The 226,910-nt window shown below is 37.6% G+C and overlaps 3 protein-coding genes, 1 long non-coding RNA gene and 1 pseudogene across 4 annotated transcripts; 3 read left to right on the top strand and 2 right to left on the bottom strand.

The window, feature by feature from the left end:
• Window positions 1-69,435: 69,435 nt before the first annotated feature.
• On the bottom strand, window positions 69,436-151,799 carry PTEN (phosphatase and tensin homolog). The gene is made up of 9 exons (XM_024563430.3): window positions 150,712-151,799; window positions 127,350-127,434; window positions 103,280-103,324; window positions 96,404-96,447; window positions 94,347-94,585; window positions 84,469-84,610; window positions 79,296-79,459; window positions 75,904-76,128; window positions 69,436-72,922 (listed from the first exon to the last, which is right to left on the bottom strand). The coding sequence occupies exons 1-9, from the start codon at window positions 150,788-150,790 to the stop codon at window positions 72,737-72,739; spliced, it is 1,209 nt and encodes a 402-aa protein (XP_024419198.2). The 5' UTR covers window positions 150,791-151,799; the 3' UTR covers window positions 69,436-72,736.
• A 924-nt stretch (window positions 151,800-152,723) lies between these two features.
• Window positions 152,724-153,511, top strand: KLLN (killin, p53 regulated DNA replication inhibitor). The gene is given in 3 exon segments (XM_024563429.3): window positions 152,724-152,849; window positions 152,851-153,186; window positions 153,188-153,511. Coding segments are annotated over 3 exon segments (786 nt in total).
• A 16,726-nt stretch (window positions 153,512-170,237) lies between these two features.
• LOC112307352 (high mobility group protein B2 pseudogene) lies at window positions 170,238-170,876 on the top strand (annotated as a pseudogene).
• A 15,171-nt stretch (window positions 170,877-186,047) lies between these two features.
• Window positions 186,048-186,812, bottom strand: LOC123480066 (uncharacterized). Its single transcript, XR_006655930.3, has 2 exons — window positions 186,545-186,812; window positions 186,048-186,086 (listed from the first exon to the last, which is right to left on the bottom strand). It is a non-coding gene; the product is annotated as an uncharacterized lncRNA (long non-coding RNA).
• Window positions 186,720-225,418, top strand: ATAD1 (ATPase family AAA domain containing 1). The gene is made up of 10 exons (XM_024563449.4): window positions 186,720-186,854; window positions 190,442-190,615; window positions 197,247-197,345; window positions 199,599-199,719; window positions 202,196-202,396; window positions 208,892-208,998; window positions 214,523-214,612; window positions 217,309-217,359; window positions 221,597-221,730; window positions 223,783-225,418. Exons 1-10 carry the CDS (start codon window positions 186,738-186,740, stop codon window positions 223,901-223,903), a joined length of 1,215 nt encoding a protein of 404 aa, XP_024419217.3. The 5' UTR covers window positions 186,720-186,737; the 3' UTR covers window positions 223,904-225,418.
• The last annotated feature ends 1,492 nt before the right edge of the window (window positions 225,419-226,910 follow it).

Genomic DNA, 226,910 nt, shown 5'->3' on the forward strand with positions numbered 1-226,910 from the left:
AACACTTGTTGCCTAAAAAATATTAACTCTCAGAGCCTCAGTTTCCTCTTTGGTGAAATAGGATTACAAAACCCATCTCACGAAGCCATGTAAGGATAGCATGAAAGTGAGTATGTTAGGTGCTTACACAGTGCCGGCTCCGTGATAAGCATTCATTTAAATGAACTGCCATTTAGGTGGCAATGATGGTGATTTGTTGATGGAGGAGGTTTTGTTAGCTCTGTATAAATGATAGCACATCCCTAGCCCTAATAATGGTTTGCACAATCTGAAAATTTGGATGAAGCATGGCCTGGATGAGTTGGATGTCAGAGTGATCCATTTCTCTTAGAAAAGTCCTGTTCAGCTTGAGTCAGAAACTCTGGAAAGGGGAAGGACGAGCTCTACATCCCAGCTACTGGGGTAACTGGCAGCAGAACTGAAACAGCATGACTAAGCACAGCCCCTGGTGTCTAATTGCATGGGGGGCTGAGGCCCCTCCCTCTCTGCTGCAGGGGACTGGGGAAGGAAAAGGTACCAGGCTTAACTGCATCTGATACATGGATTGTGAAGAGGAAGGGCAGGTAATTGGCACTTGTCTCTGCCCTTTCCTCTGTTAGGTTCCCAATGCTTAAAAAAAAAATGTTAAATGTCCTTTCCCTAACTTCATGTCTTTATGTGAGGCCCAGTGAAGTCTCCCTGGAAGTTTACTAGCCCATTTCCTCAGGAGATTTACAGGGCCATCTGCCAATGTGAGGGGGTTAAATAAGACCTAATGCTCTTTGAGAAGCTAAAAATCCTAGGAATACCTTAACTCTTTGGAGGCTCCGCTCAGGATCTACTTGATTAAGACATAGGGGTCCCACAGCCTCAAGCCACGCCATACTTTTTAGAATAATCTGATCTTTATAATACTTCTCACTATGGTAATAATATAAATGAGATCTCTTCCAGAAATAAAAGCAAAGAGCCTCGAGCTCAATGCCGGGGACATTTGTGAAAGAATAGGGTATTAGCAACCCTGTTCACAGCAATCAGTGCCGAAGTGCTTGCTCTGATACGGGTGGGTTTTCTGCCAGCAGTTGTGGTGGAAATGGGGGAACATCTTCTCAAAGAAACAAAAAAATGCAATGACTCAAATGACTTCAAGTACCTGTCACTATTTCTGGATCTAGTCATTTGCTACCTCTTTCTCTTTTAAACACCTAGCTTTAAATTAAGTGCTCCAATAAACAGCAGCAGTCTGGTTAGCAATGGGTTCTTAGGATTTTTTTTTTTTTTTTTTTTTTAGGACTATGTGGTGGAAAAGACTCCTGATTTCCACTTCTCTAAATAACCAGCTAGTCCTCACTGTCCTTCTATAAAGCTGCTACAGCTGTGAGGGAAGAGAGACATTTCAGGAACAGCTCAGAGCAAAGTACTAATTTAAAATCTTCTTTTATTGAGGGCCTACTCTTTCTTGCTCCCTCTGCTAGGTATGGAAATATGGGGGCAACTGAGAAATGGGGCTCCAGCACTGAGGAGCGCACAGACTGGTGGAGGACCCCTGTAAGAGGCCTCTATGTAAGCAGACAAATGCAGTAAAATATGACACGTGCGGTGACCGAGGTGTGCGGGAAGTGGTGAGGCTGCAGGATTCAGGGCCCGCTCTGAGGAAGGTAACCTTCAGATACATCTTAAAGTATGCAGGCCAATACACAGGCTCTGCTTCCTTGGGGGCTTTGCTTTACTAGGAAGAGCTGCCTGACTATGCACATGGGGAGACCCACAACTTCCTTCAAAAGGGTACAGTGATGTACCTCATCCTGAAGTCTTTACTGCTGCTTCTAGAGCAAGAACTAGTTTTTCTCAGATGTCTCTCAGCTGCATCTGAGGCTGTCTGTGCCTCAGTGGGACTAAAAGAAAGGAGAGTGTGAGCATTGGAATAGCCTTGCTGTAATCAAGATGACTTCACCCTCCCCTCCCACCTTAGGTTTGAAATTGAGAAACCCAGAGATGACCACAGCCCTAGGCCACTGCGTGCAAAAATGGGAAATATCACTCACCGGGTCCTCCCCGGTGTTTAACCAGAACCATCAGCCTATAGATTCAGGAACTAAGTGGCTTGACCATGTTGCACGTAAGCCATACACATTGGTGCAAAGGAGACCAGCGAGCAACAATTCAATTTAGAGTTCACTGAACCCGCTGGTTTGGGAAGGAAATTGCTAGTAATCAATTGCAGCAAGCACACAGGCTCAGGGCCAGGAAGAGAAAAAAATCACTTTAATGGGCAAAGCAGATGTTGCTAAACTCATTGCAAAAGTGAGATGGGCACGGAGCCAGGCCTGCATGAGAGATGCTGATCTGTTCTTCTGAATGAAGAAAACAGAGACACTTCAAAAGCAGGGTTCTACGAGGGAAGCCAGAGGTCTGCGTCCCCATTAGGTGGAATCAAAGACGACGCGCCGAGCGGCTCGGGTCTCCCACACCACCACAGGACCTACGGCTGTTAACATCTCCGAAGGGTTCTAAGCAAACCCACAATGCTGCTGAAAACTATCTGGGGAGTCTTCGTTCTGCTCTAAGGAGACTCCATGGTTTAGTGGAAAGAACATGAGCTTGGGCACCAGACCTCTTCCTTCCAATCAAGTAGTTGGTTTCCCCATCAGGAAGTTTTATGACCGTGGGCAAAATTCTTAATCTCTGTCACCTGAGTTTTCTCAGCTGTGAAATGGACCTAATCTCACTTACCATTATGAGAGTAGTTGGGCGGATTAATGATAATATCTGTAAAGAACGGTAGAAAAACACATGTAAGCAATCACCCCTTTTTGGAGCCATGACAAGGCTAGTGCCATAAGGATGTGGCAGAATTGGCTCATGATGGGATGCGGGTGGGGGGACGAGGGTGAGTTTCCGGTCTGATATCAACCAGCTTTGCCGCAGACTCTGAGGGGCGGATCACTTCACAGGCCAAAAAATTTTTTATATGTTTAGGTGGATAAAATATTTCTCAAGCACATATGAGTTCAGAAAGTACAATATCAAGGCCCGAGGCAGGTCACCCTGTGTCCTGAGAATATTTTCACGAAGTAGCTTCCCGTGCAAGCCCCCTAAAGACAGAGTGGATTCTGATACCCCTGATTCCTACTCATTCTTCAAGGGCAAACCGCAGGCCCTCCTCTAAGAATCATCACAGATCCCTCTAGACCCCTAGACAGCCTCTGCCTATTCATTTGTTCCCCCGTGAATTTCTGTCAGCTGTCTTAAATCCTTCCTGGAACCAGAGAAGTACAATGTTCAACTCAGTCATTCTAAACATTAAGTGCTACTTGCTCAATTCTTTGACCTGTAGTTAGTGAATTGTCTTCATTGTTCTTTACCTGAATCATGTGGGTCTCTCTCTCTCTCTCTCTCTCCCCCTAAATATTTTGTAACTTCCTGGAGTTGAGATATTGATCTTGAACTAAAATGGGCAAACCAGAAGGCAGAAACCGGAGGACTCCATTACTTGACTAGTTGTGGGAACTTGAGCCGTTTTTCACCCTTCCTAAGCTTTAGTTCCCTCATCTGTAAATTGCAGATAACGATAGCCTCTTCCTCCCAGGGCTTTGTGAGGATTATGTAAGATCATTCCTATGAAGCTTAGCACTACCATGGTAGCTGAGTAGTACAGTCACTTTCCTGGAAGCTTCTCCACCCAGAGGGGCAGCCCTGCCTCCGCGTCTAGAATGTCAAATTGCATTCAAATCCCCTGAGATTTCCAAACCTCAGGGCATTTCCATGAAGTGACCACTCTTTGGAAAGCTATGTCCTGTTGAACGTTTGTTTCCACATTGCCATCAGCTTTAGAATGTTCCTGATAAGTAAGCAAAGCTGCCGAGGGACTTTGGCAGTGAGTTTCTGGGGGCTGGTGAGAGGAGGATGTTTACCAGAGCGCAAAGGCCAGGTCCTGAGCAGAGAACACTTTGGCCCGGAGCGATCCCGGAGAAGGCATTTTTGCCAAGCACAGACTCCATTCTCAGGTCCTGAAGTCAGTGTTAGAAACTAAACAAACCTTCCCGTTTCACATTTGTTTACTTTTGGCAAAATGCAACTTCCTGTATGAAAGGAAAAGGGCAGTAAAGCTTTCTATAGCCTTCTTGGACATTGAGTCTCTCCTTAAAACAATCGATTTGTTAAGCCTAAATGAATCAAATGTACACAACAGAGATCTCCCTTCCCCTCAAAATGTTCGCGTTTTAATAAGGAAAGCACTCAACAAAACCAAAACAAATATTTTTTCAACTGTTGGCCCATGAGGATTGTTTAGGCCATTTCTTCTTCTGAGAGCAAGAAAAACAGACATCAGGAGGGAGCCAAGTTACATGTGCTGTGTCAGAGAAGTCACTTCGACACACTTGGGGGTTGAGATTTCGGTTACACAGAAAGTCAGAAAGTTTAAGTTCCCACAGCCACGCAAACCACATTCCCGGCATGAATATGGGACAAGTGTGTCTTTCATTGTAGCACCACGTCCCCAGCCGTGCCCTTCAGGGTCCTCAATTCCCACGGACGGTCCTACGTTCTGCACTCAGGTTTAAAAACTGACTGGCAAGCCGTCACAAATCTACTCTACATAAGCCTTTTACAAGGACCTTAGATAACTTACCCGGATCAGGGGAGGGGTGGGGTGTGAAGTAATTTCAATAATTAATTTTTAAGCATCTAACAAAGTTAACTTGAGATTTGGGTAACTTGTAATGCAAGTGCTCTCTATAAATCTTGGATCTTTTTGTCATGAAATACTGAATTTGTAAAGACTTTAAAAATCACCGGTCAACCCCTCTGCACCAACCTATAAAGAGACACATAAAGAATATAATGAAAAGTATGGAGAAGTTTCCTCCCTAGATAGTAAACTTCTTGCTCCCTGGGGCAAGAACTATTTTATTGATCCCTGCATTCTCCAGTGTAGTACGGTGAACACTGTAAGGACTCAGGAAGAAAGTGGTGAATGAACAGGTTAAAGGCCTGGCCTGGTCTGCGAAGTCAGGAACAGCAGGTAGGCATCCTCACTCGTGGTTCTGTGTGCCCGCACAACACTGCCTCTTGTGTATCCAAGAGACTAGAAGCTCCTTGAGGGCTGAGGAAGTAACTTACTGTTCTTTTGACCATCCCATCCAAGGCATTGAACTTTGCAAGCATTCAATAAAAAGATTTTGAATGAGGAAAGGAATTAATGAACACTGAGTATATGAAAACAAGTACATGAATGAGATAGCTAAATATCTACCTTTAGTGATTTCAATATTATCCTGCTTGAAAGGGGACATTCTTTCCTTCTGTAGGATGTTGGATCTAAGAAGAAGTAAATTTGTGCGTATTCCTACACTCCTTTCATACTTTCCTCTTGATGTCTAAGTGGACAATTATAAAATGAGAATGGCAACTATGACAGGAGATGCCACCCACCCCCATGCTACAATACTGCCAGTTCTCTAACTGCAAACCAAAGCTGATCAAGCCCTACACGAACCTTGAATAAAAATTGTTCCATCTTGGCCCGTGAGGCCCTTATATCTGGCTCCACCCTACCTATCCATCTTATCTACAGCCTCTCTGCCAAGTGAACTTCTCTCAGTTTTGGGGCTTAGTGAGCTATTTCATGACTTTGTGCCCATGGACATGCTGTGGCCTCTGTCCAGAATATATTTTATTATCACTATGATCACATAACCACTCCCATCACCACAGCCACCTCAACACTACTGCCATCATCATTTTCATTACCACCACCACTTCCATTCAAAACCAACCTCAGAGCCACCACCATGGTTGCCCCTCCACGCCATTACCATCGGTAAGCACCACTTCACCACTGCCCTCTAAACTTGAAAAAAGTCTCTCTCTGAAGAGCCCGCTCAAAAGGAACTTCCTAAATTCTTCTGGAATTTAGTGCCAAGCTCCTCTCTGATCTCCAACAGTCACTAATGTTCTTGTTATTATTCTCATATACAAAGAAACTACCCCTACTAGAATATGAGTTCCATGAAATTAGGCATATTTTTTGTCTCTCACACCACTCTATCCCCAGGACACAGCATATAGCAATTGTATCAACTATGAATGGATGGATGATCAGAATTTGGCCTTTAGCCCAAAGCTACACTTCCCTCTCATACCCCAGGCCCTTAGAGTGGGACATCAGCACTTCATGCCAAAGACCACTGTAGATCTCAAGAATCAACCAATGCCATGAGTGTGGGCCAGCATGTAGCCAGGGCTTCATAGTTACTTCCTCTTTATTTCACCCCAGCAGCCACAATGAGCTCATCCCAGCTCTGGGAACACTCTGTCCTTTCCTGCTTGGCTTCTGATATAAGCCCTGGTTTGGTGTCTCCAGTCAAAGCTACCCTCTGCACCTGAACCCTGACTCAATGAAATTCTTAGATTCTGTACCATCCTTGCTTTTATCTGTCTGGCTTTTACTAGACTCTGTGAGCTATAGCCAACTCGTGCTCTTAAAATTACTCCTAAAATGTCTTCCCTTTGGTCAGATAATATATTTCATTCTGGTGTTCAATGTGCTTTTTAACTGGCATCTAGTATACTTTCCCTCTTTAATTTTTCATTTTTCCAAACCAGCTTCCTTTTTCTGAACACCGTCTTATTTCTATGGCCACAGTGAACACAGATCATCACTGCCAAGCATTATGGAGCATCACCTCAAGGTCAAGTATGTTGCTTGGTACGGGGAATTCCAAAGGACAGGCAGAATCCCAGTCCCTGGAGACCAGAGGTCTCATCACAGAGACAAAGTGGCCTACACACAAAAAGAGAAATAACCTCCAATGCAGGATATATGAAGTGTCAGACTGGTGGCATGTAACACCAGTGTGCCGTGCAAAAGTAAGATAGACCCCGGAAGCCCCTTTTCTTGACATTACATTGCTCTCTGGTTGTCCCCACTGGCTATTCCTTCTAGTCTATTTTATAGCAATCAGTCCGCCCCTTGCCTCTAAATGTTGACATGCTCTGGCTTTGGGTTAGTCACGCTTCCATTTCTATACTTTCCTGCTCTGGTAAAGCTCATCCGTTTATTTACATGACTTTAAATACTATCTCCATGCTGACAATGGCCACATTTCTATCCCCTCTCCAGATTTCTTTAAAGTCAGGGTTGTATAATCAACCATTTAGTTAATACACTGCAAAGATATCTGTAAGACATCTCAAGTTTAACATATCCAAAACTTAAGTCTTGGATTCTATCTCTGTCTGTCTCTCTCTCACACACACACAAATACATACATACATATGCCAACACATGCACATACTGATACACACAACCCCCATTTAAATTCTGTTCCTCACCTAGTTTTCCATTTAATAGTTGTCTGGGGAAACAGCAAAACTGAAACCATCTTTGATTCGCCTTTTGGGCTTTCACTACATCCCATCAAGGTGTCCTAGATGGAATAGCTTCTATCAGCTTTGTTACAGCCCTACATGACTTTGGACAAAACATTTGCTCTCCCCATGCTTCAGTCTCTTGTCTGTCCTATGGGGATCACATCACCTACTGCACTGGATGCCGGTAAAATGAAGCTATACCACACACACACAAATATCTAAGGGACAATAAGAAATCCAGCAGTAGCTTACATTTCCTGGCTCCTTACTACACACCAGGGTCTGTTCTACATGTCTGGAGCACACTCCACTCAGTCTGCACACAAGCCTTTAGGAAAGGTACTTTTGTATAGTCTATTATTGTTTCCATTTTGTAGATGGGAAACTGAGACTTCATGAAGTTAAGTAATTTTTTCCCACTTCCCCCAGAGTTTGGGCTGGAACCCAGGGAGTCAGGTTCATGAGGCTGTGCTGCAAAGTGACAACAACAATCCTGACGGCAGCTCTCCTGTTTTCAGTGCTTGCTGATGGCAGACACTGTTATTCAGGCTTTGGCTCATTTAATCCTTATGTCAATCCAACGGGGCATAAGGATTGTGCCACTTTACAGACTGGGACACTGAGACGTGAAACTCTGAGTGCTATCATATCTGTGCTATCTTTTAAAGTTGACTTCTCAGAACTGGACATTAGGAGTCTATATAATTCCTGGTCTAATTGATCCTTCTGAAAACAAGGAAAAAGAATTATCTTCTAAAACGCGAGTTCCTGGCATGGGGGTATGTGTTAACTCAGGGTTTACTACAGCAGAGGTAATCATCCAAGATTTCTTTCCTTCCCACTCCCAATCCCCACTCAGCTACAGGTCCTGCAGCTCACCTCCTGAATATTTCTCTAATTCACCCTTTCCTCTCCATCCTATCTTGACTGCTCCAATCTCGATCATTCCCCTTGTTCTCTCGAACCCACCCACTGAAAGGGACCTGCAGAATAAAGTCCAAGCCTTCACATCTGCCTCCAGCTCATTTCCTAGCTTAAAATATATATTCTAACATTAGCAAATCGCTTATAGCTCCTCTCACCCATACTGTCAGTTTCCACCTTTGTGTCTCTTTACATGGTCTCTCTGCATAGAAATCCTCTTGCATTGTTCTGCACGTAACCAACTCCTGCTCCTCCTTCCTGCATAGCCAGGATAATCATCGAACCTCTCTCCAGACTCCTAATTATTCCTGCATTCTTAGCACAGTAAGTTGAAGGTAGCTATTTATATGTCTGTGTACCTACCACACCACACATTTCCTAAGGATTTTATTCTTATCTGTATCCATGACACTTTGTACAGTGAGTGATGTATAGTAAGCACTTGTTAGTATTTGTTAAAGGATCGGACCAAAGTCAGCAGACTAGAGATTGTAATTCGATTAAGCAGCTAATTTCAACCATTCACTCTTCTAAGCGTTTTTATCTCGTTTAATCTTCACAATAGTCCTGTGAGTTAGTTGTTGTTACTGTCCCCACTTCACAGATGTGAAAACTGTGAGAACTCAGGCAACTTCCCCAGGGTCACGGACCCAGGAAGTAGTAGGGCCATGGTTTGAACCTGACTCCAGGGTCAAGCGCTTACCCAAGAGCCACGAGATTATAATACCAACGGAAAAACGTATATCATAAATTTAAGGCAGGCGCTGCCGGTGTGGCAGACACAGGGGCAGAAATAAGAACCCACATCTGTGTGAGAAGGAGAACCAAGAGAGATCTGTAACCAGCATAAATTGTCAGGACCAGAGTCACCTGGCAGACACAGCTACAAAACGAGGAGCTGATCCTGTCACTACGTCCACTTAAGCCACTATTTAGCATTTAAAGGCAAAGGCCTTAGAGTTAAACAGACCGAGGTTTGACTCTCAATTCCATTCACTTTAGTGGCAAATGAACAATCTTCTCCGAGTCTCAAAATCCTCATCTATAAACTAGGAATAACGATATTTAACTTGTTTTGAGAATTAAAGAAAATAATGTAAGTTAACTGTCTAGTGATATGCTTGACACATGGAAGGCACTCAAAATAGCTGCTGTTGTTATTGCAATTTGACTATTACACGCAAACACGAAATCGGACACCACTCCTGGAGGGGAGGCCACACTATACACGGGTGCTGGAAATCCATCCCTCCTTTTGCAGGTGGGGTTCCATCCTGGTCAGGGAAGACACCCTAAAAGCTGTCCAGAACCAGAGACTGCTGACTGCACATTCTTTACAAGTGGTAAGTATAGTTCAGCAGCATTCCTAACCTGTTCTGAAAAAGAGGCTCTGGAAGCCTCCGGTTTTACATTTCTTTTTATTAAACTTTAAAAGCTAATGGACCAAAAACATCCAAGAATGGATCAGAAGAGGCAGTGTCTCTGGAGTCTCTGTCTCTGTCAATCTCTGTTCAGAACATCCCTGAAGAATAATTTTCTATCTAGCCTTCCATGAAAAGTGTTGTTTGCATCCCCTGAAATCTCATCACTGGTATTTATTTGACCAACTGCTGGTAAACTTGACTTTTGCAAAGACTTTTTCTGCTAGCAAGGCATTGCCAGTGGTGGATTGGGAGTTATTAAAAAACCTTATTCATGAGAGACTACTAAAGGGTCTCTTTTAAAAGTCTTGTGATTTAACTAGACCAGGAGTGGAATAAGGTCAACAGGTTGGAATAAGTTAATTAACCGACAGGAAAAGCCTGAAGGAGGTTGTCCAGCCATCAACCTCTGGTGGTGCTGGGAAGGAGTCCCCAGCACCTACACCAGGCTCTTCCACATCTAACCTAGAGGGTCCTTCTGCTCCAACATAGCAGCTCCACCCTGCTTCTCAGTCCGCCCACTCCGCCTCTCCTGCTGTCTGCCCATGTGCAGAAACACCATACTGTGTGACTGTACACCAGGGTAACAGAAAGTTATGTCCCCAAGCTTGACTACACTCATCTTGCTCCCTATTTACCATATTTGTAATGAGAAGATTCCTTTTGATCTATGCAAGAATGCAGCATTTGAGTATGTCAAGGAGTACACCTTGACTCAAATGTACTAATAAAACAATAGCTAATATTTCTTAAATGTTTACGGTGTTCCAGAATCTGTTAAGAGCTTTTTACATATATTATTTTACTTAATACACAAGATAACCTTGTGCAGTAAGTGCAGTTATCCCATTGTATAACTGAGGGAACAGAACATGAGAGACAGTAGCTCATCCAAAGTTGCCCAGATAGTAAAAGAAGTAAATGGTTTTTAGACCTAAATGTGATAAAGTCTGCACTAATACTCTTAACCTAGAACCTTCTACTATACTCTAATGTAAACTGTTCACTGACTTTCCCATAACAAATCTGCTCAAGGGGCTCTTGACATCAGATCACATGACCATATCTGAGAGTTCTTACATCTTTTTCAGACAGATTCAGATAGACAAACTCTTCCCAGACAGCATTTTCTCTTATAAAACCTGACCCGCAGCCTAAAATGTGCGGGAGGAGCAGGGACAGAACACACGCGTGGCCTGCCCTGCCCCAGGTGGGGGAGTTGAAACTGCTCTGCAGTTGGTCTCAAGGCTGCCTCGACCTTGATCTCTTCAGGCCATCTCCTGCCTGCGCACTCAAGGCTTAAGTCCAAAGCTCCCCAGCCCCGAAGTTCTGTGACATGTCAAGAAGAGTTACCAGACGTGAAGTCCTTTCCTGACACCACATTTGGGATCTAGTTTGAGAGCATCAACCTAAGCATAGCAACACCATTTTAGAAGTTCACAGTGCCAGGACACCCAGGGCGGGGGGGGGGGGGGGGCATCTGAACTGTCACTGCCTGCCACCCAGCCGCAGGCACCTAGGTCTCTGAATAATGAATGGAGGTGCTGGGAAGGTGCACCTCAGTAATCCTGTGTGCTCCTTCCTAGAATAAAAAATACGATGGTAGGTCGTGCTTAGCCCACAGTCAGCACGCACCAGGGCACCATGAAGTGTATTTTTTTATTTAACCCGCTCTGTGAGGTCACTACAGACATGGAAACTGAAGTCGGGAGCAACTTTCTCAGTGTCTCACGACTAGTTAATGACAGGATCTCACCGCGGGCGGTCTGACACTCGTACTCTTTACCACAGATCCTTATGCTCTGCTCCGTGAGCAAATGAGGTGGCCAACATCGAGGTCTTCGACATGGCCCCGTGCAGCCATTCTCATCAAAGGCTTACAGGTCTCCCAGGTGGGTGCTCTCTGCTAACCCATTTCAGTTACAGCTGTCCGCGTGCCTGCTGGGGCTTGGCTTTTACAGTGTTTAAAGCAGTGCTTTGCTGGAGGAAGACCCACACACACCATTGATCAGTGGCCATCGTGACTTCCATGATGAGCTACTGGAGATTTTTTGAGTTACAGTTCCTCAGCCCCCGTTTGGAATAGTGCTGATGTCTTGGATTACTCCCAGAAAGGGTGATCCTTTTCAAGCCTTGACATGTGATAAGGAAAGGGACAGATAACAGACACTAACAGTAGAATACTTTGGTGTTTCCATGAGGGAAATCTTTCCCAGCATATCTCGAGAAATTAAGATTTTTTTTTCTGAATTTCAAACCTTAAGAAAACTTGGTCAATTGAGAAAATGAGGGAAATTATTATAATTACACCATGAGCACTAAAGCCTAGTAATCAACATAGAGACATTACTGATTTGAAGGAATCTACTGACATCAAGTAGAAAGCAAAAGCAGAGCAGCTGACACGTGCAGCCAAGGTCAATGCCAACACCTCAAGGAACTGGGACGGGCACCCATGGAAGAGAGGCTGCCCCAATCCATCAGTCAATCTTGCTTGTGGCTCTTGTCATGTTATAAGTGTGTGTTCATGGTCCTGTTGTCTGTTGATGGTGAATCATTTTTGAAGGAAAGTAATATTAATAAATTTATGTAGATATATACCTTATAAAAATTTTACTTAGTGGTATACCAACAAACAAAAAGTTTTGGAAGTAAAATAAGTCCTAAAATTGGCCATTTCAACATGAAATTCTGCGTTATGTTGTTAACCTTGCTTGGAGATTCAGTGCTAACATTATTCAAATACTACCCGCTAATGTTTGCTGGCATTTTCATCCATTTGAATATTTGCAATAGGCTACAGTTCTTTGCAAATACTACTAAACTTAATGGTTTTATTTATTCAATGTATTTTCGTAGATAACCATGATAATAAGTACAGAATCTGAAAAATGTTGAGGTATTTTAAAAATAACTTAGGATTGGGGGAATTCTTAAGAATTCCTGGGAGTTCTGATTTCTCATCCTTGAAACCCAAAGATTAGTATCTGTTGAAAACTTGGAAACATAAAAATTCTTAAATGAGGTGGTTGGAGTGGGACAGGTGGAGCATCCTTTTGCATGCAGAAGGCCTTTTCTTTATAGCTCTCGGATGCAAAAGCACCCGTCAGCCCTGATTGCTAGCACGTCACTGCTGGTGTGAGCTCTGGGGCAGCAGACTTGGGATCGGCTCCGAACTCCACGGTGCGCACTTACCACAGTGCACGGCATTCAGTCTGCCATCCGTGAAGTGACGTCATACCGTCAGATCGTTGTCTCTAGGTTGAAAGGGACACTTCAAGGGCCAATAAAAATAAGATAAAGCCAAGCCTAAATCCAAAGGGAAGAAGTACAAGCTCTATTTTCCAGAGATGACATGTGGACCTTAGACAAAGTTTTCCACTCAAATTTGTGCCCCAAAGATCTGGAGAAAAACCTATCCCAATAGATCACAGAAAGGAGTCAGAACCTACCATGAGCTATAAAATTGGAGGAAAAGGAGACCCCAAAGAACATTCCACAGTTACTAAGCACTAAAGGCTCCCTGAGAACACACCTCCCCTAACATGCCTCCTATTCTCCCTTATTGTTGTACCTCCCACCTATCTGTGGCAAACATTGAGCTCCCCCCCTCTGTCTGGGAAGTGCCTGGCCTTTGACCAAGAAGAATACTCCTGTCACATTTCCTACCTGAGTCTGCCTTATGCATCTTTTGTGCCCTTTCCCCCACTGGCTTGGGGAGGCCACCCACTCACTTGTGCACCTGTATATAGAAGTAAAATTGTACACAGATAGAAGATACACAGAGATACTGAAAATATATATATATATAGTGCCAAAAATTAAATAGTTTGAGGACAATAATTTATCAAGAAAAGGTCAGCGTTTGAGAAGACTTTACTCAGTGCATGGACATTTGCCAAGTGTGTTCATTTACAAATGCACCCCAATCAGAGAGCTAGTGGCCTTGAACTTCTTCACCCATCCACTACACCAAAACCCAGCTTTCGAAGAGCAGGTTACCTCTGTGCATGTTTCTCAATAGATACAGTATGAGTATATGTGCCACAAAATGGGGTCCTGTGCAGTTTTCATTTTATTTTATTCTATTTTATTAGTGAGTTCCAGCATTTTCCCTGGAATGATGTGGTGGTGGCACTGTTTAAAAAAGGAATGAACACTATCCTTCGCAAGACAGTCCCCAACCACAGTAGCAAGCAAGGATTTAATTAGGTCCCAAACCCTTCCCACCAAGAGCAATATGCAGAGTGGCCTGGCGTCTACCGTCCAGGTAGAAGAATTTGGTTTTTATTCTGTGGAAAATGGAAAGTCCTTGCAAGACTGATACAACATGCCCCATGCAATATTTTTGGAAGATAAATTTGTCTCCTGAATGGGATTGTGGTAGGCGGTTAGACGGACATGAGCAGAGCAAGGACAATGGGCCAGGTACAGAAGGTCACCGGGGTAGAAAGCCCAGGTGCCCAGCAACTGGAAAAACTGGGAAAACAAGGACCTCACCCAACGGTGACCTTTCTTCTCCCAGCATATTTCTAGTCATGTGGTTTAGAGTCCCTGACCTTTCATATCACTGGTCATGCAGCTCAGACCCTTCCCTGACCTTTCCTCCCATGGCATGTCACTAGTCATGTGGTAGACCTCCTTGGAACAGGAACAAGGGCCAGAGAGTGACCTCATGCTGCTCCCATATGGGCCCCTGCACGACCATTCCCTTACGCATTAACCCCTAGGGATAACATCTAGGCCTCAGTTGTGTTTCAGCTACAGGCCCAGAAAAGCAGCAAAACTGGACAAGAAATGCCATGGCTGACATCAGGACCAGCTGCAATGATTAATGAACCTTCCCCTAACACTGACCAATCAGTGGAGACCATGAGTCTGAAAGGACATACCTAGAAAGCTGATGAAAATTCTCTTGAGATCCTCCCGAGTCTCCAGATAATGCCCTCAAGACAGAGGACCCAGTGTGACTCTGTCGCTGGAGCAAGCCTGCACCTTTCCCTGCCCCCTCCTCCCCAGATCTGTTTTCCTTGTCTCTAGCTCCCTTTCTCCTAAGCTCCAAGGGCCCTACTTTTGCCTCCGTAACTTTTCCCTGAGCCTACACAGTTCAGCTGGCTCACTTCTTTCTAAATAAACTTTTGCTTATTTCTGAGCCTTGAATTTGACTTGCTTCTTAGCCAGAACTATCATATAACCCTTAGCTCTCCAAATGTTAGGCAATGTCACCCTCATCACCACCACCACCACCACCAGGACCACCAGCATCATCACCAGCATCATCACCAGCAACTACAGCAGCAACAGCATTGCGTGCCGCCCACATAGGGCCTCCAGAGCTGGCCTGGCCAGAATCTCTTGAGATTCATTCCAAAGGCTTGTCCTTATTGCTCTTTAAAGTATCCTCAAGGTGCTCTTTCTTAGCATGGATAAGATCCAATCAGGGGCAGGGGCTGAGGAAATAATTAAGGAGGCTGAAGGTGTTGACCAGGAAGCAAATTAAGTGTTGATTCAAGCACAATGACCAATCCCCGGAAAATTTAAATTGGTTGGACACCTTCTGTGTTATTCAAGTGTTCCTTACAGATGCTAATGCATCCCAATGGGACCCCTTTACAAATGGCAGCTGCTGACAAATACCCTTGGTTAAATCCACCTTACAAGAATTATTCAGAAATGGACATGCCCTGTGCTCCTCCAAGAAGCAAGTTAAGATCATGTGTTCCCTACTCAACTCATCTTTTACCTCCACACGCATTCTCTGGGAGCAATCTTCCTCTTTAGAAGTTCCTCTCTTGGGCTTCAGAAAACTCTTTGGCTTGAACTCCTCCTAAAATTAAAGCCAACTGCTGTTGCTCTCAAGCACAGTGATATTTCACTCTGGCCAGAACAGACTATCACAGAAACATCCCAAACCACATAAGTTCTTATTGTTTAAACTGTCTTAAGCAGCTGTTAAAACATACCCTAAGATATCAAAGCCACTCTAATTAACTTCCTGCTTCTCTGGGACTTCAAAGTCTTTCAAAAAGTTTTAAATAGGGTTTTTATAGAGAATTTGACCTAATATTTAAAGAAAATTCTGCAAGCTTGCCCAAGAAACTCCAACTTCTTTCCTTTTCAATCTCCTTCCTGACCCTATCCCACAAAATCTTAGAATTCTGCAACCAGCGATGAGAACTGAGGAGAACATTTCAGTCTGCCATAATCACAAAGGTGAATCATTTTCTGCAAATACAGCCTGGTTCTCCGGTTGGTAGTCCTCCTTAGTGACTTTCCTTGCCCAAGCCCTTCCCAATATGGCAACCTTTTCCCAGCCTTCACGACAGCTTAAATGCACCTTCTCCAGGAAGCACCCTGGACTCTCCCAGGCTAAGGGTGAGCTCCCTGCTCTGGCACCTACACAATTCCCACATCTCTCCTTGGCCCTAATCACAATGAATTGGAATGTATCCATTGATATGTCTGTCTCCCTGTCTAGACTGTGAGGTCCACAGGGCAGGAACTGTTTTGTATGAAGCTCTGTGCTCCCACAGAGTCACAAAGGGTTCTGCAGATCCATGGGCTCAATATAAGTCTGATAAATGGAACACAACTCATTCTGGAAAAAGTAGGGTTGCATTTAATTTTTTTAAAGATTGTATTTATTTATTTTAGAGAGAGGGGAAGGGCGAAACAAAGAGGGGGAGAAAAACATCAACATGTGAGAGAAACATCAATTGGTTGCCTCTCTCATTCCTCCAGCCCTGGCCCACAACCTGGCCCACAACCCAGGTATGTGCCCTGACCAGAATCAGAATTGAACCAGCTACCCTTCACTTTGCAGGATGATGCCCAACCCACTGAGCCACACTGCTCAGGGCTAGGGTTATATTTTGATTGATCCATTCTTTACTTATTTTGATCTCTCTCCTTAGCCTTTCTACAAATACCATAACAAAGACATTATACCTAGTGATCACAGCTCTGAGAAAATGTCCTAAAAATAGTCAAAACTTAGAAATAAGGCAAAAAAAGGGGGGCCACACATCTTTCCAAGGCCACCTGAGGCCCTTTTTCTAGGAAAAACACTCAGTTCATTTTATTGTTTGCTATGGACTAAAGGTCCCTAACTTAGTGAAGCTACCCATCATCTTGTAGAGTTTTGTCCAGTAGAGTTGCAAATAATTTCCGTTCAGTGGAACAGATCTGTGGCCTGTCGGACATGGACCAGTTCATACCTAACCCAGTAATCTTACCCTAACATTTCTTTATTCATCACTGCGTAGGTAGTTTTTGATCAGGCGTATGTAACGTCTCACTGGTTCCCTCATAATTAATGAGCTTTAAAAAATCTTTGGCTTGTGTTCCTCTTGTATTTCTCTGAGGGCCAAGAGTTTGCCTTTTTGAAGGTTATTCTTTAACACCAGGTGTGAACCACATGGACAGTGTACAACCAAAAGGTCAGCAGGAGAGGCTCCGTGGAGTAGCGGAGAGCCCCGGGCAGTGACCGCGGGAACCTGGCTCTGCTAGAAATTTCCTAAAGCCTCTGGCACCTCTCTTTTACTTATCCATCAAATGGGGACAGTGTCCTGAGCTTCTTCTCCCTCACAGGGCTATTGAGATAATCAAATGGGAAGATTTAGTTAAAAGATTTTTGGAAAAGTCTTCAGCACCAGTCTCCCTGACCCCCCGTCCCAGGAAGCACTTGTATAAAGGACGGCCAGCTTGTGGCCCAGAAAGCAGTGATGGGGAGGGCAAGATGTGGAAGGAGACTAGAACGAACACAGGTAGGAAGGAGCTGTTGCCATTTCCAAGTTAAGCCACTCCCGCCTCTCGCCTGAACGTTAGCGAGAGCCTTCTCAAACTCCCACTTTTGCCTCTGTCCCCATCCATTCTCCACACAGCAGCTGGTATTCTTTCAAAGCTGTAAGAGAGATCATGCCACACCCCTGCTTCAAGCTCTCCAGCGGCTTTCCAATACTCTCAGGATAAAACGTAAGGTCCGTATTTTGGACTACATGGTGTTATGTGATCTGGCCCCATGGCGAACTTTCCAGACCCATCTCACCTTCACTCACCTTCTCACCCTCACTCACTTTGCTCCCACTCACCTCGGTGTTGTTAGCTTCCTCGGACATGCTTAGCTCTCTCACCTCAGGGTCTTTGCACCTGCTGTTTCTTCTGCCTAAAACTTCCCATCCCCACCCCGCTTCCTCTACATTACTGGCTTTTTCTTTTGATGTTAACTTAAATTTCACCCTCCCAGAGAGACCATCCCTGCCCGCCCTTTCTAAAGTGTACCTGCCATTCTTCTCTATTTCTGTACCCTGTTCTGTCCCTTTACAGCACACCCCAGAACGTGGATATACTTATGTATCGTCTGGCTCCCCATCCAGACCATAAGTACCACATCAGCAGAGACTGTGTCTCTTGTGTTTGCCCTCATGCCTGGCACATAGTAGGTGCTTGGTACATTATTTGTTGAATAAATGATGGTAAAGATATGAGAATGCAGCTGGTGCCAAGTAAAAGCTGCCCAGCACCGTCTGTATACATTCCTGAACCAATGCAGTGCCAGTCCCTCAATCTTAAGCAAAAGTTTCAACAGACTGTAGCCAAGAAGAAAAATTTCCAAGCTCACAAGGCGTTGACTCAGAGCCGCTTTCGAGAACAGCACTCGCCAGAAATGCTTTGCCGCAGGAACTGGTAATAACAGGTCTCCTCACCAGGCGCTTTGTGTCATAACTCCGAAGATACGGAATTTTTTCAGGAGAAGAGAAGAACATCCTTTCCTTCCAAGAACTAAATGTTACCCAGAAACACTACTGCATCTGTGCCCAAGGGCTAGGTTTGAAGCAGATGAAAGAAACGGCCAATTGGAATTCAGGAATATTTCAACAGCATGGGGAGAGAAAAATCCCAGGGGCCTCAACTGCCCACCCCCTTGGCTTCAGGGCATCAGATTACAAGGCTCCCTCTAAACTCGCCCGTGTTTCCTAATCAGAGCCTAAGGATACAGCTCCATTTCCTGGGGCTTAGGACTTGACAAAGTCTGTGATTGCTCTTCCCAGGCACTCCAACAACTTGTGTGGAACGCCCTGGTCACCTTCAAGATTCTCCCGCAGGCCTCCTGTGAAAAAAGACCTTCAACAGGCCGTGATCTTTAAGAGTTGCTGGGTGACGGAATGAGTGCATGCCTGCTTTCTCATTTTTCATGTCAAGGACATCCAACAGCAGCAAAACGGGTCATGGCAACAAAATGCTGTTTCCTGGAAAGGTGTCTGGTGGAGAAAGGGCCTGAAAAGACTTTGTTTACCAGACAGATGTCCCCCACAGATTTGCCTTGTGATCATGTTACAGAACAGACCCAGGGCAGGGGGTGGACAATATAGTATTATGGAAAGGACCCCCCTTTTCTCTCTCTGGGGGTCCCCCCCACACCTGCCAGGTTCACCTAGCTAGGTTCACCACCAGAGGAAAGATGTCTCTCAATGCCAGAGACTGGTGAAAAGGGAAGGAATTATTTATTTAAAAGTTATACAGACTTAGAGTAATGACTTAATGTCTTCATTAAAATACTGAAATCCTTTAAAATACCCACAGATGCACACAGTCCTTCTTTCTCCCTCTGCCCAGTCTGGGTTACCGTATCTCAGGAAAAGAAGTAGGAGTCCATGATTCAGGCTCCGGCACCATCAGCTGTGTCGCTGCCATTAGGTTCCCACTCTGCCAAAGCTGCGCAGTCCTCTCTCCCTTCTCCACCAAAGCCGTGTGGTCCTCTCTCTCCCTTATCTTCTCCCCCAAAACCACGTGGCCCTCTCCCTTCTCCCCCAAAACCCCGTGGTCCTCTCCCTGGTATGGCTGCCATGCCTTGGTTTTAAATCCCAGCACCAGTCTTCCTCTTCAGCCCCATTTCCAACTCCTCCTACAATCATTTACACCTGTCAACATTCCCTATCCTTCCAGCTTTACTGGGCTGCCACAGTAAGTCTGGGCAGGTATGGCCTCATGGCATGGAACCAATCATCTCCAAGCTCTCATGCAGGCAGGCGTTGTAACCAGGGGAGTTGCTTCCCAATTACATCTTGGGTGGAAGTCACTTGCATCTCCCTGGCTCAAAGCAAGGCCACAGCTATTTAACATATCTATGAAACCAGTTAAAGGTTATAGATATGTTAAATGACCATGCCAGAGGTTAGCTGCACAGCTGTTGCTATGCAAAACAGCTCTGAATGGCCCTGCTCCATGTGTCCCTTCCCCCAACTCAGGCTTGTGGGAGTGAGGACATATTATATATATATTTCTAATATTTCCTGGACACCTTGAGTTCTGGACCCCATTACAAATCCCTATTTGGGGTCCTCCTCTTGGCTGCACCCTGTTACAATCACACTCTGCTGAAAATCAGCCCCTGGAAGTCCCCCTAAAAGTCATGTGGCCAAGTGTAACAACTGAGGCAGGAGCACGAGTTACCTTACAATCTGAGATGGGTTTATGATGGGCAGAGAATGCCTATCTTTGAAGGCTTTCCTTTTCTGGGTGGGAAAGGCATTTTTCTCCATGCCAGCCAATCTGCCTGTCCTCCAAGGCCAAGTGGCAGCCTTCACAACCAGGCACCACCCCCACTCGCCCTCCACCCCAACCCCTCACACACACTCATGCAGCTCCTCTGCCCACAGCCCTCATGTCCTAACCCAGGAATCCAAATTGAATAGTTCCTCTTACCACTTCAAGGCCAGTGCATTCCAAGAAGCTGTTCTTCTTCCCACAAATGCATTAAACTTAAAATTTCTTCAAACTCAGAAAACTACACACATGAACTTGTTACCAGTGCTTTGTTCAACCTCTTTTTCCTTAGCAGTAGTCATGTGGCCAGAAATAGAACATTTTTCCATTCTGAGGAACAAGCAGCGTCCATGGGAATTAAAGTAGTGCTTCATGCCTCTCTACAAAATTCCTGCCAAACACGCACACGCGTACACACATAAGCAAGTCCTAAAGAGCTGCTCTCTGTAGGTAGAGTGGTGGTCAAGAGCCAAGAGTCTTCTGTTTATTTTCTATCCAAGAAAGTTACCAGAACAGAAGCGCTCGGGCACCTCAAGGATGTTTTGTAAGAGAACTCTAACAATCTAGTGTAATGAGTTTGAAAATGGCCCCATTGTCCACCCTCCTCCTGCCCACCACCATCCCAGAATTCCTCTCAAGACTTACTCTGAAATTCCAAAGCTTCCCTCAACACAAAGTTCATGGCCTTTACTCTAGTGAGCCACTGTCGGACGACTAGCCTGGAGCTCTCTCTAAAGTTATTCCTACAATAGAACCAGGAACGGCAAATTAGGAAAATCTTCTCAAGCTTGCGTACTGAGCTGTATGTACAGGTAAAGTCAGAGTCGGGTAAAACATCAGAATAACAGTAATCCAGAAAATTATGCTACGAGCACAAAATATGGGACTGTTTTGCTAAAAGTTTGTTTTTCTCAGCATTTCTATAATCCTCTTTCATGGAGCTTACATGGCTACAACGTTTCCTGTGTTTACATTTGAACATACAACCCATTGTACATCCCCCAGCCCCTCCTGAGCAGAGAGTGGGTTGACTACAAGATCTGCCAGGGCTACGTTTTTATGCGCATCTGGTAAGCATTTGGTTACTCTCGAGAAAAAGGAAAAGTCCTTTAAAATACTGATCTATTGCTGACGCCAAAAGTGGGAAAGACCAGTAGATAGAGTACAGGAGAGGCCAAGGAATGGGGAGCTGCATGCAAATAAGGAGGAAAAGAACAAGGAGAAGACAGAGAAGTCAGAATGTCAAACATTAACTGGTGGTGTGTGAAGGCGGACAGAAGAAGGTTGACTGATCCAAGCTGGAACATGCGAGACAAGCACGGCGAGAGAGAGAGGATGGGAAAGAGAGAGGGAAGCGGAACTGCCAAATAGTTAAAAGGCAGTAATTTACCAGCTAGGTCACCTAGGGCCAGCTCATCACTCTGAGTCTCAGTTACTTCACGTATTAATTGGAGATGATAGGATCTTATCAAGACATGCGGATTAAATGAGTTAATATATATATATATGGTGCTTACAACAGTACCTGGTGCTGAGTAAACATTTCAAAAATGCTGGCTATTTTTATTGCCAAAAGATGAACATGTTGTATATTTCCATCAGAGAACATTTGCTCATGAGTTAAACCTCCAGTTACCTTGTCCTTGAATTCTTCTAGCACACACAGGAGCACAAAAATTATGAGGGAGACCCGAGCCCAAGCAAGTGTGGGTGAAAGGAGCGGCTGCAGGGCAACAGCCCAGGTGCTAACGAGTGCTTGGAACAATGAGGGAGGCCCCGACATTTGAAAAGAAGGGTTTCATAGCTGCCAATTAGTCACAACTGTTCTTTTTGACTTCATTAGTTCATTCACTCAACAAACATTGTCCAAGTAACTCTTTAAGCCTGCACACATTTTATCTTGTCCCAGCTAATCTTTCGAACATGTCAACACGAGCCCCTTCCACCAACCTCACTATTTTCCAGCTGCACCAGGATAATGATTCAATATACATTTCCTAGGATCCTGCCCCCTTGCATTTGCTCAAGCTGTTTGCTCAGCCTGGATTTCTCTTTTCCTTCTTCTTCAGTCGAGCAAGACACTAGTCATTCTTCCGGGCCAACTGTTGTGGGGGGTTTTGTGCCCTCTGTTTTCTTCACCCCACTGTCCAACAGGATGAATCTCCCTCACCTCAGCACCCTGGCTCTATGCACAGGAAACATTATACTTTGTTATGGGTCGAATTGTGTTCCCTAAAGATGGTATGTTGAAATCCTAACCCGCTGGATCTCATTTAGAAATAGGGTCTTTATAGAGGTGATCAAGTTATTGGACTCTAATCAATATTACTGATGTCCCGATTAAAAGGGGAAATTTGCACACAGAGACAGACACGCAGAGAAGGAAAATTATGTGAGGAGACACAGGGAGAAAGCCAGCATTGAAGTGATGCACCTACAAGCCAAGGAATGCCAAAGATTGCCAGCAAATCCCCAGAAGCTCAGAGAGAGAGGCATGGAACAGATTCTGCCGCACAACACTCGGGAGGAACCAACCCTGCTGGAACATCGATTCGTTCATTCTAGCCTCCAAAACTGCGCAACAATAAATCGCCCCGTTTGGCATGGCAGCCCTAGGAGACCAGTCCACGCCTCCGCTGCAGCCTGAGTTCAGTTTCCGCGTGTGCTCCTTACAGTCAGGGACTGAGTCTTATTTGACTTTGGGTCCTGAGGCCTCTTGTAGCATGTGGCAGATGAAGGGGTCCCTAAACTCTAAATTCTTATTACATAACCTTTGTAAAAATCCATAGTCCATATCAAGGGAAGCAAACCATGGCTCATGGGACAAATCCAGCCCACTGTCCATTTTGGTAAATAAAGTTTTATTGGGATGCAGCCACACTCACTAGCTGATGTTTTGTCTATGGCCAATTTCACACTATAACCAGAGTTGGATAGTTATAACAGAGACGATATGGCCGGCAGAGGCTAAAACATTTACTCTCTAGCCTTTTACCAAAAAAATTTACTGACCCCTGGTCTACAAGAAAAGAAACATAAATGAGCATAGCAATAGAATAAAATAAATGTTATAATAATGCACAGATAGTACAGAAAAGGGACTGATGGGTTGAAAAGTCTTCATAGAGAAGGTGGCATTTGAAAAGTGACACAAATTTTACTTAGAACAGGCAAAATACTTCACTTACCCACTCTGCTGTGCCGCTATGACTAATACTCTTTGCACTAGTGGTCACGTAGTGGCTAAGGGTTAGTTGGAGCTGGTGCGGGGGAAGGTGATGGCAGGTCCCGCTCTCTGCACACCAGGCTTGACTCACCAGAGGCCTGTGCAAGGGGAGGGGCTCAGCCTCTGGATACCGATGAGCAATCTGGGGCAGAGGCACACATTTGGGACTCAGTACAGCAAAGATGAAGCCATCATAGGAGGAGAGAGGACCACTCAGAAAGAGTGGGAAGTGATAAAAGATGACAGCACACGAAACTCATGAGAACGTCAGGACTTAGGTGGTAGGCAAGCAGGAGGAAGAGGCCCTGAAGGGTTTGAGCACAAGCAAAGCAGGAAAAAAAGGAGGGAGTAGTGTCTGTCCCCAAGGCCCTGGGAACGCTGCCAAAGGCTGCCAGGAGGACGGATCCGTCAGATTTAACAACCAGAAGGCCATGTGGCCCAGTGACGGTAATTTCAACTACTCGACTTTGGCACGAATTATATTTCAAACTAAGTGATTAAGAAGAGCACGCTTTGGTTATTGTCAAGAGAAAAAAATGCAGAGTGTGAGAAAGACAAAGAAAATTTTTTTTAAAAGACTTGAGAAAAACATCAAATGAAACATAACTGGGCCGAAATTAATACTTCAGCCATAAAACTAATGTTATACTCTTTCTATATAGAGTCTATCCTTTATCTCAGTTCAAAAGACTTGATGTTAATCAAGTGCATAGGATCCATTCCCTTTTTTTATTAAATGTATCGGGGTGACACTGGTTAGCAAAATCATACAGTTTCAGGTGCACAGTTCTGCAACACATCATCTGTACACTGTGCTGTGTTCACCCCCCCAAGTCTCCGTCCATCACCATTATCCCCCCACACACTCCCCCAGCTTCCTCTACCCCCAACCCTGGCAATCACCATACTACTGTCTCCGTCTGTGAGTTTTTTCCCTTTTTTAAATTTTTTGCTCAATCCTTCCACCCTCCCCACCTAGTTTCCTCCACCACCACCCCCAGCCCACCCACCCCCACACACAGCTGTCAGCCTGCTCACTCTCTCTGATCTGTCACTACGCTGGTTGGTTCATTTTGCTCATTAGATTCCACATGAGTGAAATCATATGGTACTTGTCTCTCTGACTGGCTTATTTCACTTAGCATAATGCTCTCCAGGTCCTTCCATGCTGTAGGATCCGTTCCTTTAGAGAGCCAAGCCAATCAAACAAGCGGCTTAAGCATATTAATAGATATGAAGGTAATCGCAGCTCTGTGCCAGGTGCTGTGCTAGTTGCTTCACACCAATTACCTCATTTGACCTCCACTAAAATCCTATGTAGTGAATGTACAGTGAGGAATAATCTGTATTTTTTTAGATGAGGATATTGAGGCCAACATTTATTATATATATATTGATTGCTTACTCTATGAAAGTATTTAATTAAGAATGTTACATTCTTTGGCTCATTTAAACCTTCCAACAAATTATGTGGAAGAGCGGATGTTAAGAACATGAACTTGGAGAGGTTCAACACAGTGTCAAAGGTCAAAATTGAGTGAAAACCTTGTTTTTCAAAAAAAGTCCTTCAGTATTCAGAAATAAATTATACTTTGAGCAATTTGAAGGTAAGGACACTCTAAGTTAATGCTAAAATAATTCAAAATAACTTTGGGCGCCTTCAAAGACATTTCTGAAGGGCTCTTCTGACTACAAGTGAAGAATAACAGGAACCCCAGCTGAGGCAGTCCCGCCTCCAGAAGCCAGAAATGCCCCTGAAGGAGCAGCAGTGGCTTCAAACTCCGCCTCTTTGAAATGGGCTCAGATGACTGGAAGGTTCATTCCAGCATCGAAAGTCACTGTTTCCAAGCAGATTATAGAGTCTGGCAGGTAAAGCAATTGTTCAGTAATTGTTTATTAAAAATGCAATTTAACCAAGGCTAAGAAAGACACTAACAAAGAATTTTTGAAAAACCTTCCAATTGTCAAAAATTGCTTCCCAGCCCTGGCCGTAACTCAGTTGGTTAGAGCACTGTCTTGATACACCAAGGTTGTGGGTTCGATCCCTGGTCAGAGCACATACAAGAATCAACAAATTAATACATAAATAAGTGGAACAACAAATCAATTTTTCTCTCTCCTTTCTTCTCTCTCTCTAAATATCAATCAATCAATCATCACTTCCTTTCTTTACTGACCTGCTTCACACAGCTCCCAATGCAGTGAGTACAAGGCTCATGGTCCCCGCCCTTTCCCTGCCCTCATTCATGCATTCATTCCACAAACAAAAAAATCCTCTGAAATGCAGGTGGTACATTTTAGTCAACACAAAAGATAATCTTGAAAGAATGGAGCGTGCTAAAAAACAAAAGGAGAGGCCTCGGCTTAAGAACAATCAATGTTCATAATGCCTGATGGAAGACAAGGAAACAGGGTACTTGTTCTTTATCATGGTTCTAATTAAGCATGTGGGTTCTTCATAGTTGGCTGTGGTGAAACGAAAACCTCCTACTCTGCCGGTGGAAATGCTCACTGCTTCTGTGAAATAATCCAGCAGTTCTTACCATGAGCTTTAGAGGAAGCCCAGCCCTTTGACCCTTTGAATTTTCCTAAATCACCAGAAAAGCAGGCTGAGAGAAGGAGTATAATATATTGCTTGATGTCTGGGTGTGTAGCGCCCGTGTTCCAATGCTCACCAGTGGCGCAACATGAGCCACTTAACCTCCCTGGGTCTCGGAGGTTTTCATCTGCAAAATAGAGGCGATGGTAGTCTCTGCACCACGGAGTTGTTAAGAGGATTAAATGAGCTATTAAATGAACCATTCTTTACAAACACTTTCTCATTCATTCCTCATAAAAACTCCGTAAGGAAGGCAAGAAAAATGTTAGCTTGATCTCATCAACAATAAGCACTCAATTGTAGGCTTTTTTATTATACCATATATATGATAAAAACAAAGCTGTTCATCACAATATTATTTATGATAGTGAAAACTTTTCAAAAGTTAAATGTTCAATGATAAGAATGGTTAAATAAATGATATTTCCATATGATAAAATAGGGAGCTATTTAAAATGTTTTCAAAAATAAGTTAATAAAGTGGGGAATATTCAGCAAATAATGCTAACTGACAAGATAGGCTGTGAATTTGTGTGTGTGATCCCAATTTTGACACGACATTGTAATGGATAATGTGGTCTTTACCCAAATCCCGCCTTTGGAACGCTCATCCCTCCCCCAGCGGCTGTGAATATCGCCACTGATCGCTCACAGCTGCACCCCTCACTGGGAATTGTTCTCGGCCCTAGGAAACAGGCTCATCCAAAATTAGCCCCCTCCAGGGAGCCGATGACTTGCTGATGAAGGGATACAAAGGCCTACCCACTTACTTGCATTTGGAACCACTGTGAAAAGCCACCCCCGCTCCAGTCGTCAGCGAAGTCTCAGCGGCAACCGCATTTACAGCCAGATTCTCCCTTGCACGTTCCCCTCGCTGTCCTAAAGGGTCTCTCAGGCAGAGCTCACCCCACGAGCATTCAGCCTGCAGTTCTGCTCTCAGAGTCTGTTTCTAGGAACCCAATCTAAGATATTTTACATCAAAATAGGAGGAGGGAATATCTCCAAGTAATGAAATGCCTGGATTTTTCAAGTTCTCTATGATGAGCCTTTACTGCTTATTTTAAGTGAATAAGATGATATTGTTTTAAAAGAGGCAGAGTCCTTCCTAGAGTGTTGGAATTAATCTTATGATTTCTCAATGAATAGATTTTATTTTTCGTCTTTATCTCAGACTTGACTTTTCTTAAAAAATATGTAAATATTTTGAAATGATATCACTAGTAAAAATGAGCCTAGGTTGAAAACACATGTGCGCACATTCATGCACATAGGGCCTCAACCTGGCCTTCAACACAGTTTATTCGTATGTCCCAAGGATGCTGCTGAGGCTTAAAATGTGTCTCCTTTCTCTTGAAGAATTGTCTCCACATACTGTGCTATTTACTTGTCGCAGAAAAGAAAAAAACATCCTATTATAAAGCAAGCCTCGTTGCTTTATAATAGGACATTGGTGTTTTATTTTTATTAATTTGTCCATTTTGCCCACTCACCCTCTGCTCAAATGTGATTCTGAAAACCACCGAAAGGCTCAAAAGATCCAACTCTTCCTCCGAGGGCTAAGATTTTTTTTCATTGAGGATATCCCAAAGGATGTGCCAGAGACTCTGATAGCAGTTTCAAAAGAGGAGGCCTTGAAGCATCAGGAGGTGACGATGCATCACTGGAGCAAGTGCTCAGCCGCCTGCAGTAGCTCCCCGGAGAGGACAATGCGTTGAATATATCAGCTTTGGGCGTTTGTTTAAAACTAAATCCACCACGTAACTTCTAGTGTCACTTTTATGTTCAACATAATCCTCTGGTTCTCATGCCATGGGTTGTCTATCAACAGCTTAGGGTAACAAAAATAATAAAACTTTAGAAGTAACTAAGTCAGACTTTGTACTTGTAGGCACAGTACATCTCCTCCTACGTATAAATGCCAAGTGGTTGTAATGAGGCCAGAAAAAGCCATCAAGATCCATAGAAGCTGGAGATGAAAGAAAACAGCTTGGAAAACTCCCAGCCAAACAGGATATACTGCCCAAAGATAAGCGTTACTCCAACGGCTGATACGTGGAGAAAGAACAGACAAAGCTTTTGGCTTTACATTTTTTATACCATCCATTCGACTCTCATGAAGATATACAATATTCTTGCAACAGTAGCAATCTGATTTTTTTTTCCTACCAGAAAGCTCAAGTACAGCCTGGTACAATATAGGGCATCCAGGTAAAAAAGACTTTCTGTCCTTGGAGGGAAGATACTATGTGAAGTCTAATGAAATAGCTTGTTTTTAAAATGGGAGTTTTCTGGTGATTCCAGTTCTGTGAGTCAATCTCAAGAAAATAATCAGAAATGTAGGAAAATCTTCATGTATAAAGATACCACGCTATTATTTATTTATAATAGCAATGGGAATAAGCTAAATGCTAAACACTAAGGAGATGGTTGTGTAAACTGCCACATTTAACTAATGTTTCTGAGGACTTTATAATAATAAGGAAAAATACTAGTTATAGTGTGGAATGAACAAAGCAAGGTATATTGTTTTATGTCTGATGCGATGTTAACTACCCAAAATATACACGTGCTAAGTCAGAAAAAATGGGTCAGAAAAAATCAACCAAAACAAGAAAAACAACTCTGTCCCCCAAAATGCCCACCTCAAAGTAATGAGATTATACATTATTATTTTTCCTTCTACTTTGCCTGCATGTTACTGACTTTCTATAATGCAACAAAAATTATAAATTTTTATTATAAATATAAAAGGAGGAGGAGGAGAAAGAGAGTTGACTCTCGCTTCACCTTTCTGAGGTGACTGAGAAAAATAAAGCTGAGGGACCGTACATATCAGGCACCAGGCTAGTACGATGGAGGGCAGAAACCCAAAAATGTAAGAAGTGCACCTCAATGAATACGGAGAAATAAGGGTGAAAGTGTAACCAGAGTGAGAACTTGCATTAGGATAATATTTTGAAATGCTAGCCAATGGGATTTTCTTGTCCTTCTGTTTACCAAACCTCTCTATCATCCCGCCAGTTGTGCGCTCTGAGGCACTTGTTCAGAAAGTAGAGTAATGTTTTTGGCCTCGGTTTTAGAGCCCAGAGCTTCTGAGGAGCTGGAAGAATTGGGGGCATGAAGTAAGAGAGAGGCTTGCTGGCTGTCAGGATTAGAAAGTGTTGCCCAGACTAGGATGAAGGGGAGAGTTGGAGAGGAAGTTAGGAGAGCTTGGATGCTGGTGTCTCCCCAGCAGTGGGTCCTGCAGCCTGGCCACCTGCCCTGACTCTGAAGGATGGGAAGGGAAAGGCCACAAGTCCTACACAGACTTCAGGGTATAAATGCCCCTTTCCCAAGTAGAGGCGGGGTGGCTGCAAGATGCCAGAGCAAATAAAGTGCATTGCAGACGCAACCAGCTTAAAGCAGCTCCTGGGTTTCCCATTCCAAAGTGGTAACAGAAGAGACTTTGGGTTCCTTTATGCCTAAGACTAGCTCAGGAGGAGTGAATTCTACCCAGTACCCAGCCACCCAGCAAAATGTGTGAGGGTAGAACACCATTCACTCCAGAGAGGCCACTGAATAGCCCAGCGCCTTGCCAGCCTCAAAGAGCTTTTATATCCAGAAAGTGTGGTGCACCCCAAGCCCTCTTGAACTAGCAAAAGGAGCCATGCAGCTCTGAAAGAGCCTTAAAGTGAAAACAAAAAGCACACAGCAATGATCTGTGTGGCCTGATGACAAGGGTCCAATGGAATGGACATCTCGGTGGCTGCCAGCACAGATAGGAAATGAAGCCCAACAAATGCACTGCCCACAGTCTAAATGGTGACCACAGGTAAGTCCCAGGAAACGCAGTGTAATCATGGGGACAGGGCCAGGAGGGGGGATGTTATCACCCAAAGGAATGGGAGCTCAGATGAGGAAGTAGCTATTTCATTGATACTTAGAAGCCATCAATTGTAAAATGCGTCAACTTCTAGAGCCACTAAGAAAGAAAAATGTGAATTAGTCTATGAAACAATGCTTTCTCATCACTTAGAATTTTTATTTTATACTTGCTGAAAAAGCTCTTCTAGACTTACTGTATATCAGTCTTGTGTATGGGCAAAAGGGAAATGCATTGGTTAAGTCCTGAAATTATCTTCACTTTTTCAGAGTCTAACTCTTCTGAATCAATGTTCGTATTTTTCTGCACAGGTTTGTAATCTGTACTGATGATGAAACGTTTCTTGCAAGAGCCCCCACTAATGGGTCTAGGTTTTCTCCCAAGATATTGCCACCCATTCTGAAGGGTTTAATGTGGGTGCATTCTTCCTTGGCATATACTAACAAGCAACGCTTTTTTACACAATTCAGTAACAAAATGTATCATTTTCATATTATGGTAACCAACCTCTATGACCCTATATGAGGTAGTTACTTTGGAGTCACTTCTCAAAAAATATATTTGCTTTACTAATATTGTATTTACATCCCACTGTTCTGTTTCCAACCTTTGTGTTAACTTTTTGTTTCATTTCAACACTGAAACTCAGGATGAGCTTTTTGAAAACATTTCAAACAGCCACTCAACTCAACTTGGGTGATGCCAGCAATGCACATAATTCAACTAAAGGGACAATAATATAAATACCTGCGACCAAGTTGGAACATGCACAGGCAACACCAACTATATCAGCTCTGTCACCTGGCCAACAGCAATTCCAAGATGCCGTCCATTATAAGATCCTGATTTCAGACATGTTAACATACAAAAAGGCAAGTGTTAGGATTAATGAAGTACAGTAATTCGAGTTAAAGAATTATTTTATTATTTTATTTTTATTTTTTAAAGATTTTATTTATTTGTTTATTTCTAGAGAGAGAGAAGGGAGGGAGAAAAAGAGGTAGAGAAACATTGATGTGTGAGAGAAATATCGACTGGTTGCCTCTTGCGTGTCCCCAACTGGGGACCCGGCCCGCAACCCAGGCATGTGCCCAGACAGGGAATTGAACCAGCGACCCCCTTTGATTCCCAGGCTGCCCCTCAATCCACTGAGCTACATTAGCCATAGCTAAAGAAACACTTTAAAGTAGATATGTTGCACACATGGGCTTGGAAAGTAACGTTATGCCCATCACACAGGGGCAAGGCCCTCCCCATGCAGCAGTGGGAGACTACACTTGTGCTTCAGCCAAGTGCATAAGCAAGCTGGCCACAAGGCAGGCTCCCAAGTCCCTAGTCTAATGTGGCCTCGTGATATGTGTCAGGGATTGGTTAAGCAGGAACAGCACCCTTGAGCTACTGACTTAAACAGGGAGGTTTTAGCTTTCACGGAGGAAGTGACTTAGCACCCATTTTCCTGCCCCTTCGAATAATTGATTTTCAGCCTACTCCTTAATCAGGTGGTTGAGTCTTCCTGTCAAAGAGCAGATAATCACCTTCCCTTCATGGTGTGGTTGTAGGGCAATATACATAAACAGAAACAAACATTGATGGGTAAAGCGAGTAAAATAGAGACATATAGCTAACAGCTTGACCATGGCGTCCAACTAACATGGCTTTGAGTCCCAGATCTGCCCGTATTTATTACCTTATAAGTCACTTTAGCTCCATGTGCCAGAAACTAGCAAGATACTTTGCTCAAACCATTTTGTCTTTTTCTTGGGTCTATAAGAAGACCACATTTCCCAGCCCCTTTTCATTTGGATGGGGCCATGTCATTGATTTCTAGTCCATGGAATTTGAGCAGAAGGGATCTACCACTTCTAGGTCTGGACTCCAAACCCCTCTGTTTGATCCTCCACATCCTCTCTCCTTTCTCTTACCAGCTGCCACTAGATTCAGAGACCCTAAGGTAGGATTCTGACACCCTAGAGGAAGGAGCCTGAATCCCTAAGCAACTGTGTGCAGTCAACACCCTTGACCACCAAACTACATGGACAGTAACATGAGCAAAAAAGATGACTTTGCATATTGTAGCAGTTACACCACTTTATTTAGTACATTCTGTATGCCTGAGCTTCCTTGTCAATGGCAAAGGTTAAATGAGTCACTTAAACAAATTAGCACAATGCCTGCCACATATGAAGTGCTAAATAAGTAGTGGCTATGTTATTCTTATTGTTGATATTGTCCTTATCATTGCTGAGGCCACGAACACAGATACAGAATTCTAATAGGCAGGAGGGGTTTTTGCCATGGATAGTAGAGGGAAGTAAAATTTCTATAAATACCAAATGATACAGGCTGTATTTAAAGTGAGATTTGAGCAAACATATTTTCAGAAACTGAGAATAATCTGCAAATAGTAATAAAGACCCTGAAACAGGGAAGTGACTGATTCCCAGGCAGGAAGAGTACATGAAGGACCAGTGTCAGACTCAGAGGAGGTCAGCAGAAGCCAAGAGCAGAGGAATCTGGATGAGCCTCACTGGACAATGCTTCTCAGCTCTTCCTCAGAGAGGAGGAAGTGGTCTTCATCATCAAAATTTCAGCCTCTGAATATATAATGGTAATGTTAATGTAGACTAAAATACAGGAAGTTCTCTTTTAATAGCTCGTCAGTCATCCTCATTGATTCCTGTACTGTTTCCGAGGTGCTCAGTTAGGAGACCTTTCGGGATACTGCCACAGGAACACACCACCACCTGCAATTTGGAGTCAATTCCAGTAAATACAGTGGCTCCTCCTTGTCAAACGCGGCTTTGACAAGCTCTTTCTAGCTGTGCATGCAATACATTCTGCCATCATTTGAGACTTTCCCCAGTCTGTCTTGTCAATTGTTTTATTCATTCATTCATCCACTTAGTCATTCACTCAAGAAATATTTGTTGGGGACCTACTCTGCCAGGTACCGTGTTAGCTACTGGATATACAGCAATAGCAAAACTACTACAGCCCCTGTACTTATTGTTCTTATAGCTCAGTGCGGGTCGGGGGTGTGCACAGGAACAGAAAGAAACAGGTAAACAAAAAATGTACAATTACATATGTAGAATATGTTCTAAAAGTGAAAGAAAAAAGGAAACCATGATGTTCCCTAAAGGGAAAGAACAAGAGAGACTCCATTTAGAGAGATTATAGGGGGATATGTGCTTGGTCTCTTCAATAGACTCAAAGGCAATAAGTGCCTTTGAGATGGGAGGGGGATTCCCATAGTATTTGGCAATGTCCTCATGCATAATAGGTGCTCATTAAATTCATTGATGAGCCTTTTCCTCTTCTAGTGAGCATGAGCCTGCTTTTGACTATTCTCTTCTTCTGACTATTCATTTCTTTCCCTTCCACAAGCAGCGTCAGCTTCGAGGAGATGGGCACATTTTTCAATGATCTTATGTAAGATTTGCCCCTGTGGACTCTCAGCAGGTCTGATCTTCATGGTTTCAACAAAGCTAGGGGATGTTTGGGAAAAATCTCGACAACTACCATTTCTCGCACACCAATCTTTGATGGTGGCTCAAACACCCTGAGATGGTTTTCAGGACTGTCTCCTTTTTAGGAACACTGTCTATGGCTTAATCTTTCTTTATCCACTCTCTTAAAATAAAGAAACACAACAGTCGGAGTCATTATTAAACGGAAAAATCAAACAGTAATAATACTCTAGAGACACTAGAAGTATTATGAAAAGGAAGTGTTTAAGTGGAAAATACCCAGCATTGGAAATAAAACTGCAGGCATCAGGACTTAAGTATGAAGCCCAGTTAAGGGATGTGAGAAATGGTGAAAAGCTCTTTTGCCATTGAGTCAAGTCTCTGGCAAATGACCCTTGATGAATCTAAATTTGCACTGGGATTTGAAAGTTTCCGTGCTCTTTATTTCATCAGCTGCTTTGAGTTACTTTTAAAGAAACACATTTTTAATAAGAAATTTTTAACAGAGAATGCAGTGCAGATGTAATTCTTCAGAACAATTATTTCCTTTGTTGATGGCTTTTTTCTTTTCACATTACCCACTTGCAATGAAATAAAACTATAATTAAAACTCTGCATTCACTCAATATTACTGTCCCACTGGTCACCTCCAGAGATCCTTCAAATGTCATTGTGGAAAAAACGTCTTATCAGAAATGCAATGTGCTAAGACAGAAGGTCTCAGGTTTTTCTAATTTGGAATCATAAATTGGTTTTATATGTGGGAAACTTTTAAAAGATTTGAAAATTATCACAATGAAATAAAAATCTAAGGCTATAGACCATAGTAGAGCTTAATTCTCTTGGGGGTGGGGAAGACTGGGGTTTGTTGTTTTTTTTTACATTTTCAACAAATTACAAACACATTGAAGAATTTAGTGACATATACGTTGCAGACATAGACCAACACACTTCCCGCAGTGCAGACATGAAACGTTCAGTCTAATTTTGCCATGACATAAGTGTGTCTTTCTGAGTCTTTCCCTAAGTGAGACAGGGTGTGTTAATTCATCAGTCGAGTCTTTGAAGCTTCTTAGAGTGATTCAAGAACGGCCTCCCCTCCCCCATTATTTTCCTCTCTTCCCTCTCCCCTCCCCCTCCTCTAGCATTCCTCACTTTCCTAAAAGGCTCTGCACCCTTACAAAAGCACAAGCAAGCAGCATCCAAGAGTAACTCAGACTTCTTCATTTCAGGGCCCATCTGAGCCATTCATCTGTAACTTTTTTCTCATTGGCTCTTTTCTTGTTCACCTTTTTTTAAAAATGACACTGTTTCTTATTATCTTTCACCAGGTCTCCTGATTTTCACTCTCCCCTTACTCCAATTTTCACAACACATTGCTTCCAAGTTAATATTCCTAAATACAGCTGATGACTCGCTCTCTTGTTAATGAAACTCTGATGCTCACTTTGCCTGTGTAGGGGGCACTGCGGGATTTAGTCTCCATTTACCTGCCTGTATCCTTAGCACCCCAGTTGAAGTGAGTTGTCCTTAGTTTTCTGTATACACAGTGTACTTGACCCTGTCCACATCCTCCATTACACTACTTTCTCCACGAGGGATGCCGTTCCTCTCAAGTCTGCACGTCCAAATCCTAATCATCCTCCAAGCTCCAACTTCAAGCAACGCTGCTCTGTGAATTGCGCCTTGAAGGATGGCTCCAGGCTCCACAGAAACCCTGGAGTGCTTAGAAAACTCCTGGCTCAAACTTGTATTGCCTTCAAGCCTTCTCTTTCTCCACGAAGCTGAAATTAGAAATATTCTCCTAGCATGTTCACTCCCTACAATTAATTTTCTCCTTTCACTCTTTTGCTTTTTGTTCACCAAAACATAGAGAGGCATTGTCACCATGAACAACTCTGGAGGTGTAAATGGTGAAAGTGGGTCAACAGTCCACCCAGTGTCATTTGCGAACACTCCCTCAGGACTTGGAAGCATCAGATGAGCCTCCTTGAGGGGACAGATCACCAGGCCTTGTGGGTTGGAGTGTGATGAGATCTCAGACCTGCCAGTAAACCTTAAGTCCTCAAGCTCTGGGCATTCCCGGCCTGTACCAAAACCTTCATTCTCCAATCCTACAGATTTTCTGTGAGGTGGGCAAATTAGATTCCACTGTCTATGTAAAGATGGACTTCCCATATCGTCAGTGTTTCGGGCCAGGTCCTTTGGTGGCAAGAACTCTCAAGCCAATACACAGAAAGGGCAGGCATGACGAGAATTCATCAGCATCTTACAAAAACCCACGAACAGGAAATTGTACTATATCCTGGAGCCTTGTTGAGAACTGGAGTGAAGGAACTACCAGGAGCCAAGGTCACTTTATTTCTTAGGGCTTATCTGCTTTTCTTAGCACCCGTCTTCTCTCCTTCTCCTTTTGCCATTCATTGTCCTCTGTTTCCTCAAAATCTTTCTTCCCTCGTAATTTTAACTTGTACTTGGCTTCTGAAGACCTCCCTTGCCCCAACTTAACCTGTGATCTTCACGCCCTGTTCCTACCAGGCGCAGTCTCTCTGTGCAGCCAATTCTGCCTCACTGAGAGGGCAATGTGATTCATCCAAAAACACTTCCAGCAAAGGTTACCTTAGGTACCCGTCCAGCCAGTCATGGGTGTGTGTGACAAGGCCATGGTAATGAGGACAAATAACATAATAGCTGTGACCACTGCCTGTGCAAAGCTTCTCCTGTGAGAGGGGAGCTGTGGCAGAGCAGGCAACGAGACCCTTCACTGGCTCGGTTAGCTCAGGTGCTGCAGCCTGGGGGGCAGCTTAGAGCTTCCTAGATTTCCCTGCACTGAGCGTATTTTGGGGTAGTGAGAGCACCTCGAATACTCTTCCACAATTTGGGAATCTAGCCTACAGGCTCATCATTAAGGCCTTAAAGTGGTTCGCCTGTCTTCTTACCCCATAATTAAACACAAAGAAAGGCCTTTACAATCACGTTCTCCTGGAAAGATGGCTCACTTTCATGATTCTATGGAATACTTTTTTAAAAATTTCCCCCACACGTAATTCATTAGCTTCGTATTTAGTTAGAAAGGTTCAGGATGTACCTTGTGGAAATAATTGTGAGCACAGGAGATAATTGGGCACAGTTGCTGAACACGGTCCACACGAAAAGCATTTACCCATCGCCGTTAGAAATCCCGAGACTTAGTTCTGAAAGTTTGGCATTACAGAAAACTGCTAAATATGAAGCATTTCAGAATTAAATATCCTAGTCAAAAACCAAACAAAATGAGGAGGGGGAAACAGAAGCTGCATTAGAGAGAATCTTAATGAACCCAGCCTCTGCATGCCCTTTTGGCAGGTTGAACTGGCAAGGAGAAAACCTGTGATGCCTGCACCTGGTTACTTAGTTGGTAAAGAGCCAGGTTCATAATTTCTAGCCTGCTGGCTTCATCTTGCTCAATGGCTACAGCATGTACCCGCACCCTGGCCAGGAAGCTGACTCTGCAGGCCCTTGTTCTCTTGTTCTCTTTGGGGATGGGTTAGGTTTGGGGAGAGCGATGATAATTTATTGCTGTGACCAAAAAAAAAAAAACACAACTAGAATAGCACACTTCAATCTTGCCATCTTCACTGAAAGGAAGGGTCCTACCTGTCACTTGTCAGGGTTCTGATGATGAGCCTGCTCTGAAATAACAGGAAACCAAGGAGGAAAGAATGACAGCAACTGCTCTCGTTTAGGAAATGTGTTTATTACATCAACTCAAGGGGGAAAACATTGACCTTCTGAATAATGGTCAAAAGGAATTTGATTGAAATTCAACACTGATGTTTAATTTTTTAAAAAATAGCTTGGTAATCTAGAAATAGAAGAAAGGAAAATATATAACCCCAATAAGATCAAGAATGTCTATATGAAACCAACAGCAAATATTTATATATCATGGTGAAAATATGAGTCTTAGTAACATCAGAAATTAGATAAAGATGTCCTCTCTTACTGTGAGCATTTGACATAGTCTGGAATTGCTAGTCAATAAAATAAGACAAAGAAAAGTAACATGTAGCTTTTGCTAAGGAGATAAAATCCTTGTCTGCGTATAACGTCATTGTTCATCTAAAAAACTTGAAACAATTAATAAAAGTCTGTTAGTCCAAAAATGAGAATTTAATACAGCAGGAAGTTACCAAATAGGCATTCAATTTTTTCATGCTTCTAGCAGCAACTACCGTATTTTGCCATGTATAATGCACACATTTTTGCCCAAATTTTTGAGGGAAAAATAAGGATGTGCATTATACATGGGTAATATTAATTCTGTATCTATAAAAATATTTTTGATTCTTTCATTTACACTTAGGCATTAAAAGTGTAACTCTAGAAAGTAATAACGATGTCCATATGCAAAATAATACCCTGGTACATATGATCATCAGTTTTGTTTCTAAATACAAATAAATAAATAATTGAATTAAAAATTTAAAACAAAAGATTTTTTTCTGAAAGTTTGGACCGAAAACATGGGTGCGCACTATACACGGGGGCGCATTATACATGGCAAAATACAGTGTATTGGAATTGGGTCGCGAGGATAGACCGAACACAGATGACTGTGGAATCTCCCACCCCAATTTTTTTTAATGTAACAAAGATAAACCCAATGAACACTGGAAAATAGAGGGAAGTCTCATTAGTGACTAGAAATTGTGAGTAATCCTTTGAAAATAAGAGAAAAAAACTGTAAAGAGAAGAAGAGAACACAAGAACCTTTACTCAGACTGAATGAACACAAATTGCAGGGGGGAGACTTGGATCAACCAATGTGTGATTAATAGTTCAAAGGCCAATTTCACTTGTGAAATGATATAAAAGAGTATTTGAAAATCGAATCCAGCAGAATATTAGGAGAATAATGTTAGACCAAGTAGAATTCATTCTATATTCTATGGAGAATATATTCACGAACTTCTCTACAATAACCAATCAAAGGAAAAATATGAGTTTTAATAAACTTTTAAAAGGATTTAGTAAATTTCAATATGTATTCCAAGTTAAAAAGAAAAAAAGCCTTAGGAAAGGAATAAGAGGAAATTTTTCTCTTTTTTTTTAAGACCACGACGATCCGCACTTCCACCACACTTGCCATTAACGGGCTTTCCACTTTTTTTTGCCAGTTTATACATTTTACTTTCTCTAGGCCACACCCCACCCTCAAGAACCATGCCCTTCTTTAAGCACGAGAATCTGCTTTTCTACCCCGGCTCTCTGCAGTGTGTGCTTATAACACACAGCAAGCTGGGGCCAAATATTCCACATATGCCTGCACTTTTTTCTCATTCCACGGCATTCCTTCTCCCCTACCTGGTGGGGAACTCAACTCTGATCACACATTAGAGTCATTTCAGGAGCTTTATGAAAAGTATGTATACCCAAGCTCTACCCCTCAGGTAGTCTGATTAAAAGACGTATAGTAGACCCTTGGCAATGGTAACTTTAAAAGATCCGCAGGCATCATAGTTCTACTCTGCAGCCAGATTTGAGACAACTGCCTTGGAGTTTAAACGCTCAGTTCCTTCTTGCTGACCTCTGGCTACCCAGAGTCCCCGCATGTCTAACTTGCCTTCCAAAAATTCACTCCTCCTTCAGAAATTTCTTTAATTTAACAAAGGTTATAAGGGTATGTAGTAGAAGCCTACAGAAAGTACCATTTTATGTGAAAATACTAAAACAATTCCTATTAAATCAAAAAAGACCAGAAAACATTCCATCACTGCAGTTCTTAAATATTTTACTAGCAGTACTGATAAATAAGAAAAAAATGTAAAGATATGTACTTATGGGAAAGGAAAAGATATATAATCACTATTTTCAGATAATAAAATTATTTACATAAAACCTAGGGGAATAAACTAAGAAATTTCTGAAATCATATGACAGTAGATATGGCTAATATAAGATCAACACTCAAAATTTAACTTTATCTGTAATCATCTGTAATAATCACTTAGAAAGTTTGAAGAAAAGACACTGTTAGTAATAGCACCAAACACTGAAAAATCCAACAAGAAACACTAAAGAACTGTATGAATAAAATAAAGAAAACTTAATTAAAGGAAGATATACCATCTTCCATTTTAAGTGGAAGTATACACTATTTTTTAAAGTTAATCAAGATTCTAACAAAAACTTTTCGGGACCATGACAGACTAATTCTAAATTTCATATGAAAGAAAATCAATGAAAGAAGCCACGACATTTTATTTAAATAGCAGTAAGTGGTACCTTGATGATGACAAAAAGCTAAGGGAAAAATATGTTAGTATTAGCTGATGAATAGAGATATGGCTCCCTGAAATAAAATATTCAAAAATGCTATGTGTATATTGGAATTTAAATATTATAGACATAGCATTTCAGATCAATGGGAACAGTCATGATATTATGAAAAATGGGTATTAGATTACTACCTTATAGCATACAAAAATACATTGCAGATAGATGGAAGAATAACATATATAAAAATGAAATTTAAGGTTAAAAAACAAAGTATCTTTATATAATCTATGAATGTTCAGGGTAGGACAGAAAAGCCAGCAGCTAAAAACAAAAGCAATAGCTTTGACCGTATGAAAATTTTAAGAATGTGAGGGCTTCTGGTCAAGACTGAGATGTAGGTAGACACACCACACCTCATTGCACAACCATAAGGAGGAACGCCACTCACTTAAAAACAAAAAATACCCAGAACTGTACGTAAGTCCAATAACCAAGGATTCAAAGAAGCGATATTCATCTAGATGGGTAGAAGGGTCGGAGTCAGGGAGTTGGGTGGAGGGGCTGGTGTGGCAGCAGCCGCCGGGGGGACAGAGAGGCAGAGAGGCCGAAAGGCAGAGGCAGCGGCGGCTGGCAGAACAGGCAGCCCCACATTCTCCAGTGGTGAATAAGGGTCGGGGCCGTACTTTGTCAGCCAGCGAACCCAGCCCCAGGCGAGAACACGCAACCCAGGGCTCCAGTGCCAGGAAAAAGAAAGCCTCACGACTTCTGGCCATGGACCCAGTGGGGGTTGGGGCAGCGGAGGAAGCTGCGGGTTTTTCAGGAGAGCCGGTGTTGTGCGCAAACCCACTCACCCTGGGAACCACGGCCAGGACAGCAGCCTGAGGGGCCCCAGTTGCAAAAAGGAAGTGGGTGAAGTGACTGGAAGTGGGTGGAGGGCCAGGCAAGCTCCCAGAAGTCAGCCAGCAGCCCCATTGTCCCCTCTTTGACCAGCTCCCACGCAGAGCCAAGGTTGCCAGGCCCCTGTGAATGCCTAAGGCTCCTCCCCATATGACTTAACAGGGGCATTAAAATGGAATCAAAGTGGTTCTGCCTAGTACACAGATGTAAAATCAGAAGACAAAGAAATATGGCCCAAAGGAAGGAACAGAACAGAACCCCAGTAAAAGAACTAAGCCAGGCAGAAATACTTAACCTATAAGGCACAGAGTTCAAAACACTGGTGGTCAGAATGCTCAAAGATCTCACTGAATACGGCAAAAGCATAAGGAAAGAAATGAAGGCTCTGCTAAGGGAAATAAAGAAAAATCTACAGGAAACCAACAGTGAAGGGGAGAAAGTCAGGATTCAAATCAATGATTTGGAACATAAGGAAGAAATAAACATTCAACCAGGACAAAAAGAAAAAAGAATTTAAAAAATGGGGAGAGTTTAAGAAGACTCTGAGACATCTCCAAACATGCCAATATCTGAATCACAGGGATGCCAGAAGGAGAAGAGAAAGAGCAAGAAATTGAAAACTTATTTGAAAAAATAATGAAAGAAAAATTTCCTAATTTGGCAAAGAAAATAGACATATTAAGTCCAGGAAGCACAGAGAGTCCCAAACAAGTTGGCTCCAAAGAGATCCACACCAAAACACTTCATAATTAGAATGCCAAAGGTTAGGGATTAGGAGAGAATCTTAAGAGCATCAAGAGAAAGGCAGAGAGTTACCTACAAAGGGGTTCCCATAAGACTATCAGTTGATTTCTCAAAGGAAACTTTGCAGGCTAGAAGGGACTGGCAAAAAATAGTCACAGTGATGAAAAGCAAGGACGTACAACCAAGATCACTCTATCCAGCAAAGCTATCAATTAGAATTGAAGGGTAGATAAAGTGCTTCCCAGACAAGGTAAAGCTAAATGAGTTCATCAACATCAAGCTCTTATTATATGAAATGTTAAAGGGACTTATTTAGGAAAAAGAAGATCAAAACTATGAACATTAAAATTACAACAAACTCACAACTATCAACAACTGAATCTAAAAACTAAAACTAACTAAGCAAACAACTAGAACAGGAATAGAATCATAGATATGGAGATCATTTGGAGGGTTACCAGCTGGGAAGAGTAAGGGGGAAAATGGGGAAAAAGGTATAGAGATTTAGAAGCATCATTTGGTAGGTACAGAATAGACAGGGGGGTGTAAGAACAGTATAGGCAATGGAGAAGCCAAAGAACTTCCATGCACAACCAATGGACATGAACTAAGCGGGGTGGATCACAGGAGGGAAGGAGGGAACCAGGTGGAGAGGGCCCAAGGGAGGAAAATTGGGACAACTGTAATAGCATAATCAATAAAATCTACTCCAAACATTTTAAACATGTGATTAGTCATAGACAACATAAAAGTGTTAAAAGACATTCAAAAGATGGAGAGAACATACAACCAATAATAAATTACTTTTCGTAATTCAGAAAAAATGGTTACCATAAGTAGGGGAAAGATGGACAGCTCACTAGAAAATAAGCAAAATATTAGAACAAGCACACTCGTAAGAAGAAATGCCAATGGACAAGAAATACATGAGATTTGTTCAAACACGCTAGGAGTCAGAACAATGCAACTTAAAACAATAAATATAGTTTTCCCAAGATAGAAAGCACTAAAAAGATTAATAGCACCCAATATGATCAGCAAAGCTGTAAAGAAACCTTATGACTGGAAGTAAAAATCTTAAAACCATAACAAAACCCTTTCGCAGAGCAATTTGGACACATGTGGGTAGCATTTCCACAATTTGTGGAAACACAAAGAAGCTTAAATATATTAATTAATTGAAGTATTTTTTCACTTGTAGTTCATCCATTCAATAGCCTTAAGCCTTTTGACTTCACGGGCACTGCTCCTTCTCGCTCTTCACTGTTGGAAATGGATGGAGTTCAGCCCAACCAAGGGAGTCAATTCTTCAGCTTCCATTGCTGAGAGTCCAGGATCTAGGAAGCACAGAAAAGAGTAACAGCAGAGCTCACCACCCTCTCCACTGCCCAGATTTAGCAGCAGTTTAAATATTCCAAGGGTCAGATCAGAGGGCCTGTACCAACCAGACGGCCTCCCCTCTACACTACTGTGACCGGGGGTTCGTGTCAATCTGCTCGCAGGGGATGGCAAGAAACCAGAAAGTGTAGTGAAGATCTCACTGTTTATTGAAATTGCTGCTATGGACGCGACTCAATCAACAAGCATTTACCTAGACCCTCCCTGGGGCCACGTGAATAAGTAAGACAGAGTTTGTGTCCTCTAGGCTTTCGTTTTCTACTCCAGATACTTAGTGATAATTACGATCCCATGGGCAAAAGCTAGTTACTCTAAATTAGTGGTTCTCAATGTGAGGTCCTGGGAGCAGCAGCATCAGCCTCTCCTAGAAACTTACCAAAAATGCACATTCTCAGGCCCCACTCCAAATACTGAATCAGACTTTCTGGGGGTGGGGTTCTTCATGTAATTCTGATCTACACTTAAATTTGAAAACCATCAATCACTACTCTATATTAACCATTAAACAACGCCTATGTTATTTTTCTTATAAAAATTTTGCTTAAGATCACTTATAAATACAAACGAAGCCGCTGTATAAGTTGTATATGCTCTTTGATTATAAAGTGGTGGGACACATTCTGCACATATGACCTTTGGAAACATCCCATTATCATAGAGTTATCCTGTGTAGAATGTTCCTGTCGCAAAAACATGTTCCTTCACCGCTAGATCAGTGCATGATTCTTTCCTGAGCTCCTGCTATTTATCTGACACTGTGACATTGCAATGAACAAGTCTGTGCATATAGCTTTTATCCCTCTGGATTAAATCCATGGGGTAAATTTCCAAGCATAGGATAACTGGATGGAGAATAAAAATTAGAAACATCTTTATAGTTCTTGATGCATGGTGCCATGCTGCTGGCCAGATGGATTTGTCCTCAAGTGATGCCAGCTGTCCTGTGAATGTAAGTTTCATCACCAACTTCCCCACACAGGGCACAATCATTTCATTTTTATGTGTTTAAAATGTTGCCCCTAGGCTGTTCCATTCTACTTCCTTTGTTTTCTAATGAGATTGTCCAATTTTCCCATGTGTTTCTTTAATACTCGCATTGCCTCTTGTGTGACTCATTTGTGGATGATTTCTTGGTTTTCAGAGATATCACTTTAGAAAATATTCAAGAAGTTCCTACTAGATTCTGTAAACAGAATTGTGTTCTGGATATGTTCCAAGTGTATGAGAATGTGGAATTAAGCATCTACAAGAAATCCCTCACCTGAGTCCGGGGTGGAGCTTCTATAAAAGTATCTTTTTGAGTTTTTCCAGGGCTGCTGCTAGCCCATATGGAGTCCGTGTGAATTGAGAGGGGGAAATCTCTCCTTGGGTTGGCCCTCTATTGTCCCGGGCATGGGGCCCAAACAGAGAGTTCTGGTCTCCAGTCTCTCCCTAGCCCGGTAAACAGTAAATCTGTTTGACCTTATCCTACTGCTCTGAGTTGGTCACTCCTAGTTCCTATAGAGAACCCCTGACTTTCTGAAAAGCAGAATGAAGGGAGAGGAATCCTGCCTGCCATTTCCCCATTTCTATGGCCTAAGCTTCTCACATGGTGGCTTTAGGTTTGAGGTTGGCCCCACCACTTCTGGTTGTCTCTTCTGTGGTTTGTAAGGAAGCCCTTCACCTAGATGGGCTGCAAACTAATAAGGACCCAGGAGTTGGAGGACATCTCCTGCATGGTTCTTGAAAGTGTGTCACTGTGTCCCTTTATCGAGAAAGGAAAGCATATTGCTAAGGTTATTTCTATGGAGCCTAAGGAGGCTCCTTGCTGTGGTGGCGTATTCAGAGAACTCTCTATCTCTGCCTCGCTTGTCCCTGACCACTGACCTCTCTCTAACTCTCTTTATTCTTCGAAATGTTGACACTCATTTGTACCATCAGCAGAACATGCTCAAGCTTTCCCTGGCTTAAAAGGAAAATCCTTTCTTCCGCTCAGCCTCGCCCCTAGCTCCTGCCTTTTCTCTTTCCTTTGACAGCTAAGCTTCTAAAGGCATCCTACACAATAGTCTCTACTCCTTCACTACAGGGCCAGCACAAGCTGGCCGCCAACCCAACAATTCCTCCAGAACTGTTCTCAGCATGGTGTCTGCTTAACTCTTTAATTACCAAATCCAATGGACATTTTTTAACTCTCATTTTTATTGGCCTAGACAAACTGTTGATCCTTGAAACTGCTGTTTCCTTGACTCCAGTACATAAAGACAGGGGTCTGTTTTTCAATAATGTGTCTCAAATGCCTAGGACAAGGTGTGGCCTATAATAAACTCTAAATAAATACTTGTTGAATTAATTGTTCTTTCCGAGTTCTCCTCCTGCTTATCTGGTCCTTCCCCCTCAGTATTCAGCTGATGTTCAGCTTCAGCTTTGAAAGGCCAAATAACTGAATGCCAATGTCATTATTATTTCTGGCATCCCTGAACTTGAGCCTACCAGAAATCATGACAGCACAGGTATCCATCGTACCTGACCATGTACCACTCACTGTAATACAGAAAAAGGAAGCTGTTCAGATTAATCATTAATATTGATATATTCACTTTCAAATATAAATACACATTCTGGATATAATTTGGAGGGAAAATCTTGAGTGCTGTATATGCAAAAACACTACCAGTTACTTAAAATATATAAATAACTACAAGAATAAAATGCTGAAATAATTAGCCATAATTGTTTAAGATGTCTATTTCATGAACAAAAACAATTAAAGGCTTTCAAATAGTTGAATAGAAATTTATGATATAAACATACAGTACATTTGCTAAGTATCTTTAGCAATAACATGACATCATTTGAATCAATAAATGTTTATTAGATTTTAAATAATGGTAATACAGGTCAAAATAGTAAAGATAAGATAACATGACTTTAGTCTTTGTGGCATTTCCAGGTATACTAGCATTCATGAAAGTAAATAAAATTACTTATTAATCACATATATATTTTTGCTTTTTTATTGAATTTATTGGGGTGACACTGGTTAACAAAATTATACAGGTTTCAGGTGCACAACTCCACAACACGTCATCTGTGCACTGTGTTGTGTGTTCACCACCCAAGTCAAGTCTCCTTCCATCCCCATTTATCCCCCCCATACCCTCCCCCACTTTCCGCCCCTCCTCCTGGCAATCACTACACTGTTGTTCATATCCATGAGTTCTTTCTCTTTTTTGCTTTCAACCCCCTCTTGAGAGCCCCCCCACACCCCATGGCTGTCAGCCTGATTTCTGTCCATGAGTCTATCTAATAATTATATTCAATGTTCAGCCATTTAATTGCATTAGGCCATGAGTCTTTCAACATAAAGTACTATCTGGGAATCTTTTCATGCCTAGTGAGGATAAATTAAAAGAAAAATGTCACCTTTGCTACCTTCAACTTTCATAAGTATGAGGTTCTTCAAAATCCGGACACAACAGCCTGGCTGGTGTGGCTCAGCGGATTGAGTGCTGGCCTGAGAATCAAAGTGTTGCCAGTTCGATTCCCAGTCAGGGCACATGCCTGGATTGCAGGCCAGGTTCCTAGTTGGGGGTGTGTGAGAGGCACCACACATTGATGTTTCTCTCCCTCTCTTCCTCCCTCCCTTCCCCTCTCTCTAAAAACAAATAAAATCTTTAAAAAAAAATCTGGATACAACAATCAGTTATCTTTGTTGCAAAACCAATAAAGAATATAAAGAAAAGAAGAAAGTATTAGAAAACAATGAGGTATCCCCAAACATCCTGCTTCTCCACTGACCTCAACTGAAAGCAAATAGCAGTTCAATGTAAATGGGCAGATGCTGGAGCACGGGAGACGTCCCGGAAGAGACAGCACTAAGGAAGAACGGTCCCTATGCTGTGACATCACAGTTTTCAAATGTGACGACTCAATTTCTACATACCCAAATAGTAAAAATAATTACATTTAAAAATAAGAATTCATTTTTATATGCCAAAATTCATTCTGTGACAGTATATGATTAGTTTTAGTCAAATACTAGTTATAACACTAGACCATTCCACAAAACTGCCTATTTATAAGCCCTGTTTCTCTGATGACTCATTAAATATTGACGTCTCTTTGAAAAATAAAGGCAAGAAAGAGAAATGTTAAGTAACACTGCAATATCAAAAAGCAGACTGGGGGACAAAACGAATAACCTATTTTCTTTATCAAATACATGTAACCCTATTCATAGGCTCTCTCTTCTCTCCCTGTTATGAATGGGGCAGCAGCCATGGAGGCAGCTTTCGCATTCTCCATTTCATATGCCTCCGGTTCGTAGCACGATAGCCAAAAATAAAAATCAACACGTAAACATCAGAAAGGTAGGTACAAGTTTCCTCCCCCAGTCCTCCAGTTGGATAAATGGCACCACCACCATCACCTCCATTACCCCAGCCACATATGTGTATTAATAGTATTATATATATATGAATATATGTATTTTAGTCTGTCTGGAAAAAGTCCAGCCATTGTTAATATAACGAGAACGGTTTGCATGACATCGATGTAACCAGGCAGCCAAGGAGAGTGGACTGGGATGCACATGTGTGAACAATGATGACTTCACTGTACTAGTCAGTGGGGACTGCAAATGCTGTTGAGTGAGCGTGTGTACTGTGTGGCCATCACATTCAAAATGACTGAGCAAGTAGAACAATGAATCTGCATCAAATTTTGTATTAAGCGTGAACATTCCTCCACGGAAACTATTTTGATGATTCAGAAGGCCGCAGCTATGGGCAACTGGTGATTGGCAGCTTCATCACCACAATGCACCTTCTCACTCATCACGTCTTAAGCAGAGTTTTATGGCAAAACATCAAATCACCCAGATGAGTCAGACTCCTTGAAGCCCAGATTTGGCGCCCTGCAACTCTGGCTTTTCCTAAAACTAGTATCACCTTTGAAAGGGAAGAGATTTCAGACCATCAGTGAGATTCAGGAAAATACGATGGGGCAGCTGATGGCAATTGGGAGAACTGTGTGAGGTCCCAAGGTGCCTACTTTAAGGAGACTGAGGTGTCATTGTCCTGTGTACAATGTCTCTTTTATCTTGTATCTTCTTCAATTAATGTTTCTATTTTTCATATTACATACTGGATACCTTCTGGACAGACCTGTATACACACACACACCCATACACACAATACAATGGGGATTGCCTTATCTCCCCTCATCATTTACAATTAAATCCCTAAATCCTGAGAATTCTACATCCTTGAAGTTGCTAGGCACCCTGCCTCTCTGTGTGCTCAGAACTGGCAAGTTCAGCCCTTCTCTCCACTTCTTCTTTCGCCTCACTGACCTTCCTCTCCTTTGCTCTACACATTTTCACACTGGTCCCCATCTGGGCAGGAACTTTCATTGATATTCTTACCAGTCGTAGCTGGTTGCTAATTCCTTGTCCTAAGCATTAGCAGGTCCTGGTCAAGTCCCAAATTCTTCCCAGCCTCATTCCCTGCACTATTCCCATCTACTGATGCTCTAACACTACAGAACTGGTACAATTCCTTGATTCTAATATAAGAGTTGACCTTCTAAGTCTTTTACCCTCGCTTTCAAAGTGTCCTTCCTCCCACTCCCTGCACTGCCTTGTGATAAAACTATTCATCATAAAGTGGCTTAAATAATATATTTTCCAAAGCCAGCCCTAGCACACAGAGGTTCGTACAAGCTACTCCCATAGGACTTAGTGTAAAGAGCTACTTCAGCACTGAACACATTATAATCATCGTTCATGCCTCCCTCTCCCAGTGCCCATCAGTGGCCTCACTTGTTCCCTGTTCTGCTCCATATTGCCCAGAATTCTATTCCCAGGTTACTTTTCTTCTAGTTCTGGGTGGGTTTGGCTACCAGAACACACTGGTGAAAGATTAGAAAGCTGGAGATGGGTAGGAGTCAGGTTCTCTCTCTCCCCACCCCTTCAGCTTCCTGTGATGGTCCTGGCAATGAAGTTGGCCGCACTTTCCTGGAGGACCAGCCCTGCCATGCTTCCATCCCTTACCACACTTCCCTGGCTCCTGGGCTTTGCTCTAGGGCAGTAGCCGTGTCCTGCTCATACAAACCCCTGGGTTGCCTCACCATCCTCTTTGGCATCTGTTATTCCCTCACCATGTAATCGATTTCCTATATTAAATTCCGCCTGGTTTAACATGTAGAGTGATTCTGTTGTATTGAGTGGATCTTGACTCGTATATACCCCCTTTAAGTCAGGATCCTCATAAGCAGGAATCATGTATTCAACCAGTGCATAATAAATGTTCATTTAAAGAATGAACATTTGTAGACCCCTATAAAGTTCTGTCTTAAATTAAGCAGCATCCATACATGTATAATTCTATGTATTAGAGAAAAAGAAAGAACAAAATCCCCAAAGTTGTGAGTGGTTCCCACAGGCAGGTGATCATGTGAAACTCTCCCATAAGCCAAGCCAAGAAAGAAGGGCCCTAGTGGGCGCCTCTGCAGGAAAAGGCAGGAAATTCTTCCAAACTGACCCTGACCTCTGGCCTTCTTTATTAAAATCAACCAGTATTCCGTTAAAAAGTTTCAGCCACAAAATGGGGCATTCTTTCCTTGTGATTCACATTACCCAGAAGCCTCTGGTTTCCCAGAATCTGTGTTAAGTAGTAGCTTTCAAAGAGGATAATATTTGCCAACAATCCCTGGGGCACTACTTTACATTTTCATGAAACAAAAAGGGGATTATATTGTCCATATTTCTCATTTCTACAGGCTTTTGCATATATTAGTTCTTCTTCCTCTGGCATTAAATAGCAAGATGTTCCCATTAAATTATGAGAATTACTCTATTGTCTTTTAAACATCAGTTGTCAATTAAGGTTGACAAACAAGCTCCCTGACATTCTCGTGAACATCTTACTCAGCATGTGGGTACTAATTTCTCACTCCTTTTGAGAAATACTGGTCACAGGCAGACAGAAATAAACATTTGAGAATTTTATTCCTACCAACGTCCCGTAACAAACCTGCTCAATTCTGTATGCCTGCATTGTCATCCCTAGCACACAGTTTTTCAAATTATACAGAAAAAAATGAGGCTGTGATTTATCATTGATCGAATCAAATCAAATTACTCCCTATGGACAACTTGTTGTTTTTCTTCTCTGGCCTTTTGTCATCCTTTGTCATGTCCCTTTCTCACACTTCCTCCTGCCCATGGGTTAGTCTGTCCAGACTCTAGCTCTGCTGGAAGGTTCAGTTCACATGGCCACGTCTCCTCTATGAAACCTCTGTGGCACTCTGCTGCCCGACATAATCTATCTGCCCTCAGCACAGTCCCTTCTCTGTTACCTAACACTGCATTTGTAGACATTACTGCACAGGTCTTAACTCTCCTACTGCATTGCAAGGTCCTTAAGGAAAAAAAAATACACATGCTGTTACTATGATATCTTTACAGGACTTACCTGAGTATTGAGTTTATGCAGTTTGTTGAATTAATACATATTTCTGGAGTATAAATTGCTACCATAGGTAAATTGTTGCTATAGAGATTTTAGTGAATAATTAAGAGAAATTTGGGACAAGGTTTCCATAATTATTTGAACAGCATTTGATGTATGTAATATAATCTAAGATCCACTATTCTTTTGCTCAGAAATTCACGTTGTCTGCCCAGAAAACTCTTACTCTTTACGAGAATGTGAGCTGCACAAAGGCAGAGACAAGGTCTGTTCTTGCCCTCTGTGCCCCTGTGCCTGGCACGTAGTAAGTGTTCGGTACACACCCCCCCAATTAACTCTTCAAGGTCCAGCTCAACTTCTTTCAAAAGCTTTTTTCTAACCGAGGCCAGATTCACTCATGCCTGATGCTACCTAAGTATGTGTGATATACATACATTCATAAACATATGTGTGTGTGTAAACAGGGTGGGGCAAAAGTGGGTTTAGCTGTGAGCACACAAAACAGATTGTGCTCTTGTATTATTCTTTACTAATTATTGTATTATTTTCCAAACAACTGCAAATCTACTTTTCCCCCACCCTGTATATATACATTCATGTACATACACTTTCTTTGAATAATTCAATACAACGATCATCCAAAGAAAGCATTATCCCCTTTCAATGGACGAGCGCACTGTGGGTCAGAGACTTCTAAGTAATCGGATTACAAATAGGCTGGGTGTCGGACCTTGATTCCAATTCAAATGTGCTCAGTTCCACAGGGTTCTTTCTACTGCACCGCAGTGTCTCTTATCGTTTGATGAGGCTTGAAATTTTCTCCACTTTCCAAAATCAACAGCATAGCAATATAATCCTGCCAGGGCTAGCATCAATTTTAATATCTATATTCCTTTGAGATCTATTTCTCTTTCTGTTCTTTACTCAATGGAAAAGCATTCTGACTGTGACGAGGGCTTTCATTCTCGTTTTGTACCGCCACAGCTTCGTTTTCTACCCAGGAATGAATAATGTGTTTTTCTTGGATTTCTCTCAATTCTTATAGTTTAATAAAGCTTCCCAAAACACACCTTTTAGTTGTTTTTGTGTGTGTGTGTGTTTGCACACTTTCTTCTTCTTACTGTTCACCTCTCTTTTATAATGGTCCATCTTTTTTCTAATAATATTTTATTGTAACATAAATTAGCTAGCTATTCCCTTCACTTTTTAATTATGTAAGCAAAACAACTTCACTGTAGAAATGTTAGAAAATACATATAAATAAAAAATATTACTAACTAGAAATTTGCCCTGGCCGGTGGCTCAGTTGGCTGGAGCGCCGTCATCCCGTACACCACGAGGTTGCGGGTTTGCTTCTAGGTCAGGACACATACCTAAGTTCTGGGTGCGACTCCTGGTTGTGGCGCACACAGGAGGCAACCACTCAGTGTTTCTCTTTCATGCAGACGTTTCTCTCTCGCTCTCGCTGTGGCTCGCTCGCTCTCGTCTCTTTCTCTCTCGCTCTCTTTCTCAAATCAATAAACATATCCTCAGGTGAAGATAAAAAAAATAACAATAATAATTAGAAATCCTAAGACCCAAAGAAAACACTATTATTACTGCAGTCTCCATTAGTTTTTTTTTATCTATGTGAATATATCTGTACATGTGTATATAGATTTTTTAAAAAATAAAATTACACACACGTTACTTTTAACTAAAAATTTATCATTTAGTGTTCTGTGGACATTAAAAATAAGGGTTTTCTGCAAAGAATAAAATGTATTATACATTTAAATAAAGCTGTTAAGTTTGAGATGCATTTGAGAAAATAGACGAGATTGGCACTGTAAGGGGAAATCCGGGAAAGAAACGTAAACTGCAAGAAGATATTTAACATCACGTGAGTGGATGGAGCACCTTGGGTAAAAGTGTGAAGAGGTGAGGAGGTAGTCAGACACCTACAGCCCGAGGGAATGCTGAAAGTTAGACACGTTACAGAGAAGAAAGAGCCGAGAGGAGAACCTGAAGACTGTGGAGTCACAGACGCCAAGAAAGGGAGATGTTTCGAAAGGAGTGGTTGACTTCCACCGAACACGGTAAAGATACTTCTGTGTACTTTTTCTCAGAAACCTCCTCCAAATGACAAGGAGAAGGAGAACAAAAACACAAATTCCAATCTGAATGAATCCTGGAGACATTTGTAAACCACAAAAATAGGAAGAATGGAAGAGACATAGAAGAAGAGTGACCACCTATCGGGGTAGTAGAAAGTGAAATTCACCTGCTCACAGTCCCAAATGCTGATGAGAAGAAGGCAAACATATTCTGTCGGCCCCTGAACAGCTGCTGGAAGCAGAGTTAGTTGTCCCGTGTTGTAGAGGAGGTGGGGGTAAAACTGAAAACAGAGCTTTGGGATCTGGGTTCTCTTGCCCTTCCATATGAATGGACAACCAAGCAATAACCAGAAAGATGTCCCCACTAATGTGAAAAGATATCCAAACAAACAAACTGTAAGGAGGAACTTGAAGAGTAAAACCATGCAAAGAGCAGAAGAAAGCCTAATATTATTTGGACCGGAATTACTTTCCTCAGAATGATGGGTGTGTTTATAAATCCACAATAGGAAGTCACATGAAAGAAAAGTTGAGAGAATGAGAAAGAGATCCTGAAAGTGAGAATATTACTAAAATCCTTTTTAAAAATCAATAGAAGGATTAGAAGTCAAGAAAATACCCCAAAAAGTAGAACAAGGAGAGAAAAGAGTTTTAAAAATTAACCTAAGAATTCACATATGACTAAGAGGAGCTCCGGAAAGGGAGGACAGAGAACACAGGGAGAGGGAAATGATGAAACACACATATGCGTGTGCTCACACACAACTCTTAGTATTAAAAGACCAAAACTACAAATCAAAAGGGCTACTGTCCCATAAAACAAATAAAACAGATTCCTAGGACACATGATCATGAAATTTTAGAACAACAAAACAAAAAGATCCTAAAGCTTCCAGAGAAAAAAATAGATCCCCCAAAAGTAACAGAAACGCAAATGCTATTGGACTTGACAACAGTTCAAGGTGGCGGCAGAATGTAGAAGTTGGGAACCTGATGGCTGGGCCTGAATCCCGACTCTACTCTCCACCGGCAGTGTGACCTTGCACAGTTAATTTCTCGGTGCCTCGGTGTCCTCATCTGAAAAGTGGCATTAATAACACTAGCTACCTCATCTAGTTGTGATGAGGATTCCATGAGTTAACGTTTGTAAACGTGCTCAGGATCGTGCCTGGCACCTAATGTTTTCTACTTAAGTGTCCTCTAAATAAATTTAAACAGGACAAATTAAACAAGACTACAAAATTTTAAGGGAAAGTGAGTTGAAACCTAGAAGTGAATATACAGCTACATAAAACTCTTGTATAAGTATGAGAATTAGAAAAAAATATCTTTTCAGACACACAAAATCTCAAGAACTGTTACTTCCTCGGCACCTTTTTCTTAGGAAACTCCAAAATGATAAGCATCACTAAAACAGGAATTAAAGCGAGAAAGAGGAAGACACAGCGCCCAGGAAATAGGGAATCTAACAGAGGAGAGAAGTCGCAGGATCAAAGCAGCGTAGCAGGCCCAGAGGGCAAGCAGTGCAGATCACGGGAGTGTCTCCAGGGAAATCCAGGGAATGGACAGTTTACAGCCAGATTTGACCATGCAGAACATTGTACTGAAAGGAAGGAGAAATGTTACCAAAGGATACAAGGTACAAGGAAATGGACAAATGAAAATAAATCATGCAATTACTAACTACAGGAAAAGCCAAAAGTTCTATAAGAAACAATTAGTACACAGGTTGGCAAAGCAGAGAGCAATGTTTATTTAATCCAGTGATGCAAACACTTAACAGTAATTTAACCACAAACTGTGATGTAATTGTACCAGGAGGGTCAGAAAAGGATAAGGATTGGGGTCTGGGAGAAATGTGAACTAAATGGCTTCTACCTAAATAGGAAGTCAATATCATCTCTAAAATTAAAAAATAGAGATTGAGGGGTGGGTGGGGCGAAGGAGAGCAACAGGGGGAAAATTGGGACAACTGCAAATGAACAACAATAAAAAAAGAAAAAATTTAAAAAATAAAAAAAAAACAAGAGATTTGAGTACTGACGTACCACCATTCAGAAACATGGAGGTCAACGCCAGATCAGAGTTAGCCCTGAACAGTGTACCTGCATTCTCCGTGAGTCCGCTCACTGATCCTGGGCACCCTTACACTTCCTCTGAGATCTAGCTGGAAGGCTGATGGCACGTGTTCTCACAGCCATTCCAGAAGAGGTGTACAGAAGGCCGGAGAGAATTGAGGCCCGAGCCTGTGCTGGGGTGACTGCAGTGGGGGAATTCTTTGTTGTTTGACCTCCGTATGCCATTCTCTGTCATAGGAAGGCCGTTTTTCATGTCTAGATCACTATTTGGCTTGATAACCACTCTTGGGACATCATTTGGAAAGTAGGCATTGATACCACTCCTGTTCAGGAAAGTCCTTCCCTGCCTAAGTCACTGAGAGCATGGATCCAGGAAAATCCCCAATTTGCTTTTCATTCCTGGCCGTTGTGCGTCGCATTCTCATTTTAGCTCCACCTCCTTCCTCACTCTTCAGCTTGACCCCTTTAACTTAAGGGGTGCCAATAGGGCTTCCAGGGCTTCCTTTCTTTCTGTCACTTCGGTCTGACCCCCTTGCACCATTCCTAAGGGAAATTCTTGAATTTTCTGGAACGTAGTTGGCACTATTCCTTGGTTTCAAAAGAAATGAGTGGGGGGTGTTTTGTTTCTGTTTCTTTAATGTCTCTTGGCCATTTCCAATTCTGAGAAGAACTTCAGAAACTTGCACATAAGCTACCATTTTTCCCAGAAATCTGTGGCAGTTGGTAAAATTTCTTGATTCTTCTAAATGTGCTTAATGTAAATAACAAATTATAATTAATAATTTATATTAATAAATAATAGAATATAAATATTCTTGTAAAATGTATCTAAAAGAGACCTTTTCAAATTCACCTGAAAAGGATTTATGTGTTTTTTGTGTTTTTTTAAAATATTTTTTAAATTTATTTTTAGAGAGAGGAGAAGGGAGAAAGAGAGGGAGAGAAACATCAATGTGAGGTCGCCTCCAGCACACTCCCCACTGGGGCCCTGGCCCACAACCCGGGCATGTGCCCTAGACTGGGAATTGAACCAGTGACCCCTCGGCTCATGGGCAGTCGTTCAATCCACTGAGCCATAACACCAAGGGGGAGGGTTTATGTTTTAATGTATACTACTAGGTCACACCACTTGGTCCTGTATTAATTCAGGAATTCCGGCAGAATTAAAAGGTGGGTAGGAAAACAGTAAGCCAGACACTAACGTCATCAGTGAAGGGCAGGGGAAACTGCAACAAGAGGAGTCTTGGATTGTCAAGTCTAAGGGTATAAACTTCAGAGATGGAGATGCAGTATTGTGTGTGTGTGTGTGTGTATGTCTGTTACTTTTGTTTGTTGGACAAAAGAGATAAATGAGGAGCAAGATTTATATCTATTCCATCACCCCATCACCACCTAATCTTGAGTTACCTGAAACATAATATAAAATCAGCTCCCACTGCAGAGGGCTACAGGGGAAGCAGTGAATTCTGGGGGCAGCCAGATATCGGTTATAGAGTACTAATAATAGCGTATCATGACATAGAAGAAATCACCCCAGAAGGTTGTTGGTATAAAAGAAGGGAAGAGAAGCTTAGAATCCTGGAGACCACTGATATCAAAATCTTATGCCTAATTTACAATTATTTGATATCAAAACAACACATGAACCTAATTTTAAACTTCAAATAACACTAAAAGGTGTATAATGTACCCCCTTCCAATGCTCTGGCCAAAAAATTAAATCCAAAGGCAAAGTCTGAAATCCATTCTCGACTATTCTCATTTTCCTTGGTATTTGCCTTTTTACACTGACCATTACATATTTTTATTCATCAATTTTAGGTTTTAGGTGTTAGCTACTGACTTCCTACTATGGTGGATGAGGTCTTAGCTCTTCTACAACATCAACTTCCTCCAAACCCCACCACCCATCACAACCAACAGTTCAACAGTTTTCGATAAAATCATTAACCAGAGTTTACATTATAATAATGTATCATAATGCTTCTGAGGCCCCAGATTGTCCTTTGTAACCATATATCCCGTCTTGTTCAACCCTTCATTTTTCCTAGAGTTGATAACAACCCCATCTTCTCATTTGATTCTTGGTGTACCTCTAACCTCTACTACATTTTTTTCTAAAATTTCCCAACATCTGTCACCTACGTGTTGATAACTTTTTGCACACAAACACATTGGTTCCATTTTCCCTCCTAGATGCCCTTCTCCCTGACGACTCCATGTTTCTGCTTCAATCTAGACTGGTTTTTCTTAGGCCTGCTGCATAGCTTTTATTTTTAGGACTTCCCTTTGCTGCTCTCCCTCCCCTTTCCCAGATCCCATGTCTTCCTCTTTCTTAGTTTACTTCTGCATTTTGGTGGAACATGTTTTCCCATACCTTCCCAAGAAAGGTTGCATAGGAGATGAAGTTTTGGCTACCTTAAATACCTGAAAGTTTGTTTAGTCCACCTTTATACTTGATTGGTAATTTGATGAGGCCTAGAATATTTCTAAATTGATATTTTATATATGTGATATTTGAATGTACATTTGTAACTAAACATAGTAAATACTCATAGAAAATTGAGTGAATGAGATATGAGGCAGTAGAAACAAGAGTAGATTTTCTTTTGAACTTGACTTTGAAACAGATAAAGGAGAGTGATAACTAAATAGAATGCAAGATAGAGAAGACTTCCTTTTTTTCTCCCTTTACTAAAAAAGGGGGATTTGGAATATTTATAGACTTCAAGAAATGAGCTAAAAGAGACTAAAATGAAAATAAGAAAAAGAGATAATTCAATTAAATATGATGTTGGTCCTAGAAAAGAGAGGAATTAGTAGAAAAGTTAGCCTCATACAAGAGGGTAATATTTTTTATTCAATATTAGAGACGGGTAGGTTGAAGGAGGTAGAGGCTTGGCTGATGACGGAGATGAGAGGGACAGGAAGTTGAGGCAATGCATGCAGTATGATAACCTTTATTTTCTCTGTTTAGTTGAAGGCAAGGGTAGGTTCTGAGAGAGAGAGAGAATAGAGGTGGTGGGAGAGATACACCCAACAGGGCAGTCAAGTTCTGGGGAATGGGAAAGAGCTAGACAGAGGAGTATAACAGGAATGCCAAGAAGTTCTGGGTTACAAAAATAATTCAGCCCTAAGTTTTAGAATCCTAAGACTTAGATAGTCAGCATGTAAGATATACAGTCACCTCCCCCTTCCATGTAGCCAGGATGGTCAGGTCAGGTTTGGATGGGAAAAGCAGAAATAGAGAGAGAGCACCTTGGATTGCTTTGCACCTAATAGGTCTTTACTGAACATGAAGTTTCCACAGCCCCACAGATGGCCCTCCCACCAGAAGATCAAGTTCCTAAGGGTGTGCAGACCCTGTACAAATCTGCTTTAATCACACGCAGTGTGGAATTGCTTCAAAACGTGCTGCACAGGTAGTGACAGAGGCAAGGAAGTGAGAACATGTTCAACAACTTGTTTACAGGCAAGGTACCTTTCAAAGGGTTTTTGTTGTTGTGTGTGGTTTTCTCTTGCAAGATGTGATTTATGCAGTAGCATTGCCAAATGTGTTTAGTAGCACACCATGCTTCCAGGGAAGTCTACTATACTCTATTCAAACTGCCCACGCAAACCCCGTGTTTTACAGATGGAGAAACGGAGGCAGAGAGTAGATAAGTAAAGTCACAGAGCTAGTACACAGTAGCACTGAGAATCAAACTGGTGCCTGACCTCATCCAAAGCCTGAACCCTAAACCATCATTCGTCTTCCCTGAAACACGCACATACATTTGCTGCACTCATTCATTCACTGAATACATATTTAACGATTTTCTGCTTGAGTAAAGGGAGGAGAGAAAGCTCCCCATACCCATATTAGGTATCCCTCATGGTACTTTCCCATACCCACCACCGACAAATCCTGGGAGCAGAGCTAGTGGAGCCCTAGCATTCATCTGAACAGACTGAACACAATACAGACCAAATGTGTAGCAAATGGCGCTTCTGTGGCCCTCTTGTCAGAACTGTGACTTACGTACATCAAAAGGTAAAATTAGATTTTCACTCAAGTTATTATTTTTTTGAAACTCTTAGCTAGAGCAGCACTGTCCAGGAGAAATATAATGCAAGTCATACATATATATACATATATATATCTATAAATTATCCAGTAACCATGTTTTAAAAGTACAAAGACACAGAAATTAATTTAATAATTTAAAAAGTGCAAAGACCCAGAAATTTGATAATTTAACCCAATACAGCCGCAAATTATCATTTTAACATGTAACATTAAAAAATTATTGATGAGATATTTCACACTATTTTTGATACTAAGTCTTTCAAATCTGGTGTGTAATTTATGCTTTCAGCAGATCTCAATGTGGACTGATCCCATGTCAAGCACTCAGCATCCACACGAGGCACATTGGACAGCTCAGAGTTAGGAAGCTCCGTATTGAGAGGCAAACTCGGCCTCGCTAAAATTCCACTCCCAACTCTGGTTATGTTCTGTGGAGAAAGTATAACTCCATCTCTTTCAGGGGCCTTTGCCTCTTTTAATACTACAGGTATGGAACATAGGTCTAGAATTGAAGCAAATGTCCACGGCCATCCACTGAGCTGGTGTCAAAGCCAGGACGAGCTTGCAGATGTTCCCACTCCTGTGCTCTCTCTGCTCTTCCCAAACGCCATGCTACTCTCTCTCACGAGGCAGGCTTCTTACATTTGAAAATATTCTTGGGCTCCTGTTTTCGAGGCAAATCCTTTCAGTTTTCCTCATCTGTGGCTTCCAGACCTGCCATTCGCCTATTACAGCATTTTGCATATGGCAGGTACTCTATAGATGGCTTTTAATCAAATGAGATTTGTGCAGTTGGTATAAACAGTGCCTGTGCACAGTATTGGTCAATTGTCTTTCTGCAGTTTTTTAAGCATTTTGGTACGTATACCATGGGAAGCATTGAGTCACATGGTCATACAGGAAAAATGAACTTCGAGAGGACCTTGCCTAGCCCTCATGACATCTGGTAATTGCTGAATTATTTTCTAATGTTCTTAAACTACCTGCTACAGAACATAATATAGTCCTTTGCTGGGAATCAGTGTTAAGCACACTGGCCTTTGTTACCCAGAATACATCCCTCTGGAGGATTAAGGCAATCTTTTTCTCATTTGTGTGTGTCTGAACTCTCCCCCATTTCCCCTAATTTATCATAGATTACTGCTAGTGATTCTGAGACCTCATCCTCAAGTTCCTTCCGCACCCTAAAAAATACATTTGCTTGAGAGCCTTTTAGGTCAATGTTCTCCTACTTGCTTCTTCCCCATCAAAATTCTTACACCAGTGATCCTCAGAGTGTGGCCCGCAGCCCCTGTGGCACATGGAGATCCTTTCAGGAAGACAACTAACAGTATTTGTTATTAGTAATAAAATTCTAGCTTTTCAGTAAAAATTAATACTTTTAAAAACTCGTTATCTGCCACCATGAACCTGAGAGCTTCTTAATATTTAAAGACTTTTCTGCCATGCTCAGGATGATATTAACAAATGTGATTTTCTTTGGCATTGTATAATGCCGTCTGTCAACATCTGGAAGAGCTACCAAGTCCATGAACCAGTATTTTCCAAATAACCCATGCTTGACGTTGCAAAATCATGCATAGGCAAAAAAAAAAAAAATCCATTCACAGAACAACAAAACCAATGGATTTGAATTAAACAGAATACAAAAAATTCACTGAAGATATCCAATTCCATATTGCAACTAACCTTTAAGAAATTATAACTCATTGAGTTTGGTAGTATCAAATACAATTATCTACAATTATCTGAAAGGGCTATTAAAATACTTCTCCCTTTTCTAACTACACATCTGTAAAAGGCTACATTTTCTTCACACGCTACAACCAAAACATGTCGCAACAAATTAAATGCAGAAGCATAGATGAGAACCCGCCATTTTCTATTAAGCCATGTAATAGATAAGAAAAAAGATTTTTAAAAAGCCATCCTTAGCACTAAAATGGTTATTTTGGAAAGTATAGTTATTTTATTAAAATGTTATTTATGTTACTATAAAGTTTATTATTGCTATTTTCAATTAACAAGTATCTGTCAGGCAATAAGAAATGTCTGCTGTTATTGCTGACATGGTATAACCAACACAAACAATAGCTCTTTGAGGTCCTCCATAAATTTTAAGAGTGTAAAGAAATCCAGAGGCCAAAAAGCTTGAGAACTGCATCTTACACCATTTTACCCTTTCCAGTTTGAAGACTATGCTCTTTAAAGAAACTAAGGTCTTACTAAGTGGTTAAAGGAGGTAACATATAGCACAGGAGTCGATGGCCTAGCGTGGTAAGCCGATTGGCTCTGGCCCTACCACATGCTAGCTTTACTGTGTTCAGCAAGTTCTTGAACCTTTCTGTATCTCAATTCCTCATGTATCAGATGGATGTAATCGTTACTTCCTACATTATGAGAATTAAATGGCAACACTGTTAAACTGTTAAATCCAGAACTATCACTGCCATTACAAGGATTTGTATTACATTTTAAGAGTCATATGGTGCTAGCATCACAATGGGGGAGGCATCCCAAAGTTTTGAATTTCTCTCTTTTCATCAGAAAGTCACTTCACCAAACATAATACCAGTTCAGTTTTTCTCCACTCATCTCAATGATTTCTTATAATAGATTTCTAGGTACTAGCAGCACTAAACATTGCATTTTTTTGTTACAAAATTGAAAAGCAAATATTGTGCTTACATGACAGGTTGATTTCCCTGTGGCGTCTTTGTAAGAACATTTATATTTGGGCCCGATTGCCAAGGTGGAATCAAAGAGTTAACATGAGCAGGCAAGCAAAGCAATTACCAGACACCGACTCAGGATGTGCTTGGGAACTATCGGTAATAAGTCTGTTATGTTTCAAAATTACTTTTATTACACACAAGTTAATAGACCCAATCAGAAAACTTTTGTCAATGTGTATTTCACCTTGGACATTGCAAGTTATGGAGCATTTGAAACATGTTTTTACGTATCAAGCCCGTATAAAACACTGTAATAGAAGACTCTCCTAATCATCGTGGTTGGCCCTATGATAATGCTAATTCTTTACTCAGTGTGATTGACAAACAGCAGAAACTTCTCCATATGTATCTGAGGGAGCCACATAAATGTACTTGGATTATTTTATTAAGGTTTGTTTAAGCAATGAACCCAGCTAGGATTAGACTGCAAGTTCTGTCTCATCTTCTGCGAGTGGTGGTTCTAAGCTGTTTCATTTTCCAGGGCTTTGCTGTGGTTTCTTAAGGCTGTTCTGTGTATGCCTGCTTAGGGGTGAGCCCAGGACTTGTGGAAGTTCATACACAGAATTAGAAGATCCACTTTCCAGCTTTCTCTTCAGGATTTCCCCCAACCCCTAATACCCTATTCTCTGGCCCATAGGAAACTGTTTTTCTGGTTCTTCTTGGACAGAAAGCTGGATCTCTCTGAGTTTCAGCTACTCATGCTCTCTCTCCACTGTTGTGTAGCCCCACAAGTGGGCCCACCCTTGGGGAATAGCCAAAGAAGAGAAAAAGATGAGAAACATCCTCACACAGGTTGTTTCTCCAACTCTTGACTCTGCTTTATAATCTGCCTGCTTTTGTTTACTTTTCAGGGTTTTTCGGTACTTGCTTTCTGCACTTTGTCCAAAGATTTTTAATTGCATCAGCAAAAGAGATGGGCTTGAGTAGTTTTATTCCACATTGGCTGGAACCAGAGTTCCCCTCCCTACTTCTCCAAATTTTATCTTCCACCACTCTCCCCTGTAACTTACTCTGTTCTGGCCTCTCTGCTTCTGATTTCCTAAATGGCATGTTTGTTCCTACACCAAGCCATTGCACTTGCTCACTCCTCTGTGTAAAACTTGGTTCCCCACTCTTTATGTAAGCACTATGTGACCTTTTCTGACCTGCACACTACTGTGATTCCAATTGGGCACAGTAGGCAAGCAGCAACATATTTGCTGGGTGGCTGGTTGGCCCGCTTAACTGAGAACCAATGACTTAAAACTGGGTATCCTAGTTCAAGCAAAAATAAAGTACAATTTTATTCAATGGATTTAAAAGAGCTCTCAAGCTGTCTTGATATAAAAATGTGCCAACATCTTACCATCTTACCTGTCGAGAACTTTGCAAGATAGAGTTGTTTTCTCTTTTGTGGCTCAATTACTAAATACTTATTTTGCAGGACTTACACCTTGCACTAAAGTTTTTCTTCCATCAGTAATAAAGAATATTGGTAGGTCTTCATGACCCATTAATTGTTTAGGCTTTTGTTTTCTGTTTGGTTTGTAAATCTGATTCTGTTTAAGAGGTGGCAGACTGCCTGGGGTTCAAATCCAGTTCCCTACTTACTAGTTGTGAGACCTTGGTAATTTAATTAATCTTTCAGTTTGTGTGCATAGAATGAGATAAAACCCCCTACCTTGAAGGGGGTAGTAAGCAGGTGAAATGTCTATCACAGTGAACTGCAGGCTTGAAATGTTATTTGCCTATCCCTCTACCAGCCTTCTAGTACTGAGCTAGTCTGGGCTCTTCCTGTGTTACGCTCTTTCCTTACCTCAGCTTCCTTCCCCTCTGTGCTCCTTTACTCTGGTCTCTAAGTAGCTGAATCATCACATAAGGGTCTTCAGGTATTCTGAGGTAGGGCTGTGTTTAATTTCCTTGAGAGTCAAGTTGCTTGAGGTTTTCAAGTACTCCTAGCCAATATGTTACCTCAGTAAATCATGTTCATGTGATATTTTTGCTTTAACCTTATTACATTTTTAAATAAAAACAATGGCTCAGTCTTTTCCAAGGACAACCAAACATAGTAAGTGGTGTCTGCTCAGTCTGGAAAAGGGAAGTTTTACCTTATGCCTACTTTCTTACTAGAGACTAAAAATTATTACTTTCCCTTTCAAACATTTATGGAATATACAGTACTAAGAAGTCAAAGGTCATGCATTATTCATATGAATTGTGCTGATTTGGACACAGTAAACAAGGTATTAGCTAATTAATTATTTAAAAAACAGAGTTCCCTTGTTGAGAATTAATGATGTAAATTGTTGGGCTTTCTTAACAATGACATTTTCATGGAAATATTGAAATTAAAGTCACCTAATTTGCACATCTACTTCTGAAACTTAAATACATTTCTCTTCCTTATAGAGAATAAGAATTGGAAAATTAGATCTTTAATTTCAAAAACATGATTGAAATTGAAAAGAGAAACATAAACATGACTCGAATTTGCTAACAGTTCCTCCTAATGTGCATGTCAAGTGTTCTAATGTCAGTTAATTCAACTACTTTAGCCAAAGTTTTACTACATATAGTATTGCCATACTTAGAGAATATTATTAAATGGAAAAACATAAATACATTTTTCCAAGTCTCAAGAAAAAAGTTATGTCAAGAAGCATAAACACTACTGTAAAAACATGGCGGATTTCCCTGTAAATTGGGTTTGAGGCTTACTGATCAATGTTTAAAGGAGCAATCACAATACTATTGGAAAATACTCTCAAATTCAATGAGGCAGGTTCAGGAGACGTTCCTAGTAAATGAAGTTTAACCCTTAGGCTAAGACCAAACAATATACGCAATATTTTTTTTTCTATATTTACATGAGAAGCCCTAGTTGGTGTGGCTCGATGGATTGAGTGCCACTGGCCTGTGAACCAAAGGGTCTCTGGTTCGATTCCCAGTCTAGGGCACATGCCTGGGCGGCAGGCTGGCTCCCTGGTGGGGACACACGAGAGGCAACCACACAATTGATGTTTCTCTCCCTCTCTTTCTCTCTCCCCTCTCTAAAATGAATAAATAAAATCTTAAAATAAAATAAATTTACAAGTTTTCTCACATTAGGGAAACCCACTGAGCTATACCTTAAATTTTTCCTAAACAGCAAAAAATAAAACAAACAAAAACCCAAAACTTCATTAGAGTAAACCAAGAAGATGCAAAATTGCCAAGGATAATGTCTTTAAAATCATTTAGAATCCTAAAGAATAATGATTAAAAGCTAATAGGTAACACTTTCTTTCAAACTATCATGCCTAATTATATGTACCTGCCCTGAAGAGAGGAAGAAACTGATTACTAGTAAATATCAGTTAATTATGCTCTGACAGCCCTGACTGGTGTGGCTCAGTGGACTGGGTGCTGCCTGCAAACCCAAAGGTCGCAGATTCGATTCCGAGTCAGGGCACATGCCTGGGTTGTGGGCCAGGTCCCCAGAAAGGGGCCTTCAAGAGGCAACAGCACATTGATGTTTCTCTCCCTCTCTTTCTCCCTCCTTTCCCCTCTCTCTAAAAAAAATAAAATCTTAAAAAAAATTAAAAATAAAAACAATGCCCTGATCAAGTTGTATATTTCTTTTGTATCAAATCAATCTAATTATACTATTTTTCCCTTGACCATGAAGTTAAACTTCTTGGATCTTAAAGTAGAATAGAAAAGGGAGGTTTCTCTTTGTGAAAAAAAAAATTTCTTTAACTATTTAGATATTGATACTTTTCCAAAGGTTTCTGCTTGTGAGCTAAGAATTAGAACATACAGGCCTAAGCCATAAACTTCACCCCTCTTGTTTTTCAAGCAACTCAAAATTTGTAACTTGTTTCCCATCAATAAACCATAAATGGCATTCCTTTCAGCTTTACAGAAATGTTGAAGGCCGTAACAGAACCTGAACTTCTACTGAAGCAGTATCAAATATTTTCAAACAGAACCACATACATTCAGTAGTGTTAAAAAAAAATCCTTTAAATAAACTTAACTGAGAATGAGGAAGTACATATTATAGGTTTTCCCCAACTGATTTAGAAAAAAATGATTTAAATCATTGACTATTTTGGGTGATACTCTTAAAAATTCTCCATAGATATACCAACAATCTTAAATCAGGAATTAACATAAAGTTGTAAAAGGTGACGATGAATTTTATAGAGGATAATGAGTGCTTCCTGCAGTTTGAAAGGATGAAAAAAACCTGCCGCCACGGTTCAATGGGTCTGTTCAGTTCTCACCTTTCCAGGGAGGCCTACTCCAGACTGCCCTATTCAACACTGCAATCTCTCCACGGCTGCAAATGCTCTTCCCCATTTTCTCCCCGGTAGCACTTAACACCGTACATATGGTGTGTTATCACCAATTATCCCTTATTAGAATGCAAGCTCTGTGAGGGCAGGGATCTGCTGTTCATCCACTCGTATCCCAAGCATGGCAACTGTTGAGTGACTTGTAATTTAGTTTCTTATTGCATCATGTTGTTTACAGATGTCACTTGTTTTGCTTCATTTTTACCTCCCGGCTGGTTGCTCAATAAATCTATCTCTGGTCCTTCCAAAACATTAGTTACAACATAATTAGTTATGCCATGGTAACAAATTATTCCGTATCAGTGTAAACTAATACAATTATTTCTGGCTCATGCTAAAGTCTAACACATTCAACGTAGAGGAAAGATTTGAGTAAATTCTTTTCCAAATGGTCACTCAACACCCACACTGACCAGGAACATGTCGTTTCTGGTCACCGCATTAAGGAAAGAGAGAAGCTAGAGGATTGTACAAGAGATTTTATTTTTAATGCCTTTCCTCAGAAATGTCACATAACTTTCAGTGCTATTTCATTGCAATAAAGTAGTTATAATGGTCCCATCTAACCTCAAGGGGGAGGAAACTTAAAGCATATGGAATGTTTGGTGTTAACTACTGTAACATGTGCATCTCATACTTCACAGCATGTATCACAATTCATAATTACTTTAATGAAGTCTATTTTCTCTACTAGAGTGGAAACTCCTCAAGGGCAGGAGAGGGTTGTCTGTTTTGATCACTAATATATTCCAAGCATCTGCTATACACAGCAGTGACTTGATAAATACTTGCTGAATAAAAAGTTTAAAACCAACTATCCAAAAATATTTATCCTTTTAATTTGTTAAAGAAAAAAATACTCTCCATAGGAAAGCATTTCTATTTCTTATGTCCATCAGTAGCCAAATGGAACTTGATATAAACATTTCCAATACACCAACTTTGGTTAAATGCATAACTTTGAAAATAACTCATTAATGTACACATCAAGACGCTACTAACAAATCCATTAATATGCAAGATTCATTAAAGTATGACAAAGGTCATCCAGGATTAACATTTTCATTACAACGAACCATGAACTTGTCAGTGAGAACTGTTTTGCTGGAATCAAACTATTTTAATTTCTAAAGTTGGAGTCCAGTGTGCACACTCTCTCTAACACACACACACACACACAGCCCATTAGGGCATCAGGACAATTTAAATAAGGAAGGAAGGAAGGGAGGGAGGGAGGGAGGAAGAAAACTGAAAGGGGATTTGTAAACGTGGGATATCATTTGGACAACTGTACAGCGTAGGCAGAAAATCCTAAATGCGCATGTAAATTAAAGCCAATAAATGATATGCTACAGAAAGCCACAACTAAACATCTTAAGAATTTCACTACAATAAAAGGCTTTACAAACTGAAACACTAGCGCCATGACTACAAGCCTCGCTCCATTCCACACAAACAAAATCTCTGACCATTTTAAGGACAAATGAAAATCCACATGTGATAAAGGAGATATAAATTACTTTTAATTTTAAAAAAAGAAAAATATATATCCTTGTTAAACACTTCATTAAAAAATACGCAGCTTTATCTTAAAATGTGGTAATGCTCAAAGATGGCAGTTAACTTCACTCATGTATGTAAAAATGTTCTTAAAATATCAATACATTGGCTTGTAAGTTAAGTACTGCCCTCCAGCTAAATTCTCAAATAATTAATTGTCAAGAGTTTTATGTTCTGGGACAAGCCCACCATTGTACTAAACAAGCTAAGTTCTAGAGCCAAAGATGAAACATTTATGAAATATTGTTTTTGATGTGACAGAAGTCACACGAGCACACAGATTTAAAGACAACAAAGGAATAAACCAGTAGATTTGCTTTCTTTTCAAGGTGTTAAAATAACTCACTCTAAATTAAGCAACTACTTGGAAATCATGAAAACTGAAAATCTCACCCTTTTCCCACCTATAAGGGAAATAGAAAGGTGATGAAGATAACTAATAGTGTTTCACATATTCTTGTTGATCTATTTAACATATAATTCCAAAATGCAAATATTTAAAATGGTGTTTGAAGAGAAATATCTACAATGTTAATCTTGTGTGTGCCAAGTAAATGTGACCGTTTTATTTCCGTAGACATGTAACATCCTGATGCTAACAGCATTTAAACACGCACGATTAACCTACTCTACTGGGAAGGGTTCTCAGTAATTGCATACCACCTGCACCTGAAGCACTCAGGCTCCAGCCACTGCCCAGTTCCTGACGTTAGCGAACGTCCTACAAACCCGTGACAGAAACACTAAGCTGAAAGGCTCTGAGGGTATGCAGAGTGCGGATTTCATTTTTAAAGAAAATATACATGAATATACAGAAAAAACGATTGTATAGTCACTAAAGCATCAATAATGGCTGTATCTCCAGTGGAGGGATTATGCGTGATTATTTTGTTGTTGTTATGGGAAAGTCTTCTCAAAATAACTAATTTAAGAATCAAAGGTTTTACCATCAATACAATTTTGTCATTTCCTGTTTTCACATAACAAACTTTTAAAGCTACTAACCAATATGAATTTGTCAGAGCATCCACTACATTCTGACATAGTTGTAAGATCTCTTGAAAGATGGAAAAATAGCAACATCATGGCCATAAAAGAACACATTTTCTCTAAAACTGAAAACAACCGACAAGCAAATCAATCATATAGCTATAGGCTTCCTATAGCTATATAATTATAGGAAAGTCAGTCTCTAACATTTCCTCTTTGAAAGTTTTAAAATATTTTTTTATCTTTTTTGTTACTTTCTAGGTACTGTACTTTTATACCAGTTCAGACGGAATATTTATTATTATTTCCATTCACAAGCACTTCTCTCTGCACTAGTAACAGCACTCCTGATCAAAATATTACTTAAGCTGTTTAAGTTTTAGATGTGTGGTTAACTGTCTGGCAACAATAAAAGAACAAAACATGTTTCATGTTAGCAGCAAATCAACTAGATTTAAGGGTCTTGATTTTTTGTAAGCCTTTGGAAGCCTGCATGTTAAACACTGGTGATTTTTAAATTCTCAATGGAAATGGTGATGGCATTCACTTAACTAAGCTAGCTCAAATTACAGTGTAGTAAGAGCATGAATAAAGACAAAATTGTTAGTAACTTCCTATTTTTCAGAAATCACCATGATCCTATAAGTCATTTTTACCTGCAATAGTTTTCAACCATATTTAAAAAGTGTGTACACACATACTTTTCATACTTCTTTACGTTATTATACATCATTCATTTACTTTTAAAAAGTCACGTGAAGAAAATGTAAACTTGAAATAACATTAAATTCCACGGTTAAATAAATGGTCTGCTTTATTTTCAAAACGTTTGTACAGGCACACTCTCACTTATTACCTTACTATGCTTTGGGTGCAAGAATATGCCTTAGTCTCTAAGCTTTTAAGAATATTAGAAACACAAGACTGAATTCAAGTATACCATGTTCTTTAAACTCTTGTGGAATATCAATTTTTAAATGGCACTAGTCACAATGAGTAGATGAAGCTTTCCATAGGTTGATGGCAGACCAGAATCACAAAGAATGAAAAAGCCACAAATTGAAACCTGAAGTATCAATTCTGTTCTGGGCAGTTACCTGCAGACCTCTGGCTTAGTTTCCCCCCTGCCCACCAAAAGCACAATTTTTCAAGAATCTCCGTTTTTCAAGATTAGAATGTTATATAACGTGCTCAAAACAATTTATTAAGTGTTGACTAACGCCCGGAAAAGTGCCTTTCTCAAACACGAGTACACTGTGATGCTCTTCTCCCAAGCTGGCAAAGCCCGTGTTTTCGTTACTGCAGACTGTGAAGGACAGCAGGAAAAAAACTCACAGAAAACTTCTTAATTACATTTGGCTGCCCATTACTTAAAGTTTCGACAAATTTAAGCCATTTTAAATTATGCTCTGATTTAATAAAACACCCACACAATGACAAGAATGAGACTTTAATCAGTTTTAAGTGGAGTTTATAACACTAAGAGATAAAGGGTTGTTAACAAACACAATAACAAATGGACATCTGATTGGTATGAGGCATTATCCTGTACACGTTTTTTGTGTATCCTCAGTGCATAGCATTTACACACAGAGCCACTGCTGCACAGCACAAGAGTATCTGAAGAGGCTGAATCAGAGTAAGGCTGTTTAACAGACTGGAATTTTTTAGTATATATATTCTATATGAAAACTGATTGAACTTTTGAACTGGCAGGGTAGAAGGCAACTCTGCCAGATACCGCAGTTTAGGCCCCCACTTTAGTGCACAGTTCCACCCCTTCCATCTGCATGCATGACACATTAACAGTATTTAAAGGTAAACGAGGCACTTTGTGGCAACCACAGCCATCGTTATAAACATATTGCACAATTTTCTAGAACTAAACATTTAACTTGTACCCTTTTATTTTTTAAAGCTGAAACATTTGATGCTGCCAGTAAACTCCACTTAAGTTTATATCCTGTGCCACAGCAAAGAATGGTGATGCTATTTATTCAACTACCTTTAATAATTATGGCAAAAAATGTTCAAGAGGAGCTACAGAGGACTTGTGATGGTACATGGCCCAATTGTAAGCTTTCTTAAAAGTGATGCCTTCAAGTAACTTCAGACATGTAAGCGGCTGCACATCCAAAATGTCTATGAAAACATTCCAGAAACTCAGAGATTACCTACAGAATGCATTTCAGGCTAATTATGAATACTGTCATAAATAAAGTTTTAATAAGGACTCGAAAACTTTCAGTCATAGCAATTCTTGTCAAATTCTATGGGGATGGTAACTGAAATAAAGGAGAGTAATATGTATAATATATATTTATATATAATATATATAAAATGCCATTTTTCCATTTCCAATGACTACACCATAAAATGTAAGCAAGGCTTCTCAAAAACATTGAAACATTCAAAATCAAAACCCTCATTCAGACCTTCACATTCGAAAGGAAAAATAATAACAGTGCAAAAGCCCATTATAATGTCATTATTTATGACCTGGCCTTCCATGTTACATATTGGAACAATACAAGTTATGTTTTAATATACTGTGCCCAAAACTGTAACAAATAACAGTATTAACAACTATCTTCAAAACATCAATGGTTGATTTTCAACTTAGTCAACAATTTTCAGCTTTATGAAAGACAAGGATGGCATATAAATTTCAATGGTGAGGCCTTAGGAATAGTTGTCTCTGTCCGATCTTACCAATTTAACTTACGAGAAGTCAATCAATTTTCTATATATCAATGTTTAATATAAATGTGTAAATCCTAAGAGCTTTGTTAAAAATTTAAAAATTTTATTTGTTGAATGAAACTGACGAGGTATGGAAAACATGTCAACCTTATTTACTAAGAATATTTTAGATGAAGTTCTGCCTAATCTACTTACCATCAAACTGTAGAAATGCTGCTTTAATAGGTCCTATGCAATCTGTATGTGTAAATTAACTAGGTCAGACCACAGCTAATGAACAATTTCAGCACCAATAAGTTATTGAAAATGAGATTTTACACCATTAAGAAATAAATTGCCTGGATAGTCAAATGTTTCAAAATCAAGGTATAATTTGAAAGACACCAAATTTCTGGGAAAAAATTTCTTTTAATAATATCTTCACATTAGCTTTACAATAGTAGTTGTACTCTGCTTAAAACCGTATGCAGTCTGGGCATATCAAATATATGATATTTAAGAAGTGAAAACGAAGCCCTAGTCCTAACTCTAGCACTATGAAGAAATAATTCAACACTGCACATTAAAAAAAAATCTATTCTTTCAATAGCAAATCGTTAAAAGCATTATGTGGGACAATTTCTACTGAAAAAGTAAATGCCTTATTATTTGTGCAGTGTTGAAATTTTACTGCAACTCTAATTTCCTTTTCAACACAAATAATGTCCTTTTAAATATAAACATTATATGTATTCAGTATTCAAGTAAAATTCCCTAACAGTTAATGACATTTAAAATATGTGCAAAACTGCAAAACTCATTGTAATAGAATGTGTAAGGTCAAAAGGGTGGAACGGCTGACAGCTATTGGATCGAGTAAGTGCATCGTAAATCCTCAAAGGAAAAAAAAAATCTGCTTAAAACTGTAGACTCTCAAATTGAAATTTCCTGTGCAGCATTACAAAATATTTTATATTTAATGAGAAAAAAGAAGCTTGCAGGCAGCACATGAAGCATCCACAGCAGGTATATGATTGAAAACTAATAAAATATGTGTAAGTTGTTGACTGATGTAGGTAATAATAGCATCTGACTTTTAGCACTGGCCTTGATTACACAGGAGATGGAGCAGTCATTACAATTGAGAAAACATATTTAATAAATCATTGTCAATTTTTATAATGTTTCAAGCCCATTCTTTGTTGATAGCCTCCACATTTATATGGTTAAGTCATTGTTGCTGTGTTTCTACTACAACCACATTATTTTTATATCCCTTCATTCGTGGATTCTCAAGATGTTGCGGAAGGTTCATTCCTCTACCCCAATACACATTCACTCCCTCTAGCTGCCTTTTCTAGCACCAATATGCTTTTAAAAAAATAAAATAAAATGCACAAACAACAAGCAGTGACAGCGGCCAATTCCTCAAATATCCAGATTAATAACTGTAGCATGCTAAAGAAAGGTGCATGTAAATAGCTGAAGATGGTAGATGGTTCAGAGTCCAGCACAAAATATATTCCTTTCTGAGCATTCCTTCCATTCCCCTAACCCACATACATGCATTAGAATGTAGCACAACCCTTTAGAAACTCCTCCAGCCAACTGCAAACTTATCTGTTGCCACAAGTGCAAAGGGGTAGGATGTGAACCTGTATATTATCACAAAGCTCTTTAGCCACTTCAGTTGGTGACAGAACACAAAATGAGAAATTCCTACGTATACGCATCAGTCTGTCTCCACTTCTTATAAAACTGGAATAAAATGGGAAAGTGCCATCTTTATTTATCCTAATTGAATTTTAAATGTCCTTTCGACACAAAAAGGTATATACATGACACAGCTACACAACCTTTTTTCAACTGGACAACAAGTGTCAAAACCCTGTGGATGTATAGGGTAAAACAAGATTGGTCAGGAAAAAGAGAATTGTTCCTATAACTGGTAATCTGACACAATGTCCTATTGCCATTAAAAAAAAAAAGGTCCATTTTCAGTTTATTCAAGTTTGTTTTCATGGTGTTTTATCCCTCTTGATAAAAAAAAAATTCAGACTTTTGTAATTTGTGTATGCTGATCTTCATCAAAAGGTTCGTTCTCTGGATCAGAGTCAGTGGTGTCAGAATACCTATAGTGATCAGGTTCATTGTCACTAACATCTGGTGTTACAGAAGTTGAACTGCTAGCCTCTGGATTTGATGGCTCCTCTACTGTTTTTGTGAAGTACAGCTTCACCTAGAGAAAAGAAGAGAAGGTTCAAATGGAAAATCCTTAAATCCGATTAATCTTAAATTACTTAGTATAGATATATATTTTTAGCAGATCCATTTTTAAATACCATGACAAACATGATTTTTAAAAGGCAAAGCTGCCTTTTAAATGACCCCCTTAAAATTTCCTACATTGTCTTTCTTGTTATATGCTGAAAAGATAAACTGGGATGTGAATATACATGTTATATACATACATGTTTTATGAAGATTTTACTTATTAAATATATTTTTAATAAACATAAGTGCAAGTATTAACTAAAAGAAATACACTGAGACTGAAGTTCATCAATAGTTCACCTAAGATTTTCAATCACAAAATTCAACTCACTAATAGTTGAGGAGTTCCAAAAGAATGTTTCACTACCTATCTGAAACTCAATGTATTTTTTATACAAACAATATTAAACAAATACAAATATTATACTGTATAAAATACTGATCTACAATGTTGTTCAGGATCCCAATAGCCCTAAAAACTTCACCTGAAGGAAGGAGAAGAACATTAATATTACATAGTGGTCTGAACAGATTAAGTAAGGGCCCTTACAGACTTAGCTAAAATAATTGGCAAACTGCTCTACAAGGCAGGCAGTTCCATTTTAAAGGAGAGGAAGCTAAGGCTCAGAAAGGTTACATAACCTGCTGAAGACCACATATCTAGTAGACAGTGGATGTGGGATTTAAATTAGATTTGACTTAGAATCCCTTGCTCCTTCCATTATATCTATAGCCTCTCCCCCTCATCATCCAAGAGTCCTTATCAATTCTTCTCCTTCTCTTACACCCAACCTTCACTCCACCATTAATCCTTTTAGTTCTACCTTCAAAATACTGTGAACAGTTCATCCTGGAACAATGCAAGGGTTAGGAGCACCAACCCCTGTGCAGTAGAAAATCCATGTACAACCACTGACTCCTGAAAAACTTAACTACAGCTGTCTTCCGCTACCCATCAGGAACTGGCTCCAGGACACTGAAATTTGTGGATGCTCAAGTACCTTATACAAAACAGCACAGAATAATGTATTCAGTGGTCCTCTGTTGGCTGAATTGGTGGTTGAAAACTCAGGGATATGGAGAGCCAAATGTATACTTACTGAAAAAGATCCGAATATAAGTGGGTCTACACAGTTCAAACCCATGTCACTGAGAAATCAATTGTAGGCCTAATCTGACAGCTTCTCAATGCTGCCACTATTCTAGTCCAAGCAACCACCATTTCTCATCTAACTAAACCACTGCAACAGCCTTTTCACTAATCTCTCAGCTTCCGTTCTTATCTCCACTCCCTACTTTTTTCTCCAGTCTCTATATTAAAGAAGTGGAGAGAGTAAATTTTTAAAGAAGACACCTACATTACATCTTTCCTGGGCTGAAAACACTCTAATGTCTTCACACTTGAACTAGTGTGTTTTAGTGAAAATGACTTCTTATCAATCCATCCTCAAATACACCAAGCTCACTCTGGTGTCAGGGCTTCTGTACCTGCATTTCCCTCTTTTCTCAGATATTTGGATGGCTCACTCATTTCAAGTAGGACTCTAATTAAATGTCACCTGCTGGGGGAGGCCTTCTCTAAACATCCAGCTAAAAAACACACCAACATCATTCTCCAGCCCATCTCTGCTTTATATTTTTTCATAGCACTTACCATTATATGATATATTTTGTTTACTGATAATTAAATAATTTTATGCATAAGCATAAATATAAAATCTCTTGTAATATTACAATAGAAAATAATAAAACTGGAGGAAGCCATACTTTAAAAGCTAGTCATTGAGAAAAATGTAGAATTCAAGAAAAGAAAGAAAACAAAAACGTGTGGATTCTAAAAGGCACTTCTAAACATTGAAATAAAGATCTAAAGATAACTAATATTGGATCTATTTTCACTTAAAACATGTAGTCCCCCCTTTCCTTTTTATACTAGTAGCAATATTCTTATACTTATAAGCTATGGTTAGTTTTGTTATATTATAAAAATGGAATGAAGCAAACAAAAAAGTTAAAGAGAATTTTTAAAAAGAGAAAGGAGGAGGTATGGTGAAAGTAAGGAGAAGAAGTCAAGGAGAGGCCAAAGTGGGAAAGGGGAGGGAAAGAGAAGTGTGGCAAGTCTCCATGTGGGAACCTGCAGAATCCTCACCTATACGCAGAAACAGAAACACACACACACGCCACATCACATATAGATGAAATTAAAACAAACCAAACAATTCCACAAGAAGAGAAAACAGTTTTAGAAAGGCAAAAACAAGAAAAGGTAATCAGAGTATAACTTTCAGGCCACGTGAAACTGAAGCTAAGACTACAATATGAGAAAGGTATTCATGTGAAGGGTAGGAGAAAGGCTGGCAGTGAAGAGGTACAGGGAGAAAGAAAAGACCTGGAAAGACCAGAAGCAGAAGAGCTTAGCATTTTGAAGAAATGAAGAGAGACCAGTATGGATGAATCTCAGGGAACAAGGTAAGAATGTGTCTAGAGTTGATGCAGGAGGTAGGCAAAGGCCACAGTATCTTTCAAAAGTGTAAACGAGAGTGACACAATCAAGCCTATTATTTTTAAGATCACTCTGAGGGCACTGAAAATAAACTGGAGGGGTACAAGAATAAAACCAGTGAGAACATTCCATAGAAACCATTCCCAAATGATTTCGAGTTCTCTCCTACCATTCTTCCCCCATTTCTCCTTCACATCCCACTTACTTAACTACCCTCCCCAATGTCTGCCCCAAATTTCACCAAACAATAAAGTAAGGGAAGTGCGGCACTCAAGACTTTTTACACATCCTGGATTTCAGACTGCTGCTACATAAAATATTACTTCTAAATAATACTTAAATTAAAAATTAGCCAAACAAGTTCTTCACTAGCTATACACCTAGAATGAGACAAAAGACACACACACAAAGCTACCCATCAACTCAAAATGATTTTAACTGACCTTAAAATTTGGAGAAAAGTATCGGTTGGCCTTGTCTTTATTTGCTTTGTCGAGATCATTTTTTGTTAAAGTGAGTACTAGATATTCCTTGTCATTATCTGCCCGCTCTATACTGCAAATACTATCAATTTCTTGATCACATAGACTTCCATTTTCTACTTTTTCTGAGGTTTCCTCTGGTCCTGGTATGAAGAATGTATTTACCCAAAAATGAAACATTTTGTCCTAAAAAATAAAAATGTCATTTTTTAATATTTTTAAAAAGAAAATGTTACCTATAATCAGTCTTTGCCATAAGAAGTCAACAAAATAAGCCATTTGTCATTTGATATTTTGAATAAAGGTAAACACAAAGATTAATACTTGGCAACCTGTGAGTTATCTTTTGCATCTAATTAACATATAATTTTTCTTTTATTGAAATTTTAAACTGACAATGTAGTCCCACAAATTTGAAGGTAACTTACTTTTACTTTAAAACCTTAAGTAAAATATCTCCTTTCTAGTCTAATATTAGCTTCATAAATATTTTGAGCTTATATGTATTTAAAAATTCAGAAATGGATTTAATATTGTTTCAATAAGCTATCTTTTACAAAATTTATTTTAACAAAAGTTCTTGAAATGTCAGTACAACCTCCCAAAGGAGCAAGGCAGATATATTTTTACTGCTACAACAATAAAACATTAAGTGGCTCTAGTTTCTTAAATGACAATGAATGTTTGAAAAAATTCATAATAAAATGTGGAGCTGGGGGAAAGAGGTTAAGTACTTCTGACTTCTTTGTGTTAGAAAACACATTTTGTTTTGTTTTTTTAATGGAGCAATCTTTTATTTTTAGACACTTTTACAAAGAGGGTGTCAGTACATAAACTTTCCAGTAGAGAAGAACAAACACGAAAACCAGCCATGGGCAGCTGCTCTCCTCAAGGCCTAGGATCCTCTTTACCCAAGTGATGGGGTGGAGGTGTGTACTTCCTCTCCTTTGTTAGCTTATCCTGCTGCCTCATGATGGCATTAAATTGTTTCTCTCCTTCTGCCGGAACAGATATTCTACAAGATCTTCATATTATATCTTGCATTCTTTCTTTACGCAGATACCAACAATTCCATGTGCACATTCTAACCCTTCTTTTTCAAAAGCGTGGCGCCAAGATGGAATTTTGTGAGGGCTGCTCAGCACTTTGGGCTGTCATCCAGTGGTCTAAGTCAATGCTGAGCCTTTTCTGTATATCAAAGAAAGGGATGGCGTCCTGCAGCAGTGCCCTGGTCCATTCCCTGGCTGCAGGTACTGGATGATCTCTAAAATGCCTATTTTTAAGGAATCACTTCTTACTAATAACATGAGGTCTTTTTAATCAAAAACAACATCAGAAGTTCATCACTTCAAACCTTTCTTGAATGCTCTCTCTCTTAATTACTAGAATTTGGTCTGCTTGGATCATTTGACAATTAATGATGCATAGGCAGTCTTATGACACCTTATCTGGTACCATTTAAATATTTTTTTCTAACTTATCTTCAAGTTATTCCCCCCCCCAGGAAGATGGTACGCCCTTAAGTATCTTATATCTTAAAGGTCTTTGTATCTTTTAACAGAACCTAGCAAAGCAATCTTACATCTTTTTAAAAATATTTGTTACTTTTAATTATTTTAGCAAAGTCTCTGAATTAGTAACTACACACATAATTTTACTTAGAGCCAGAAGAAAATAAGCTAGTAATAGTTAAATTTTCAGAAATGTGGATTCCATATATATACATTGAATATACTAAACCTGTTTTTGTTTAAATCACTGCAAACATTTGTAACAGGAAGGGTAAATCACATAAAATGGAAATGCATGTAAAACAAGCCAAGATACAAATATATTATAAACATTTACTCTCATCTTCAATTTACATGTGTTAATGTAATGCAGAGGTGGTAGTAACTGAAGTGATAAGAATTAGCACACTTGCACATCCTAAAGGTTTAGGAAAATAGTGATTTAAGTGCCTGTTTCTAAAAGCAAAATATAAAATTTTAAGTGTACTTGTCTTACAATGAACATAAGAGAAAAAACTACCTCAATTTTAGAACATTTGCTAACATACCTTGGATTATTAAAAAATAATTATTTAACATTACTGAGATATACAGAACAAGCAAGAAATGAGTTTCTGGTTAGCATTTTGTGATTTCAGTTTAACATTTTGTGATTTTTCTAACTAGTTGGATTCTAAGTAAAGGAAATTATATTTATTCTACTAAGTCAAAGTAGAGTTTAAAATGCAACTTCCTCTTATTTTCTTAAAAAAAAAGCTAAAAATCAGGAAAAGTAAACCAATCCTATTACTAAGAATATCTAAAAATTGGCTATATGTTATCTAGTATGTCTAATGAGACATTAATAACATACAAAGCTAGAGTTTTTGTTCATTACCACCTAAAAATTTTGTACCTTATTTTCATTTTAATACTCACTTTTACAATTTTAAAACAAGACAGTTTTAAAATGAGCTCTCACATTTTCTAAATATAGCTCAGTAAGACGCAAACCTCAGTTTTCTAAAACTGTATTTAAATAATGCCACATTTTTCCTTCTTTATTACTTCCTCTTCATAACTATTTCTCTCCTAGCTAAAAATCGAAACAGTCAATCTGAAGAAACTAAAGACAGAATGATCTAACTGCAAGAAACATAAACTGGGAAAGTAGTTTGTGTCCTTACACAAGACCATGAAACAGATCTTACTCATGTATACACAGACAGACAAACTTTTTGAAACTCACGATCATATGCTAACTTCTCACATCTAAGAAAATTATAACTGATTTCATGGAGTATGTATACAATTTTTAATATTTTTATAAATTCCTTACATAACCCAAATTGGAGAAAATTAATCTCAAATTACTTATGACTTTAAAAGATCACATGGCCTTTTACTTCTAACAGGATTATTTACCATTATAATGGCTCATCAATACCATATTAAGCAACACATGTGCAAATCTAATAGAAAACGAATTATAATTCATCAGATAATCAGTCATAAAATATACCTTTTAATCTCTTACAGATTTCTTTTTTTGTAACATTTTGTTATTTATTTTTAGACAGAGGGAATGGGAGGGAGAACGACAGGGAGAGAAACATTGATGTGAAACATCGATCGGGTTGTCTCCCGTATGTGGGACGGAACTGCAACCCAGGCATGTGCCCTGACTGAGAATTGAACTGGTGGCTCTTTGCTTTGCGGGAGAACGCCTAACCAACTAAGCCAGACTAGTCAGGGCTGCAGACTGACTTCTGCCTAAGCAAACAGTTTAGGCAAAAACTCTAAGGTTACTATTCAAGACATGGTTATTTTTAATATTTTCCCCAGGAAAAGTGAAGTACAAACCTTTTTTAGCTTGTTCTGTTTGTGGAAGAACTCTACTTTGATGTCACCACACACAGGCAATGGCTGAGGGAACTCAAAGTACATGAACTTGTCTTCCCGCCGTGTGGGTCCTGAATTGGAGGAATATATCTTCACCTTTAGCTGGCAGACCACAAAATGAGGATCTGCACGGTTAAATACACGTAAGTATCATTTCACAGAAAACGCCTTTAACACCAAGCTGTCAAAAACTATCTTAATGATTAGTATTAGCAATCATACAAAAATAGTAATGTGGCTTTTATAACCCTGATCTAAAAGAAATCAATGAAAATAAAGTAGGTAAAAAATATAATCAATACAAGATTTTCCCTAATCTCAATCTTCAACATAAGGTTCTGTAACTGGTATGAAAGTCAACTTATTGCATAAATTTTAAATCCAAACATTAGATCTAGCACTACAGTAACATAAAAACTTTAATATTAAAATGATGTTAAAAATCTAATATAAACTATTTTAAGCATTAAAAATGCTAAAATAATTTTCTAGCACATCTATGAACTGCATAAAGGGTAACTTTTAAAAGTTATTTTAAAGTATCTACCATGTAACAAAATCCACAAAGTGTAATCTATAACAAATCTATACTAAATTTCATAAAGACAAATCTCAGTATTTATGAAAATATTAACCATCATTCATTTTACCTATAGTTCACATTTTATTTTTAAAGGTATATAAAGCCACCATGATGAGAAACAAGGAGAAAGAGATTTGAAATGTCTACAAAGAACTATAATAGACATCAAGTACAAATTTTAGGGCACCACCCCTCCTTCTAAAACACATACCATATTCAGTAACAACTACTTTGGCTTTGGCCTACATCTGTTTTAAAAAAACTGATAGAATATGGCTTCTCAAAATGTATCATGCTTATGTATTAACAATGCAACTAAAAGGTAGTAAGGTATTAAAAGTGAAGAATCATGTTTTATATTTTTATATCTCATAAATATACCTAATGACATTAATGATGGAAATTAAAGATATAAATGTTAAAATCCTAGGACTTCATAAAAACCTTAAATTATCTAAGTAATTTGACAAAGTATGTAATTCATTTGTAATATACTGAGTTCAAAAACAAGATCATTAAAAAGAAAGTGATTAACCTTAGGAGGGTTAGAAATGGGTTTGGAAGGAAACATGGCAAGATGATCAAGAAACAAAAGCAAGCTTGCATAGAGTGCATTAGAAAAATATGTATGTCTATATATGTATATATACATATATAGGTAAATACATGTATATTTACCTATATATGTGTATATATGTACACACATACATACACATATGTAAATATATGTGATACACACAAGAGACATAAAATTCTCTGCACCAAAAGGCATTATCCTTAAAGATGAAAAAAAGTATCACTTCTTTATCAATGTGTCCAACAACTAAGAACAAGGTAAAAACCTTATCTAAGCTAAAGGGATGTTCCAGTTTAATAAATATCTACTAGCTCATCTACACAGTATCTAAAGCAATATAGGCAATCACATAATAAACAGGATTGATCAAAGCATATGGGGTTATTCTAATTTGGACTGTGGATTAAATTTTCTCGGATATATGCATACATGTAAGATATTTATCATGACAAAAAGGCTCTCTAAAAAGGAGAAATATTACACTAACAGTCAAAAATTTTCACTTCCTTGACTAACAATTCAAAGTACAATGAGCCATTTTACATGATAAATTTTACTGGGAAGTCTAGCTTGAAAAAATAAACAAACAAGGTAAGATTTCAAAGTTGTGAATAAAAAGTGACCAGAATGAAAATGCCTTGTAATCTTATTAATTCAGTATTAATTTAAACTCCACTAATTCAGAATCTTTAAAGTCCTGATTTCAGAACTTTAAAAGGCAAATTAACTATTTAAGTCATATTTCATCTAAAATGTCTTACTTAGAAATTCCCTCATCTAGTTGTTTGCTTAGTTTGGGCTTTTAGGTTCAGTTGTTGATAATTATGAGTTTGTTATCATTTTACTGTTCATATTTTTGATCATCTTTTTCTTAGATAAGTCCCTTTAATGTTTCATATAATAAGGGCTTGGTGATAATGAACTCCTTTAACTAGAAGAGGAACAGAATCGCAGAAATGGAGATCACATGAAGGGTTATCAGCCGGGAGGGGGTGGAGGGAGGAATGGGGAAAAAGGTACAGGGAATAAGAAGCATAACTGGTAGGTACAAAATAGACAAGGGGAAGTTAAGAAGAGTATAGGAAATGGAGAAGCTAAAGAACTTATATGCCTGACCCATGCACATGAACAAAGCAGGGGAATGCTGGTGGGAAGGGAGGTGCAGGGTGGAGGTGAATAAAGGGGAGAAAAAAAATGAGACAACTATAATAGCATAATCAATAAAATATATTTTTTTAAAAAGAAATTCCCTCAAAAACCAAGCTAAAACATTGTAATAAAAGTGGAAAATATTTCCTCAATCACTAAAGAAACTAATTTTCTTTATAATATGAATTTCACATTTTAAATACAAGTCCAACATTAGTATGGATCTGTTGACTTCTAAGACACAATTCTGATAAATCCTTTGTATGACTGACTGTGTTCTAAAGATTGGTACTTAGCAAAAAACATCAGAATTAAATTTTCTCAGAGATATACACAGTGAGAATAGTATTGAGAGAAAAATCAGAGTGATGATCACTCGTTAACGTTTTAACCATTTAAGATATACAGAACATATAAATTTTCCTTTATTTAGAAATATTAAGACAAAAATCAAATTTTTAAAAAGTTGTTAATCCCTGACAATTTTCCAGAAGACACTTTATTTTCACCACAAGTTTTGTTTTCTTCACTGATTCCTCTCTTTCCTCCTGAAAACAAAGTGCTGCAACTCCCCTTGTTTCATTCAGCCAGTCCTCACCATTTCCCTGACCGTACCCATCCTCTATAGCCCCACACCACATTTACATGAAATGCTCAACTTTCCTGATGCGCCCCAAAACATCTGACGATTCTCTACTAAAGATTCAAACCAATACTTTCAAGTACTCACTGAATATCTATCTTCTTGTAAACAGCTCACCTTCACATGAATTAAAACATGTTTAAAACCGTGTCAGCATTTATGTCTCCAAGGAGCAGATTCACTTTTTTTCCCTCCCTTTTCTAAAGTGAATCACTCACCTGACCAGGATCAAAACTCTGACAAAATCTTCAAATATAAATGGCAAAAAAAAACCTAATCTGCTTTGCCAGAATGGCTCAGTTGGTTGGAGCATCATCCCATGCACCAAAAGGTTGTGGGTTCGACCCCTGGTCAGGGCACGGACAGGAGGCAATGTCTCTCTTTCCCTTCCTCTCTCTCTAAAGTCAATAAAAACATATCGGGTTAAGGATTCAAAAATAAAAGCTAATTCCATTTGATTTCCCTAGCAAAGCCCATCTGGCTTACAGCAAGTCACATAACTAACTGGCTTCCTTTCCACCATTTTCTTCCCTCTTGCTATCATCACTTTCTATACAACTGTACCCAAAACACAGTTTAAGCCTCCAGTGTTATCGCTGACACTGTAGCATTTATCATACCAAGTCTGATATCCCCATTCAGGGTCCTCTAACCATCAGCCACACATTCCATTCCTATTTTATTTTCTGTCTCTACATTTCTTATCCAGCTCCTTTCCTTCTGCTGTGCTTCAATTCAAGCTACTTCCTATTGCCTGTAAGAATTCATTCCTTCAGTTTTAATGCCAATCTAAACTGTGTGCTTCCCCCAGTGTTCAATGAAGAGCTGGACCTCCTGCACCAAACCATCTGACAACCCCCCCAAAACATTTTGTTTTTCTCAATATTCCATTTGTAATTTATACATACAACCTATTTAACTATATATTATTTATATACAGCTTTACTACATAATATTAGAGTACATACAAAATTAATAAAGATTAAAAAGATTTCCGTAGTCAGTATAAATGTAATACTGAGACCAAAACAAAAAATAAAACAACACAAAACAGTATTTGAATGTAAGCAAGCAGAACAGAACTGATGAGATTTTTAAGAGAGGCCAATGTGAAAATATACACAAGGAAAGATTACTGAACTGAATGTTCTCTTTCCCTTATTATTTTTCTAATAGTTTATACCTTTCTGTTGGCTCTTATACTGATATTTATACTATAGGAAAATGATGAGATTTTTTCTTCCTTTTTCCTTTTCCTCCATGTGAAGCTCCTATGTCAATCACCTGACAGTTTAGTGCTTTGCACCCAGCAGTTCTTTTAATTGTACTGAGATGACAAAAGCATGAGAGGGGTCCCTTAGAAACCTTAACATGCTGTATTACTAAAACTGTAGTCTTTGATAGAGTTGCCTTGTTCTAAGAATATAGGAAATATCTGATCACACCTGACAAAGATAAATAACATCAAGAAATTAATTTTCTAGATATAAATTGATTTTGGGATAGAAATTGTTTTAAATTACATATTTTCAACAAGCAAAACTTAAAGCTAAAATCTAAAACCACTAATGAACTGCAAAATATCACTGAAATTAGAAGTATTAAAGGAAATAATGTGGTAGTATCTTATCTAGAAACTATAAAATACATTCTAAATACCCGAATCTAAATCCAGGGTTTCTCTAATACGCCACACACTGACTCAACCCTACTCAGTCAATATACTTTAGCTTGTCTTCACGTCTTACCATTTTTCTCTTCTTCTTTATTGTCCCCGTCACCATTACTATCAATATCTAGTCTTCCCTAAGATATAAAGAATTTGGTCCCTGCTTCAACCCCAGTAAACTAGGGATCTCACTGTTACTCTCTTGCTGATGTGATGGGACAGATTTTTTAACCATCTAATCAGAATTTAGGCTGATTTGGTAATTGCATCTCAGATTACTTCTTTCATAAATATAATTCAGCTTCAAAGACATTAAAATACATTGCTCTTGGCTTCCTTAGCCCAAGGTACTAAACAACTGAGCAAATTAATGAGTATGGATACTTAAAAATATATACACTCCTGCAAAAATTTTCAGTATGATAAATTTCTTCCTAGATTTTTATATTAACTTCTATATATGTTAAGAAAACTGTTTCGATACATGGAAGAATGAAAATTTAAAGCACTTACTGCAAGTTCCACCACTGAACATTGGAATAGTTTCAAACATCATCTTGTGAAATAACAGTGCCACTGGTCTATAATCCAGGTGATTCTTTAACAGGTAGCTATAATAATACACATAGCGCCTCTGACTGGGAATAGTTACTCCCTGTGGACAGAAAAAGAAAAAAGCTGAATTCAAAAGGAAAGTTCCTTATAGTTATTTTATTTAAATTGTTGTACCCATTGAAGAAACATATATACATTAGAAATTTGACCTAATATTTAAATCCTGTTCAATAATAGAGTAGATCGGGGCAACATCCATACAAAAGAATGTATCAGAATAACTTTTCTCCCTTAAAGGACAATTACTGTAACACCACAACACCCCCATTTATTCAATGGTCACAACAATGGTCTGACCTGTGATTCCAGTAAGTGAAGGCCACTACATATCCAAAATAACTGTCAAAGGCCTCTGCAATACAGCTGTGCTCTTTATACACAGGGCTCCCCACTGGAATTCATGGACTCTTATTAAACACAAAATTCCTCACCGACTTGGTTACTTATTTTCCAAGCAAAAGCATAACAGAATCAAGAAACTAGATGAGGGCAGACAGCCTTTAGGAGACTAAAATAGCAGCAGCAAAAAGTGATGCTGGCCTTAAAGCCCAACAAAAGAACAGGAGTGTGTAACTGACACAAATGTATACAACAATCCGGTAACACAGGTGCTTAGAGATATTCCTGGCCTACATCTCTCTCTCTTTGTTGAAGAAACCAGAAAATATGTAATGTTTTAGAAAATTTAAGTATTACAAATGCTAAAAAATATATAATTCATGTTATTTAAAAGGTGATCTTGATTTATCTAAAGAAAAAATCTTATGTGTGCAGCAATGCATTCACTAATGATGCTGAATACATGAGATATTAGAGCTTTTATGTAAAGTTTCCTTCCCTATTACACAATGTAATTTAAAAAAAAATTTACCACAGTGCCACTCATACTATGGGAGGCTTTAGCTGTGTTTTAAGTACAGTTGTGTAGAAAGTGATGACAGTACGAGGAAACTATTCAGTGAGAATGCCTCTCACCACTCTCTTGCATGTACTCTTACTTTTGGCCAAATTAAAGTATTTAATGTCCCCATATTGTACTTTCTGGCCTTTGTAATATGCTAATTCTATCAGATTAAGGACTACGCAAGCAGTCACTGGGAAGTTTTATATACTTCCTAACATCTTGACCAAGAAATTACTTGAAGCCGCCAGGTTAGATAGCAGACACCTGAAATGCAATTCACACCAGGCGCTTGAAGGCTCCTGCACACTCTCACTGATCTGTTTAGACTTTTTGTATTTCATCATGAAGGATTCATGATTAATGTTTTCATTGAAAATTGCCCGTTTTCCATTAAAAATTTCAAATTCATTCGCGTGGGCTTTAATATAAATTTTAATTCTACCTTTAGACTGCAGAATATCTCCTTTCTCAAATTTAACATCTAATTTTTGTTTTCTTCCTCTTTACTTTTTCCTTTGACTATAAAAAATATATTGATTTTATTGGCATTTTCATACAATGAGTTTAGACTATTTGAAAAAGGTTTACTTGGTTTGTTTACTAACTCACACATTTACATTTTCATATTTATTAATTCCTCTTTCCTACTTGTTATAATAATCTCTAATATGAATTTGACCGCATTGACTAAAAATTATTTTAAGTAGTTTTAAATTTGAAGTGATTGATTTAGTTGGATTAAACTTTTTTAAAAATCTCTAATTCTACTGAATTGTAATCAAGGACTGGGATTTATATATTTCTACTTGGAGGTGAGATTTCCTTTGTAGTTGGCATAATGAATTATTAATCTTGGCAACTATTTAAAGAATCACAAAAATACATTTTTTAGGCTAGTCTGATTATGTTAATCAACCTATTTACATATCTTACTTTGTACCTTCTTGATCTTATATTGAAGATTCCTACTATAGTTGCTTTTCTATCAATTTTTTTCTTTTCTTCTAGCTTTTACTTAATATATCTTGATGTTATGTTTAACATGAGTCTTTAACTTCTAAGTCTTCATTGTGGAGTGCACCCTGTATTGATATAAAATGACATTCTTGATCCAGTTTTATGCGTTTTAGGTGTAAATGTACTGATACTGATATCCTATCATCTGCTTTTGAAATTTACATTTGCCTGATGTATCTTTAACAAACTATTTTTTAATCTGAGTTGTCTTATGTAAATCTGTGTATGATTAATCTCTTAAGAAACAGAAACTTAGAAGTATAGGTTATACATATCTTTCAAACCTAGAACACAACCAGACCAGAACACCACCTAGATACCTCAAGATACGTAATGTTTTGTTTATACTGTGTATCAATACTCTCAGGTCATCTTCTCTACGACGAATTCACAATCTAGATTCCTCAGTTAAGAAAGTAATTTTCTACTTCAATAAACTTTTCACTGGCACTCCTAAACTCAGAAATAATGTAGAGATTTTAATATATAGTATTTGCTTGTATCTCAGAATGATAACAATAAGACTATAGGAAAGTAATTCAACAAAGAAATGTGACAATGTATAATAGTAGTTATTGTATATTAAACTACATGCCAAACATTTTACATGTATCTCTAACCCTGCTACAACTTTATGAGAGATTCTATCACCTCTTATTTCCCAGTACACATTAATTATCTTGTTCAAAACCTGCATCTGAACCTAAATGTGAATCTAATTCTCAAACTTTTTATCCCCATGTCCTGGGTTTTACTAATAGCATGCCTACTAACTATGTGATAAAAAAGAATACCTCTTTGAGCTCTTATTTTGCCTATCTATGAAGAATCTCCAAAGTTTAGAGTATCATAGTGCTTCAATTCTATGCAACTAATTTACATATAATGTATTAAATAGTGGTGCATGAACCACAGAATCCTTGAGATTAATATGAAGCAGACAACTGTCATTGCCCCCTCTGTACAGTATCCTTTCCCCTTTGGGAAGCTATCATTCTCCCTGTGGTTTGGGGGCATCAGAGGTAGACCCTATTCTTCAGCTTCATATAATATATGCTCCAAGCCTCTGGCAAGAATGTTTGGTTAAGGAATGGGTGCATGCCCTAATCCAGTTAAATTAGAACCTAATCTATGAATTTTTGCTCAAATTGTAGCTCTCTTCCCGTTGTAGTTGATAAAGCAGGCAGATTGTAAAGCTGGAGCTACTGGGAGCCATACCTTGCCATTATATTACAGAGAGCCTGCCTAAAAATAAAGTATATGCAGAGGGAAAGAGAGAGGTTAGAGAGATTCCTGATATTTGTTAAGCACCTAGATCCAGGCCAGGGCATTTTTAGAGTAATACAAGCCAATAAGCCTCTCCTTTTGTTTAAGCTATTTTCAGTTGACTTGAAATTGGTAGAGTTCTAACACATCGTAATACAACTGCTTTCCACCTTTTTTCAATTTGTATGTCTTTTTTGGAATCAAAATAATAAAGAAAAATAATTTAAACAAGAGAACATAGTACAGTAAAAAAAAATACTGGATTTGAGTTTAGGAGGTAGGTATAGTTCTGAATTATTATGCAGAGAGATTAAAAGACCCAGGACAGATTGATATTTGCAGATCTGTTTTATCATTTACATTAGAATAAGACTGAATTAAATAACTACTGAGGTCCTTCAAGGTATAAAAACCTTACAATTTTAGCCCTGGCCAGTGTGGCTCAGTTGGTTGGAGTGCCATCTCATAAAAAAAAGGGTTACAGGTTCAATCCTGGTCAGGGTATATGCCTAGGTTGCAGGTTACGTCCTCACTAAGGGCACGTAGGAAAAGCAACTGACCCATGTTTTTCTCTCGCATCAATATTTTTCTCCCTCTCTCTCCATCCCAACCGCCCTCTCTAAAAATCAATGAACATGTCCTCGGTTGAGAATTTTTTTAAAAAATTCTTTTTAAATCTTACAATTTTACGAATATATAGATTAGACAACAGGTTTACATATTATGTATTAGAAGAACACAGTTTAGCCCAGAAGAATATATTGTAAAAAATGGAAATGTTACATTGAGATTTTTAAAAGCTGAAAAAGAGGGTAATTATAGCTTATTTTGTTTTAAATGAAGAGAAAATAATAAAAATTTCATTAAGTTACTATATGGGGAAATTTAATAAATAGACTAGAAAAAAGTAACCTGATTAAATGTCATAGGACATAAAAATTAATTCTTCAGAGAAATGAGAGAATTCCATCTTCTTGGTATCACTTAGAATAAAGTTAGCATTTATTATTAATAGAATATTTAAGCCTTCATTATAGATAAATTAATAAGCTCTCTTACAGAGATCATAACATACAGGAATTTTATTCTAATAATTGCTTTGGGAAAATATCAAAAGCTCCAATACTTCTACCACCTGAAAGGCGGAAGGCAAGGGAAAGAGAGTGTAGCAGGGATTCTGGGTAAATTTGTCATATTTTAAAAGTTTTTCTCTTTAAATTCAGAAAATTTGGAAATCTTCCCCAAATACATACTTAACCAGTACTTGTAAGATGTTTTAACTCTTTATTGCTAGCTTACAAACAAATATTGTCAGTTACTGACTGCAATTTTGAAACATTAGTGCAAATGCAGGCAGTGTGAGGCACAGGATTAGATTGGAAACAACCTTAGGAAATACCTTATGGAAGTGTAACATAATTGCCTCTTTATAAACTATTGAATGAAAGATAAGAGTCTTCCTTTCCTCAAGAAGTTATCCCACTTTCAGAAAACATTTTTTATAGGAGGGATCAGTTGTACTTTTACTTCTACCAAACATCCAAAACCCAGTATTTGGGCATTACTAACACAATGACGCATTTCACGGTAGGTAAGCCGGCACCCTCCATTCTGCCATCTAATTTGCATTCTGCGTGCTGAGGAAGTTTCAAGACTCTATACCACGTTATTTTGGGGAAAGCCTCTGCATAGTCTACAAATCATTCACCAAAACATGAAAACTGGATCCTCTTTCCTTGAAACAAGGGGGAAGGGGAGAGGAAGAAGGAAGAAGGGGAAGACAGAAAATAGCGATGGGGGAGGGACACGAAGTAAAGGCAGGAGGGAGAAAAGGAGGAGGAAGAGAATTAGAAACATTGTGCTCCTATACAAATGTCAGAACACAGTCTTCTTCAGCTTCCTAATGTTTCTCTATAATAAAATTAAGGATATAAGCAAAACAACTTTAAAAACAGTTCTATAAAATTAATCAAACATAAACTAAAAACTGGTAAAATGTATGCATCTCCTATAACAGTGGTTCACTATTACAAAAATGCAAACTTAAAGACTCAACCTAAAAGGAAATACTGGCAAGAGGATACGTCTATTAGCAGATGTTTCAAGAATAAAACTACTTGGGATAATGATTTATATTAATTATGAGACACTTCGCTGGAATAACTCCACAGTTGTATAATAACAGCTTATGCTCAGCTAAGTTTTCTTATGATGAAATTAGTCTTTAAAGTTTAAAAATATAGTATTTCATTAGTATTCCAACCATTAGGTAAACATGTAATATATTTAAATGTTTTTAACTATTAGTTACTTAAATAAGGGATTAAATACCCTAGCATTTGTAAAGAGTATACATTGAGAAGCCTTTCAAAACTGGCCAGTTTCATCAGCATTACATGACCTCTCAGGAGAGCTTGACCCTGTACAGAGAATAATTCTGAACAGTCTCAAAATTCTTTTGCAGTTCCAGGATTTGTGGGCTTCATAGTGTACAAAGAGAATCAACAGTGTGCCAGGGAACTCAAATTTCACTCTAAATGCCATCATTAACTGGATAATCTTAAAGCATTTCATCTTCCTGGGCCTCAGTTTTATCATCTATACAATAAGAAACATTCCTACAAAAAAAAAAAAAAATCCTTTGACTTTTATCCACCGTATCTAGTTTTCTAATGCTGTTTCAACCTAAAATGCAAATGGCACTGTTTAGAAAAATATAGCTTTGACAACAATATTTACTTATACATTCCACTTTACCTTTTATAACAAACACAGGGATAAAGGTAGGCGCACATTAGGATATTCCTTTAGAGCACATGAATAATTCATTTAAAAAATGATGTAGGTATATTAATCAATCATGAGCTAAGCACAGCAGATCTCAATGATTTGATTACAAGATGCTAAAAGTGATCAATTTTGGCTAAATTACTCAACTCTGAATCCTAATATCACGTAACAGCTACACATAACAATTTTACTGCATAAATCCTTAACAGTGTGTACAAACCTCATTTTCTAAGTCCATCACAGTGTACTTCAGAGAGTACGACCTGTGAGACTACGCTATGCCTACAGCAGTTCTGCTGCTGATGTAGGTACTACTACATTCTTCCACATAACACTACAAACTTTACACTTTCTTTTCATAAATATTTCTCTGCTATCTTTTCACACTTGCCCCTAATGTCATAACAATGTCCCATAGGGCTTGCCATATCATCAAGTCTCTCCTCACCTCTAGGGAGTGACAGAATTGCCAATATTACCAGATTGTGATGACTAAAGTATCTTCTTACTGACAAATTAAAATAGGTCCTCACTTTTTGATTATGGAGACTTCTCTCGTATCTAAGTTACACTGGAATCAGAGAAAATAAAGTATAATAAAGTTGACGTATACTTGAGTTTTACTTTTATCCATGAGCATGATACGATGGAATATCCCATGTGCTTTCTCTGTGGTTAGTTCTCACTATTAGAAGAACCATGCAGTCACCTGTCCTGAAGCACCTACATCAGAAAGTGTGTATACGCGTATGTGTGCTGGCGGGAGGGGGGTAAGAGGAAGGGAAGAGAGAAATAAAGATTGAACGTGTGAGAGCACAGTTCAGTTAGAAACGGCCAGACCATTACAAAATTTTTATTTGCTTCCAACTCAAAATCCTTCAGCATCCTCTACCAGGCTGTTGCCAAACAAACAAAAAATTCACACATCTGAATGTGGTGAAGGCAAATACCTCAGACATGGTCAAACATATTTGTAGCTTGCAATAGAAAACTAAGACTGTTGCAGTATCTATATTAAACGATTTTCATCCATTTCAAAACAAAAGACATTTTTCCCCCTAAAACTATTAAATTAAGCAGGTCACGAAAGGACTGGAAATATCACTTTCCTTCACCATATGATTTCTCAGCTTAGCCAGCTACTAATTTTCATCAAATAAATTCATGGTGACACAATCAAAGAATAATTCTTATTTTAGAGTGCTTTTTGGAAACTTCAAGGGACATAAACAGTTTCAAAATCGTGAAGTTTCTTTGCCAAAAAAAACCCAAAAACAGAAACAAAAAAATATTTTCTCCTGAAGAAATCTCAGTATTCTTTAGACAGAGTACACCTTAATGCCTGGGAAAAATCTGGTTTTGCTGCTTTGGTAGAGGAGTTCTGCATGTCGCTGTGACTCACCGCTGTGTTCGTCACTATGTACTTCAGTGAAAGACTCCACCATCAATTCTGAGAGAAATCTTATCTATTGCTGTCAAAGTATTCCACTGCTTCATGAACGCCAAGCCTTGAATCATAGCCTAGCCTATGCAAGAGGATTTGTCATGAAAAATCTCGTGTTGTGGAAGTCGCCAAAGTCATAAAAGCCAAGACTTTCCATCAAGGGCTTCTCAAGAGGTTTGTCAAGAAGTGGGAGCAACTATGAAATTCTCTGCTGCCCATAACACTGGCTTTCAGAAGACAAATCTACAGCCGGAATTTTAACTGCCATTAACTGGGTGAAATACAGTATGAACTCATTTACAGTTCCAACACAGCATTATGTCAGGGTCTGGCAAAAATGATTTTATTAACTAGAAGACAAAATGATTCAACATGAATTTATCTGAAGAATCTTAGAAAACTTCTTTTTCTTCTTTTTTATTTTTATTTTTTAGGTTTTATTTATTTATTCTTAAGAGAGTGGGGATGGGAGGGAGAAAAGAGAAACATCGATTGGTTGACTCTTGCACATACCCCAACCTACCTGGGACAGGGCTGCATCCCAACCGAAAAACAAACCAGGGACCTTTCCCTTTAAGGGACAATGCCCAGCCGACTAAAGAATTCACCAGTCAGGGTGAATTCTTATTTCTTGACACAATACTAACTTTCTCATCTGGCAAAAGAACCTACAGACTCCACTTGCTCTCTCATTCCTTCATGAGATAGGATTTTCAGCACTCGTTTTGACCAAAAACAAAGTCAAAACTGACTGGATATCAAAGATGACTGAGAGGTTGCCAAGTCAAAGACAATGGAATAGTTTGAATGTGCTATTTAAAAAATATGTAATAAAAGCCCTTTCATTAAAATTTACTATTGAGCAGAAGAACTAAAGCTTAATTTTGGTTAATTTGCTCCACTTAGATTTAGTCATTCTCAAGGAGTGACCACTGATTTTTGCATGACAAAAGGAACATAACTGTTATGAAGATTTCTTTTACATTCTTTGTTAAAAAATAGTGTTCAGTGCAATTAAAAACTGCTAGGAACAATTTTATGTTCATGTATACCATGTACATTTTTGAAGAGACTATTTATAGCTTTCACCATATTTTTTAAAGGTGTATAACATGAACAGTTTAAGAGCCCCTAGCTTAAATCTAATGTTCTGGTTCCACATAACACAACTTTTCTATTTTGAATTTTAAATTCTTTTTACCTGATTTCTTTTCAACTACCAAAATGTTTGCTGCTCATCAACCCTGTTTTAAATTTCTACCACTGCTTCTGTAACTGTTATTTTAATTTGATCCACTTCTATATGGTTTTCTTCCAATTCAGTCTCTTTTCCTGTGTCCTGCATTTATTTACTTTGGTAAAAACAATTTACCTTCTACAGTTTTAATCAGCAAAAGCAACTGTTTCCCTCTCAGGGGTGTCCAAACTTTTGGTGTCTCTGTGCCACACTGGAAGAAGAGGAGTTGTCTTGGGGCACATTTTAAATACACTGTGACACACAATCATCAAAAAAATCTCATAATGTTTTAAGTAAATTTATGATTTTGTGTTAGGCCACATTCACAGTCATTCTGGGCCACAGGTTGGACACCCCTGATAGATGAAAGAATGAGCCAAGGTAAACATCTTAGGTTGTCTGTTCTGGAATTCATTCTAGTGATATCAACCCAAGGTACACACTTTATTCTTCTGAATAAGAAAAGAACTTCTGACTAATCTTAACTGCTTATATTAATATATATTTAAAGAATAATCTTTACATATTTTAAGAGTAAAGATCATACTTTACTAGGTAACGGCATTCAAGCTATTATCCAAACACATTTTATTCCCAATCAAGCTTCAGAAATATCAAGCTTACTTGTGATCATAACGCTACTCTTTAAAATGCTTTTTAAGTATTCTGAGACTAAATATGCAATACAGTTAATGGGTAAGATTTGCTAGCATGACACAAAAATGTTAGCATATGCGGAAAAATTCAGTCAGTCATTTGCTCATATAAAAGTTAAGGTAGGCCCTGGCTGGGTGGCTCAGTTGGTTAGTGTCATCCTGTGCACCAAAAGGTTGCAGGTTCGATCCCTAGTCGGGCACATACCTAAGTTGCAGATTTGATCCTCAGTCGAGGCATGTATGGGAGGCAACCAGTTGGTGTTTCTCTGTCTCTTCCTGTCTCTGTCTCTATCTCAAATTAATGGACATATCCCCCGGTGAGGATTAAAAAAAACCTTAAGGTAGTAACTGATTTAAATGTTTAGGAGAAAAACATGAGGTTACCAACTTCCCTTTTAAAAATCTGTTTTCAAATAAATTCTTAGATCTAAGAAGAGGAAAGAAAACATCAAAATAACTTACCTTTTTATCTCTGGTCCTTACTTCCCCATAGAAATCTAGGGCTTCTTGTGCCTTTAAAAATTTGCCCCGATGTAACAAATATGCACAAATCATTACACCAGTTCGTCCCTTTCCAGCTTTACAGTGAATTGCTGCAACATGATTGTCATCTTCACTTAGCCATTGGTCAAGATCTTCACAAAAGGGTTTGATAAGTTCTAGCTGTGGTGGGTTATGGTCTTCAAAAGGATACTGTGCAACTGTGATAAAAAGAAAGATAACCTCAGACTGAGAGAAAAGTCTCTCCTGAATTGTTTATTAAAAGTAAATTAACTTTAGAAATGCTGCATATAAGCTCAACAAATGTTTAAAATAAAAACTTAACTCCAAAGAAAAATAATTTAGTGTCTGATAATTTTCTAGTTTTTGAATAGAAATAGTCTCTTGTTAACTATTAAACTTATCCATTATAGACAGGGAGGCCAAGTATTATTTTCCTCATTTGATGAAGAAGGAAATTTTGTTATGAAGAGGTAGCACAGGTCACAACCTATCAGAGGGGGAGGTGAACTCACAACAAAATGTCACATAAGCATCCTGTCAGGACTCTGAATAAATTTTCTAATAAAAAGAGTAGTAATACTTGTAATATTGCATCACCACAAAACATATTCAAAAGAAGAAGTATTAATAAATCAATAATAGAAAGGATTACATAAAGGACTACATTTTAAACTTCATATAATAAAAATGTTAAGTGTGTTACTTCTTGCAAATGTTAGTGTTGTATACACTGACTTTAAAGGCATTTACAAAAGAAAATGAAAAAAATACTTATAAAAATTACACAGTTGTAGTAAACTTTATAAAATAAAGTTTCAGGCCTTTTCACACAGATTAAGAAACCAAAACTTCTCTGTACCCTACAGTCAGAGTAGAGTTTTTTAAAATTTGTCTACAAATAGGATTTTAAATATATCACTATTAAATTTTATATTATTTTGTTCTCTGCCTTGGCTCCACTCTATTAAGACCCTTAAAAATTCTGACATCTAATGTACCTAATTATCCTGTGTCATCTAAATATGTAAAAAGTATGTCTTGCATCTTCAACCAATGCATAGTGTGGCACAGGATAAAATCAATTAAGTCCTTTGTTGTGACAGGACAGCTCTGCTGGTAGACAACGACTACCATTACAGGGAGTTACCAGGAGAGCTTTCACTTAGTCATCTGCCTAACTACTATCATTCTATCTTCATTTCCCTTGTTGCATACAAAACCATCTAGGAAAACCTGTTAAACATCTATTTAAAGGCAGATAAACCTCGACCAGAACAAGCTATGCCTACTAAGCAGTAGCCTAAATTCACCAAAACAGAAACATTCTTAGTGATTATACTGACTCTCACCATTAGTGCTTTTGAATCCTCAAACCAACTGTTTGAAAGTCCATTCTAGATTTTCAGGAGGCATCTATGGCAAATACATCAATTTGTAGCTCATGGTACTCACTTTCTCTTCTAACAGCATCTGCCAAGTTTCTCAACTTTCCAGTTCTCTCACAACTCAAGGGGTTCCACAAATACAAGTGAAAGTTTTTGTGGGCTTTGAGACAGAATTGATTTTACCTGAAGAATAACATTGAAAGCAGTTCCCTGCTCTTACCTATCAGGCTCCCCTTCCCCACATTTGTTAATACCCTTTTCAACCTTTTAGGTCATGCTCCTTGATAGAGTTAAGCTGTTCTGCTTTCTCCGTATAACATCTTACTGTAACATCAAATGCCTCACAAAGCAGATATAACCTCCTCCTTATTTTATTATTAGTCTAGAAATTTCTCCTAATTTATAGTCCATTCTGTAATTTAGCTGTCCTAATATTTCTGGCCTAATATTTATACGGTACTTGTTTCCTAAAACACAGCAGCAAAATTATAATTTTCAAATTTTCTAAGACCATCTTTAAGGCAAGTATTTATCTCACATAATAACTGAGATTATTTATTACTGCTATGACAGTAAGACTTAGTCTATTGGTTTTAAGTTATTTACATAATCAAGTGCATTTATACCTACCTCTGCAGTTAAATTTGGCGGTATCATAATGTCTTTCAGCACATCTAAAAGAGAAGTTTAAATATGATATAAAGTTATCTTTTACAATTAAGAAAAACGTAGAACAAACATTTTCTGAACCTTTATAAGGTACCAGGCATTATGTTAAGTATTTTTTAAAAACATTTATTTATTTTTAGATAGGGGAAGGAAGGGAGGGAGAAAGAGGGAGAGAAACATCAGTGTGTGGTTGCCTCTCGAATACCCCGCACTGGGGACCTGGCTCACAACCCAGGCATGTGTCCTAGACTGGGAATCCAACCGGCGACCCCTTGATTCGCAGGCTGGCACTCAATCCATTGAGCCACACCAGCCAGGGTATGTTAAGTACTTTATATTAACTATTTCCTTTAATCCTGAAGTAGGTTCTGTTATTATCCCCATTTGACAATTAGGGAAACTGAGGCTAAAATGTTAAGTATATGCAATTAGAGTTTATACATTTGCTTACAAAACTTGTGCAGTCACTAATAAACAACAATGTAAATTCAGCTGCATCTATACCTTCAAATTTACTATGAAAATCTTGCATGCCAATAGAGTTTTTTAAATAACTAGTTTTCATAACATCTTTACTTCACAGTTGAGTACATATAGTTTTCTCAAACTATTTTAAAAAATATACATTAAATAGTGAAACTATAAGTGCAAAGGAAAAGTAAAGAAACTAAATGATTCTAATCTACTCAGACATAACACTTACTAAACTTTTTTAAAACCAGACCTTTCTCTCTTTAAATAAGCCGTCATCTTTTTCAATACCCTCTGAAGTTACAAATTTTAATTAAAGTCTTAGAGTAATGAAAGAGTAATAAGTAAAATCAATACAGAATAGTAAAATGTTGACTCAGCACTACCTTGGAGCATGCTAAAAATTGTCTTTTCAATAATAGTGACACATTTGTTATACACTGGCTTACTCATGATTAATAAGACATATTTATAAACATCAATAGGCTCGGAAAGGGATTCCATATATTAGTTTTTGGTCAGCAGCATCCTGGTAACTCCAACTACTAACCAAATCAGATTTTTTAAAAATTATTTAAAATAAAAACTTATTTTAAAACAAATAAAGGTCCATAAACCCTTAATCCACAATTCCAAAGTCTCCAAAGTTTGAAGTATCAAACTTAAAAAAAAATTTATGGCAAACTCAAATGCTGCAGAACCTGATACTAATTTATAAAGGCTGTATGTAGTCCTTAATATAATTATAGTGAAGAGGCAAACATTTCATTCTAGATACCATTCCAAACCCCACTGGGGGTGATTTAAGAAATCGTATGTTTCCGTATTTGTTACCTTTCCGAAAACTGAAAAAATTCTGAAGGCTGAACCACAACTGGCCCTAAGAGTTTCAAACAAGCAATTGTAGACCTGTATTTTATGTTTAGGAATCCTTAAAATACCTGTATAGTTCCTCTACTTTAAACAGTTTTAAACCTAAATCCACAGGAAGGTTGAACTGATTATAAAGAAACTATGATTCACAAATTTCTAACTGATCAGACCTGAAATAAACTGGCATAGTACTGCTCAAAACAAAGCTTTTCCATTTCAGCATATTATAATTTAGCATGTTGAGTTTTGCTAGAAAGAAAATTTATTCAGTAATGGCATGTGCAAATATATGCATCCTTGTTAAATAATTTCATACTCACGCACATCAAAACACATGACAGGTGGAAAGAAGAGGACTGACCACGAAAATAGTCACATAGTCAACAGTGAAGAATCATAGGGCTTAGGAGGTAAGGTGGGAGGTATAAGCCAGAAAATAACTGTAAGAAGCTGGTCTCATGATAGCACAACAACAACAACAAAAACACATTCTGAGTTTGAGTTTCATGCAGATTCAGTTCTCTAAAATTCCCATGCTTTCTCAAGAGCTCAAAATGTTTGCTTAGACAGTATGTAAGACTAACTTCATAAACTGACTCTCAAATGTTACTATTAAGAGGAAGCAATGAAGGGAAAGTGGAAATACTGAGCTACTAAATGTCTACTAGATGCACACAACTTACAAAGGAGTTTCCATGTTTTTTGATTCATCCTCACAACCATGTAACAGTTAGTATTATCTCCATTTTATATGTGAAAAAGCTAAGATTTAGAAGCATACTAAAAAACTTGCCTACAACCATGTAACAGTTAGTATTATCTCCATTTTATATGTGAAAAAGCTAAGATTTAGAAGCATACTAAAAAACTTGCCTCAAACCACACTACATAAATGGAAGAGGCAGGGCTCGAGCTCAGTACCTCTGATGATAAAAATCAAACTTTTTCCAGTGCTGCTCCATAGTGCTACTTATAATTACAAAATTGAAAATAGGTTTAAAAAAAAAAGCAATAACAAAATTTTGTCAAAGACAGTCTTCCAACAAGAGCAGGATTTGGAACAATAGAATCAACAAACAATGATAATGAAAACACTATGAAAACCTCTATAGGTATGGATAGGGAGCATGTGAGAACGCCTACCAGGACTGGAAGTGATGAAAGTGATCGGCGGAGAGGTTGGTAGGGGAAGAATAAACACTTTCTTCTTAATTTAAACCTTCTGTCATAACTTATGCACACACACAAAAATACTCAAAGTTTCTTGTAAAATTTTTTAATGTTATTAAGCCTCTCAACAAACTTAAATTGAAGACATATAAATAAAGCAATAAAGCAAATAGGATTTGACTGGTAGAATTAATCATTTATACTTCTTTATAATCAAAATTCAAAAGATATTTTCTTATCATCACCTCATATTGACTTCTATGAGACAAGAAAAATAAAGGGGCATTGAAGAAGAGAGTTTTTATGAGTAGTAGGCAAAAAATAAAGAAAGGGACAAGATTAATTAATAGGAAAAGCTTCCATGAAGTGAGATTTGTCATGGAATCAGCTAGGCATGTACATCTCTTTACTCTCTTTTTTAAAGATTTTATTTACTTATTTTTAGAGAGAGGGAGAGGGAGAGACAAGAAGAGGGAGAGAAACATCGATGTATTAATGTGTGTGAGAGATACATCGATCAGATGCCTCTCACACCCCCCCAAGTGGGGATCTGGCAATCCGAGAATGTGCCCAGACTGGGAATCAAATTGGTGACCTTTTGGGTCACAGGCCAGTACTCAATCCACTGAGCCACAAGTTAGGGCATCTTCTTTACTCTCTTTAATGAAGCTATCCTTATCTTACAGAAGAAAATTGGTAAAAATTAATAAAAACTAAATGTTTACAACAAAATAATGGAGAGTTGAATGTCAAATAGAATATATTGGGTTGGCCAAAAAGCTCATTTGGTTTTTTCTGTGGCACTTAGTTGTCTTTAACTTCATTCAAAGCAATTTTGTTAAGATTGTATTATGACAGCTGTCGCATCACCGTGCATTTAAAGAATCTTGTCAAAATTGGTGAATTTTTGTGTATCCATTTTAATACTGAAGATGGAAGAAAATAAGTAACATTTTTGGCATATTATGCTTTATTATTTCAAGAAAGTAAAAATGCAACTGAAATGCAAAAATAATTTGTGCAGTATATGAAGAAGGTGCTGTGACTGACTGAATGTGTTGAAAGTGGTTTGTAGCCCTTGCTGGTGTGGCTCAGTGGATTGAGCACTGGCCTGCGGACTGAAAGGTTGCTGGTTCAGTTCTCGGTCAGGACACATGCCTGGGTTGTGGGCCAGGTCCCCAGTTGGGGGATATTTCCCTCTCCCTCTCTTCCTCTCTCTCTCTAAAAAGAAATAAATAAAATCTTTTAAAAAATAAAAGTGGTTTACAAAGTTTCACACTGGAGATTTCTCACTAGACAATGCTCCATGTTCAGGTAGAGCAGTTGAAGTTGATAGCAATCAAATCAAGACATTGAGACCAATCAACGTTCTACCATGCAGGAGACAGCTGACATACTCAAAATACCCAAATCAATAAAGTTATTGTTGAAAATTAAAAATGTATCTTTTATTTTATGGAAAAAACGAAACAGAATTTTTGGCCAACCCAATATAATAAAATACAGTATCCAGTGAACATTTAAGTTCCTCAAAGGCAAGAACTGTATTACGCCTTTATTCCCTATTTCCCCCGCTGCTCCCCTTACTCCCACCAGATTACAGGTTATACAGAGGACTACACAAAAATAAAATACAAACACTTGCACAAAAAAGCTAATTTACTAAGTATTAGTATACCGAAATTTGTTAACAACAGGTTAATTTTGTCCTTTCTTAAAATAACTTAATGAATGCCTAATAGAGATATAAAGTCTGTTTATATATTAAGAACTCAATTCTACATTAAGAACTCTTTTCATCTACATATGTCATAAATGCCATAAAGTTGAATATACTAGTAAATGCAGATATGCCTAGTACAAATATTTTAATATTTCCATTTATGTTTGCAAAGATATATACCATATATAATCAATACCCTAAATATAAAATAAATAAATTAGAAACATCTGCTGCTTGCCAGACTCCCTTACCCAGAACCAGAAATATAAACAGGTAAAAAGAAAGTGAAGAAGATTGATTGTACAGTGACATCAGAAATCAAAACATGCTACAACTAGTACTTCTACAAACTTCTCAAGTAAGTACAATCTGGGGAGGTTAAAAAACAAACAAACAAACAAACAAAAAAACCCCAGGAAGGGAATATGGCATAAACAGTGGATGGTCTGCTACCATATGTACCTGTGTGACCTTGTTCAACTCACTTAACTTCTCTAGGCCTCAGATTCCCCATCTGTAAAATGAGAAGGTTGGACTAAATGATCTCTTTCAGGTACTTTGCAGTTCTGAAAGTCTATGATTCCATTAAATGGAGTGGAGAAAGGGAGTTAGAATACAAGCACCAAAAGCTATTCTCAACTAACAACAAGACATTTCATTAATTTGGGAGTCCACAGTTTGGAAATACAAAAACAAACAGGCAGTCAAGTTCCCAGGCTAGATCCCAATGCCAACTTTAATCATAATAACCTAAGTGACCCATGATACTGACAGTACAAGCCTACGTCCTAAATTCTGGAAGCAGGAAGCCACTGCATACAGGAATGAAAAGAATTTCCTTCCCTATCTTTGAATATAATGCTAAACTGGAATAAAATTTTGAAAACGGGAGAATCTTTCTTTACTATCTCTCTACCTTCCTTCTGGGGCTCTAAATGCACAATCCTGAGAATCTAAGCCTAAAGTGACTTATTTAATGGATTCCAGCTTTTGACAGTTCTTGTCTTGTCTTTGTTTTTTCACTTAACTTCTAAATCCAGTTGTTCAAAAAGTGCAAAGCTTCGTGGTTTTTATTTTCCTCCACAGAAACTCCCTGGCAACTGAAACAAGGCTTTGTAGAAGAAGTTAATCAGGAAAAGAGGATGACACCCATACAGACCATTTGTAAGCGGGGGTCCACCTAAACTTGTTTCCACAGTGCCTTTTACTTTCTTTTATCTTGTCATCTGTTTCTACCACAGCCAACTCCCCACTGCACACACCATAATCTGACCACAATGAGTTATCTGCCACAGTATGCCAACGAGTTTCTTATATGCCATTCTGCCTGCAGTGCCACTTCCCCTCCTACTAGGCCTGCGGGTCAATCTCTACTCATTCTTTTCATCCCAGCTCAAACATCTTTTTCTTTTAGTTTTCTTCCATACAAGAGTTCTCTCTTTATCTTTCACATTACATTACAAATTACCTGAGGACTAGAACTACATCTTACCTCTGGACCGACAACATATTTTATGATGTCTATACGTCTATTTTATAATGCCACTTCATAATGGCAATCCACAATAAATGTTTGCTTTTTTGTGAATCTGAGGAAATTAGTGAAAACTCACTAAAAGAAACCATATTGGAGTCTATTTCACTCTCAGGTCTTATCAGAACAGAAAGATCACTAAATTAAAGATAAGAAAGCAACATCTCACAAGCCAATAAGACACAGAAAATACTTCTTGGTGAAGATTCAAATGCCCTTTCCTGCTGCATGATTTATATATATATATCACATAGGAAAAATAAAATCCAGGGAGAAAAATAATACATTTTATTTTTATATACCCTTGTTTAAAAATAAAAAATGTTCACTGTTTTGGGAAAGAAAAATAGTCTTCCAGAGCAGAAATGGTTAAATATACACTTTTCTTTCTTTTTTTTTTTTTTTACTTTTTTTTCCAGATGAATTTTCTTTTATCTTATTTATTTTTATTGTATTTTTTCCATTACCATTTAGTCCCCTTTTGCCCCACGCCCACTTTTGCTTCTTTTTTGCTTTTCACATCTCTAGTTACAGAATCAAGAGGGGAAAAAAAAGGTTAAAGATAAGGTCAGCTAGCCACATCACAATTGGGCAATCCTTCCATCCCTGCCCCAAAGACTACAACAATTTTAGGTAATGTAAATGTTATACGCAGTTAGAGAATACCCTAAGAGCTGCATCAACCAAGTGACCTAGGGACACAGAATAAGCAAAATTATATTCACTGTGGAGCATACCTAGGAAGATGTCACTAATGCTTTAACAGAAGGTCTGCTATATTTTACACTTCAAGTTACCACATGGTTATGGGATCAAAGATGGGCTAGATGCCAAGTCATTTAAAGCAGATCAAGCAACATAAATCTGTGCCAACATTGTTTTACCTCATCACTACACTTTCTAAATGACCTAACAATGCTCTCAGACTTCTTGAACTAACTGTTTTAGAAATACAGTTCTATTCAAATATATCTTTAACTTGACCTTAATCTAACAAGGAAATAACTTTCACTTAACAGTTATTTTAGAAGTATTTGGAAGCATACAAATGAGAAAATATACTTACAGATTGTATATCTTGTAATGGTTTTTATGCTTTGAATCCAAAAACCTTAAAACAAAACAAACAAACAAAAAGCCACCATTAACAAAAATGAGCTAACATTTGAAATTACATTAATACTATTGAGAAAAACCAAGACAGATTCTATTTTTCCTATTTTCCTAATCTCAAATACCATTATAGAAAAATATTCCTTCTATGGGTTAAAACTAGTAACCAGGTCATTCTTAAATAATTATTACATTACACAGATTTATACAATCTGAAGTAAAGTTAGAGCTTTTCATAGGATAAATATTTTCATAATCTTCTCTCTTCAACCTAACATAGTGAGGTTGAGTACTAAGAAATAATTTCTTTAGAGGGTAGCATTAACATTTAACTTAACTTACATTACCTAGTTCATATAGATTTGGGAGAAATAGTCACGTGCAATCAAATAATCTTTAAAATAACCCTAAAAGCCATCATTTTCTTTCTAACTGAAACTTTTGATATTGCAAAGATGTAAGTAGTAACTATTAACTCTGTACAAAGTTTATTAAGCATTTTCACATATATATTCTCATTTGATGCTCACAGGCAAAACAGAGCTTATTCACATTTTACAGATGAGGGAAGTAAGTATCAAAGAAATTACAGGACTCACCCAAGGTCATACAGCTAATAAGTCAAAAAAATCAAGACCAAAGACCCCCCTCCCTCTGAACAATTACTTAAGAAACTAACAACAATTACACCCAACACAAGAATACTACATGCCAGGCACTGGGTAAATTAGTACTTTATGTACATAAATTTGTTTGATCCTATGAGGAATTAAAAAGTATAAGGCTAGTCTACGGCCACACCACCCTGAACGCGCCCAATCTCATCTAAAAAGTGTAAGGCTAGGGAAATGTCAGAATAAAGGGAATAAAAACACAAATAGAAAACAGAAGGTAAGATTTGAAGTCCAAAAGGCTCAACACAGGAATAACAGTTCCAAAGAAAAGAATAGAAAACATAGAAGAAAATTCAAGAAAAATAGACAAAGCTTAAGGACACAAGTTTCCTACTGAAGGACACAAAGAGTACCCAGCAAAAAATGATGAAAATATACCCAAATAAAGGCATGCATATCTCAGTGAAATTTCTGAATATTGAAGAGCTAAACAGACCTTAGAAGCTCCCTGAGAAGAAATAGATTCCATAAAAAGAATCTGGAATCATAATGACATAACCCTTTTTAATGTCAACACTACCAGCTAGAAAAAAAGTAAGGTAAAACTTTCAGACTCTGAGGGAAAATTATTCCATGGTTACCAAGACAGACTATAAATCAACTGTGAATGTATTAAAAAGGCATTTTTAAATGAGCAAAGTCTCAAATAATTTTGTTTCCCATATATTCTCTGTCAGGGAGTTACTAGAGGATGTATTCCACCAAAATGGGTAGGAAACTATAAAGGATGATGTTCTAGGACCTGAACAGTCAAACTCATGAGAAGAAAAAAGAATGACAGTGAAGGAACACCCCAAGCACACAGGGTTACAACAAGCCCCAAGAACAACGAACTCAGATTAGATAGGGCAGATGGAAGACTCTTAGAGAAAATAAAAGCAGTATAATACCAAATGTACTCAAACACGCTGTTTGATTTATACGACTTGGGGGGGGGCAAGTTTAGGGTGAATTAAAGTTAAGAACACAGAAATTAAAGTTAAAAAAAGAGGGAAGGAGGAAAATTCATTTTAATTGCAGGGAAAACAAAATATGCTGGAAAAAATGGTCATAATATACTACATCACTTACTGTGGCTGGTATTTAGTCATATTCACATTAAAAAACCCAATACTGATATAACAAAAAATTATAGTATAACTATTGGAAGGAAGGAGAATGGAGAGAAAGTCTGAAAACAGGTGTGTTGTTGTTTTTGGGGGGGGGGAGAAGCGACCATAAACACTTGGATGTGAACAATTATGCTACAGCAGTAATAAAAGCAGTACTTTTAACTTTGTCAGGAATTGAAATGGTATTTTTCATGTCATACTAGTTGTTGCTGATATCAAAATATCTACAATCAACAATTCAAAATTAACAGTCACTAGACATGCCAGTATTTTTATTTTTAATATCTTATTGTTGTTCTAGTAGAGTTGTCCCAATTTTTCCCCCTTTGCTCTCCTCTACCCAGCTCTACCCCCAAAGCCAATCCCTACCCCGCTGTCCATGTCCATGGGTCATTCATACATGTTCCTTAAGTAGATCCTTCCCCTTCTTTCCACCCCTATCCCTATCTTGCCTCCTCTCTGGTCACTGTCAGTCTGTTCCTTGTTTCTATTTTGCTCGTTTGTTTGTTTTGTTCATTAGGTTCCTCTTATAGGTGAGATCATATGGTATTTGTCTTTCACCACCTGTGTTATTTCACTTAGTGTAATACTCTCCAGTCCCATCCATGCTGTAGCGAAAGGTAGGAGTTCCTTCTTTCTTTCTACTGTGTAGTGTTCCATTGTGTAAATGTACCAGTTTTCTGATCCACTCATTTACTGAGAGGCAATTAAGCTGTTTCCTGAACTTGGCCATTGTAAATAATGCTGCTATGAACATAGGGGTGCATAAATTCTTTTGAATTGGTGTTTCAGGACTCTTAGGGTATAATCCCAGCAGTGGAATCGCTTAATGCATTAATAATTATATCATTATATCAGATAATTGGTTTTTAAGTATTTTCATAACTACTATAACCAAAACTAGTAAGTATTATTTGTAATACCATGAATTTTATTTTATGGATTTAAAGTCACTCTAAGAAGGGGTCCATAAGCCTTACCAGACTGCCAAAAAGATACCAAAGGGTAGGAAGAAACAAAGCAAAGTAACCACCTTTTTGGTTGTGGTGGTGATTGTTAATAAACCCTGTAGAACTATTTGGTTCTAATATTTCATGTGTACAACTCTTTTTTAAGGTAAATATTTCAGGTATGTGTCACTTTTTGTGATTATTTTTAAAAATATTTCTTATTTTCAGTTATAGTTGGCATACAGTATTATATTAGTTTCAGGTGTACAACATAGTGATTCAGCATTTGTAACTTTCAAAGTGATCACCCAAATAAATCTAGTGCACATCTGACACCATATGTAGTTACTACAATATTACTGACTTTATTCCCTATATTATACTATACATCCCCCTATTTTTGTAACTAGAAATATGCGGGTTTTTTTTTCAATTTTTTTAACTTACTGATTTGAAAGACAGACAGAGAGAGAGAGAGAGAGATTGATTTGTTGTTCCACTTATTGATGCATTCATTGGTTGATTATTGTATGTGCCCTGACCAGAAATGGAACTTATGACCTTGGCACATCGGGATGACACTCTCACCAACTGAGCTATCCACCCAGGGCAATTTGCACAACTTAATCACCTCCCATTTTTCACCCATCTCCCCAAACTCCCCTTCCATCTGGCAACCATCAAAATATCCTCTGTACCCATGAGTTTGTTTTGATCATTCATTTTTTAGATTCCACATATAAGTAAAATTATATGGTATTTGCCTTTCCTGTCTGACTTATTTCACTTACCATAATGCCCTCTGGGTACCTCCATATTGTCACAAATGGCAAGGTTTCGTTTTTTATGGCCAAGTAATATTCTATTACATATATGTACCACTTTATCCATTCATCTATCGATTAACACTTAGGTTGCCTCCCTGTCTTGGCTACTATAAATAATGCTGCAGTGAACATAAAAACAAATGTCTTTTTGAATTAGTGTTTTGGGTTTCTTCAGATAAAAACCCAGAAGTGGAAATGCTGGGTCCTTCGTCTCTTGTTATAGCCTTTGCTTTAAAGTCTATTTTGTCTGATCTAAGTACTGTTAACCACACTTTTTTTATTTTTGGTTTGATTCCCAGACAGGGTACATGCCTGGGTTGTGGGTCAGGTCCCCAGTACAGGGCACACGAGAGACAACCACACATTGATGTTTCTCTCCCTCTCTTTCTCCCTTCCTCTCTCTCTAAAAATAAATAAAGAAAATCTTTTTTTAAAAAGGAAAGATATAGAGCAATGCATTGGACTCAAACAGGCCTCCAGCTCACTCAGCAACAATCGTCTCTGGTTTTCACAGCCAAAAGTTATGGAAACTTCTTTTCCTGGCACTGAAACCTTGGGCTGAGGAGCCCAGTGTGGGGTTATGACTCCTAACTCCTCAGGGGGAACATCCTCAGATGAGACATCCCTCCTGTTTCTTTTACCACCACACCTTCCCAGTCCACATCTCCATTCCTCCTACCAGTCCAACATGACGTCTACTGCATATCCTTAGTTACAGAACTTGGGTTCAGCTAGTCTTTAGGAGGTTCTCAATGATGGTCATTCTACAGTTTACTTGTAATTTTGATGTGGTCATGGGAGAAGGCGCACACAGAATTTACCTATTCCTCCATCTTGAGTAGAAGTTGTAATTCTTAACCCACTACTTCAACCAACCAAGGAAGCACTGATGTTAGATTACGTTAAGAAGACTTACACTGAACTGTAATATACTACAGTGAAAGTGGTATGTTACACAACCTTTCACTCTTTTACCCTCTTTATCTTCTACATTCCTGTACACCTTTTCCAAATTGTACTTTTGGATTTTTCTTTAAACTGAGGCAAAATTTACAGTAAAATACACATTATCTTAAGTATACAATTCTATGAGCTTTGTTAACCACCACCTCAATTAAGATAAAGTACACTCCCAGCACCCCAGAAAAATTCCTTCATGACCATCTGCACTCAAACTGCACCAAGCTCCCAGGAAGCTACCAATATTACCACAGATTAATACGGTCTTGAATTTCATATAAATATAATCATATGATATATATTCTTTTATAACTGGCTTCTCTCAATCTAATTTTTTTTCACATTCTTCCATATATTACATATAGCAATAGTTCATTATTTTTGTTATTATTTCATTAGATGAACATAACACTATTTGTTTATCCATTCTCCTTTGATGGATATTTAGGACGTTCAGTTTGGGGTTCCTATGAATAAAATACATAACCATTCTTGTGCAAGTCTTTTGGGGGACATATGCTTTCATTCTAATTAAATAATAGCTAGGAGTAGAACCACTGGGTGATAGTATTGTAAATATTTGCTCCTGTCTACAATTTATCTTTTCATTTTCTTAGTAACGTTTTAATAACCAATGATTTAAAATTTTTATAAAATCCAACATATCTAATTTTTCTTTTGTTTAGAATTTTGTATCCTCTGAGAAATCTTTCCCTACTCCTAGAGTTCATAAAAATATCCTCTATGATTTCTTCAAGAAGCTTTATACTTTTAGTCTTTTCTCAGTTTTTTTAATGTGGTTGGAAATATAGAAATTTTAAAAAATGTTAAAGAGTAATTGGAATAACCAAAACACAAATGATTTGAAGAACAGTGATTAAAAAATTTAGAAAACAATTCATTGCTACCTGCTATATCTTCTTATATGAGTTTCTTTTGTTAGAAAATGAGTAAGCAACAAATGATTCGCAATATACAACATTCTCACAGAAAGCCTACAAGTAAATGTGAGAAAAAAAGAAAAAGGTATTTGGGAAGATCAATAGCTCATTTTTAGTTCATTCTACGTATGGTAATTTTAAGTTTTGAAACCAAATACCTAAACCAATACTACATTAATAGGGATGTACACATAGCACTGCCCAGCTCTAGGAATATTATCCATATGTGACAGCCACGCATAAATATTACATTGGAGTCTAGAGGATAAGATACACACTGTAGTGCTCATACTTATTATCATGAGTTTCCAGAGACAGAGACGGTGGTTTTCGCTATTCATGTTCAACACTTCTACAATTGTGTTGTTAAAACATGAGCATATACTACACTCAAAAGACAAAAATTTTTCTGTCCTATTTTATTTTCTAAGAGTACGAAATTAATGAAATCATATACATCACACTATTTTATGTACAAAAAGCAAGTTGAGTTTAAAATAGCAGCTCAACTTCTTTTGAACATATTTTTTAGTTTACATAAAATTAATATTTTCAGATACTATTTTAAATTAGAAAAAATGAGCAGTAGAGTTTATGTGGTAAAGTCCTTCAGAAATAATTTTAATGATATTCATTAATGAGATACCTGTTTATAAAGACTCATGAGGTTTTTCTTAATTACCTCTTCTTTCATAGTATGCCTGTCCTGAGTACATTCTTTTTTTAAAATTACTAGCACACACTATCACAAAATCATAATCGGACCTCAGTGAGAAATGATAACAAAACAGAAACAATGTGTTAGATGCTGGAAATGCGCTATCTCTTTAAATTCTTCCAAGAGGCTTTAGCCATTAAAAGTCCATTCTTTAATCTCATCAAGACATTTCTTTTGTTACTTTAGCTAGGTGTCTACAATGCATATTCAACGCAAACTTTTTATCATCTTTAATTTGAAGTATTATTTATTATATGCACAAATGCTGAGAATTTTTGCTTCCCAATTTTTTATGTTCCATTTAACAAGTACTAAGGACTTACTAAATACCTTTAGATGATTCAGCCCTCAACTTGCTAACTCATCTCCAGTCACTGAATCTTCCCAATTAAAGCTCCAGACATTGTGGAGCACAGACAAGCCACCTCCACCATGAATGTTTTTAAATCACTTCAGTTCTAGAAAAGAAAATTATCTATTGGGATAACCGTTCATAACATTACATATCCAACAAAATAATAGTGACTGAACTAGTAAAAGGAAATACTCTAGAGATGGCAATATTCAATATGCAGCTGGAAACTAGAGAGAATGTCATGATTGATTAGCAGTATCTGTCATTAATGAGGAACAGAGGGAATAATATAAAAATGTTCATTCTATATGCCATTTATAGAGAAAAATAATACAAATTTATGGGTAAAATTCAATAGGAAGTAATATTTGCACATTCAATAGTACAATGTTTTTTAAATTGATTAAAGTCCTATTTCTAATAAGTCTTAAAAAAATTTACCCTAAATTTTTTTTTAAATTTTGACAGTAGCATTTAGACACTTTTGACCATTATATAGTATTGTCCTCTTTGTATACAAATTTTACTCCTGTTATAAACAACTGTAAAACTGGGCAAAATGTTATGAGGCAACCATTTTTAGGCATGGAACAAAAGGCAACACAGGCTTAAGATCTTTAAGAAAAGAAAAACAAGAGGTAACACCCATGACTGCCTTGCTTTCAGATAGGAGGCTCTTTTCTGACACAGCAGAAGGAAATGAAACAAAGGTTTCACTGAGGTAAACAGGCAGAGACTGGAGTTCTGGGGTGCTAAGGCAGTTAAGAGTTTGTAAAACAGGGGAGCAGAAAAGAGGGTATGAACAGAAAGAGCTTATCAGAAGTCTGTATGGAAATTCACCTCAGGACCTTGGCTAAGAGTTGGGGTGCACATGCAGGATCCACAGGTATCAAGGAAATGACACCAGAGATGGCACAATACTAGGAGGCGTTCTGGCCCCGTCAGAGTGGAGAGATTTCACTGAGAACCCTAGGTATTCAACTGGGACCCCAGAAAGGCCACGCCTTAGGAGTAAGGACCATGGCCTACAACAAAGACAAAACTGAAATAGGTCTGCTTTAACAAAGAAAACCAAGCCTGATAATACCAGATTAACTGTTAATTTAAATGCCTGCTGAAACAAAACTGAGGTATTAGAGAAAGTAACAATCCAAAACCTTAAAGAAGGTAACAATCGAGACTTCCTACAACAGATCATTAACAACATTCAACATACAATTAAAATTTACTGGGCATGCAAAGCAGAAAAGCATGACCGATGACCAAGGAAAAAAACAAAAGCTGTCAACAGAAACTGACACCAAGACAAACCAGATGTGAGAATAGCAGGCATGGACTTTAAAGCAGCTATGACAAATACATACAAGAATGTAAAGGAAAACGATTATAGTAAGTGAAAAAACTGAAGAGTATCAGCAAGGATGTAGAAACTATAAAAAGACAGAAATTCTAGGCCTAAAAAGTACAATATCTGGAAAAAAAATCGATTGCATGGTCTTACAAAAGACTGGAGACCCCCCAAAAAAGATGAGGTAGATTTACTTTCCAAGAATGAACGCATGTCCCATCCCACATGCTTTTCATACAACATAACCTTAACGTTTCTCCCACCAAGTGGTGGAGTCTATGGGTTCTCCCCCTTAAACTTAGGCACACCTTTGTGATTGCCTTAACCAAGAGAGTATGGCAGAAGTTATAATACATGATTTTTAAGTCTGAATCATAAAGATGTCATGCACTTTCCACCTTGGACTCTGGATCTTCACTCTTGACACCAAGTTGCCATGGTATGAGGAAGCCTAAACTAGACTACAAGGAGAGACCACATGGAAAGGCCAAGTATAGGGGTTTCGGCCAACACCTCAAAGAAGACACAGACAATGCCAGCATTTACCATATATGTGAGTGAAAATACCTTTAGATGATTCAGCCCCCAACTTGCTAATTCATCTCCAGTCACTGATTCTTCCCAACTAAAGCTCCTGATATTCTGGAGCAGAGACAAGCACTCTCTACCATCCTCTGTCTGAATCCCTGACTCACTGACTGTATGTACATTTATGTATATGTATATGTAGTATATGTATATATGTATCTTCTAAAATACACACACAGGACTTCCGGCCAAGAGGGAGGCATAGGTAATATGCTTTGCTTCCTAACACAACCAAAAGGAGGACAACCAATTTAAAAACAAAAAACAACCAGAACTGCCAGAAAATCGAACTGTACGGAAGTCTGACAACCAAGAAATTAAAGAAGAAACATTCATCCAGACTGGTAGGGGGGCAGAGACGGGCAGCTGAGGCAGAGAGGATGCACAGAAAAGCAGTGGCTGGTAAACCGGGCAGTCCCACATTCGACTGCGGATAAACTGGGAAGAGCAACTGGGGAGTCAGACAGACTGCGAAATAAAACCTCAAAACCTCTGACTGTAAAAATCAGTGGGGGTTGAAGCTGCAGGACAAACTCCCAGTCTCACAGGAGAGTCTGTTGGAGGGACCCATGGGGTCCTAGAATGTACAGAAACCCACCCACCTGGGAATCAGCACCAGAATAGCCCAATTCACTTGTGGGTAGTGAGGGAAGTGACTGAAAGCCTGCTGAAAGCCGAGCAAGGGCATTGTTCCCTCTCAGACCCTTCTACCACATACAGTGCCACAGGCAGTAAAGTGGGTTGCCTAGCCCTGGCGAATACCTAAGGCTCCGCCCCTCACACTCACACAGCTCAGCCCAGGCAAAGAAATATGGCCCAAGTGAAAGAACAAATCAAAACTCCAGAAACAGAACTAGGTTGACAAGGAGATAGCCAACCTATCAGGTACAGAGTTCTAAACACTGGTAATCAGGATGCTCACGGAAATGATTAAGCTCAGTCACAAAATGAGGGAAAAAGTGAAAGTTATACAAAGTGAAATAAAGAAAAATGTACAGGGAACCAACAGTGAAGGGAAGGAAACAGGGACACAAATCAACGGATTGGACCAGAAGAAGAAATAAACATTCAACCATAACAGAAGGAAGAAACAAGAATTTTAAAAAATGAGGAGAGGCTTAGGAACCTGCAGGACAACTTTAAACGTTCCAACATCTGAATCATAGGGGTGCCAGAAGGAGAAGAGGAAAAGTAAGAAACTGAAAACTTATCTGAACACATAAGGAAGGAAAACTTCCCCAATCTTGTGAAGGAAATAGACATGCAACTCCAGGATGCTCAGAGTCCCAAAGTTGGATCCAAGAAGATATACACTAAGACACATCATAATTCAGTTACCCAAGTTTAAAGATAAGGAGAGAATCTTAAAAGCAGCAAGAGAAAAGGAGACAGTTACTACAAAGGAGTTCCCATAAGAGTATAAATTGATTCTCAAAGGAAACTTTTCAGGCTAGAAGGGAAAGAAAGTATTGAATACTTTCTTCTAGAAAAGAAGTATTGAAGTCATGAAAGAGGCAAGAACCTACATCCAAGATTACTCCATCCAGCAAAGATGGAAGTGCAGATAAAGAGCTTCCCAGATAAGATCAAATTCAAGGAGTTCATCATCTCCAAGCCCTTATTATATGAAATGTTAAGGGGACTTATCTAGGAAAAAAAAATCAAAAACTATGAACAGTACGATGACAACAAATTCCCAACTATCAACAACTGAACCTAAAAAACAAAAACAAACTAAGGAAACAACTAAACAGGAACAGAATCGCAGATATGGAGATCACATGAAGAGGGAGAATGGAGGAAAAGGTACAGGAAATAAGAAACATAATTGGTAGATACAACATAGACAGGGGGAGGTTAGGAACAGTATGGGAAATGGAGAAGCCGAAGAAGTTGTATATACAACCCATGGACATGAACTAAGTGGCAGGGGGAGATGCTGGAGGCAGGGTGGGTGCAGGGTGAGGGGGGCGGAATAAAGGGGAGAAAAAAATGGGACAACCGTAGTAGCATAATCAATAAAATATATTTAAAAAAATAAAATACACACACACAAAGAGGTACAGCTAAAAACTCAATAGAAAAATTAAAATGGAATACCTAAAAATACTCTATTAACTCCAAAGAGGAAAGGAAAAGAGAAATGAGAATGAGAGTGAATGAATATCAGACAACTAAACATAAATAGAAAGATGGTAGACATAAATAAAACATATCAATAATTATGTTAAAATACAGATGGACTAAACACTCCGATTAGGAAAGCCAGTGATTATGGAGCAACTTCAAAATTGATTTTCATAATATTTCTTTATGCAATGTACTACATACATTTACATTACTTGCTATGTAAGTTGGAGCACACTCCAGGCAAATTAATATGCTATGCAGTATTTAACTGGGAAGAAGTAAGATTACATAAATCAAATGCTGGCTTTCTATAACACCACACTTCTCACACCAATAGAAGGAAAGGAGTCTGGGTTGCAAGATAAGCTTTATACTGACTCTGAAAAGGCCTCAGAAATTCAGTTATTACTTTGGTGAAGTTACTCTGGCTGTTCAGGGTCTGATCTTCTTACCTCTCAGATCTAATCCTGTCAGCATAGTGAGTGGCACTTTTTATCAGGGACAAATTCAAATTCACGCCATATGACTGATTTATTAGTATCATAATGACCATAAGGGAAATATATTAATTTAAAAACCCAACTTCCACAAGAACTAAATTATTCCTATCTTTATGACGAGTCCAGTATCTCATCACAAGCCTTTCACCTTTGAGAAATGAAATCAGAATGCTGCTAATTAAAAATGTGGATTCAAATAATAGTTAAATGAAGCAATTTTTAACAGACTAAGACGTTCTGATGTTTCCATCTCCACAACAGTAATCCTCTTGCCAAAAATATCTGAAGTTCACTGGCTAAGGCTTCCTTTCCCTTGGCTGTGCTTTTCTCATGCTCAATAATAGCTAATCAATCCTTCTTTCCACTGAAAGGTTTTAGCAGACAAACTAGATATATTTCACTGGAATAAATTCAAGTGTTTCTGTAAATCCCAAGAGTTATTCTGTTTCTTAAAAGTCAACTGGTATATCTTTGTTTGACAACAGTACACATTGATATTGAAGTTTATATAATTAGAGCATTATATAACCTTCAAGTACATGAGAAACTAGTAAAAATTCATCTAACAAAAATTTATTGAGCACCTGCTATGTGACAAGCACTACTGTAGACACAGTGGCAACAAAAATCCAAGTACTGACAACCACATCCTAACAACAAATACTCCTAGCAGCTAGACACACCCAGGAGCAAATCCCCTTCCAAGGAATCCAGTTCAGAAAACAGCCTAAGAACATTGGACAGCTCCTACAAATCCAAAAGTAAGTTAAAAGAAAAAAAGAAAAACTAGCATCTGAAAACAAAAAGCAGAATAGTTACTTATCTGCTACCTTTTTCTATAGCTAACTCAATATTTTTCCATATTTTAACCATATTTATTCCCTCAGTTATATTCATGTTAAATCAGCATTTGCTCTTAGAACCTTAATATACCTATAGTTGCTAATACTACTACTAAAACATAAAATTGAATTGTTATTTTTCTTTTCAAAACTCAAATAAATTCTGCCTGTAGCAATAAAAAAAATTATTGATAGAAGCAATAGGGATGAATTACAAAAATATTATGTCAGGAGAATGAAGCCAGACACAAAAGAGTACACACCGTATAAACTGCATTTTTATGAAATTCTAGTATAGGCAAAACTTATCTACAGTAAGAGAGAGAAAATTTAGATATTGCCTGGAAATAGGGTTGGTGCCTGATAACAAAGGGGCAAGAGGAAACTTTTTACCATAATAGAAGTCTTCTAAATCTTGACTGTGGTAATGTTTACATGGGGTGAACATACAGGGTCTGGCAGAATTAATAAGGCCTGTTGGAGTGTGGTTGGTAGGGTAATAATATGGGTTTAATAATTTTTAGTTTTAATTTGAACATTTCACCTAAAATGTCATATGGTATGCTTAAATGTGATATTGTTATGTTACAGAATTCCATGCTTATGATTTTGTAATAAAAGATTCTGTAATAAAAAAAGGGGCGTTATTTGTACCAGACCCTGTGTATGTTAAAACTCACTGAACTGTACGCTTAAAATGGGTACATTTTACTGCATATAAATTATAACTCAGTAAAGTTTAAGAACAATTTGATTACAACTATCAATGTATAAAACGGAACTGACCTCAAAAACATCTCAAATTTCTTTTAATGAATACCAGACATAGCAGAAAGAGCACAACATCTTTGGAAATTATTAACTTTTTAGAATGATAAGAAAAACAGTATTATCTAGAATACCACTGTCCAATAGAACTTTCCACAATAATAAAAATATTGTATATCTGTGCTGTCCAACTACAACTCTTTTGCTAACTAAGAATAAAGAACAAGTTTGAATGGAAATGCCAGGAAACGGAGAAAGTGCTCATATAATTTTAGAGTTCACGTCAGAACAAGAAGGAAATACTGGAGCAGTTAGATATGATACAGATCAGTAAAACAGATTTCAAAAGCTTCATTTAAATAACAGGCTATGAATTCATAACTTGAAAATCAAGAAAGAAAGACTAATAAGACTATATAAACAATTACAAATGATCCACAAAGGAGGCAAAACAAAAATTATATTAAAGGAGAACTTACCCTCTAAGTTCAGATTTTAAAAGGTATATATAACAACCAGGTGTAAATAATCACATAAAAATCGTAAATACAAAAGAAAGGGGTTGGAGTGGGGTAAATGTTTGTAACAAAAGGAACAATAAATAAGGCAGAATTCTCCAAGTTAGATAGCTGTATAATGCTAGAGGTGGAAAAAAAGCAGAAACTCCTGAATTCCCTTTCACTTCCATCTTCGCAGTCCAAGATAATGTCATTCAGTAACTGAACAGTGGTGAGTGCACAACATTTCTCTAGATTAAAAGTATTTTCTAATTTGCTACTTAAGCAATGTTATTTCTTAAGAATATTTCTTAACAAACATCAACAGAAAAATCTTTGATATTCCATGATTTTACTTATTTGTGAGGCACATAGTAAGCAATCAATAACTCAAAACACAGATAATCCACCACACTCTTTATCTCTGCTTCATCTGAATCTCATAACATTAAAATGGCAAGAGAGGCGAGGCAATATAAAATTGTTTGAAGAAAGAGTACTATTAATTATTTCTCAAAGAGTTCATAAAAATCATTAAAGAAAAAAATCAGTTGAAGGGTCAGTACATACCTACAAACCAAAGGAAAAAAATAGGCAAGGCCAATGAACATCACAAAGTTGCTTATCCCTCAATTAAAGAAATGTAATCAAAAATCAAAGTACAACAAACTGCAAAGTGTAAGTCTGATAGTATTCGGTTTGCCAAGGTTCTAAGAGGGGAACAATATTCTGTTACGTGTTGGAGAGAATATAAAATGATAACATTTTTGAGGGTAAAAGTTTAAACCATGTATCCACTGGTCCCAGCAACTCCACTGCAAAGCATTTACCTTAAAGTTTGCAAAAGGACATCAAGATACACATGTGAAATGTTTATTAAACCACTGTTTTTAAATAGCCATAAACTGGAAACAACTTTTATATATATATATATATATATATATATATATATATATATATATATATATATATGAGAGGACTGTTTATTATAGTATGATCATAAAATAGAATAAAAAATAGCCAATAAAAGAATCAATTATATCTCCTTTTCTAAGTATGTTAAATGAAAAAAAGCAAGATGCAGTATGTTCATTCCCATTTGTTTTTCTTAAAGACTGGGTATAAGATGAAAACAATTTTTTTAAACAATATACAAACCCTGGCTGGTGGGGCTCAGTGAATTGAGTGCCAGCCTACAAACGAAACAGTGATCGGGTCAATTCCCAGTCTAAGGGCACATGCCTGGGTTGCGGGCTGGGTCCCCAATTGGGGGCGCATGAGAGGCAACCACACACTGATGTTTCTCTCCCTCTCCCCCTCCCGTCCCCTCTCTAAAAATAAATAAATAAAATTTAAAAAAATAAAGAATATATGAAACTTTTAACAATAGACATCTTTGGGAAGAGGGTCTCAGGATAAGAGGAGTCAAGAATGAGAAATTTGTAAGGGATATTGACATCTTTGGGCTGCTAAGCATTCAAAACAATTCTAATTTAAAGAGGATTTCAAGAGGTGAGAAGCAAATACTCTCTTCCCCATCTTTCTCCCAAGTGTACAGCTCTAGAACAGTTAGGTCATCCTACTCTGGACACTGAATTTTAGGTAGTGAGAATGAGGTACAGAGGAGTCAGAGATAATTCAGAGATCTCCAGAGCAGCTGAAACTTTACAGCAATCACCAATATCCAGTCATGGCAGCAGTACCTGAGACAGCATGTGTCCAAGCAACAATGTCCTAAGCAGAGACTACTCTTACTGTAACCTCTTGACCATGTCTTGCTTCCCTTAGCTTCTGCAACCTTCAAAGCCTGGTTTGCTAATTATAGGCTATGAGCTATCTAATATTTTTCAAAAGATTCTTTTCTGATTTAGAATTACTTTCAGTCACGTACAACCAAGAACTCTGACTTTTCTTTTACAGTATTTTCCTACAGTCTTTTTTAAGTGAGGGTTGGTGAAATCATATTTTTTTGTCTGCTCCCTTTAATATTTAAACTTTATGATTTCTTATCTAGCACTTTCGGCAACAGTGAGACTAGCATAAGAATAAACAATCTATTTAAAAGAAAATATCACAGCATTTTTAAAAAGGAAGGAGGGTAAGTTCTCTCAAAGAATTTGAACACTGCTTAGGAAAACATTCACTATGGCTGCCCCTCCCACTTCCTCCTCTCTCCTCCAAAGGATTTCATGCTCACATCTGGCTCACTGCCTCGTAAGTTTGATACAATAGAAAGGCGGAAAAAAGCAAGAAAACAGCTTTTCCAAAGGGAAATGGGAAAATTCACTGTAGATATTTGGAAAGTAGACAAAAACTTAAGACAAGAGCAGTAGGTTAATTTCCACAAAACCTGGAAAATCAAGAATACAAATCTTTCTAATACCTTACTTAAATTCAATGTAGTAAAATCCTGATTCATTAAAGACAGTTGTGAGAATAAACACTGCTTTCATATTTTTTCAGCCTTTACTTTCCTCAAAGAATTTTTATGATATAGTTCTAAAGAAGCTGCCTACTGTCAAAATAATATATAAACATATATATCACAAGATATAAAAAGTCTGTAATAAAAATTTAGTTGAGGGAAATGGCGGAGGAGGAAGCACCAGGAGTCCATCTTCCCACCTAGACAAAAACTGTACTGGCATAACGTAGCTGATTAACTAGTTTAGAACTCTGGAGTCTATTTCAAAGCTTGCAGCTTCCAAGGGAAGGCTTGGACAGTAAATCAGTTAATTTCAGTCAATTTCAAATCTTAGTATGGTAGCAGCTCCCCACCTGAACACCCCCTTCTAACTGTCTCCCCCACCCAGCAGGTAACCATGCCATATTCCTAGAGCAGCTGGTACCAGCTTGCGGGACCTTGTTCCCCAAATACCAGGGATCTGCGTTCCTATCCTTGACTTCTGCTTCTGATTAAAGAAGTGCAGACACAGCAGCAGACTATCATTATAGCAATTCCCACGGACTGAAACAGCTTCCAGGGGATTTTAGATCCACAGCCTATTTTTTTCCTTCTCCTTCTTTTGAGAGACAGACACTTAAGAAGTATAATGTCCATGCACAGGTGTTTGTTAGAACGTTAAGTTTTCAACTCCTTTGGGTAAGTAGCCAAAGGGATGCAATTTCTTGAGTGTATGAAGTCTGTTTAGTTTTGTAAGAAACCACCAACTGTCTACCAAAGTGGCTGTAACATTTTACATACTATAGGTTTTTTATATACTGACAATGTATAGGAGCATACTTTTTGTATGCTATATACTGGATGATTCCACCTATATGACATTCTTAAAAAACTCAAAATTATGGAGGTAGGAAAAGTGTCAGTAGTTGCCAGAGGCTTGAAGATGAACAGATGAAGCATAGGGCACTTTTAGGGCAGTGAAGCGACTGTGTATGATACTATAATGGTGGATACACGTGATTATAAATTTGTCCAAAACCCACAGAACGTGCAGCACCAAGAGTGAACCCAGATGTAAACAATGGACTCTGAACGATAATGGTATGTCAATGTAGGTTCCTCAATTATAACAAATACACCATGCAGGTGGAGTACACTGATTAAAGAGGGAGGCTATGCATGTGTGGGGACAGGAGGTATATGAGAAATCTCTGTACCTTCTGCTCAATATAGTTGAGATTGCAAAATGGCTTTTAAAATAATCTATTTTTAAAGAGTACACACACAAAAAAATGTGTCAGAATAAACAAATTTGGCAAAATACCAGCATACAATATTAACATGCAAAATCAGTTGCTTTTTTACACACTAACAAAGAACAATCAAAAAAATTAAGAAAACAGTTATATTTAGAATAGCATCAAAAAGAATAAAATATCTAGGAATTAACCAAGGAGGTGAAATACCTGTACACAGAAAACTACAAAACACTGTTGGGAAAAAAATTAAAGACGACTTAAATAAATGGATAAACATTCCAGGTTCATGGATTGGAAGACTTGCTACTGTTAAGATTTCGATACCACTCAACATAATCTACAGATTAATGCAATCAAAATCTCCCCAATTTTTTTTTTACAGAAATAAAAATTCCATCTTAAAATTAATATGGACTCTCAAAGGACCCTAAATGGCCAAAAAATCTTGAAATAGAAGAATGAAGTTGTAGGGCTCACAATTCCTGATTTCAAAATATGCTACACAGCTACAAAGTGTGGTATGGGCATACAGACAGACACAGACCAATGGAACAGAATAGAGAGCCCAGAAATAAACCCTTATATATATGGTCAAATGAGTTTTGACCAATGAGCCAAAACCATTCAATGGGAAAATGACAGTCTTTAATGGTGCTGGGAAAAGTGCATATCCACATACAAAGTATTAAGTTGGACCCTTACTTTATACCATATACAAAAATTAACTCAAAATGGCTCGAAGACCTAAAATTATAAAACTCTTAAAAGGAAATATAGAGGGAAAGCTTCATGACACTGCATTTAGCAATGACATGACAGCAAAAGCACGGGCAGTGAGAAAACAGATAAATGGACGGCATCAAAATTTAAAGCTTTTTTGCACCAAAAGACACTACCAATAAAGTAAAAGGGCAACCCATAGAAATGGGAGAAAATATTTGCAAATCACGTATCTGAAAAGGTATTTATATCCAAAATATAGAAAGAACTAAAATTCAACAACAACAACAAAACTATCCAATTCATAAACAGGCCGGGAACTTCAGTAGACATTTCTTCAAAGATATACAAAAATGGTCAATAAGCACAAGAAAAGATGCTCGATGTTATTTAGCGTTAGGGAAATATAAATCAAAACCACAATGAGGTACCACTTCACACTCATTAGGAAGGCTATTAAAAAAACAAAAAGTTAAGAAAGTAACAAGTATTGATGAGGATGTGGAGAAACTGTAAAACTTGTGTATTGCTGGTAGGAACGTAAAATGGTACAGCCACTACAGAAAACAATATGGTAGTTCCTCAAAAAATTAAACAGAATTATTTGATCCAGCAATTCCACTGCTGCAGGTATACTGAAAGAAATTGAAAGCAGTGACTCGAACAGATACTGTTACACCCATGTTCATACCAGCATCATTTACAACAGTCTAAAAATGGAAGCAATCCAAGTCCAAGTCCATTGACATCTGAATGTATAACAGAATGTGGTATATACATAAAGTAGAAGGAAATTCTGACACATACCACAGCACAAAAAAATCTTTAAGATGTTATATATCAAGTAAAGTCAGTCAGTCACAAAAAGACAAATATTGTATGATTCCACTTATATATACGGTACCTAAAATAGTCAAATACATAGTGACAGAAAACGGAACAGTGGTTACCAGGGGCTGGGACTAGGGGAAAGGGAAGTTACTGAACAGTAACTTCATGAATACAAATGTTTAATGAATACAACATTACAGTATGAGATGATAAAAAAGTTTTATACACGGGATAGTGGTGATGGTTATACAACAGTACGAATGTGCTTAATGCACTGAAGTGTCAAAAATGGTTAAAATGGTAAATTTTGTTATATATATTTTACCACAATAAAAAAAATACTCATCACCAGCTCTATTCATCCTCAAACCCACATTCCTGCGTCTCTCCTAAAACCAACTGCACTCACCTACTTGGATTATTTTTCCTGGTATTTAATTCAGCATTTCTATATAATACGGCTCCTCATAGACTTATTAATTACCTACGTATTTTCTGCTATGGTAGAGGGGGCGTACAAAACCACTAGTACACACACACACTTTGTTTCACCTCAGCTTAATTCCCCTTAAATGCTAATATCACACTATTGGGTTAAATCCATCAACAGATAATAATTGCTTCCTGTTTCTAATTCACCTGTTTTTCCCGACTCTATTGCATATTTTCCCCAAATATTTCAACATCCACCTATCAGTTCTTGTTTTTGTTTTCTGACCCCTTCTGTCCTACTGCTCCTTTCAGAACTATTGCTCTTCAGCTTGCAGCACCGTTGTCATCCTGGGGCTTCTTTTTCACTTGAGCTGTATTTTCTCTTTACTGAAGCCCTTTTCTTTCATGACTTACTCCTTTGTTTTTATTCCTAAGAAATATTACATGGACATATTTTTTTAGTCCAAGTGTCTTGTTTTCCTACTTTTGTACTTAATTGTTTGTTTGGATAGACACAGAATTCTAGACTGAACATCCAACTTTTGATATGCCTTCTCTCCACCTTCTATCGTTAATTGTACTGCTGAAAATTGAGATGCCATTTATATTCCTAATTCTTCCTAATTGATCCTGAAAACTTTTAAAATATTATCATTATTTCTGGTGTTCTCAGAGAAATTCTGTAATAATTTGCCTGGCATTGGCCTATTTTCATTTATTATGCTCTGCACTACACAGGTCTTTTCAATCTGGAGACTCAAATCATAAATAAGTTGTCTGGGGTACTACCAGCAAAGGCCTTCCTTGATGATTCCCCACATTGTGTGGACCAATGCTGTGTTAGGGCAAACAAAGGATGACAACAGGCTGGTTTGGCCTAATAGTTTCAATTTTTGTCCTCTAATATACAGGATTATATAGTTATTAGGGAAATGAGCTTTGGAATCTGACAGACCTGGACTCAACCCTCAACCTTATTACTTGCCGGTTGTGGGGGTGAGAGAAAAAATTTTTTTTAAATGGGTAATTTGTGTTATGTGATTTCCACCTCAATAAAGAAAAAAAGCAGGAAACAGAGAGGCAATATGAAGGAAGAGGACAAAAACTGTTGGAAATAGAGAATGGAATTGATACTCGCCTCAATTATTTTGAATAAATAATCTCTAAATATAATCTCTAAACATTAAAACCTCTAAATAATCTCCTTTCAATTCTTTTTAACTGAATAGCCAATAACGATAATGTTAGGATAACAAACACTTCTTTTTTTACTGAAAATTAACATGTAATTAATTTAATGGTTGACTGAAAGATCAACATACAACTAAGAAAAAAATCTGGAAAATTTCTTCAGTAAGAAAATTCATAAAACAGGAAAAAGATGGACTCTTGAATCTGTAGTATAGCTGCTTATATATGGGTAAAAAAGTGACAGTATAGCCCTGGCTGGTGTGGCTCAGTGAATTGAGTGCTGGCCTGCAAACCAAAGGGTTGCCAGTCCGATTCCCAGTCAGGGCACATGCCTGGGTTGTGGGCCAGGTCCCCAGTGGGGGCACATGAAAGGCAATCACACAATGATGTTTCTCTCCTCTTTAAAAAAAAAAAAAAAGTGATAGTATACAAGATAATGGGTGTCTTTTTTAAAAAAAATCACTATCAGAAGAGTAAACTTATCCTTAACAAAAAATATGAGACTCTTCCCACATCTGAAATCTTCCCTATAGAACAGGAAGAAGTAAATTATTTCCCACTAATTCAGACTAGGGGAGAATACTGTCATATGCATCTTTTTTCATTTTCAACATTTCCCAATTATGCTCCACAAAACACTGTTTAGAAACATGTTATTTAATATACAAAAGAAAAGAAAGAGACAATGGGGGAGGAAGGGAGGGAAAGAGAAAGGGGGAAAAAAGGAAAGCAGCGTATTAGAATGTCACTCTTGGGAGATTTCAGTGCATAGCAGCAGTAAGAAAGCCAGTTCACCTCTATTAAACCAACATTTCCCTGATTTATTAGGTACAGAACAGTTCTCAGGATATGTCTGTTAAACACATGAAGTATCAATTTGTTAAAGACTGCTTAGATTTATACCAGATAATATATACATTAGATACCTTAAATATTAGCCTGAGGAATAAGACTGACATACATATCAAAAAATAATCAATTATCTGAATAAAACATTGTTTCATTACCAGCTAGTCAGAGCAAGAGTTTAGTGGTAAGAAAGAAGGCAGAGAAAAGGGATAAGACAAAAAGAAGAAAGACAATCTGGGAAATCAGCTCTTCAACATCATTTCTATGAGGGGTCCTTGTTCTGCCCTGTCAATTCTGATTGCTTATTAACAAAACATTTGCAATTTGGATAGTAAACAAATTTCACTTTGGCTCACTTTTCCCCTCCTCTCCCTTTTTGTTTATTTTTTACATTTATTAGTGATCACAGGAGGTAACCTAATAAAGGGAACTTAAATATTTGTCACAAATGTACCTTGAATCTTAAGTATATTCACATTGCTACATCATATCCCAAAACAGTTAAATAATACTGGATAATTTAAGCACGAAGGTATTCACAACCATACTTTCTTTTACTGAAGGCACTGATATATAACAGCAACAAAGTCTGAACTCTGCATACTATCTCCTGTTTGGAGGAAAATAATAGGAAAAAATATGGATTTTGAAAAAAGATAATATTCTTTACACATCCCAACACAGAGGGTAAAGGATAAGCCAATGGAAAATGGTTTCATTAACAGAAAAGGTAATAAGAAAATAAAGACATTTTTTACTGAGATGTTATCATCTTTGGAACAAATAAGAAACCACTACTGATTATAACTACTGTCTCCAATATAATGTGAACCAAGAAAGGATATCAAGGTAAATCCCAACAGACAATTAGGAATTATTTATTTTCATTTTAGCTCACAGGAAAAACTGTATCTCCCTTCCCAGTCTCTGTTCAGTCTTTCTCTTAAAAAAAAAAAAAAAAGATAGAGTGGGCTAAGCAATGGAAGCCAACAAAGCCTTACTGACCATTTATCCCCCAAGTTAGAAAGAGAACAAAAACAAGCAAAGCTATTATATTCAGCTGATAATTCATTTTTATATGCTATTACCATCACCATTACTATAAGGTGACAAGATCAGTCAGCTAAAGCAACCATTGGCTACCTAACAAACCATACACACGAAACTTTTTTAGGAATAACAGGTTTTGAAAACTTAAAAGCTATATAAAATACACTACAAACATTAAAGCAGGCAGACTTAACTTCAACTTTGGTTACCAATTACAAAGTAAATGTGTGAATCAATTCAGAAGCATAAAAGTAGTGGCTACGAAGTCAGAAGATGACACATAAAAATAATACTTTCCAGCAAAGTATTTTCTTGGTGAAGTTATTACAATTTAAGGTCTGATAATCAAATGTATAACTCCAGAAACTGGACTTCATCAGTAACCTAAAATATGATCATTCAGCCTCAGTGACTAACTCACAGAAGAGATTAATTTGCATTCAAAAGAGAACAATGAGAAAACTAGCACACCAGATTAATTTGCCATACAAGTATAATCACTGTGATCACAGAACTTATCCTTACTCTTTCTCAGTATGAGTACTAATCTGACTTGGTTAAATCAGTACTTGGTTGAATACAGAATTATAATGATGTGAAGGAGATCATCTTATGAGATAGTTCATTTAGGCCATAAAGAGGCCTGATAAACACTCCTGCACATAGAAGAATACATGCCTGGTGACTCTACTGCTCACTTCCCAGATTCTTCATCTTTCCATTGAAAGATAACTTTGCCCATTCTCTTTTCTATCACCCATTGCATTTCCTGTTGATATTATCACTGATTAAGCCATAACAAACTGTTACTCCCATGGATCTTCAATGTTAAGCCTCCTTCCACTTTGTTCTGCCTATGACAAGGGCAAATTCATTTCCCTGTTTTCAATTTCTTAAATAGTACTTCTGACAGCCTCGTGTGTACTACCTATAATTGTAACAGAAACTACAAAGAAGTAGTTTGGGGTTCTTTTGTAGTTTTTGTAGAAACTGAAATTTAATTCTGAATACAACGTGAATGCTACAAAAATCCAACTGGACACAATTCAGTGCTGCAAAACTGTTAAATATATTTTGGTTCAAGGCAAATTGCTAAAAATTAACAACTTATGGCTAGCTCATATAAGAGTATATGTAGGCTTATACAGTTAGATAACTATTATAAAAAGAATTCTACATTGCATAATGCTTTAAAAGCTTTACCACTCATCATAACATCTAATTCTCATAACCAGCAAATATCTAAACTGAAACTCTTCAAGAAAAAATAATCCAAAATTATAACCTTTAAAAGCCATTAAAGTCCCTAATAATATTTTAGTTAATTTAAAAGGCGAAAGATTTGTACGATCTGAAGAGAAACCAGAGTGTTTATTTTACAGTTAATTTAATCATACATGTATATTTTTGCTCTGAAATAAGAAAATATATAAGACTATTTACACAGCAAACACAAATTCCTTCTCTTGTAAAATATATCGTGTACTGTTAGGACATAAATACATTAACAATTATTTAAATGGGCCTTTTCAATGGGTCTTGCTCTGAAATAAAAGATAATTACTATAAGAAAATTATGCAAAACTATAAAACGCACAAAGTTAGGCTTTGGTATGCCCAGCAATGTCTTTCTAGATCCCTTGTACCAAATACTTTCTTAGGTGCTTGGTACACTTATGATCCATTCTAAATTTCTCAATGTAAAAATACATGGTATCAGTTATGTATATCATAGGATAAATACATTTAAGTGAATAAATGCACAAGGATTTTATGCCTAATCCCCAATTGTGACATAAAAAACAAAACTCGTAGTGTAACAAAATCTAGGCACTAACCTACTGAGGATCACAGAGTCCATAAGTTTGTTCTTATCAAATGAGTTGTATCCTATTGAGGCCCATTAGGTGCAAAAAAAAAAAAAAAAAAAAAAAAAAAAAAGCAGTTGTAGAGCACCGACATAACAAAAATCAAGTTCACATGACAAACTACATCTTTTTCAGTGGTTTAGAAATCTTTTCTAAATTAAAATGCAGCATTAATATAATATTCAAAAAAGAAAATTAAGAGTTCTTACCTTACTACATCATCAATATTGTTCCTGTATACACCTTCAAGTCTTTCTGCTGGAAACCCCATAGCAATAATGTTGGGATAAATATCTGAGTATTTAAGTTAAGAAAACATCTGAAATATGCAACAATGCAAACTACATGCACACATTTTAAAACATTATTTTTTAAAAGCTTTCCCCACTACAGCTATGCTAATAAAAACTGTCAAATTTATTTATAAACCATCACGTGTAATTAAGAAATACAGGCAAACACATTCATTCTTTTTAAAAAATCCTCAAAATGATTACTTGGCAAAATAATTTTCAAATCCCTCTACTAAGTACATTAAAAACGTACCTAAGGTAAAAAATAGCTTCCATATTTACAGTATTTAGGTATATATGACAAATGAAAACCTCAGACTTTATAAACCACAAATACTAAGTATCTTAGGACAAAAATCAAAAATCAAATTAAAAACAAAACAAAAGCTTCACAACTTCTAATTTTCCTAATTATAGAAGGCACCAAGGGATAGAGAAAAGTAGATACATTAAAAATTAGGACATCAGATTTAAGAGCTGGCTATGCCTCTAACCAGTTGTATGATTTGGACAAGACACTTAGATTTCAACTTCCTATTCCACATGATTACTACATTGAGACAACCATTAAGATCTCTACTAACTCTTAGTATTTATGACTTGATAACAACAAACTAGGGTAGAAACTTATTCTCATTTCCTATCAAGGTAATCAATACTTAGCATACCCATTCTACTCCCTTGTTACACACTACAGTTGGCATAAAAACAAACTTCTACATTTATAAGAATTTATATCAAACTACCTATAAAAAATGACCAATAATCTACATTTCAAGGCATTATGTCCACCATACCAGCCCTCATTTCTTCTTGAGCTCCATCGATCTTCTGTAATCTCAGGGTTTTCTGACTGGAATCTTTCAGATGAGCCAAGCTAATCTGCCTAAAACCTCCTTTCAAGATCATCTCTAAAGTTATCCACCCACCTACTTCTGGAAACTTTCATTTTCTAAAACACAATTCAAAATTCACCAAACCCAGTGCCCTTTCCTAGATCTTTTTCTTTACTTTCTGCTGTATTCACATTAGTGATCTGATTTCACTATTATTTTCAATCCAAAAATAATTATTGAATTACTGAAAGCTTTTATTTTGATAATTTAAGAAAGGGTTGTTATATAATCTATTCATAAGATTACTATGTATTGATTGGACAGATTTACAGCATGTTTTAAGAAAAAAAGAAGGCATGCACAATAGTGTATATATATCATGCTACTTTTTGGATAAAAGAAATATTTCATTAAAAAATAAAATTTTATTTTGGATAAAAGAAATAATATTTACATATATATCTAAAAAGACTTAAAGGGTCTAACAGCCAAGTTCACAGGCACAAGTGCTGTTCTAGATACTGTTTTAGACAAACCAGTCATAAAGGACATTTTTGAGCCAACTACATAAATTTTAATATGATCTGAGTATTGGACAAGATGAAAATTTACTGAAATGGATAAGTAGACATTAATGAATAAAGAAGGTTGCAAAAGAGAATGTACAGTGTGATACCATTCTGGAAAAAGGAGAAAAAAAAATATATTCAAGGAGTCATATGCAGATAAAAAGATTACAAACTAAGATACAAACTAAGTAATAATCTCTAGGTGGTAGAAATATATTTTTTCCTCATTTTTTCTTGTTTTGTATTCTATTTTGGGCACAACGCACCTGCACTGTTTCTATAACAGGTTTTTAAAATTATGTTTGTTTTATAATTATCTCCAAGTCTATTCACCAAGGATCAGGAGAAAATAGTGTCCTGTCCTGTATGACTCGGAATCAGCTCTGTATGTAGTTTTTTAAAATGCTGAATTTATACCACTCAAAATTATTATAACAGTGTCTAGGCATAAATAGCATTTACTATGTGCCAGAAACAGTTTTTGTCACTTTAAGATACATAAATTCACCCAAATCTCAAAGGGTTCCTCTACTATAAAGATTCCAAAAGAAAACCATTAGGATGATCATTTTTAAGATCACAAATATTAGCTATCATCTAGTATTAGATAACACCACAAATACCAGCTATCATCTATAAGAAAGTAGACCCACCAAAAAATGTAGCTCTTGGTCAATTATTGAAATGTTTTAGGGCATTATGTCCATTCACAAGGAAAAAAAAGTAAAGTAGCCCTGGTTGGGTGGCTCAACTGATTGGAATGTTGCAGGATCAATCCCAGATCAGGACACAAACCCAGGCTGAGGGTTCAATCCCCAGTCAGGGTGCGTACAAGAGGCAAGGGGTTGCTACTTTTCTGTCACGTCAATGTATCTTTATCTTTCTCTTTTTCTTTTCTTTCTCTCTCTCTCTCTCTCCCTCCTCCTTCCCCTCCAAAAATCAATAAACATATCCTTGGGTGAGGATTAAAAAAAAAAAAAAGCAGAAGGCAACAGAGGTTTAAATCAAGCCTCTAGCACTACAATTCCTGAAAATGAATAATCTTTACTTTTTAATTCTGTCTTGGAGCACAAGCTTAAGAAAATGTGATATCAACAGTCAGGAAAAAATGAGGCAGCAGTAGGGAACCCAAAGCAGTGGCAGCTACCAACAATCTGGAATTCCTAGCTAAAAAATTGTAAATACATTTTAGTGAAAAGTACCAATTCAAATCATCCAAGTTCTCCTGAGCAATGCAAGGAAAATATTTTTTATTAAATAATTATTATTACCACTAACAAAGTTACCTAACATAACCTTTAATTTCAGTGAGAATGCTAGTAAGATTTTAGCTTTATAGAAAAGTGCAGAAGTACTGTATAAAATCCCTTTAAATGAAATCATTTAAACCAGGACTAAACTCAAATCTGTTGCATTAGGAATACTAATAAAGTTTGCACAAAACTTGGTTAACTTAATTAAGAGACTATTTGTCAATGACTACATAAATGGGAATGTTAAATATTCATTAAAGTAACTCAATCGGCCTCCTCCTTCTTTCACTTAACCACTCAAACATATGGAATATTGGGTAGAAGGGGCACTGAGAATTTAAGGCTAAGTAAAAACTATTGCACTCAAGGAATTACTTATTCTGTCAGGGAAGACAGACACACAGACCTACAACGGTGCCAAAGGCTCTATTGAGAATATATCAAGATGTTTTAAGAGCTAGAGAAAGGATTAATTCTGTAGGGGCAGAGATAAAACTTCACAAAGTAGGTAACATGTTAAATAGTCATTACGAAGTCAGACATAAGTGGGCAGGAGACACAAGAACAATTACAATATTCCAAGCAAAGCTTAATGCAGACATGGAAATGCATAAAATTTTCAACAACAACAAAAAAATGTGAGCACTCTAGTACAGCTCACACACAAAGTTTTATGGAGAAAGCAGCAGGACTGGCAGAAGATAAGAAGTAGGACAAGCAGAATATTAGGTCTAGTTTTAAGGATACTATGGCAGGGAGTTCAATTTAATCAGGCAAATAAGGAGTCAAAGGCTGGGGATCAACATGGGAATCTCTTGCAGAGAAGCAATCCATTGTTCTATAACCTCTTGCAGAGCAACTATGAAATCTTTCCTTTAAATAGAATCTAGGAATTCAGTTTCTTAATTAAGGTTTCATTTTCCTCAGATTCACACGTTGTTTATTCAGAGAGTTGAAGATTTTACTCAAGACTTTGGCATCCATCACATATTAGAAAGACCATGTGCCACAGTATGGAAAATAGATTCTCATTTAATCCTAACAATCCTACAAAGTAATATTACCATTTCATAGATGGCAAAACTGAGGGTCAAAAAGACTGGGTAATTTGCCCAAGGTCCCAAAGCCAGTAAGTAGTAAGTTATGATCAAACCCATTCTGCATGTACCAAGTCCGAACTTTTTAGGCCATGCTGCCTCACAAAAGATTATTTTTTTATATTTCCAAGTCATTAATGAAAAAATAAAATTTTCAAGAAAACAGGTCCAAAGGAGAGTGATTTACTAATCAAATGTTAAAACTTAAAATCTTTAAAAGCAATACAAAAATCTACCGGCATTTCCAAAACTGATGTCAGCAACTACTGAGTGCTGAATTTTGAGGCAAATATTTCTTATACCAAGTATTATACTAATAAAATCTCTAATATAACTGTTTTGCTTCCTCACTCATTAAAATTTTTACATTTTAAGCCAAGTAAGACTGAGAGAAAACACACACATACATATACAATTTTTAATACAGAACAGTCTTAACCTGCACTTACTGGATATACTTTTGAGTAAGTAGAATGTTTAATATGAAATTTTCATCTAATGACTGATAAGTACTAAGCTTAATTATACTATCTAAGTTACTGAAGGAAGCCGAGTAACTACTTGCAGGCCATGTGGCGCCATGGTTAAGAACATATGCTCTAGCCCTGGCCAGGTAGCTCAGTTGGCTGAAACATCATCCCATGCACCAAAAGGCTGCAGGTTTGATTCCCAGTCAAAGCACATACCTAGGTTGTAGGTTCCATTCCCTGCTGGGTTGCAAATGGGAGGCAGCTGATCAATGTCTCTCTTTGGCATTAATGCTTCTGTCTCCATCCACCCCATTTTCTCTCTAAAATCAGTAATTTTCGGGTGAAGATTAAGAAGAATAAAAAAAGAACATATGCTGTAGAGCCAAGCTGCCTGGACTTGAACCCCAATTTCACTTACTGTTTACCGATGGGCAAGTTATGCACTTTCTGTGCCTCAGTTTCCTATGTAAAATGTGTCTAATAAAAGTACCTATCATATAGAGTTGTTGTAAGGATTAAACGAGTTAATATATAAACAATGCCTAGAACATAGTGACAGCTGTTTGTCAACTGAACAAAAGGTACAGCCCTAGACCATAGGAGTCCATCATAACTATTTGGCTTTTTTCCAATGACAATGACTTGTTAAATAACCTAATCTTCCTAAAGAGCATCAAAACCTAATAGAAACTTCAATTCTTTGAAATCTTTACTATATTAATTTGCCTTTTAAGTATTAAACCTAAGACCATATATAAAATATTACTCCAAAAGGTGGGGGAGAAAGCTGCCTTTCCCCATATCAGTGACTACTATACATTCAAGAAGAGTTGAAAGAAATGCATACATGCTATCTATCTTGCTTAAGTTCAATGTTCAATGTGTTTTATTTTAATTGAGTATAATTCATATACAATAAAATACACAGATCTTAAGTGATTAGTTGGTGAGTTGTGATCATTATGTATCATTTGCATAGCCTAGATTCAAGTGCTACAAAATCCCTTCTCATATCCCAGAACATGGCCCCTCCCCAAAAAACTAATAAATGATATGTAAGTTCTGTAGTTATATTGATTTTTCTGAGAGAAGTCAATATAACTCATAAAATAACTGGCTGACTAAAAAAATAACATGGCACCCTGACTAGTGTGGCTCAGCTGGTTGGGCATCATCCACAAAGCAAAAGGTCACCAGTTTGATTCCTGCTCAGGGCACATGCCTGGGTTGCGGGTTTGGTCTCTAGTCAAGGTGCGTACCAGAGGTGACTGATCTGTTTCTCTCTCACATCAGTGTTTCTCTCCTCTCCCCCTCCATTCCCCACTTGCTAAAAATAAAATCTTAAAAAGAAATAAAATAACATGGCTACCATATGAGCTAAATTCATTTTTATTGGCTGTTCTAAGCAACCAATCATGAAATAAAGCACTAAATATATGTTCCAAGTTACATCTAATTAACAAAACATCTTTTACAAAACAACCTGAGTCTACAGCCATACCACCCTGAATGCACCCGATTTTGTCTGATCTCGGAAGATAAGCAGGGTTGGGCCTGGTTAGTACCTGGATGGGAGAAAACAACTTGAGTGGATATCTGATGAGTTTAATCTCAAAATGTTATTTGAGCTTAAATTAAGGGGACTTATACTATAAATTTAACTAGAATTTTTAAATAGAGGATAACAACCAAAAATAGCTTCCTAACCTTATTTTATACAAATGTGTTCCTGACATAAGTTCCTGACTGAACCTTTAGTATGATTACTGAAAGCAGTTCTGAAGTTTCTTTTTCGTACTCTATATATGGATATCTTATCCCTAAACAAGTTATAAACTAAAATCCATGCTAGTATACAAACAAGTAACTACTTTTTTCCCCTGCCATAATTATTTTGAAGAAAATTATTTCCATAAATCACATAACAAGCTATTTCTAAAATTCTAGTTAACTGAAAGGTACAGTAACAACATGAAGCTGTAACATACATGGAACGTGACTGACCAAATAGAAAGTGATAAACAGATTTAGAGAGGTAGTGATCAAAAAGCATCAAGAGCAAATTTGAAGTTTCCTGGTTCACAAGAGGAACCACTCAACTAAACCAGTACGCAAGACTGAACAAATAAAGTCAGACTACCAATAGAAAAATAGGAATTGAAGTTAGCAAATATCAATACGTCACCATTTAATTTTACTTTCTAGGAGTTTCTGGAGCTTTCCCCCTGCTTTCTGTCAGTGCTTTCAACCAACAGACACTTAAGGCCAGGTGAAAGGAAATGAAATAAAGTCACTGATTCATATGCTGCATCAGGTTTACATTTCTCTCAAAAAATTTTACTAAGTTTAAATTTAACAAATACTTTCCAAGTATGCCACAGCTACATCCATATTATCTCTTCTAATCAAATTATGCTTTAAATACTAGCCACTCTCATGGACTTGTACAACTTTCTCATTTAATGAAAGATTTTATTTCTTACTAGATTTTATTTTTCCCTATTAAGTGCGCTAAATGTTGGAATCTGATTTCTAACTTCAAGATTCGTATCAGGAGAACAGCAGAAATAGGGAGTTCCTTTAATTTCCCAGTTGATAAAAGTGCTAATTGTTCATTATTTAAGAACAATTTGTCATAATATACAAGGCATATAATCATTCTTGTACATACCAAATTAATGCAACCTAAAATCTTATTTTGTAAATTGAAAGTTTGAACTACAAAAATATTAAGAGGAAGAATGCTCCCAAAAATGGGGATTTTAAGAATAAAGAAGGAATAGCCGGATAAGACACAGGACACAGGAACATCTAAATATTTACTAGGTATCGGGTCCTGTACTAAGCACTTAATGCATATTGTCATTAATAAAGAAGACTTGAGCCCTGGGCCAAGTAGCTTCGTTGGTTCAAGTATCATCTGCTATACCAAGGTTGCAGGTTCCATCCCTGGTCAGGACAAGTACAAGAAGCAACCAATGAATGCATAAATAAGTGGAACAACAAAATAGATGTTTCTCTCCCCGCATCCCCTTACTCCCTCCTGTCTCAAATCAATAAACTTTCTGAAAAAGTTTTTAAATTAAAAAAAAAAACATAGAAAACTAGAGTTTCATTCTCAGCTTTGTAACTTAAAAGCCTATGACTTCAGATTAAATAATTCAATTATCTCTGGGCCTCAAATATTTTTGTTTTGTGTAAAATAATGATAGTAACACTTGCTGTAACCTTCACTGGCTGTTTCATGAATCAAATGAGGTATCTGGAAATAGGTTTAAATCTATAAACTCGAAAAGGCTCTGAAACTGTAAATAAGGGGTTATTATTTGAGGTTGCATGAGTAAGAAATGTCCTGTTATTTTAAATGTCTCATTATAAGGCAACTCAATACGGTTTTATATAAACAAATTATAAAAGAGTTCCAATATATTCACTTAAAATCACTTTAGCATAAATTTTAGTTTCTTTTTAACACTTTTTATTATTTACTAGCAGTGCCAAACCAGAAAGGAAAACTGACTGTCAAATAATTTATGAACTCTACTGCAGTTGTCTACTTCTTCAAACAATTTAAACCTCAAAACTTTCACATTTTTATATACCAACACGTCTTGACTAAAAAGTTTACACATTTTTGCTTTTAAATAGAAGTTTATATCTCACTTTCTAAATGAAAACATCACATTTATCAAAGGTATCGTCAAGAATTTCTAGTAATTCTACTTAGTAATATTATAAATTGGTTCATTCGGCAAGAAACCTACAACCAGTACCAGGTAACAAAAATCTATAAAAATGTTGTACCTTTTATTCCTGCAATCTCACTCTAATAGTATACTCTAAAACAACAACAGGAAAAAGTAAATTATACAAATATATATACAATAAGACTGTTTACAAAACAAAAAATGAAAATACTAACATCGTGCCCTAAGCAAGCACAGTAATTAGCCTGAAGTATTACCCATAGCTTTACTAATGACAAGTACCCATGGACAGATGAAAATTTGTGAAAAAAGAGCTCACAGACAGTAGGAAAATACTGATTACAAGTGTAATTATGTGCATAGGTGTACATTAACAAGCAGGGAAAAATAATTTCCAGTGAAAAAAGTACAATTTTTTAGTGTATTAGCTGAGGCCTATTAGCCACCTCCACTAATTTAATCAGTTTTTCTTGAAAGTAGTTGTGTATTCTGAAATAATCAAGTATATCCACAACTCTTCAAGCTTACCTCTGAGAAACTCTAAAAATTTCGGTTGCCCAACTAACTGGTTTTAACGAGTATACCAAACAATTACCTTCTTCCTAGGTCTCTGGATGAATACGATAAGACTGATTTCCTGTTTCAGAACTCTGCTGCTGTTAAAATACACACACACATCCCTCTCTACCCTTTTGCTCCCACTTTAAAAAACATCTAAGAATGACTACCAATAACAAATCAAAAATATGGCTATAACTTACATAACAACTTCCAAAAAGGTTATTAGTTCAACAACATGCATTAGACATACTTTTCAACATCATATAATTGAACCAAGCTAAACGCTCACTCTAATTTTCTACAGCAAAATCAAAGCATATGAAAGATTATAAAAGTTAAAATTATAACATTGATCCAGCACTACTATGCAGTACATAAGGTATCTTCATATTCTAATCTTTATATTCAATAGTAGATTTGTTACTTCTGTAATATCATTATATTATGAAAGCCATGCTCTTATGATTTATTTTACCATAAGTGACTACCTAAAACACTTAGCTAGTCTATAGTTATGCAAAATACAAAAGCATTAACTTTTACAGAAAAAAGATATTCAAACAGTTAACGTACAGAAAATGCTGAGGGATGTGTCAGTAATTTAATGACAAAGGCCTACTAATATTTAATGCCGAAATCACTCAGTATTAGCAAACTGCACTGTGGAAAATAATAATTCCAAGATTTCCAACCGTACTTTTACATGAACTAATTTCCTAATACTCAAAAAATATGACACACACGAGGTACTAAGAAAACAAGGTTCTAATACGAATGTGTCTCTGGCAAGTTAGTTTTCTTTAATAAACCAAAACTGCAAAAATTTTTAATTTAATTCTAACAAATTTATGTTTCAAAGAAAGCCCTGTGAATTTAAATCATTTTAAAGGAGAAAACCTCCAAATATGTGTGTATTACACAGGTTCCTTTAATATATGGCTTTAATAAAATCAAGTCTCCTTACTCTCTATCTTAAGCCAGGAAATTATTTGGAAAGGGCTTTTTTTTCCAATTGGCAAGAATAGTTTTGCCTATATGCATGATTTTAATTTGTGTAAGAACAATATGAACTAGAACTACATGTGGATGCAAACATAATGGCATTCATTACTATATTGGTAAAATGAAATTATTACTTTTGTAACTCCCTTGTTCAAATGTTGCAAAAAAATGATCCATATTCCCACTGAAGCTGTTGTAGCCATTATACCAACTTTACAACCACTCGAATAAGTGGTTTATCAAAATATCTGAAATTAGCCCTAACTACTGGTGTGGCTCAGTGGGTTGGGCGTCATCCCTGTAAAGGTCACTGGTTCAATTCCCAAACAGGGCACATGCCAGAATTGCAGGCCAGGTCCCCAGTTGCGGGCATGCAAGAGGCAACCAGTTGGATGTTTCTCTACCTCTCTCCCTCCCTTCCACACTCTCTAAAACAATAAATAAACAAAATCTCTTTTAAAGATATTTAAAATTACATACTAAAATACTAGTTAAATGCCTAATTTAAAACCTTATAATATGCAATATTAAAATACACTAACAGATATGAGAATAAGTCTCTGCATTGCTTGGTTTGCACAGAGAACACTCTTAATTTTAGTCAGCTACCTATAAATGCTTGTTCCTGAAGAGATACCATTTTAGTATGAATCCAATTATTGCAACTGGGGAAAAAAAAAACAATTAACTAATCATAGTTAGTTGTGGCATCTTCAAAGAACATACCAAAGATTTTGGAAAATAATTAAGCTGAAATGTAAAAGAAGGTAATTCAGGAGTTAACTCTCGCAACCTCTAAAGAAACTTGAAAAACAAACTTTAACATACCTCCAATAGGTAGATGGGAGGGATATAAATGAAAACAAGGAAAAGCAGTTCTTTAATACCACACCCTCTAAATACTATTAAGTTAAAAAAAAAAAGTAAAGACTTTTAAACTTTTAATATTTGGATAAAAATCTCAGCTACATGTGTGCCTCACTTAATTTAAGAGGTACACATTATTTGTCTGTCCAAAAAGCTATCATTCTTTTCCTGGCCTACAATTCAGACCTGAATAAATTCTAAAAACTGGTGTTAGTAAAACAATCCACTTTCATCAGACATTAATTTGAAATGGGCAAGATATTTCTTATACAAAAAATAGAGGCCCCAGACACAAAGTTACATTTGAAACCATAGTTCAAAACCATGTCTAAACTGAAATATTATATCTAACTATATTAAGCATTTGGCATGAAAACTTCTCAATAAAAAACAATGTTAACATAACAAAACAAAGTAGATTAAAATTAATCAGATTCTATTAAAATTATGCAATTTTAAAGACTTCATGCAACTTGGCAACAAACAACTTTTGTCATGGTTCAAAATGCAACAGAAAAATTTTAAATGGGGAAACTCATTTGCTAGCATACAGACAAGAATTGAGTTGTAAGAGAAAAAAAGAATATGAAAAATATTTAAAGCAAATCTTTTAAGGAATTCTTAAGTCAGTTGCCTAAGTTTTACTATAATGAATTCCTAAAAATATCAATTTAAGAAAACTAAATTTTACAACTAGTCAAATCTTGAATAACATTACCAGTTTAAAAAATGATGGTTCTACTTAAACACCCAAACAATCTTGTAAAAGTAAATGAATGAAGGCCAGACTTTCATTACATGATGATTAGTTCTCATTTGGTATCTTTGTACAATATTTTAGTAGGAAAATATAAACAGCGGCATAACCATTGTTTCATTTTTCTAAAAGCTTAAAATGTTGACACCAGTGTTTAGAAGTCATAATTAATAGATAATTCCCAAAACATGTGTCAAAACCAATTATATCACTAAATTTTCTTAACTTTTCCCTATATTTAAGTAACAGATGGCAAGCCTTAGTCCTTGGACACTACACAATAATCACAATCTGTGTGACCTTTTCAGCATTAAAAAGAATCCAAAATAGCCTTAGCTATTTTACATTATTACATATAACTTGGTCATCTTGGACAAAACCTAGGCATGGAAAATTGTACACTCAGTGTAGTAATCATTCCTTTTATATAGATTTCCTATAATTAATCTATGAAAACCATTCAGATGTTAGATTGCTTCTCCAGTTTTCAAAAAACATACATGCATATACTTGCATAAACAAAATATTTTTGCCTTCACAATGTTTTCATTAGCACCCAAGAAGGTATATACCACACCTAGATCAAAATTTCCTTGTTTAAGAATTGAAACAACTTTTCCTCATTTGGAAAAATGTTACCCTAACAAATAAGTTTGTTTAAAAAAGAGGAGAATTTGTTTCTTTGTCAATATTTTTTATTCTAACTACATGAATAAACTAACTCATTAAGAATTACCACTCAACTAAAAGGTTAAAATTATTGCCCTTTTTTCATATCTAACACTTAAAAATAGTACCTGACATAAACGAACATGCAATTTTGACCACAAAATTAATACTGATCACAAATACAAATATACGGTAAATCTTCAACAGTATCACCCATTACTGAGGCGCCTATGAAAATATAAATTATATCACTCTAAATATGATGCCTCAGGGAACAGCAACATCATGATGAGCCACATACTCTTTCTCATTCAAGGCAGGAAAGCAACAGGATTTCAGTATATTACTTTAGTATAAAATGATGTGATACTTCATTCAAACCACTTCCATATCCCTTTTAATTTCAACATAGTAATTCTACAACAGGAAAAAGAAATCTGACAGATCAAAGGTGTGTAAGTAAATTTTACTTCATCTCACTTAAGTAAAATATGCTTACTATGCAATAGCTTCCCTGTAAGTAAATAAGAATAAGAAAGCTTCAAGACTCAAATGCTTCAGCTACTTTAACAGATTATGATTTTGTGAATAAAATTATGAAAAGATAAATATTTTTGATGACTTCAGTATTTAAAAATCATTACTTTAGGCAATTAGAGGTGCTTTGGAAATTGTTCAAACACACACACACACACACACACACCCCTTTAAGTTCACTATGATAAATTACATTTTAAAACAGATGCATATGAACAAAACAAGAAGCTAATATGGAAACATGAACTTTCAGAGAAGTAGGACAATGTAAATTTTTAAATTCTTTATCACATTTTTACGAAAGAAATGTTCTTCAGTAAGCAAATGGAGTTTTTTATTCACATACTGAAACACCACAAGCTTTATTCAATTAAATTATAGCAATAAATGCTGTTTTCTTGTTTTACCTTAGTTTTTCATTTATACTATGTACATTTTTTTTAAAGATTTTTATTTATTTATTTTTAAAGAGAGGGGAAGAGGGGGAGAGAAACAGCAATAGGCTTCCTCTCCCATGCACTGTGATCGGGGACTCTACTTGTGACGTAGGCATGTGCCCCAATGGAGATGGAAAGGGCAACCTTTCACTTTGCAGAACCTAACCGCGCCATACCGGTCAGGGCACTGTTTTCTTAACACTTTTGAAAGTTATCATATGATTAGCAGTCCTGGTTTTTAAATATTTATATTTTTAAAATTTTTAATATTTAAAATATTAAAGAAGACATGCTACGTATATACAATAGAATACTACTCAGCCGTAAGGAAAGATAAAATATTGCCATTTGCAACAACATGGGTGGACCTAGAGAATATTATGCTAATAAAAGTTAAATAAGTCAGTCAAAAAAAGCTAAGAACCATATAATTTCACTCATATATGGGATATAAAACTGAAACTCACAGACACAGACAACAGTTACGGTGCTTACCAGAGGGAAGAGGGGTGGAGAGGGTAGTAAAAGGTAAAGGGGGACCAAATATATGGTCAGGGAAAATGATATGACTTTGAGTGGTGAACACACAATGCAATATACCATTAAGTATCATATAAATAAAAAAAATAAAATATTTATCAGTATCTCTGAATCTCACAATTTCAAAAAGAATCATAACTCAGTTAAAACTTAAATTTCATAAGAATTTTTAAAATATGCCTCGACATTTTACTCCGCTTGTGCAAAGTGAGAGGCAAAATAAACTGTAAAATCAAGCGAACAGAAAAAAAATCATAGGAAACAATCTATTCCTAGAACACTTTCATAATTATGTTTTTCTACCCTAAAAACAAAACAAAAAAATTCTGAACCCACTAAACTACTCCCTTGGCATCTTCTCATATCTGAACTAATCTAAGACTCTGTTTCGAACTTTTCCAAAAACTCCACATTAATTCAAGTTTTTAATTTAGATAAAGCACTTTAATTCAACAGGCTGATGCTGAAATTTAGGACCTAGAAAAAGAATGTAATACATGCATCGGAAAGCCTTAGAGCCCATCTTACTTTCTTTTCTCGGAAAGATTTGAGGAGTTTCTATAACATATCGAAATGTGCCATTTTGCATCAATGCATTTGACTTCACCAGACCTGACTATAACAAATGCAACTTTAGAATAAAGAGTTTAAGATTAAGGAATGCATTAAACAACAAAAAACAGGTATCCTGGGAGCAAAATATCTCCCAACAACTACATAATTAAAGAAAACAGTTAAGATTACTTTAAAAATTACTGGCAATATAAAAAAATTTTTCAATGCTTTCTTTTAATAGAGCATACCCATCCTGTCAGAGCAGTTCTATGTAAAATCCTCATGCAGTGCATTACACTTACACGTTTACTGAAAACATCATCAGCCTTTCCTAACAATTTGAAAGCAACAAATTCACAATTAGCCTAAGAGACTTCTTATTAGCAGGAATCTATGTGGATAAAGTTCTTATTATAAAGAATACTGGCCTAGCAGAATAAGAAAACCTCAATGTTAAAAGCCTGGCTCCATCATTTATTAGCAACTTGACCTTAAAGACCACAACCTAAAGGCAAATGTACACACTTTTATTAAATATACTTACTACAGACCAGACATTTTATACCTCTAAACCAGAGATCCTCAACCACAGCAGTACTAGCAATTTGGGGCCAGATAATTCTTTGTTGTGAGAGGGACTGTCCTGTGCATTATAAGATGTTGAGGCAACATGCCGGCTCTCTACTCACTAGATGTTAATTGCATCCCTGCCACCTCGCCCCCTCAGCTGTGACCACCACAAATGTCTGGACATTGCCAAATGCCCAGACAAGGCAGGAGGGATCACCCCTAGTTGGCAATCAATATTCTGAAAGCATCTAAACTACACTTTCAACAAACCTAAAAACCCACCCCACATGCTAAGGACTTTTATTAACACATTAGAGATGTGGGAACGAGGGTTCAGTAAGGAGTAGTATATCTGTTATTACACAACTGATGAAGTTGCTAACTAAGGATTTAAACTAGATTTTAGGTGCAGCTGATTCCCAAATCTATTCTACTTCCATTACACTACAGTGCTGTTCTTAAACTCATTGCCTCATCTACAAAATCAGGGTATTTGCCATGCTGAATTATTTGGGTTTAGAGAATGAATGAGACAATGTATGTGTAAATGCTATTAACCTATAGGAGATAACACATTATAAGGATTTGCTTGATGGGGAGATCATGTAATACAGTGGTTCACGAAGTATGATCCCCATACCACTAGCATCAGCATCACTTAGAAACTTGTTAGAAACAAATTCTCAGATCCCAACCCAGACCTAATAAATCAGAAACTCTGGAGGTGGTGCAAATATCTATGGTTTAACAAGCCCTCCAGGTTATTCTGATATCCCTAAAGTTTCAGAACCACTGATATAACAGAATCGGAAAAATACTGCACCAGATGCCCCCAAATCCTGCATCCTTCTTTGGATTCAATCTACCAACATTTAAAAAGTTACTGATTCTACTAGAGCCACGACTCCTGTACTACAGAAGAAAAGAGGAAAGTGATGTTGGCCCTATGTTTTTTTTTCAACTCCTTAAATTTTTTTTTTATTGTATTTTTTGCCCATTGCCATTTAGTCCCCTTATACCCCCTCCCCACCACCAGCAATCACCACACTCCATGAGTCCTTTTTCCTTTTTGCTCAATCCCTCCACCCCCTACCCCAGCCCTTAGATGTCATCCTGCTCTCTATCAAGTCTGTCTCTATTTTGCTTGTTAGGTCTGTTTGTTCATAGATTCCACATTATGAGTGAAATCATATGGTATTTGTCTTTCTCAGACTAGCTTATTTCACTCAGTGTAACTTCTCCCCGTCCACCCATACTGTCACAAAGAGTAAAGCTGTCATCTTTTTTACATTTGAGTAGTATTCCTTTGTGTAAATATCCCATAGTTGTTTGCTCAAAATACTAATTCAAAAGAACATAAGCACCCCTATGTTCATTGCTGCCTTATTTATAACCGCCAAGATATGGAAGTGGCCCTACGTCTTAGGTAACCTCTTTCTTTGCCAAATCAAACAAGCTAATGGTTAAGAAAAAGCCTTGTTGATAATTAAAAATGTATATACTAAACAAATATAAGACTGCCAGGGTATATACTAACTAATTCTACTACATTAATTAAAAAGAAAAACCCTTGTGACTCAAGTCCTCATTTTTTCATGTTTCATAAATGTTAAATAAAAATGTTAAACAAATTTCACAACATGGCTAAATTAAGCACTGACAAAGCACTGTTTTCACATTATGAAAAAAATAAAATAAAAGCCCAGGCATCTCATTGTGTTTCTGAAAGACTCAGAGTAATGTAATTCATAAATACATATTTTTAAAATACATTAACAATTAACCTTAGTAACATCCCCCAAATTTCATTTTAAAAGTAGAAAGTTTTCAATTCTACTTATTTAATCTCCAAAATCTTTAATCCTTTCACAGTAACTATAATACTCTAAAGGAAGAGTTCCATTTATTCATGAGAGCAAAAGAATTTTAAATGAAAAAAACTACACATATTTTAAACCAGTTGTTTACAAATCTGAACATGTATGCTATATTTACAAATAACTTTAAGAATACATCTGATTTGAAGAGTACCTCATTCAAATCACGATGCATTTCATAATATCTTAAATAATTACATCCTCTTTAAAAGAATGGAAATTTTAAACATATAAAAATTGCAATTTTTATTGCTATTTTATTTTAGCCTGAAAATCTACAAAAATCAAAGAAAATAAAATTCAGAACTATTCTGAAAGGCTTTAATAATAGTAAATCAACTAATTTTGGGGTAGAGATTAAAGCAAACCACAGATCCATGTAGCATGAGAAAGCAAGAAAGTGTTTTAGACAACTCAATTTTCCCAGAAGATGTCAAAATGCACAGTTCAATTCTACAACCTATATTTGGACCAAAATATAGCCAGTTTTTACAACACATAAAATAGGTTTAAAATCACATAATGAGCCCTGGCTGGTGAGCACCCGCCTACAAATCAAAAGGGGTGCTGGTTAGATTCCTGGTCAGGGCATCCGCCTGGGTTGTGGGTCAGGTCCCCAGTTGGGGGCATGTGAGAGGCAATCGATTGATGTTTCTCGCCCATCAGTGTTTCTCTCCCTCTCTTTCTCCCTTCCTTCCCCACTCTCTGAAATATAATAAAATTTTTTTTTAAATCACATAATCAGATGGTCACATATATAATTAAACAGGAAACCATTCTACAACGCTAAAAAAGCAAGCAAAAAGCCCTGAAAATCAAGTGCTTCATACTGAGGGTACAATGGGAGACCAGAATAGGCAAAGGGAAAAAAAAGATCCCTATGCACACAAAACGGTCTTCACTACGCAGGTCTCAAGCTGATTCCATACTTCTCCATACCTGATAAAAGTAAATGAAGAAAAAAATCCTTTAGCTCTTTCTTCCCACTTCTAGGGTCTAAAATTATATTGGCAATCTTTAGTAAATGTGAAAATGGGATGCAATAATACAATGGTTTAACACTAAATTTAAACCCTATATTATATTTATGCACTGCCAGATTAAGTGTAAATTGTACTGTAATAAATGTAACTGGCATGCAAAATTGCATGGCTCACCCAAAATCTTAACACACACACACACACACAAATGCTAAGAAATATACATTTTTTGATAAAGTTCATACAACTCTTGTATCATATATAAAACTTTTCTTTCGAGGCAGAGATTACTTTTTGTAAGTAAAAATATCCTTAAGTTGACCTATCTTTAACGCTAAAGAAAATGTAATGTAACAAATTTTTTCCTAAAACTTCTACTTTAGTATGCTGTAATAATAGGAAGTTTTTCTTACCTCCATATTTTAAAGCAAATACATTTTGATTAATGTAATTAACTCATCTGTTCTGAAATAGCAAAATCACAGACATGTTACATACATACTCAGAGCTCCTGAAGAAATACCTCATATTTTAAAAAGTACTCAGAGCTTAAACCAATTAACATTCTAACATATCCAAAAACTGAGGAAATTCAGTCATATTCACTGTTTCTCCCATAAATGAAAAGACAAATAACTTCTCATACATGGCAAATCTGAAACTATGATTTTTAAGAGAAGCAGCTACCATTTAAGTATTTACAATGTGTCAGGTACTATGCTAAGTGAATTATTTGTATTATCTCATTTATTCTTCAAGAAAAACCTTATGTCAGTAGCTACTACTATCCTCATTTTACAGATAAAACAGGTTAAGAGGGTTAAGTAACCTACTCAAAGTTATCCAGCTACTAAGGGGCAGAAGCCAGCATTCATTCCAACACTTCCAACACAAGGCAGGCTGGCTCCAGGGTGTACACTGCCACCCTAAAATCTAAAATGACACAATGTACATATAATGTGTAAATAAACCTAATACTCAGTATTTTAATGCAACTTAAAACAGATTTAAACTCTTTTGAAAATTCTAAAACAATGTCCACTAAGGTAACCTCTTCTTTAAAGAGAAAATAAGTTATTTTTTTAAGAAATATTATGGTAGTTTGCTAACTATATTCATTTTACACAGAACATTCACACACTTCAAAGATTCACTGTCCATACAATACAGATCCCTTGTTCATTCTTATGGACAGTGAATCTAACTTGTAAGTGTGTGAACATTCTGTATTTACAGTTGTCTTTTCCACACTATGTTCAGGTTAAGAATATTCTTTTGCTGACAGGTTCAAGCCACAGTATCCATCTGTCAATATTCTCAACACAACCACCAAGTAAATAACTAATAATGTGAAGATACCCACCCATCTCTTAAATGCCAAATGTTGAAAATGAAGAGTATCTGCCGTAACTATTCTTGAACTAAATTAAAACTTCCCATCCAAAATGATTTTACCACTAAATTGTTTATTCTTCCTACATTAATATTTTCCAACAGCCATTTTTTATTCCAGTGCCACTTATATTAAAAGAACCAAATTGCTAATATCTGTAACCAATGAAAAATATTCAAAAAATTAGGGGATAGGCGAACAGTCAAATTCAATATACTAATTTCACCTTTCTTGACAAATGAAAGTATTTTACATTAGTAAGTGTACATACTCAATACTTCCAAAGAGACTCATTATTCACAGACCAAAACACTTCTGACCACCTAGCAAAGAATGCATGTGAAGCATATGGCCCATATAAAAGAATTAGGGTATCAGTTTGCTCAATAAATCCTTACCAACTTAAGGTTATTCAGTTTAACATTGCTGATACCTCTGAGAGCAACTGAACTAATTTCTAAGCTACCAGATAGAAAGCAACTGTGAAACAGAATTGGATAATTATGAAATCATTACTGACGCCACTCTCACAAGTTGATACAAATGCCTTAAATCACTATCCTTGGAACAAATACCTTTTCTTAATGAATTCAGGCCATAGAAGCATTTCCCAATACTGACAATACTTAAAATCAAGTTTATCTAACAAACACAAACACACTCAGAGAATAAAACTCAGAACTAATGGTCTCTATAGGTAAAAATTTGATACTAAATAAACCCTTACACTACCTTAACAACATGTATTCTGGAAGGTAAATCCTTTATATATATTATACATTACCGCCGAGGCCTAACATTTCAAGTGAGTCAAAAACTGTTATATGCATGCACACTTCTATCTTTACAAACTCTAATTTCACACACAATATTAATATAAAAACATTTCTTATCCTTTTGTCTTACTAAAAAGGCTGGGGTAAAAATTTTAAAATAGAATGTTTACTGTCAATTATTGTTGAAACTTTGTGAATTGATTTTCCCATAATAAATACTCCTCCATCAAAAATCCCTTAAGTGATTACTTAAATGCCTTTAAAATTATTTTAAAAAGTATTAAGCTGTCATCAAATGAACAAGTAGCAAATAAGGCAAGTCTCTAAATGAGAACTCTTGAAAATAAGAATTTAAGACTTCGCTTTCAAGTAAGAAATTTTGTAACATTAAAAGGTTTAGATAGTGTGTGTGGTTATTAGGAAAAAGCAGATAAACTGCTCCACACAAAAATTAAAATAATATTGCAAGCTACGATTGTGATGTTGACATAAAATTCTAAAAGGTAATACAAATGCATCTTTTTCTACTATCTTTCTAAAACTAAATTTAAAATTAAGGTGATTATATCTCACCATGTTTTATGGTATTTATTCATTTTGTATCTTAGTATATTATAAGCAATGTAAATCTGCACTGATGACTGTACTACTGTGCAAACATTTACAATGGACAGCAATAAAATTCCTTTTTCCTTATATTGAGTCATATAACCTGTAAAATACTCTCCATTCAGATGTGATTTATTCTTGAATAAGCTTTATGAAAATGAAGTTTGTAAATTATCTTATAGCAATTAGGTGGCTCAGTAATGTTGTTTAGGAAAGAAATACAACTTAGCAGATACATAACAGTGTAAAATTAAAACCATGAATAGACTCTTTAAAAAAAAACAAACCTCACAATATGGTCATTCCAGTAATCACTAATCTTAAGAGATAATACAGCTAATTTCAATAGTCACTGTACTCTCTACAAGTTAAAAATAATCCCTATGAGGGTTAATATTTGAAAAGACACAAACTTATCAAACAATAAGAATACAACAGAAGCCTAAAGTTTCCATAAAATCTAAAGACACTAAATATTTTACAGACTCAGGTTCAGCACTACCAACAAATTATTTTTTAGAATAATTCAATTTTGCAAAAATCTTTTACAACTGGATTATGGCCCTCAATTTTCCTTTGAGAAATCACTTCATTATTAATCTTTTCTTATCATATAAAAAACTCCAACCACTACTTTCATAAAATAATTTAACTTTCAACAGGCTAGCTGTTGAAATAGTTCATACAACCTGCCAGAGAAAAGTCTTCAATGGCCATTTTAATCCCCCTCCCTACAATAAACACAAGCCACTAACAAAACACTAAAGTAAAACCAAGCAAACCAAAGTGCTTTAGTGTATCAAAATTATTGGAAGTGTAACTACCATTAAAAAGTAAGCTCTTCACTGACTTTTTCCTAATTTTTTTCATATCAACATTTGGCTCAAAATAAAACCACAACTCTAGAAATTAAGTGTTGTTAGTCATTTGATGCAATATTTGACACTGCTTTCTATGCATACCATAACTAAAAACACAGTTTTAAAGAAAGTTTTAAGTCACATTTCACATATAAAGGCACACATACTCTGAAATGAAAAATGAAATGGCCACCCACCTCATTTCTCATATATAAGCAACTGGCAGAATAATTTTACTTTTATAATCCTAATGATTTTAACTCAATGAGTAAAGTAAAAATAGCATAAATGAATTTTGATCACTGAAAGTAATGTTTACCAAATGTCACTCTAAAATTTTTTTTGAATGGGGGCTTTTTAAAAGAGGTTAAATAAACATTTAATTTGTTCTTGTATACCTACACAACTATTAACGGTGCACTACTTCTGAAATATTACAAATCAGGAGAGTTTCTTCATAATTAATTATCTCCTAGGCAAGCAGGTCAAGTTCAGCCTTAGTGAAATTTTTCAATTAATGCAATCTCCAAAATTTCCAGTTCTTTTTCTTTAATACTATTTTTAACTTAGAAAACTGTTAACATTTTGTGTGGTGTAAAGCTATTTCTTCAAGAACTGCTATCATTTCAAAACAAAACTTGGACAAAATTAGCTGTGCACATTTATGTGAAGCTACATATCCAAAGGACTATAACCTCTTCGGACAAAAAATGTTTTCTTATTTAAAAAAAAACAAAAACAAACTTCCTACAATATTTAGCAAGACTTATAAACGTTAGTGTCACTCTACCTTTAAGTAAAATGGTTACTGATATTTGCCAGAATAATTTTTACTAAGAATACTCTATTAACACTTATGCAACTACGTAATTTTAAGTAAATATTGTCCACTGCTACAATTCACACCACCAAATTTTTGGCCCTAATAGACTAGTTCGGTCACCTCAGAACGATAATTTAATTCTGTTTTTCTTGCTTTATACACTGGCCTACCAATAATAACTCTCAATTCCTGTGATACTTTCCATTCTGCAAAAGAAGGGGTTCTAACCCCATCCTTGATCAAAACCAGTTTCTCTCATCTGAAACCTGCCTTTTGATAAGCACTATCTTTTGAAGTACAGAGGCCTAACTTTTTGACAACCAAAACTAGGCACCGTTAATATTTTCTGGGTTTCTGTCTTATTCAACAAGCTGACTCAGTAAATTTAACACTGTATGAAAAAGCTAACATACATACCATCTGAAGCCGGAGTAATCCACTCTCACCAGCTTTTCTGGCTATTGGCTGTTCAATTACACTTGACATGCTACACGAGTCAAGAGTAAATTTAAGGGATGCCTAAAGGTGTCAAGAGGGCCTGAAACCTAAATAAAGTTGAGTAGCAATTCTGGCAACACAATACTTAAATTTCAAGTGAGAACTCAGGTTTAATCTTTGCAATCACCATTTGCTGCACACAATCCCTTGAACCGACACAACATTATTATCTGGGATCAAAAAGCACTCCATCTCCATTCTATTAAGCGTAACAAGAGCACTGAATATAAAATGCTACTGGAACTGCAAGTTTCATGCCCTATCCTACATCACCCCACCAGGAGAGAAAAGGGCAAATTTAACAAAGATCCAATAGGAGTGCTGTATGAGGTACGTTATGGCACTATTGATCTCAAATGACGAAACTTCTGAATGCCGGTCAAAGTTGTAATTAACTTAGTTTAAATATACCAACCTCCCTTTTGCCCTCAAATCAGTACCATACACACTGAAAATGATTCTGCTTCTAGAATCAGACAAACCCGCTCACAATTCACATTTTAAAAGAATGTATCGATGCAACCCAGGAAACTAAGAACAATCACTGCAAGATTTCTGATGCAATATGCGTACGTGCAGCACTAATTTTCATTTTAAACTGATCTATACCCTTAATCTAGGGCCTAAAGCCAAGATTTAATCAAAATATGCTCAACCTCAATGCGTCTACTTTTCTGTTCATTTACTAGACCAGATTACCAAACTCACTAACCTCCCATAGCGTACTGTATTCTGTATTAGCGGACAATAGCCTTTAGGAAGAGACCCCATAGACAGACTAAGAAACCACTCGGTGCCTTGACACTTGCAACCAGGCCAAGAGGTCCGTCTAGCCGAACACACCCTACCTAGGTTGACTGAATTCAAGAGACACACCGCACACGCGCACACACACACACACACACTCTAGAAATTCGACCAGGGTTAAATGTTATAGTCACCCAAACTATGGAAATTTTTCGCATCCGTCTATTCCCACGTTCTAAGAGAGAGTGACAGAAAAAGGCAAAGACGAGCAGCCGCAGAAATGGATACAGGTCAAGTCTAAGTCGAATCCATCCTCTTGATATCTCCTTTTGTTTCTGCTAACGATCTCTTTGATGATGGCTGTCATGTCTGGGAGCCTGTGGCTGAAGAAAAAGGAGGAGAGAGATGGCAGAAGCTGCTGGTGGCGGGGCTTCTTCTGCAGGATGGAAATGGCTTTGGACTTGGCGGTCGCTGATGCTCCCCGCTCTGCTGCCGCTGGGCTCTGGACCGCAGCCGGGTAATGGCTGCTGCGGCGGCTGCTGGATGGTTGCAACGACTGGGCCTGCTTCTCCTCAGCAACCAGAGGCCTGGAAGCGGCAGCAGCGTAATGGGGAGAAGACGAGTAATCCTCGGAACGACTGCCTCCTCCGGCGGCCTCCGGAGCCCGGGCCAGGGGGGGTGCGGCGGCGGCGGAGGGGAGGTTTAAAACCGGCCCGGGTCCCTGGACGTGCCGCCGCCGCCGCCGCCGTGTTGGAGGCAGTAGGAGGGGAGAGACCAACTCTCCGGCGTTCCCAGCCCTGGAAATGGTGACAGGCGGCTCCGACCCCCTTCTCGGAGCTGTAGCCGCTGCGGCTACCGCCGCTTCTCCCCCCCGCTCCAGGAGCGGGAGGTGCCGCCGCCGCGCCTCAGCCGGCTCGCGCCCGAGCCCAAGGCTTCCACCTTCCCTTTCAGAAGCCGAGGACGAGGCTGCTGCTGCACGGTTAGAAAAGAAGAGGAGGCGAGGAACGCGGCCGCTGCCGCCGCCGGCCGGCCGGCTCCCCGAGGGCGCTGCCCCCGCGGCTGCTCACAGGCGCTGAGAGGGGCTCTGGGCCGCGGCCGCCGCCGTCTCTCATCTCCCTCGCCTGAGCCCGGCCTCGCCTCACAGCGGCTCAACTCTCAAACTTCCATCATGGCTGCAGCTTCCGAGGGGAGAGATCTCAGCGCAATCGCAGCACATCCGCGTCCAGCGTCCGAACGTGTATCCTGCCGCAGTGCACAAAGAGTTCCGCCACATCACCGTCCGCCGGTCGTCCCGCCCCCTCCGCGGCTGCGCGGGGAACCCGAGCGCCTCCGGAGTCCGAGGAAGGGCAGGAGGTGTACGGGAGCGCTGGGGGAGGGTAGGACGGGGTAGGCCTGGGGTGGTAGGAGGGGCAGGGTAGCTCAGGGTGCGAACGCCGAGCCCCAACCTGCCAGCGCCACTGAGCATGCCCAGTGTGGCCGCGCAGGGCTCGCTCGGGCTTGTTCTGAGACGCTGGCCAGTAGCTAGCTGCACTTGCCGCGGCTGTTTCTGCAGCAACGCAGGGCGGGGAGGACGAGCTAAGCCTCGGCCTGTGCCCAGAAACGCAGCCGGATGCAGGGTAGCCTGTTGCGGGGTGCTAATGGGGAAAGCTGAGGTGGGTGCATTGAGTGGTGTTACTGACGCGGGTCTGAGGCTACCTGTGCACAGGTACAAAAGACCAGGTGACCGCGCTGGTCAGTGTAAAGGGAAATGCAGGTACGGTCCCTACAGCGAGGACATCCCGCCCCCTGCACCGTTCCTAAGTTTCCCTGGTCAAGGCCTGCAACCTCACTCTTTTACACCGCTTTCGGATCACAGTCGTTCGCAGGGATTTACTGCAGCAACCTTTGCCACGAAATTTCACCTCCCCCCCATTCTCACCCCCGTGTCCTCAAGGTGTCAGTCCTAGCACAAAGAACACCCCCCTATTGTGTCTCTAGTGTGTATCACTTCATCCGGCCCCCATTCACCGCCCCACCTCCCGCTTCCCCGGCAACTCGGCCCTTTTGCCCTAAAAATGAAAGTCGAGCAAGCTGAGTGTGAGAACTGCGTTCCCGCATTTCTCGGACCCAAAAGACAACTAAGTGGACTGAAAGCGGACCCGCCCCCCCCCCCCCCCCCCCGCGGTGGAGGCAACCCGCAGCCCCCGTATTGCCCCCTGGAGGAACAAGCGTTTTCCCCACTTTGAGGATCTGATTCGGTTCACCGCGTCGAACTCGAGCTCGGACCTCCGAGGCTATATCTCCCCGCCCCTTTGGGGCTGATGAGAAAACACGGACGGGTGGATCGCCCTCGGGCCAGGTTCCGCGCTCCCGTAACAGGGCAGTACACGATGAAGGCCGGGGTTGCTGGGCCCGAATGTGAAGTACGCGACGGTAGGAAGCTGCAACCCCTTCGAGTGGGCGGGGCCGAAGAGACCTAGGAGGGTTCAAAGGAGGTGGAGGGATACACGGGCCACAGTCGGAACTACTTTCAGGAGGAGGTCACGTGTGTTCCTAGTTGGGGAACTTTCCAAATTCCCACTCGCCTATGATAGCTGGAGAGGCGGGCGGTTTCCTTCCTTCGCCCGGGGTGCTCTTACCTGGTGCAGGCAGCGGGACCCCAGAGCCTTCCAGTTGACGGCGGAAACACTAGTTCAGAAGAGGCACCCACCAGAGCGCTGTAGGGGCTGACGCCTGGGGAGCTGCTTATACAAGCACCCACATCCAAGCACGTGCCCCCACCTTTCCGCACCGTTGGCTGCCGCCGCTGCTTCTTGCAGACCTAGGAACGAGAGCTCCCAAGCTGGTCCCACCCTTCCCCTGCTACCCACAGAGCAAGCCAAATGGCCGAGACTTGAGACTCCTACCTCTGGATTATCTAACACTGCTTATTCCAAACCGTAGGAGAAGAGGCTGTGCCATGGAGGTGTGTGTCTTCCTCACTAGTGCCCTGCCCCTTAGGGCGAAACTTTCTGGTGCTGTGCTCTCGGGGCAACAAGGTATCTCTTGCCGCAGCCCGCTGCTTGAATACACCGATGTTGCAACAAACTTAAAGTCACTAAGTCACTAACCCTGAGCTGGTGAGCTCGCCCCACCTACTGTAAACTTGGCCAAGTGACTTATCTGGTCCGAGAACCTAATCAATGGCCGTCAGCCCAGAACAAACCTGTCAAGTCTGCTTACAGCCCCATTAGTTGACCCATCCCTGTGAGGCAGCTGGTTTAGAAATGCTGAGAACTGGAGCACATTTACCTGGACATTGATCAGCTACAAAGCGAGTTATACACCTTCTGCTGGGAGAAAATAGGCATCAATCAACACCAATCTAGGAATTTCTTTCTTTTCTTTCCTCTGGGAAGTAAGACTCAAGGAGACGATTGGAGTCCCAAAGTAATCTGTGTTGAGACCTAGGCTGAGAGGCACTGGGTCGGTTTAGGCACTGGAAGAATAGAGATTAATTTGCATGAGTATTGCAGTAATTGGGAGTAGTTGCCTAGGAAGGTCTAAAGAAGACTTATTTTGTATATGAAGAAGGTTGTATATGAGCGCATCATAATTGTAGGCAACCCCTGAAGACTAGAAACCCCAGGAGACCCAGCTTAGAAGCCACAGGCCATTACCTAACTGCAAGACTACTAATTAAACCAGGGATAGTTATATGTTCTTAGCGATCTCTTATGCTCCATAAATCTTGCATTTATATTCAACACTCTTTTAAGATAGATCTACACGAGTTAGCATCCTGCTGAAACTTCAGTATTGGTATTTCCTAGAAGCTGATTTTGCCCACGGTCCTGGTCAGCCTGGGGGAGACAGGGGCCAATGTGGAAAGGGCAATGAAGAGCAACCTGGGAAGAGTAGGAGAAAAACCTGCTCCTACTTTGATTTCCAAAGATGAAAGTTCTGTCCACACAGCCTAGTGGGAGCTAGAGATTTCTTTGTTCTACAAATAACAAAGGACAAAGAGTCGCTGATTTCTAGGTGTTTCACTAGATTGCACGGTAAGAACCTGAGCTGTGCTGGGTTGAATATCATCTACTGCTTGACGTGGGCAAGGCAAAGTGAAGATGAAATTAAAAGAGGGGAAGTAGATTGGGGAGGGGTAAAATGTCCCATGTTTGTTTCTCGGGTTGCTGAGCTTGTCCCAGGGTCCCTGAAGGCTACCCTATGTGAGAATTACTCTTACAGCATCTGAGAAGTTCTGAAAGCCACTCCTGGGAAAAACATGTGTTCGTTCATTTCTGCCCTGCTGGAGTTAGGCATGAGGAGAGAGGATTCTTTTCAATTCCCATGACACAGAGTTATTGTGGAGCAGAGAGTATGCATCACCAGCACTAAAGTGTGGGAATACGGGACTGGCCCACAAGCACTTTCATCAGCTAAAGGGAGAAAATGGGAAACGGTTTTGCTGCTACTCTAAACATTAGGTCCCTGTACTTTTCTCTAGTGATGAAGGAAAGGATCACCAATATTGGCAGATATTTGGCCAGCCTGACAGCAGTATCAGGCAGTTATTAGAACTTGCTGAATAAAAACCTCCTCCCCTCCCCACTGTTAAGCAGATTCCTGAAGGAAATACTGATGTATCCTTTTTTGATTTTGTTTTTCTTCACTTTTTTCTTCTACCCAAGAAATCTCCTTACCTAGGTGGTAGAGCTGAAACCTCTAAATAGCTGACTCTACCTAATGTATAGAAAGTTTTTTAAAATAATTTTAAAAATTCAATGGCAAATATTCGCTTGACAGTACAGATAACACAATACATACTGGTTTCCAAACACTTCAGTTTTTTACCCGTTGGGATTCAGAACACCCTAGGGAGAAACAGAAGCTTGTAACAAAAGGAGAATTATATAAAGCTTTAGGGAGACTATATAGAATAATCAGTGAACATGACAAACGAGCTGTAATTATAGTTTCTAACAACGAATTCCAAAACTGTATTGTTAGTACATGCAAAGAACATCCAGAGAAAATATCTTTGGATACATGAAATGACCGGCAACTTGACGTGGATGATATAAATACTTGATCTGATCTTGGTAGGTCCTGCTACAAACATGTCTTTGGTTAAACACTGCATGCTGTAGTGCCTTTCTCACCACTCACACACTGAACCTTTCAGACAGAGACATAAATCAGTGGCTTTAATTTTAAAGCCGTCTTCTTTATTTGTATTGTTTAACCACTGCTTTCGATGTAATGCAGAATAGAAAAATATAATAGTTATGGGTTTGAATCTGAACCATCCCATTCTTCCAATGGTCCAAAGGCTTTCCCCTTACTTCATTTATCTTTATTATAAATATTGCTGTTCTTTTAAATAAAGATATTTTCCCAAGGCATTTCAGCAGAAAGCTCTGGGATGGATTATACAAGTGACCCTGTCCTAAAAGAGAAGTTTCCATGATTGTCTATAAACTCCATCACCTAAACCCTCCTGGAGCTATTTCAGATGGCCTTATGTTTTCGTTTCCATCTCAGTAGAGAGGTATGCTCTATGAAATTATCACTCTGAGAAATAAAGATTGGGCTGGATACTCCTGGGAGGACCTCAGAGTAGATCAGGCATTCACTGTGCCTAAGCGGCACTCAGAAGTTGTGATTTGGACCAGAGAGTGATGAAAAGGGAAGACTTAACATGGCAAGACAGCTTTGACTGTTTTCGTCGCCAGTCTAACGCTGGCTGTTGGGTATTCTACTTTGGTCCCCTTAATATTAATTCTAACTCTAGTTCTATGGAACACATATTCTGCATGTTAGCTCTTCCAATAATAGAAAATATAATAATTTTTATATACCAGCAGGTATTGGGGCATTTACCAGCCACCTTACTGGGTAGCCCTCATTTGTCTAGGTATAGGAGGCACATTGAGAAGAAGTCAAGTTTGACCCTTGCCTCACCCCTATCTTTTCCTTCAGAACATCCTGCTGGCTTCTGAGACATCACTTTTTCTGATAACAAAGAATACCTTTTTCAAAGAGTAAGTGCAATGGGATAAACTCAATTTAAAGTATCTTTTTTTGTCTGTCTTCTTGATGGTGTGTGGTCTTTATTCATTCATTTAATGATTCCACCAACAAATATTTGGGTGTCTATTATGTGCCAGTACTGTGCTAAGCTCTGTAGATAGAGTGATAATATGGCATATACTATTGGGAACCTATCTGCATGGAATGGCAAATGTAGCCCAGCCCTATTGGAAAGCCCATAGGCACGTGGTGGCACGCAGGACACCAAACCCACGGATCAGTTCTCCTGAGGGAAACCAGGCCTGCATTATACCTATGCTGCTTTGAGGCTTGCTCTTGCTAAAACTCCCTCACCCTGAGTTGAAGCAGCAAGTGCTTACTGCATATCTTTAAAGTAACTTCCTGAAGTCTGTGCTAATTCTCCCAAGGACTGAAGTGTAACCAGACCAACTACTCATGGTTCTCTTGCATTTGCAACATTTTTTCCTTGTTAATCTGTAGGAAGTAATTAGTAACATCCTTTCCTTTGTTATGTGTAAAAAGAAATTACCTAAAGCAAACCTAAGCATAGTGAATGAGAACCTTCTCTGATGTATGCTATTAGAAAGCCAATAAAAGCCTGTCAAGGCAAGGGTTGAGGTGCTCTCCCCTTGAGAGTGGCTGTGAGGTCCCATTTTCTCCACAGGACTTCGATAGTCCATATGAATTTGTCTCATCTCATCCACAACACCACGGACACTGCTGGCCAGAGTCCACATCAATATACGGTCCAGCTTTTATGAAATTTAGTCTCCTTGGAGGAAAGTTAAAGCAACAGAAAATACCCTGAAGTTTGATAACTTTCAATTTATTGCTATATAACAAACCACCATAAACTTGATGGCTTAAAAAATATCATTTATTTTTTCAGACTTCAGCAGTTTGGAGAAGGAGAATAGTTCTTCTTCTCCAGGATGTCAGCTGGGGTCAGACATATGGTTGCATTCAGCTGTGAGTTTGTCTGGGGCTGGAAAGCCCAAGATGGCTTTACCCACATGTCTAGCACCTCGGCTTGAGGAGCTGAAATGGCTATGGCCTTCCCTCTCATCCTGTAATTGCTCATCATTTTGAGGTCCAGCCTAAGCTTCTTTTGCACAATGACTGGATCCAAGAAGGAAAAAAACGGAAACTACAAGGTCTCTTGAAGCTGAAGTTTAGAAGTCCCAGAACGTCACTGTTGTTGTATTCTTTTGGCCAAAACAAGTCAGGGGCCATCCAGAAGAAAGAGACTCTGTTTCTTAATGGAAGCAGTGGCTGTAATGGGAGGAATAATTAGCAGTCTTATTTGGAAACACTCTATCATAATCCACTTTGTGGCCACAAAAATTCAGACATATATACCCACACAAAGACATGCAATATATACTTCCTTTCTCCCCCAAAATGATCATTCTGAATGGCATTGGTTCTCAGGTCTAGGATCTGGTAATTTACAGTAGGCCCAGGTGTGGATGAGGCATTTCAGGTGCTGCTCCTCTTCATCTAGAGACCTGTGCACTAAAAGACAAGTTACATACACAATGTACAGGGATAGAATCCCTGCAATAGATGCTCCTGTTCAAAATGGAGAGGGCTGTTGGAAGGCACATAGCAGTCACTAGTCTGCAGCATTCTGAAAGCCAGCCAAACACTGTTATCCTGACTCTGAGGATTTAGTTCTCCAATAGAGCCTGCTTCTTCTGTCCAGAGCAGTTCCCTAATCCAGCATTCTTGGCTCCTGCTCTGGGTATGAGCTATCAGCTCTGAGTTAACCTTCCTTTTCCATAAGAAACTGCCTGCCCTTTACAGTTGAACAACTCCCTCTGGTTCCTTCCCACCCCTAGAACTTTGGGGGCCTAGAGGCTTTTACTTTTCCAATTTGAACTATCTCCTCCTTCTTTAGTCCCAGCTGCTGGTGGGCTTCTCAATACAATTCTCTTTAAAATTTTGTGGGTTTTCTATCACTCTTATTGGAGTTCATTCCTTGCCCACCAAAGCTACATCTTAAATTCTTTCACTTTGAGCCCTGTTGGACCCTGAAGATTCCTTGAAGCTCTTTGGTCTAGATAAGAGGGTCTATAAGGCAATATCTTAACTTTTTTAGAAGTCTTAACATAGAATTCTGATTAGATCTTCACATTGAGGCCACATTTTACAAGCAGGCCCCTGAGGCCATTTCTTACTTTGAGGATCTTACTGGCTAAAGAGACTGCACCTACGAGATAGGGCCCTCGTAGGCCCTGTGTATTTCCTCTACGATCTTCTGGTAAACTAAATAGTTCCTTTCTTATGACATCTCTCTTGTGATACCATCTCACATCACTAAAAGAAGCCAACTGAAAATTTGGCAATTCATCTTGAATTAGGTACATTTTCTACCTTCTATGTTTTACTGCACATAAGTGTTGCCAACCATTTTGCCACTACATAACATCACGTCTTACAGCCTCACTTCCTCCAGTGGTCCAATAGCAATTGCCCCACTTCTTACAGCCTCTATTAAGAGTCTCCTCCCCAGACTAAGAAGGCATATCAACTAAATCCACATGCTGTGGAATCCCATTTGGTCCATGGAACAAAAAAAGAACAGCACTAGAAAAACTGGTGAATTTCATATAACGTCTATACTTCACATTAATTTCCTGCACTTGATAATGAGTCCATGGATATGTAATTTTTTAAAATTAGGCCAGCTGGGTGAATAATATACAACCATTCTGGATCATTCTTCAACTTTTCTGTAAGTCTGAAATTGTTTCAAAATAAAATTTTTAAAAGCTAATTTTTTTAAGAAAAAAAGTTGAGAGTTCCCTCTTCACCCTTCCAACCAATGCCCCATCCCAAAGCCAGTGTCACACGTGTTACATTTTTGTTATGACAGCACCCAGCTTTCAGACATCAATTTCTGTTGTCTGCTGGGTGCCATCTATCACATGGTGGTCATCTGCAACAATGACTCTAACTGTCCCCCTATCAATGACTAATCAAAACATAATTTTCCATGGTCAATTCTGCCTGGACTCTCTGTAAGTTAAGAATCATCACTACCAGCTGACATGACAACTTGATTAGCAACAGAATGTTTTCAGTTTATTACTTATTTTGTTCCTTATCCTGTAATTTCTTCATTTGCTTACTCATCTATTTTACATGTATAATTGCACTGTAGGATTAGCATATGTCACAAAAGGGTTCATAAAAATAGTGAAATAAAACAAAAAAAAGTGAGGCTTGGCTGGGTAGCTCAAATGGTTAGAGCATCATCCCCATATGCCAATGTTGTGGGTTCTATCCCTTGTCACAGCACATACAAGAAATAACCAATGAATGCATAAAAAAGTGGAACAACAAATTGATGTTGTGTGCTCTTGCTCTCTCTCTCCCTTCCTCGCTTTCTCCAAAATCGATAAATAAAAAAAATTTTAAGTGATAATATATATACCAAGCTCTGTCCGGAAAAAGTCCATCCATTGTTAATATACCGAGAATGGTTGCATGGCATCACTGTAATCTGGCAGCCGAAGAGAGTGGACTAGGGTGCACACACGTGAACAATGATGACTTTGCTATGCTAGTCAGTGGGGGCAGTAGACACCCTTGAGTGAGCACATGTGCTGTGTGGCCATAGCATTTAAATCTGAGTAGAGCAACAAATCTGCACCAAATTTTGCATTAAGCTTAAACATTCATTCCTTCACAGAAAGTATTCAGATGATTCAGAAAACCACAGCTATGGGCAGCTGATGATTGGCAGCTTCATCACAACAACACACCCGTTCACATCTTGGGCAGAGTTTTTTGGCAAAACATCAAATCACCCAGGTGACTCAGACCCCATACAGCCCAGATTTGGCACCCTGTGACTTCTGGCTTTTCCCAAAACTAAAATCACCTTTGAAAGGGAAGAGATTTCAGGCCATTGATGAGATTCAGGAAAATATGACAGAGCAGCTGATGGCAATTGGGAAAACTATGTGGGGACTGAGGCATCATTGTCCTATGTACAATGTTTCTGGTTTCTTGTATCTTCTTCAATAAATATCTCTATTTTTCATATTACATGGCTGGATACTTTCTGGACAGACCTCATATGTGTATTTGTTTGCACAAATACATGGAAAATGTCTGGAGGAATAAATAAGAGAGAAGATAGCACTGATTACCTCAGGGTGGGGAGGGGGCACTTCAGAAAGAGAAATTTCTCTTTTATGTATTGCTTTCTGTATGGCTTGAAGGTTTATGATCATTTATGATTTTCTTAAGGTAAAAAACTGATTTCATTCAATAGAACTAATGCCAAAAATAAACAAATGGCAATTATCAAAACAATGTTAAGGAAATCAGGGCAAGAGTCAACTCTAATACCATTTTAAAATAAATGAGCACACTAAGGAACTTCCAGCATTTAAGACTAAAGGCCTGTTTGGTGTCTGCTTCACCATAGAAACGAGTGAGAAAATCTGGCCTAAATGATGGCTGATACAGATGCTGTATAGTAGGCAGGTTGTATCTTACCCTGACTACCCTCTCTCCTTAAGTCAACTATCTCCACTAGTCTATTCTTCACTCTGTACTGTTTAATGACTTTTGTTGCGTAAAGAAAATTTATTCCAGCAATAATCGTATAGAACCACACAGTACCACCGCCATTTAAGTCAGTGGCAGACTACTTTATGATCCAAGAAACTTCCAAGATCCCTTTGTTCATCAATTCCATTTTACAGATGAAGAAACTGAAGGCCAAAGGGTCCTCAGATTACACGACTACCCAGTAATGATCCTGAACTGGAACCTGGGAAATTTCCTGATATCCTGTCAGTGAATAAAGATGGGAAGAAAGCATTGCTTTTATAGTACCTAAACAAGTTAATTAGAGAAAAAAGTTGATTAGAAATGGCTTTTAATGGTATTTTCAAGACTTGGACAGGGGCGATTGGAGGGAACAAGAAGACTGCATAAGTAGAGAAAATAAATAGGGTATGGAATAGGGAAAGATGGTGACAAGTAGGCAATACATTAACTGGTGCACACGCTCTGTCCTTAACTGTCCTGAAATTAGACCGTGAGGACTAGGGCCTTGAAGATCAAAAATAAACACGGATTGCTGCATGTTGCAAATTTGCTTCTCTTACTCAGTTCCTACAATCATCTGGAGAGTATCTTCCAAACGAGGATGTCAAGGAGGCAGCCAGTCCTGGATAAAAGAAAAGGGACCATTACTCTTTTGAAAAGGAGCAAACGCGGAAGCCACTGGGAATAGAGAGGAACACTGCCACCTGCTGAAGAGTTGAAGTCAATAAAAATGGTGCCGTGCATAGATACAGCATCTCCGTCAGGGTTCAAAATCAGTTAATCTATTTGCATTCTGGGCAGGTCAGTGCAGAAAGTTTAATTCTAGAATCCAACAGGCCAATTTGTGCTGGAGAAAAGTTCGTCTGTCTCGGGTAAGAGGGGGGTAGAGGTCCGCATCCCTGCTTCCCTTTCTTCCATGTATAGCTGTGCCTATGGGCTCTGAACTGTTTTCCCTAAACCTAAATCTCAAAATAATGAAATATACTTGGATAAGACAAGATAAAAGTGATATAAGAAGAAAAAGCAATACAAAAACCTTTATTTATGTAATATATACATGTGGTTTAAAATGTCCTGTGGCTTAAAACAACTTTTTCCCAGATTAAAATCTTATTTTTTCTTTTCCTTTTCCCATTTCTTCCTCTTCTATTCATATAAAAATATACAAACATACAAACAAACAAAAAACAATTGCAAGAGAAGGCTGGGAGACTGTTGCTGATCCTTTGTATAAAACCTCAGTCTTTCCCTTCTGCTATGGTCTGAATGTTTGCGTTCCCCTCTGCCCCCAATTCTTATGTTGAAATTTAACCCCCAAGGTGACGGTAGTAGTAGATGGGGCCTTTAGGAGGTGATTAAGTCATCAGGGAAGAGCCTTCCAGAGTGGGATTAGCGCCTCTATAAAAAAGGCTGGTGAAGCTCGCTTTCCCTTCCCCCACTATAGAAGGCCCTCACTAGACACAGAAACTGGTGATACAGGCACCCTGATCTCAGATTTTCACACTGGAAAACTGTGAGAAATAAGTTCCAGTTGTTTATATGCCACCCAGTATGTGGTATTTTGTGATAGCAACAAGAACACACTAAGACATTTTTCTTCCATCCATCTTTCTACTCACCTTTTCCCTGTCTTCTTTCTTGCCATTCTCTTTCTTCCTGTCCTCATTTTCCTCTTCCTCACTTCTATGTTTCAAGAATCTCCTTATTAATATACAAGAAACTGATATGGCTAGGAAACCAGGTGGGAAGGTGACATTTACAAGGCAGCCAAGTTACACAAGTTGTGTGTAACTTGTGTTTCACACAAATTGTGTGAAGCTTCAAGGACCACAATTCACATCACATGTGAAGCTCTTTCATGCTTTTCTATTTTTCAACTACATGAATGTAGTATCTTTAATTTATATTTAATTTTTAAGAACCTATCCTTAGTGGCTCAGTGGTAGACCAATGTTTAATTCCATGGTTCCACTTAGTAATACAATAAATCAGTTCTAGACCCTGCCCACTTACGTTTCTTATTAACAGTGTCTTAGTGTTAATAAAATAGGTTCAAAAGATACTGTCGTTCTGATTTAGGTTTTCTGTCTTTTAGGAACATCAGAAAGAACACCACAGAAAAACCTAACATTGTCAGACCTAGCTCAGGGGAGAATTTTATCTTTTCTAAATACAGTAGATGAAGAGTTCTCTTTTGTGGGTTTTTGCTACTTAATTATATTTCGGTGTTTTTCATTTCTTACAAGATGTACAAGTTTTACATTTCAGGAAACCCTAGAGAAAAAGGATGTCTGTAAACAAAGATCATGGTACTTAAAAATTAATTTGGGAATATGTCAAATCTTTAACATAAATTTCATGCAGCCGAGGAACTGGGAGAAAACTAATGGATACGTACAGTGTACTTTCTAAGGGGTGAAACCCACCTCATCCACCCAACTCTGAGCCATAAGCAGTCTTATCTAAAATTTCTTTTCTGGACATATTATCTTTGTCCTGGCTGCTTCCCAGAGTGCACCCCAGGCCATTTACTAGCTACTACAACTCATGATCCTTTTCCTGTATCACCTGTTGAAGCAAGTAGGAGGAAAGCCTTAATTAAGATGTGACTTATTGTTAATGTGTTCTTATGGATTTGATGTCAGATATTATATTTTATTTTCAGGTCTTTATAATGATTTTTAAAATGACTTGTAACTATAAAATAGGATTGTCTATGTTTCAAATCTTGTTTTCTTTATAATGTTGAGGCATTTGACCTATTCACCAGTTAACTTTTCCTCATTTAAATTTAGCACATTAAAACTTCTCAGGCATTAGAGTAGAATTCTCCTGCATGAGAATGTCCATTACACTATTTTTGAAATGTACGGCCCTTTTCAACTACATCCAGAAATCTGCAAACCAGAAAACTTTTGCCCTAAGAGAAAGCTACCTTAGTATTTTACTTACCGCTGTAGCTTACTTGGCTTCAGTATGCTATCAAAATCTAGGTCCAGCAATACTGACTTCTAGTTCTCTCAAACTGTACAAACTTTTTCTAATAATCTTCTCCACTAGGCATCTGTTCATTTTACAATTAACAGAGGGCATAGGAGGCCTTACAGGCATTCTTACCTCAGGTCACAAAATGCAACCCAAGTACAGTGCTGTCTGGGTTGATGTAGACAAAGGGTGCCCATTAAAGAAAGTCATGAATAAATATATTTCCAGAGGTTGTCACAAAGCAAATTGTAGAAAGAAATTAAGTATCTCATAGAACTCCAGTGGGTTACTACTCACTGGTCACCAGTTATTTAAATAAAGTGACCATGGTCTTTTCCCAAAGTTAGAAAACTGCAATGACTCACGTAGACAGAGATTCAGCGGGGTTTCTCCCAAGTCCTGGAGAGATCAGTGACGCTGTTCAGTGAAAGAGTCGCCCAGCTCAGTAGACTCAACACTAGCAGCTCTTCTACATGGGTATAAGCCTCAGAGTAGTGGTCTTCAAACTAGAGAACTGAGTCACTCAGAGAGTGTTAAGGAAACCGATTCCAGACCTTTAACGTTTATACCTACTCTCTCCTAAGTCTGGTTTACCTGAGAAGCAGTGTAGTTGAGTGGCCCCCAAAGGTCCTAGTCTGCATCTCCCTCTTCTCCCACTTTAAAAGGGAAAGGTGTACCTCTCTCCGTCTGAATGCTTAAACGATGTACTGCCCCAAAGTGTAAAAACCTGCAAGGAGCTAAAGAGACACAATCTGAAATAATGATGTTGGTGTCGAAAAGCTGAGTGATGCTACTGAGTAACAAACTCTTTTGAAAGTTACTGTGTTTGATATTACTAGTTTTCTAGTAAATTGAAGGCAAACCTATTCAAACGGTCCATGATATATCCTTAAAAATAAGTTTAACATTACTAGTTTTCTAATAAATTGAAGGAAAACTCATTCAAATGGTCCACTGACAAATCATTAAAAATAACTTTAACATTACTAGCTTTTTAGTAAACTGAAAGAAGATCTATCTAAATGGTCATTGATAAATCATTAAAAATAAGATCACTGAGTGATGTATAGCATATAATTTGGAAAGCTTTCAAATAAATAAGTGACATCACTAAAACAATTCCTTCCAATCGTTACCTACTTACTTATATAAACAATATTTCCCAGTGTTTACAGTATAAAGTAAAAACTAGAGACCAACTGAGGCTGGACCTATCTCCAAGAAATAAGTGAAATTCATTTATGATATACAAACCAATTTCTTAAAAGCTCCATTGATTTCTTTTTATGTTAAATACTTGTCAATATTTAAAAGTATTTAATTGATCAATTATGAACTAGGAATAATTAATGACAACTCAGTTCAGGAAAATTGAGTTAGGAGTAGTGTGGTCTAAGGAATTTTTCATAATTTAAGTTTCTAAATAAAATCTGTTGCAGGGAAATATGATAGAGTGATTGACAAAAGATATTCATACACAATGTATATTAATTACATTTAGATAATCTGTGGCAGAAGTGGAAAGAAAATTCAGGTCCAAAGAACAAAGGAGTGGCGTAGAATTCATTTCCCACTGCAGGACTAGGGCTTGTTCATGTTGCTAATGTTTTGATGGATAATGGTGAGTTTCAAATCCCTTTGGTATTTATATTCTATTGGGTACATTTAAGAATTCTACTTTTAAATGTTAATGTCTGCATTACAATGAAATTATTTCCTTGATAACTACTTAAATTTAAGCTGAAAATGTTTAATTCTAATTCTAAAATATGTGAGAAGAAAATGTTTTTCTAAATTGTTTGCTAACAAAACGTTTAAATACCAATACTCTAGTTGAACTTTCATACATGTGCATACAAAAACATATGTACAAATATTCACGGCAACATTATTTGGAACAGCAAAAAGTTAGAAAGAACTTATTGTCCATCCATACAGATAAAGAAACTAATTTTTCATAAGATGGAATATTATACACCAGTTTGAAAGGAATAAATTAGATCAATTTGTCAACACGGAAATATCTCTAGATTTACCAGACCCTAGTTAAATCTGATCCTCAGAATTACAGTGGGTTCATCTTTCTCTCATACCCTATCCTCTCACCACAAGGAAACTAGTCCAGGAGGCAGGCAGTTCATAGGCTGTGTGACATCACCCAGACTTTGGCCCTGAAGCAGAGAACTTTGAATGGGTGTGTAATGCGACCATATTACAGTCATGATCACGAACACTCCGTGCTTGTCTGGGGCATTTTAACGACTACCCCAGCTGGGAGTGGAAGGAGATTAAGAAGGTCAAAGGACCAACGAGAAGGAAAAAGATTTCCTTATTTATTTGAAATTCCTACTTGTCTAGAAAGAGGAAGTAAAGTATTTATTTACTTTTATAAGAAGGATGGATAGAGGAAATAGTAATGTAGCAAATATCCAATGCTGAGATAAGCAGAAAGTGAACTCTTAGCAAGAAATTAAGTCTATAATAAAATCAGTGTTCAGGAGTTTATTTCTACAGGAAAGCAAAACCCATAATGTTCAGTAATGACAAGAAGTTTGTTGCCCATATGTATGAATTTCATTTTTCTCTTCCTGTTAGAGAAATCTAGTTAAATATTTGAATACTTTAAAAATTAAATTATGTTTCCTCACTGGCCCCAATATAAAATTAGTGATAACATAAAATGTGGAGAGAGTAAGAGCAACAGTGGTAACTACTGACGTTTATTATCACTACCATTTGTTGATAACACTTAGAAGTGTATAGGATTATTAAAGGGCACATCTGAGGTCTTATGAGGACCCCAGGCATGTTTATACTTTCTCTCCTTGGTCTCTGCAAATACGTCTCCATAAGGACAGCCTGGGGGAGCACTGAGACTCCCATAATGAATAATGAATAATTATTGGTTACATACATACTACTACATGATCTACAGAAATACATCTCATGTATTTCTTACAATTTGACCCTAGACAGCTTCTCTACCACCGGAACTGAAAACATCCCTCTCCTCTAACAGTTGAAGCATTGTCATTTCTGCAATTTCCTACCTTCAGGAATTGTCTCCCTGAGGTCCCCAGTATTCTGCAAGTACTCTCCCAGCAGATCCATCCCATCCGTTTACCAGACATGCCCCCACACGCCCAAACCTCCCTCGTGAAGTAGCCTTCATACAAGTACCTCTACCAGCCTAAGGCCATATTGTCCTGAATGCATTGACCTCGTCTCATTCAAGTACCTCTACCAAAAAGAGAAAGGGAATGTTATCAAATTGATTTTATTCATTGTCCCTCATAATGTATATGTCAAAGGAAGATGCAAGGTGGAAATGCTGGACATAAAACAAAACTGGTTTGCTTTCTGTTGATAAACATTTCCAACTTTTTGCTTCATTTAATACTTTTCTATTACTCCACTCTTCTCTTTGGAGCACAGACTAAAGCATTTCTTGAGGTAGTTTTTCCAAAACATTTCATCTGAGTCACTTTTGCTTCTCTACACACTATCCCCCCACTAGCTTACCCTGAAAGAAAGGTACTTAACTATGTGTATTCAGATCATAAATTCCTAGAGAGCCTATTTAGCATGAAGGCCGAAATCACCATTTCTGGAGCCAGATTGTGTGCTTTCAAACTTTGCTCTGCCACTTACCAGCTGTGAAATCTTTAGCAAGTTATTTCATCTTTCTGTATCCCAGTGTCCCCATCTGTAGAATGGGAATAATATTAGTACCTACCTCATGGAGTTGTTACGAGGATTAAGTGAGGATTATATCACTTAGAACAAGCCTGACACATAGTAAACACTATATCAGTGCTAGCTTGTTATAGTTACTAAATCTTGTTCCATCGTACTTTCCGTGTTGCCATCTCTGACACCTTGCATGTTTTTGACAAATGGTAAGCTTTTAGTAAGTGCTGTGAATGCTGAGGAACTATCAACAAGTGCAAGATAGGAGATGATAGGATGATAAGTATTCTCCTAGTCCTTCTACATGTCCCCAATAAAGAGTACTTTTTGAATAATATTATGTCTTTTATGGATATAATCTCACTGAAACACCAAGGCTTAAGAGTTTAAACAAGCTGCATTAGCCTCTGAGTCCCTCTAGAGTCAAGGCTTGGTAGTGAATCAGTCCAATCACATGGACTTGCCACATGCTTCTCTTAGGTCACATGCCCAACATTGTGACATGAGCAAGTACGCACACAACCTTCTCTTTCCACCTATTCAAAGTTCTCTGTGGGGGCCAGGTTCAGGAGATGTCACCTTCCCCCTGGACTAGATAGCTTCCGGATAATGCCACTTACAAACTAGAAGGATGCTAGTCCCAGCTGAACTCTGCAAATAGGAAACCAGTCGGCTTCCCAAGAACCAGCCTCATTCACAGTTGTCAGAAGGTACAGTAACACCTGAAACCAAAACTTCATCTAGACTCTCTAGTTTAAGCCCAGAACAACTCCTAACTATATCTCATTCTTCGCTGCGGTGAAGCCACTCTCAGTTCCCACTGAAGTCTTGGAGGTAAAACAACAACAACAAAAAACCTTGGTCCTTCTCACAACGCCTAGCAGTTTTTTCACATATCAGATCGACATTCGGTCAAGTATTTATAAACTCAATGACGAAAAGGCTACATGCTTTTTAAAATATATTCTTAAATATATAAAGATAACTTACCGGCTGGATATAATGTGATCCTTAGATAATACCACACATATATTACATTACATTAACATGTCATGTTATATAATCCTTTTCTTTCTACACTTTGTTCTGGGATATTATCTGGAAAGACTTTAATCACAATTTCCATCTTTTGTTTCCCAAAGAAAACATTAACAGATGAAATGTCAGGTACTCCGCGCCCTGAAGGGGAGAGAGAAAGGTCTCTGAGACCCTTTTAATTACAAAGTAAACAGAGTAATGTACATTTTCCTCAGTAGCACCATAAATAACCACAAGTCCTCCAGAATGTGAACTCTTAATTTTAGTTGAAAAAAAGAACTTTTCTTTTTCAAACAAGTTTTGATGGAATTATCATTTTCTAATATTTCTCTTTTAATTTTCTCTAAGATGGAAGTAGCCAAATGACAACTGAGTTTTAGTTTTACAAATTATCCTTATTAACTCTGAAACAATGTGATGCTTTAATAAAACTCTAGTGTGGGGGGAATTATTCATTCTGGAATAAGTAATAACCTTATTATTCTTAAGTGAGCCAAGGAGCATTAGGGCATGTCTTCTGGTCTACAGCGGCAGAGGTAAAGCAGGGCTCTGGGGAGGACATTACAGAAAGGTGGAAGAGAAAAGGGCATGGAGCAAGCACACTGGGAAAAGAAGGGAGACAAGTGGATAAAGGGCAGGAATTCCCCTCAAGGGACAGTAGCTTCTTTAAATCCTGCTCTACTGATTAACCCAAGTTCCTAGGTGTAAAAAAAAAAATGTGAAGAATGGAAAAAGGAAAGGATGAGATGAAAAACAATATTGTGTGAGACAGAGAACTAGAAGTCCGTTTGTTGGAGAGCAATGGTGCGTAATGTGAAATTGCCTGAGGTACCAAAGCTCACTGATCCATTCTAGAGTCTTCAGCCCACTTGAGACAATAGCCAAGTTCTAGCCTAGTTCCACTCCAATTATGAGAACCTGTTTTTCATTTTTAAAAGATTTTATTTATTTATTTTTAGAGAGGAGAAGGGATGGGTAAAGAGAGGGAGAGAAACATCAATATGTGGTTGCCTCTCACATGCCCCCTGCTGGGGACCTGGCCTGGAACCCAGGCAAGTGCCCTGACTGGGAATCAAATCAGTGACCCTTTGGTTCGCAGGCAGGCACTCAGTCCCCTGAGCCACACCAGCCAGGGCTGTTTTTCATTTCTGATGGTCAAGAATTACTAGTGTGGGGTTTTTTTGCTTTCATATATGAATTTATTTAAACACTATGAACAACTCTCCATGAATAAATATGACAACCTAGGTGACATGAACTAATAATTCCTTGAGAATAAAATACCAAAGCTCATTAAAATGAAAGTGAATGGCCTGAAGAATCCTATAAGAAGATTGAATTCATAGTTAATTAACTTCCAGTTACAGAATTTTTAAATTTTTTAATTTCTTAAAGGCCTATATAGCTGCACTGTAGTAAACATTTAAAGATGAAATGGAAGTTGCCTTGGCGCTGGAGAACTCTGAAAAACAGCCAAAGGATTGAGTAAGCGATAAACCAGTTCACGCAGGAGCCCAGCGAGGGAAGCGTCTCAGGAGACGCTGTCTGTCACCATGGCTGAAGGAGACCCCAACAAGCTGAGGGGCAAGAAGTCCCCATATGCCTTCCTTGTGCCAACCTGCCAGGAAGAGCACAAGAAGAAACACCCAGACTCTTCCGTCAACTTTTCTGAATTCTCCAAGAAATGTTCAGAAAGATGAGAGACCACGTCTGCAAAGGAAAAGTCAAAGTTTGAAGATAAGGTAAAGAGTGACAAAGCTCTCACTATGATGGGGAGATGAAAAATTATGTTCCTTCCGAAGGTGATAAGAAAGGAAAGAAAAAGGATCCCAATACTCCTAAAAGACCTCCATCAACCTTTTTCCTGTTTTGCTCTGAACATCACCCAAAGATCAAAAGTGAACACCTTGGTTTATCCATTGGGGATACTTCAGAAGAATTGGGTGAAATGTGGTCTGAACAGTCAGCCAAAGATAAGCAACCATGTGAACAAAAAGCAGCTAAGCTAAAGGAGAAGTATGAAAAGGATACTGCTGCATACCGTGCCAAAGGCAGAAGTGAAGTGGGAAAGAAGGGACCTGGCAAGCCAACAGGCTCAAAGAAGAAGAATGAACCAGAAGATGAGGAGGAGGAAGAGGATGAAGATGAAGAATAAAAGGCTATCCTGTAATGATGCTTGCGGAGTATGTGTGTGCTGAGGCAATTGTTTCGCTAAGAATGTGAATTCAAGTGCAGGTCAATATTAACTTCCGTATGAAAGCTGTACAGATTTTTGTATAGCTGGTAAGCTTCTTTTAGAGAAAATGCTTTTTTCAAAATGCAGGTTGTAGCTTTTTGAGGGGCTACTACATACAGTTAGATTTTAAGGCTTTGAATGTTAGATGTTTCTAAATATTTAATGGTTTCTTTAATTTCTTGACTTATGTATGGTAGCACAGCAAAGACAGGAATTAATAACAATAGCAAATTTTGGGTTTTTTTAGAATGTTGCATTTTGTTTAATTAAAAAAATGTGTAATAAAATTATGTATATTTAAAAAATGAAAATAAAGATGAAATAATACCAATTCTACACAAACTCTTCCAGAAAATAAAAGAGACGGTAACATTTACCAACTTTTTATAAAACCCTGATTCCAAAGCCATTAAAAGACAGCATAAGAAAAGAAAACTCTAGGTTAATATTTCTCATAGACATTGGTATAGAAATCAATTTCCTGGCTGGATAGTTTAGTTGGTTGCAGCATCATCCCGATACGCCTAGGTTTTGGGGTCGATCATGGGTTAGGGCACAGACAACAATGAACCAGTGAATGCATAAATAAGTGGGAAACAGATCTCTCTCTCCCATTTCCTCTCTCTCTAAAATCATCCATAAAAGTAAAAAAATTTTAAATCAAACAAAATCTTAGCAAATTGAATCCAAATGTATTTGAAAAACATTATCCACTACAACCAACTAGGGTTTATCTTGAAAAAGCAAGGCTACTTCAATATTTGAAAAATTAGTCAATGTAATCCACTATATTAATACACTAAAGAAGAAAAACTACATAATCATATCAATTAATACAGAAATAGTATTTGAAAAATTCCATATCCATTCAAAATTTTAAAATTCTCAAATAACTAAGATAAAATCTTAAAAAAAAAAAAAAAAAAAGCCCTGACCAGTGTATTTCGGTTGGCGGAGTGTTGGCCCTCAAAGCAGAAGGTCTCCAGTTCAGTTCCCTGTCAGGGCACATGCCTGGGTTGTAGGCCAATGCCTGGTCAGGGTATGCGTGAGAGGCAACCGTTCCATTTCCCTCACACATCAATTTGTTTCTCCCTCTTTTCCCCTTCCCTTCCCCTCTCTCCAAGAATAAATAAATAAAATCTTTTAAAAATTATCATATAACTAAGACAGATGGGAACCTCCTCAACCTCAGAAAGGTCATGAACAAAAAGCCAAAATCCAGCATCAGACTGAGTAGCGAGTGACTGAAAGCTTCCCCTTCAGATCAGGAACAAGGCAAGGATAACCTCGCTCCCTGTTACTTGACATTATACTGGAATTTCTAGCCAGTACAATAAACCAAGAATGAGGTAAAAGTTACACAGATTGGAAAGGAAGAAATAAAAATACCCATATTTGCAGATGACATGATTGAAACCAAAAGAAGTGACTGGAAAAACTCCCCCTAGAAGTGAGTTAAGTCAGAGGTAAAAACACAAAAATAATTTTGTATTTGTATACCAGCAATGAACAACTGAAAGTGATATTTTTAAAATATTACCATTTACAATAGCTCCAAAAATATTGAAAATCTTAGGAATAAATTTAACAAAACATACACAAGATGTATATACTGAAAATCACAAAACAGTAATGAAAAAAAATCAAAGAAGACCCAAATAAATGGAAAGCCATATTGTGTTCAGGAATGGAAAGACTCAACTCTCCAAACTGATATATAGATTTAACTCATTTCCATTAAATATCCCAGCAGAATTTTTGTAGATACAAGCAAGCTAATTCTAAAATTAATATAGAAATTCAAAGGACCTAGAAAAGCTAAAATATTTTAAAAATAAGATTAAGATTGGAGGATTCACACTACCAGGTTTTTATTTTTTTTATATATTTTATTGATTATGCTATTACAGTTGTCCCAATTTTTCCTCCTTTCCCCACCTCCACCCAGCACCCCACATTCCCTCTGGCAATCTCTACCCCCCTTAGTTCAGTCCATGGGTCACGCATATGCGTTCTTTGGCTACTCCATTTCCTATACTGTTTTTAACATCCCCCTGCCTATTCTGTACCTACCAATTTGTACTTCTTAATCCCTGCACCTTTTCCCCCATTTTCTCCCTTCCCCCTCCCAAGTGGTAAAGATCTAAATGATCTCCACATCTATGATTCTGTTTCTGTTCTGTTTGTTTGCTTAGTTTGTTTTTTTTTTTAGATTCAATTGTTGATAGTTGTGGATTTATTGCCATTTTATTGTTCATAGTTTTAATCTTCCTTTTCTTGAAATTCCCTGTTAAATTCCCTTTAACATTTCATATAATAATGGCCTGGTGATGATGAACTCCTTAAGCTTTACCTTGTCTGGGAAGTACTTTATCTGCCCCTTGATTCTAAATGATAGCTTTGCTTCATAAAGTAATCTTGGTTGTAGGTCCTTGCTTTTCATCACTTTTGAATACTTTTTACCAGTCCCTTCTTGCCTGCAAAGCTTTGTTTTAGAAATCAGCTGACTATCTTATGGGAACTCCTTTGTAAGTAACTGCTTTTCTCTTTCTGCTTTTAAGATTTTCTATCTTTAACCTTTGACATTTTAATTTTGATTTGTCTCGGTGTGGTTCTCTTTCTCTCCATCTTGTTTGGGACTTTCTGTACTTCCTGAAGTTATATGTCTATTTCCTTTACCAAATTAGGAAAGTTCACTTTCATTATTGTTTTCAAATAAGTTTTCAATTTCTTGCCCTTTCTCTTCTCCTTCTGGCACCCCTATGATTTGAATGTTGGTACGTTTGAAGTTGTTCCAGAGGCTCCTTACCCTATCCTCATTTTTTTGGTATTCTCTTTTCTTCTTGTTCTGATTATTTGTTTTTGCTTTATGTTCCAAATCATTGATTTGATTCTCAGCTTCATCTGCTCTATTGTTGTTTCCCTATAAATTGATCTTTAGTTCAATTAGTGTACCCTTCATGTGATTGGATAATTTTTATGCTGTTGGAGTGCCCAATGAGTTCCTCGAGCATCCTAATAACCAGTGTTTGAACTCTGCATCTGATAGATTGCTTTTCTCCATTTCTTTTAGTTCTTTTCCTGGAGTTTTGTCCTGTTCTTTCATTTTGGCCATATTTCTTTGTCTCCTCATTTTGGCAGCCTCCCTATGTTTGTTTTTATGTATTAGGCAGAGCTGCTTTGACTCCCTGTCTTAGTAGTGTGCCCTAATGTAGAAAATCACACCCATAAGGTGGATGGGATGAAGCCTGAAGTAATTGCCAGGGTGGGGCAACCCTGTGTGAACTAAGTTGATGGGGTATTAAATATGGTGCCACCTCTTTGTAGCTCTGTGTGGCTGAGGGCTCAGAAAAGGAACAATGGCCACTCTGCCTGGCTTCTGGGGATTTGTCCCAGAGGAAGCTGCCTCCTGGTGCTCACCCTGATGCCTAGACACTTCATTTTCTCCCTGTATGCCACTGGTGCCCTTCAAGCTATTGCCCCAGTGCTGGAGCCCAGAGGGAGTAAGTCTGAGTAATTCCTGAGTCTGTTGTGGGAACTTTAAGAGAAGGCAGCTAAGAATCCTGCAGTTTCTTCTGTTGCCCCAACCCCCACTGGTTTTTATAGCTAGAAGATAGGGGGGCTTATCTTCCTGGCACTGGGACCCTGAGCTGGGTGGGCTGGTATGGGGCTGGGATCCCTTACCACCAAGATAACCCTCCCAACTTTTATCCACCACATGTTGGTGCGGGACCAGCCTGTTCTGCCTCTCTGCCTCTCCTACCTGTCTGAATGAATGTGACTTCTTTAATTCCTTGGTTGTCAGACTCCATATAGCTCAATTTTCTGATGTTCTGCGTGATATTTGTTTTGTAGTTTAGTTGTAATTTTTGCTGTGGTTGTGTGAAGAGATGAGCCATGTTTAACTATGCCTCTATCCTGACCAGAAGTAGATTTTTAAGTTGTACTATAAAAGCTAGATTAACCAAAACAGTGTGGTATTGGTGAAGGGATAGTCATTTAGATCAGCGGAACTGAACAGACAGCAGAGAAACAGATCCATACAAATATGGCCAATTGATTTTTAAGGCCCAAAGACTGGACACTTCTCCCACTAAGACTTAACAAATGGTCAACAGATATATGAAAAGATGGTTAGCTTTACTAGCTATTAAGGAAATACAAATCAAAACTACAATGAGGTTCCACATCACACCTGTCAAAATGGCAATTATCAATAAGACAAGTAATAACAAGTATTGAAGAGGTTATGTAGAAAAAGAAAGCCTCTTCACTGCTTATGGGAATGAAAACTGGTTCAGTCATTATAGAAAACAGTATAGAAGTTCCTCAAAAGATTAAGAATAGAATTACTATATGACCCAGCAAACCCTCTTCTGGGTATCTACCTGAAAATTTTGAAAACATTTATTGGTAAAGATATATAAATGCTCATATATACCCCTGTGTTCATTGCAGCATTATTCAGGGTGGCCAAGACATGGAAAAAACCAAAGTGTCCTTGGATAGATAATTGGATAAAGAAGATGTGGTGCATTTATACAATGGCATCCTATTCAGCCACAGGAAAAGATGAAATGCTGCCATTTGAGGCAACATGGATGGATCTTTTTTTTTTTTGACACTATTACAGATGTCCCCCTTTCTCTCCCTTTGCCTACCTCTACCCATCCCCCACCCCCATCCCTCTTCCCTTTGGCCATCACCACACTGTTGTCTGTGTCTATGAGTTAAGCATATATGTTCTTTGACTAAACCCTTCATCTTCTTGCATCCAGTCCAACGTGGATGAATCTTGAGAATATCATGCTAAGCAAAATATGTCAGATGGAAAAAGTCAAGAACTATATGATTTCATTCATATATAGGATATAAAATGGAAAGCAAGAAATGAACAAACAAAATAAACAAACAAAAACTCATAGCTACAACTGTATGGTGGTTACCAGAGGAAATGGGAGGTTAGGGGGAGGTAGTAATGGGTAAAAGGGATCAAATATAAATGGTGATGGAAGGAGATTTGACCTTGGGTGGTGAACTCAAAATGCAATATACATACGATGTGTTATAGAATTGTACACTTGAAACCTATGTAGTTTTATTAACAAATGTAACCCCAATAAATTTAATAAAATTTTTTTTTTAAAAAGAAAGGTCCAAAGAATAATCTTTTCAAAAAAGGATGTTAGACACATTGGGCATTTATATACTTAATAATGAACCTCATCCTAAATCTCACATCTTCTATAATTAATTCAAAATATGTCATGGATCTAAATCTAACATAGGAAACTATAAAACTTTCAGAAGGAACCGTTAGAGGAAATCTTCATGACCTGGGGTTGGGCCAAAGGTTCTTACACATGGCACCAAAGACATGATGCATAAAAGAAAAAAACTGATAAATTGGACTTGATCATAATTTAAAACTATACAAAAGAAACTGGCAAGAGAATAAAAAGATAAATTATAGACTCTAAGAATATATTTGCAAATCACATACTGACAAATGCCTCATATCTAAAATATACAGAGAATTCTCAAAAGTCAATAGTAAGAAAACAAATAACCCAGTTTTGGTTTGGGTTTGCTATGGTTGCACTCATGGCTATGATTTATTACCGCAAAGGATACAGAGCAAAATCAACAAAGGGAAAAGATGTACAGGAAGAAGTCCAGAGGAAACAAATCACAATCGTCCAAGAGTTCTCTCCTGCAGGAGTCACATAGGACAAACTGAATTCCTCCCGCAACAGTTGTAACAACACATATGAAGTGCCATCTGTCAGAAAAGCTTATTATAAATTCAGTGTCTAAGTTTGTTTGTTCTATTTGTTTTAATTGAATTTATTGGGGTGACATTGGTTAATAAAGTGATATAGGTTTCAAGTGTACAATTCTATAATATAGCATCTGTATATTGTACTGTGCGTTCACCACCTCCAATCATCTCCTTCCCTCACCATTTGTCCCACCTTTCCATTCTTCTATCTCCTCCCAGCCCCCTTTCCCTCTGGTAATGACCATACTGTAAACAACCCAGTTTTAAAATGAGCTAAAGACTTAACAGACATTTCACCAAAGTAGATAAATGGATGGCAAATAAGCTCCTGAAAAGATGTTAGTATCATTAGTTATTAGAGAGATACCAATTAACACCACAATAAAATACCTATTAGAATACCTAAAATAAAAAAATCCTGTTAATAATCAAGTTCTGGTGAGCACACAGAACAAACAGAATGCTCGTATATTGTCATGGAAATGCAAAATGTTACAGCCATTGTGGGAAACTGTTCGGCAGTTTCTCATAAAGTTAAAAATGCTATTATAGTATGACCTAGCAATCTCACCCCCTGGGTATTTATTCTAAGGAAATAAAAACTTCTATTCACACAAAAACCTACACACAAATGCTTATAGCAGCTCTATTCATAATTATCAAAAGCTGGAAACAACCTGAATGCCTGTGAATAGACTAATTGTGGTATATTTCTATAATGGAATACTATTCAGCAACAAAATTAATGAACTATTGACATATATAACATCTTGGATGAATCCCAAAGGCATGCTAAGTAAAAGGAGCCAGTCTGAGAAGTTTATATACTGTATGATTTAATTTGTATGAGATTCTAATAAAGACAAAACTATGATTATGGAAAACAGGTTTATGGTTGCCAGGGGTTGAGGAGGTAACTACAAAGAAGTAACACAAGGGAATTATTTAGGGTACTGTTATATATTTTGATTGTGGTGGAGGTTACGTGAGTGTTTTGTATTAAAATTCACACATGCACATATGCACATACAATTTCACCATATGTTAATTTAGAAGTAAAACTAAAATATTATGTATATGTTTTAATATTTGAAAACAACTTTTATCAGAATAAGTATATATCAGAGGATCAAATTTCAGAGGCATTCGCCAATTCCTTCTCAACTCTATAGTCGAAATATAAAATAAAACATTATTAGGAGACTAGTCTTGCTTAGAATGGAGCTACATATTGCTTCCAGTCAACATCTTGTATTCTCATAAACCAAATCCATAGCAACTCAGAGGATATTCTCCAATGGTGATTTCATAAAGTTTAGAGGTTGTGTATCCAACAGTGCTAATTAATCATGCTTTTCTCACTTTTAAGGATCCCTAATGGTCCATGTAACAGAATTTTAAAAAATTTTGACAAATTTGGGAACAGGGCATAATGAGTCAGTCACAGGCTCTGGAACAAAACAGCCTGGTTCGAATCCTAGCTCTACCACTTACTATTTATTAGACTTTGAACAAGTTACTTAGCCTCTCTGTGCCTCAGTTTCCTTATCCGAGGATAATAACATTACTTACTACATAAGGTAAGAATTACTACATCAGTGAGAATTGAATGAGTTAATATATGTAAAGCACTTAGAACAGTGAGTGGCACATATCAAACACTATGCAAATGCTTGTTAAATAAAACTGCACTGAGTCCTTGTCCATCGTCAGTTATGTCACCTTACACGTATGTCACATGACAGTATAACTGATTAAATAATCAAATTATATTTGCATGATTCAAGTGGAATTTCACTGGTTTACTAATATGATAAAGACATAACGGCAAGTTTCTGCACTTGAATCTCTCCCTGAAAACTGTGAAACTTAGAGCATGCAGGACTTCAGCTATAGCTCCAGTGAAGATAAACAGGCTTTAGTTAATTTAGCAAATTTAATTGGTATCAAAAGAGTGGGTGCCAGGAAAAGAAAGCCAGCTAGACCCTAACTTGTGTGGCTAACCTATGGTATCCACGCTGATCACACCACTCTTAAAGCACACATTTCATTCTAGGTTACATACTTAATTGAGGTATATAGGCTTAATCTGTGCAGCCCCATTGGCAAGAATGAGAACCTTAGGTAACAGTTCTAGGGGAAAGATTTAGGCTCAGTAATAGGAAGAACTAACACTGAAGAGCTCTCCAAACATGAGATGGGCTACCCGGGCAATTAGTAAATTCAGTGTCACCACTGACATTGTTCAAATGAACAGGAATTTTCAAATACGCTCGTTGACCTGTTAGGTAGTGGGACAGTTATGATCACAGCAACCACAATCATTTACTAAATGCTTATTATATTTGTCCCAGGTTCTATACATACATTATCTTCAATCCTCTTATCAATCCTACAATGTAGCCACTACCACCTTCTTTACACGTGAGGAAATTAAGGCTCAGAAAGGTTAAATATATTGCCCCCAAATCCACAGCTACTAAGTGGCAAAGCTGGGATTTGATCTACCTCTTCTAACTCCATAGCACATATTCTTTCTACAATTGCACACTGCCTCTGGTGGAAGACCCAATGACATTTAAAATTCCTTTCAATCCCTAAAAAGTGTGGCTCTATGAAATTAAATCTTCATAAATATATCTAGACCTTCCCTGATCATTTCTATAACACTGGAGCAGGCATCTATCTCAAGGGAAAAATGCATTTGTCTCTCCTTTATTAATGTTGGTTTGTTACTTCTGTGAGAGATGAGTTCCAAACTAACACACCAACTAGGATGTCAATAGACAATGAAATTAACAACAAATTCAACTATGCAGACCAGATAAAGAATTTCTTACTCCTGAATTTACTCTGAGAGAGTGAGATTTTTAAAAAGGAGGTAAAATGGTTTTTTTTCCTCTCTTAATAAAAGCAGTAAATGAACACATAAGTAGTACAGATAAATCTATGTCCTTACCTCCCCATTGTTCTTTGGTTAACTCACAATTAAAACATGATTCATGAGAATCCATGTGAGTATCTTCAGAATTTGTTTTAGTCATCTCTCACCAACTGGGGATGGTGAGTGCTCCATTCCAGAAAGGCGCAATGTTGGATAAAACCTTCATTGGCAAGTTCAAAGTTTCACAGAAAATAGGTAATTTACAAGAGCGAACGACAATAAAAAGTGCCAATTAAGCAGAAAAGAATCATTTTCCTCAGTTGTTCATGAGATCAGGTTCTGAAAGCCATGATCTGCTGTGGAAGACAGGGTTTATTTTATATTAACCACATTTCTTTTTGTAAAGTTCTTGATGCAGCCCTTTCTGTATTGATATTTAATGCTTTCTTGCATTTGCTTTCTCATTTGTATCATTTTTGCAAGCCTTGGCAACATTCTTAGTAGCCATCTGGTCTTTCCAGAAAAGAAGGGCATGGTTTTTCTAGGCCTGGCCTCCTACTGTTACACTACTTGGGCAGAGAGTAGCAAACCTCCTCTCTCGACCATCTGACCATAAGATTGGGGTAGGAGTGGAGATGAGGGTAGAGATAACTGTAGTTAAATTCTTTGAGATCACAACTTTTAAATTTTAGGCATATAAATATGAAACCACATTGTGACAAAACTATAATTGGCAAAATGATAGTTGACAAGGAATTACTACATATATCAGGGGTGTCAAACTCATTTTCACCAGGGGCCGCGTCAGCCTCGCAGTTGCCTCGAGGGCCGAATGTAATTTTAGGACTGTGTAAAGGTAACTACCCTTAACAGTTAAGCGAGAGCTTGGGCACTGCCACCAGGTAGAAATAAGGTGGAGGGCCGGATTCGGCCCGTGAGCCTTGTGTTTGCCACCTGTGACATACATCTTCTTAGAAATCTTCCTGACTTTTTAATATTGTATACTCCCAAACCTAGAGTTTAAATTCACGTGTTGGAACCAAAAGGGGAAAACAAACCAACAAAGTTCTCCCATGCTCAGGTCAGCAGGAACAAATCAAATAATCACGAATTATGATGTTGGTGGAACTATGCCAATTTCAGAGGAGGAAACCCAGAAAGGCTACCTAATATGTGACAGGTCACAGAGCTGGCCCTCTCTTTTAGTCCTGTAGAAATTTAGAATTTCTCAAGTGCTGTCCTCAATAATCTGAATCTTGCATGCTTCAAATTATTTTGAGAGATTCTGTGTTTGTTCTTCACCTACCTGACATTCTGTACTTGGCAACACTTTTCTATGTTGGGTACAGAAACAGAATTTGGGGATAATCATTAAAATAGAGTGTCAGAGACCCCACCCTCCTATGGAATGAGGAGGAGATGCTGTCCCCCTGAGAAGATTTTTCGTTGTCTTCCGTTGTTGGCCTATGAGTGTGAGTTCGCGTGCTAGAAATCCTTATGATTCACTCAACTGAAGATACACGCTTATTCACTCTCTTCCCTTAGCCCCCTCAGGAAAAAACAAAACAAAACAAAACAATTACTGTATTTCATGACTTTAGACACTGTTTACTTAAACTGTTTCCCTTTTACTTCCAAAATTCCCAAGGATACGGTAGGGGAAGGCTCCTTTAACCTGTGAGAACAACGTGATAATGAACTATAGAAAGCCAGTAGCATAAGTAGGATTGAATAATAGATTGAAATGTGGAAGGTTAAACACTGTCCAGCCAGAGGTTCAAGAGTATCCTGAGATAATTCTACCATCACTTATAGCTCCTTAAGAATCATTAGCATCTCTTCAGCTTTTGGCAAAGTACCGTAGGGAAAGAAAACACCCTTGGACAGTCAACCTCTTTGCCTCCTTTCCTTTACCATCCCCTTTTCTGATCCTTTCTTTACTTGAGAACTCAGTAGACATAAAGAAATGGGTGTGGGGCATGCCTCTGGCACTGGGCCTTATTTGGCATTGAAAGCTCTTAGAATGGTTCTGCTATTTAAAGTAATAAGCAGCAGACTAGAAAGTGGAAAGGTTTGTGAAACTCTATCACACGTACTATTGTGAAGTTCAATAGGACTTTGAGTACTGCCAACTTAAGTATTCTTGATTTGTTTCCTGCACTTCTGTAACTCAAGTTACAGGCTTTCTTTCTTTCTTTCTTAACCCTTTTGTTTTTCTGGCTCCAGAAACACTAACAATGAAAAGGTAGGGAGAGTGATTTTAATATTAGCTTGTTAATGCACTACTGCTGGGCCTCTCTAAAGGTGAGAGAGGTTCTAGTAGATATTTCATTCTTAAACATCTAAAAACAGCAAGTTTTGTCCTTGCCTGTGCCTTTGGAAGTTACATGCTCACTGTTTGAATAGGTTGTATCATTTCTGTTGCTCAATAGAACTCCCCCAATATTGGGAGCCTTTCCATGAGTCGCACACAGTAAATATTTTCAAAAACATGTTGTGCTCAAGTGAATTAAATTTTATATGGGGAACTGCATTTCTGATGTTATGATAGTCACGTGTTTCCCTTCTCCCTATTCACATTAGATATATGTGAATGAGTCCTGAAAGACCCCATTAGATATGTCAGATCTGGGGGGAAATTATTTAATGAAAACATTTGTTAAGCCCTTCCTATGTCCTAGGCAACCTCTTTGCTCATGAAGTTCACATCTGACAGAAGAATAGAGAAACTTAAACCCCAATTATAATTCTGTGAGATAAGTACTATGCCATTGCTAAGTACAGTGAATTATGGGGGCTAACAGAACGGACACAGATTTTAAAGTGCTTTAGTGGGCTTTGAAAATAAGAGATCTCAAATTTACCTTGCCCATTTTAGTTTTACTTATGCTTCAAGGTTACAAGTTATCCTGGCTAATAAAGAAACAGGGGAAGAAAAGGTTTTGTGCATCTTAATTTTTCAAATGCGAAGCATCAGCACACATTATTTTCCAAATACTTTCAAGGGCATTTTTCTAGAATCAGGTAAATGAGAGCAAGCAAGTGACCTACTTACAACAAAAATGCTCCAGGTTATAAGGATGGGAAGCCAAGTGCATCCTGGAAACCATAGCATCTGGTCTTGTTTTATGCTTCATCTATCAATCTGCTGTTACAGGAATTCAGAATTAATGTTTCAACCACAGTAGTGTTTCTTCTATTTTGGCTGATGAATTTATATCTTTGTTATTCTTACCCACTCCCTCCCATTTCCTTTCCCATTAAAAAATTTATTTTTGAAGTGATTATTCTTTCATCTACTCCTTAAAACTTTTGCTAATAAGGCTATACTATAATAAGGTTAGACAGCTTCCCAAGCAATTCCCTGTTGTGATCAATCCTGACTTTCCACAGATGGTATCATTTGAGCAGTATATTTTCAGTACTGCATTAAAGCAAGACAACAAAATATTGCAGACTTAAAATAAATATCTAAGTTCTAGAAAATGTTTATTGATAGCATAAACTGTAAAAAATATACAGTTGGCTGTAGGGCTTGAAAAAAGAATCATGCAGCAATGTAAGACTTGAATTAGTGCTATGCTGATAACACAAGAAAGTTACATATATATTCATTTTTACATACACTCACTTTGAGTTACATGTAAAGTTTCAAGACAAAAGCTTGAAAAGTAGATTTACGACAATATGTTCTTTGAACTTTGCTGTTACATCTTTTAGCTCTCTGTGCTTTTTATAGAATGGAGCTATAATTCATCTTTCCACTCCTTTTACTCTGCTGAAATTTTAATTTTCCATTATTTTGGACTTGATTTCATTTTATTCTTTCAACTGGAGCTTCCAACATTTAATCTTGCTCTTTCTCAGTACTTTCATGGCTTCAGGTACAGCTTCATAGTCTTGCTTTACTTTCTTCTTCTTCTTCCCATTCTATTTAATTTAACTTGTTGAAATACTATTTAAGACTACTCTTTTCTGATGAAACATTTTTTAAAAAGAACCAAGGTTACCAAGTGCATATTATACTGGCATAATTACTGCTATAGAATTTTACCTATTTGTTGAAGTTCTACTCTTTCTAAATCACTGTCAAGTGAATAATTTCTAATTAGCAATGAATAGGGTCCAAAAATTTCCGATTTGCTTTTCCTTCCAAATAGATTTGATTTCGAATCTCATCATGAGGCTTCCTTGTTTTCATTTCCAGATGTATCCCAGCTGGCTTGATGGTTCCACTGACCAGATAGGCTTTGGGGCCTGACTCAATAGAGTTTTTCGTTAAAATATATCTGAAATGATCAGATTAGGGTAGGATTTGTCAAAGTGTGGCCCAAAACTGTCTTTCTGTAAATCACCTCAGATGCTTATTCAAAATGCAAGTTCCTAGGTCAAAACCTGGAGCAGTTAAATGTGAACCTCTAAGGAGGCGACTTGGAATCTGCATTTTGCCAAGTTGTCCAAGTCTGTGTAGACCCACAGTGATATCTGAAAACTCCTAAATTTAAGGAATCCTTTCCCCTTCAGCGTCCAGTGCATTGAATGACATTGGCTGTAGAGTAAACTAACTAGCACGACCAAAGGAGAATTTAGTTCTATGGGCTGGGGGGAGGCGGAGACCTACCATAAACTGGTTTAAGAGACACTGGTTAAAAATATAATAATTATTTTTAATATCTTGATTCTAACAATCATGGAGGGAAGGCCCAAAAGTCTACAAAAAACCTATTGTTAAAATTTCCTGATTAATATTACACATAATGAATTATTTATTGAGCCCCTACTGTGAGCCAAATATGGTGTTTTGTGCTGCCAGGGATTATATAAAGCTATCCTGGGATGAAAAGCATATGTTCACTCTGCTCTATTCTAAAAGAACCTACTTGATTTAGTGATTGCTAGACATGAACATGAATGGTATATGGAAAGGCAGTAATTTGATGTTTTAGGGCTCAGACACAGGAGGCTTCCTAAGGATTTGCTAAATGAAAATTAGGTCCAAAAGGTATAGATCGGTGCTTGGTTTATAGCCAAGCCACTGGAGAAGGAATGAGCAGCAGCATTTATTTGGATTCTTTATGGTCAGTGTTGATCACTGCATCTAACAATTACCTCTCCTATGCAATCATACCCCAGTATTAATTCAGCAGCAGATGAATTGAGACTAGCTGCAACCGTACTGGGAGTTCCACCTCATTCCAGAACTCATTTAGGATGTCCCTAGTAGGTTTGCCTGAGACTTTTTCTGTTTTAGCACTGAAAGTCCTATGTCCCAGAAACCCCCTTAATGTCAGACAAACCGGGAAGTTTGGTCGCCGTGGTCCTTAGAGCAAAGCAGGTGAGGTTCTTAGTTGACCCAGTTTCACTCAGTGAATGATGAAAATCCATTGTCATCTTGTATTTCTCAGCTCACTTTTCTTACTAGATTACCCTCGCAGGCCACAAAACATAATATTCTTTCCTCCAGTGATTTCTACCTTTTGGCTCTGTCAAGGCATATTGCCATGAGCATCCCAAGCAATGACTCAGATTGAGGATAATCCCAGGGATCCAGGAGAGAGCAGCTTCCAAGACTGCTAGGACGGCCTTACAGGTGGCTTGTGTTTTTTGTAAACATTGTGTAGGTCTCATAACCACTCTGTTTTTCTCAAAGTTGTATCTTCATCTCTAAGTAATCAGTCTGGTTGTATCATTATTATTTTTAAAAATATTATGCTATGAATGTAGACACACAGATGGACAAAAAGGCCTGCTTGTAAAACATGAACCACTTACAGTAAATTCCATTCTGATTGTTGTCAATGACTCCAGTTTTTAAAACATTCTCATATCGCTTTCATTCCATCCTTACCTTTTAAAACCTTATGATTTTGTTATTTCATGGTCTTACCTCTTTCACCTAGATTTTAATATTTAGCTGGTATTAAATTACTATCTCAAAGAGAACATGTAAAGTGTAGGGTTTCAATTAGATCTAGGTGCCAATGAGGTTTTGCCCCTTATTAGGTGTATAAATTTAAGAAAGTTTACCTAAGTTCTAAAATGTGCCCATCTATTAAAAAAAGAAGAAAATAAAGGCTGTTTTAGAGGATTGACTTTTTAAGGAATCTAGATCACGGATGGGAAGCATATTGCCTAACACCTAATACTGACATTCAGTAAACTGTAGCTATCGCCCTCACAACAGTATCACAGTCCTGCAACTACAGCAGCATTCCCTACATCCAACGACCGGGCTGCCGAATTTTAGCCATCCAAGTTGACGCGCAAAGCAGAGGGGCGCAAGCTGCCTTCCTAGGAGGGAGAGGAGGAACTCTCATCCCTTCTGTCTCAGGGCCTCTGTCTGAAGAAGTGATGGGTCCTGTATCTGCGGACTGTGTCTACTGTCGTTTCGCCCCCTGGCAGTGTGTTCAGGCGGCGCTGGCTTTCAACTTTGCTCCCTTGGGACTTCTCGTGTCACGTCTCTCATTCTAGAAAGGGGAAGGGGTAAAGAAAAAGGGAAATCACCGAAATGCAAAACCTGTCACCAGATGCCTTACTCTGTTCCGACTACCAGGCCTGCCTGGGTGGGCTGCACAAACGTTTCGCTACGAGATTTTCAGGCGCCACTCCCAGGTGCTTGTCAGCGCAGCTAGGGGGGTGGAGGAAAAGTAAGCTCACCCTCGACTCTGAAAGGCAGGTGGCGAGGGGTGGCCGTGCGCGTCAGTGCTTTGGCTGAAGGACAGAACGGCAGCGTGACGGTTTGCATGAGGGACAGGAGAATGAACAGCGGGAGCACGGCTGAACCAGGAGTCAGAGAACTTCTTTGCGGGGACACAGAGCATTTCTTTGCACTTTCAAGAAGGCCCCCCTACTTGTCAGTGTTGCGCTGAGAGCCCAAGAGCAGGGTGGGAACTTTGTGTGACAAGCGCCTTCCCCAATTCCGTACCTGAGACTCAATAGCTAAACTCAGAGCCCTGCCGAATGCTGCGAGCAGAGAGACACGCCGGCTCCGCGGAAAACCTCAGCCCAGCAGACAAGCAACTTTAGCAGTTGGCGCGCGACCTCGCTCCGGCCCAATTCCGGGACCAGTCCTGAAACGCGGAAACAGACCCTTTACCTGCCGACGGAGCGGGTGGCGCATGCTCGGTGCGAGGGGGCGGGCCGCGGCCCGGGCCGGAAGCGTTCTCTCCCAGAAGGCGTTTCCTTCCTGTGTGATACTAGTTAAGGGCTTCTGCTGCCGCTGCATTTGCAAGGAGGTGAGTAGCGGGTTCCCGCGGGGCCTCGTGGGAGGGACGCGGGATCCCGCTGAGCGCCTTTAGGCACCGGCTCTGAACTGAGGAGCCCAGCAGGAAAGGTCACCTTTCCTTTCTCCCACGTCCCACTTTAGTGCCGCTCCCAACTTCCCCCAACCCTTGGTATTTAGCGGATTAACCTCCAAGGGCGTCCCGGGCCTCCCCTTGGCTTCCAGCCCGGCCTAGGCCCTTAGGTCTCTGTTAGCGCTGTTTTCAAGAGTTACGCTATTTCCTGCAGGGAATCTCTGTAGGCAGCAGGGTCACTGCTTGGGCTTAGGGTAGTCCAGGACGACCACAGAACCGGGGTCCTAGGCAAAGGCGGCCGGAATGAACCAGGTCTGATCGTTGCACTGGCACTGCTACCACCTAGTGCAAAAGCAGAGGTGGTTTTTAAGGCCTGGGCACGCTCTCCCAGAGGATGATGTTAATTACAATGTGTCCTTTATGTGAAGGTTGGCAGTCTTTCATTGACATAATCTGTGTTCATAGGACCTTGATATCTGCGAGCTGGGACTTTGGGGTTGACAAAAACTTTGTAAAACACTGCAGTGATACAGGAGAGCAATACTATAGTGTGAACACTACTCTCAGCCCATAACCTGTCAGTAAATTGCTCACTGACAAGGTGTTTCGATTTCAAAGTTTTCTATCCTGACATGGAGAACTCTTTAAAATGAAACTACCTGGTGTCATGTTTTCCTAACAAATAACTGAGTTTCAGTGTTCTGTGATATTTCTTGTATATATCACCATCTATGTTTATGTACATAAATGTGTGCATTTTGTTGATCCTAATGTTTATACAAGGTTGAAATACATTCCCTACTGTGTGCACATGCAGCTTTTATTGTATATTCTGCTGTAATGGTATTGTTACTGTAGTGACCTTACATTGCAGGCATATCAATGTCATATGAATGATAGATGAGTGTACAATAAAGTATATACAGTTACAACCTACAAGTAGAAGTTTCAGTTTCATTTCAGGATTTTTAGGTCATTTTAAAAGATGGCCAATTTTAGAAGTGGCCATAGATCTAGACTACTGTATTACATTTAATAACTTAATTATTAGAAATACATAGTTAACAGGTTTTGTATCTTGATATTTTTGCAAGATTAAAATTGTTACTATTTGGATGACTGAGATGTACTGGTAACAACCCTAGTTGTTCATGTAGTTCATTTGAACATCCAGTAGATGGCAGTTTTGCCACTACTAAATCAAACTTTAAATGAAAACCTTTTTTTAAATTCAAATTATCTCTAGTTTTCACACATTGTTAGGTTAAAACCCTCACTTTTCCCTATTGGTTTATGGTCATCAATAAATAACGGTCCCACATAATGATACCAAGTATTCCAACTGCATTTTCAAATTTACACTTGGGGTAAAGGCTAGGGAAGTCAACTTTTCATATCCTGTAAGAACTAGAATATTGTTAACCTAGTTTTAGGAATTTACGCTGATGAAAGAAAGCACACTTTCATTTGTTAGATGGAGAGATTTTAATTAGATGGCTTCTCTTCCCTAGCTCCATTTAAAAATATACAATTAATGTAATAACCAGATTGTGCATTCCTTGAATAAAGTAATGGTATCTTAGCCATTATTGTATATCCAGTGTATAGTAGGCAATACATATACATGTTTGATAGGTGCTTTATTGTATGAGTTAAATCACTTAAGGCCAATGTTTCTTCCCCCAAAGTGAAGGCTTTCAATTATTTAGTTAAGTTTAAATTAGTCAACTGTAATTGAAAAATAAAAAATGATTTAAAAAATTTAAAAACTAAAATGGTATACTTTCCATTAAAAAAATTAAATAATGTTCTATTGTAAAGTGAATGGTTTCTAGTAATAGAAGTAAAGTCAATGGAACCCTTGACTTTTCTTTGAAAATTGTTCAAAAGTCTGGCAGCAGTTGTTTTGGAATGATTGAATGTGAGGTTTGTCTGCAGTTGCAATTTATCTGTTGAACAAATAATTATTAAATAGCCTCTTTTTAATATGTGACAATTATAAAAATGGGTAAGATATAAATCCTGTTTATAAGGGTTTAAACTCTAGTTGAGTAGAATCAATATTGCATAAGTTCAGTAATAAGACCAAATGAATAATATAGAAGGTTAATGTGATCTGAACGCCCTCATAGAGCATGTTAAGTTTTGAAGTTTGGGTAGAATTTGACTAATCCCTAGATCAGTGGGGAGAAATGGCCCATCCAGGGGACCAGGCAAATAGGCTAGAGGGAAAATACATGGGGCCTTTTCAGGTCCTAGTGACACCAGCTATTGAGAATTCCTATTGAGGAGTTCCTGATGAGAACTAAAATTCTTAAGTTACTCTTCTGGGCTGGATTAGAATAGTCTTGAATGGTTGGGGTTCCTGTAAATAAAAGGAAAGATTTGGGGCCTTTTTGGGGGGGAAGGGTTTGTATTCTTGAATGGAGGGGAGGTATCTAAAAGGAATTTCAAAATTCTTGGCACTATTTTAGAGGAAGGCACATGAAGAGGATCTTTAATCGAATAGTGGTAGTGAGAAGGGAAATAATAAATTCAGAGCTAGAAAAACCATAGTTATTAATCTGTACAGTACCTAGTTTTTACCTGTTGCTGAGCCATTTGTACAAATTCTGATTTATTCCCTTTCACATGAGTGCAAAATATATACTCTCTTTGGTTTTTTTCCTTGTCACATAACACTGAGCACTTGCCTGTGCTATGAGAGTATAAAGCATTATTTGAAGCTGAGATCTCATTTCACAAAATGTCATAGTTACATTGTTCCCAACAAGCTTATTCTTCTGGGTAGTCATTGCCTTTGATAGGGTTATGCTTGCCTCCTGTAAGCCTAGCTGTGACTGGTGTAGCTGCTCAGAGATAAATGTAAAAAGTAGTCACACTGCCTTTGTCCTTTCTATGTTGGGTGTGTGCTATATTTTTGTGTTTCAAAAATGTGTGAAGATTCTGTACAGATGTAGCTGGGTTTTTGGAAACAAGTATGGCTCAAAAAATTGATGTCACTTACTAAGGAACTGAATGTTTAAATTTAAGCAGGCTTTGAAGACCTTTAAAAGTGAGTATGAGGAGATGGTTCACAATTTGAATTTCACTTAAAAATTATCTGGTTTACATTACATTTAATAAAAGAAATTTCTACCTTCACATTAGTAAAGTATTTCATTGTTGGACTGCCTTTCTTCAGTTACGTTAGTGTTATAGTCAATATTTTTCTAAGCTCTAAAATAGTTATTTTAAAGCTGTTTGAAGACCTTTTTCAAATAGAATTATTCCTTTCTTAAATTATATGAGCTTTTAGGAAAGTTCATTAAAAACTCTAATAAATTCAGTTTCTAATCTGTCCCCTCAGTTTCTAAGGGGATCTTAAAATATGCTTGTTTACCTAACATTTAAAAATAAAGTACTTTTTTAAGGTAGGTGATATTGAATTTGACTAGTAGTTTCTGTTGCTTAATTTAAGGTACTTATCAGCCTCCCAGTTTTAATGACTAGATATTACCTGGTGACATGTCTGTTTGTTTTTTAAGGGTACTGTCAAGATGGTACATGCTGAAGCCTTTTCTCGTCCCTTGAGTCGGAATGAAGTTGTTGGGTTAATTTTCCGTTTGACGATATTTGGTGCTGTAACATACTTTACAATCAAATGGATGGTAGATGCAATTGACCCAACCAGAAAGCAAAAAGTAGAAGCTCAGAAACAGGTATGATTAAAGTATTTGAGGATAATTTTTCTTGTAGCTAGCAGATATTTTTCCGTAGAACTAAGGATATAGTAGAATTATAAGTTAATGACAAGTTCTGTAAGGTTCACATTAAAGTGTTATGTCATATTTAATTTCATTTCTCAAGTCCTTTTTGATATGTCAGCAACTTGGAAGACAAAATTATAAAGAATGAAAATATTAGAGTATTTGATTGTGAATACTTTAATCAGATTATTTTTGTCAGCTATTTGTTACCTAAAGAAACCTAGGTAAAATTTTTGAACAACTTAAACAAAATTTATCTTTAGTAAATATATATTTTGCTTTGTATGATGTATGAGATGTGTATAATACAGGCTGTCAGTTTTAGGCTTAGAAATTTTACTAATATCCAATTAAGGAACTGCTAAAAAATGTTATTGTTAATATAAGTTATAATTTTATTTTTCAGCTACTGCCTCTTGTGATGTTTTCCTCATTAGGATGATCCGTTTGTTTTGGTTTCTATTTTTTCTTTAAAAAACCAAAGACTTCAAGGAGTCTTTCAAATTCCTCTTGCTATTTGAAGGCAAGATGTTTTATTCATGGATTTTTAGATTTCTTCTGTGACTTCTGACTGATGCATTCAATAAACCTTTATTAAGCTCCTACAAATACTTGGTGCCAGAATAAAAGATGAATAAATCTCGTTCTTTCAAAAGCTGTAGACTGCCCTGGCTGGTGTGGCTCAGTGGATTGAGTGCCAGCCAGCCTGCGAACCAAAGGGTTGCCAGTTGGATTCCCAGTCAGGACACATGCCTGGGTTGCAGGCCAGGTTCCCAGTAGGAGCTGTGTGAGAGGCAACCACACATTGATGTTTCTCTCCCCCCTTTTCTCCCTCCCTTCCCCTCTTTCTAAAAATAAATAAATAAAATCTTTAAAAAAAAAGCTGTAGGCTGGTGTGAGAAATTGGGATGTAAAGAAATGAGTGCTTTACCGTGCTATGCATAGCTCTTAAATCAGTGAAAACTGTAGTTTCATAAATACTGCTTACTGTATGTGTGTCTGAAAAGCAATTTGGACAGTGGTAAGTTTATTCCCTAAATTTGATTATAAAATAATAAACTCGGGGTCTAGGTTATATCATCATATCAGTCAATTCATAATTCTCTAGGTGTCTGACCAATGTAGATTTTTTAAGAAATCATTTTGAGTATATCCACATGTCAGCGTAAGTGCAGCTTCCCCCCACCCCAACCTGAATCGTGAAGATCAATTAAGTCTGAGGTCAAATTATTGATAAGATATATATATATTTTTTTATTGGTTGATTTTAGAGATTGGAAGGGAGAGAGAGAAACATCGGTTTGTTGTTCCATTTATTTATGCATTTGTTGGTTGATTCTTGTATGTGCAGGTTAGAAGGGCAGCCTGCCCTTCCAGCCCTGACTGGGATTGAACCTGCAGCCTTGGCATATTAGCATGATGCTGTGACCAACTCAGCTATATGGCCAGGGCTGATAGGTCATATTATTTTAAAAAATTTTAAGAGTAGAATGTAACTTTAAACAGAATTTCAAAATTTTTTTTTACTTTTATTTTTGATTGTAGAAAGAGGGGAAGGGAGGGAGAAAGAGAGGGACAGAAACATCGTTGTGAGAGAGAAACATCACATGTAGGGCTGCTTGCCTTACACACCTGACTGGGGACGTAACCTGCAACCCAGGCATGGGCCCCGACCGGGAGTTAAACCAGCGAACAACTTTCAGTGTGCAGGATGACACCCAACCTAGTCACACCAGCTGGGGCTTTAAACAGAATTTTGTCATTTAGTTTCTTGGTTTCTAAGAGCCCTAGAATACACATGTGAAAGACATGTAGAAAGGCAAATATAGATACTTAAGTGATACATGAGTACATTACATTAAGCCTTTATTGAAAACTGTGTCTATGGTGTTGTTCAAAATATGAGGTATATGAAATATTAGATACCACGTCTGTCCTCATAGTGCCCTTGGTAGGGAGAAAAGACTTGTTCCTGACAATATAAATTATAATCACAAATAATTGTTCTAATTGCCTAATGAGTACTGAAGACAGAAACTATGGCACTTAGAGAAAGCATTCACTGATGATTGAGGCAGTTGGAGATGACTGCATGAAAGATCTTGGCCTCCAGAATAGGCAAGGACAATTTTTAGTAAAAAAAAAAAAATTATGAACAACCATGATGGAGGTGGGAATAACAAGACCTGTTAAAGGAGGAGTAAATAGACCGGTCAGGTTAGAATAGAGTATTTATACAACTAACTAATAGAACTTGGAGGGAGGGGTTAGGGGCTAAATGATAAAGGACACGGAGTATAAAGTCAGACAACAGAGCTCTCCTTTTTTCTTACTCAGTCTTTTTAATGTGATGGTGAGTACAAGGAGGCTGATAAATGCTACAGAGTAAAGTTCATCAACTAGGAAGGAGGCATTCTTTCTCTTTGCCTTGGGGCTAGCTTCTCTGTTACTTTTCTCCTGCCTTATTTCTCTGGCTAATTATTGAAATATTCAGTTGACCGTTTGAAGTCTTCTGTATAGGCAGTGGTAAACCATTAAAATTTTTGAGTCAGTGGGTGATTTGGAAATAGTTGTGGCAAAGACCTAGGTAGAGTAAGCGGGTACCAAAAGACATTAAATGGGTGGAAAGAAGAATAATAATGAAAGCTGGAAGGACTGTAATGATAAGGGAAAAGAAAAAAGACATCTTACAAATGAAACTAAGATTTGTCTGGAGTCTTCAAAGACTCATAATATCTTTTTTTTGTACTTTATTGATTATGCTATTACAGTTGTCCCAATTTTTCCCTCTTTGCTCCCCTCCACCCAGCAGCCCCCACTCCCTCAGGCAGTCCTCCCACCAATGTTCATGTCCATGGTCATGCATGTAAGTTCTTTGGCTACTCCATTTCCTACACTGTGCTTTACATCCCCATGGCTATTCTGTAACTAGTCTGGCTCTTCTGTATTCTGTAACTACCAATTTGTTCTTAATTGCCTCACCTCTTCCCCATTCCCCCACACCCCCTTACCATCTGGTAACCATCAAAACGCTCTCTGTATCCATGATTCTCTCTGTTCTTGTTTGATTAGTTTGTTTTTTAGATTAAATTGTTGATAGATATGTATTTACTGCCATTTTATTGTTCATAGTTTTGATCTTTTCTTAAATCCCTGTAACATTTCATGTAATAATGGTTTGGTGATGATGAACTCCTTTAGTTTTTTCTTGTCTGGGGAGCTCTTTATCTGCCCTTCCATTCTAAATGAGAGCTTTCGTGAGTAGAGCAATCTTGGCTGTAGCTCCCTGCTTTTCATGCCTTTGAATATTTCTTGCCAGCCCCTTCTAGCTTGCAAAGTTTCTTTGAGAAATCAGCTGACAGTCTTAGGGGAACTCCACTGTAGGTAACTGCTTTTCTCTTGCTGTTTTGTCTCTTCATCTTTAAACAAGGTGGATGCAAAGAGGCCCACTCCAAGACACATCATAATTAAAATGCCAAAGGTTAAATATCTTTTAACTCATAATATCTTTATAGAGGTTTAGAAACTGGTAGATAGGGCAAGTTTATGTAAAGGTGACGATTTGGGCATCTTACCCAATAACTTTCGGAATACACATGGTAAATCAGAAGCAAGAGATATACCAGTAGGTGTACTAACCCTGAGATGGTGGTCTTCACATGTCTAAAAATATATTCTCTGGTATTTTAATATGTATTTGTGATAGGAGCGATGCCAAATATATAATTCCTCAAATTCTTTGATTTTTCTATTTAAATGTATTTTTAAAAGCTTTGTATCAGTGATTTCCTCGGTCTACACTTACATTGGAGTACTGTAGCTATGACCTCAGTAAAAAGGTTTTTAACCTACATTTAAATAGTTCATCTCTCTCCCTTTATTCTTCATCCATTAATGCCATCTCTAACTTTCTAAAATTATTGTCTGAAAAGAAAAACTAACTTTAGTAATCTTTTAGAACCTGGATGAAATAAGTATTCATTTTATTTTGTGCCTTTTCTCCACTTCCTCTTTCCCCAGCTTAGGCAAAAATATTGGTTTACTATTTCCTCCCACTTCTTAATTTTTTAAATCATACTTCCTGTGGAGAAAAAAAGACATAGCATGAAAGGATAAAAAATACTATGAAACAGTTAAAAGATGTGTATACAGTAAAATGTAAGCTTCCCTCCTACCTCTGACTCCCTTCACAAGCCAGTTCATTTTCCCTGCATAAGACAACTACTTGGAGAGACCTACTTAACAACTTAGCAAATGCTGGTGACTAGAAAATGTAATTGTCATTAAGCTGTAGGTGATAAACCAGCACATGAACATAAGCCATTTTTAGAATAATCAATCATAATTTTGTCTTTCTAGTTAAAACACTTTAGAAATAGAGGCTCAGTTAAATGTGTTGAAGCTAGACAATTGGATAACTTATTCTTGGAAAAGAGTTTGGTAGTGGTATAGTGTTTTGGGGTACTTTTCATTTATTTTTTAAACCATGTTCTGCTTTCCCAAATGAGGAATATTATTAGTGTTTCAGCTGAATGTCAGCTTTGAAGTTAGACAAATTAGGGTTTGAGCTCTGGTAATGCCAGGTTCTAGCAGTGGAGTTTTGGAGTTCCAATTTCTTTGACCCATGAGCTCCTCATCTGAGAAATGAGAATAATAATAGCTATTCTCAGGATGGTTTAAAGCGTTAATTATAAAATACCCAGCCCAGTACCAGGCATGTGGTAGATGCTCAATAAACATTAATTTCTTTTCTCAATGTTATTAATGCAACCTGAAGACATTGTTAAATGGGACTGCTGTTGTGGGGAAAGGGTACTGAGTAAACTTGACTAGGACAATTTCTGTTTCTGTAGGGTAAAAAACATAGTTGATTTTTTTTTTTTTTAAGGAAACCCCAGATATAAATAAGGGCTGTTATTATTTAAGGCAAGAGGTAATTTTGGCCTGGAGTAAACTTTTGATGCCAACTACCTAATGGGGAAAGAGGCAAGTTTTCTCGACTTGGCACTAATGATATTTGGGGCCGGATAATTTGGTAGGGAGGGTTGGGGACAGGCTATCCTATGCCTTCTAGAATGTTTAGCGGCACCCCTGTCTCTGCTGACTAGATACCAGTGGCTCTCTTCCACTCACCCAAGTTGTCACAGCCAAAAGTGTTTCCAGACTTTGCCAAATGTCCCCTTGGGTGCAAAATCACACCCGTTTGAGAGCCTAAAAAGGAACACATGTGGGATGGCTTCACATTTATAGAATCATAATGAAGAAGAAGAGTTAATGTTATTACAGCTACTAAAATAGGACACCTTTCATAGCTGACACATAAAAGATTTAAAGGCAGTGAAGGAGAAGATATTTACAAGACAGAGATAAAAGGACCTGGGTGAGGCAACTTTATCCATTGAATAACTTTATAGGGGCATGGCTAAATAGGAATAATTATGTGGGTCATAGCACTTATAAAAAGTGTTATTATTACTAGGATATGGTCCACACATTTATCCTAGTCTTCTAACCAGTCTGTGAGTATAATGCTGTGTGATTTGAATTTCCTTTTGGAGCAACAGTACGTTCCTCTGACAAACAGCAAGATCTTATATAATCGCAAGTATTTTAGGAAAAGGTAACAAATTTAGGTAAATACATGATTTAGCACAGCACTTTCATTTCTAAAAATATTCACTTATTTGAAATTTGAATGTTATTTATAGATCATTAAAGACTCTTGTGGTCACTAACTTCTTATAACTGGGGAAACCAGGGTAACCCGTATGGGCTTGAGTGTGGGATTGCCTGGGTTCGCCTGTTGCCTCCTTCATTGGCTCATTTTTAACCTAACACGCAGTTACTTAATCTGGGCTAAACTTCGGTTTCTTTTTCCATGATGGGGAAATATGTGCCTATCTCATAGGCTCATTCTGAGAATTCATTGAGTTAATCTATTTTTAGTATTTTGACACAATATTTGGCACACCCAGTAAATGTTTATCATTATTATGATCCTTATTTTAATTGAAAGCTTTGCTGCATTGATATAACTCAGGTTTCAGATTAGTTTTGCCCAGCTCTAAAAATATATGTAAGTATACTTCTAATTCAGAGTCATTTTTATTATATCTGATTGCCTATCCCCAGGAATTGCCTTTAACTGAAAGTGACAGCATCTCAGAACAACTTGAGAGTAGATAGGGAGGAACACCTGTCCATTTCTTGATATCCTTAATCTGTCAGTCTTACATCTTGAGGTTTAATCTATACCTGTATGATCCTTCTACTGGGAAAGAGAAATCAATTTGGACCTTAGAATCTCATTGGAGCAATGTGAGGCCCTGTATGTATATCTTCAATTATGTTCCTATTTTCTCGTTTCCCAGGAGCTGGTTTAAATTGCCCTCGTTCTGTGGGTAGACCCTCAAATTTTTCTTTACCTAAGGATTTAGAATGGGAGAGTAGGAGATCAAAAGGACTAGGATATTCTTGGAAAATTCTTGTATGTTCACTGCTCTTTAGGTTTCACAGATACGTGTTTTGAAATGCCAGTATCTAAATATCAAACTAAAGAAGGTTGCTTGTTTTTTCTTTCTAGGCAGAGAAATTAATGAAGCAAATTGGTGTGAAAAATGTGAAGCTTTCAGAATATGAAATGAGTATTGCTGCTCATCTCGTAGATCCTCTTAACATGCATGTACGTATCTTTAATACTATTTAAGATTTTTTTTCTAGAATTTTATGTCTGGTCTCGTAGGCCACAACCAGGTTTGATTATTCTCTAGGAATCATAGGACTCAGCATAGTGGTACTCATGGATATGATTGATTGATTGTTGGTTGATTGATTTTTAATAATTTATTTTGTATTGTATTTTTTTTTTCATTGCCATTTAATCCCTGTATACCCTCTTCCACCTCCAGTTCCCCCACCCTGGATATGATTTATTACAGCAAAAAGATGCCAGGCAAAATCAGCAAGGAAAGAGGGTCATGGGATAAAGTGATAAAGTCTGAAGGAAATTAGCACAAACTCCCAAGAATCTTTTTCCAGTGAAGTCACACGGGATGCACTTGATTCCTTCAGCAACAAGTTTTAAGAACACATGTGAAATGTTCTCCATCGGGGAAGCTCATTAGAGACTTCATGCCCAGCGCTTTCGTTGGTACTGGTTACATAGACTTTGTTTATCTAACATCTACCAAAATTCTGAAGGAAAACACGTATTCGCCTCAAACCATGTAGTTTGCACAGTTGAGGCACACACAGTGAGCTGTTCCTATCAGGGAAGATGGGAGCCCTTCTGAAACCTAAGTTCCCGCACTCCAGCCAAGGGCCTGCCTGTCTGAGATAGCAGGCCCTTTCTTTCTCAGGGCTTCCTGAAAGTCCATAGCAGGACTTTCTCAGGATGACAATCTGAGTCCTGCTATGTTAACTTAATTCTGTGCACATTTGTTTAGTTAAACTTGTGCTTTTTTATATTTACCTTTGTGACGTATAAAATGTATTGCTTTAAGTCATATGGATATTTGATTTGGAGTTTAATTCTAGATTTTCGTAATGAGATATGGTAGGCAACCCAAGATTCTGAGTCCTGGTTTTCCATTCATGGCCTTTACAAATTATTTCCTCTTCGAGTCTCAGTTCCCTCATGTATAATCCAGTAGAATAACTTAAAAAGGGTTATTCCGAGGATCAGACTAGTGTAATTTATAAACTCTAAAATCCTATTTGAATAGTTTATGAGAAGAGGAATAAATAAATTTTGTAACTAGAAGTATAAATGAAATACAATAATATCCTATTCCCAAAACTAGAAAATAAAAATCTACAATGTCTGTTATTATCTGTATGCAGAAAGATAAATATCCCCAGAATTAATTCTCCATTTTAATTTGATTTATACCTAGCTGGTGTAGCTCAGTGGATTGAGTACAGGCCTGCAAACCAAAGGGTCACCGGTTCAATTCCCAGTCAGGGCACATGCCTGGGTTGTAGGCCAGGGCCAGGTCCCTAGTATGGGGTGTGCCAGAAGCAACCACACATTGATGTCTCTCTCCCCCTCTTTTTCCTTCCCTTCCCCTCTCTCTAAAAATAAATAAATAAAATCTTTTAACAAATAATAACAATTTGATTTATAAATTTACACTGGTACCTTTTTGAGGCCTTACCTATGTTCACTTTTGAGTAAAGTGTACTGACAGATTCAGTTTTTTGTAAGAGCTACAGTGAAAGTAAGTGATGACTTTTTTGGATTTGGCTTCAGTTTTTTACTTTTTTTTAAGTTGTAAAGAAAGTAAATCTGTTATAAATACCGCTTCTGCCTGGCTCCACATTCAGCAATGCTTAGCCATATAGAATTGTGTTTTGTTTAAGGTCTTTTCAGTTATTTTTCCAAAAAAAATTCTTTTAAGGTTGAATCAGAAGGCTTTAAAATATGTAAGATGGGTCTATTTTGAAAGTATTCATCCCCTATTTATTATTTATAAAGACAAGTTTACTTTTGATTCAGGAATCCAGTTTGGTAGGTATAGACTTTTTTTCTAAAATCCATTCCTGTTATGTTTGACAACCTCATTTATGAACTAGGCATACTTCTGGTGATCACCAGTGCTGAATTAACTGAGCTGGTTCTCTATGTTCTTGGCAGGGTACCGTACTTCCTCCTCTTAGATGGAGTGAATTCAACTTATTAAGTCCCTGTAGAGTTTTGAATGCCAGACCTAGTGCTTTTTTTGTAAATACTAGATAGTTGACTATTAAATTTTATTTTCTGTGTCATGGTAGTTTAATTTTGTTATTGCTATTAGAAGTCTTTACTCACATTAATATAACTTTAATCTTTTATTATTTATATCTAGTTAGATTAAATTTTGCCATTTTAGGGGAATATTTTTGTACTTTAGTGAGTGTCCATCACCTGTAAAATTCCTGTTGACCTTTGTGCCAGGTTACTTGGAGTGATATAGCAGGCTTAGATGATGTCATCACGGATCTGAAAGACACAGTCATCTTACCTATCAAAAAGAAGCATTTATTTGAAAATTCCAGGCTTCTGCAGCCTCCAAAAGGTAAAGTAAAAGTTTATATTTGCTACAGCATTAAAAATCTCGGAAACATTGTATTACTGTCATTATACAACTGGTGGTTGTGGAGTTAGATTTTCAAGAGAATGCTGAGATCCAGTAAACTTTTATAAATAATAGTTTTGATATAATTGCTCATGCTTCAGCTTCCCAAATTTAGATTTTTTCCCCTACAGTTACATTGCAAAATAATCCCATTCTTTTAAACTCTTTTATTACTTCCAAGTAAATGCAAATTGGGTAAGTCAAGGTTAAAAAAAATTTCAAAGTCACTGTATGGGATTTTTTTGGTTTTGTTTTCAAAATATGACTTTTTCAGAATTTAAATTTATTGGAGTGACATTGGTTGATAAGATTATGTAGGTTTCAAGTGTACCATAAGACTTTTTGTTGTTTCACAATTTTAGTGACTTTTCCCCCTCTTAGTGATTTCCACTTAATTATTTTTAGTGCAGTGATTTTTTGTTAACAGAAAATACTGAACTACAAATGAGCTAGAAATTAAATACACCTTACTTTTAAGGGAAATTTTTTCTCATTCCTAGTTAGTAATCACTTTGAAAACTTTGGAACTCAAGAATTGAAAGGGCTTATAACTGCACCCTTAAATGTAATATTTTGATTCTTGTTCACTGAAATAGTTATCATGTTTAAACCTTGTTAAATGTGTCTTAAATGAAGCTTAAATAATACTTGACAGTGAGATGGAGGTGTGTAGCCATGGCTTTCAGATACCAGTGCTACTGTGTAGCTTATTTATTTTCACCTAGTTGAAGCTTCTCTTTTTTGGGTGCCAAAACTATACAAATTTGATTTATGTTGATAATCAAGACTGAACTCAAATTTTTAGGCAAGTGCATTTTTAAAAAAATAGAATCTTTAGAAGTATCAAAATAGCACTCTGTGTAAGTTCTAGTTGCTTATAATCTTATTTTGCAGCTATATCAAAAAGTGCATTAATTTATATTTCAAAGGTAATTAAAGCTGATACCTATACATTTTAATGAAGTAGATAATTTTTGTCTCTGGTAAATAGAGGATGACAAATTATCGCCAAAAATGTCATGTTCTTTCATTAACTAAAACAACAAAGTTGTTCATTAGGTATTTTTATTTTCTGAAGCAACAAAGCTGCTTTTATTCCCCTAACAAAAAGCATTTAGTTTATATGATTTTTTCCCCAAAGAAAATGTCTAATGGTTTATCTGAGCCCAGATTAAAAGGGTAAGGTAATTACTTACTCAGTTTCACAATATTAGCAAATTTAGGACAAACAAGTTCTTTTTATATGTTGCTAGAGAAAGCTCTTTTTCTCATCAGCAATGTTTTAATCTAGGTAAGTGGGTGATTTCACCAGTTGGACTTGGTTTAAAGCCCCAATCAAGCACAGCAACATTTCAAAATTATGAAAAGATACTTCAGCAGTTTTGTATAAATCTGCTTATTTGAAAGCATTATCCAAAATTAGATGTGGTTCCTATGTGTATTTCAAATTTTTAAAAGTTTACATGAGTATCTCCTGATTATATAATCTAAAGTTTTACTATTTGAGCTTTTCCAGTTTTGCATTTTTGGAAAAAAAATTTTTTTATCACAAACAAAAGTTTGAAAAATCATTGATTGTTTTGACCCACAAAATAATTATGTAGTGCTATTAGAGGAGAAAAGTTGAGAAGCTGAATTAAGCAAATATTTGAAGAAGTCTGCAGTTTATAATTCGTGTCAGGCCTGTCAATAGCTGATCTGTAGACAAGGCCATAATTTTATTGTTTTATTAGCTTCGAAAATGCTACCTCATTTTATTTGAAAAACAGTTGTTGATGATTCCCAAAATGCTCAAGACACCAACCTGTTTAGAAGTATCTTAAATTGTACTTAGACCAAACTGATGTCAATGGAGACTATAGATTAATGATACAGTCTTATTCCTTGGGAATTAAAACAGGAGTGACTGGTCATTTCTGTTTCTTTAAGAAGAGGTCATTATCTGTTTTGAAAAAGCCACATGGCCTTTTGGGTAAAACTTGTCTCTGAGCAATAGCAAAACAGTGTTTGCTACAGTCTGTTTTGAAGAAGTTGATTTTCTCTGGGCTGTTGTTAGTGTGCAAGAGTGCTCTGTTAGCTTGTGAAGGTAGAGGGTGTTAGATGATTTCATTTGTCAACCGTTGACCGAGTGTTGTGGGTTTGGATGTCAAGATGATTGCCTTTAACTTCCTGAACTGGACCTGTTCATGAAGGCAGGAGGCACACAGTGCTGTAATCCCAAATACTTGTCATCATTGACACTGAATGTAGAATATGTCTCGTTCTTTTTCTAATATTAAAAAAGATTTAATGAAAACAAGTGAATATTGGGAAAAAGTTTAATGTGGGCAGATTAATGTAATGTTGATTATCCCATAAACTAAAGCAAAATCTTGTTCTTTTAAAGGAAATAATAAAATAGCATGTTAATTTCCAGGTGTTCTTCTCTATGGGCCTCCAGGCTGTGGCAAAACGTTGATTGCCAAGGCTACAGCCAAAGAAGCAGGCTGTCGATTTATTAACCTTCAGCCTTCAACACTGACAGATAAGTGGTATGGAGAATCCCAGAAATTAGCTGCTGCGGTTTTTTCCCTTGCCATCAAGCTACAGCCTTCCATCATCTTTATAGATGAAATAGGTATGCTGTGTTTTCCATGGGAATATTTTAAAACACCATTTTTAAGGGTGTTATTTAGATGACCGGGTGGAGTTTTTAAAATTTTTTAGGCCAGAATAATAAAACAAAAGAAATAACCAACATCCTGACATGCTATGTATAATTTCTATGTTGTAGAATGAGTGTTCATTACCCTACTTGATAGTTTGTTCTCTGTTTTACCTCTTACAAACAGAAAGCACAAGACATCCATGTACATGTTTCCTCATGCACATGTGTGTCCAGTGTAAACACCTGGGAGTTGAAAACATTAGCCTGTGTTTTGTGAACATTTTCAACCTCACTAGGACTACCAGTTCTTCATATGGTTATATATATTTTCACCTTGATTACTGCGTAGTTTGTATCCCTAGCCATTCCCTAAAATTTGTTTTTTTCAGACATTTATTTGCCAATTTAAACAGCATGAATTATCTCATTGTTTTAATTTGGGTTTTACTGCTTACTGTTAAATTTGGGTGTCTTTTAACGTGTTGATTAGTCCTTTGTGTTTCCTTGCCTGTAAATGGTTGTTTTTTGGGGGGTGATTTTTCTTGGAAATTTTTTGTTGATGTTCATTATGATGGCCAATATTTTCTAGACTGCCTTGTTTTTTCACTTTTATGATAACTTCTTTTACAGAGATTTAAGTTTTAATGTAGGCCTTGGCTGGTGTGGCTCAGTTGGTTGGAACGTCGTCCAACGGACCAAAAGGTCACAGGTTCAATTCCCAGTCAGGGCACATAACCAGGTTTCAGATTGGGTTCCTGGGTCAAGGCGCTGTACGAGAAGGCAACCAGTCGATATTTCTCTGTCTCTTTCTCGCTCTCTCTGTGTGTGTCTCTCTCTCTTTCTCTCTCTGCCAAAGCAATGAAAAGCCCTGACTTATGTGGGATCGCCCCACACAAACAAAAGGTAACAACCTTGGTTCACTTCCTGGTTTATAGGCCAGGTCCCCATTGGGGCGCCTGCAAGACGCGGCCGGCCAATCTGTGTTTCTCTCCCTCTCTCTCCCTCCTTTCCCCTTTCTCTAAAAATAAATAAAAATGAAATCTTCAAAAAATAAATAAATAAAAGGAATGAAAGAAATGTGCTCAGGTGAGGATTTAAAAAAATGAATGTTCCATTTATAAGTCTTTTTTTTCTTTATGATTTATACTTGTGTCTGGTTTCCAAATCTGTTCACTATCCCCATAAATATTCTCCTTTAAAAAATATATAGCCTGAAGTAGAATCTAATTTCATTCTTTTCCATATGGACTTGCAATATAGATCATCTTTCTGTGTATTCATGACGTTATTACTGTTGGACTTTTTCTGTATTTTATATATCATCAGTATTTTAGTTCTGTTCCTGGTATAATAAGTTACATATATAATAAAAGCTGTAGTAATTAAAATTATAGCTTTGAGTTTAATTATACTGTTAAAATATAATACGCTGTATTACAAATACAGAGAAAGATCTAGATAATATAGTACTTTGATTACGTGTTTGTGTTTTGTATCTTTCTCATCAGTCTACTCCAACTATTTTGGGATTTTGGTGTGTATTTTGCACAAAAGAGCATACAGCTGGGTTTTTTGAAATTTTAATCTAAGACTCTTTAACTGGGACGTGTGATCAGTTTGCCTTCATTTTGATAGCTGACATATTTAGATTTATTTCTATCACATTACTATGTGCTTTTTATTTACCAATCTAGTGGACTGGTTTGCTTTCTTTATTCCCTTTTCTCTGCTGCAGGTTTAAAAGTTATATATTCATTTTCTTTTAGTGAAATATTTAGCATACCTACTTGTCTTAAAAATCGAGGCTGATCATTTCTACCTTCCTCCCAGGTAATACAAGGACCTTAGAACTCTTGGATACTAACCAGTCTTCTCATCTCTTACGTGGTGTCGTTAACTAACGTTTTTTCTTATATTCTCCATATTTATTATTAGTTTTGAACTGGCATTGCTTGTTTAGAGACCCATCTTTGTGAGGTTTTTTGCTTACTATTGCTTCTTGCACCTGCCTTTTCTGTGGATTTATTTTTCTTCTTGTAGAAGTCTGTTGAAGTTCTTCAGCAAAGATCGTGAATTCTATCTTTCAGTAAACAATCTGTCAATTCTGCTTTCACTATTAAATGATAGAGAATAATTTTCCTTCAGCATTTTGCAGCTGTAAGTTCATTGTCTTCCAATCTTTCTGGTTGCTTTTGAGAATTCTGTTATTAGCCTAATATTTCTTTGTAAGTAATCTGTCTTTTCATTGCTATTAGGTTTTGCTCTTATTTTGCTCTTTGTGGTTTATATATGTCTGTATTTATTGTTATTCTTTTTAGACTTACTGTGGTTTTAATTTGAGAACGTGTGACTTTAGTTAGTTCTGAAAAATTCTCAGCCACTATCTGTATATCTTTGAATGTTGCAAGGCTTTTGTTTTATATAAACTATATTCTTCAACTCTACTTAATTTTGAGTCATTTTCACAGTTTTATCACCTAGTTCTCTACCATATTTCATCAGTTCTAAACCATACTGTTTTCTACATTTAACATCCCTGAAATTGGGATAGCATATTATAATTCAGTAGAGTGTTTTCTTTTGCATCATAATTTAATTGGCAGCATTTTAAGTTTTTTGTTGGTACATAAAATAACGATGCAAATCAAAAATCAATTTTTGAGTGAGTTATAAAAAGCAAATCTTTGCTTGGTTGTATTTAATATCACAGCCATTCGGTTTGTATACTGTCAATTATATTTGAACTTCAGAAGTTTTATTTGGTTCTCTTTCAAATTTATCTTTTTTCACTATAGCTTACTCTTTTGTTAGAATTTTATTCCCTTTTACGTCTTCAAAACTTTAAAGATTTTATTTATTTATTTTTAGAGAGAGGAGAAGAAAGGGGGAGAAACCTCAACATGTGGTTGCCTCTCACATGCCCCCCACAGGGGACCCGGCCCACAACCCAGGCATGCACCCCGACCCAGAATCAAACCTGCGACCCTTTGATTCGCAGGCCGGTACCCAATTCATTGAGCCACACCAACCAGGGCTGTCTTCAAAATTTTAAACATACTGTTTTGTATAGTTGTTTTAGATTGTTTTGTCAGAAATTCTAATTCTCCTTTATATTGTTAGTTATCTTTTATAGTAATTTGTTTCTTTGTGTCATTTCAATCATTAGATGGCTTATGGCTTGTTTTTATTTGAGAATTCTGTTTTGCCTAAGAAGACCCAGAATGGTTTTTCTGTCATCCACATAGACCCTCTGGGGTCTCATTGCTCGGGACTAATCTTTATGATAACTTCTGAATTTGGATATTCCTACACTGAATGGCAGTACAGACTTAGATTTCAAGGTTGTTAGAGAACCCTATACGTCCCCAGGGCCCAGTCCAGGAGGACAAACAAAGCCTTTTTAACTCTTCGTAGTGGTGAGCAGAATTTTTTTCTTTTTCTTTTCAAAGAATTTACTTATTAAGTTTTAGAGAGAGGGGTAGAGAGGAAGAGAGAGATTGAGAGAAGCATTGATGCAAGAGAGAAATATAGATCGGTTGCCTCCCATAAATGCCCCGACAGGGAGTGCTAAACCCACATGTGCCTTACCAGGAATCGAACCAGTGACCTTTGCTTTGTGGGGCAATGCCCAACCAACTGAGCCACACCAGTCAGGGCCAGAATTTTTTTTTTCGTGACTGTACATCTCGGCTTTAGCATGGATATTAACTCCAAAGCAGAAGCTCCTGGTGCTACACATGCATATCTGTTGTCTACACACACACACACACGCACACGCACACAATATGACAATTGTTTTTGAGATCTTACGACTCTTATTTTCACTTCCCTTTTCCCCTGAACTGTGGAGTTTTTCTTTGCTTTCTTGCAATATCACATTTTGTAATATTTTATAACTTTTTTCAATTATTAGACTTTATTTTTTAAGAACAGTTTTAAGTTTACAGGAAAATTGAGCAGAATGTCCACAAAGTTCCAATATACCACCCCCACAGTTTTTGCCCTACTATTAATACTTTGCATTAGTGCAAGATATTTTTTGCAATTAATGAACCAGTACTGATTCATTATTAATGACTCAAGTCCATAGTTTACATTGTGTTATTATTTGTGTTGTACAGTTCTGTGGGCTTTGACAAATGCATTAGGTTATGTGTCTGCCAACACAGTATCATCTAGAATAGTTTCACCACCCCAAAAATTCTGTGCCCCACCTGTTCATTCCTTCCTCACTTCCTCCTAAACTGGTAGCCACTGATATTTTTACTCTCTATAGTTTTGCCTTTTACAGAATGTTATATAGTTGAAATCATTTAGTCATTTCTGACTGGCCTCTTTCACTTAGCAATATGCACTTAAGGTTCCTCCATATCTTTTCATAGCTTGGTGGTTCATTTGTTTTTATGGCTAAATAGTATTCCATTATGTGGTTGTACAACAATTTATCCATTCACCTGTGGAAGGACATCTTGGTTGCTTCCGTTTGGGGTGATTATGAATAAAACTAACAACAATATGCAGGTTTTTGTGTGAACTAAGTTTTTGACTCACTTGGATAAATACTTAGCACAATTGCTGGATTTTGTGGTAAAACTATATTTAGCTTTGTAACAAACTACCAAAACTATTTTCCAGTGTAGCTATACCATTTTGCGGTTTCACCAGCAAAAAATAAGAGGTCTTGTTGCGCTGCGTCCTCTTCAGCATTTTATTGGGTTTTGTTATCAGTTTTTTGGATTTTAGCTATCCTAGTAAGTTTGTAGTGGTGTCTTATTGTTATTTTAACTTGCAGTTCCATAATGACGTATGTGGAATACCTTTTCATACCCTTATTTGCCATCTGTATCTCCTGTGATGAGGTCAGGTCTCTTTGGGGGTGTTTTTTCCGTTGTTGAATTTTAAGAGTTTTTTTAATATTTTGGATATAAGACCCTTATCAAACATGTGTTTTGTTAAATATTTTTCCCCAGTCTTACCTTGCCTTTTCTCTAAACAGTATCTTTCCCAGGGAAGGATTTTTGATTTTAATAAACTCTAACTTAAACAATTTGTCTCTGACTGATTGTGCTTTTGGTGTTATATGTAAAAACTCATCATCATACCCAAATGTTGGTCACCTACATTTTCTCCTATATTCTATCTTTGTAGTTTTGTGTTTTACATTAAGCTCTGTGATCCATTTTGAGTTAATTTTTGTGAAAAGTATAAGGTATGTGTCTAGAACTTTTTTTTGCATATGGATGGATGTCCAATTGTTCCAGCACCATTTATTAGCTATGCATTACGTTTCTACAAAAATATTTTATTCAACTTTTAAAATAGTGTTTACATATGTCTTTTTCCATCCTTTTCAATATTCTGAGCCCTTATATTTAAGTATGTCTCTTTTAAGCAGCACACAAAGGTGGTTAAGGGGGCAGTTGAACTTAAGACAATTTATCTTTAGAAATTAAACAATTTAAAAATGATTAGATTTTTTTTTGATGAGTTGGTTTGATACATAGTCCAACAATGGACAGGTTTTACAAACTGAGAACTATATAAGAATGTCCAGATTATATCACAAGACTATCATGTCACGGTAATGTGTTGTTGATTTTTTTATTTTCAAAGCTTGGACCTAGAACATTACAGAGTATTTGGTGCCACTTCTAGTTCTAGTTTGCAAGGCTGAAATATGAAAGTTACTTAGAAATGCCAGTAATTTGAAGGGATGTAAGACAAAACATTTGAAATAAGGGTTGTATTAGAAATCTAGGATTTATTTTTACCATCCTTTTATTCTTAGTATGTACCACTTTTGAGTTTTTTGTCTAGGAGGAAAATGTTTCCCTACTTCTTAAGAGTATTTCATGTTTATGGTAGATAATTTTAAAGATAAAATAATCCAAAACAGGACATTAAAGTTGTTCTTAAGTCTATCACTGAGGAATAACCAAGGTTAATTGCATTTTTTACTATGTATAACATTATATACATGCATGCTATCTTATATGTTTTAAACCATTTTCTGTCCTATATTTTCCCACTTAACAGTGTTTTGACATATTCTAATGTCATTTCATTTATTACCAGGGAAAGCGTGAGGGAAATAATGTGACCCCATAATTAAGAGCACAAAGAATGCAGATAGTCTGGAAAGTTAGGGCCAGAGTACACAAATTTTCCTCCGAGACGCTACTAGGTCCTTCTCTAACCTCTTAGTACCAGATTCTTTACTTCTGTTACATATGTTGGCATGAATGTAATTTTAGGAAAGAAATGAAGAATGTGAATTGAGGTTTTTTTATTTTGCCCAATAATTTGCCAAAATTGTTATATCAGAGTAATGTGTGAAAAAGCATAGTTGAACCCTTTACCTTGTAGTCTTTCCTGAAGTTGTCAGCTTTAGGTTAAATGATTTCAAATTACATAAAGAGTAAATAATTTGTTAATTTTTAACACTAAAACCTTTTTCTTTCTAAGACTCCTTTCTACGAAACCGTTCGAGTTCTGACCATGAGGCTACGGCCATGATGAAAGCTCAGTTTATGAGTCTCTGGGACGGTCTGGACACTGACCACAGCTGCCAGGTATTTGGAAGAAAGGCACCATAAATGCGTTCTGTGGTGGTGGTGGTGTTAATAGGAGATGCTTGGCTTTTTTTACAGAAGTCTTTTTCATAATTAAACTTATCCGAAAGGACATGGTTTACGTACATTTTCATCCATTTCGAGGGCTTCATGTTTAATGAAATGTTAATAGATTGCCCCGGTGCTTTAAACAAATACAGCGGATGAGAAAAACCCAGGGTGAAGTCTCTCTCTGGAATTTTTAGGACCATTATGCCACGGAAGAGGAGGTGACAGTGGCTCTGGGTATGTTTCTTTTGACTCTTGCCATAAGTCCTTACAGTTTTTACTCTCAGTTGCTAAGTTACTTATCTTATTTTTATTTTATTCTCTTCATTAGTTACCTGAAACATACACGCTTTCCTACTTCCCGTTAAGTGCACCTTCCTCTAGAATTCCAGTTTTATGTAAGACAGTTTTTGTCCTAGGCTTTGCCTCTTTTGCTCCAAAGCTGTGAAAACCAAAGTTAAGGTACCCTGCTGTTCCCCCATGGAGAAAGCCAGCTATTGTTACTCAGTTTACCTCTTTGGGTTACCATTTTCACTTAATTCTTCACCTGTGAATGTTTCATACTTTCTTGCCAGATCAATGATTGATTTTAAAAGAAAATTCAAATTTAAAAAATCATCTGGCATGTTTGTTTTTTTTTCCACATTGCTGGAAATGGAAGTTCTAGAACCATTTTTTCTTTTTCTATTTACATCTCTTGGAAAAGTTTTGGAAAAGTTTTGAAAAAATTAACAATATTGTTTTGTTTCTTTAACTCTATTAGGTATTTTCTACTTTGTAATCCGATCTGTTTTTGCCATTTAAAAAAACTATATTTAGAATCACATTTTTGTTACTTCTAAAAAATTATTTCTTCAAATACTGTTTCTTTTCCATTCCTCATGTGTTCTCCCTATGGAGTGCCAGTTGGAAGCACCTTACTTATAATCCATGTGTTTTAACTTCTTTTTCATGTTTTCTTTGCTTTGTTGTACTACAATCTAGGTAATTTCTTTACCTCTTCTAATTTGATAATTATGAATTCATTTGGATCTCTTTTGCTGTTTAACCCTTTCATTGTATATATTATTTCAGTCATTAAATTTTTTAGTTCTGAAAACCTTCTTAGATTCTTTTTCAATATTGTCATATTGTTTTCCATGAGCTCTTGCCCATCAACTCATGTTTCCTATTGGATTAGAAATCTAGAGCCCTGGCACAACTAACTAGCTGTGTGACTTTGGCCAAATTATGTACTCACTCTATCAATAGAGGGAGTTAATATCTGCAAAAAGGGGACGATATTAGCCACTTCAGGATTATTGTAGAGTTGTGGTTTTATTTTAAGGTTTTATTTATTTATTTTTAGAGAGAAGGGAAGGGAGGGAGAATGAGAGGGAGAGAAACATCAGTGTGTGGTTGCCTCTCATGTGGCCCCCACTGGGGTCCTGTCCCGCAACCCAGGCATGTGCCCTGACTGGGAATCAACTGGCAACCTTAGGGTTCACAGTCTGGCACTCGATCCACTGAGCCACACCAGCCAGGGCAGTACTCAGTAACATTAACATGACTTTTTGTGTATCTGTTTCTCTCATTTGTTTGCATTTATGGTGGTTATGCTCTAACCACCATAGTGTTTTGTGATTTAATGGGGGGGAAATCGTATTTGGTAGAACTTGGTGTGTGAATTTTTGGCACCTATGTTGAAGGTTGGTAGCTGTAAGAGGATTTTGTTTTTGTCTTTTGCTAGATTTTTTCCCCCAACACAAATAGGTAAATTCAGGTCCAGGATCCATGTGAGCTGACCAAGAGCCATGAAATCTCAGGGATTTCATGTGGGTATATGTCTTTGTATATGTTTCTAAGAACCAAGGTTTGATTCTGCTAAATGGGTTTTCTGATGTTTTGCCACTTTTCTCCGGCTGTTGTACTTTGCGAGTTCAGATTTATAGGGTGGCCTCTCATCAGGCTGTCTGGCCTGCGCACACGCCACTCTCTAAGATCTATACGTCTTCGTGATGTGGTCAGCTTCTACCCTGGCTTCCCTCCTTTATGCATAGGCTTCATTACTGGCCTCAGCGTAATTCCTTTAGTTTTTTGCAGATTTGTTGATTATAAGTTTTTTAAATACTTTATTATTTGCCCTAGCTGGTGTGGTTCAGTAGATTGAGTGCCGGCCGGCTTGTGAACTGAAAGGTCACTGGTTCTATTCCCAGTCAGGGCACATGCCTAGGTTGCTAACCAGGTCCCTTCCCCTCTGTCTCTAAATAAATAAGTAAATAAATAAATAAATAAATAAAATACTGTATTATTTGTGTGTTTTGTAGACAGAGGGGTAAAGGATCTTCTATGTCCACCACATTACCATAAATCAAAAGTAGAAAACGTATTATTTTTAAGAGGAAAATTAAGCCACATGCCCTCCTTCTATGTCACCTTTATGAAAATATAATTTCATTAAGGGAAAGTTGCCTTTAGTGATTATTGCATGATTAGAGAATAAAGTATAATAGATAAACTTATGCAACATTAATAGAAACTATTTTTATTAATAATTGGTTCTAGTAAGTCTCTTCATTGGGAGTAGTTTACAGGTTTCCCAAAACTAATATTCTCCTAAGCAACAGAATTTAAAGTATTTAGAAAATTGAATAGTTTAAGCCATGTAAGAGAAAATAGCTTAATATTATGTCCTATTCTATTAGATTATAGTTTGGGGTTTTTTTTAGATTTTATTTATTTATTTTTAGAGAGAGGGAAAGGGAGGAAGAAAAGGAGGGAGAGAAACATCAATGGATGAGAAAAACATCCATCAGTTGCCTCTTGTATGACTCCAGCCAAGGACCTGGCCTTCAACCCAGGCATGTTCCCTGACCAGGAATCTAACTGGCAACCCTTCCCTTTGTGGGACAATGCCCAACCCATTAAGCCACACCAGGCAGGGCAGATTATAGTTTTAAAAGCCAAGGAAAAAGTGACAGTTGGATGAAGTTTACACTCCAGAGCCACTTTATTCAGAACCCCATAGCATGGTTCTGATACAGCACAACCTGAAACTGAATTTCAGAACCATAGTTCCTCATCACACTAGTAGTGCTTACTATTTTCATTATGACAGGTTCTTATTGAAGGCAGCAAATGAAGATGTTACTTTTTCATTGAACTCCAGCAACAATTTTTATTAACTTTTTTTGTGTGTCGGCAGATTAGAATTGACATTATTAATTTGAATAACAGTTTTAGACATATTCTTCTTTGATATGAACCAGTTCGTTTTTCTCTAAAATTGTCTGTTTTATTACTATGGATGGAGCCTAGTACCCCAGCAGGCTTTCTTGTATGTCTGCTAAGGCCACAAAGGAACAAAAATAGTTGAATGGTTCAACTAAACCTGTCACCGCTACTGGAAGTCTAAGTTAGCTGATGACATGTTCTTCATCTTGACAGGCATGAGACGTAAAAGATAACAGTGTTTTTAACATAGTCATTGACATAAAGTTTTAAGGCATAAATTTAGATCTGATTATTTTAAATGTGAAATAATAAAATATTTATCTCGATATTTTGTTGTAAAGATTTTTACAAGTCTCAGCTAATACCTGCATTAATTTTGTTGCTTAAATACTAAAAAATTACAGTTGCTTCCCATTTTGAATTTTGGCTCATTTACGCTAGATAAAGATAATATATGTGTAAAGGTAGCTTTTTATTGCTCCTTAAGATTGTTCCTTAAAATTTGCTTCTTGCCCTGGCTGGTGTGGTTCAGTGGATTGAGCCCTGGCCTGCAAACCAAACTGTGGCTGTTTCGATTCTCAGTCAGGGCACATGCCTGGGTTGCAGGCCAGGTCTCCAGCTGGGGGACGTGCAAAAGGAAACCAATTGATGTATCTCTCTCACACTGATGTTTCTCTCCCTCTTACCTCCCTTCCCTTCTCTCTAAAAATAAATAAATAAAATCTTTAAAAAAAATTGCTTCAAGTGAAACTGTAAGTAGTTTCACTCTTGGTTTTTCATAATGAATATCTGTTATTGTCCTATATGTATTCATTAGACCATGTTATGCTAGATTTCTTTGGATTTCTTGATCCTAATTTTAAGCATTCCATCTTCCATACTGAGGGGTTTTTGTTTTGTTTTAGGCTGTTTGTTTACTTAGAATGTTTCTCAAAATGCAGCCTGGTTCCCGTTTTTGTCAGGTATTGCCTCATCCACAGAGCCTTTTGTGAGTCTCTGCCACCTGACACGGTCAGTCCTCAATGTGCCTCCCCATCACTCTGAGCACCTCTTCTAACACTTACACTCTGTCTCAAAATGTACTTACGCTTATCCTTTATCTTACGCAGTTAGTTCATTTGATCACTTTAAGACTTTTTTTGGTTTTACATTTAGTAGAAAATTTCCTCATTAATTTTATGAGTTGTAGACAGTCAATAAAGAAAACAGGTAAGAGCATTAATATTTTGATTTTTTTAGGAACACTTAACCCAAACACAAAATTGCATTGTAGAACTAACATTTCTCACATATGTATTTGTAATTGTAGTTTTCCCCCCTAGGTGGCAACCTCTCACAGTTTATTGAAAGTAATTTGGCTCTTCAATATTGTTAAATGTAGAAGTAGAATATAGGATTTAATAGATCTTTCAACATGTTCTGGAGTCACACTTCTAATTATTTCAGAAATCTAAGACCTCTTCAGCTAAAATAAAATAATATTAAAGAAATAAAGCTTTCCATTAGAATACCAATAAAATCATTTTGGATGGCTCATGTGTGCTGTTACTGGGTTATATAGAAATGTCAACAGTAATGGTAATATCGAAGCCCATCAGAAATAAACTTGTTTTGTATATCTTTGTCTTTGTTTGTGTTGATTTTTCATCTCCACATCCTTTATAAATAAGTGACATTGACCCAGAGGTTGGCGGGGCCACCAGCACTTTTTAAAAAATTCTGCCCAGAATTTTGATTATTACTGTTACTCTGTTGCCCTTGTTTGAGGTTGGATTGCTTGAGGTTTTATTAGCACTGGGAAGGTGTCACCTGTAGCGCTGATATGTGCCATGAGACAGTGACATGACATGTAGAGGGAAAAGTCATATCTGTTACTATTACCAGCATCCTCAGACTTAGGGGAAATGATTCTCTCCTTAATATTATTATTAAGGGACTTGAAATATTCCCCTGTATATATTCCTAAGCCATAACATAAGTGGCTTTCAGTTATTCAGTGTGTAGCCATTGAGTAACCATATTTTGCGAACTACAATAGTTTAAAAAAGAAAAATCTTACAAGCTTTGCTATCCCCTGATCTATTTAGGATGAACTTTGATTTGTATCTATAAGTATTTGAGTAATACATACTGGATTAATATCTGATTTCTTATAGAAGATTTAACGCCACTTCATTTTCTATATTTTCTAAGCCCTTTTAATAACAACCTAAAAGGAATATTATTGTTGGACTCAACGCCTTTCTTTTCTTTATCTATTTAGGTCATAGTGATGGGAGCTACTAACCGTCCCCAGGACCTGGACTCAGCTATCATGAGAAGAATGCCTACAAGATTCCATATCAACCAGCCTGTAGGTGGCTTTGATGGATGTTAGGAACAGTGAAATAGTCACTTTTTTAAGGTCTTTCCTGTGATTTCAAGAAGGGAATGATTTTTTTAAAAATAGTACTTATTTATGACGGGCAGGGAAATAGGGCAAGAATCCACATAATTGCTTCTTTGTTCTTTCTACTTTCTTTCTTGCTTTTTTTTCTTATTGCTTTTTTTCCCCAAGATCAGTATTACTTGCTTCTCCTCAAAGTATATAATTGTGTTAAGATTGCCTAGACACTTCAGTGGCTTTCTTTGGACTGTAGCAAGTTCTCTATGGAAGATACATGCAAAAGTCTAAATTAGAGTTTTGGTTTAGCATAGGATGAAATTAGGGGCTTTGGGGCCTCACAGGATAGGATAAACAGTTGGGATTTATTTGATTAATTATTGACAGTTATAATCAGTGCTTTCCTTTGACAGGATTAATGATTAGCCAGTAGCTAAGATATTACACTTTAACTTACTGGGAATATGAGGGTAATGCTGAACTAGTACTATCTTTTTAGCATGCCTTTATTAGTTAAGAACTACCCTCAAGTAGGTGGTTATAATTTATTAATACTCTGATTTTTGCACAGAATACTCAGAACTTGAATTTTCTCTGCCTTTAGATAGAACAAAGAAAGAAAACGTGGTTAATAATAGAAGCTGTGCGCTATATTCTCAACATGTTACATGTATAGCTGTGTAGAGAAACGTCTAGGGTTGTCCCTTTCAAATTTTGAATTAAATATATTTACTTCAGATTTCGAAGTACAAATATTATAATTCATTTACAACCTCCGGCTAAAAATTTTGTCCCACCTTGCATTCTGCCGCTTACCAGATCGGTTTGTGGGAGGAAGCCCGTTCCCTAAAGATCGGTGGCTGCAGCCTCTGTACAGTCACTCGGGTCTGCTGTTTGTGTAGCTGCAGCCCCTGGGTCCTCTGAGAGTGCGCATATGCTTAGCCACCGTGTTAGGAAATCTACCTGAAAGTTCAGTGAAGACAAATTTTTTAACTTGATGTAGGAGACTATACAACTTATTTTTTGTGACTAACACTTATTGAGCATTAATATTTATCAGACCCCAGTGAGGTTCTGGTGACTGGAACATGGTCCCTGTCCTCAGAAAACTCCGTGTTGCAGAGTAGTCAGACACGTGCATAAGTAACGTGAAATGTATTTTGCAAAGGTGTGTTTGAAGAACTGTGAGAATTTGAGAGGATGATGAAAACTAATAATTCTGTCGGAGGAGTTTATCAAATGTACAAAATCCAACTGGGTTTTGAAGGATGGCAGGAAATTAATAGGAAGCGAGGCAAGGAAAGGCTTTCCTGCCCAAATGAATAAGGCAAGAAGGTGTGGAAGTTCACGATTAGCTGTGATTCTGCGGTCGTTCAGTTAGGACGTCAAGGAAAATAGACGACGAGACTGAACAGGTAGACCTCTGCCAGATTTAGATGAACTTGGTATGCTTCACACGAGAGTTTTGACTTGGTCTTGTTCACTAGACATCAGGACATTATCGTGGAAAATTAGTTTACCTCCGTTGTTCAAAGACCACGAGTTCGCTGATAGAACCCTGGCCTCTAGCCCAGCGGACAGCAAGGTAGAATACAGCAGTGTGGAGCGCGGGGCGCACAGCCGGGAAAGTGAACTCCACTGACGGTTAGGGTTAATATTGTGACTTACCAAGACGAATTGTAAAAGATTTAACAGATCTGTTACAATCTGCACACTGTTGATGTAGAAACTGGGATTTTGTCACCCTCTTTTCATTTCGTTTTTAGAGAAGATGGTATTTTTTTAATTGCATAACTGTATGACGTCAAACTGTATGATTAACCTTCCCTTAAAACTCTCTCCAAGTTAAATGTTTATTTTTAAATAAGTAGTTTTTGGTGATCACCTAATATACCCAATTCACCTTCATGCTTAACACACTTAAGTTACAGAAACAGTGGAGTTTGATTTTGTTTTTCAGTTCATTTGATTTGATATTCATTGTAATTGGCTCTGTTTTTTCAGTGGTTGTGGGAACAGGGATGACTTCAGCCGTAATGATTCTTAAAAGCATTTGTATTTACTGTATGTAACATATTCTATAACAGCGTTTATTCTCTGGTACAGTCTGAAGCATCATTGCTGGGCAGCATACAAGCATATGAACAAATGTACATCAACACTAAATAAAAATTCACTCGTGTATATTAGTGAACATGGAAGTTACATGTTAAAGTGGAGGAACAGAAGGGGCATTGTTGCCATCTCTTCAATTACTGGTAAAAATTTTACGGCAGTGGTGTTTTCAGAAGTTTCCTAAATGAAGGAGAGGAGATTTGTAGAGCGGTAGAGGAATGACATTGGTAGTCATAGGTATTTGCCCACTCACTAAAGACACAGTGAAGGGCATGTCACCTCCCAGACAGTTGTGCCAGGCGCTGGGGATTCAGAATAAGAAGATAACAGTTGAGGAGGACAGCCCCACGTAATTACAGCAGAGACTGGAATCTAGGCCTCACCCTCGTCACTAGTTCCTGTGACCTCTGTCAGGGCTGCTGTCATTTCCTACAGCGATCGACAGTTCACTGGGAAGGAAGAAACATTAGGAAACCTAGTTGATCCTTATTTATTTATTTATTTATTTATTTATTTTAAAAAAAGCTAACTGGAAATTATCCTGGTTTTAGGCTCTGAAACAAAGAGAAGCAATCCTGAAACTCATCTTGAAAAATGAAAATGTAAGTAGAAAATTATAATTTTTTCCCATCCTATAAATGCCATGTTTATGTTCATTAAATCATTTTAGAAATGAAAAAAAAAGTTGAGAATAATGGAACTTTGAACTTAAATCATAAAACTCTTGGCTGGCCATGTAACTTAGTAACTATGGTATACTTGAACTAATTAAAGATAATCTGCTCTTTAAAAAGCCATGTGTTTTCATATCTACAGATTAAAATCCTCTGACATTTTTCAGACTGTTTTCCAATTATGTAAGATGTTTATTTTTGTACATAAGTGTGAGGGTTTTGTTTTTTATTTAATTACAATATTTTTGAAGTTGGAATTTAGATTTTAAAAGATGCGGTAATGAAAATCTTCAGTAGTTTGTATTTTAGGTTTTTAAACAGATTTAAAACCTTTTTCTCATTTGGAAATTAAAAATAATGCCAAAAATCTGGTGCAATCATTTTGAGAATGTCAATCAAATGCTGTGTGTAAAGTGCTTATCGGACCATGTAAGCACGCAGCCAGTGGTAGGTAATATAGAACAACTGCACACGGGGCTACTCTTTCCAGCTGTCTTAGAAGTTTGTTAGCTTATTCCCACATTGCTCCCAGTATTCAAAACCTTTTCTGATTTGGGAATTCCCTTCACAGTTGCCTATAGAAAACAATTCTCATTACTTCGTGGTTTAATAGCTGTTATCTTTTTAAATTTTTTTAAAAAAATCCTCATCCAAGGATATATGCTTATTGATTTGAGAGAGAGAGAGAGAGAGAGAGAGACATCAATGTGAGAGAGAAACATCCATCATTTGCTTCCCACATGCCCTCGACTGGGGACAGAACCCCCAACCTACACGTGTGCCCTGATCGGGTATTGAACCTGCAACTTTTTGGTGCACAGGACGATGCTCCAACCATCTGAGCAACCGGCCAGGGCTAGGATCTGTTGCGTTAGGGGATTCTCTCAGAGTGTTTGCTGTGTGCCAAGCACTGTGGTGAGATAGTGACCCTTGAACAACACGAGTTTGAGCAGTGGGGGTCCACTCTTATGTGGATTTTAAAAAAATAATTATATATAATGCTGTAAATGTATTTTGTCTCCCTTATGATTTTCTTAATAACATTTTCTGTTCTCTAGCTGGCTTTATTATTCTTACGTATGTAATACAGATGACATACGAAATGTATGTCACTGAACTGTTCATGTTATTGGTAAGGCTTCTGGTCAACAGTAGGCTATTAGTAGTTAAGTTTTGGGGAGTCAGAAGTTACGTGTGGATTTTTGACTACTGACAGGATGGAGGCTGCTGCCCTTTAAGCCCCCATGTTGTCCAGGGGTCAGCTGTACCTTGTTTTATTTAATGCTCAATTCATAGAAGGAGTCCATACTAGTACTATTTTTCAGTTGAGGAAAGTGAAACCCACATAAGTTACATGAGAATATAAGTTGCCCAGGCTCACATAGCAAAGCAGTGGTGGAGTCTTTCTCTTTACCATTACAGTTTGCTACCTGCTGGTTAGTCTTGCTTCCCCTGTGACTGGAGTCTTCTCCTTTTTCTTCTTTACTCATCCTTGTTTTGTTCATCTTTGTAACTTGATCACTGTCGTGCATGACATTTGTGAGTGGTTAGAACATAGGGGGCCCAAGAAGAGGCTTCACAGCATAGGGTGAAAGTAGTGATCGTTGTAGGGAGGAGCGCTACTTTGTAACATCTCAGGGCATAACTTGGAAGATCTTTCTCAGTAGTTTTTTTAATTTATGAAAGATTTGAAACATATACACAAGTAACCTTGTATCCACCACCTGGATTTAACAGGTAATCTTAACTTATTTTGCTTTGCATCCCTCTGATCACCATCATTGGTGGTCCACTGCCCTGAAGTTGGTAGTGTGTTAGTTCCAGTGATGGGTGTGGGTAGATACATGAATTCATGTGTGGGTGTAGATTATTTTTACTTGTTCACTATTACAAACGGTAGGGAAATTAGATCACTGTATGTGTCTGATTTCAAATGTATGCTTGTAAGGAGAATTCCTCAGACACAAAAAAGTATAAATTATAATTGAAAGAGAAAGAAAAATGTGAAAGGACAGGGTACCAGGAAAACAGTTGCAACCTTATAACCAACAAAATCCAAATTATACAAAATTACAGTGATCAGTTTGTCAAGTTTTATTCGTACATTATTACATTACAGGTGCTAACTCTGTAACTGTCCCTAGGGAACTTGCCGTCTGCTGTATCAGTATATGAAACATGAGTTTAGAATCTCCCAGTGTTTTTGTGGACTTGTTCATTTCTCTGTGGAATTATGTTAATTTTGCTGTGCATGTTTTGAGACCATGTTATTAGATGTTTACCAGTGCAGAATTGTTATATTTTGCTGATGAATTATTTTTTATCATTATGTAATGATTTCCAAATTACGCATTTTGAGTAAAAAAACAAAATCTGTTGAGCAGATGTACACAGAACTACATTAGCTTTCTTTTTGTTAATACTTGCCTTGCATATCATTTTCCAGTCTTCTACTTTCAGCTTTGGCCTTTTTCCTTTCAAATGTAACACTAAGCCGGTTCTCTTCTACCTTTTGACAGGATGTGACTATTATAACCCTCAAAGAGCTGCATTTTGTTTTTTATACAGTATAATCTTGTCTTCACCAGCCTGGTTTAGTCTGTTTGCATTTGTGATTGCTCATAAATTTCGATTCATTCCTCCTTATTTTAGTGCTTTCTCCGTATAATGCTTTGCTTTGCTTTCTCTCCATATTTACCCCTACACTGTGTTCTTTAGTGTTGCTCTTATATTCTTTCTTCCTCCACTGGTTTGGAAGTTACACATTCTCTTTGGTTGGTACCCTTAAAACTTAGTGTACCCTTAAATTGTTTTGACATATATGTATACTTAAAGTCCAAGTTAATAATGGATTTGCCCTCTTTCCAATAATTTTAAGACTTCAGAATGCCTTGATGTACGTGTCCCCTGTTTATTACATTTTCTTACTGTCTAGCATTTTAGTTCTGTATGGTTTCTCTACCCCAAATTATTATTAATACTGTTTATATAGTATAGCTTATTTAGATTTATCTATATTTTACTATTTTCTTTGCTTATCATTACTCTGTGTCTCTCACACCTCCCTTCTGAATTCACCTTTCTTTTTCATCGAAGACTTTGATTTCTCTTTATTGAACCCCGCCTGTAGGAATCAGAATATTGTCATGTGAGGTCACAGTTACAGAGCTGACAACAGAGCCCATGCCCTCTCACCTCCAAGTCCCTAGTCCTTGTGTAAAGTTGCTCTTCTTTCTGAGTTAGCGGGTCTTCCACAAAAACAAATGGGAATTTAGTAACTAATAGAGGTGGCATTTCAGATCAATGGGGGAAAGTAAACATTGGGACAAATGGTTAGCTACGTGGCGTGGCGGGGAATGTGGCTGGGCCTCTACTATATTGTGTTCAAATCCTACATCTGGCAATGGGGTGACCTTGGACAATTTATTTAACCTTTTCAGGTCTCACTGTCTCTGAAAATGAACATGAGAATAATTAACTGACAGGATTCAATGAGAATAATACATGTAAAGTGAATGATAACAATAATTTAATAGATGGTGATTATTATAAGTACTTTCTTGCCTTTTTTCTCTTCATCTACATATAAGTTTGGTATGATTATATTATCCCAAGTCTATTATGTTCCCAGTACAATCACTTAATTGGCTTGACTGTATAAGCTTAGGTTAGAGAGCAAGACTCTGAGTGCTGAATTAATATTGAGGTAGTAGAATGCCAAAGCGTTACAGTTAAAGTGGATGTTAGAGTATTTCAATGGAATATGGTTTTGTAAATGGGCTTGGGACTTAAATGATGCAGGCTATTTGCCAAGTGTTTTGAATATATTACAGAAAAGTGTTAACTCGGGATCTTCCTAGAGTTACTGAAATGAATCTAACATTGTTTGAATGTATCTTCACTATCACTCCATTATATATATATATATATCCTGAGATTACTTCACTCTTTGATCATAATAACAATTAGTAAAAATGAGATTTCAAATTTTAAGCTTTTTGGTTATAAAAACTTATAGAAACTGAAAATACTCTTTAATGATTGTTCTTCCATGCTGTTCCAGTGTGCTTAGCATTCTTTTATTCTAAGAAGAGTGTTTGGATATATCCTTTGCAGTGTATTTTATGCTTGCTTTTTAAGTGTGTTTTTTACATGTTTGTTGAAGGTGGACAGGCACGTGGACCTGCTAGAAGTTGCCCAGGAAACTGATGGGTTTTCAGGAAGTGACCTGAAAGAGATGTGTCGAGATGCTGCCCTGCTCTGTGTCAGGGAGTATGTTAATTCTACATCAGAAGAAAGGTACGTGTATACAGAGTTGATCTCTAATATTTATCATATCCTTTTAGAGCTTTTAGGTTAGTTTCTTTTATTTTGCTTTACAATACCAACTCTGCTTCTGGAATAAAAGGTAAATTTGAATTAACAATCTCCCCAACTTTATTGTCCTTTTTAAAAGGTGAGTTCTGAAAATGATTTTGGAGGGAGGGGTCTTGAGGGGTGTCTAGAATGAAGAGGTAGAAACGAAAGCTAAATTTCCACTGAAAATCCATGGACTCAGTCACAGAAAGCTGACAGAAACTTAGGTTTGCCCGTCTCTGCTGGGAAAACAGGTTCTCTAGTATTCCTGGATTGCTTTGCATATTGCATTCCTAAGTTTCATTTCTTATGGAAATGAGTGCCTTGTCTTCCAGAAATGTTACATGTAAGTGGGTGGGCCTGGCTACAGACTAGACTTCAACTTGTTAATGATAATATATTTACTAAACAAAGAAGCCATTTGTCAATGCAGCAAATTTCACTTGAAACCAGTTTCAAAGTATGATGAACTTGAGAAACCAATTTTGTACCAACCTTATTCCAGCAAAGATACTACTGAACTGGAATAACTCAGCCCTGATAAACCTTGTTCCTTAAGGAAGTTTTCCAGGAAGCTACTTGTCCTGAGCCAGTCTGACATTGCTTTCTAAACCCCTGTTCAAAGCATCAACCTTCTTAATGAAGAACTGCTGTGACTCTGGCAAGCTAGTGTACTTTGGGAGCTTGTGTTGAATGAGTTCTCCATCTCTTGCCCTTCTGTTTCTCAGTCTCCCTTCCTCATCCACCTGTGGCTTTCACTCCAAGTGACTTGGATTTACCTGTTACATTCTTGTGTTTAATTACAGTGTATTGCCACAGAAAAAAGCTTCTCCTGGTATAGAAAGGTTTGCGTGAAAACTACCCTTCTAGCCGTAGCTAGGCACGCGCTAGTTCTGTGCCTTTCTTTAGTGCTCCTTCGAGCCCCTCGTGCAGAGGGCGACTTCGCTTACTGATCCAACTTCTCTGGCGCTGAAGTCGGGAATACTTCTGACCTCTGGAGCCAGTCTGTCTGTCGAAGGTCTTTATTCCTGTAAATGAGATTCATAGGGGAACAGCAGCAGAACAACTTATGTATAAACTTTGCTTAAGTAAAATTATGTTAATAGTAAAAGTCTGTTTTTCTGCTGTCATCAAAGCCCTGAGAATTTTATCCAGGGTCCCGCACACATAATGCCCCTTTTTTATTACGAAATCTTTCATTATAAAATCATAAGTATGTAATTCTGTAACAACAATATCACACTCAAGCACACCATATGACATTTTAGGTGAAATGTTCAAATTAAAACTAAATTATTACACCCATGTTATTACTCTGCCAACCACACTCAAGCAGGCCTTACTGCTGCTGGACCCTGTATTTCAGTGTGAACAATCTGGCCAATAGACTTGGGTTATCATAACTATATCCCCAAATATTTTTTCCTTAGTGTCTATAAATTACAAAGGAGACATTATATACTGTGCTTCATTTTTTTTTAGTACTATTATTGAAGGGGGGAGGACTTTAGATTAGTTGGTTTTTATCAATAGTAAAGAATTTTCAGTTTGTCAAAAGCTAAACATATATATGAATATCCAAGTCGGAAAGCTGCTTTTTAATTCCAGTTTTCATGGGAATAACCTTTGACTCCTTCACTGGAGTTAATGTGTCCACTTGGACAAACGGACACACCTTTGTGTAACATTTTCACCACATGGTTCTGTCCTGCCCTTAGAGCCTTAGTGGGAGGTGGGGGATTTTTGTTACTACAGTTGTGGTGTTTACAGCAGCCACTGCAGCTTCCTGCCTCTTAGCAGTCTCTGCTTTTTAAAAACCTGAGATTTGTGTGTGCATAGGTAACTCCTGAAAGAGTCCATGTGAAGCTTTTAATTGTGGTGGTCTTTGGGGTCTGAAATGGGAAAGAGATTTTTAGTTTTTAATCATGGTAAAATATTTTAGGGAGATGTGTTCTAAAGTTATTTGAATGTTTGGTGGTTTTGTTTGCATTTTAGCCATGATGAAGATGAAATCCGGCCTGTGCAACAACAGGACCTGCATCGGGCAATTGAAAAGATGAAGAAATCAAAGGATGCAGCATTTCAGAATGTTTTAACACATGTTTGTTTGGATTAAGAGTAAAGGTCTTTTGTGCAGGTCTGGGGTCGGTGTGCCCTGTTATCATTAGTGGAAACAGAACGGAAGCGGGAGTATTCTTTGAACAGTGAGGGAGTGGAATGACACTGGTTTTATACTCTGAATTCTAAGTTATTGAGACATAGCTGTTATATAAATGGTATTACCACTTGTCAGAAATCATGAGGAGGAACAATTTAATCCAGCCTGAGTGTAGGTGCTTGTGTTTGACCTTTTTAGCCATACGTTGCAGCCTTATAGCATCTAAGCTGGTCTTAAAGTAACAGTTCATATATTGAGTCATTAGTGAGAAATGGGGATGTGGTTAAGTGCTGCTTTCTAGATACGTGGGAGTGTGTGTGTGTGTGTATTAAATGTATATATTCGCACATTTTATATTGACATTCTGTAGATATGTTTGAATACAGAAACTTTTTTTTACCCCAACTACTGAATCAAAAAGTACCAAATACCATATAGCAAAAATAAGATTGAATGTTGTATCTAAAAGGTACAGTGATTCAGCCACTTTCAGTTGTCACTTGTTTCAGCTTTTTTTTTTTTTTTTAAAGTGAGTGTTTCTCTGCTGTTGAGCAGCTGGAGTCCGCCACATCTGAATGTTTAGATGCGGCTCAGCGATTTTGGTTGTCGGGGTGAAAACGTGGAGTGGTGTTCAGGCAGTTGCATGGTCCACACTGGTTTTGCCTGTCTGCGGGCGAGCACACTGAGTAGAGACGTTTTTACACTGGTAGACATCAAGGTGATTGAAAGCCCCCAGAAGAATGACTTTGAAACTCCTCAGTGCCATACATGTAACTTTTCCTTTCTTCATTTAATGTAACATAGTTCTGTTGTAACCATGGTTTTTTAATGTTATTTTAAAATTATATGTTCTTTATTTATGGTCAAATATAATTTGGTCATCAAAAATAAAATGGTAATTTAAAACAACTAGCTGTTATTAAATGTGCTAAAAAATACTCATTTTGTAACTGAAATTTTAAACGTTTTCTCAGCCTATTATAAACTGCGCCCCAGTGAGTACAGATACACACAGAAGAAGCCCCAGAGTGTGCCTGTAGTCACCGATGCCGTGTGCACCAGAATTCTGCCCCAGGCCCTTAATCACACAGCCTGGGGGACATGGCACACTGTGAGATTCCGGCGCGTGCTGAGTCATCAGAAAGAGTAAATTGTGCTTTATATATTTTCGTTTTTATTGCATTTCTTTGAAAACTCTCAATCTCTACTTGAGTTATTAGATTAATGTCTTTGATAGTAAGTCTCTCACTAGAACCCTATTGAATAGTTTGCTCTTCAGTTGTGCTTTGAGTGGCGGGTGGGGTAGAGGTGGTGGGAGAGCACTCTGGATAAGAAAAATCAAGTTTTGAAAAATTGTGAAGATGACTGAAAAATTGAATGCAAAACACAAGATACCAAAAAAATACGGTCTCCATTTTTAATAATTATACTATTATTTTATAAATGTGTAATAAAGAGGTCCCTGTTAATTGATTTTTCTCTACTTACGCCTTGTCTTTGTCAGTTATGTAAAATGTTCTGGGGTGGTTTTGGTTTCCAGAACCTGCCCTCAGACTGTTTTTATCTTGCTGTGTAGCTTTCACACTATAACAAACATACTAGTATTTAATCATTATTTTTGTTTTGGTATGAATTTCAGTAATCACTAATTTTAATCTGATGACATATCGATCAAAAATAAGAGGTGATATATTCCTTCCCATATCTTTTCTTTTTAGTTTCTCTTACATTCAGAATATCCAATAGTAGTAGTTATTAAATTTATCATGGTTTTAATCATCAAATGAAGTTAGAGAAATACACTACTAATCCCAGCAATTATGATTCATCTAGGCAACTTAATAATGCCTTGAAGTAATTGAGGAAACTTTTATTATTATTATTATTATTATTATTATTATTATTTTGCTAACAGTTTCTGGGTGAGAATGTGCACCTTCCCTAGGTGATTGACGTTGGGAAAGGCCTTATTTATGTATTTATTTTTACTACAATATTTTTGGGTGCATTATTATGAGTTTCAGATGTACATAGTTATTCAATATTTATATATCTTACGATTGATCCCTATAAATCTAATAACTGTCTTTCACTGTACAAGTTACTACTACAGGCTGTATTCCCTTCTGTTGTGTATCACATTCTTGTAACTTACTTATTTTATAACTGGAAGTTTGTATGTCTTATTCCCCTCCATCTTCCCCTCCACCCCCGCAATCATTTTGTTTTCTATCTCTATGAATCTGTGTCTGTTTTGTTTTTTAGATTCTGCATATAAGTGAAATAGTAGAGTTTTTACCTTGCCTTATTTCAACTTAGCATAATACCCTTGCAGCCCATCCATGTTGTCATAAATGGCAAGATTTCGTTCTTTTTTATGGCTGAGTAATATTCCACATTTGTGTGTGTGTGTGTGTGTGTGTGTGTGTGTGTGTGTGTGTGCCACACATCTTTACCCCACTCATCAGTCAGTGGGTACTTAGGTCGCTTCTATATCTTGGCTATTGTGACTAATGCTGCAGTGAATACCGATAGGGATGCAAATATCTTTTCAAATTAGTGCTTTGGTTTTCCTTAGATAGCTAGAAGTGGAATTGAGGAAACTTTATTGTATACTTTTGAAGAACATTTAGTGTTATATGATCTGTCATTCTGATGTAGGCATGCATGTGGCATATGTAGTTGGAGTCTAGGTTCCCTCATTTTGGGTACCATTCGGAGCACCAGATCTGGAGCTGGAGTAAGTTTAAATCCAAGCTCCCTGTTAACGGTGTGTCCTTGGACTCATCATCTAACTTCTTTGAGCCTCAGCTTCTCATTTACAAACTGTAGTGACAGTGGCCCCCATCTCACCGGGCTGTGTAGCGGAATGAGGCACATAAAGCACTCAGCACGAGGCCTGGCACAGGTAAGCTGCCCAGATGTTAGCTGTCACATTATTACTTTCCACACTGATGGACATATC

This window comes from Desmodus rotundus, chromosome 4 (genome assembly GCF_022682495.2).
Source record: "Desmodus rotundus isolate HL8 chromosome 4, HLdesRot8A.1, whole genome shotgun sequence".
NCBI classification, from domain to species: domain Eukaryota; kingdom Metazoa; phylum Chordata; class Mammalia; order Chiroptera; family Phyllostomidae; genus Desmodus; species Desmodus rotundus.

Coding starts and splice junctions, on each gene's coding strand:
- PTEN (XM_024563430.3), bottom strand. CDS start 150,790: ATGACAGCCATCATCAAAGAGATCGTTAGCAGAAACAAAAGGAGATAT. Junction 103,325..127,349: donor AATATTGATGATGTAGTAAG/GTAAGAACTCTT, acceptor TTTTGTTTTAAG/GTTTTTGGATTCAAAGCATA. Junction 79,460..84,468: donor GTTCAGTGGTGGAACTTGCA/GTAAGTGCTTTA, acceptor TTAACCGTGCAG/ATCCTCATTTTGTGGTCTGC.
- ATAD1 (XM_024563449.4), top strand. CDS start 186,738: ATGCTCGGTGCGAGGGGGCGGGCCGCGGCCCGGGCCGGAAGCGTTCTC. Junction 217,360..221,596: donor TCATCTTGAAAAATGAAAAT/GTAAGTAGAAAA, acceptor TGTTTGTTGAAG/GTGGACAGGCACGTGGACCT. Junction 221,731..223,782: donor AATTCTACATCAGAAGAAAG/GTACGTGTATAC, acceptor TTTGCATTTTAG/CCATGATGAAGATGAAATCC.